The 288,358-nt window shown below is 40.2% G+C and overlaps 1 protein-coding gene across 1 annotated transcript; it reads right to left on the minus strand.

The window, feature by feature from the left end:
• Nucleotides 1-20,686: 20,686 nt before the first annotated feature.
• AMOTL1 (angiomotin like 1) lies at nucleotides 20,687-187,035 on the minus strand. The gene is made up of 13 exons (XM_036744064.1): nucleotides 186,723-187,035; nucleotides 128,398-128,547; nucleotides 124,387-125,308; nucleotides 101,673-101,958; nucleotides 87,860-88,004; nucleotides 86,117-86,206; nucleotides 59,518-59,663; nucleotides 54,566-54,715; nucleotides 41,491-41,681; nucleotides 35,572-35,697; nucleotides 32,644-32,870; nucleotides 28,291-28,584; nucleotides 20,687-26,745 (listed from the first exon to the last, which is right to left on the minus strand). Exons 1-13 carry the CDS (start codon nucleotides 186,772-186,774, stop codon nucleotides 26,639-26,641), a joined length of 2,886 nt encoding a protein of 961 aa, XP_036599959.1. The 5' UTR covers nucleotides 186,775-187,035; the 3' UTR covers nucleotides 20,687-26,638.
• Nucleotides 187,036-288,358: the final 101,323 nt, after the last annotated feature.

Here is a 288,358-nt window from a genome sequence, read left to right on the forward strand (position 1 = left end):
ATGCACATTTGGTGGGAACTTGGCCAGGTCACTTTTCTGATGTGCCATTTACCTCAGTAGTTAAAAAGGGGTCAAGTTAGCAGTAGAGTATTGAGAATTTGGGTTCTATTCATGGCTCTCATACTGACCATGTGACCTTGACAAATTCATCAAGCCTCTATAGGGCTCCATTTCTTTTTCTGTAAAATAATAATTATGATGATAGATAATATTTATATAGCACTTACTATGTGCCAGGGACTGTGCTAAGTGCTTTAGATATATTACCTCATTTAATCCTCACAACAACCTTGGGAGGTAGGGACTACTATCTCCATTTTACAGCCAGAAGTTAAGTGACTTGCCCAGGATCACACAATCTGAGGCTGGATTTGAACTCAGTTCTTCCTGACTCCAGGTCCAGCTGTGCCATTTAGCTGATCTCTAAAATTGCCTCTGGCTTGAACATTCTGTGTTTTTGTTGTTCTTGATTCACTATCAGTAGGATAGCTTTGCTTTTTCAAACTTAAGGATGGGCTCATGCTTAGCCATTTTCACCAGTGGACCTACGGCTATGGCCCAAGGCAAAATGGAGGGGCTCTTTATAACCTAGAAATCAAGAAACCATTGAAATAAGCATCAGAGCTTTGCAACACTAAGTAAATGAAAACTATGAATTGTGGACCCTTCCAAAAACTGTATATGCCCACAACACATCCCTGCCTCAACTTAATCCACATCCCCATAATTTATACTCTCTATCTTAAAAGTCTGAGAAAGTGAGTGAACAGGGAGAAGACTCAGCAAGTAAAAGAGGATAACTTTCTCTGGCCAATGTATGCTGTATTTTTTTATTTTTACTGAGCAGCTAGGTGGCTCAGTGGTTAGAACACTGGACCTGAAGTCAGGAAGACTCAATTTCTTGAGTTCGAATCTGGCCTCAGACCCCTGATAGCTGTGTGACCCTGGGAAAATCACTTAACCCTGTTTGCCTCAGTTTCTTCATCTACAAAATGAGCTGGAGAAGGAAATGGCAAACCACTCCAGAATCTTTGCCAAGAAAATCTCAAATGGGGTCACAAAGAGTCAGACGTGACTGAAATATATTTACTACTGCCCTGTGCCGGATGACTGGGCTTCTGTGGTGATACTTTGGGGTCTATGATCTCGTTGGGATGGGTGCTTTCTCTACTAGTGTTGACTGAAATTCATCCAGTGAGATTCTTGTCCAAGTTTTTTTGGTAAATCTTCCATAGAGGATCCATCCAACAATCCTGAGGTCTTCCTCTATTGTTGCTGATTTCATATTTCATAGATACTGGTATTACTGCTGAATTGTCTATTCTTTTCTCTTGCTTCATGACCAGGATCACCTCCTTTTTCATTCAGACACATCGATTTAGAGAGGAAGAGGCCTCAGAGGTCCTCTTATTCTACCCCCTTATATTAACAGAAAAGGAAATTGAGGCCACAGAATTTTAGTGACTTGCATAGGTCCACACAGGTAGTAAATGGCCAGGACTTGGATCTGTCTTTCACCTCCAAACCTAGAGCTCTTTTCCATTGTATCATACTGCCTCATGATAATCATTTTCTGGAATTAACACATTCTAGAGAAAATAACATTATTGCAAAAACCTACTGGAAGACAAGAAGAAACTCTGGGAAAATGCATTGGGTCATTGTCACCTTAAAGCAGTGGTTCCCAACATTTTTTATTTAGTAAATTGCCTTTAATAACAATTTTTAAAAGTGTTGTGAACCCTTAGGGTGATTTAATATATTATTCATAATGTTCTTTTTTTATTCATTAAATGTTTCCAATAACCACAATGATAACTTTTGCCTCAAAAAGCTCCAAATTAAAATTTATATTATATAATTTATAATATGATTATACCTATAATTATGAAAACTATAAAAATAAAATACAAACATTTTATGTAGGATATCCTGTAAGAATTTTTAAAAGAAGTAGTCCATCAAGATTTCATATGCTTACTGTTATTTGCAAATCATCCTGTTAAATGTCTTTGTTTCACAAAAACTATCAAATATCCATACAATTTGGAAGATGTCTAAAATAATATAATTATCATATGTACACTTAATTTTTATATTGGACTTTTTATTTGAAGAAAAGTTTGCAGTATTTGGTTCAACATGAGACAGTCTTAAATCTGATTCTGCATTGAGTTAATTTCTGCATTTTTATTTAAATCAATAGTGAAAATGCTCACTCACAAATGTGGCCAAAAATAATAGGTGAATATTATGATCTCTCTTGCTGACAGATGGGAATTTTTTTATTTTTAGTCACTTAAGTAGTCATTAAAATGAATAGCTAATTATAACATAAAGTATTTACTTTTCAACTGGTTAATGACAAATGCTGTATAAAGTGATAAATATAATAAGGTTTAATTGTATATATTACTTCATTTTTAATGATGTTTATGTATAAACCAACCTTTGTAAAGAATCTCTTCAGACGTGACTTTCTACTCTTCTTCCACTGCACATCAGCTATCCTCTTACAGAAACTCCATTGAATTACTGACCACTGTTATCAACCAGTTCATTTTAAAACTCACTAGATAGGATAATTGTAACATAAGGTGGGAATAAGTTTTATATGACCAGTTATTGGGAATAAGTTTGTATGCAAATGTGGTGGTTTGGAAACAAATTGATAACAGATTGAGAAACAGCAAGAACACATTGTGTTTAGTCAGAAGCAATGAGAGTTTGGTGTAATCACTGAACAAACACCAGAATTGTTGTGCACCTGATGACAGTTTCAAATTGCTACAGAAACAAACCTATAATGCTTTAAATATGCACATGCTTATTTGTTGTCACAGAGGAAAAATATATTTGTAACATAATTGGATAATTATTTACTGCCTAGGTCACCATCAAAGAATTCTGTGAATCCTTTGAATCATTGTTCATAAACCACTAAATGGGAAACACTGCCAAAGAACAAATATTCTCATAGGATGTTGCAGGCTCTGTGTTGTTCAACATTTTTATTGATGACTTGAACGAATGTATAGATAGCATGCTTATCAGATTGACAAAGGATTAAAAGCTGGGAGGGATAGCTAATGTTCCGAATAGTCAGGATCCACAAATATAATGATATGCTATAGTGGTGAGGAAAATGGAATAAAATAAAATTTATTAGAGATAAAATTAAAGTCCTACACTTAGAAAAAAAAATTAAAAGTTCAAAATGGCTGTGCTATGCCTAGGAAGTTTGTGTGAAAAAAGATGTAGAGGTTTTGGTGGACTGCTTAGCACAGTGCCAGGAGCATCGAAATATTTAATAAATTCTTGTTGACTACAAGCTTATGAGTCAAAGGTGGAACGTGAAAGTTAAAAAAGCTCACATAGGCTGCTTTAAAAAGTCATAGCATAGGAGGTAATGGTCCCATTGTCTAATGCCCTGGTCAGATCCCACCCACAATATTATGTTCCATTCTGGGCTACACATTTGAGGAAGGACATTGATTAACTGGTGTGTTCAGAGAAAAGAAACAAGGATGATGAAGGGTCTCAAGACACTTCACTATAAAGATCAGTTGGAGGTACTAGGGATATTTAACCTGGAAAAGAGACCACTTAAGAGAGACATAATGACCATCTCCAAATATTTAAAGGGTGGTAATGTGGAAAAGGGATTAGACATGTGCTGCCTGGATCATGAAAGCAGAACTATGAGCAGTGTGGGGAAGGTACAGAGGCAGACATAAGAAAAAGCATTTCTAACGATTAGTGCTATCCAAAAGTGGAATGAACTTTCTCTTGAGGCAGTGGTCTCTTCATCACTGGAGTTCTTCAAATCAATGACTGAATGATCACACATTGGGGGTATCATAGAGTGAATTTATGTTTAAGTATGAGTTGGACTCAGTGGTCTCTGAGATCTCGTGTGACTCTAAGCTATGGTTTCTCAAATGTGATCCAGCTTATCTTCTCCCTCTGTTCAACTCTGTGTTGAGCCAATTGTCTTGCCATAACACCTGCCCAATATATAGGCAACTAACTCAATGTGTTTTTCATTCAATTGCCCGTTATAACCTGGGGCAACAGGTAGGATGATCATGTCTTATGAAATGATGTTTCTTGTTTCCCTTGGGCACACAATGAGACCAGCTCCTCCAGCTTCTTTCTCTCTGCAAGGAGAACCAGTGAGCTGTCCTTCCAATTAGTTAGCTTCATCCACAGGGAGGATGCCTATCAACCTGTGGGTGATTCCATTCCTCCACAGCATAGCCGTTCATTGGTGGACAAAAATCTCACAGTTAGAGCACCAAGAGTTAAACTAATGTTCATAGACAGTCTAGAAATTGGGTGATTCTTAGCACTCTCTTGTCTCATTTTTCACCAATGCAGAAATGAAAGGGAATCACGTGGGACTGAGAGCTTTTTAAATGTATAGCTTTATCTCTTTTATGATTCGCTGTGACCAAAAGATCTTGTCACCAGCAATCTTCTCAGGGTCAGCCTCTCTGCAGTTAACTAGGCTGATCCAACAGATAACAGACAATATCATTGTCTATCATTGGCACCATACTTGGTCTTTCCAACTTGGTAGAAAGTGCCATAGATTGAGCTCCGCAGCCTTAGTCTTTGATGATACTGGTCACTGCCGTTCTATTGGAACAAGACTCTTGGCCTAGAATAATAATTACAACAAAACAACAACTATATATACATAAAAACATATATGTATATGTGTGTACACATATGTATACACACATACATATATATACATACATACAGGAATAAATACACATATACATGCATACTGCTTTAGGATTGACAGAATCCTTTATTCCTGACACTCCTATAGAGAAAGTAATGCATGTACTATTAATTCCTCTTTATTGATGAATATTGATGAAAGTTAAGGATCCTCCTTGCTCCCAAATCTTTTTTTTTCAAAATGACTGTATCAAGCCCACCAACAGCTGATGCATTCTAGATTCTCTGGATGCATAGCCATCAGTGCAACAGATGCACATTTATCTCCAGGAAACAAGCAGGAGTGTCCTATAAGTGTCTCACCCTCCTAAAGATAGATGCAAGATGGTCGGGAGGATGAAAAGGAAATTATATCATGCCTTCCATGCCTTCTGCTGACATTGAACTCCTGGATATGTAGGGAATTTTCTTACCATCTCCTTCAGGAGCAAGAGTGGGGAGTGAGGAATATGGGAAGGGGAATAATCATGCCAGCTCCACCTACCTAAGAGGACAGCTGTAAAGCCCCAGTGAGATCATGGGTATGCTTTGTGAAGTGTGAAGAATCTTGCAAATGAAACCTATTGTTATTAGAGTCATTGACTCATAGAATGATAGAACCCTTAGTGATACTGGGCTCAGGGGTTCCAAACCATTTCTAATACAAAGACCCCAGACATACCCCAGATGTACCCCAGCAGTGGTAATATTAGTATGTTAATTAAGAAAAATGATTAAGGAAAGCTACTGTGGGTTCTTACCAACTTCAAGTGAATTTGCACTGTATTAATCACAAGAGTATCTACGTGCTTTTGAAAAATAGTCATTTGTTGTTCAGTCATGTCCAACTCTTCATGTCACCTTTTGGGGTTTTCTTGGCAAAGATACTTGACTGGTTTGCCATTTCCCTCTCCAGCTCATTTTACAGATAAGGAACTGAAGCAAACAGGGTTAAGTGACTTGCCCAGGGTCACACAGCTAGTAAGTGTATGAGGTCAGATTTGAACTCGGGTCTTTAGCTTCCCAACTCCAGGCCTGGCCTTCTATCCATTTCACCACCTAGCTGCCCATTATATGCCAAATACATGACATATTTATTCAGTCTAAAGAAGGACTGCCTATTTATTATTATTGGTCATTTAAGCGGATGGATAGTGCAGCTTTCAGACACTGTAAGTCTGGTTGAAGCAATGAAAGATGGAGCTAAATGCAGTTTTACAATGACAATGCTTGGTGGACTTATGGAATCTTAGACCCTTTTCAATGACACTCATTAGGTTCGATCTATTATTAATTAGCCGATTATTATTCACCATAGCCCATCCACTAGAGGGAGACATTGTCAGTGATGAAATGGGTTTTTTCCTGTTCCCAGATTGCAAAGTGGCCCCACCTGTTTTCCATCCTAGAGAAGTGTTCTTCAGTTTACCAGATGAAGCAGCTAATTGCCTACCTGAGATACTTTCATTGGTGCTGGAGGTTTTCTAGCAACAGAACATAGTTGTTTCACTCACCTCTCCTGATGCCCGAAATTTTACCATTAAAAAATTCATTCCTTTGGCTTAAGGTTAGTAAAATGCTTAAAATGATCTGTATGCCTTTTTTCAGTCATTTACACCTTAGTATAAAATAACCTAACATCTTATTTCCTGGGTGCAAGTTTTTTGACAGAAGAGAGGAGATGTGGGAAGCTGGGGGAAAAGGGCACTAAAGACTTAGGGGCAAGAAGGATAGGAAAGGCTCACAGAGTTTGGAAGGGCCCCCAAGAAGAAGGTCTGGAGAAGGAAATGGCAAACTACTCTAGTATCTTTGCCAAGAAAACCTCATAAGGGTCATTAAGAGTCAGACAGGACTGAATAACTGAACAACAAAAAAAGGGAGAAGGTGCTGAAGGAAAACTCTGCACCATCATTTTGCTTGGCTAGCTCTACTCAAATAAAATATATACTGAGCCAGCAGACATCCCCATAAAGGAAGGAGCTATAGGGTGGCCCATAGCTCAGAAGTCCCTTCAGAAAATATGAATTGCTCCACAATATTACTCCAGAGAACACCACATGGATTGTGATCTTTGGTTAACTCCAGTAAGGCAATACCTGCCATGCTTTAACAGACTTGTATATATCTTGATTCCATGGTCTAGGCTCCAAAAATCTGTGTCTTTTGCGTTGCACTCATGAGTTTGAGCAATGACCTTGGAGGACCAGTCCATGTGATAGCCACAAACAACAGCTCTACTCAATACCTAGAAACAAATGAAACAGTGCTATGTGTTAGTGTCATGGATAACACAAGATCATAGTACTTTCACAATTCAAAAATTTTATTTGAGTTGGGGACTTGTTGGTAAATTTGGATTGTTCATGCTTTTTTTCATTCTATTCAGATAATAATAATAGCTTGCATTTATATAGAGCTTTAAGATTTGCAAAGTTCTTTAGATAGAGCATCTTGTCTGAGTTTCATGACAACCCTTCAAAGATGGTGCTATTAATATCATCGTTTTACAGGTGAAGGAACTGAGTTTCCTGGGTGCAAGGTCAAAGATAAGTGATTTTCTCACACAGAACTAGTAAGTGTCAGAGGCAGGATTCGAACCTACACCTTCCTGATTCTAAAGTCAATGACTTCTCCATCATGTCTTTGGAACTCATATAGCTAGAATGGCCTTTAGAGATCATTTAGTCCAAAACTCTAATTTTACAGATGAGCCAGCTGACTTAAAAAATGATAACCATACCTATTGAGCACCGTTTTATACAGAATAGCTTATTCTTCTTTGGGTCATTAGGACAATCTGTCTACTTGTGGGTTCAAGTTTCATGTCTAGTGCTTCATTATATAGTTAGTTAAGCCATACACTCATAAGAATCTCACTTGGATTAAAAGAAATATGCCTCTAACTAGCTGGCTCTTCTTGCATTCATTATATTTGACTACTGCCAAATGGCTGTCAGCTGTTATTGTTGGGGCTTCTTTTTCATTACCTTATGGAAGCCTCTTCAGAAAGGATAAAACAGCAGTTGCTGTCTTAGCTCCAGAGTCATTGAGGGCTGGGAATGAACAATCTAAAGTATGTCTTCAAGACATTTCTTATAAAATAAATTTTCACCAGGTTATGTGAGTAACAAAATGGTGGACTAGACATTTTCCTCAATCCCACAACCTCTTCAAAATAGAAAGTGTATGACAAAGATAAAGTAACTTCACATGTCTCCAGAGTCTAGGATACACAGAATCCAAAAGAAGATTTTTTTAAAAAGCCAGTAACTGGTGCCCACTAATTCTGAGATGAGTCAACACCCCTACTTCCCATGCTACTGGCAGCAAGGCTATATTAGCAGACCCAAGGACACAACATAGGCTTGCATCAAAACCCACCCCTACACCCTGGTGTCCCATCCCTCTTTGTAATGCCATAGAGATCCTGGCTCCAGGCTGCAGAATTTTGTTCAGGGCTCAACAACTAGCTTGGCCACAGCCCTAAAGGAACAAAAACCTGCCAAGAGCTGCAAAGGTCTAAACTTGTGGTGCCAAGGAAAACAGACTCTGAACTGCTGGCAATGGGCCAGAGAATTGAGGAATAGAAAGAGTGAGACAGGTAACCAGGATAGGACACTGTGCATGTAAAGAGTTGTGCAGCACTCCACAAAGCCTGAGGGAAAGATCAGAAGACCCAGTTGGGGCCACAGTTCTGACCACCTAAAAGTCATTTGGGGCAGAGACCTTGGCTTGTGAATTGTGATGTGTAGGAGGAGGCTGAAATGCTTTGAGATCCAGCCCCCAAGGCAACCATGATCAGAGGGGAGTGAGTCAGGAAGTCAATAACAAGGAAAATAGGGGAGTAAAAAATACTGTGCCAAAGATTTCAGGAAGAAGAAAACTCAAAGATGTTGAACAATAACAGATAAATCAACAGGAAAAAGAGCAACAACAGAAGGAAATACCGCCTCCAAATCTAGTCAATGAGTTCAGGCATCACATATACTGTAAATTACAGGAAAATTATCCAACACTTGATAAAACAGAGAACCCTTTGGAATTTGAGAACATGGAACCACAATACACTGTCCCTGAGTGGTTTAAAAGAGAAATGAGAATTAGAAGAGCAGAATTTTTGTTCTACACAGCAAAAATAAGGAGCAAAACACAAAAACTTGATTCTGAAATGGCAAGCTTCACCAAAGAAATAAAAGAGAGAACAAGAGATCCACAGAAGTAAAGTACAATCTAGAAGAAGAGAAACAAAACAGAAGAACATTAAAAGAAAATATGCTCACTATGAAAGCAAAACATTCCGATCTCGGAGATAGGATGCATAGAGACAACCCAAGGATCATAGGTCTCCCAGAAGGACATTGATAAGACAAACACCTTAACACCATAATGAAGGAAATAATAGAAGAAAACTGCCCAAACCTTCTGAACATAGAAAATTAAATTCCAATTTAAAACATTCACAGATTGCCTCCAGGAAAAAAAAAACCAGGACTGCAAACTCCAAGACACATAGTAGTAAAAATTAACAATTCAATTCAGAAACAACAAGTTCTGCAAACTATCAAGAGTAAAACCTTTCAATACAAATGAAAGGATATTCAAACAAGACTCTTCCACATCCACTGGAAAAAGGAGGGAATGAACAATGTATTCCAAAGAGCAATGGAACTCAGGATACAGCCCATTATAACCCATGCTGAAAATCTGAGCTTAACTACATAGGATGAAAGATGGATGTTCAATAATAAAGAAGAGTTTGAAATATTTTTTAGAAATAAAACCAGAACTGAAGAGACCATTTGCTTATTGAACACCAGAACAACAGAATGCAAGAAGAAAGAAATACATGCAGCAGGCAAGAATGGCAACAGCAGCAGTCCCAACAGAAAGACCAGTAAAAGATTTCTTTCTAAATATGTAAAAGAAGACAAGAGTGAAGGCAGAAATCTGGTAAAGGTGACAGAGAAGAGGCAGACAGGGGCCATTATGGGCAGCATCTGGTGACACCCTGTCTACATGTAAATGCTTCTTTTACGAATCAGTTTACAAGATGTGAGGGCATGTAAAAGGGAGGGAGCTGAGCAGAGGAATAGAGAGGAATGGGTGAAGCACCACGGTCTAATCAAGATCTAGCAATGAGGGAAAGACGACCTCTCTAATCTTAGCCAGAAAAGAGCCTACAAGGGAGTAGGTGAGTAAGAGAGAAAACGGTTAAAAAGATGGGGAAAAGAAATGAGGCTTACTTTGGAGGAAGGAGAAGGTTCTACTCATGAATGCTCCTATGTCTGAAGAGAGATGTTTGGTCAGGGAGATGAAGACCTAGACTAGATGAAGCCTTGGGGATTTGGTGCTTGAAAAGTCTACTTGTCCTGGCAGGGAGGGGGAATTCTAATCCCTTTGGGGAACTGGCACCTGGAAAAGTGTGAGAGAATGGACAAAGGGTGGAAATTTCCAGGCAAATATGCAAAAAACATCAACGAGAGAGAGTGTAGCTTAGTAATGAAGGAGGGACCTTGGTATGAGGCAGCATCTTCTCTGATACCTGTAAAAATTGGCATTGTTCTGGAAGGAAGGAATAATGGAAAGGGGAATCCATGGGGTAATCCCTACAAAGCAGTGGAAGGAAGTATCTGGAGGAGAGGGCCTAGAATGGAAACCTTGGAAGCTTTCAATACACAAAGAATACAGACAAAAGAGAGAGACCAGATAACTATAGAGAATGAGGGCCTAGAGCAAACAGAAAGAGAAGATGTATAATGAAGAGAGATATACTTTTTTGGAAAAGGATACAAAAATGAAATTTAAGAAAACAATGAACAGGACTAGTTTAAGGGAAGAAGAAAAAAAGGAAGAGGAAAAAAGAGGAGGGGGGAAATATATAACTAAATGAAAAAGAATGAGAGAAAAAGGAACTAATAAAACCCTAAAAATAAAGGAATAAAAAACGAGAAGAGGGGATCAAGGGTGAGGGAAAACATAATCAGTAGAAACAAGGATACCTTTAAAAAAGAGGAAAGTGTCTGAAGGAACATAATACTGTGTTTACAGCAAGAGAGGAGAAAAAATCTTAATCTGAAAAAAATTTTAGGGACAGATGGAAGAAAATTTAAATCTAACTTTTATAACTTTAAATGTAAATGGATTAAACAATCAATGAAATGAAAAAGTGACAGATTAGATAAGAAAACAAAATCCTACAGTCTGCTGCTTATTTTCTAATGTATCAATCAGTTGCACTAACTTTTTTTACCTCTCGAAAACATATTATTTGTCACATGGAATGATTCTCTAGTAGGAAGAGGGAGGATGCATGGAATACTATAGTGATGTGAGAACAATAAAAGAATAAGATCTTATTTAAAATGATATAAATTTTCACTGATATCTTTTTTTAAGTCTCACCCACATTTCCCCATATAACTTTTCTTCTCCTCTCAGGGAGCCCTCCTTTATAACAAAAAATAAAGAAGAACCAATTCATGTTTTTCTTGGAGGCTTTTGATATAGGCTCTTTGACTTTGTTGACTTCTTCTGGCTGTATGTTTTGGTCTTCTTTGTCACCAAAGAAAGATTCCAAAATCTGAGTCTGAATCTGAGACCATTTTCACTGCCTTTTCATATTCCCAGCCAACTACTTGACTCTTGAGCTTTTTGTGGGTGTATGACATGCTTGTAGAGTAGAGAGTACTTTATCCCAAGCTTGAGGGGCTGCATTGCTGTTTTCAGAGTTACTTATACACAGCAAGCCCTGCCACACCAGTGCTCCTTCTCCCCCCAGAACCACCAACCAGGATTGTGGCCCAGATCCAGGCAGGGCAAAGCAGGCTTTGCACTCCTGCTCTAATCTGCCACTTAACTCCTCCCACCAGGTGGGCCTGGGGCTGGAAGCAACTGTAGCTGTAGCTCTGGAAGTAGCCTCAGAGCTGCACCACCTCCGCTGCCCCCCAGGGTGGTAGCCAACCATGAACTACTTTCACTCCATCCCAGAAGCTTTTCCCACTAACCTTCTCTGTTGTCTTTGGCGTTTATGGGTTGAGAAGTCTGGTAACTGCCATAGCTGACTGATTCAGGGCGCTAGGGCCCGTTCTGCCCAGCTTCCGGTCTGGTTGGTCCACTGGGCTCTGCTCTGCTCCACTCCCAGGTCCATGTGATTGACCGTACCCCGTGACCATCTAGGCTGTCCTGGGCTGGAGCCCTGCTTCCTTCTGCTATTTTGTGGGTTCTGCAGCTCTAGAATTTGTTCAGAGCCATTTTTATAGGTGTTTGGAGGGACCTGGGGGAGAGCTTAAGCAAGTCCCTGCCTTCCAGCCACCATCTTGGCTCTGCCCTACCTCAATTTATCTTCTAATGTTCAAGTCTTTGAGTTTTCATATTCCTGAAATCTTTGGTAATTTTTCTCACTATCTCCTCTGATGGTGATTTTCTTGGGAGCTAGATCTCAAAGTGTCTCAGCCTCCTCTTGTGCTGCACAATCCAGGGTACATTAGCTTAACCCAAATAACTTTGGGGTGGACAGAACTGGCCCCAGCTGCCACACAACTCCCTCCCATAGTGAGTCCTGTCCCAGTATCCTGTCCTACTTCCTCTGTTCTTCAGTTCTCTGGTCCAGCACCAACAATTTAAAGAGCTGCCACCCAGGTACTACAGATTGATTTTTGTAGGGTGAGTCTCTGAGCAGCTGGGGAGCAGGAGCAGGGGATGAGATGCAGGGTTGAGCTCTATTTCTAGCCCAGACATATGTCCTTCCCATTTCCCTGTGTTTCTAGCTTTCCTGCAGAAATATTTTGCAGCACAGAAGGCTGCCGATCATGGTGTTGGGGCCAAGCGATGAACTTTGGTAGTCTAGACATGCTATCTGTCTTAGCCAGAGTAGCCTTGCATATTCTGTCGCAGAAATCTCCATACCATGGTACTGGAAAGAATTGGAGGGACTGGCTCTGGGTTTGGGTTTTGTTGCCAGCTTGTATGGGTCTGTTAATAAAGCCCTGGTGTAGGGAGTATGAGGTGGAGGAGGGGTGCTGAGTGAGCTCAGAGTATTTGTTGTTTCGCGGACTTATTTATTTTACTTTCTTTTGGATTCTGGATGTCTTAAATCATGGAGACAGCTGAAGTTTCTTTCTCTTTGATGTATAATTTCTGTTTTGCAGAAGTTTGAGACATTGAGAAGATCAGAGAAAATATGTATCCTCCATCTTGTCATGAGACTGGAAGTCCAATTGTTAAATTAGCACTGTGAGCATTTATACCTCTGAAATCAGTGAATGTTACAAATCAGAGCTTGGTTTATTGTTTTGTTCGTTGTTTAGACTTAAGAAAGTGATGGAGAAAATGCTAGTATTGCAGATTAGACTTAAAAGTTTGATGTGAAATCTAAGTGTTAAATATTTACCAGAGCATCCCTGACTGTGCTCCACACTTACTGTCCTTTACCCCTGCAAAGAAACAGGGAGGTATCTTTTTACAGCTCTTCTTTAGAAATAAGTTCAATTATTATAGTTTCATAGCTTTTAGTTCAAGTTGTCCTACATTGTTGTAGTCAAGCTTAATGTTTTCCTAGTTCTACTCACTTCACTCTGTATCCAAGGACTTTTTAATTAAAATGTTTGAATGATCAGATCCAAAGAATAGTCATTGCTACCCTGAAACAGAGGCCTCTAGAGCATTGAGTACAATCCCCTAAGCTTCAGGAACATTTATGAGAAAATGTGAACAAGAATTGCACAGGATGAAAAGGTGTGGAAAGGATATAAGCTTCATCCATGGAAGGAGTACCCCCATACCAGTGAGAGGCCAGATCTGAGCAAGTATTAAAGTCAAGCTTAAAAGAAACCAAAACCAATCACTGGCAAATGGAAGTGTAGAGTTGGATTGGCAGAAAGAGAAAGGCAGATCAAACATAACCACTTTGGTTGCTATCTTCCTTCGGACTCTGATGGAGACCCCCTAGTAACCTTCATCAAGAAGGGTTTGGAATAGTAGTGCTTCCAGCTAAGTGCCAAATGGCTTGACATCAGAAAGTGATATAAATTTATCAGTGAAAATGATGTTAATGAAGGGCACCCTAAGGATTATGGGACCTTTCCATCTGACTTGCAGCTGAAACCTTCCATACTTGTTGTGTACCCCATTAGACCGAGAACTCCTTTAGAACAGAGCCTGTCTTATTTTTCTATTTGTGTACTCGGTGCTTAGTACATAGTAAGTACTTAATTCAATAACTCTTTTGCTCTAAGAGAAGAGACCATATCTTGTGCCATCTATCATCCAAGTCCTAGTCTTGCTTTAAGATCAAAGGACTTCATGGAGAAGAAAATCCCTAGTGCATTTTCTCCTATGACATCACAGTGCTGGGCCCTGTCCTCTTTGCTGGGGTAGAGCTATAAATAACTTGGGAAGAATAACCAGGGATTTGTCTCAGGGCAACAAATTTAGAGGGTACTGAATGCATTCACAATCCATTAGCAGGCTAGAAACAACAGAGTTGATTAGCACCTAATTATCAAGAATAATTAGTTAAAACAGGAAGCTACCAGACAGTTGCTTTTTCTAGAGTGCTTTGGTCCTGTCTTCCCCACCTATTGGGCTCACCCTAAAAATGGCTTGTGATGATCATCCTGGTTGCAAAAAGTACAGGTTATCTCTCTGTGCTGGAGAAAGATCCAAAGAGAGACTGTAACATTTATAAACATCTTGGTTTGGATAACCTACCATGTTCCAGCCTGTTGGTTTTAGGTCCTGATTCCCCATGTGATCTTGGCTTTACACCACTTGCTGACCACCAATATCAATAAGCATCTATGATCACAAGGCAGGGAGTATTACAGGCCTCTAAGGATGCAAGACGTGAAATCAGCATTATCCTGAGCATTATAGTCTGCCAGACTCTTTGATGGGCACTCAGAATTCTTTGTTCCATTTCCCATTTCTGCTAATGTGACCCTGGAAAGGCCATTTAACTTCTCAATGCTTATTTCTTCCAGCTACTTCCTAGAGACCATCCATGAGCCACTTGACCTCCTTAGAAGTGTGGTGTACAGTTAATGGTATTTTGGTTACTCTGCAGAGATTCAGCTGTTGTTGGGCATATAACAAGTATTGCAGAATAGGCCACATAGGGAGATTCTGTACTGTCTTTATTTGTTGTATTCTAGCCAGTGCAAAACCTTACCATCTCCCTATACTCATATCTCTCACGATGTTTATGAATTAGGTACTACAAGTATTATTATCCCTTCTTGGAAGAAAACAGAGTCCCAAATTCCAGGTATTTTGCATTTTCTATGGACCAGCCCATCTCTTGCTTTGCAGACTTATGTTCAGAATTATACAGATGCTTCCAATAAACTTTATGCCATGTCTGGGCCTCAGAATAGGAACATTTCTCTCCACCTTCTGTTGGCCCATCATTTTCTGTTGTTGTTTTATTTTTAAATTCTTGTGGAATGGAGGCCTTAGCTCTGAGATTTGCATTTGGAGAAAGTTGGCCATCTCTTAGTCATTGTTAGTTTTGACTGTGAGGAGGTGACAGTAAACAGGTCATGCTGGCTGGGAGCCATCAGAGACAAGGAGGCTCAATTAGAACAAAATTGTCAACACTGTGAGACTCAGAGACATGCCTCAGATGCATAAACCTCAGAGGCCTCAGAGGCTGTTCCCAAAGTGTCTTAGCTGAAATCACTGTGCCAGGAACATCTGGGGATGCTTCTTTTTTATTCCTATACCTTAAAAGTATGATTGTCCAACAAGTAATTATTAAGAGCCTACAATAGACCTCTGTCACTTTGCTAGATGCTGGGGTCGGGGGAGGTGGTAAAAGGGATCCAAAGATAAAGAAATAGTCCTTGCCCTCTTGGAGCTTCCAGTCTAGCAAAGGAGATTGCAAGACACATAATAATTCCTAACATTTATATAGTGCTTTAAGATTTGCAAAATACTTTACAAATATTATCTAATTTGATCCTCATAACAACCCTGAGAAGTAGATGCTATTATTATCATCATCCCGATTTTACAGATGAAGAAACTGAGGCTGAGAGAGGTTAAGTGACTTGTCCAGGATGGTATAACTTAATGCAGTGTCTGAGGGAGGCTTCTCAGGTCTTCCTGACTAGTCCAGTGTTCTACTGGGTCACCCAGCTGTATCCTGGCTATCTGCATTGGTCTGAGGTCACACTGGCTTGTTGCTCCAAAGAATTTTAGTGATGATTGAGCTATGAGTTTGATCCATGCTCAGGAGACCTGTGAAAATTGTTTTGGATGAGATTATGCTCTATTCCCCATAACTCATAGAAGGCATAGGGAACCTACTGGTGGTAATCAAGGGCACTCTGAGCGCAAGCTAGTCACCTGAAGACATTTAAGTTGTTGGAACTCTGGGATTTCACTATCATTTTTATCATTAAAAGGTTTTATTAAGTACTTTTCAGTCCTCATATGATGCAAATAGAAACTACCTGCTTTGTCGAGGAATCCAGAAGAATGTCCAACAAAGAAAGCACTGACTTATTTATGGCCTGCTTTGAAATCTTTTTTGGAAGGAAGCCTGAAAGTACTCTTCACTCTCAGTCTGCTGTCTGTGTAATGAAATGACTCCAGGTGTGAATTCACTATGTCCTCTCTGCTCTCTCCTCACTCATCTGTACAGTCATTTCTTCACACTCTGTGTGAAGCATGATACTTTGGAGAACCCACTAGATTTGGAGTCAAAGGTTCTGGGCTAGATTGTTCTTTTAATGTATTTTTATTTTGTTAAATATTTCCCAATTACATGTAAAAAACAATTAACAGCATTTTAAAAAAATTTGAGTTCCAACTTCTCTCCCTTCTTCCCACCCCTCCGCATCCTTGGGAAGGCAAGCAATTTGATATAGATCATACATCTGAAGTCATGCAAAACATATTTCCATATTAGCCATGTTTCAAAAGAAAACACAAATTAAAAAAGAAAAAGAAAGTTTTAAAAAGGTACACTTCTAACTGCATTCAGATCTGTATTTATCAGTTCTCTCTCTGAAGATGGATAGCATTTTTCATCATAGGTCTTTCGGAATCGTCTTGGATCATTGTTTTGACGGAGTATCTGCACCTTCTACAGCAGCTCATCATTACAATGTTGCTGTTACCACGTACAATGATCTCCTGGTTCTGCTAACTTTACTTTGCATCAAGTCATATAGGTCTTCCCAGGTTTTTCTGAAACTATCCTGCTCATCATTTCTTATAGCATGAAAGTATTCTATCACAATCATATTCCACAAGTTGTTCAGCCATTCCCCAGTTGATGGGCATCCCCTTGATGTCCAATTCTTTGCCACAAAAAAGAGCTGCTATATTTTTGTACAAATAGGTTCTTTTCCCTTTTCTTTGATCTCTTTGGTATACAGACTTAGTAGTGGTATTGCTGAGTCAAAGGGTATGCACAGTTCTATAGTTTTTTGAACTTAGTTCCAAATTGTTCTCCAGATTGTTTGGACCAGTTTACAACTCCAACGATGCATTAGTGTCCCAATTTTTCCTCATTCCCTCCAGCATTTGTCATTTATCCTTTTCTGTTATGTTGGCCTATCTAATAGGTGTGAGGTACCTTAGGGTTGTCTTAATTTGCTGTTGTGAATGGGAGCATTTTTTCATACAGGTATTGATAGTTTTGATTTCTTCTTCTGAAAACTGCCTATTCATATCCTTTGACCATTTATCAACTGGAGAATAGTTCTTATTTATATAAATTTGGTTGAGTTCCCTATATATTTGAGAAATGAAGCCTTTATCAGAGAAACTTGCTGTAAAAATTTTACATTGCTTTTTCTGACACTATGACCTTGGACGGCTTACCTCCTTAAGTCAGTTTCCTCAGCTGTAAAAAAGAGGAGGTTGGATGAGGTCTCTTCTAGGTCTGTATGCCCATCCTGCTCCCTGATATTTCTCCCTCAACTGTCTGTTGCCGTCACGAGAGTTATGAAGTCACCATCCTTTCTGCTTTCTTCCCTTGTCTGCATAGTCAAATCAAGTCAAGAAACATTAAGTACTTACTATATGCCAGGCACTGTGCTAAGTACTTGGGATACAGAAAAAGGGAAAAATACAAGTTATTGCCCTCAAGGAGTTTATTACAACTGTGACATAACCGTGGTCTCTCTGCTCTCTTCTCACCTCCTCAGGGTAGTCACTACGAGTGTGAAGTCAGAATGTCCTCTCCTTTCTCTGCCTCCTTTACTTAACTCCTCCCTATTACCTCCAGGATTCATTAGATACTCTCTGTCTGATATTTAAAGCTCCTCATAAACTGGCCCCTTTCTACCATTCCAATCGGCTTATACTATACCCCTCTGCAGCTATACAAGCCTGCTCCTATTCCTTGAGGAAAACACTCCATCTTTAATCTTCATGCCTTTGCACTGGCTTTCCTCCATCCCTAGAACACTCAGCCTCTTCACCTCTGCCTCTTAGTTATCATGATTTCAAGCCAAAGCTCAAATCCCATTTTCTGCAGGAGGCCTTTCTTGGTTCCCTAGGTACTAGTCACTTTCCTCCAAGATTATCTTCTAGCAAAGATAGATAGATGGAAAGAAAGAAAGAAAGAAAGAAAGAAAGAAAGAAAGAAAGAAAGAAAGAAAGAAAGAAAGAAAGAAAGAAAGAAAGGAAGGAAGGAAGGAAGGAAGGAAGGAAGAAAGATAGAAAGAAAGAAAGAGAAAGGAAGGAAGGAAGGAAGGAAGGAAGAAAGATAGAAAGAAAGAAAGAGAAAGGAAGGAAGGAAGGAAGGAAGGAAGGAAGGAAGGAAGGAAGGAAGGAAGGAAGGAAGAGATTATGTATATCATATATTTACATAGTTATTTATACGTTGCCTACATTAGAATATTATTTCCCCAAAGCCAGAGACCACATTTTTGCCTTTCTTTATATCCAATGCCTAGCAGTGAGTAAACATTTAATAAATGCTAGTTAAATTTTCTATAGTCACTATAAGGGTAAAGTTACCATTTCTTTCTTGCTGTTTGCTCTCTTTCTCTTTCACTTGTCTTCAAGGATGCTCCAGGAGTAAAGCCAGGACATGTTGGCATCTTACCATTGGGACTAAAGACACCAGCCCTATGGTACTAGGAATCAAATGCCTATATGTCCTGTCACTTTCTATACCAGCCTGAAAGCTGATTTTTAAATTCAGCAATTCAAAAACCATTCTTCACTCCCCCTCCTCTAAAAACCTTGTTTTGGAGGAAGGAATCCCTTCCGTTCTGATTTCTCATTCTAGGGTCTATGCTAGGAAATGCAAGTAGGCAATGACCCAAATCTTGCAATTTGGATATACTGGCTAGCCACAATATATACAACATTTTACTTAAGAAACTTCTCATTTTCTCTGTAATTCTTTGAAACAACAACATGCAATTTCCTGCATTTGGAATTTCTCTACTTAGGGCGAGGTGAGTATGGGGTGGGGAAAGTAGTAAAAGGAAGAAGCCACAGAGAGGACAAAGTTCAATAACATTCTTGCCTGATGTTCCAGATCCCCGTGGGAAGAGAAGAGGGAGTCATAGTAACAATGATTTTTTTTCTGGAGAGAATGGTGGAATCAGCTATAGTAGCCTTCCCTAGTAACAACTCACCGGCCTTCCCAGTTACCTACCTTTCCAACTTCATTGTGACATAGGGCCCCTAACTAAGGAGTTTATTCATGGACCTTACACTAACAGCAGTCATTAAATACTAGGAAATACTAGGAGTTGGTTATAGCCCTAATAAAAATTAGCAACTGCTCAGGCTCCAAATTAGAGAAGATCTTCTGAAACCATCAATTGTTGGGCTTGAGAAGTCAGTGGCAATCTTGACAGTCACTAGGGTTGGAGGGCTCTCGGAGCTCCCGGGGAGCTAGCTCTGCCAATAGCATCGGCAACACAAAGAGGCAAAAGGAGAACCTCTGGGCCAAATAAGAATCACGGAACCCTAGAGTTGGAAGAAGCCTCACCGAAGAATCGGCACAGTGTAAGGTAAAAGACCTAAGCTTGAGTCTACTGAGTCACCTAGCTGCCATAAAATCGCTAGATCTGGGTTTGAGTCTTGGTTTTGTCAATTATTGTGAACTTGAATAAGTCACTTCTCCTTTCTCAAGCCTCAGTTTCCTTATCTGAAAAAATGAGGAGATTGGACTAGGTGATCCTGAAGGTCCCTTCCAGCTCTGATAGTCTGTAATTCTGTGCTCATGTCTCTGATCCCGGGCCAAGAGCAAATGAAAGAGAAAGAACTGTCTGCTGACACAGTCTGCCATGAGAAGCCGGGGGAGCATTTCACTCACTACATTTACCAGGATTTGGTCTGTTGTTAATTATCAGGGACAGTGTCCAGTTAACAAATGACACTAACCAGGCTTTGCATACAGGAGCCATTTAAAGACTTCCCCATGTGGGATGCAAAAGGAAACAATACTCCCTGCAACAACAGTCTTAGGGCATTCCCTTTGTCCTAAGTGGTCTGGAAGGAGACCTGAGACCTGAAAATCCCCGTACCCCAGGTGACTCACTTCCTTTTCGGGATTTGACATCCTGTGGCAGCAATTGCCTCAGTGTTATAAGCTGGAGAGGTGTGCAGAAGAAGGAGTTAAACATTTCTGAACGTAGAAGTTCAAGGTCAGAGACAGGATGTTATAACAGAGAGCCATTCTTGAAGTCAGAAAGCCAGTTTTGAGTCTTAATTCTGACAAACATACATTGGCTGCTTGACCTTGGTTAAGAAATTGAACCTTGCAGTGCAGAGCAGGAAGTAACCTACGTTGGCAGAGGAAATTTACTCATTGGGAATTCTTGATGACAATGAGGCTGACAATACAAGTCTAGTATTTCCCCTTCTCCCACCAAAAGTTAAAGGGTATTGGTCCCCCATAAGAGAAATGCAACATGAGTCAGTAAATGCTGATTATCTACCACCTTTGGGGAAGATTTAAAAAAAAAACCACCAGGAAAAAAGACCATTTAATCCATTTATTATATACAATATTAAGGCACAAGTTTAAGCAGCAAAGAATAGGAAAATCTTTGGCTGACCAACAATATCAATATTTGCTGCGGGGGACACATCACACTCTTGGACTTCCCCCTATGTACACATCCCCATGTGGCTGTACAACACTGTACACCCCATTCTATACAGACCAGCAATAATCACATGCCAATATTTTACAACCAGTTACCGATGTCACCTGGAATGAATACAGCACAAATTCACAAAGCACCAAGACACATACACATGGAGCAGGCAGGAGTGACAATAGCAGGTGCTGTGCGTAACCATCGCTGGAGGTGGGGAGAAGCATCCAACCCGTGATACTTTCTCTAGACTCTGCTCTCAACTATGGGGAATGAACCATTGCTCTTTCCAAAAGGGAAAATGCTGAGAACTTCCAAGAGTATTTCTTTAAATCTGCAAATAGTAAATGGGGTTTACATTTGCCTACATTCCATTCTGTAATAAATAGTTGTTTACGAGGTGGGCAAATTTCAGGACAAAATTGTTTGTAAACACACCGCTGGAGAGGAAAATTTTCTGCATTGATACTAGAAGAAAATGCTGCAAATATATTTATTTATATGTTACTGTATTTTTAATTCTACGAAGTAGCAAAATCCCACAGCAAAAGCATACTGCAATGGTATTATAAAACAACATGCATTTCGTAGAACACAGTTTTGCTCAATACCTACTGAATGTACGTACTAATGAATATACACATATACTTTCAGAGTGTGCATATACATATAAACACATGCATGACATCATGAGAGTGATGGAACCTTTTATTAAAAAGCAAACAAACAAATACACTAGAACATATACATCCAAATGAATGTTATCCTCCTGTATTCCTTGAATAATGTTACTATTAATCAAAACATTTTTAGAACCCCTCTTTGGGCACCGCTGTCAGAACTAAGCTTCAGGCCATAATTTACTTGGTTCCCTTGGGACAATGGGCAAGAATTATCCAAGGCAAAAGCAAGAATTTTTTAACCAATTATATAAATATGAAAAGGATTTCATCAGCATGATGTGGGATTCACCACACTGATCCAGATCACAATTTATCCTAGAAACTGCCTGAGGTACACAGAACTTTCCAAAAATGATGGTGGTTGCCCTGGGCAGTACCAAGGTCCACAATCACTGGAGACTTTCAAGTGAAAGTTGGATGACCACTTCACTGGGTTGCTATAGAGAGCATTTCTGTTTACGTAAAGGTAGGACTAGGTGACCTCTGAGGTCTTCCAGCCCAGGGATTTTGTGATTCCTGGGAAAGGAAATCAGCTTTGGGAGGTATAAATTTATATTCACCAAAAAATTGGTTTTACCCAATTTGTTTACCCATTTTTCCAAGAGATTTGGCACCAAATAATCAAATGAAATCCCCTTTAAAAGGAGATTTGCCTGCACTGAGGATACTCAAAAATACATCCAAGGCAAGACATGATCCAGATACGTTTTGAGCAATGGCAGCAACATGGAATCAATGTATGGTGCCCCAACCAGATGACTTTAAAGGGTCCATCACTCACTTGGATGTATGAGGTCTGCTGTATTTGCTAAAAGTAATTTTTTTAGCCACATCACTTGATAGTCACCCGTTGTATATATGCACTTACATATATACATGTATATGTACACCATTAAATATTTAGAAGAGAAAAGGGTACAACTATTATAAAAAGAAAGAAACTTTTAAAAGGAGCATTTTTTGCCATTTCTTTGAAGAAATCCACTTACTAAAATGCTAACCACTGTCATCTTCCTGCTGACCATTTCTTGGTAACTTGCTAAATAATCCATTTCCCAAGAAGTCCACACTTTGCAGATACAAATACTTTAAACAGTCCACTCACTGAACACACACATTTTGAAACATTTAGATTTCTTCATGAAGAAAGAAAACAAAGGTTTACAAAACATATACTGAGTCACCTCAGATTTGGGGGACAGGAGGTGGACTGACAAGAAGGAAGATGTATATCGCATAGTCTATCTGGAAACACGAAAGAACATCCGTGGGATTTCTCTTGCTATAGACATACCACTTCTTTGATAAGAAATTCAAAATCATAAAGAGTGACACAAAAATGTTTACAGACAAAAATAAACGCACAAAATTAACAAAACCATGGTGCTAGAAAACATATCTCTTGGCTTGGCACAGTTCTCTGCTATGGAAAGGTGACATCTCTGACATTCTGGGCCACTGTTCCATTAGCTGCTCCTTCATCATTCCCTCCTTACACACATTATTGGATTGTAGTAGGAATCTCTAGGTTCCTGGTGGGCATTTACATTGGGGAACCCAAAGATAATGAGCCTCTCTGTCATCTCCCTCTGATATCTCCATGGCAACCAGAATCCAATTAGAATTTAGCATAAGAGTTTGTGTCTTGGCCACCATAGTTATATGTACTCATAGTCTCGATGATAAACAGGAGTGAGATTGGACACAAAGAATGCAGATGCTTAAAAGGAGACACTAAAGCTTACGTGGGAAGGATGAGGTGGGGCTAACCTTCAGGAAGTTGTATTCTCTGGCACCTGAGATTCAAGAGGGAGGCTCCCCTTCATAACTGTCCACAAGACCTTCTTTGTGTTAAGACCAGAATTCACTCTGAGCAAACAGTCTCCTGGTTCAAACCAAACTTTTCTGATGGAGTTCAAGAACACTGATAGACTCCAAAGGATAACTGCTCACTTATGACCCTCACAGCCTTATTTTTAAGGGAAAAAAGGTTCATCAACTTTCATTTCACTGCAGAGAAGTCAATGCTCCTCAAATGAAGTAAATGATGACCTACTCTGGAAGCACGTTCAGGATAGGCTAATCTTGGCACTTTCCACTGTCTGGGTTAACTTACATCTGGGAAGTTTAAGAGGGCAAGAACTGAGGGGAAATGGGAAGAAGAAATTCTTGACAGGTTAAGAAATGAAGGTGTCTTCTTTATTTGTGGGGGGATCGGGGACCTCTTCTACTATTAGACATAGCTGAAAAATCTCGTGTCAGAGAATTTTCTCCTGATGTACAATGTTTGGTAGAGCCTTTAAGAATGCCCTTTTGCACACACCGACTACAGGACAGGTTAAGTTTTTTGATGAGTTGGAAGGTATCATCCAGTCTGTTTTTCTTCTCCTAATTTTACAGATGAAGAAACTGAGGCCTGGAGATGCAAACTAATTTGCCATAATTTCATCATGGCTAATTCATTCAATGTTGTCAATGAAATAATTTTAATAGCAATATTTCAGCATGTATAAAGAGAATTTATTCTTCTCTTGGCATGTCATTGATTGTCCACCCCAATAATATTCCCAGTAGTGTTCTATGATAAAGCCTAAATCTGCTGAATATGTTGATGGAAAATCCTCTGTCCTAATCAACGGAAGAGTAATTTCAGGGAGCGCTTTCTTTTGTTAACACTGTTTATTAGGGAATGCTAACACACCCTCTTTATTAGTGATATCAATGAACATTTCTCACTTATGGCAGCTAGTGATAGAATTCAAGGGCCTCAGTTCCAGACTTTCACCCCAATTTTCTGTATTACTACAGGTGTGACAGCACATGGGGGGGAGCATGTGCTCATTAAATACCGAGTGGTGCTGGAGATCAATATCTTCAGGGGTAGCTTCCATCTGCTTGACCTTGTCACAAGAGCTAATAAAATGGATCAGAGATGAGGATGGAAACATTCCATTCACTCTGCACCTCACTTACCTCTGACCTATACTCCACCCCATCCTAAAAGCCCTGGGATTTCATAGTGAAAGAGGAGGAGAGCCCACTAATGGAAATAGGCATCTCCCAATCTTCAACCTGCCTTCTGTGATCTGTGTTATGTGAACAAAGAGCAGGTTTCAACAACTAAACATGAACAAAAAGTCCATTCTGGGTCAAAAGCCAGTGGTTTTCTCCCTCCTCTTCAGATGAAAACTCTTTCATTACTTTCATTTGGTTAGGCTGTGAGCTCATGTTATGGGGAAGCTAAGATCCACACATCAGCTAAATTCCAAAGACTTGCCTTAAAAGAACTGACCAGACAAGTGGGAGGAATTCCAAAGGTATTTTATCTCTAGCTGTCAATTAGTTGAAACCACACACAGGATTTCACATTTTTTTTCTAGGTGACTATGGGAAGAAAAAAATCTAGAAAAAAAAGTAGAATGAATGAGATAGAAGGATAAAATTTGGGAGCAGAGAAGAACCTTGGTTCAACCTATTCATTTTACAGAAAAGGAAACTCAGGTCGAAGAAAGTAAAAATGACTTTTCCGTGGTCAAGGTAGTGGTCACGGATGGCTAGAATGTAAAGAAATGCCTTCTTGGTGCTTAATAAAGACTTGTTTATTAACTGATTTGGAGCTATTTTGGAGAGGTAGCTCTAAAACCAAGGCTCACCCTCTCATGACATGGAACTTTGTAAACTTTTTAAAGGAAACCAAATTGAGAGTGAAGAAATGTGCAATGTCACTTTGACCCTTTCCATTCCAGAGTGAACCAGGAATAATAACTACCTAAGACATCATCTAGTTTTACATTCAGTGTTCTCCCTGCCTTGTCTAGGAAAAGCTAATCAGAAGAATAAATATTCAGACACTCCTACTAGATGTGCTAGTGTGTTACTAAACACATTCTTGGAAGAGGGAAGCTAAAGCCTATATTCTACCAAAAAATTTGCTGCTCATTAATAATCATGAGGGTGAAGAAGCAGTGTATGTGTATGGGAAGATGTTCCTGGGCCCACAAATACAAGAAATCTTGAACAAGGTGGCCGCTGAGGTATAGAAGGAGCTGGGCCCAATAAAGCCCTGTTGTGAAAGACCCCCTTTTCCCATCCTCTTAACTAGAGAAATCTGAATAATGGATTGGGTAAGACCGACTAAACTTCTAGAAGAGGCCATGTGAGCCAGAAGAAAGGCAGTGCACTTCTCTTAAAGAAAAAAAGTCACATCATCAATGATATATCCTGAAAAGTTTCACAGTCAGAATGAGTTATCACATACATGAGCTAGGGGTCTGGAGATAGGGTAGAGAGAGAAGTAAGACAACTACAATATGGCTTTAGAAAGCTACTAGTTCATTATTAAGCACAGAAGGCATAATGAGACCACTTAAATGATGCTCTTTGAAATCCTAGTTCTAAGAAGTAAAGATGAACTTAAGGTGGAGAAAGTGCCAAAAGCCCAAGAGCATGACCTTCTTGGAAGACACTGCTGAATCTAGGGTGGGAGGGAAAGAAGAGAGTGTCCAATCTCCTGGAAATCTGGATCAGGCCAGGGTGCCTAGGGTCTGCCATCCCTTTCCAATACGCCACCTCCCTGTGGACATCGAATTGTACTTACTCACACCCACACCAACATGCTCATAACCCTTCATGGGAAGCCCTGATGAGGGTTCAGGGATATTATGTATAATCAGAATGGGTTCTAGTGATGGACAAACAGTTTTTTTCACTTATAAAAGACATTCAAAAAGGAACGTGGGGCTTTCAAAGGAAAAGCAATTTGGGAGCTTAACCATTCTTAGTCAGAGAATGGTTCTGAACAGAGCCTCGCCAAGAGATACATTTTCTATACAATAAAAACTGACACTTTCTATTTTCTGTTAAATTCCTTTCCAAATCCATGCTTATCTTCCCCTTTTCCTCTCTTTGCAACAATCCAGGGTACTTTCATCCATCTTCAAGCATGTAGGTCTCCTGTTTCCATCTACCTTTAAAAATAAATGTGTTTTTAGAGTCTGAAATCCCTATCTTTTTGAATTGTTCTTGAAATCCCACCCACCAACCTTCTCTGTCTCCCTCCCTCCCTTTCATCCCCCTTTCTTTGCCCTAAAACACTTTTCTTGGGCATCAAAATTCCATGGGAAGTTCCCCGGGGGAAGAGGGCAACTCCTAGATGAGAACTTCCATCATCTCTCCATCTGGAAACTCAGGTTTATGAAGCAAACTGCTGACTCGGCCTTTGTTGTCAGGCGGCTTCCCCTGGCTGGGAGAGGTTTCTGCCAAAAGAAGGAGAAAGATATACATACATACATATATACATGTATACACACATATATGTGAAAATAGCCCATTCATCAAAAAAATCCAGGTTTAGAAGCCCTTCTTCAAAACCAAACCCTTTCAATATCATCAAGAATGTTTAGGAGAGAGGGGAAGGAAGGAGGAAACCTTTCTAAATATGCCCTCAAGTTTACCAGTGAGATCCAAACATGACTCTTGCTCCTTTCACTGGGCGGGTTCATCTTTCTCCTTAAATTACCTCCCTTCCCTCCCCACCACAGCACATACATCTTGAGCCAGATTTCTACAAGGATGCCTCTTATACTTAAATAACTCCCTCAAAGCTAAGGGATCCTACTGTTTAGAACAAGAATAAAGTGCCATTAGTATATTTTCAATAAACAGAGTTCATTTTTTCTCAAATAAGAGCTGTGAAAAACTGCCTTCCCCCCACCTCCTCCCAGAAGGTATAAATTAAAATCACCCTTTACATCCAAAAAGGCAACTTTCCCTTGGCTTTGACAATGAATAGGATACTTCTGTAGCCACTGAGTGTTCAGAAAATGTTGATGACAAAAGCTCACACTTCCTGAAAAGCTTTTGCTGAACTCCACAGTAGTGTCAACTACTATGCTGCAAGCATCGTAGGGAGATATGCTGCAAGCATCGTAGGGAGATATGCTGCAAGCATCGTAGGGAGACATGTTAAACCCCTCACTGGGATAGGGACTGGATCTGTGATTTCACTGGTATAGGACAAAAATGTCAAGCTCAAATAGAAACTGATCCCTGCCTGCGGCATACTGACGTAGAAAACCATAAAATAACATTATCTATGTTGTATTGTATTTTTATTTTGTTAAACATTTCCCTGGTTCTTAATGGAGCTTCAGGTTTGACACCTCTGGTATAGGAGAACTCCTAGGTGAGGAAATTCCTACTACCAACGCAGGTTGGTACCCTCTCTACAAGTTATAGTCTTATAGAGTTTTCCTAAAGCAATGGTGTGAAATTCTAGAAGAAACTGGGGTCACCATATAATATTAAGGACCCCTGGAGGCCACATCTGGACTTAGAAAACCACACATGTTTATATACTGTACTTTTTCATTAATATATTAACACATTAAAATCAGATCGGAACTATAGTTTTATTTGGTTAGGATGGTACTTAGGAGTGCTGTGGGCTGCATCCATCCTGTGTTTGACACCTCAGGCCTACAGCCCTCAGAGCTTAAGCCCTTTGCTCGGGTTCACATAGCCAATGTGTATCAGAGCCAGAAGTGAGATCTGAACCTAGGTCTTCCTGATTCTTCATCTACAACACCACTCTTGGCCTCATGCTCAAAGAAATTTTGCTTTCCATCCTTCAGGGAGGGAGCTAAGTCCAGTAATAGTTAAATACAAACTGTGCATCAGAAGTCTCCAAGCCAACATGTCTTTTCTACCTGTGATCTCTCTTGACCCAGGCTTCCTTCTCTGCCCTTCCCCTCCCTTACTGGATAGAAAAGTCCAGATCCTATAAATGGGGAAATACTCACCCAACTTGTCTCCAGTCCCCTTGGCCCCTGTATGTTTCAAGATGGGGCTGTTTGAAGGGGTAGTGCTCAGCTTGCCACGACTAGGGAAAGTAGCCATACTGGACCAGAAGAGGTCGGAGCCCTTGTCGGTCTGAGTGCTGCTGTCTTTACTGCCTGTTTTGGCATGGGAGCTGCCTACCAGAACCATGGAAGCTGCTGGGGACAGAGATGAAGCCACTGGCGGTGGCAGAGGAGGAGGTGTTGGCAGCAAGGGAGTAGAAGCATGGTCATGGTGCTCTTTGCCTAACAGCAAACCTGAGAGTGAGAGAAGAAACATCTTTCAGCATCATGAGTCTCTTTGTTAAGCTTGGGCAAGATTTTCCTTCTTAGCTAAAGTACGCAGGTTTGCTGCCTGGTGATGTCTTAAGAAAGCTGGCCTCCCTCACAGGTGATGTGTTCAGTGGCCTAAAAAACATTTCCTCCGCTGGCCTGTCACTATTCCTGAAATTCTCCCCACTATAGCCAATTCCTTGGCTATGACTCTGTGGCCTCATGTAGATCCTTGCTGAAAAGCAAACTGCTATTCACCATTCCGTAATGGTAATTAGGGTGGGACAAGTCAATGACAGGTTTGCCAGATTAGTTAAGAGATGAAAGAAGAAGAGGTACATTTTTATTTACCTTGGGGTGGGAAGGAAGGTTAAGAGAAATGAGTGACAATAGAGCGACCCCAATAGGATGGGGACACCCTGGGCATCTAGGATTGGGCAAACTGCTCGGTGCTCACAAGGAGTCAGCCTCCCTTCCTTGACTATATCCCCCAGACAGTGCCTAAGGCTGTAGCTGCTGGAGAAGGGAAATGAATCACCCTAGACACGAAGGTCTTCAGATGTTTCCAAGCAAACCTGGGTGGTGAAGATCCTGTCCTAAGGCCAGGGCACCAAGGAACAGGACACCGGGCATGTGTGTGACTCTTGGGAAGAATATTCAAAGAAGAGCTAATTTTTCAAAAGAGAAATCCCTGAGTCGGCCATGAAAGTTTTTAACGTGGGAGACATATCTTTTAGGAAAAGCTGTCTCCAAAAACTGCTGGGGTTTATACATAGACCATTAAGTGCTACTCATTATAAGAGCACAGATTTAGAGCTTGAAGGAAGTCTAGTCCAACCCTTTCATTTTACAAATGGAGAAACTGCAGCCCAAGGGTTAAGTTCAAGGTCACACAGGTAGTAAGTATAATCAATCAAATATAGTCAAATCAACAAGCATTTATTCAGTGCTAAGTGTTGGGGCAGAAAGGCAGAAACAGTCCCTGAGGCCATTAAGTAGTTCGCAATCAAATGGGGGAAACGATATGGAACAACTGATGTAAAAACAAGATATATACAGGGATAACGTGGCCCTCATCACAGAGGGAAGGCTCTAGCAAGCATTAAGAGGGCCTGGGAAAGGGATCTGAACCCAACTACTTTATATCCGGGGTCAATGTGCTTTCCCTGTACCACAATGCTTTCTAAGCCCATTTGTCTTAGTTTGGGTAGTTCGCGAAAGACCCACATCAGCTAAGTTTACGTATCCTCTTTCCCAAAGCAACCTAAGCAGTGATAGATAGATTTCCTCTAACCACAAGCAGGTATCCCTTGGCCTGAAGAGAAGCCTACTCAAGATTTTGCTCTGGTCAATCATCCCAAACCAGGGATATCTCAGTTTTGCCAGGACAATTGAGAAACTTGCCTGAGTCCTTTCCACAAACCAGAATTGGATGTTGTGAGGTTTTTATCTACCTCCCTATAAAGCCAATCAAGATATGTGTCTCAGAGCCCTGAAAGAGCAGTGGATATTCGTCTCTGTGCGTCCTAGTCATTACTGAAGGCAGAAATGGGAAGGAGGGACAGGGAACGGGGGCCGCAGAAACATTTCCTGAAGTTCTGAAGTCTCAAAATCTGTTGCAAGGAAAAACTTGCTAACGACCAGAGCTGTCCAAAATAAGATGAGCTGCCAGAATCCCCCTCTTACCGAAGGTTTTCACATGTCCAGGGATAGTGCAGAGGGGAATTTTGTTCAGGTAAAGGTTAGACTAGGGAGACTTCTGAGATCCTTTCCAGCTCTGAGATTCCAGGTGAATCTGTTTTGGTGGCAGCCCTATTCTATTCTTGGAAGGTTGGAAGGGGAGGAGGAAGATAAATGCCTGGTGGGTAGATGTCATAAACTGACTTCAGGCTGGTCTCCTTTTGACACATTTCCAGCTGTCCTTGATCATGCCTCTCTTCCTTGGGTCTCCAGCAAGCCTCTCTATCTATGAGGCGGAGCACAATTGCCCTGGAAGGGGTCTTTGATGAGCACAGCTGCTGTCCACACACCCTCTTTGAAGTCAGTTTCCTTTGAGGGCGGGGGGCTGCTGAGACAAGACTGTGGAGGGACTTCAAACAGAGATCCTGGCTGGGTAGCTTTGATCACCAGACTTCTTATTCTTCATATTCCCTTATATTCTTAACCCCCCTGGCACTAAGCAGTCAGAATTCTCTAGTGTTTCTGGGTTTAGAACCCCCATCCCCACCCCACTCCTCCCCACCCCTGTCTGCAATACTGAGAGAAAACATCACACAGGGCACAAAGTCGGCTCCTGAAGAGTATCTTCAAAGGAGGCCTAATTTGTCAGAGAACTGCCCTCCCCACTTTACCCCACCATACCAGCTGCTTTGGAAATTCAGCACAGGAAAGTGGAGGAATTCTGTAAAGAAAAGGTGTCTAGGATTGTGCCTATGGCAAAGCTCTATATCTAGGCCTCCTTGAGTCCTGATTTTTAACCCCAACCCTAGGCATTTCTGCCAGGAACTGCAGTGAGGACAGCACTAAACTTGGGAGTCATGGGACATGAGTTTGAATCTCTAGTCTGCTATTTACAGCCTGTGTGACCTTGGACAAGTCACCCAATTAGACTCTCAGATCACTATTTTGCAGCTGCTGCTTGGTTTCAACTCCATGGGGTGAGATGCTCTGCACTGGGTACCCACAAGTGTCCCATCCCCATCTCCCAACCTCTTTTTCCTGCCTCCTTTGGTAGGTTGTCTTCCCTTTGGCATTTTAAGCTCATCAGGGACAGGGGGATGTCTTTCTTTTTATTAATTGTATCCCTAGTGCTTAGCACAACCTCTGGTACATCGTAAGTGCTTAAGAAATGTTTATTGGATTAGACCCAAGTTGCCTGAACCCCATTTCCTGTTCTTTAAATGAGCAAGCTGGATCAGATGACACCTAACATAGCTTTCAGCTTTATTAGTGCCTACCCACAAAGCCTCCCTAAAGTCCAGCCCTACATAATAGGAATAGCAAATACTCCATCATGCACTAATGCCCTCCTCTCCTGTCTCAATGTGGTGACCCCATGACCTCACAGGCCATGCAGTCTCTGGCGCGTCCCACAAAGCTGGAAGGTGCTGAGCTTGGACCTAGCCACAGACGTGTGTCTTCCTGCTAAAAACCAGCCCAGCAAAGGCCCAAGAGAATCATCTACTAGAAGCTTGGCTATGAGTAGAGAAATACATTGGGCCAGTGCAACTCATGAAGCTGTCTGCTAAAAGTCAAAAGGGCCACAACACATCAGCAAAGGATGAAGTATCACATATTTCTATGGCACATTTCCTTTTCCAAGAGACTTTGAAATCTATTATTTCTTTTGCTCCTCACCTGTGAGATCCATTGGGCAGTTACTAGTCCCCATTACAAAGGAGCAAAGTTAAGTGACTCACCCAAAGTCTCATCCAGTAAGTGGCCAATGTAGGCCTAAAATGTTGTCTCCATCCTCCTGTGTCTTTCCATTAATTGTCCTGTCTCTCCCAAGTTCTCATACAACAGGACACTCCATCTCCTGACACCAGGCATTTTCACAGGCTGTCCCCCAATCCTGGAACGTTCCTCCTCCTCACCTCTGGCTTCCTGGATTTCCTCAAGTCTCAACTGAAGCCCCACTTCTTCTAGTCCCCCTTAGTACTAATATCTTTCCTCTACTTTTTCCTTTTTGCATGCAGTTGTTGACATGTTTCCTGTCCTATTAGATGATAAGCACCTAGAGAGCAGGGATTGTTAATGCTATTCTTTGTGTTCACAGTGCCTGGCACATAGTAGGTGCATTTAATAGGCCCATATTGCCATCCTTTGATCCACAGCATTTAGCATGTTGCCCAGAACATAGTAGGTGCATTTAGCAGGCACATATTGCCATCTTTTATATCTGCACAGTGCCTGGTACATAGCTGGTACAACTATTAGGTACATAGTAAGTAGCATTTATTAAAATGCTTACTGATGGGCTGACTGATATTTCATTGTGACCTGTTGCTCAGTACAGAGAATATTAAGAGGTATGGAACTTACCAATGCTCCCTTTCCAGGTCCTCTCCTCTTTCTTCTCCTCAGCCAACTGGTTGCTGGTAAGAGATGTTTGGCGCGAGTGTGTGCCAGTGGCTGCAGCAATGGATGGGACAGAGCGGGCAGGGCGTAAGCTGGAGGCATCTGTCTTTCCCGCATCTTTTCTAGATCGCTGCTGAAGGACCTTAATCATGGCATCTTTCTCTATGATTTTGGCATGGAGATTTTTTATGCTGGGGAGAGAATAAGAGCAAAAAAACTGCTAGGTTACAGACAGGATTCTCATGTGTCCCCACATAGTAATAATACCTTCAGAGAATGGGTAGAGTTACTGGTACCACCTTCAAAGTAAAATTGTAAGATATAGGAGCAGGCAGATCTGACCAATGAGGTCATCATTGAGTTCTTCTTCATTGAAGTATGTGTTAATGTGTGCCTGTATGCATCTGGGGCTAACTATTCATGCCAGTATAATTATCATGACTTCTATGTTAACATCACCTCACAGATCTATCACCTGAACCTGCCTTCCCCACTGATGTCTTCATCTAAGAGCATTGAGAATGTCAGGCAGGTTGGTCCACCAACTTTTATTTTTTGCACCATCCTCCATATAGAATTCACACTTCCCTAACTTCTGCCTGTGTCTAACACCAATTCTTATGCCGAGAATCTTGCTCAACACCTTTTTTACGGAACAATGCCCCTAAAGTCCTACTCAAATACCACCACTTTCAGGAAGTTTGTAGATAGTACTAATTTTTGTCCCTATCTAATGTATCGACCCTGCATCCTTTTATGCTATAGCTATTGGCCTATGTGCTACATCTTCCTACTGGGTTATAAGCTCCATGCACTCATCTGTAAAATGATCACATTGACCTAGGTGAGATGTAAAGTGTATGATCTTATGAAGGCAGGGACTATGTCTTATTTAAACCTTTTATCTCACCTGGCACCAAGCACAGGGCTCTGCACACAGCTGGTACTTAATAAATGTCCGGTCTCATTTGCTTCCAAAATTTTGTTTCCAAATCCTCATTTTCCTTCAAAGCTCTGCTGAAGAGCACTTTCAACATGAAGGATTTTCTGATTTCCCCTGTATACCAGTTGTTGTTGTTCAGTCATTTCAGTGGTGTCTAACTCCTCATGACCCCATCTGGGGTTTTCTTGGCAAAGATACCCTTTCCTTCTCTACCTCATTTTACAGATGAGGAAACTGAGGCAAACAAGGCTAAGTGACTTGCCCAGGGTCACACAGCTAGTAAGTGTCTGAGGCCATATTTGAACTCAGGTCCTTCTGACTCCAGACCCAGCATTCTATCCACTGTGCCACCTAGCTGCCCCAATCTGCTAGTGCCTCCCCTCATTATCCAGAATCACCTTGTATCTATTTGGTATTTGTGTTGTATTTACCTCATATATGTACATATCGTCTAGATCCTTGATGGCAGAAATATTTTTCACTTCCACAATTCCTGGCACACAGAAGACATTTAACAAATGCTTGTTGACTGACTGATTGGTTAAATTATTTCGGTTGAAGGAGGACCTGTTGCAACCACTAAAGGCTTTTCTATGGACCAAGATTGGCCAGAATCCCTGAGGTCTGCTGTACCTCAAGGGTGGTAAAGGGACCCAGACCCTCTAGAGCCCATCACAGATAAAAAAGATAGACTGCAGGGGTGGAGAACCTGTGGCCTTGGGGCCACATGTCACCCTCTAGGTCCTCAAGTATGGCCCTTTGACTGAATCCAAACTTCACAGAACAAATCCCCTTAATAAAAAGATTTGTTCTGTAAAATTTGGAATCAGTCAAAAGGCTGCACCCAAGGACCTAGAAGGCCATATATGGCCTTGAGGCCACAGGTTTCCCACCCCTGGATTAGAAGTTGAAGAAAGACTCCCAAGATGGGCAGGTAAATGGAAAAAGGCAATGTGTTGTAGTGGGTGAAACACCCACTGGGTCTGGCAGCCTGGGTCTGGTCCTGGCTCCATAAACACTGAGGCTGGCTGACTTTGTGTTCCCTAAGCGCTCTGGGCCTCAATTTCCTCATCTTTAAAACAAGGGGGGAAAAGAGAGGGAGAAAATAAGATAGGGGGAAGATAGTGACCCAGATGATCTCCCAGATTCCTTCTCGCTCTTATGGTCTGTGATTTTATGAAATATTTTCTACGTTCTCCAATTCCACCCCACTCTGCAACCCCACACCAACGTTCAGTGGGATTAGAGAGAGACAGATTAATAGCTACAGAACAAGCTCTTGTTAACATAACTTCAGTTTCAAAGATGGGTTTTGGCATAAAATTACATGGGTATGCAGAAGCTACATGTACTGACTGTTCCTTTGTGGACAACAGCTAGATCTTCCTCCCTTCTCTCTAGGTGCTTCCTTTTCTCACTCAGAAAGCAGCAGCTCAATGTCACTCTTATATTTAACCCAGTACTCTGGAGTCAAGAAGACCTAAGTTCAAATCCAGTTTCAGACAACTAATAGCTGTGTGACCTTGACCAAGTCACTTATCTTCTGTTTTAATCAGTTTCCTCAATTGAAAACTGGACTTTCTTTTAGGACCCTGGAGCAAGCAAACATGTAATGGGCCTGCACAATTACTCTAGCGCAAGTGACGAGGGATATGGGAAACCGTTACAGGTCCATTTCTGGCCCACTGGCAGAGAGCTAGTGGATGCAAAATGAGGCGCACATTTTCAGATGTGACCAATGGGATGATTTGTTTTTCTTGACTTTACTTATTTGCTACAAGGGAGGTTCTATTACAGCAACAGAGGAGAAGAGAAGTTAGAAGAAGGAGATAGTGATGTTAAAAAATCACTACATATTTTTAAAAAAGGAAATTTTTTGCGGTTTCAAGGGAAACAAATTGTCAGAGCTGTTAGGCCTCCTGGTAAGACCTGAGCAGTGGGTGCCTTACGTGTATTCCATGTCCTGGCACCTCCTGTTGGCTTGCACGACTTCTTCCTCCTCCTGCCAGATGCGGACCTCTAGGGAGCTCTCACTGTAGCTGCCATTCCTGGAGTGGTTGATGATCGTGGCATCCCTGACAACAAAAGACAAAAAACACACACTTTCGTTATTCAGCGTGGCCTGATGAGAAATGAGGTGCCTGGTCTTTCAGTGCCGGCAGATATCGGCTCCCATCAGCATCACAGGCATGGATCTCTCCCCCAGACAAAGGACCTTTGTTTCCATCTACGTTGTGAACTATCAGCTTTAATATCAACAATCTATGTTTATATTGGCCTCTAGGGTTCACAAAGTTCTTTATTCAGAACAATCCTGCGGAACTAAGCAGTGATAGCACTATTACACACACTGCACAGACAATGAAACTAAGGTTCAAAGGGCTAAGCGACTAATGCAAGGTCACACGGCTAATAAGAGGGGTGTCTGCTGGGCATGTAGCTTTCCAGATAGAACGGAAGCTCCTTGAGAGCAGGGGCTGCTTCCGTTTTGTCTTTGTATCCCCAGTGCCTAGTATATAACAGACACTCGATAAATGCTTGCTGATTTTTTTGTACAATTTTTCTTTGCAAATGTTTCTGCCTCTTTCCTTATGGAGTTCTTCCTGTCCTGCTCTCTGTAGTAATAGTAGCTAATAATAGCTAGGGTTTGCATGGTGCTCACTATGTGCCAGGCATTGTGCTAAGGGCTTTACAAATATTATCTCATTTGATGCTCACAATACTGGGAGGCAGTTGCTATTTTTATCCCTATTTTACAATTGAGGAAACTGAGGAAAACAGAAGATAAGTGATGTGCTCAAGGTCACACAGTTATGAAATGAATGAAGCTGGATTTGAACTCAGGTTTTCTTGACTCCAGAGTACTGGGCTAAATATAAGAAACCTGGATTCTCATTTCAGGTTGGCCATGTACCAGCTGTGTGTCCTTTAGAGCAAGTGACTTGCCTTTCTGAACTTCAGTTTCCACATCCCTTCCTTTTTCCTTTCCTGTTCTCCTCCTCCTCCTCCTTCCTCTTTTTGAGACTAGGTCTTCCTATCTCACCCAAGCTGGAAGTCCAGCAGACACTTCCAAACTCAATTCCATTACTGATCAGCACGGAAGCTTTGACTTACTGTATTTCCAACATAGTTTACCTCTCCTCAGGCAGCCTGCTGGCTCCACATTCCTTTGGACTCATCAGATTGGCACCAAACTCCTTAGAATTCAATTGATCCACCAGCCTCATCCTCCCCAATAGCAGGGATTATGGGTATATGCCATTTGCCACACTCTTCCCAGATCTTTCTCATAAGACCTGCTGTCTAACCAGGCCTCCCTCATTTTGTGCTTGTGAAGTTGATATTGTTTTACTTCAAGTCTAAAGTTTTACACTTATTCCCATTAAACTTCATTTTACTAGATTCGGTCAGATCTTCTAGCCTCTTGACATCTTTTTGAATCATGTGACTCTGCCATCTATTTCAATCAGCTTTATTTAATCTGCAAATTCAATAAACATGACATCTGCATCTATTTCCAAGTCTCTTATAACAACATTTTTTATGTTAGATACTTTTTATCAGTGTATATTTCTGTCCTTCACAGGGTCTTTAGAAGGATCAATTGAGATAATGTCTATTGAAGTGTTTTGTAAACTATAAAATCCTTTATAAATGCAAGGTATTATAATATTATCTCATTTCTGGGCATCTCACCAGAAATTCCTTAATTCTGTACTTAAGCAACAAGTACAAGAACCTCTTAATTATTTAATAAAATGTCCTCCACCTAGTTAGCACCCATTAAAGGAGAAAGAACCACCACCAATTTCACAAGAGTGACTAAAGAAATATGACATAATAGGCCATTATGACTGCTTTGGTGCCTTCAGCTTTAGTCTTAGTTGGTTCAGGCCCAACTAGCCTCGGGAGACTCACAAAAGAACCTATAAGGCTATATTTTTAGATGTTCTTTTAAAAAATTTTAAGACATCCCTCAATCCCAGCAAGATCCTAACCCAAAGCTTTGGTGCACTTGGATTCTAGCACCCAAATACAACTTATAGGCAAAGGACTCAAGTTTGGGGACAGGTGGGTACCCAGAGCTAATAATCCTCTCAGTTCCCATTCTACAGAGGCAACTATAGATGGACAAGATTCAGTGGCCAATAGGAAGCTGTTTGAAAATGGTTTCCCCCAAAAGAATATAAGCTCTTTGAGGGAAGATATGAACTACTTTGTTTTTATCATAATACTCCTAGTGCCATGGCATATAGTAGGAGGTTAATAGGTGCTTATCAATTGACTATTGACTGAAATTGAGCGGACAGCACCTATCCTGGAGATAACACTCCCTTCCTTCAAACAGGAATTTGAGAGGTTTGGGGCTTTTGTGAAAAAGAAACAAGACAATGCCTTTTCTGAGAAGGAAGTAAAGATACAGAATCAATAACTGTCAACAGCAGGACATCATTTCCAAATGAGCTCCCAAAAGATGACCACTTCCATTTTTTTTGGCCACGCCTGAATATAAATCTAGGAGACAAGGGGAAGGGAAAGTGAACATTGTGGTTACAAGTGACCAAGTGACCACAAATGGAGCTTCCCCCATGGAGCCCTTAGCACAATACTAGACACCTAGTAAGCCCTTAATTTTTTTCCATTCATTCATTCATTTACCAGCAGGTGCTGGGAAAGAGACAAGCCAACAGGATTTCTCATGCTCTCAATTCTACCCCCAGCCCATCTTGCTTTCAGCACATAGCTGTATCTTTGACTTTACTGAGATCAGAGCTGCCCCACCTCCAAGCCTATAAACCTCTCATGTCCTCACCCATCTTCCCCAGTCTCCAGAGGATCAGACGGCCCTCCTCCTTGCTAAGTTGCATCTCTACTTTCCACTAGAAACCTTTCCCAATTCTCCTTAATGCTCGTGTCTTCCTTCTGAGGTTTTCTCCAATTTATCTTGTACATATCTTGTTTGTACATGGTTATTTACTTGTTTATGCCTTTTAGATTGCGAGCTCCTTAAAGATGAAGACTACTTTTGCCTTTCATTGTGTCTCCAGTGCTGAGCAAGGTATATAGTAGGCACTTAATAAATGCTTGTTGACTTAACTCCACCTGTGCTCTGGATTCTATCCCTTTCAGTTTCCTCTGTGGCCTTTCTCAGTCAATCATTTCCTCTCTAGTGCATCTTTAATCTTTCCTTCTCTTATGATCCCTTACCCTTTGCCTACATATATGCTCATATTTCCACTTTCTAAAAACAAACAAAAACCATCACTTGACTCTAATACCGCACTAAGACACTTCTAAATGTTATACACACTACTTTCACTTCTTCTCCCTCCCTCCCACCCCCCACTCAATTCCAGGTCTCTAATCTGACTTCTGTTCCCATCACTCTCCTAAAACTGCCCTCACCATGGTTCCTAACAACTTCCTTATTGCCCAAACTAAAGGCCTGTTAAGAATCATCTCTCTTTCTTTCACCTTTCTACAGCATGAATCTATTGACTTCATTCTTAGTGTTCCCGCTACTAGGTCTTGTGTGGTTCTAATTGTGGCGCTGCCATATTTGAATTGGTTTTTTCCTACTTCATCCTCGATACTCTCTCCTCCCTTGGATTCTTTGACATAGCCCTTTTATTTTCCTCCTATTTCTCGAAATGCACCTTTTTCTTTCTCCCTAGCTTCTTATTCTTCTTCTGCCACTTAAACATGGTTATCTATGAAGGCTCTGTATTTGATCCTCTGATATCTTCTGTCTTCACTGTCTTAAAAATCACATCCATTCCCATTATTTCAGTTATACCGTCTATATAGACAATTTGCACATGAATTTCTTTACTTCCTATTTCTCCCCTGAGTTGCAGTCCCACATCTGATTATGCAACAGAAAACAAATATACTTGATTCAGTGTTACTTGAAACAATGTAATTAGGAGTTTGAATAATTCAGATCATGCCACATGAGGACTGGTCATAGAATCTCAAACTATTTGTCTTGAAGAACAAAGTGGGGTGAGGATAAGGGACATATGGTTGCCTTTGAATATCTGAAGGGTAGTCATCTAGAAGAAGGATTTGGCTTGTCCTATTTAGCCCCAGAGGGGAGCACTAGGTACAATAAGTAATAGCTATGAAGGAACAAATTTAAGATGTAAGGAAAAGCATCTCAACAATCAGAGCTATGCCAAAGGGTAATGGGCTATCTCTAGAGGTAGTTTTCCACTCCCTTGAAGTCTTCGCACAAAGGCTGGAAGACCACTTGTTGTATGGGTGGATTGTAAAAAGGATTTTTTTTAAAAGTATGGGCTGAATTAGATGGACTGGAAAGTTCCTTCCAACATGAAGATCCTGTAAATTTCAACTTCTTCTCTGGCTGGACGTCCAAATGGTGCCTCAAACTTACTGTGTTTTTTTAAAACTGAACTCATCAGAATCTTCCCCAAAGCTGCTATTCCCCTTTTCTTTGATATTTCTATCAGGGAACTGGCATCTTCCTTGATTGAATCCTTGGTCATCTTGGTTATCTCTCTCATCTCCCACACTCAATCAGTTGAAAATTCTTTTCAATTATGCCTTTGTAATAATCTTCCCCTCTGGGCCACTTGCTCTGCATTCCCAATGTAACCTCTTGTATTCTAATATTCAAGTCCTTCCGTAATCATATTTTTCTAGCCCAAGCTCACATTCTAGCCTTCATAGACTTTTCTAACTATTTTTCAGTCTAAGATTGATAGAGGTTAAGACACTTGCCCAGAGTCAAGTCAAGAAGCTCCTACCATGTGTCAGACACTCTGCTAACCCCTGGAGATACAAACAAAGGTAAAAACAGCCTCTTCCCTCAAGGAGCTCACAATCTAATGGAGGAGACAACATGTAAACCACCAAGTGCAAATAAGCCATACACTGGCTACATTGGAGATAATCACAGAGGCATTAAGGGGGAGTGGGAAAGGCTCCTTGCAGAGATGGAATCTGAGCTGAAACTTGAAGGAAACCAAGAGAGGAAGGGGAAGAGAATTCCAGGCATGGGAGAGGGCCAGTCAGAATCCCTGGAGTTGGGAGAGGGGATGTCTTGTCTGAGAAACAGCAAAGAAGCCAGCATCACTAGACTGTAGAGTATGTGGAGGCAAGTGAAGTGTAAGAAGACTGGAACGTTAGGAAGGCATCAGGTTACAAAGGACTTTAAGAACTGAACAGAAGATTTTCTATTGGATCATGAAGGTAAGGGGAGTCACACAGTGTCTGAGGCAGGATTCAAACCCAGGTCTATTTGACATTCCATTCATTGTCCTAGCCACCAGGCCTGCCATAGTTCCATAACTTTGGTTAAAGTTTTGGTGTATTCAAATGTGTTGGATAACCCCATGTTCAAACTTAGATACAAAAACACATCCTAAAACCAGAATTATTTGGGTTATTTGCCATTTTAGATTAGATGCTCTGCTGGTTCCTTCTCCTTTGTTTGGATAATCAACAGATAATCCAGCAAACTTTGGGGCCAAATGTGCAACTGGTTAGATGTACAAAGATTATTACTGCTACACTGGGATCTGCTGATTCGGAGAGACCAATCTATCGATCAACAAAGATTTATTATGTGCTTACTATGTGCCAGGCACTGTGTTAATAGTTTAGTGTGGGAGATATTAAGAAGAAGTGAAAAATCATGAATTAATGTTATCTTAGAACAACAAAATAGTTTTTGGGTAAGAAAACTAGTAGTTACCCATGTCAGATCTTTCTTCGTTGTGTCAGCAGAGCACTTAGTCACTCCCCTGGGAAGTCACCTGAGCTATAGTCCTCAATGACTCTGTGATCTTGGCCTCCAAACTCAACTTCCCCTATGCATGCCATCAAAAATAACGGGGTCTCACCTCTCTGCTGCTGCCGTGGCAGCAGCGTTCATGGCAAAGTGTCGGATGGTGCTCTCCTCCAGGTACTTCTGTTCCCACTTGGTCATGTCAGCTTCCAGGGCCAAAATCCTCTCCTCCTTCTCCCTCACAAGCTCCATAAGTGCCGGGGCATTGTGGTCTGCCATGTTGCCTGACTGGCCGTTTCCATGTCTCTGGAGAGGAGAAAGAAATAATAATCTTGATGCTCAAATGTACCCCAAGACAGGTACCTTAACTTCTTTCCATGTCAGCCATCCTCAGAGGTAAGGGTGCACATGGCCCATGCATGCAGAGCTGTAGGTACTATCTATGCATATATGAGAAGACATTTGAACAAATGATTATACACACTACAGACACATTAGCTCCCTCCCTTACAGCAACATACAATCAACATGCATTCAAGTTCCACAGGTGCAAACCCATATCCATCAAGCTCCCTTACAAATCAACTCTCTGTCCTGGTTTGGAATCATAAGACCATGGATCTTTAGAGCAGGAAGGGACCTCGGAGGCCATCTGGTCTGCCCCTCTCATTTTACAAAAGGGGAAACCAAGGCCCAGGGAGATTAAGGTCTCACAGGTGGAAAGCATCAGAGGTAGATAGGATTTGAACCCAGGTCCTTTGCCTCCAGAGTCAGGGCTCTTTCAATGGTACCATGCTGCTTCTTTTGTCAATGGTAAAACCATCATGGTGCAGTGGAGTCCAGCGGACCTGAATTTGAATCCTAGCTCTGCCACTTACTCTTTGAGACCTGGAGCAAGTCTCTGAACAACTCCTGGCCTCAGTTTCATCCTCTGTAAAATAAAGGAGCTGGAAGAGATGAACTTTAAGTTTCCTTCCTTCCCTAACTCTGTGGTCTATTCCCCTAGTGACCTACGAATGGAAGAAATCACAAATCTTCAACTCCTTTCCTTTACCTCCCCCTCTCCCACCCCTCCATGGCCTGTCACCAAGTCCTACTGATTTTTTCTCCAAAAATTTTCTTGTATCCCTTCCTTCCTATTCATTTCCATTGCCATCAGCTTAGTCCATGCCCTCATAGCCCCACACCTAAAATACTATACTAGCCCCTTTGAATCCAGTCTTTCTCACATACTACGGCCAGACTTTTCTTAAGGACTCTTTAATGATGCCACTCCCTTGCTCAAAAATCTTCAATGGCTCCCCACTTTCTACTATATCAAGTGTAACCCCCTTATTTCTTATTGCTCCTCATCACTGTAAAGGCAACCACACTGACAGGTGGCTGCTAGTGCAGGTTCTTTTATCTGCTTTACTAGGAAAGCAACTTAAAAGGGATCAATGATCTTCTTTAATTAAATAAAATACAGAGGAAATACACAAAAGAGAAATAAAGACCAACAGACAGGGCTCTACTGCCTGAATCAAAGCTTTACATCCACCACTGAATTGAGAGAGAGCCTTTTCCTCTGAGGAGTCAAGGGGTTCTGAACATACAGCCACTCGGAGTCTCGACCAGGAAATCACAACATCTTTCTCATAAGCGAACCCCCAAAGCGAAACCTCACCACTCACAATATATCCTCTTTCAGCTAATAGGCTCAGAGCCAGGCGGCATCACAACCAGACTCATTGCCTAATTAGCTTATTAACAAAAGGTGTGGAAGCCTTCCTATAAGCAAGCTTCCCTTAATGGGCTCCACATGAGGCCTGTTTAATGGGTGAGGAAGATCTTACACCCCCCACTGACATTACAATCACACATCTTCCTTTCTAAACCAGGTTGTTCTCATTGTCCCAGATCTCATAGCCTCCATGTCTTAGATCTTATACATACAGCTAGTCATCTCGTTCCTTTGTTCAAAAATCTCCTATGGCTCCCTACTGCTTACTAAGCAAAGTTCAAACATGTCATGCCCATCACTGAAATCCTTCTAATAAGTGGTACCACCTTACTTTTTTACCACCAGGGTAAGGACAGTCTTCCTTACCCTTCTCTCCCAAAGCAACTAGCAAAATGCTCTCTCTGCACGATTAGGTGCTTAATGAATGCTTATTATTTATTATGCTACACTCATTCTCATAGCTATGTTTTCATCATTTTTGTTCTTTTTTTTGCAGGGGGGAAGGCAGGGCAATTGGGGTTAAGTGACTTGCCAAAGGTCACACAACTAGTAAGTGTGTCAAGTGTCTGAGGCCAGATTTGAACTCAGGTCTTCCTGACTCCAGGGCCGGTGCTTTACTCACTGTGCCACCTAGCTGCCCCATTTTTGTTCTTTTTTGCTTCCCTTCTCCTGCATGCCCAAATCTTACCCATCCTCGCAGGCCTAATCAAACTCAAGTTTGGCTCTTGAGCTGTGAAGTCTTCTTCAATGTCTCCAGCTCTTACTGATCTGCTTCCTCCCTGAATTCCTCTATTTTGTACCAAATAAGTGAGCATTTAGTCACAATCTGTTATGTATGGTTCAGTGTCCATCTTGTTTTCCCAGGTAATCTGTAAGTTCTCTGAGAGCAGGGGCCATGATATACTTTTCCTGTATACCTAGAAGTGCTAGGCATGGCTGGGCATATAGTCTGTGTGCAACGAGTTGTTTGACTGATTGATACACCCACATCTTCACCCCTTCCCATTAACAGAGAGTCTCAGAATTACAGAACTTTAGAGCTAGGCAGGACCCACGAGCAAAGAAAAGGACAATGGACTACAAGCTGTAATTCCCAGTTTCATGCCTAGCTCTGACACTAATTAATTGTCTGCCTCTAGGAGAGTCATTTAATTTCCTGATCTCAGGTTCTTTATCTTAAGAAAGGAAGGGGACCGGGCCAAGCAATATCTATGTTCTCTTCCTGGGCTAACATTCTATTCTTATATCTGCTTCTCTTCAATTTAATATTGTCAAAGAATCTTAGACCAAGAGATCAATGGGACCTCAGTGGGTCTCTAACCCAATCCATCTTACAGATGAGGCCCTGGAAAGTTGTGACCTGCCCAAGGCAGTAAGCAGCAGAAGTATAGCTATACCTAATTCTGCCTTCTGGGGCCAGTAGGGCAAATCAAATTCCCCTCCTTCACGTTAGCCCTTTGAATACTAGAAGACAACCATCATCCCTCTCTCCTCTGACCTAAGCCCCCAGACTCCTTTTCTTCAGTCTAAACATCCTTAATTCCTTACAGGATCATTTCTGGCTCACTCACCATCCTGGTTGACAGTTTACAAACCTCAAAGGGAGATAATACATGGGTGAGAACACAGGCATGCCACCAAGGTAACAAGACTGGGAGTTTTCCATGGGGCTGAAATTAGCCCCAAGGAGGAATTGGGATGGCTACCATGAACCTGTATCATAGCTCTCAATACCACCACCTCTCCTCACCTAGCTAACTGGTCCAGGACTAGTCCTTATGGTAGTCACTGATACAACTGAGTCTGCTCCCTTTAGTTGTAACTGCATTGACACAACTCTTCCCTCCCTATCCATGACACGGATGCCACTGAGATCTCCAGGGAAGCAAGGAAAAAGACAGTGGCAACAGCCTATGAACTGAAACCATACAGGTATTGTCCTAAGCCTTCTAACAACCAGTAATGTAATTTGAAGCTGCATATATAATGACATCATCCTATTCCTACTCATCTTTTAATGGGAAGATATGGTAGAAAGAACACTGGGTTGGTAGTTAATGTTCTTCTCACTGTTATCTTCCCATTAAGAGATGATCAGGAATAAGATGATGTCATTATATGTGTGACCCCAAATTACAGACCTGGGTTCAAATCTCACCTCTGACCCTTACTGTCGGTAGGATGCTGGGCAAGTCACTTAGCCTTGTTGAGCCTCAGTTTCTCTATCTGTAAAATTAAGAGTTTCAACTAGACAGCCTCATGTCTTTTTTTTTTTTGCTCTAAATCTATATTATGATCCTCACAAATCAAGGATCAGCCCTGGGACACAGGTAGCAGTCCCTTTGGCTTATTCTAACAACGGAGAGGCAAAAGTTGCCTAAGTCCTTCCCTTAGCTTAGCCTATCTTGTATTTTCAGAAACCCTGACTCTGTGAGTCCATGGATGAAAGGGCCTGCATAGCCTCAATGCTAGTTTGTGGGAGCTCTGTGCCACTAAGATCCCCGTTGGAGCTTAAGCACCAACCGCTCTAGGGCTTGGGCTCAGTTCCACAGTTGGCTACCAGCCCTGGCATCTGTGGTCAGTCCTAATTTAAGGCAGGACAGGAATGAGATCAAAGCTATACCAGATGTTCCCTCCAACGCTGGAGAATGTGGATTCCCAAACACAGAGAGGAATTCCTTTGCCCCACTCCCACCTGCTCTTGGGAAGCAGGGCATGACCTCAATTCCAGGAAGAGAATCACTTTCCCCATGCTCCATTTAGGCCCTGGCCGGAGGGCTTTTTTTGTCCCACTCTGCATAGGGACTGAAGGATTGCTGTTCAGTATCTCCGGATTAGCCCCAGAAGATAAGTGCACTTGACTACCAACTTACCCAGTGGAACATGGAAGCAGACAGGGAATAAACAAGATTACTCAGCTTCTGAGAAGACGGGTAGGACTCCCACCCCCATGTGCCCCAGAGATCTCCAGATGACTTCCCTCTCCATATTCATCAGAGTCCCTTTGGGGAGGAGAAGACTTGACAATATAATCTTTTATAATTACATAGCACTTTTATTCTAAAACACAAGACCAGAACTACCCAAGGGTGGAATCTATGATTCCCTCATCAGGCAGGGAGTGTCAGGCCATGCCACTTGTCTCACCCACCCTCCCACTCTTCATGTCATAGGCCATTATGGACTCAAGAGTAAAGAGACTTCAATTCTAATCCTGACTCTAGCTTTAACTGATTATATTACCCTGGGCAAGTTATCTGTTATTCAGTTTCCTATCAAAAATGAGGATGATAACAGTTGCCCTGCTATCTCAGAGTATTTTGTGAGAATGAAATGAATAATATATACATATACATACACATATACATATACATATGTATATATACATATATATATATATGTAAAGGAACTCTGAAAAGTACAAAGTGATATATAAAGCAAAAGTGGTAGGAGGTTTGTTTTGTTTTGTTGCAGAGAGCTGGGGAAGAATAATAAACTTGTCATTTTATTGATATAGGGAATTCCCTGTGCAGACTTGCTCTATCAGAGCAGATCAGCAATTACTACATAACTGAGAGGGTGGCTTAAGGCATTGGTAGGTTAAGTGACTTGCCCAAGGTCACACAGCCTATTTAAGTGTCAGAGGCAGGACTTGAACCTGGATCTTCCCGACTGAGGGAGGCTCTCTATCTACCATGCTATACTGCCTCTCAAAGGAATTATTGTTATCATTATTATTATTAAGAGTGGTCATAGAAAGACTCAAAAGTAGTAAATTTCAGCTCTACCACTTAAAAGCTGTTGACCATGGCTTTGACCTCCCTGAGCCTCACTTGTTTCATCTGTAAATTGAAGATTGCACTACCTCCCTACCTTTGCAGGATCATTATGAGGAAAGTGCTCCATCCAATACAAAGCACTATCTGAAGGTGAGTTATTATTGTTAATATTCCATTTCACAGATGAGAACAGAGAAGCAGAGAACTTCTCAATGCCACACAGGTGAAATATGCGACAAAGTTAAGACAAGCAGTCAGACCTCTTGATTCCCATTCCCTGTACTTTTGCCCAGAAACTAGTGGAAATGATTATGTTTATACTTCATTCCCTCTGTGGCTGCAATTATAAATAAAGCATCCAGTCCTGAGTCACAACCAACTTTACTTTTCCAACCAGTCCCTCCATCACCCTAGGGAGAGGTGGAAGGTGCCGCACGCATACAAATTTAACAAGTTCGGGCAAAATGACTGTTCCAGACGAGCAGCTCTCTAGCTAGAGATAATTAAGTCCCCTCATCTCTCAAAGCCTCAGTTCCCCACCTGTAAAAGAAGACTAAGTGACCCCTAAAGTTCATGCGGCCTCTAAAAACTTTATGATTCTGTGATTCTTTTTCTTCAGATGGTTCCCTTTGAAAGACCTGACTGTTTCTGTAATATGGGGCTTTGAGAAGAAATCAGACGTAACTCCTATGCTGTCTGCCACAAAGCAGCAAACAGGAAAGGTTTGTCTCGGGATAAAAAGCAGCAGTCAGTGTCTGAACCAGGCTATTTGCTGCTCTCCTTAGAAGGATAGGTAGTTTGGCAGCTGCTCAGTGTCCTGGTATAGCCATTTCCATGATGCTCTGGAACATCTCCTGAAGTCACATGCTCAAATTTCTGTGCCAGCCAGGAGGTATGTGAACTCTCTGCCCTCAATGATCTACATTATGTCCTAGATTAATAAAGGGATTTTTGCATTACCTATAGGAACAGCTGGACTGTTGAATCACAATGGCTGAATCAAATCTTACCAGAAACAGACCAGTGGAGAAGTATATGGAACAAATGGACATAGGAGCTATTTGAAGAGCATATGTCTCCATCCCTTTCTCCTCCTTTTTTTTTCTGAGATACAGAAAATTCTATCATGTGACCCAGTAATCCCACTATTGGCCATATACCCCAAGGAAGTCAAAGACAAAATCAAAGTTACTATATACACTAAAATATTCATAACATCACTCAGTGATAGCAAAGAACCAGAAAGAAAGTAGTGACCCATCAATCTGGGAATGGCTAAAAGACTATCACTATACGTTTCTAGATCTAGGGATAGACAGGACCTTAGAAGCCATCTGGTACAACCCCCTCATTTTACAGAGAAGCAAAGTGAAGCCCAGAAAGGGTAAGGAATTTATCTAAGGTCATCTGGTCATAAGGGGCAGATGCTAGGACTTGAACTTGGGTTCCCTGACTCCAAGTTCAATGTCCTTTACATGGTCCTACCCTGATTCAAATGTAACAGGGTAATTATTATTGTGCAATAAGAAGTGGGGACTATAAGGACTTTAGATAAACATGGGAAGGTGTGTATGAACCGATGCAGAGTGAAATGAAAAGATCCAAGAAAACACTATGTGCATAGCAATGCAGATGAAATGATCACTCCAAGAAAGCTGAACATAAGAGTAAGAGAAAAAAATGAAGAAGAGAAAATGAAACACATTTGTTCACACACAGTAGGGAAGCTAATAAGACAGAATACTATAGACACTTCACACTTTCAGACATAATCATCAAGCTTGATGACCATTTGTGGGATATATTATAGCGGGGATTCCTTTGGTATATTGGTCCCTTCTAACTCTCACATTCTATGATTCTTTTTTTTTTTTTTGAAGCAAAGGGTTCAGCTAGAGGCTGTGGGAAGAAAAAACAGTGGTCAGGAAATGCCTGTGATGAAAAGACCAAAGGCACCAAGTGAATGTTTTGAGTTTTTTTTAAAGCTACATATATGTGTGTGTGCGTATATGCATATACACACACACATATATGTGTGTATACTTATACATATACACACACATATATAAATTCTACAGTGTCAAAGATCTTTGCCCACCAATGTCAGTTTGCCTGCTGAGGTGAGCCTCATTTGCTAAGAACTTTATCTTATCTGAGGAATGTTATCCTAGTCACAGAGCTACAGGGGACCTCAAAAAATAGTATATTCTATCCACCTGACTTCCAATAGGATGAATAATAATGGGGTATAGTGAAGAGAACATTGAATTTGGAGTCAGGGGCCCTGGGTTTGAATTCTGTAGTTATTATTTATTGCCTGGGTGGCTTTACACACAGTCACTGACCCTCTCTGTGCCTCATCTCCCTTTTGTAAGGTGAGGGGATTGGACTAGATGATGCCCAAAGCCCTTCTGGCTCTGAATCTTCTGTTTTGTCTCATCCAGATAAGAATCCATCCTTTTCCCAGAAACTATAAGTAGTTATCATTCTCCTTTAGTGAACCATTCCAATGTTTATGAAGATTCACTACCAGTAAATTCTTCCTTCCATCCCATCTAAACTCTCGTATGACAGACTAAGTTGATTTCTTTTCATTTGCATTCAACACATTTATGAGGGGCCATATCCTGGGCACTAGGAGAGAGTCAAAGACAAATCTGATGAGGCCTCTGCCATTCAATAACTTACCACCTGTGAACCTGAGCCTGAAACAAATGATGCCACACATTCTACCATCACACTGCAAGAATAGCTATGAAAATAAAACTATAGAAAAGGGATCTTTCTTGTAGCCAGATGGATAGAAAGAGGACTCAAGCGATGGGAATCAGAGTTCTGGATTCTCCTCTGTCATTAGTTAACTGTTTGACCATGGGCAAGGGAACTTAACTTTGCTGTGACTCCATTTTCTCATCTACAATGAGGTAATACTTAGCAGGTGTCATGGATAGAATGTTGGCACTTGGCAGACTTGAGTTCAAACCCTGCCCTTAGCTACTATGTGACCTGAGAAAATAATTTCCATCTTCCCTTCTCCTACCTCATAGAGCCAATGGGGAAAATGACTGAAATAAGACATGGAAATTGTCTTAAAATTTTTGGAAGTATTTAGGCATGCTGTTTTTCTCTTCTCTTCTATCTCTATTTTCTCTTCCCCTCTACTCCCACCTTCGAATGCTCCTAAAGACTAGGTTTATCTCCCATCAAGAGCCTATTAATTGAAGGCTCTCTATTTTTTGCTAGGCTGGTTTCTCAAGTGTCTCTTTTTGGGCCATAACCACCTGCACTTCTGTTACTATCTCCAATGGGATTTGGAACGGCTGAGGGGAAGGGAGGGGGATGAAAGGAGGACACACCAGAGTGGTCCAGGGTATGCCACTGGAATTGAGCTGACTCTCAAAGTCCAACAGACTCACTAAACCACTTCTCTTATCTATAAAGTCCACGCCTCTATTAATTTCCCAGAGTGAAAAAAATGCTGTTCTTACCAACCTTGGAAATAATGGATAGGTCAACCAGAGTGCCCAGCATTTACAAAAGTGCTGCCCTGGGAAATCAGGAGTCCCAAAGCGTGACCTGGCCCTGACAGAGATCTAAATGTGGAGTCCTAACTTCCCTGCAAAGATTCTATGAGGTTTCTAAACCTCTCTCAAAAAATTCCATGTAAAATCATGCCTCACAGGATGTGGACAGTAATATTGGTCTTGCTGTTGTGTTGGGGGTGGAGGGGGAAAGGGGGCCTTTGTGCTATATTTAGCATGACACTCAACCCAGTTTTAGAAGAGGGGGAGCGGTGAATGAATGGCTCTTTGATACAGTCAATGGAACACTAGGAGGCAAAGAAGCAAGATTTTGGTGTGGACTGGAAAAGCCTCTCAATAGTCAGCCAGGATGGGGCTGAGAAGCTCCACAGCCATGTACGAACACACAGCGATGGGTAAGTAAGGTAAGGATCCAGCTTTAGTGGTCATTGACACAGCCCACAGGAGCAGGAAGAACCTTGGGTGTCTTTGCAAAGCGAGAGAAGAAGGAAAGAGGATAGACATTTTACATAGCACCTACAATGTGGCAGGTGCTGTGCTAAGGGCTTTACAAATATTATCTCATTTGATCTGATGACCTGTTTCTTATTCTAAGAGAATACCTTCTAAGAGAAACATCCAGCTCTGACCATCTGTTGGCAGGGTTGTGGTAATTTGACATTCTCAGCTTGCTGTTTTCCAGACAGATCCAAAGACTATATAACCTGGGCTACTTAGAGTCTATTTGGGGTATGATTCATGTGAAGTCATTCAGACACTGGCACAGTCGTGCCCCCTGTGTCCCCTCTGCCTCAGCTCAAGCACCTCCTACAGCATGAAGACTTCCTTGATGTTCATAACTGTGAGGATCTATCTCTATCCCAAACCACTATGTAGTTAAATATCTTTATTTGTATTTATCATCTATCAAAACACACACACACACACACACACACACACACACACACACACACGTCTTCCCATTGAAATATAAGCTACTTAAAAGTGGAAATCATTTCATTCGGTGATAGTACCAGGCCTTAATAAATGCTTACTGATTTATTGACTATTTGTTAATAAGCAGCCAAGAGGCAGTATGGCCTAGTGAATAGGGTGCTGGCCTTCTAGTCGAGAGAACCTGAGTTCAAATCCCACCTCCCACATTTTTGATCTATGTGACCCTGGACAAGTCATTTATTTCTCATTGCCTCAGTTTCCTCATCTGAATAGAGGAATAATAGCAGCTACTGTAGAGGGTTATAAAGATGAAATGAGATTATGTGAGCAAAGTGCTTTGTAAACTGTAAAGCCCTTTATAAACTCCAAGTATTATTTATTTAGAGTGAAGAGGAAAGCAGACAATGTCTTGGCTTGCTGAAGTAAGGGAAACTCTTGAGTATTTCATGAATGCTCAAACGGAGGAACGAACACTCCCCATTTCTATAAAATAATGCACATCTTATCGCTTGAAGAAGAACTGAGTCTCCGCTCTTGCTCACTGAAAAGATGCACTTCTCCTTTGCCACTCACATGACAATCACAAAGAGTCGGGGGAACCCCGCTAACAATTCCAGAGTCCACGTCCAGATCTCAAGCAGGGTGATTTCCCTGGAGGGCTCAGGCTCTGAAATCCCCTTCTTCTGATGGCTGGCCAAAGGCTTTATTTGTCAACCTTCAGGGCACAGCAGGAGCATTTTCTGCTTGGCCTCTGAGAGGGAAGGCATGGAGGACAAGGGAAGATGAGCATGCTGTGTTAGTTATTCTCTGAGGCTTTTGAGGCATTTCCAAAGGATCTTAAAAACTTCCCATCTCCGTGTTACAAAGGCATAAATGGAAACACAGTGAAAACAGGGAGACTATTCACAGTCTCTTGGATGCTTGGAAATAAATCTAATTTGTATAGTCTAGGTAATACAGTTATCCCTTCCACATTGCAACTTTCCCCGTCATGGTTTTGATATATCGTGGCTCAGTGTAAGAAATTAAATGGGAAATTTTGGAGAGTTTTGCGGAAGCTACAGACAACATGCAAAGGCCAGCAGACAACACAGAAAAAGTTTAGAAACTCAGAAAAGCATTAAATATATGTATAGTGTTGCATAATATCAGCATATTTTATCTTTTAATACTGTAAACACCCTATAAAAGAAAAAGAAAAAATGCAGACCTTCTCTGGTACAAAGGGAGGGCCGAAAAATTTTATGTGGATTTTCCAGATGATGAGGCACCATGCCCCAACCACCATAATGTGAAAGGGATAATTCTAATTGTTTTGGGGGGAAGGAGTTCAGACCTATCATTTTGTCAGGGTAGAGAACTCCCAGGGTGAAAATTCCCTTCACTAATGCAGATAAGCAACTTGTCCGTAGTTTACAATCTTAAGAATTACCCAGGGCATTAAGTTATTTGCCCACAGTCACATAGACTCTATGTGTCTAAGGCACAACTTGAACCCAAGTCTTACCAACTTCCAAGGGTGCCCCTCGATAAACTATGCCACAATGAATATCAATTAAACAAAATAATAACTGATATTTCTGTATATTATCTTAGTTAAGCCTCCCAAGGACCTTGTGTAGAAGGAAAAATCCAATCCCAGTTGGTTAGGATACTGAAATGTATTCTTAGAATTTTGCCACCAACTATACATAAAATGCCTACTTGTACACCCAGTACTGTTCCCCCCAGTAATTTATAATCTAGCTGAAGTGAGAGGAGATCAGGAGAACAAAATATCTTTAAGGAAACAAGAGAGAACAACATGACAGAGAATCTAAGTGCTACAGATGCCATGAGACAGATTCAAAGTATTGTAGACAGAAGAGACAGACCCTGTTGTAGTGCGGCAAGGTCTATGAAAAAGTGATGTGGGCCTTTGATATTCTGAGAATATCCTCTAAGACTCCCCAACCTTCTGGAAAATACCCATACCAGAGTAAATTACATGCAGTTCTAATCAGAAAGCCAGACTGGTTGCTCTCTGTGTTTTCAGGTGTTTACAAGCACTTTGGTAAGAACCACTATGAAAGCGCAGATCTCCAGAGGAGACCCCAGGGTCCTGAATTTGGACTTTTGTGTTCTCTGCTTACCCATAATTCACCATACATCATGCTCACCTACCAACAAGAGGTTGGTGCATATGCGATGGAGATAATTTTTAAATTTTATTATGGATTTATTCATAGCAGCCTCATGTTCACAGAGGAGGAAGAGCAGCAGAAGAACTCTCATTTATGTCCAACACTGAATGAGATGGTATTTGAATATAGAATCATTCAACCCCTCATTCATTCATTCAACAAACATTTACTAGTCACAATGCCCAAGCACTATGCTAAAGGCCATGGATACAAGAACAAAACCAAAAATAGTCTCTTCCCTCATGGAGTTTCCATTCTACAGAAAGTAGACATGAATCTTTTGAGTTAACTATTCTGAAAGATTAACTGATAGTTCTGCTGAACTGCATTTTTTGTTAATCTCTTTAATCTTTAATCCTCCCTTTTTAATAAGGGAAAGTCTGATGGGTAAGAAATAATTAGAGGTTAATATAATGGATGGAAGGAGGGCAGGAAGGAAGGAAAGAAATAAGGAAGGAAAGAAGGAGGGAAGGAAGGAAGGAAATAAGGAAGAAAGGAAAGAAATAAGGAAGGAAAGAAGGAGGGAAGGAAGGAAGGAAGGAAGAAAGGAAAGAAATAAGGAAGGAAGGAAGGAAGGAAACAAGGAAGGAAGAAAAAAGAAGGATTTGCTACATGCTTACAACATGCCAGGCACTGTGCTATAAACACTTCACAAATACTATCTCATTTGATCCTCACAACAACCTTGGGGGGCAGGTGCTCTTATTATGCCCATTTTACCATTGAGGTAACTGAGGCAAACAAAGATTTGCTGACCTGCCCAGGTCATATAGCTAGAAAGTCTGAGGCTAGATTTGAATTCAGGTTTTTCTGACTCCGGGGCCAGCACTCTATCCACTTAGCTGCCCTCATTCTCTACTTGGCTTCCTCAGGCCTCACTTTCTTCATCTGTGGAAGGAGAGAGTAGCCCAGATGACCTCTGAGCTCTCTTCCATCTCTTGACCTATGATGGCTAGGCCAGGGGGATGATCTCATCCACCAGCCCGTGGGATGCTGAGGCTGCTGGGGACCCAGAGTCGCCTCTTACCTGCTGCATCCTCAGGGCCTCCAGCTCTCTCTCCAGCCGGGTCCTCAGCCTTCGCTCCATCTGCTCTCTCTTCTCACACGCAGCCTGCAGTTGGGTCAGGGCCTGCTGCAGCTTCTCTACCTTCTCCACATAAGCTTGCTTCTTCCGTAACTGAGAGGAAGAAAAAAGAGAACAAGAGGAGGAGGGGTTCAATTCACCAGACAGCTATAACATTTATTAGGCACCTACGGTGTACTGTGCTGCCAGACCTTATGCTAGATGTTGAGTATACAAAGACGAAAGAAACACAATCCTGACCTCTAGGAACTTGCAGTCTAATGGGGGGCAGAGCATATACACAAGCAAGCCTGATCAAGGTAGAATTGGGTATGAGCAAAGGAAAAATATAAAATGGTCTATAAAAATCTAAGGAAGGTAAGTAAACTTTCAGTGGGGAAAGAGAAAAATTAGGGAAGGCTTCATGGAGGAGGCAAATTCTGAGGTGCACCTCTGAGGAGGGATTTCAATCAGCAGAGATATAGGCAGGCATATGTAGACTGTGTTTGAAGGGTAATTAGCATCAGACAATGGTCACTATCATGCTTAGAAGCCGTATTCACTCCTGTTTTTTGACTCTTTTTGTCATTGGTTGGGTTCGGGGGGAGAAGGGGGAACTCAATGTGGAAACTCTATCCAATGATGCAGATTGCAGCAATTCATTTGTAATTTATCTTTGAACTTCCTGGAGAACTGAGAAGCTAAGTGACTTGGCCATGGTCATAGCTAATATATATGAGAAGTAATTAAGAGCTTTCCTCTACCCATTTCTCCAAGCTATTGCTCAAAAGGGTTATCATATTTGACATTCATATTTTTAAGACCCTGGAGGGCAGGGAATATATCCTTTTATCTAGTTTTGTACAGCAGTTAGCACAAGGCTTAATTAAATCCTTAATAATGACAGTGAGTCTGGGCAATGTCTGGTTCTTGGAGAGCACCTTTACCCAAAGGTTATCAAAGGTTCCAAAGCACCTTAAAGACAATGAATTGCTAACCCCTCAAGAAGGAAGAGGAGAAGTTTCATATTTAATAAATAAACAAAACATACGAGTAAGGAGACTGAGGCCCAGGCTTCTGGAAAGTCAAGGCAAACACATCAGAAAGGTTGCCTGGAATATGACCAGGGCCTCTAGACTCCCAATTGCCCCACGTAATCACCAGAGCATACTTCCCATGCAGCAGATTAGTTAATGACATAAATCGCAGGCATATACATCCTGGGAATTAGCTGATACTCAAAATCAGACTGAGATGGCTACACAAAACCAGCCCTGAGAAACCAGATGCTATTTCCTGTCATTCGGCACCTGGCCATGGAGATGCCTGGGGCTGGTTCAGAGTATAAATTCAAGCTGTTCTGACCTCCTCGTGTTTGTACATGTAAGTGATTTATGGGCTCCCTGCTATGTGAGGATTCTGCAAACCAGCAGTTGAATCCTGAGAGAGATCCTGGCCTCAGCAAAGAGTCTAACCCCACTGGGCATCACCTCCCCTAATAGGAGCTGCTGGTGGGATGCGAGCCACTCCTGACCTTTCAGAGAGGCACGGGGACAGGCACTTCTAAGGCTTGCTCTAAGCCTGCTTTTCAGGTCGGTTTTCATCCTATACTCCTCCTCCCATGCTTCTGGGTTACTGAGAGCTATGCGTTTAGGCCCTGGGAATGAGGAACTATTGAGGTTAGGGAACACAACAGGATTAAAATGGGAGCCAGATCATGGTTACTCTCTGATTGATTAGAGAAACTTCTAAGAAGATATACTTGGCACCAGGGATGCTTTAGATGTCACCCTAGAAGAGAGGGGGCATCATATATGAAGCAGCTAAGACAGTACAAAAAAGAGCATTGGATCCAAAGCACCCCATATTTGGATCCTGGCTGGGCAAATTGGTTTCCTCTTTTGTAAGAGGAGGAGGTTGCCTATGCAGATGAACTGTACAATCCTGTCTTGCTCTAAATTTATTATTTTATGATCTCTAAAGTTCATTCCAGTTCTAAATTTTATGAGCCCAATAATCACTCACTTTCATGGTGCTTCACAGTTTACAAAGCACTTTTCCCAACTTGCGAGGTATGTAGTCCCAGTATCATTCCCACTTTACAGATGAAGAAACTGAGCCTCAGAAGTGATCACATAACTAATAAATGACAAGCCAGCCCTTGGACTCAGGACCTGTGCATATACGACCAATGCCCATTCCATTATAACAAGTGGTCTCTCTATACCCCAGTCACAGCAACGATTGTTTATATAGGACCTGGCTCTAACTAGCTTAAATAGAGGAGTTTCAGACCAAAATATTTTGAGGACCACATATGATTTGGGAATCAGCTTTGGAGCTAGAAGGGGCCTTAGTGGTGAGCTGGTCCAAGCCCTCCTATTAGAGATGAGGAAATGGAGATTCAGGAAGAATCAATGAATTGCCCATCTTCACGGAACTAGCAAGTTTCACAGGTAAGATCTGAATCCAGGCCTTCTTGATTCCAGCTTTTTAACAGCTCCATCATTCTGCCTTTCAAGGAGCATCTTGCCTTGAATAATAACTATAAAGTGTGGAAAGTGCATTTGATGATGCTAAGGATGAACAATCTATCCATTAGATCTACCCAATTTCCCATCAACAGGTCTAATAACCATTTCTGGCTACGATTTGCTTAGCTGACAAACTTCTATACCGTCTATAGTATTACAAGCAACATATTTGGGAAATACCTTGGTGCTTGCAGGACCGAAACATAGAGTCTTTCCATGCCTTCACCATTCTGGAACCACCACCTCTAAATTACAGGTAGTTTAGTATGGTAGAAAAAGTGGAACTTGAGAGTCACAGGCCCTGAGTTCAAATTCTGGCTCTACCACTTACTACCTACCCATGTGACCTTAATCAGGGCCAAGCTTCAGTTTCTTCATCTCTAAAATGAGAGTGATTGGACCAGATGACCTCTGAGGTCCCCTCTGGCTCTAAATATATAATCCTATGAAAAGATCTTAATAGTTGGGGAGCTGAAACTCAAATGAGGTAAAAGGAAAAACTGTGGGCCTTGGTTGGAGTCAGGAGCTTCTCATTCTCTGGACAGGCTATAAATCCTTGTCAGAGAGGAAGCCATGAAAAAGTAACAGGCCTGGCATGGAGAGGCCAGTAGGCTCAGCATCTTCCAGAACATCCTGAGACATGGCTGAGCTTCTACGAGGTGGAGAACTTTCCTGAAGGGCAGGCAGTCCCTGCCCATGTTTTGTAATGTACAGGACTCTTTGCTACAAAGGATTGTCCGGCCATGGGGATTTTACAGACCTTCTTCAGAAGTTCACATACAGTTTCAAGGTTTTGTTTCTTTCACCAATATGGCCCTATGGCCCTTCCAATTGCCTGGATCGCCAACAAAAGGTACAACCTCATATGCCAAGAAATTCACATGAGCATCACCTCTTCTCCGCCCCACCCCACTAGCCTCAAGCAGGGAATCTCTGTCTTTTTCACAGCCCACCAGAAAGGTGTCTCTGCTACCCCAGGCACCACCCCCAATGACTTCAGCAATTACTTTTTTGCAGCTGTTTTCTCATGGCATAGGTTCCAAGCAGGAAGGAGCCTGCTTGAAAAGTCATCTAAAGCCTGCTGGAGAAGTCTGGTCTGATGCCTGATTTTACGGATGAAGAAACTGTGGACCAGAGAAGGGGTAGGACCTGCCCAAAGTCACACAGGGAGTAAGTGGCAAAGCCATCATTTGAATCCAGGTCAACCAGTCAAATCATCAATAAGCATTTGTTTGGTTTTTGTTCTTTTTATTTTTTGCTTTGGTATCCTCGGTGCCTAGCATGGTGCCTGGCATATAGCTGATACTTAATAAGTGCTTGCTGATAAACTGCTTGACTGATTTTAGGCATTTGTGCCTACTATCTGATACCCACTGTGCTAAATTCTGGGTCTTCCGACTCCATATTGGGTACTCTTACTCTGCCATCCCCCCACTCTTGCTCACTGGCTGTAGGAGGTATTTTCGATAGAGCATCTGTGCTACTTAAGATTCTGAGATGCTTCTTCTTCTATGAGATGGGCTCCTTGTCCACAAGGGTGCCATTCATTGTGAGAAAGCCTCTGGTTACAGAGCTGCAAGAGCCTCAGGTATCAGATGCCACTGATAGGCCAGGCCTCTGTCTTCCTACTTCCTCCTTCTATCTGTCCTTTTTCCTTTCTGATTCCCCATCTAGGGCCTCAGGAGGAAATCATTCCATCCCCACCCAGCTAGGCTTAAAGGAGCAGTATTCATTTAAAAAAATTTTTTTTAAACCTAGAAAGGTTTGTTTCCTTTAGAAAATGTCAACAACATGGTGCCTGAGAAGGGTCAGAATTTCCTGGACCATAGTTCTGGGAATGGCTGGGCCAAATCCCCAAAACCGGATAGAGTTCTGCTGTACACTGTAGTCCTTCATCTGATTCTCTCCCCCTCTGCAAACCTTTCCTCCACCCCACCTCTTTTCTTCTTAAGACATTCGCCTTATTCTGTGTAATTTAAATGAGACTGAAGTCCAAAAGACACAGCAGTTGCATATTTCCCAAATTTATTCCAAGACTGTTTTATCTTTGCAAGTCCTGATGATTTCCTGGCTCCATGCTCATTTCCAGCTGGATACTCAACAACTCCTTGGTTCTCGTGTTAAAGGTTTTAGGCTCATTAATGCTCGCAATCACAGCTGCCTCTTACAGTTTGTCTGGCTTGGAGCTATATAAACTCAATTTGGATTATTTTTATTTGGGAGGTTTCCCCATTTACCATCTCCCCCTCCCCATAACAGCTTCAAAATTGGCACCAATTAAGGACTGGAGTTGAACTGGCCAGATGAAGAGAGCCAAGCTGGAGGTCCTCTTGGCTCAGTCTTTCCTAGCCTCTCCCCTACTGGAGTCGTAGAAGATCTCACCTCTTCTTCCAGTTTGACGACCTTGCCTTGAGCGTTGTTCAGAGCCTGGTCCAGGATCTCAATATGCCTTCGCTGATCCTCGCTAGCAGTACGTGCTGCTGCTAACTCCATCTCTAACTTCTCCTTTTCCTTTAAGTACTCTTTGTCTGGAATGGAGACAAGAACAAGATTGTCTCTATCATAACCAAGCACTCTCTTGGGGCCCCCTGAAACTCTTATTTTTGTCTAGGTATTAAAAAAAAGATTTGTGAAGCAGCAGAGTGTTGGATTACCTACCACACTTCCTCTTGGTTGATAGTATGTATTATGGTATGTGTGGGAAGGAGAAACACAACTAAGTGGTATACTGGAGAGAATGAAGGACTCAGAGTAGAAAGCCCTGTGTTCAAATCTGGCCTTAGACACTTAATGGCAAGTCACTTAACCTCTCTGTGACTCAGTTTCCTCATGTAAAATAATGGATAATGAGTTAATATATGTACAGCACTTTGCAAACCATAAAACATTATATAAATGCCAGCTATTATAATAGTTTGTTAAAGAAGACCATGACATGAGGAAGGTGATGCCATGACTTGCAAGTGAATTGGATTTAAGCAATGGAGGGCTGTGCAAAGTCACCAGCCTCACTTTCTTCTCCGGAGCTATCTGGGTCCAGTGGCCAGATATAGATTGGGATGACTGGAGATGGGCCAGGATGTAGTGGGAGACCTTGGCCTTTTTAAGCTAAGGTCTTTCTCAGGTCTCAGTTTGACTGAGGAAGTGCCCATTTAGTGATTAAAGTTAGGTAAGAAATGAGGCAAAGAATGGCCTCTTCTACCTAGTCAAAAAAAATCAATCTGGGAAGGGAAGACCCTCAGGGTTTCCAGCCCAAAACAGAAAGGGTTGCTATTTACATTTATTCTGAGCCATCAGGGCCCAAAAACAATGACCACGTGGGGTTTGGGCTGTGACAACAGGCCAATCAATGAGAGTCAGAATGATTTGGGTTTAAGGCATGGTCCTTAAGAAAGACATCTAGCTGTAAATCCCAGGGAATCTTGTGAGGTTTCATCAATCAAAATTTACATTCCTTTGAGCAGAGCACCCACATATAAGGTATATAATATAATTATCATTATCATTGCAAATCCACCACTAATGCATGATTAATCACAGGTTATGATTCTATGGGTTTCAGAGATGCCCAGTTTCCAAAGGACTATTGACCTTTTCTTAAAAAAAAAAAAATCTTATGCATGTACAATCAATATATAAGCATTCATTAGGCATCTAGTATGGTGCTAGGTGCCGGGGATTCAAAGACAAAAATGAAACAGGTCCTTCCTTCAAGGAGCTTACACTCTATAAGGGGAGACATAAATATGAATAAGTATGCACGAAAGAAATACATACATACAAAATAATTTAAGGAGGAGTCACTAGTAGTTATGGAGATCAGGAAAGGTCCCAAGTCGATCTCTAAAAGAAACTACGAATCATAAAAGGTGAAGGTGAGAAGTGGCATGTCCTAGGCATGGGGAACAACCAAGAAATGTTGTGTAGTAGACATAGAAATGATCATATGAAAACAGAAAGATCTGGGTTCAAAATCTACCTCTCACATACACTAGCTTTGTGACCATGGGCAAGGTATTTACCGTGCCACAGGCAACTTTCTAAAACTATCCAATGTCTATGGCAATCTAGTCACTAAGCTTCTTGTCCACAAGGTTGTGATTCATTCTGATAATGCCCTTGGGTAGGAGTTTCCATACCAGAAATTGACTATACTCACAAAATCAGCAGTCTAGACTAAAATATGTTTAAACATGTATATCACTACATACATACATATATACAGATGTGTATGTGTCTCCATATGTATACGTGTGTGTGTATAAATATGTACATATATGAAAACTTTTAACTTTTCAAAGCATTTTTACATCTATCTTACTCTATCATAACAACCCTACGAGGAAAGTGGATCAGGCATTATTATCCCCATGTACATATGAGAGTTTAAGCACCTTGTTCAAGGTTAGGTAACATCTAGCTCAAATTCATGCAGCCTGATGACATTTGCAAAGTGCTTTCCTCACAACAATCCTGTCAGGGAGGTAGGGAAGCATTATTATCCACATTTTGTAGGTGAGGAAGTTAAGGCTCTGCAATGTTAAGTGACCTGCCTCTTTCCACTGACAGCACCATCATCTTCCCAGTCATTTTTGACTCTTCTCCCACATCCAAGCAGCTACCAAGTCTTACTGATTACACCTTTGCAATATATCGTGACTCGACCCTTTTCTCCAGGATAGTGACAGTCTAGCAATATTCACCTGCTTTACTCTGTGAATGCTTATAGATTGATTGTACAAGCATAAGATTTTTTAAAGGTCAATAGTCCTTAGGAAACTGTGCATCTCTGAAACCCACTGCAAATCCTACTGAAATAATAGACAGATATGTAAAGTTAAATAGCAGCCAAACTTCCTAATGATAATGGCATCCCTTAAAAACAAAATCTAAGATGCCCAGATCTTGCCCTGGAATAGAGCACCTGTTACAAGCCTATCAAACTCTCGTGAGTTAAGTGTTTACTTCTTTCTTCCCTCTTTTCAATTTACCTGATACCTCTGGGTTCCCAGCCCAAAAACTCTTGGGCCAATGTATATACATGATATATACACAGGGCGTCACATCTTTAAGAAGGGTCAGCTGTAGTGAACTCACAGGCTTTGCTACCAATCTCTGTGCCACTGAATTAAACCTCTACATCCCTCTTTTCTCCCCTAGGGAAAGTCACTTAAGTATAAGGCACAACTCCACGGGCCTGGATGGCCTCTCCTCTGGCCAGGTGCCCAATGGCCTTGTCAAGTCTCTGGAGTGCATCCAGACCTCACCAAGCAAGAATTCCTGTCAACGAGTCTCTGGCATTTCAGCCCGGCTAGCTTCATGATCAGCTGAGCAGAAAGTTCTCTTTCAACTAAATGGAGGACACTGCCTGGCCTGGCATGGTGGGGGCATGGGAATAGATGAGGCTTGCACTTGAAATGTCAAAATTACAACTGAAATTCAAGAAGAAGGACTGCAATAAAGGCTCCCCTTTTCTTAGTGAGTATTGCTAATACTATCATGATGTCCCATTGATAGGTGGTTCCAGATAATGATTGTAAAAAATGATTGCAAAAAAAGATTGGAAATGTAAAAAATGATTGGAAAAAAGATTGATGAGTTAATGCTAACGATAATAATAGCAGGTCACAATGACATAGTGCTTTGGAGTTTTACAAAACCCTTTTTATCTATTATCTCAATTGATCCTCAAAATAACTCTGAGATAACAAATGCTATTATCATCCCCACTTTTAGATGAAAATACTGAGACTCACAGAGGTTAAGTGATTTCTCAGGGTCCCAAGAGCTAGCAAGTATCTGAGTTAGAATTTGAACTTAGGTCTTATTTACTACTGGTCCAGTTTATATTTCTCAGAGACTTTTTTATTTAATTCTCCTAATGTGTTACTTTTTCAATGTTGTATTTAAACCTCAACACTGAGCATCAAAACAAACAACTAATCTTGCTTACAAATTTAATTAAGTGTAATGCACAAAGTATCCTAACACTATTTCAGATATTCTCTCTAAGTTCCCATTAAGATTTTCTGTCTACTCTTTCTCATTTACTTTTCTTCATGTGATCATAGTTAGCATCTGCTCCAGCCCTTTGGGGATGTTGAACCTAGAGAAGAGGAGGAAGAAGATACCTTTAAGGAAGCATTCACAATGCTAGCAGGTAGGACAGAGATTGGACTTGGACTCGTTGGCCCCAGAGAAGTTACAAAAAGAAGGAATTGGCAAGGAGGAACTTCCTGGCATTCGAGCTGTCCAAAAATGGAATGGTCTGCCTTTAGGTAGTGAGTTCCTCTTCCCTGGAGGTCTTCAGGTTGTGACTGAATGATCACTTCTCTGGAATATGGCAAAGAGGATATTTCTTCAACCTGGATGCCCTTGGAGGTCTCTTCAACTATTGAAATTCTAAGAGCTTTTAAATGAAAACAGTAAAACCTCACATGGGAACTATGTCTCTTCAGGAATAAGGGACCTAGTCTGCTACATGTGCCTCTGAGAAAGACAAGGGTCAAAACTATTTTCATATTAACTCTAGGAAGCTTTAAATTTCTAATATGGCAAACTACAATAGATATAACCCACATTAATATAAACTCTTTTCAAAGAACCTTAGTGATTTTTAAGAGCGTAAGAGGGTTCAGAGACCAAAAAGTTGGAGAGATGCTACTGTTGTAGCACAACCATCCCCTATCCAATCTCTCAACTGCTAGAACCTTCCTTCCCCAAATACTTCATCTTTACGTGTATTTATTAACTGTACATTTATATTTTGTCTATTTTCACATGTACTTGTCTCCTCCGCTAGGTTGTCAGCTCCTTGTGAGTAGGAACTGTTTCCTACTTAGTTTTTCTTCATCCTTGTTTCCTCAGTTTCTATTACAGGTCTTCTTGGCACATAAAAAGGGCTTACTTAATAATTTGTTGATTGATTGATTCATGCTTCTGGTAGGGGTATGAACTAGGCAGCCTTCAACTCCTCCAAGACATCATGACCGTCTTACCACGATGACATTAGCCTTGGCATCTGCAAGGACGTGACTAGCTCTCCCACAGTTTTGGTGCCCCCCTCTACCAGTTTCAGAACTAACAGCTGGGGAGTCAGAAGAGGCCAAGTTGTAACCCTGCTATTCTCAAGTGGGCATTAATTACTGAGCCTTTCATCAGAGCTTTGGCCCTTGACAAGATGTGGTTTCTGATGAGTTGTTCCCAAAGCACTCTGGGTCAGAGGAACCCAGATCTTCAGAGGCTGCTGCCAGTCTTATCAAAGGGTGACTAAATCCCTGGAATGCTTGGTGGGTAATAAGATAGGCTTTATTCCCCATGCTCATTCTGATGCAACCTGAGAGCCAACCCATAGCAGACAGCTTCTCTGGGGCCCTAGATCTTTCTAAGGGAATGCTCAATATTTTTTTAAGCATGGATAAAAATGGATCCAAACTGCTGTTACCCTGTGGCCCCCATCAATGCCCAAATCTCAAATGCCAGCATGACCGTCCAGGCAGCAACTCTTCTTGTCACTCACACATAGTCTTGTATAGCACTGTAATGTACTCCAGATGGCCAGTTCCCTGACTGGAGATGCCTACTTAGCACAGATCATAAGACCACATATTTAGAGTTGTGAGAGTCCTTCTTTAGAGGTCATCCAGTCGAACCCTTTCATTATGCAGATGAGTAAACTGAGTCTGAGATATACTGATATTTAAGTGACTTGTCCAGGATTACACGGTGTCAAAGACAGGATTTAAATTCAGGTCTTCAGATAAAGTAGGAGAGTGGGAAGACTGGGCAGCAGAATTCAACAATTTTTTACATGCTAATTTCCAAGCCAGTCTAACCAACTGTACTGGTACAAACTCTGGGACTGAAGGAATATTTATGGTGTTCTAAGCACAATCAGGCTATAAGGAACCCCCAAAAGCCTTACCAGAGAAATGGCCAAGGGCCAGGAATAGGACAGGAGGTCTGGGCCAGTGGGCTACTAATGGTAGGGATATACTTGCTGACAACTTCCCACAATATAGGACCCACTTCCAGAGCCAAGACTCCAGTGGTTAGTATCATTGAGTGAGGCTTAGAAGAATGGAAAGATGGCATTGATAGCAAAAGGTATAATAGGAGAAGTAAAAGCACAATGAGATCTTGATTTTGCAATTCTTTTCTTTCTATTCAGTTATTTAACATCATTGATAAAGACCTAGAAGGGATCTCAGGATCCCTTCAATTTATGGCAGGGAAAAGGGAGGAAGAGAAGTGAAAAGATCTGTTCAAGTCACATGGATGGTGAGCCATTCTGGATCTGCCATGTACTGTCTGTATGATCTGGGGAAGTCACTCCTTTTCAACAGGCATCTGTTTCTTCATGTGTAAAAAAACTAGGGATTGGAACAGATGGCTTCTGATGGCTTCCAGGTCTAAATCTATGATCTTATGCTCTAACTCTCCTTTCCTTTATGATTTTGCTCCGGTCACCATTATCCAAAAGGTAGGGTAGAGGACTTGGGATTCACTGGAGATGTAGCATAGTACAGAATAAAGAGTATGGTAGTGAGTGTGTTTAGATACCACCTCTAACATTTACTATATATGTCATCTTAAACAAGTCATTTAACCTCCCTCAAGGGATATCCATCAGTTGGGAAATATACCACAATCATGTGGTATATGGTTGGGATGAAATACTATTGTACTGTAAGAAACAATGGGGACGAATTCAGGAAAACCTGGGAAGACTTCTATGAACTAATTCAAAGTGAAGAGAGCAGAATCAGGAGAACATTAATAGCAACAGCAATATTTTAATGATGATCAACTATAAAAGACTTAACTACTCTGACGAAGACAATAATCCAAGACAGTTTCAAAGGATTCACAATGAAAAATGCTATCTACACCCAGAAAGAGAACTGATTAACTCTGAGTACAGATTGAAGCATAGTTTTTTCACTTACTTTATTTCTCTTACTTTTTTACAGCATGGCTAATATGGAAATATGTTTTGCATTATTTCACATGTACAGTTAATATCATATGCTTGCCTTCTCAATAGGCGGGGGAGAGTCTGGAGGAAGGGAAAGAACTCAAGATTTTTGGACCTTCAAATTTTTTAAAAAATGAATGTTAAAATAAAGTATATTTCAAAATTTGAAAAAAAAAACTTCCTTAATTTCTTCATTTATAGAATTAGTCAGTTGGTCTCACTTGATTTATGATTATGTCATCCCACTTGGCAATACTTTAAGCCTGATGTTGGCCTGTAATCCAAGAAAATTGGTCAATTTCTCAGTCTTCAGTGTTTCATTAGGAAACCACGTTGCTGGAAAGCAGCCTGGCAGGAACTAGATATAGACCAGTATTCACACCATATACCCAGATAAGTTCCAAATGGGTTACATGATGTAGACATAAGGGTGGTATTATAAACAAATAAGGAGCACTGAAGAAATTACCTCTCTGATCTATGGATAGGGGAAGAATTCATAGTCAATCAAGGAACAGATAGGATTCCAGGAGATAAAATGGATGCTTTTGATACCACAAAATTAAAACTTTTGCCCAGAAAAATGATTGTAACTAAACTTAGAAGGGAAACAGTTGAACGGGCAAAACATCTTTGTCTCAAGTTTCTCTAACAAAGGCCTAGTTTCTAAAATATGTAAGGAATAGATTCAAACTGATAAGAATAAGTCATTCTACATTTGATAGTCAAAGGATATGAACAATTTTCAAAATAAGAAATCTAAGTTATCAAGAACCACGTGAAAAATGCTCTAAATCATTTATAACTAGCAACTCTTAGGTTCCACCTCTATCCATAGGTTTGACAAACTTGTCCAAAGAAAGAAAACGACAAATGTTGGAGGAGCTAAGAGAAAATAGGCACATTCACTTTTGGTGGAGCTGGGCACTCGTCCTATCATTCTAGAAATCATTTGGAAACATACCCTCAAAGTTACCAAACTGTGAATACCCTTTGAACCAGAGATAGACCTAAACGTCAAAGCCATAAAAGTGGAGAAGAATCCATATGAACAAAAATATTTAGAAAAGCTTTTTTGTAGGCAAAGAACTGGAAACTAAAGGAATCTGAATCAAATGGGAAAGGAATAACTGACTTTGGTATATGTATGGAATGGAATACTATTATACATTAGAAATGATGAAAAGAACAGTTTTAGAGAAACCAGGGAAGATTTGTATGAACTGATGAAGAATAAAGTGAGCAGAACCAGAACAATTTATATAATAATAATACTATAAAAAGCAAAAAACTTTGAAAGATTTAAGAACTCTCATAAATGCAATGATGAACCAGAGGATGGTACGAGATGTAGAATGATATATATATATATATATTTCAGTCATGGCCAGTGAAGGAATTTGTTTTGCTTGATTATCTCTATTTGTTACAGCATTTTCTTTTTCTTTGTTCTTTGGTGAGGGTGGGGGGAGGCAGAAGGGAGAGAAAAAAATTTTGTTCATTTAAGAAATAAAATTGAATTTAAAAAAATTACTCTTGTTTGTTGCTGAGTAACAGAATCCAAGAAACTAAAGATATGAAGCCATTAAGATTCACTGCCTAAAACAAGCCTGCTCATAAAGAGTAGGTGTCCAAATTACCACTAAGAACAATTTTTTTCCAGATTACTCCTGCTGATTATACTTCATTCACTAAGTTTTGGCTGTATTTCCCTGGTGTTTTGTATCCTAAGCTGTTAAAAAGAGTTTTGAAGAGGATGCATTCTGGGAGATAACATTTTAGTAGGACCAGTAAGAGGTCAGCTATACCATCAGATTCATTAAATGGTTCCCGTTTCTTTCTGTGAAGAATTTTTTGAGGGGTTGAGTGAGAGGGGAAAAGTGGGAAGAAGGCTAGTGAATAGATAAGAGAGTAGGAAGGTAGCATTAAAGTCATCTCAACATTTAGAAAACTCAGCCTGGGTTAGTGGTACATATCTGTAATCCCCACTACTAGGAGAGGCTAAGGCTGATAAATCACTTGAGTTCAGGAGTTCTGAGATGCAGTTGGGCTAAAGTCAATTGGGTGCTCACATTAAGTCAAGTGCTGGCATGGAGAGGCCCTCAGGGAAGAGGGAGGCCATTGATGAAGTCAAAGCTTCAGCAGTGGGAATAGGCTGCACTTACAGACTGGGAGATATAGGGAGACCCAAATAGTAAATTAGTCAACAAACCTGCGTCTATGCGCTAAGCAGGGGCAGCTAAGTGGCCAGTGGATAGAGGGCTGAGCTTGGAGTCAAGAAGACTTATCCTTCTGAATTCAAATCAGGCCTCAGACACTTACCAGCTGTGTAACCCTGGGCAAGTCACTTAACTCTGTTTGCCCCAGTTCTTCCTCATCTGTAAAGTGAGCTGGAGAAGGAAATGGCAAACCACTCCAGTATGTTTGCCAAGAAAACTCTAAATGGAGTCAAGAAGAGTTGGACACAACTAAACAACAAAAGAAGCGTTTTCTATGTGCTAAGGATGGTAGATACCAAGAAAGGTAAAAGATAGCTCTTATTCTCAAAGATCTCACAGTCTCCAAAACAAAACAAAAACAAAAAAAGCACCCCTCAAAATATTTACAAAATTCTTAAGGGATCTTTTAGCATCAAAATACAGCAGACACAGATTTATCAGTACAATGGAAAGAGGTCCACTGGTTCTTGAGACAGGAGACTTTGGTCCAAGTATTGCCTCTGATGCTTACTATCTGCGGCCTTCAACAAGTCAGGACTTCTCAGGACTCAGTTTTCTTAACTTTAAAATGAGGAGGGGTGAATTTGATTGACCCCTGAGATCCCAGTCAGAGCAGTTACATCATCCATTGACTCATTCAATGCAAAGCTACCTTCATTTGGCAAAGGACCAAATGCAGCTAGGTAAGAGGGCACCCAAAAGGAGTCTTAAATGGCCATCTCCAGTAATCCAGAATGGGAAAACTAAAACAAAGTTGTCCAATCATTTTGCTTTTTAAATACTCTGACAGTCTTTCCTGGGTAAGGGATCCTTATAGTTCCTCAAAAAGATCTTTAACCTTAGTATTATTCCCAGGTCTACAAAATAGGTTGCCATGGTTTCTCCAGGCATCTCAAGGCTAGGTTGTGAGTAGGGGGTTGAATGGGCCCATTAACAAACCCAGAGATAATCCTGTGAGGACCTCAAAGGGCTGAGGTAATGAACTGTTTTTGAAATGAGTTCCTTAAGAAAGAAAATTAAGAAAAGAGGTGTAGATGATGAAAAAAGTAATAGAGATCTTGTGGAAATAGCTGTTTTTAAAAGATGCACAAGGAAGTACTTAGAAAAGATGTGTCAAGTCTAGAGACAGATAGGTTAGCAAATCTAGGGAGTTCTCCGGGGTTGTTCAAAAATTCCTTCCCCGAGTTTTAGGCCTGATTCGGATATGCTGAAAATCAACCATGAAGCCTGAGTATTGGTCAAGTTATTAACTATTCTCTTTTATTTTCATTAGTACATGAAGTAGGACTGAGAAACATAACAGGGAAGGGAACATGTGGGTCCTCATCTCAATGTAAGGTATGCAATGGAGAGTGCTGAATTTGCAGTCACGGGATCTCAGTTTGAATTCTGACATTGCCAACAACTGCCTGAATTCAAATCCTGTTTCTGCCACTCACTTCCTGTGGAAACTTGGACAAGTCACTTAGCCTCTGTGGACCTCAGATGCTACTTCTAATAAAATGAGTGGGTTGTACTAGATGACCTCTAAGGGCCCTTTCAGCTCTCTATGAGATGAGGAGAACCCAATCCCTTTCATTTTATCTCACAGTCTTAATTGCTATGAAAAAAACAGGCAAATTATTGGGATACAAAAAGTCCAAGAAATGGATTCTCTGGGTGACAGGAAATAATGATTGCTGATAAACTTTCTAATTCTGGATGCCTTGTTGTTGTAAGAATTAAGACAAAAGATGGCCTAATCAATCTGGAAGTGAAAGACCCTTAAAGTTTTCTGCCAGAGTAGAAAACAGTTGCTATTTACACTCATTCTAAGCCATCAAAACCCAAACAATGAGCCATAGATTCACTAAGTATTAGGAGAAATGATCAAACAAGATGCTTTCTGATATGTTAACTGGAAAGCAACTAAATCTGGCCACAGAATCTCACTAAAATAGAGAAGGAAAACCACATTTTGATATGATCAGTATATTTGGTTTTTAGCTCCTTTTTGTGTTTAGTGGTTTGGTGTTTGTTTTTGAGGAGGGAGATATATGCTGTGACTTTCTTGGTGTAGGTACGGAGCTCAGGATGTAGAAATCTGTCCCATAATGACGCACACCATTCTGGGCTGGATCAGAATCTCTCTGCCCTTTATATGCATAGCTCCTTCCATCGGCAGTTCTGTAGCAGATCCTTCATCCTTTTTCCTTTCCTTTCTATTAAGCCATAGTCTTTCTAAGTAAATACATGCAGAATTAATATCAGATGAAGGCATTATTTTTAATAGTCTAAGACCCATTCTCCCACCCCACCCCTAGCCCCACTAAACTTCTCTGATTCTATCATTATCTAGCAGTATTCTCAATACATTTTAGGAACCTCTAAGAGCTATGAAACAATTTACAATTAACCCTGGATCATTTAGCAAATCCATTAATTTTCTCCAGTATATTTTTAATTCTTTATATGAGAAAATTATATTTATGTATATATACACACACCTGTGTATATGTATATGCACATTATATATTTGTATATATATACATATTCATACATGCATATATATATCTTTTTTTTCCTTTGCACTGAATGTTTAGGAACCTTTATTGATACTGGGAGAGCTGCTCGAAGTAATCTACCTGGTATTTGAAAAGTATGTGTCAGATGACCAACAAGCCCCTTGTATTAAAAATGGCCTCAAGACAGAAGTAGAATTCAGAAACACTGAGTGTTAATTTAAGGGACAGAAATTGCAATGATTAATCCTAAGAGTTTTGACCAAGTTACTCTTCAATCACCATGTATTCTGCTAAATGATATATGCAAACTGATGGGATGGAGAGAAAAGGCCCGGCAACTACACTGAGATTCCCCCAGCTTTTCCCAAGGGCCAAATTGTAAGGCCACTGAATTTTGCTTCTAATGTCATTCCCCATTTACTACCTGGCTGCCTAAGGCACCAGGCCCTCACTACGGCAGGCACCAGATGTGAAACAAAGGCCTATCTGTGCTCCATGTCCTTCTTAAACAACCTCTCCTGACCTCCCTACAACCAAACACGCATCCTCGGTCCCATTCCCTTAGGGCCCTATAGCAGTTTTATAAGGTGATGGCTAACTAAGCAGATGAATAACACCTACTAACACAGTAATGGGCGATAAAAGATTACATTAGACCCTAATTGAGTGGAAAGAAATCTGGACTTGAACTCAGGAAACCTAGATAGCAAGTCACAGTTCTACCACTAATTAACTGTATGACTTTGACTAAGTAAACTTCTCTAGGCTTCAATTATCCTCTGTAACTGTAAAATGAAAAGTTGCAACGAGAGCCCTTTTTCTGTAGCCCCTGTGTTTGCCAAATCTGTTTCATACATGTGAGATCCCCAGTATAGAAAACCCTCATTTGAGCACTGAACAAGTCCTGTGCAAATTATTAACAATCCATTTTTCCATAAGTGGCTCATTGATTGGGAGCCTAAGGGAATATGCACCCAAAGTCAGTCTCTCTCTCTCTCTCTCTCTCTCTCTCTCTCTCTCTCTCTCTCTCTCTCTCTCCCCCTGCCGCCCTCACTCCTCTCTCTCTCTCTCTCTCTCTCTCTCTCTCTCACACACACACACACACACACACACACACACACACACACGATAAAAAGGTTCTTTAATCAACCTCATTTCCTTTCCATTTTATCTCTCTTTCCCAGGCTTCAGACTAGAGAACTTTCAACCACCTCAGACAATAACCCTCTTCCTTTTCACTTCAAAAAGGAGGCAGCTGGGTGCAGTGAAAAGGATACTCGGAAGTCAGAGGGCTTGGGTTCAAATTTGGCCTCTGTTTGACCTGTGTGACCTTGGGCAAGTGGTTTAACCTCTCTGGATCCCAGGTGTTCATCTGTAAGATGAAAGGGTTGGACTAGAAGGTGTTTAGGTTTTTGAGTTCTAGGTTTATGATGATGCTATGATCTACCTCTACCCCCATCCTACTTCGGTGTTTTGATGATTTACTGGGGGCCAGAACATTGGACAGCAACCCTAAAAGTATAATTGAATAAAAGTTGCCATTGAAAAGGGAGGTTGTAATAAATGCCTTTGCCATTCAAAGAGGTACCTTAAAGATGGTCCTATAGGACAGTCTTCCCTTGATTCCTGAATTTCACACAAGTACCTGATTTCTCATTGTATTTGGCATTCCAGTTTGCAACCAACTCCATCTCTACCATCCCAGGAAAAGAGTTGGATTGGCTGACTGACCAAACCCAAAGAGTAGCAATTAATTGATCTTTTATCAACATTTTTATTAATTGAGACTAGTTCACAAAATAAAAAAAATAAGATCACAGATCTAGAGCAAGAAGGAGCCATAAAGTCTAATTCCCTTATTTTACAGATGAAACTAAGGCCCAGGTGGCATAATTTGAACCCAAGTCTTCTGACTCCAAAACTAGAGCTCCTTCCACTGCACCACACTGTCTCCCAAGAACTAATACATAAGAAACATTTCCTTCCCTTTGCCTTTATCCATCCACATCCCTATTCCAACTATCCCCTCTCCCCACTACTACCATCATTTTCTCTTCCAGTCAGAGGTACCTCTCTCTCTCCATGGTTCAGCTCTGGCGGTTTCCTGCTAGATGAACCTCAGTTCCACCACCCAAAGCAGACCAAGCCCAGAAGTCAGAAGCTTAGCCACTTAATTCTGAATTCCCTGGGTCCTCAATTCCCTCATCTCTCCCTAGGCCATTTTCGGCCCAACCACCAGGAAAGTGTAGCCACCTCGTCTACTTTCTCTGAGAACCACAATCAAATCAAAACTACCAATACCTTAGGAAAAGGTATGTCAACGGATTGCTCTATGCACCCACCATCCCTATGACCTCTTAGACCAGAATACCCTTCTCTGGACCCACTTCCTATATGTGTTGACTCCCCCTGTTAGAATGCAGCCTCCTTGAGGGCAGGGACTAGCTCTCTTTTGTATTTGTATACCTAGGGTTTAGCACAGTGCTTGGCACATGGTGCTTAATAAATACTTTTTCATTATTTCATATGGGCATGCACACAATAGCCACTTCCTGATTCTGACTTGTCAGAAAAGGTAAGGCTTCCTTGGTGCCAGTTAAGACCCTCTGAAGTTACTCTCAGCCCCCAAAGAACTTGCGAAGCATCCCATTCTTCATGTGGGTTTTAGCCTAGGCTCATCCCTCATCCCTACAAGCAGAGACCAGCCCTCAGCTTCAAAAGATGAGCTGTGGTATTTCTTGCCTTTTCAGTAGATGGGGGAGGGGAGAAAGGAGGGAGAGAATTTGGAATAGAAAATAAAACTTTAAAAAAAAGATGAGCCATAGACATGAGAAATCTATAACAAAGCTTGAGGATTCTCCATATAAGCACTTGTCTTGGCGGTTTGTATATTTTCACTGGGGAAACTTTTAAACTCTGTTACAGTGATATGAAACAAGGATTTCAAAACAAAACAAAACCACAATACAAAAACTATAGCCCACCCTGCACTTGTGGGGACAGGGCAGCTTCTCACTCCATCATGCCTGTATCTTTAGGCATGGAAAACCACTCTCTACTTTGAGTCACTGGAATTTTGCACTTGGATAAAAGATACACATGTGTATAAACAGAAGCCCTGCAGCCTGCCTGCTCTTCTGGTTGTCATGAAGGTTTCTGGTTTCTCCATGCTGCCTGTCAAAGCTGATCAAGTGGGCCTAAGCGGTGACAGGCTTCATGCTACAAATTCAGCAGAGCTCTGCATTACGCTCTGGCATTTGGTGGGACTCGGGCCCATTTCTTTCTAGTTGATGGAAAAAGAGCTAAAATAGACAGGGAGGATGGGTAGGGAGGGAGAGTGAGATGACAAGTGTCCATGGAAACATTATAGAAATAGTGTGGTACAGTGGAAAAAGCTCTGGCCCTGGAGCAAGGGGACCTGGATTCAAATCCCACTTTGGACACTAATTAGGTGAGCAGCCTTGAGCAGGTCACTGAATTCTCTGAGTCTCAATTTCTTTATTTGTAGAAAGGACGTATGAAGAAAGATACTATCTGCATCCAGAGGAAGAACTGATAAACAGATGTATGAAATAATTTTACATATATTTACCTATTTATGTCTAACGCTAGCCATCTCTGGAGTGGGGGGAGGGAAGGAAAAAAGAGAAAAAAGAAAAAAGAAATTTACATGATAACTTTATTATATATTTAAAAGGAATAGAAAGTTGCACATAATAGATTCGCAGTTTCATGTGCAAAAAAAAATGAGGGCGTTGAACTAGATGTCCTCTGAGGTTCCAGCTCCATGATATATGTATATGTATATGCATACATAAGTATATGATCCTACAAGTGCATCATACACTTTATAAACAGAGAAACAGCATGTTATAGTGGCTAGAGAGGCATTAGGTGGAACAATAGATAAAGTGCTAGGGTTGGAGTCAGGAAGACTCCAGTTCAAATCTGGCCTCAGAAACTTACTACCTCCATGACTCTGGGCAAATAACTCACCCTGTTTACCTCAAGTAACCTCAGTGGGCACAATAAAGGCACCTGTCTCACAGGGCTGTAGTTGTTGTTCAGTCATTCTTGTTCATGTCCCACTCTTCGTGACCCCACTTGGGGTTTTCTTGGCAAATATCCTGGAGTGATTTGCCATTTTCTTCTCTAGTTCATTTTACAGATGAGGAAACTGAGGCAAACAGGGTTAAGTGACTTGCCCAGGGTCACACAGCTAGTAAGTGTCTGAACTCAGGAAGATGAGTCTCCCTGACTCCAGGCCTGGCACTCTATCCACCGAGCTACCTTGCTTCCCCTAGTATCAAATGAGATAATATTTGTAAAGTACTTAGCACACTGCCTGGCACACGGTAAGCATTATGTAAATGCTAGCCGTCATTATTATTAGCCTTGCAGTCAGGAAGAAATAGGTTCAAATTCCATCTCTGACTCATACTGGCTCTGTGATCTTGAACAAATCACTTACCCCCTCGCTGCCCTAGCCAACTCTTTAAGATTGTAAGCAATTAGGTGACGTAGAACATAGAGCACTATACCTGGAGTCAAGAATACCTGAGTTCAGATCCTGCCTCAGGTACTTCTAACCTGTAACTTTAGGCAAGTCACTTAACCTATCTCTGCCTCAGTTTCTTCATTTGTAAAGTGACGAAATTGGACATGACGGATTCTTCAGGTCCATTCCAATGTTAACCCTGCATGATCTACAAGTTGTGGGCCAACTACTGATCTGCATTAATACAGGTAACTTCCTCATGTGGTAATCTACATATCTATGAAATCATAGGCCCATACAACAAAGAAAAAATAGATAATCGTTACGTGCCACTAACCCTCAGAAGCTGGTGGATAGAGTAGCTCCGATGCCTGTTGGGCTATTAGAGAGATGGAGATATTCATCAGTTCTCTACACCAATGAAATCGCAGGCCTGAACTTTACCCTAAAAATTGCAAAATGCCCTCTGTGAGGTGGGGCCGGTGGATTGATTCCATTATTACTGAAGAGAAAATGGAGGTGCTAGTCATGAGCAAATTAGTGGTAGAAGACTAGAACATTCAGCCCCCGAATTTCCTCACTAACCCACGACCTCTCGCTCTGAACCTGAGCCTATATAGGTCAAGGTGAAAAAACATCCTTAGGGGAAAATGGAACAATAACAGCTCGTATTTATTTAGTGGTTGAAGGATGGACTTCCAATACACAATCAATGAAATAACATTTCCCCTGGTTAAGGAGAAACTTTGTCCCTTCACTTCAGTGTAGTAGACATTGAGTCCAAGAGACTGTCTTTGCTCCCCTCCATCGCATAGCATAGACATGATCCATATCAGGCTGAAATACATATCTTGAGATCACCAAATCTCGGAGACAGAGAGGATCTTAGTGGGTAAAAAGTACGATTCCTACCTGAAAAAGAATCTCCCATTCAGCATTCCTGATGAGTGGAAAGCCTGGCCCACCTTCATTTACAATGCAACCATCCAACAATTACAGTATAGAAATGAATATGTTAGGGTGTGGGGAGAAAATCACACCTTTACTAGAAGCCAACACCAAATGTTTACTTAGTTTTCCTGTCTCAAGGAGTTCATGTGCATAGTTACTTTATAAGATGAGAAGAATTAAAACTGATGATTATTGTTGAGAATTGCACCCTATCTCTTCTATGTACCCTATTAGAATGCAAGCTATTTGAAGGCAGGAGCTGGTTTTTACTCTTCTTTGCACATACTAAGAGCTTTCCCAATAAAATGCATATTGACTAGCTAACTGACTGACTAAATATGACCTAGGGCATCTCCTAAGCAGGCTGGGAATCCATGCATTAAAGAAAAGACAAAGTTTGAGTGATGCTAGGCTCAGTGAGACAAATTTTTAGTTTATTCTTCATAAAGTGTCAGACATTAAAAAAAGAACCTGATTGGGGATAAAGATAAGTATCACCCCACATCCTGGAACAACATCTGCCCTTTCCTTAGCAATGAAGATAGATGGAAGCCAACACAACTTGATGTAATGAAATCCAATGAGCCATCAGTACAATCTTCCTTGATCTCCCCACACTCTAGCTGAGTCAGTGGCATTAGTGCTGATGTCTTTGTCATTTCTGATATGCTTCCCATCTGGCCCTGCCAGGAATAAGAAACTCAAAAGAGCTTTTTATTATATTATTGTAGAATTGCTCAGGCCTATCAGAAGGCTCTTTGCTCAGGGTGGGGGGTGGGAAGAGAGTAAGGTATAAGAACAATGAAACGCATCAACATTTTTTTTCAAAATCCTGAATTTAAACCAGACTCTAAATAAATCTGGCCCAGATCATTTTTTCCTCTTAAGTTTTTAAACCCATGCGGATTTTAAGAGAAATCAAATCCATATGTTTCTGACTCATTTACCCATAACTCATCAAAATGTTGTTTTGTAAGTATCACTGAACATCCAAGAAGCCCTTGGGGTTTTTTTTGGTTTGTTTGTTTCTTCTTTCTTCCTCTCTTTTGCCTAAGCTCTTTTTTTCTTAGAAAGAAAAACATTACCCTTTGAAACTAACTTGAAGAGGTCTCAGTTTGTTTGGAAGCTCCAAACCCGGAGTATCAAAGGAATTCCAAGGGTGGCAACTTTGGACCTCTTGTCACTGCTTAACTGACAAGAAGGAATGCAAACATGCCAGGACTAATGAGGTCTTTACTAAATCCTAGCAGTTCATTGGGAAGTCAATTTAAAACCCCAATAAGGTGAAATTTCACCCTTCTCCATTTACAGTAGTTACTCTGCATATAATGTTTTAGCTTTCAAATACCTAGCCCCAAAGATTATAAAGAGTTTGTTGGAGGACTTTCTCCTGTTATTTTTTTTCTCAAAGAAAATAATCAGTAAGATTTAATCCCTTGGAAAACATGATTAAGGTTCTCTTTTCTCAGAAATATTTAAGATTTAGCAATTACAATATATTGAGAAATCACAAGAAACAATCATGTAAAGAAAGATGGCAAAGTATGTTAGGACAGATGGTCAGTTTTGGACTCAGGAATACCTATGTTCAAGAAGACAGATAGATAGACACACACACACACACACACACACACACACACACACACACACACACTTAGAGATACCTCTCTAAGACTACAACTTGCAGATCAAATGCTAAGTTACTTTACTAGAGAGGATTTCCTAACTGGAAATTCTCTATATACCAATAAAGTCACAGTTCCAGACCAAAAAAAAAAAAGACAATCAAAAAAATTTGTCTCTTTCAAACCTGGTACATATAGTTCTGATGTACATTAATCAAGCAAGCAATGGAGTATTCATGTAAAAAGGCAAAGAAATAATTTTTCTCAGGAGCTGGTGGAAGGCTTTATATATAAGGGGCAAGCTGATGTCCATTCTGCCATCTTTACCCTTTAAGCTAGGCAGCCACTTTTTTTTTTAAAAAGAGAAAAAAATTCTCAGCCTTGTCTATTGGGTCATTGCAACACTATAGAAGAACAAAGTGGGTATTGAAGGAAGGAAAAAAATGTTTACATTCAGAAAACTCTAAGTAGTAAACTAAATAGTAAACGTAGTGAACTTCTTAGAAGTTGGGATACTAAATATAGTAACTCCAAGGGGAAAACAGGACTGAACTGCATTCATTTAACACTTTTTGAACTGAAAGGAAGCCTGATCTATCTAGATGACCATGTCCTTCTTTAAGAGTCAAGTTGAAGATCTGATGCACTGACATTTGACCTTTTTAAAAGGAAGAAAATCCAGGGCCTCAATGCATTTGTAACTTCTGGACCCTAACCAGAAAGGTCAAGAGGACTTTAACTTTTATTATGCATGAAACAAACAGTTCTTTGGTAGAATTTCTCATGATCTTCTACTTGACCAGCCCTGAAGGAAATGCTTGGGCAGTAGTTACACATTTAGACCTAGAAATAAGATGGACATGATACTTTTTCATTTCCGAAGCAGACTTCATTCCCCACCACCTAAAGTAATTGCCAATGACTATACAATTTGATCTTATTCCCCCAGTGGAGAAATAATAGTCCCAAGGTATTCTGCCCTGGACAGATGACGTTGATAATCAAGATATTATCTAGAAAAGGGTGATGACATATAATGGGAATAATATTGGGAAAGTTTAGCCTAAAGAAGTGAAGACTTGGAGGAATCCATGATAAAGAACTCAGAGCATTTTAAAGACAGCCATGTAGAAGAGAGGTTGGGTTTGCTCTGCTTGGCCCCAGCGGGTAGAACTATAGGCACATAACCTAAGAAGCACATAATTTTCTTCATATGGTAAAGAAAGAGTTGTGGTTGTAGGGAGATATGCTTAACATTAGAAAAATGTCCTAATAATTAATAGTTATAACAAAATAGAAGAGTAGAGGTAGAAGCAGAACGTCTGCAAGAAAATCCTGGATGAGCACTTGTACACGTTGGCAAGGGGACTTGTGCAGGAATATGCTGGACGAGATGCGTCTCGAGGTCCCTTCCACCTCTGAGAGTCTGTGATTCTGGCATACGTGATACCATGAGGGGCGGCTGCTTTGCTTTGGTTTCTTCTAAGCCAAATGCCAAGACTCAAAAGACTCATCTGAAAAGTGTGACCTCTAATGTGACCAATGGATATACGGGTGATTCACTCCCACAAAAGACGACTTCTATAAATGAGGAAGGACATAACAAGCAGCACCAACAGACTGTGTGGTATAAAAGATTAAATATGGAGGAAGATGAGCCGGGTTCGAGTCCCTCTTCTGACATTTGCTAACTAACCGTGAGGGCAGGCAAGGCATTCATCCTTTTAGAGACTCAGTTTCCTCATCAGTGAAATGGAAACGATCCTTATAGTATCACCTCAAACACTTCCTGTGAGGAAAGCTTTGTTAAGGGCCACACCAACGTGTTACCATTATTTTTGTTGGGACTTTGTTACTAATGGATTGTGCAACTGCGCAGGTCACAGGTTCCTTTTCTGGCCCTCTATTCCCTCCTCTGTATTTGGATCGCCAAATCGTAAACAGGACCTTCTCAACCCCTTATTCACTGCGACCAGAGGAGCTCTTCGAAGGGCTCAGGATCAGCCTGCTCCTGCCTCTCCCACATCCAACCTTCCATGCCTTCACTGAGTGACCATAAAAAGAGGCAGGAGTGGGCACGTGCGCTTCTATGCCGGCAAAAGTGAAGGTCAGCACATGCAAAAAGCTGCTCACTGTCCTCTCCTCAGCATCTTTGCAACTGTTAAGAAGGCAGCTAAGGTGGCATAATGGACTGGGCCTGGAATCAGGGAGTTCTGAGTTCAAATCTGGTCTCATACATTTACTAGCTGTGTGACCCTGGGCAGGCCACTTAACCGCTGCTTGCCTCAGTTTACCCAACTGTAAAACAGGCATAATAAGAGCACCTACATCTCAGAGTTGTGAGAATCAAATGTGATAATATCTGTAAAGCACTTAGCATGATCCTTGGCTCATAGTAGGTGCTATAGAAATTCTAGCTAGTATTCTTATTCTAATATACCTGCAAATGTTATTGAAGTGTCAGTTATGCAGGACAAGTGGGACAATAACAACAAATGATATATGCTGCCATAAGCATCACCAGGTATTGTTCGTAAATACTTTATCTCATTTGAGCCTTACAATAACCCTCTAAGATAAGTTATTAAAGGTATTGTTTTACTGTTGTTGTGTCTGACCGTTCATTACTTCATTTGGGGTTTTCCTGGCAAAGATACTAGGGTGATTTGTCATTTCCTTCTGCCATTCATTTTACAGATGAGGAAACCGAGGCAAACGGGGTTAAGTGCCTTGCCCAGGGTCACACACCTAGGCTGGATTTGAACTCAGGAAGATGAAGTCTACCCAACTTCAGCCTGGCACTCTATCCATTGTGCCACACAGCTGCCCTAAAGATGTTGTTAATTGCCTCATTTTAAAGATGAGAAATTCAAGAGTCATTTGCCCTTGGACCCACAGTCAGCAAATATCAATCCCAAGTTTCCCCAAATTCCAAGTCCAGCATTTACCGCACCATGCCATGCTGCCCCTCTAACAACACTGCTGCTCTGTCATAGTTTTAACCTCACAAAATACTTCCACAATTTCTATTGCATTTTCTCCCTCTATGGTTAGAAGGAAAAATATAATTACTTCCATTGTACAGATGAGAAAACAGAAGCATAATGATTTAGGTCAGCCATGCACAGCTGGCTTAAGAGAAATTCTAGAAGCTCTGTCCCTCCTTTCTTTTTCCATCTTGTTAAGAATCCAAAGGAATGTGTGGGTTCGTGACTGCAGACGTGTTCTTACCTGGTGATTCGGAGAGTGTAGAAAGGACTGGGTAAAATGAGGGGCAGCTGGGTGATAAGGAACTTTCTGACCAAAAGATTAGAAAATATTTTTGTTTTGTTTTAGATTTAAGGACCAAGATTTTTTTAAAAAGGCTACCTGTATGAATCTCATCCATGACCTCTCAAAACTGATCTCAAAATTCAGATACCACGAGTTTTGTTCTCAGATCTTCCTTTCATTTCCTCAGTAACTATTAAATTTTAAATTCTTGGCAAAGTCAAGGGAATCCATCTCTCAATCATTCACCAATCAACAAGCATTAATTTAACATCGACTGTATACCAGGCACTGTGCAGAGAGCTTAGGAGCTGAGGATACTAATACAAAGACCGAAACAATCCCTACTCTCAAGGAACTTAAATTATAAGGGGAGAGACAACACGGACATATAAAAGTACATACAGAATAAATGCAAAGAAAATATAAATTAGTAAATACAAGGCAGTTTGGAGGGAATAAGATCCACTCTCTAGTATGCACCAGGAAGTGTTAATGAAGTGGTACAAATACTTGAAGGAAATGGCCTTGGGCAAGGGTCCTCAGTTTTCCTATCTGTTGAGTGGAATAATAGTATCTCTTCATCTCTTAGTTCTAATATTGGGAAAAGCAACGTAAGTGATGAGGAAGCCCTCTGGAAAGCACAAAGTGTACAGCATGAAGGCTAAGTGAGAAAATTAGCCCCACATCAGTTAACCTATTTGCTTCAAGCACAGTGACTGGATTCAATTTCTCGCCTATCACATACATCACAGATGAAAAACATTTGAAACGCAGCTGAAATAGATTTTTGGGACCTCTTAGGTTAAGGGTGTGATTCTGCCTTTGAGACAAAGCAGAGCCGCATTTTTGCTGCTACAAATCCTCCCTCAGCTAGAGGGGCCCCTTTCCCATCTCATTTGTGCCATGCCTTCAAGCCAGAAGGTTTAAGAGGTGTCAAGAAAGTTTCCATGCTCACAGAATACCAGGCACTGTTGCTGAGTTGTGGTGAGCTAGTTCTAGGAAGCTCTTGACAGAAGCCCAGGAGATTAATCTGATTCTGATGGCCTTTTTCCACTCTGACCCAAAATGAATGATTCAAACTCAGCATCCCCAGGCAAAAGGCCCTATAGATGTGTGAGCCCTATAGATACCCCCGATACTATTGTAATTCTTCTAGCTATACCCATGCTGGAATTCTAAACATAGCCCTCACTTAAAGAAAGGGCTCAGACGATGTCATAAATGAGGATTTAATTTAATGAGTCTGTAAGGAGAGGCCAGGCTGACATTTTGGAGCAGTGAACAATTGATGGTGCTAATGCCAAATTGCGGACAAACAGGTCTTTGAAACTCATTATGGATTATATGAATAAGTGCATAAAATACTTAGTGGCTTTATTTATACTAAAAACTCTTTAAAGCACAGATGTAGAGGGACATTTTTAACATGATAAAAATATATCTCTAAAACCCAAAGCTAGCATTATTTGAAATGGAGAAACACTAGAAGCTTTCCCAGTCAATATAGAAGTAAAGCAAGGAAGCCTCCATTCTCTATTGTTACGTATAGTTCTAGAAAAGCTAGAGTTAGCAATAAGTCAAGGAAAATAAATTAGGGGCATAAAAATAGGCAAAGAAGGATAAAACTAACCTCTGAGAACCAGCAAAGAAACTAAATGAGACATTGATGTGAAAGAAGGGAAGTCCCAATCAAAATAACTACAAAATGCTTTAAAAAAATTTTTCAGTCAATCTTCCAAGGCACATTTAAGATTTGTATAGATAAAATTATACAACACTCCTCAAAGAAATCAAGAATGACTTAATAATTGAAGGTATATTCCATATCATGGTTGGGCCATGCCAATAAAATGAAAGTTATACTACTTAAATTAATTCACAAATTTAATGTTACACCAATCAAACTATTAGATTATCTTATAGAGCTATACGAAATAATATTATAATCCATTTGAAGACACAAAAGGTCTAGGATGTCATAGGGAAAAATGAAAAAAAGTAGGAATAAAAGAAGAATAGTACTTCCAGACTTTAAATAATAATGTAAATAGTAATCTCCAAAACTATTTACTACTGGCTAAAAATAAATAAAATAAGATCTTTACAAGCAATACCATATCTCAAACTATATTAGAAAGCAGTAATCATCTAAATGATCTAGGTCTTATTTTTAAAAAATAAAGATGTTTAATAGTGGAACAGATTAGATACACATCTTAGAGAAGCTAATGAACATAGTAGCATAGTGTTCAATAAATCCAAAGACTCCAGGGAACGGAGTAATGGGTAAGATCTCACTATTTCACAAAAATTGCTGGGAAAACTGGAAAGCAGTCTGGAAGAAATCAGGTTTAGACCAACACTTCATACCACGTACCACGATAATCACTAAACGAATACATGACTTATATATATAGAAGTTTGCCTCATAAATGAATCGGAGAAGCAAGGAAGAAATTATTTCTCAGATCTATAGATAAGGAAAGAGTTCAGAATCAAACAAGGAATTGAGGGGATCACAGAAGATAAAATGGACAATTTTAACTACATAAGTTAATATTTTTGCACAACCAAAACCAATGCAATTAAAATGAGAAGGAAATCAGTTAAATGGGGAAAAAAATCTTTGCAGCAAATTTCTTAAATAAAGATTTAATTTCCAAAATATTTTTTTTAAAAACTTACTCAGATTTATAAGAATATGGGCCATTCCCCAACTGATAAACAGGTAGTTTTCAAAAGAAGAAATCCAAGCTATTAATAGCTATATGAAAAATGTTCCACGTCACTTATAAACAGAAAAATGCAAAGTAAAACAACTCTGAGATTCCATCTTACAATCATCAGATTAGCATTCCATTCCACCTTTTCCTCTGCCTTGCAACTCCAGATCTGGTTCTCTATCTTCACCATGACTTCTAATTAGCCTACAATTCTTTCCCACGCTGTACTTTTCTCTCTTCCTCTCTTGACTCATTCGTGAACCAAGAAATTCTATACTGTCCTCTTCTCTGGAGTCCCTTGCCTGCTTATTATATCATCAATCTTCCCTGCTAGGCCTTAACCTTAGATCACCACCACCATCCATTGTCTTTTCTCCTCCATACATACACACCACTGAACGAAGTTGGACAAAATCATAAAGCTGTGCTGACTGGGTGCATTACAAATTTGTTACATAAATTCATCTAGACTCTCACTGTTGCCAGGCGATCCTTTTATACCTCCAAACTTTTTCATCCATCCTCAAACCTCCCATGGCTAAAATCCTTGCCTCATATTTCACTGAAAAAAATGAGGTCATTCACCAAGAGCTTCCTCTTCTTCTCTCCTTCTCATCTCACATCAGCCAGATGCCTTCTGTTCATAACTCCTCCTTCACTCCCATCTCACATAAAGAGGTCATCCTTCTCTTTACCAAGGTTTGTGTTGAAAACTATGAGGGTAGAACACATCTGATGACATCAGACTCAGCTGTTGTGCTGTTTAGTTTTGCTGAGTTGCTTTTTGCCCCTCTTTCTTTCTTTTCCATTGTTAGAGAAGATTGTTCTCTGGGGAAGGTAGGAAGGAAAATACAAATGGAAAAAGGTGGTATAAAAGCAAAATAAAGGTATTAATATTTTTAACTTGGAGAAAAATTAATCTGGAAAGAGTGTAGGGGCATAAGTGCAAATGCCAAAACTAATGGGAAACCAATGGAGTTTTGACCCCAATGTAAACCTAACCAAAGAAGTTTTTGGCAAAGAATTTAAATATAATGATAGTTACTGGAAGACTTAACTAATTATGCCCCAATCTCTGACCTTTGGAGTTATATCCAGGAATAAATAACAACATCGTGGGATAGTTGGTCTTCCATTTTAGGAAGGATATTATTAAGCTGGAGTACAGTGAGAGAAAGGTAAGCAGGATGATGAAGAGGCTCAAAACTAGGCCACAGAAGACTGTTTTGAAGGAACTAGGACTGCTCATTTAGCCTTGAGAAAAAGGAAGGAAAAAAAGGATTCATAGGGCTGTTATGTGGAAAGAGGATTCAACTTATTCTGCTTAGCCCCAGAGGGCAGAAGGAGGTCCAATGAGTGAAACTCGCAGACGGACAGACCTTAGGCTTGATTTAAGGAAAAGTATCCTAGGAATTTGAGATGTCAAAAGTAGAATGGACTACCTCAAGAGGCAGTGAGTTCCCCATCACAGGAGGTCTTAAAGCAGAAATGCAATGTCCACTTATCAGAAATCCTGTGGAAACTACTCCTGTCCAGATGTGGGTTTGGACTAGATGACCTCTGTTGTCCTTTCCCACTCTGATTCCAAGCAATAACCCCACTTAGCATGAATCTAAGCCTTGATCAATAGCTTCTCACAAGCCATGTGTATTTCCCACTTGTGTTGATGAAATATCTTCCCAACCACTCCAGGTAGAATAAAGGCATTATCTACCATTTATTTGGGGAACACAACTTTGTTATGACTCAAATGCTTTTAAGGGTGGAGGGCCTGGAATTGCTGCACACTTATGAGATAAGTGAGTGCTAGAGAGCGAATCATAGCAACAATAGGTCCCAGCTCCCTTTCTACTCCAGACCAACAACAACAACAAAAAGTAAACATCAAGGGTCTTTTTACATGCCTGACGTCAAAAAGTGTGTTGAAGTTTCTTCCCCGATCCCCACCTTTGGAGTCTTACCCAAAGAGAAAGATCATAAATCACAGAGGAGAGGCTAGACCTAAAACTGAATTTATGGTAGTAATATTTTCCTCTGCTCCACATTTGGCAGGCTTATGTAGTACTTGGTCCTTAGGCCAAGCAGGTTACATGCTGAATTAAAGGGTAAATTCAAATACCAGCAAAGTATTGCTCCAAGTTATCATGACTCTCTTCCACTGCCCAAGTTTATTTAAAAAAATTTTCAGAATAAATAAATTTGAATACTTACTCTGGGAAGCATAATGACCTTCTGTTGCTTTATCTTCATGCCCATCATATTCCCTGCTGGCTAGTTGCCTGTTGGCAGTCTCCAGGCGGTCTACACATAAACAGGAAATGCTTTAAAAACAAATACATATGAACATAAAATCATCAGTCTACCAAGAAAACAAGATGGGTGCCAAGAAGTGGGCATGAATCAATGGTCAAGCAGGAGGTAAAAAAATAGGGAGAGCCAAAAGGTCAAGACACTGGTGAAGGTGAAAAATGCTACCTTCCTGATCCTTTGGGAAGGTATGATATTTCTGTTTCCAAGTCATAAAAGGAAGAGTCTCTAGGGGTAGGCTCAAGTTGGTGTCTTCTAGCAAATTAATGTAATTCTAGTCCCTTTGGGCATGAACTGAAGTTCCAGGGAAGTTTCTGAGAAAGGCATGTTTGGATGTTTGCTCCTCTCCTGCATGCCAAGACAGGAAGCCTACTGAAAACAGGGCCCTTCCAAGGAGACTTGGCTTTCTCATTCTGAAACCCAATGCCATGGAAAAAGGAAAAGCCCTCTGCTCTGAATTTCAAACAGGACTGGTCCCAACATCTCCACACCCCTAGAAGGTATATATACCATATCAAAATAACTTGAAAAAGGGACAGAGGCACAGGGTAGACACTTCTAATCTTAAGAGCTATTTGACAAATCTTTAAATCTATTTAACAGCATAGCTCTGGGCCAAATGTCTTATTCCTTTTGAGTAGTTCAGTTGAACAAATATGGACAGAGGGACTGTGACTCATACACAGACGGCTCTTGATGAAGGAAAACCTGGAACATGATAATTGGGGATTGTCGCTACCATGTAGTATGTGTGGTGTATGATTTGGATGTGAGGCACTAAAAAAAGGCTTGTCGATGATGGGAAGACAAGGTCGAATTTAGAGACTGACCTGCCTCCACCCTTCCTAAAATATTCAGAATTGTAGAGTAGGTAATCTCCCATCTCTGAGCAGTCAGTCAGTCAGTCAGTCAAAAAGCATTTATTAAGCACCTATCACTCACCAGGAACTAAGTTAAGTACTGAGGATACAAAAAGAAGCAAAAACAAAAAACAAAACCAGTCCCCTGCCCTCAAGAAGCTCACAATCTAATGGGTGAGACAATAAGCAAATAGCTATGTACAAATAACCTAATATAATACAAAAAGGAAATAATCAACAGAGGAAAGGGACAAGAATTGAGAGATGTTGGGAAAGGCCTCCTGTGGAGGGTAGGATTTTAGCTAGAACTTGAAGGAAGACAAGAGGCAGAGATGAGGAAGGATAAAATTCTATCCATGGCAGACAGCCAGCTAAAATGCAAATAGTCCATATATTCTTTATGATTCTTTGTTTTGGGGAACAGGTAGATGAAGAAAATTTATTTATTAAATTTGGGTTTGGAGTCCTCTAGGAAAGTTATATGTAGTTTTCTGTCCTTAACCACATCTTATCAAGTAGCATTATTTTTTTAACAAAAGGAAAGTGTATATGTACACACATAAATACATAGACACTAGTGATTCTAATGTGTAACATAACATCCTACAAGGTAGACAGAAATGATTCTGTCTTTTAGAATTCAAAAAATGCAGTTTAGTTTCACTAGCTTATCTAGCACAAGAGAAACCCTTCTCCATGACAAAGAAAACTCTGAATGTTGATAAGTGAGGAACATAACAAAGTACCCAGAACTTGGAGTAGAAAATGCACATAGAAATGAACATGCCTCGTAGGTCTCTGTTGAAGTCATGGAGTCTCCTAATCTCTCCTTCCAGTTTGTTCCTCATGGCTTTGTCCAGAGACTCTCGCTTGGTGGTTGACTTGACTAGACTCTCATAGGCTTCTGAAATCCTCTGAATTTCTATTTCAAACTGAAAGATAAGAAAGAGTCAATATTAAAAGTGAGGTTATGTTATGGGTATCTTTGATATTCAAAGAAACACTTGAAGATGATCTTCTAGACTAAACTATGTTCCCCATATACCAGGTAAGCATGTGATTTCTACTTTGTAATCAACCTCCCTCCCTTCCTCTCTCTCAAAAAACACTCACAAGTTAATTAGGATGAAGGAACAAATATTCAAGGCCATGCAGTCTAGCTTCAGATCTCCAGAAATGACTTTATATAAAATTCCTGTATTTCCTTCTATTATGTAGAATCATAGAATCCAAAGAAGGAAGCTAAGAAGCTGCCTAGTCCAACCTCATTCAAATCGTGAATCCTTTCTATGATGTTCCTGACAAGCAACCATCCAGTGTCTATTCTATGTACTCAGGTGATGAGGTGCTGACCACTCCATTTCCTTCATGCTCAAGATGGCCAATTTCCTGTTAAGTTTTTCCTGCCATTAAGGTAACATCTACTTCTACGTAATGTCTCTCCATTGGTCCTAGTTCTTATCTCATCTAAGCAGAAATTGAATCCCTTTTCCACATGACAATCCTTCAAATATTTGAAAACAATTTAACAGCCCACCTCAAGTCTTTTCTAGTACAAAAAAGAAAATCTCAGTTCCTCAAATGGAGCCCCCTATGGCATGGTTTCAAGTCCCTCCGCCATGGTCACCCTCCTGTGGACACACTATAGATTGTCAATTTCTATCTTAATATGTGGTACCCAGGACTGGAAATAGTATTCTAAATGTTATCTGAGATAGGAAAGGACAGTAAGACTATCCCCTCCATCATCCTGGATATAATGCTTCTATTAACACAGCTTTCCTGTTGCTCTACTGACTCAGTATACTGAGTATATAGTCCACTAAAACCCACTAGGTCTTTTTCACATGAACTCTTGTCTAACCATGCCTTCCCAATTCTTTACTTGTGTAGCTAATTTTGTTAAACTATAATTTAGGACTTTACAAGTGACCCTTTTATACTTCAATATAATATACAATACAATCTATTGTGTTAGTCTGTCAACATCATTTCAGACCATTATTCAAAAAAATATTCAATGTGTTAGGCCCTTTTCTCTCCTATCTTTAGGCCATTTGCAAACGGCTTGAATATAGTGAATATGTCCCCTATTACTTCATGCAAGCTAGGGCCAATTAATAACAGATCTCTAGGTATCTGTTAGAAATCTCCATCCAAGTTCCTATCAATTCTTTCGCTCACTATTCTCTGGACTTGTTGATTCAATTAACAGTCTATTCAAATGTCTTCTCACTGAGTTCACTTCTCTCCATTTTATTTATAATTATGTCATGCAAGATTTTGTCAAAAATCTTGGTGAAACCCAAGTTTGTTATATATCCACAGAATTCTCTTGAAACACTGATCTAGTGATCCAATCAAAATAGGCAATGTCATTGGTCCAACATGACTTTATTGATGAATTTATGCTGGCTTTTAAGAATCACCATTTGCCTTCCTAGGAGCTTTTTAACATATGTGGGATTCTTACGCATATGACATAAGAACTTCTCACATATATGATATAAGCACCTTGTTATTTTTCCAAAAGTCTTCCTAAAGAACAATTTGCTGTTCTGAGCACATCTGATCTAAGATAACCCAAACAACACTGTGAACATCACCAGTGATCAAGTGACCAAGATTTTTTTTACATACCCATTTTGATAAAATATTTTGGAGCATATTTCCTTAATATAGGGATAGGAACAGGAAAAGGATGTATGATTTCATCAATAAAGGGAACTAAGCTGAGGAAACCTTCTCCCAATATGGATCAGCACCTTCTCTGCGACATATAGTCGTAGAGTTTCCTAAAGCACTTGAGAAGTTAAGTGACTTTTATAGGATCACCCAGGCAGTTAACGATAGGGTCTGACATAAAATTCTGATGTCTATTTTGGATCCAAATTTATTTTCACAATGTCCCTGAACCTTCCAGACAAAGAATTTTCAGATAAATCATTTGATATGGTTCAAGATTGGATATAGTTTCTTTTTGCTTCTTCCCTTACTTCATTCATTAAATTAGCCAAATATGATAAGAAACTTCCTTATTATTAGGAGTAAGCATTTAGCCAGTGAGATAACCTTTATTCTAGCTCCATACCTATGATCCTTTAAAACCCTTTATAAGGCAAGTGTTAGGGGTAAGAATAACATTTGCGTAGTTAAGACAAGAACATTAGGTCATATTTTACTCTATATAGTAGCTAGGATTCTAGGAATATAATTTAATCAATAGCCTACATGAATCTATAGATGAACGAGTTGTGTTTGTTATAATGGAGTTTTATTATATTTTATAGCAGATTTCAGTAAATCCCACTTATCACAGACTAGATTATTTTCTGAGCTTCTTTCCAGTTCTACACTCTATGATCCTAGAACATACAAAGAAATGGGTGATAATATGATTCACAAACTGATGGTCTCTTGCTTCTATATAAAGTAGGCGATCACACAAGAGATTCTAGAGTTATTTAATCAGTCTTATGAGACAGATTCAATTAAGAAAAGGATCCACGATTTTGTCACCATGGGGAACTCTTGGGGCAGGAACTTTAAGCAAAGGTGGCTTAAATGACTTGGTCTGGGGTCATATAAGTAAAAAGAGGGAAAGATAGCATTTGTACCCATGTCTTACTAACTCTAAGCCTATCACTCCACTCATTATGCCATTCAGTAGGAGACACATTTTGGTTTTGGCTGCTTCAAAGAATTATCATGTTACATCATCATTATCATCATCATCATCATAGCTAACATTTATGTAGCACCTACTATGGGCGAGGCACTATGCTAAGCACTGTACAAATATTATCTCATTTGATCTTCATAACAACCCTTTGAGGCAGGGGCTTCTGGCTGACCATCCAAATTTCCGGTCTTCAGTTGTTCCATTCGGACTACCTGAGGTCATCTGGTCCTCTATCTGCCTCAAAAGGCCAAAGTAGACCATATCAATGGCAAACTGGTCAAAGTATTTTGGGCTTTTCTGTACCACAGTCTCCTTTAGACAAGGTCATGCAAATACAGAATCCTAGAATTCTGGGGTCACAAGGGTCCTTAGTGCTATTCTACTCCATTTTATATGTAAAGAAATTGAGACATAAAGAGGTGGTCGCTTGCTCCAAATAAGAAATAAATCTAGTAGCATCATCATCATGGTGACAACCATGATGACGATGATGATGTAACTACAGGGAAATAGATGCCTGTTCCTGTAAACGGTGAAACTTTTCCAAAGAGAACCCCCAAAACTCAGGATTCCAAGGGATTAACCAGGGTGCTTTTCAGCATTAGCTTCTTGCTATTTTTTTCTAAAGGTCTCCCTACAGTGCAGTCAGCTATTCTGACCATACTTCATTTCAGACATCCCTCTTTATTTTCTATATTGTGGACTGCTTGTTACGTAGCAGTAGAGGGTACAGCATGTCCTGAAACCATTTTCTAGTTTAACCACAAATTGTTACGCTTCCTTTCAATTTTGTTTTCAAAAGAGGTAGCTCCAAGACACATCATCATTTATATGCTAATTTCTTTTTTTTAAAAGGTGACTTTCGCTTTGAGCTATATACAGGCATGCCTCACTCCGACCACAGGGTCCTAATTCTAGTTCACTCACTCATTCAACCAACATTTGGTTTACTAAGAAAGAGCATTGAATTTGGAGTCAGAAGACCCAGAGTTTGAATCCAGGGTCTGGAATTACCTACCTGTATGACAATGGACAAGTAATTTCAATGCTCTATGCTTAAATTTCACTATCTGTAAAATGTGGGAGTCGGATTAAAATGAAAACTCTGCAAATCCAAGGCATGATACCGGGTGTGGACAAGGGGCATGCAAAGAAGAATAAGACATGACCCCTGTCACGCTCAAGGAGAGATCAGAAATAAATAAAACAAAAGGTAGAATGTTGTAAACAGCAGTAAAGGTACAAACAGAACACTGTTGGAGGCGTACAGATTTAGGAACATACCAATTAAACTACTGAAGAGCTACTTTATGAAAAGATAGAAAATAATAATGAAATTCATTAGTAGAAACACAGGTCTTGAATATCAACAGAAGTAATGAAAGAAAAAAAACAGGAATGGAGGGCATTCAAACTATATATAAAGCCAGAATCACCCAAACTGTTTGATATTGTTAAAAAAATAGAAATGTAGATCTATTGAGCAGAAGAGATAGACAAGGCGTAGAAGAAATCTGTAATAGTCCATTGTTCAATAAACCAGACTATAAACAAGTGGGGAAAGAATTCCCTTTTCAACAAGAAGCACTGAGAACACTGGAGAGAGCACTGTGGCAGAAAGTAGATTGAGACCACAGGTTTCTAACCTGATATTCATGAACCTATTTTTAAAATATTTTGATAACTGTATTTCAGCTAATTGGATTTCTCTGTAATCCTTTCTATTTTAATTTATGTACTTTAAAACTTTATTTTGAGGAGAGATCCATTGGCTTAACCAAACCACCAAAGAGGCCCATGATGCAAAAGAAGGTTAAAAACCTCTGGTTTAGACCTTTGCACCGTATGCCACAATAAGCTTCAAATGTCTATTGTAGGCTCAATATAAAATTCACAGCATTTTTAAAAAGAGGGGAGAATGGAAAGAGCTACCCTTCATAACTATGGGTATGGTAAGACTTCAAAACAAATTTTAAAAAGGAATAGTGGTCATCCTAAAACAAAAAATCAAAAGCAATTATACAAATTTAAAAGGCTTTTGCACAAACAAAACCAATAAGGTAAAAACAAGAAGAGAAACTGGTGACTGGCACAGGGTGAGGGGGGAAGAGACATCCTCACATGAAATATCTTGATAGAAGTCTAACAAGCAAGATCTGCAGAGAATTAACACAAATATATCAGAACAAGAGCCATCCTACAATAGTCAACGGATATGAATGAAAGTTCTGAAAAGAAGAAAAGCAAATTGTCAAAAACTATATGAAAGGATATTCCAAATAACTAACAATGAGATAAAGGCAAATTAAAGCAATTCTGATATTTTACCTTATATACATAAAACTAGTAAAGATAAGAAATTATGGCAGCGATCAGTGTTGTAGGAATTATGGGAAGAGAGGACCATTAATATACTGTTAGAGCTCTGCTGGGAAGAAGTTTGAAATTATGCAAGAAAAATCACTTTATTTTTCATACCCTTTAACCTTGCTGCACCACTACTGGGAACATATTTCATGAAGGTCAATGACAAAAAAATAAAGCTCCTACTGTAATATTCATAGTAGCACTTCATGGGAGCAAAAAACATAACAAAACGAAAACTAGATACAAAGTAGATACCTATCAACTAAAGAAGCACCAAACAAATTATCCCTTTCAAATATAAAAGAATCACTGCACCATGAGAGAGCACAACTATGAAGAACTCAAAGAAATATGGAAAGATGAACGAATGAAGACTGGAGAGAGTAAAGCCGTGAGAACAATATATACAATTATTACAACAATGTAAAACAATGCAAAAAAATGCCACAAATCAGATTAATTGCAATGAGTGATCTTGTCCCTAGTAAAAAGAGCTAGAAAAACAATTCCCTCTTCTCCGTGGAGAGATGGAGAACAATAGGCGTGGAATGATACATATACTGTCAGACTACAGTTACTTTGTTGGCTGAGAATTGATTAAATCTTTCTTTGTTCCAAGGGAGATTTATATGGAGGGTAGGGGCATACTGGAAAAGTATTCAAATTCTAAAAACACTTGAGAAAAATTGAAAAATTAAAGTAGAATGATTTTAAAATGCTATTGGAACTCAGAAGCAGGGATTGCTAATGATTAGGGTGTTCAGAGCAAGATAAATGGAAGAAGCAGAACATAAGCTCTATCTTGAATGACAAAGAATTCTGACAAGCAAAGAGAGAGAGAAAGGGTATTCCAAGGGAAGGCAAAAACAAGAAAACACAAGGGAAGAGTAAAACATGTGTGGGGAATATGAGTAGTCCAGTTTGGCTAGAGAATATAGTATATGACAGAGAAATGGGAGATATGGCTGAAAGGATGGATGCAGCCAAATCACAGGAGGCTTGGAATGTCAGGCTAAGGACCTTAGATTTTATTCAAATAGGGAATAGGGAACCAGGGAAGTTTTTGTATCATAGGTAGGACATGGCAGTGACATCACAAAGGCTGTGTATTAAGAAAATCTACCTGGAAAAAGTGTGAAAAATGGCTTGAATGAGGGAAAAACTGAAGACAGAGTCTAAGTCTAAAACTGGAGGCAAATTCTCTACCTACACCCTCTAACCCATTCCCTCTTAGCTACTCCAGGTTTTGCTCTCTTACATACCCTTACAAGTGGGTGCTCTGTCCAAAGGAATATAAATTTTCATCACTTATAGCTCACAAGGCATCTTGGGGTTTGGGGGCTTGATTTGTCTTTCTTCCCTACTTATTTATTCTAGCACTGATTTTTTTAAACTGGGACAATTAACTCTTTTGTCCCGTGTAGTTTTCATTTATGATTTCTTAAAATATAGCTCTAGAAAAACAGGCTCTGATAAAGCCCATTGGAGTCAAATGGCTACTTGACTATGCCTTTAAACCCAAACCACTCTGGCTCTCACTGACTGGCCAATAATAGGTCCCATCCCAAGCCTCACTTGCTCATTGTTTGGTTTTGCTGGCTAAGAGTGAGTATAAATAGTAATTGTTTCTGTTCTGGCCAGAAACTCTAAGGGCCTTCCCCTCCCAGACTGATTCTTCTGTCAAGGCAAATTAGACCATCTTTTGCCTCAATTCTTAATTAGCCTTTAACTAATGCATGGGTGTTGTCCCAGACAAACTGAGACTTGGGAAAGACCTTAGCTTAAAAAGGCCAAAGTCTCCCACTGCACCCAGGGCCATTGCCATTCATCCTGGGCTGTGCTTGCCCCTAGACACATGGCTCTGGAGGAGAAAGTGAGGCTGATGACTTTGGACAGCTGTGCCTTACTTAAACCCAATTCACGTGCAAGTCAAGACATCACCCTCCTGCAGTCATTGGTCCTCTTCTAGAACTAAGGATGAACAATAAACTCCTTATCATCTAATCCAATGATAGGGATTTTTCCCCTTAAATCCTAAATGCTGACCATCTTCTAAAATATCCTCCTCCTGGCTGGCTCTTCATCACCTCCTTGAGCCCTTAATGGCAGGGCGTGGGGTGGGGGGTGTTGTGCCACCAAATCAGAACTTGAACTCTTTTCTCTAAACTCTTTCCCTTAGCATGGGATAATTTCCATGCCTTCAACTATCCCTTCTATAGGAATAACTTCCAAACTGGTATCTCTGGTCTTGACCCTGCACAGAACCGAAGACTCTTATCTCCAGATTCCTAGTTCTAGAGTCCACATCTCCACCTGGATTTTTTTACCAGCACTTCCAATTCAACATGTCCAAAATTTGAGTTCATTTTTCTCCCTAAGCCTGTTCTTCCTTTTGACTTCATCTGCTCTCCCATATTCATAATTTTGGACCTATCTCCTCCACTTCTCACTTCCAATTGTGGATCAGATCCTGTTGATTCCATCTCTTCAGACTCTCACGTATCCTCTCTGTTCTCACTTCCACTGCCCAAATCCAAGCTTTCATCACTGCCTACCTGGACCACTGTACTAGCTTCCCTAAAGAACTTCCCTCCTCCTTTCTTTCACCTCTTCAATCAATCTTTATACACTGCTAACAGAATAACCTTTCTTCACATATACCTGGTAACACCGCATCCGGGGCCATCTCCAGTTATCCTGATCTATAGCTGGCCGCTGGACCCAGACGGCTCCAGAGGAGAAGATGAGGCTGGTGACCTTGCACAGCCCTCCCTCACTTAAATCCAATTCACTTGAAAGTCATGGCATCACCTTCCCGATGTCATGGTCCTCTTTGAGAATGAAGGACAAACAACAACAACAAAGACAACAACAACCTGGTACCGTCACTGCTGTACTCAAAACCTTCAGTGGTTCCCTACTACCTGAAAAGTAAAGTTCCAACTCTTTTGCTGGGCATCCAAGGCCCTCCACAACTGGTACCACTCTACCTCTCCAGCCTTATCTCATATTACTGTCTCCTAAATATTCTGTGCTCCAACCAAACTAGACAGCTTTCTGTCACCTAAACATGTACCATCCTGTCTAAAGTCCCTTTGTTCACACTGTTCTCTGTAACGCCTTCTCATGCTGAATTTCTTCTTATCTTTTAAAGTCCAAATTAAATACCAACTCTTCTCCTCTTCTTCACCCTTAATAGCTGGTAAAGACCTTGTCCTTCATCCTGAACATAATACTTTGTTTTTTTAACTCTTTAATGTACATATCATGTGATACTGTATCTACTGACTTGGTATCTTATCCCCCATTAGACTATAAGCTTCTATAAGGTTTTTTAACTTTTTTATTGATGTTAGCATCATGTTAGCATCAGCTCATTATTATTTCTAATAATGATAATAGCTGACATTTAAGGTTTGCAAAGTGATTTACATAAACGGTCTCATTTGATTCTTATCACAATCCAGCGAGGTAAGAGCTAATAGGATTATTATTCCATTTTTATAGATGAGGAAATAGCCTGAACAAAGTTAAAAGTTTTCATAGATCATAAATTTTCATAGATTAAGTTCATTTTGTAATTTGCAGAATTCAATGCTAAACATAATTTTGGCCTGTATATAAAATGCAGTTCTAATCAAAATCTCTTGGGAATCCTGTGGACCGGGTTGGGGCAGGAAAGAAAATACTGAACCATAAGAAATTCTGAAGCAAAGGAGTATCTTTAGTGAGCTTTGGGATGATCTGGGTACCAGCTTTCAGTATTCTTTATTTTTTTCTTTTCTACATGATGGAACACAACTGGAATGATATTTTCCATTGAATTCAACTTTCAAAGAATCTCTCCTAACTCATGTAGTCATGTCTAGGTATAGTATTTTTTTTTGGGGGGGGGGTTATCCATATTTAGTCAAGATCATATTCCAAACATTTCCAGAACAAGGAGTACTTAACTGTCATTCTCTTCCCCCCCTTTCATAGAATCATAGATTTAGAGCTCAAAGGAACCTTGGAAGTCACTGAGTCCAACTTCCTCATTTTACAGATGACAAAAAACAAAAGGTTTTAAGCATGGGCAGAGTTGTCAAGTGACTTACCCAGGTTCACAGCTAAGTGTATGAGGTGGGATTTGAACCTATCTCCTCCTGACTACAGTTCCAGTGCCCTATCTACCACACTAGGCTGCCTCTTTCTGGTTAATCTGGAAGTATCATGATTCAGAGCTTTCCTAGCTAATTAGAGGCTGAACAGAGCACCTTAGCAATAAAGGAGCCAGAGATCTCACATGTGTCCTTAAAGCCATTTTATAGCATGTCACCTAGGTACAGTAGGCAGGATGAGGAGTTGGAAGGATGACCATTCTGCTCCAAATAGTCATTAGTTCATCAGTGTTTGACTAGAAGACTCAGAGACATAGAGGACCTCTTCTAGGAAGATCCTGGTGTCCTCTAAATTAATCTTCACATCTACTGGTAGTAGCAATAAAATGAAGTGTCTCAAAGAGTAAAAGGTTCCTCTTCACTGGAGGTCTCCAAGGGGGAAATGAAGGACTATTTCTTAGGGATGCTGTGAAGAAAACACCTCTTCCACTACAGGGTGGACCAGAGTCTGTGATTTCCAGATTCCTCTCTGAATTTTCCAGTGGTACCTACAACCTCAACATGACCAAAACTAAACTACTCATGATGATCCTCCTAAAAACTGCCCTTCCTCCCTCCTTATTTCTGTCCATAGTACCACCATCCTTCCAGCTAGGTCCTAGCCTTAACCCCTCAGAGTCTTCATTGACTCTTCCCCCTCCCACTTCTCCCACATCTTCATGTCCAGTCAGTTTCAAAGTCTTGTGGATACTTCTATAATCTTTTCCATTTCTGTCTCCACTTTCCTAGCTGAATTATAAACCCCCTACTTGAGGCTCTCCAGATAAATTCTGCGGTTTGCTAAGCCTACACTTGATTGTATAGATAGATTGCTGGGCTTAGAGTCAGAAAGAATTGCCAACACTAATTAGCTCTCCAATTTAACTTTTCTGGACCTCAGTTCCATCACCAGTAAAATGAAGGGGTTGGATTCAATGGCTTATAAGGTCCCTTTCAGCTCTAAATCTATGACCCCATGACCTTCAGTACAACACCTCTCATGCAGTTCGGAAAGGGGAAGGGCTGGAACTAGAATGACTTCAATCCATTGGAAGCTACTTAAATGGCAGGCTAGGAAGAGCTCCAGAGCCTCTGGGCCACAGCTGCTGATAGCAACAACACTAGGCCAAGGACAAGTCAAAACTTGACTTTTAAAACTCAATTTGGCCCATGCGCCAAGTCAATGAACTACAGGGCATCTGGAGTAGGCAAGGAGCTGAGAAAGCCTGGGAGGGAAAACAAAAGAACATAATTATTTCATAGGAATCAAGAACTAGAAAAGGCTTCAGTGATCATCTGCTTAACCCCCTCGATTTATAGTTTAGAGAACTAAGACTCAGAGAGGGAAAGAGATTTATTTACCTAAGATAAAAGTTAATTAAGTAGTAGGGCTAAAATTCAAAACCAGGTGATCTGATACCAAATCCCATATCCTTTCCACTATACCAGACTGACTGGACAGCATATTCATCAGCAGAGGCTTTCAAAATCCTCTTACCAACATCTGTTCCATTGTCCTGTATGGGGAAACTGAGTCACCAAGAAGTTAAATGAGTTGCTCAGACTTGTACTGTGAGTCATAGGCCAAGGAAGAAATAGTGTAAAGCTCTCTCAACACCTGGTCCCTCCCTGCAATCACTTAACCACATTCCATGTCAAAAGATCCAGAGCCAGATTTTACCCTCGGATGGGTCTATGCAAGGCCTATCTGCCACAGATCATTATTAGGGGAAAGAAAGAAATATTTGTTTCCTGGAAAATGCTGAGTCAGTCATTCACTAATCTCAGGCCACATTAAATAAAGGCCCTACCCCAAGAGCTTTCAGAGGCAAGCTAAAGCCTGAAGAGGGGGGTTGACCAAAAATCATATGACAGAAACAGCATTTAGAGTGGCACAAGACTACATCTAAGAGATACTACTGTTATCTGCTGGTTCACATTTGCTTCTGGATCAATAAGTGCCTTCCTCTTCCTTCCAACCAAAGCTAACCACAGTGACTGGAACCAAGCCTGGCCTCACCACACTTATATGGAAATCCTGGACACCATAACAGTCATGCCCATATGAGCATGACAAGGGCATACATAGACTGGGAATGCCTAGACTAGACTATCGATTATGGCAAAAACTCCAGACTCTTAGTATGAGGCTTCTGAGGGCACTCAGTACATATAAGGCTCTTTTGTGGAAGTCCTGATCAGAAAGAAATAACCTGCTCAACCAATAGAAGGTGAGTACTTTGCCTGTGGTCCAAGTGTGAAATAAATGTCCAGCAGGGAAAGAAATGGTCCAGTTAAATGGATTAATTGTCAAGGCACCATTTGACAATGGCTCTTAGAAAGATATAACCTGTACTGGTCTGTAGTTACAAACGTCCTTTTTCCCTTCCTAAGCCAAGGGCAGGCACTCTTAGGTCTTAAGACTCTTAGGTCTGCTTGGTTATCTCATAGTGATCTCCAAAAGGTCAATCCTCCAGCAAGAAGTTTTGAAGCTGTAAACCAATACCTGTCTACCATTCTAGACCTCTGTCTTTCCTCTACTTCTCCAACTCCACCTACAACACATTAAATGTGCAGGGTCAAAGCAAAATCCCAGTTTGGCAATGGCTTGTTCAGGCAAGTAAAAGAACATTGCATTAGGAGTGAGGAGACTTGGTTTTTAGTTCTCCTTCTGCTACTAAAGAATTACATAAACTTGGGCAAATCTCTTTACTTGTCTAGAACTCAGTTTCTTTCTCACTAAAATAACCCTTCCTTGCAGATGTGGGGATCATGGGTGTGGAACAGTGCATATACTATCAGACTTCATTGAAGTGTTGGTTGATTGAGATGAAATGCTTTTTCCCCCTCTTTCTTTTTTATTCTTTGCTTTTACAAAGGATGACTCATTGGGTGAGGGAGTAGATTTAACTGGAAATGAAGGTAATATTAAAAACTATTTTTTTAATGTAAGCTTCTTAAAATCAGGGCTTTTGAGCTTTTGTATTTGTGTTACTAGTGCCTAGCATAATACTTTGCAAATGGTAGGTGCTTGACAAATAGGTGTTGAATCAGGAGAAAAACCAGTTCTCTGAATCTACATACACCAGTGCATATTGGACAAGAGGAGCTAACACAGATACATCATTTGCAGCTTTACAACGAGTTTCTTCATAACTCCAAGAGGTATGTGGTGTGAGAATGACCATCCCATCTTATGGAGGAGGCAGCCAAGGCTCTGAGAAGCTTAAGTAGTTTGCCCAAGATCCTAAAACTGATGAGTCTTCGAACTGGGACTTGAATCTAAGTCTTTTGATTCTTAAGACCAGGAGCATGGTCTCTAGAAAACAAAGCGGTGGTCCATTTAGGTAGAATGACTGTTTAGGGGAATAACCTTAGTGTAGTGGAAAAAACACTGGACCTGGGTCTGAGATCCGACTCTACCACTCACTAGCTGTGCTAGCCTAGAAAAATCACCTTACCCTTCTAGTCCTTAATTTTCTCCTCTTTAATACTTATAGGTTGAACTGGATGATCTCTGAAGGCTTCTTCTAATATAAGTTTTGCAAAACATTCCACATACTTTCTCTCCTTCAATCCTCACCCCCATTTTACAGATGAGGAAACTGAGTCTCAGCAAAGTTAAGTGACTCGCCCAGGATCGCACAGCTAATAAGTGTCAGAGGAAGGAACTGAACTCAAGTCTTCCTTCCTCCAGGTCTAACACTCTAGCCTTGATGCCACTGAGCTCAGATATTCTACAATTCTGAGAGTTAGCCACAGACCCAGGGACAGAGAGAAGGAATTTGCTTCAGATCAGCTGACTGAAAACTTGAGGCTTTAGGCACCAGATGACTCTGACTATTAAGTTTGAGAGGTTTGGGTTTTTAGTATTTAGAAAAACAACTGATTGCCTTCAGTAATAATGGCTGGCATTTGTATAGGGTATGTAAAACATTTCCCATAAATCATCTCATTATCTCACAACAGTTGCCAAGTGAGATGGATATCACAGACATAATTATCCCCATTTTACAACATGAGGAAACTAATGTCCAGAGACGTGAAGGGATTTGCTCATAGTTACACAAATAATAAAGGCAGCCGGGTGGTGCAGTCACCTGAAATCAGGAAGACCTGAGTTCAAATCCAACCTCAGACATTAACTGGGCGACCCTGGGCAAGTCACTTAATCTTGTCTGCCTCAGTTTCCTCATCTGTAAAATGATCTGGAGAAGGAAATGCCAAGACACCTCCCCCCCAAATGACTAGACAACAACAATACCACACAGGTAATAAGTGTCAGAATTATTCCAATTGTTCCATTACACCACACTGTCTCTCAATAAGAGGATAAATAATACCCCACCCTCCCAAACTCTCATGCCAGAGAACATTTCCTTTCCCCTTTCCCCCCAAAGCCAAATACATACCTTCTGAAGCTTGTCAGCTTTGTCATAGTAGCCCTCAATTTCCTGGCGGAGCACCCGGTTCTCCTCAGATAGGATTGCTACCATCTGCTGTGCCCGCTCCACAATGGCAAAAGCTTCGGGGCCAAGCTGCTGGCCCGGGGGAGTGGCAGGCGGAGGCTGCTGGGGCAGCATGGCCAATGGGAGGGGAGGGGGCATGACCGAATGCAGCGGGCCGCTGATGGAGGAGGCCTGGGAGGACATGGGACTGTGCTGCTGCATCGACGGGTAGGGGAGCTGGCATGGCCGGCTGAAAGCGAAGGAAAAGAAGAGCATTCATCAGACCCCAGAGGAAATGGTGGGAGCAGGAAAGCAGAAATAACAATTTGTGCCCTCTCTATCTCTGGACATCAAAGCATTGCTGAATGCTAAGGGAGACCACACTAGTCTCTCAGTGGGAGAGAAGGGAGGATGGTCATCTGATAGACCAGAAGACTGCACAGGACCTCAAGGGCAACCTGGTAACTAAGCCCAGGAATTTTATCCCAATCGAGAATCATTCCTTCTCTCGTTGCCTTTTTTTTCTTTAAAAAACTGTATTTTTTTGTATTTATATCAACATCTTTAAAAATAAATCATTTCTTTTCCCCTTCCCCTAATTCAGCAATCCAAGCCTTGAAATCAAGAAGAAAAAAGGAAGAAAAAGAAAAACTAACCAACACACCAACTGAGTCCAACAGTTTATGTGGTGTTCCAAACCCATAGTCCTCCATTTCTGCAAAGATGGGAGGGAGGTTCACAATCTTTTTCACAGCAAGGCTCACGTATTGTCTCATTATAACACTGTGTCTTTCTGCTCATCTGCCCCTAACTAGTCAACAAGCATTTATTAAGCACCTACTATATGTCAGACAGTGTCTTAGGTACTGATGATATAAAGGCAAAAGTGAAATTGCCCCTCCCCTCAGGAAGCTTAACAGAGGAGACAACATAGAAGTAGATGGAGAATACTGACAAAATAAATATGAGGTAGTTTGGGGAGGGAGGGAGCTATCCATTGGAAGGGGGAAAGAGGGTGGACATCAGGAAAGGCTTCATGTAGAAGACAGCACTTTGGCTGAGTTTTGAAAGCAACTGGGGATCCAAGAGGCAGAAGGGAAGAGGAATGGCATTCTGGACATGAGGAATAGCTTGTGTCTATGTTCCTTAGAACCCTAAGTATCCTCTTGGGCTCAGTGCAAGGGCTATCTCTTCCAAAATATCTTTCCTGATCCCTGCAACAGAAAGCATAATCTCCCTCCTACCCATGCCTTGGAAATGACTTTACAGACTTTGAAATGACTTTACATAAGATCAAGTAGATTTAGAGCTAGAAGGAACCCTAGAAGTCATTAAGTTCAACCCCTTTGCTTTACAGATAAGGAAACTGAGGCACAGAGTGACTTGGGCAGGGTCACACAGCTTGTAAGTGACTCCAGGTCCAGGGCCTTACCCACATATGCCACCTAGCTGCATTTGTTTTGTATTTACTTGGGTACACAATTTCTCCATAGATGAATGTAAGCTTTTCAAGAGCAAAGACCATTTTTGCTCTTGTCCTGGTTATTTTGTTGACATAAAGGTACAAGAAAGAACCAAGGAGTCCAGGGTATTGGAGACAAAGAGCTGGGAGGAGCCATAAAAGTCATTTTGTTCAGCCCCCTCATTTTACACTTGAAGAAACTAAGGCCCCAAAAGGTTAAAAGATACACCTGGTGAGGGTATTTTTGCATTTACTTATTCGTACATATGTTGTGTCCCTCCAGAAAAAAAAATAAAGTGTGGGGAGGGGGGAATCTTTGTAGGCCTTGTACTGACCGTGGTAGTAGGGAATTTAACAAATATTTGTTGAGTAGCACTGAATGAAATATAGCCAAGTACTGATACTGGTATGATGGTAACACTTCTCCATGGTGTGAAGCAGGCATTTCCTTGTGTGGTACCCTTCTGGAGTACAGGAAGTCTTTCTTTAGTCTGCCTTTCCTGTCAGGTCAGCTCCCATAATCTTTACACAACAAGGATACAAGGTAGCTGGGAGAGGTAGAGAAAAGTAGAATTTCTTGTTTCCTTAAGGAAGGTTCAACTCTTCAAAGAGTCCTCCAATTATAGAAAGGAATGCTGTCAACAGAAAGATTTATAGACTGGTTTTCCGTATTGCATAACTACTTGGCTTTTCTTTGGGAAATCAAGTGTTTCCATATTCTAGTGAACGATGGACCACATCCAAATTAGGAAACATGTTTCTGTCCATGAATGTATGTATCCGTATGTTCGCATGTATGTGCAGAGATATCAAATCTCAGGTTATAAGGACTGAGATAGCTCTTTCTTGAGTCCCCTTTAGTAGAAACAGCCATATCTCTCCCAGCATTATGGGAACGCCTTGGAGGAATGGATCAAACCTGTCAGCTCTGTAGACCTGAATAAGCACATTCCTGCAGATTGGCTAAATTCTATAGTAGGGTGTGGGATTTTTGTGGAAGAGGTTACACTTGGCAACCCATTCTACTACTACCACAGGTTTAAAGGCAAAGGCCCTGTACCCCAGCCCTAGTGACTAGGCCTGTTGTTCTGGTAGCACAGGGTCCTCTCCCCATGAAGAAGATGTGAGGGATGGTGCTGTTTACTCTGTGAAGGGTGATAGAATAACCTAGAATCTCAACTCAGGGCTGCACAGCATGCCTGGGCAGATTTGCATGGCTCTGCCCCATACTTTATCCAGGCCCATTTCATCTAGTTTTGATTGATGACCTGTGGCACTGGTGTTTTTATTTATGGACAAATTGGATATTGCTTCAGTGTCTGAGGAATCCTGTCACTCACATTTGGTTATGTGGCAATTAAAAAAATTAATCATGGGCACTGAAACAAAAATAAAGCTAATGCTTTAATCCTAAACACAAGCCTCTTGGCAGCAGGGACAGGGTCTTCAATTCAACAAACATTTATCTAAATTATAACAAGACCTTAATAAATGCCTGTTTCTTGACCAATTGATCTATTTGTGTGAAGAGCAAGGTTTTAACAATTCAGGAAGATATAAAATCAAGAGAGGAATCTGTCTCTGCCTTCAAAGAGCATACAGTCTAAAGCCAGGTTAAATCTCATACACAAATAATTTAGTGCTAAGTACATTATGAGCACATCAGAGGGGTGCAAGTAAGTGCCACCTAAAATGTGAGGGGGGAAAAGGGTCATACTGAAGAGGATGAGGGGAATCAGGGAAAGTCTCCTTAAGGAAGTATCACCTGAACTGAACTCTGACCATCGAGGTGGAGTAAACTTTAGAGGATCTGCTATGGACCAGAAGGGCTTCCAGCAGTAAGCAGTACAATACCCTTCCCCTCAAGGAAATTCTCTTCATCTGTAAAATGAGCTAGAGAAGGAAATGCCAGAACATTCTAATATCTGACAAGAAAACCCCACATGAAGTCAAGAAGAGTCGGACAAGACTGAACAACAAGAAGTATTCCCAGCATTTAGCACAGTACCTGGCATCTAGTAGATACTTAATAAAAATTGACTGAACATTCAAAAAAAAAGATAGGTAGGAACTCTCGAAGAAGCTGCTTGAATCTGAGGCAGACCACCCAGTTCCCATTATCTACTCCAGCAAAACCTTAAAGTTCTCACCAGACAGAATAATACGAGAGAAATACAATGAGAAGCTACAGTAAATGACTTTTTTCTACAATAGTACTATGAAAAAGTGACCCAGAAGCCCATGGCAACAGGAAAGGAAAACCATCGACCAAGCCATCATAATTGTCAGGTTGTCTTCCAGCATGACCAGACAGGCCAGAGACCTGCGTAGACTACAACATTCTGTGTCTGGAGAAAGCAAGAGTGGAGGGCCCCTGAGAAATACTCAGAAGGGTCAGAAAGTCTGAGGATGGAGACTTTGGGAGTTCTGCAGAATTTACAAGTGAATAATAGCAAATATGTAAAGAATAAACAATTTGTATGCTATATAAACTGTTAGCAAAATCACAGAAAACCAGGATCTTACCAAGCTTTCTTTATGAGACACGTACAGCTTGATAATCAAAGTGGGCAGATATAAAGCAATAATGATATATACAGCTAATCATATGACATCACTAATAATAACAGCTGATAATTTGTAGAGCTTTAAGGTTTTGCAAAGCAGAGATAGAAAAAATTAACAAGGAGGCTATAATAATATATTTCTGAAATTATTCATTATGACTCGTTGGATTTTTACCAGGAATACAAGGACAGGCTGGGAACGCTAAAAACATAATCTTATTAGTAACAAAAATAATAAAAATCCTCTTATCAGCTGACAGAGGAACACTCAATTATATAAAAACACTCAAAAGCTAGACACGAAATAAAAAACTTTTCCTTACTATGATAAAAAGTATTCATCTAAATTCAAAAGCCAGCATTATTTGCATTGGAGAAACACCGAAAGCTTTCCCAATAGGATAAGGAGTAAATTAAGAACACACACAATCTCCATTACTATTTCATAAATTACTAAAGATGCTTGGGGGCAGCTAGGTGGTACAGTGGAAAGAGCTCCAGGCCTAGAGTCAGGAAGACTCATCTTCATGAGTTCAAATTCAGCCTTAGACACTTACTAGTTGTATGATCCTGAGCAAGTCACTTAACCCTATTTGCCTCAGTTTCTCATCTGTAAAATGAGCTGGAGAAGGAAAAAGCCATTCACTCCAGCACCTTTGCCAAGAAAACCCCAAATGGAATCAGACACAACTGAAAAATGTCTGAGCAAAAAAGACACTAGCTATAGCAAGAAGACAAGAGAGAAATAACCAAAAAACACCAATAGCCCCTTGGAAAATTTTCAAAATCACTAATAATTAGAAAAAATGCAACTTAAAACAGCCAGCAAAGATGCTAATAGATTGGAAAACTCATCATTGTTAGGGATATAGAAAGGCAGTCGTGTTAATTCACTGTTAGTGAGACTATGGAAAATAATTTGGAATTATGCCACAAAAATGACTAAATAGTTTATACCCTTTGATCCAGAGATTACCTACTGGGTTTAAATCTTAAAAGCTATTGGCAATGACGAATGACATCACAGGTACAAAAAGGTTCAGAGCGGCATCATCTGTGATAACAAAATGCTAGGAATAAAACATGTGCGTGATGATTGTGAAATGGCTAAAAAATTTGGCATATGAGTGTAATGGGATGTTGCTATGTCATAAGGTATGACGAATATTATGAATACAGAGAAACATGGGCAGAAGATGTGATGCCGATTTCAGAAAGCAGGGCCAAAGAACAGTATATACAGTGATTAAAGCAGCAGAAATCATGGATAAGCACCAAAACTCCAATCAAATACAATAATCAATGTTGGTTCCTCCTTTCTAAGTAACAGTCAATAAACTAATTTTTTCAAGGAATTTACTTTGCAAGGGAGGGGAGAAGTCTTACAAGGTGGGGTAAGTATGGAAATCTTCATGCAAAAAAAAGTCTCAATTAATTTAATTCCTTCTAAGCCTGTTTGACCACGTCTTCTGCCGTCTCTTTATCAAATAGTGGCTGAAACTTGCTGAGTCAATTTAATGTAAATTATTTACATCAAGAAAATGATGCTTAAATGACTGATGAAGCCACAGTTTGGTATTTGTAATTATACTAGACAGCTACATTTTCTTCCAATTTAACCCTAAAAATGTGACTTCAAAGGAATCTTTTATTCTAACTATATTCTCAGGGAAGAAAATGAGTATCCATGATGGAAAATGCTGTCCACATCCAGAAAAAGAACTATGGAGTCTGAATGCAGATAGAAGCATGTTGTTTGCTCTCTTTTTTTGTTTGTTTGTTTCTTCTTTCTCGTGGTTTCTCCCATTGATTCTAATTCTTCTTTGCAATGTAACTAACATGAAAATGGGTTTAATATGTATGTATACGTAGAGCCTATATCAAATTACACGCTGTTTTGGGGTTGGAGGAAGGGAGAGACGGGGAGAAAATTTGGAACTCAAAATCTTATGGAAGTGAGTGTTAAAAATAAAAATAAAAAAAATTTATTGAAAAAAAGAAAATGAATATCATGTTCGTGTCATATTCTTATGTAGTCATTTTTTAAATAGCCTAGCACATGAGAGAAGACAAGGTGGGTGGCAGGTATGAGATGGTCTAGGGATCTTTACCTGGAATCCACTTGAAATAATAACAATAGCTCACATTTTATAAACTATTCTCCCCAACTACCCTGTGAGGTAGATGGTACAAATATAATCCCCTCCATCCTACAGATGAGGAAACAGAGGTTCAAAAATCATACATGACTCACACATACTTACACAGTATGGAAAACAGAAAAAGTGGGTAAAATTCAAATCTAGGTCTCCTGACTCCAAGTCCAATGATGTTTTCATTACCCCAATCCCTGCTCTGAACTCAAAAGTAATTACCATTCCTTTGGACAATTCACTGGCTACCTGATGGACTGATTTTTGGTACAATGGAAAAAAAGCGCCGAACCTGAAGTTAGAGGTTCAGATCTTGCCTTTGACTCTTAATGCTTCTATGATCTTGGGCAACTCACAACCTCTCAGGGACTTGGCTTCTCCTTTTGTAAAAAGCGGGGTTGGACTAGATGGCCTCTAAAGTACCTTGTGGCTGGAAGTCTAAGACCTTGTGATCCCATGCTATTGACATATTTTACTATTTAACCTTCACATGTTTATGTTGTCTCTCCAATTAGATTATATGTTCCTTAGCGGCAGAAGCTATTTTTTATTCTGTACCTCCAATAGGGTTATGAAGAAAAGTACCTTGCTCATAATAGCAGTTCTATTACCTTATTTTGTCCATTCTTCTTAATAGTTTTATTGATGGCTTCTATTTTTATACCATAGTCATTTCTGTATCTACCCCTTCTACAATCACCCTATAAAATGTTCCCAAAAACAAACACTGATACAAAACAAGCCAATACAGCAAACAGATCTGACAATGTATGCAATATTCTGAACCCATTGCCCCCCACCTATCTCTTCTAAAAAGAGGATGTCACATTTCCTCATCTCTTCTATAAGGCCAACTCTGATAACTATAATTGTACCTGCTGATCTGTTTTATCCTTAAGTCTGAGAATAAAGGTGGGCAATCTGAAGATCAAGCAAGCCCCAATTAGAAAAAAACTGTCCATGTTTTTAGCTAAGAGGATAGTTAAATGTAAATAAACGAATGCAGTTCTTAGGCTCCTAAAATATAGAATTGCCATTATGTCATTTTCAGATCAAAACCCTAGCCTTGGGGTTTTCTCTATCTGGGTTGCAAAACAGAGAATAAAGGTGGAATTACTGTGTTTACATCAGAGAAATGCTCAAAAGATCACCCCAAAACCAAGAATCCAGCTCCTACAATCCTGCCCACCCCCTGGCCCTAAGGCACAACAAGCATTCCTAAAACAATCTCTCTGCTTGTGGAACTCCCCTAATTATACAAGGAAGGAGTCAGAATGTCTCCTCTCCATCTTCTCTAGGCATTTAGCTACAAAGATATGTTTGGCCACATAACACGTGCCCTAGGCCAGCCCAAAGAGAAAACTGCAAAAAGAGAAAAAGCTATGTTGCTGTTGTTGTTTTAATCAAAGTTGGTTTTCACTAGTCCTAACCTCCAGGAAAGCTGTCATCTGAGTGCTGAGTGCCCAAGTCTTCCTGTTCTGGGGTAACGACTAATTTAATAATCCACCAGGTGGACTATGAAGGGGATAGATCATAGAGGGTAAGGTTTGGAAGAGATTGTATGGACTCTCCTTCCTCTCGCAGGCATTGAATGTATGTATATATAACATATGTGTATGTGTGTGTGTATGTATGTATGTATGTATGTGTGTGTATATATATATATATATAGTGTGTGTGTATATGTGTGTGTGTGTATAGTGTATACGTTATACGTAGATTCCCCATTGGATTTGATAATAAAATACACTGTTAGAATATGTATACATACATACATATAAATATATAAACACATGCATATATATTAAATATGTGTGTATGTGTATATCTGTGTATATATAGTATGTGTATTGTGTATATCTGTATATATAGTACATCTATATCTATATCTAGCATACCTATATCTCTATACACAGTATGTATATGTACACATTATATACATACATATTTAATATATTTGTGTATATATATATATACATATATATCCTAACAATGTATTTTATTATAGAATCCAATGGGGAATCTATTATGGGACTGACACACCCTATTCTTATGGCCTTTGTGTATCCTGGCCCAAAGCTCCCATAGGACAAGGACCAGAACAATGAAATTTGAACCAGATTTAAGCGTTGGAGGGGACCTCAGACCCATTAAGTCCAACAATATCTAAATTTAAAAAAAACTCCTTCTATGATACCAAGCACTCCTCTAGCACTTACTTAAAGGCCTCCAGTGATAGAGAACCCATTGGCCCTGAGACGTTTCTGGGTGTCTCTTTTAGGAAGTTTTCTGATATCAAACCTAAAATTGCCTCTTTGAATCTTCTACCCAGGGCTCTTAGTTCTTTCCTGTAGGACCATGCAGGAATAAGTCTTCTATGTGACAGGCCAACAAATAAGTGAACATAAGCATTAAGTCCACTCTGCCCCCAAGGCTTTTTTTTGCTCAGGCTAAATGTTTCCAGATCCTTCCACAGATCCTCATATGGTTTGAACTCGAGGAGTTCAAAAGTGTAGCAAAGTGGCGCAGTGGATAAAGAACTAGGCCCGGAGTCAGAAAGACTCATCTTCCCAAGTTCAAATCTAGCTTCAGACACTTACTAGCTGTGTGACCCTGAGCAAGTCACTTAACCCTGTTTGCCTCAGTTTCCTCATCTCTAAAATGAGCCAGAGGCAAACCGCTCCAGTATCTTTGCCAAGAAAACCCCAAATGGGGTATCAAAGAGTCAGACACAACTGAAATTATAAGACAACAAGTTCAGCAGCATCTTGATTGACTTCTTCCAGATGCTCTTCAGTTTATCAAAACTTCTCTTAAAATGTGACCCTCAGAGGTGAGCGTAAGACTCCAGATGTGTTCTGACGAGGACCACATTCAGCAGCACTCTCACCTCCCTACTTTTGGACGCTGCCTATTAGATCTTTTGGTTGCTATATCATACAACTTACATAGTGAGCTTACAGATTGGTAAAATCTCCAGGATCATTGGGGTGAGTAAAAGAGGATTTAAGACCCAAAAGTATGATATCTGCTGGTTTAGGACTTAACACCAAAGTGCTGAAGAGGCAGTATGCATAGTGGGTACAGGGGCCAGCAGGCCCTAGATTCAGTGGAAAGAAGTCAGAGCACCTAAATTTGAATCCAGGCTCTTTTACCTACTGGGTAACCTTGTTTAAACACTCAGCCTCTCTGGACCTCAATTTCTTCATCTATAAAATGAAATTATTGAATAACACAGCTTCTGCAGTTTCTTCCAACCCTAAATCTACAATATTATGACTTCCTTCAGTGATATAAACCAGTCTGCCTCCCCCTAAGTAAAACTGATTGGCATTTTCGAACAGGCCAACTCTATTTCCTCTCCCTATTATTTTTACCATACAAATACCATTAGACCATGAGCTTCCTGAGGACAGGAACTATTTTTTGCCTTTCTTTGTATCTCCAGCACTTCAGAGTGCCCAGAACATAGTAAGTGCTTAATAAATGTTTATTGAGCAATACACACATTAGAATGGACCCCACTTTTGGAAGCCACTAGGCAAATCAAAATGATGTCCATGAGATGAGAGTATCATGGCTTTAACCGTCCTTAAAATTATAAATAGTATCTACCTAAAATCATCAACAAGCATTATTTGTAATGGGGATAAGCTAGATGCATTCCCAGTAAGATCAGGGGTGAAACAAGGATGTCCATTATCACCCTTACTATTCAATTTGGTACTAGAAACATTAGCTGTAGCAATAAGAGAAGAAAAAGAAATTGAAGGAATTAGAATAGGAAAAGAAGAAACTAAATTATCACTTTTTGCAGATGATATGATGATTTATCTAGAGAATCCTAGAGAATCAAGTAAAAAACTACTTGAAATAATAAACAACTTTAGCAAAGTTGCAGGATATAAAATAAACCCACATAGCATTCCTATACATTACTAACAAAGCCTAACAGCAAGAGATAGAAAGGGAAATTCCATTCAAAGTTACTGTAGACATTATAAAATATTTGGGAGTCTATCTGCCAAGAGAAACCCAGGGCCTATATGATCATAATTATGAAATACTTTTCACACGAATAAAGTCAGATCTAAATAAATGGAAAAATATCAGTTGCTCGTGGTTAGACTGAGCAAATATAATAAAAATGACATTTTTACCTAAATTTAATCTATCTATTCAGTGCCATACCAATTGAACTGCCAAAAAATTATTTTACAGAGCTGGATAAAATAATAACAAAATTCATCTGGAAGAACAAGAGGTCTAGAATATCTAAGGCATTGATGAAAAGAAATGCTAGAGAAGGTGGCCTAGCCATAGCAGATATTAAACTGTACTATAGAGCAGCAGTCATCAAAACTACCTGGTACTGACTAAGAAACAGAGCTATGGATCAGTAGAATAGGATAGGAACACAAGATGGAGAAGTCAACAACTATAGCAATCTACTCTTTGATAAACCCAAAGAGACCAGCTTCTGGGCTGAGAATTCACTATTTCACAAAAACTGCTGGGAAAATTGGAAAATGGTAGGGCAGAAACTGGGCATAGACCAATATCTTACACCACATACCAAAATAAAGTCAAAATGGGTTCACGATTTAAGAGTAAAGGCTGATACTATAAGTAATTTGGGAGAGCAAGGAATAGTTTACTTATCAGATTTATGGAAAAGAAAAGAATTCATGACCCAACAAGAGATAGAGAGCATTACAAAATACAAAATGGATAATTTTGATTATGTGAAATTGAAATGTTTTTGTACAAATAAAAAGGCCAATGCAACAAAAATTAGGAGGGAAGCAGAAAATTGGGAGAAAATCTTTACAACTAGCGTCTCTGATAAAGGCCTCATTTTCTAACCGTCAGATTTTAATGCCTGAAACTTCACCCAGCTTTTCCCATGTAACAGAGCCAATATCAATGTATTACTGGCTATGTAAATTTTCACATTATTGACTCAGCACTTTGGTGAATTAAGATCAGATCGCTGTCCTCCAGTGTAGGTGGATAATCTTCCTGTTTGGAGCTGTTATTCATTTAAATCTTTATAGCTGGAATTATGCAGGTTCCCTGAGAAAGTAACCTGAACCTGACCTTAGCCTCTCCAACTCATTCGCAAAAGTTGTCTCTTAGCATAAGCAGAGAGTTTCACTTGACTCAGGAGACAAATTTGCAGCTAGAAATTAAACTACCTCCTCAAGGCTGATGCTAGCATTCAAAATAAACATTAGAGAATCAACTAGTATTTATTAAGCACCCACTATGTGCCAGCCACTAGACTAAACTCTTAGAATACAAAGAAAAAAAAACTCCAGTCCCTTTTCTTTAGAAGCTCACAGTAACTGAGATATATATGTATATATACATACACACATATATGTGTATATACGTATGTATATGCATATACATGTGGTTAGTAAAGTATTCTTGTGAGATGTGACTCTTGAACTGAGCCCTGAGGAAGGCTAGGGATTCCAAGAGGCCGAGATGAGGAGGAAGTGCATTCCAGGCGTGAGAGAGAGTCTATGAAAAATGCACCAAGATGGAAGACAGAACACTGTATATGGGGAGCAGAAAGAAGTAGGTGGCAGTTCATCCTTCATCCTCAAAGAGGACCAATGACATCACAAGGGTGATGTCTTGACTTGCACATGAATTGGATTTTGGGGAAGCAGGGCTGTGCAAAGTCATCAGCCTTACTCTCTCCTCCAGAGTCATCAGGGTCCAGCGGCAACACAAAAGTCAAGATGACTGGTGATGACCTGAGATGCAGTGGATGACCTTGGCCTTTCTAAATCAAGGTCTTCCCAAGGCCTCAGTTTGTCTAATGTAATTGACTGGAAAGCAAAGCAGGTGAAGTGAAGTGATGTTTAATAAACCTGGAAAGATAGGGTTGGCCTAGATCATGAAGGTGTTCGAATGTTGAACTGGGGAGTCTGTATTTTATCCTGGAGACAGTAGAGAGAGGCTCTAAAACCAGGAAGAGACATAAATAGACAGATTTTGTCCCAGGGAGTAAGAAATTGTGTCTAGGAGCTAACAGGGGCACGGACTTCTGGAATGTTCTCCCCATCCAATGTTTCTACCAGCCTTTCAGGATCTAGATTCAACATTACCTCCTCCATAAAGACTTTTATCAATCAAAAAAAATTTCATAAGCAATTTAATCTACAGACAAACCCCCCCCCCCAACTTCATAGCACTCTGTACCTTTCTGTGGCCATGTTTTATTTTGTAATATTCTTTTTAGTACATATAGCTTATCTACTCTTCTTGTTGTTCAGTCATTTTCAATCTTTTGTGACCCTTTTGGGAGTTTTCTTGGCATAGATACTGGAGTGGTTTGCCATGTCCTTCTCCAGCTCATTTTACAGATGAGGAAACTGAGGCAAACAGGGTTAAATGATTTGCCCAGGGTCACACAGTAAGTGAGGCCACATTTGAACTCACACATAGAAGTCTTCCTGACTCCAGGCCCAGAACACTACGTACTTCGGCACTAGCTGTCCCCATTATCTACCTTACTAGATCGTAAGCACTTTGTGAGCAGGAATGGTCTTATTTTTCCTTATATTTCCCCCAGAGTCTAACAAAGAAGCACGTTAAGTAGCAGGCACTTTAAAATGTCAGCATCCAATTAAACCATTCACACCAGCATTAATTAAATCACTCTCTCCTCACCTACTAACCTTACAAGCAAAACCCTTATACCGAGGGATATCTCTGGGACTGGAAGTATGATTTCATCAGTGTAGGAAGCTCCTAGCAAGGGAATTCCTTTTCCTATGAAAATCAAGCTATCCCTGCCACCGAGGGATTTAGAAAGTTCAACGTATAATACTGAAAGAACACAGAGCCAGCGTGTGTCAGAGGTGTGATTCAAATCTGTGTCTTACTGACTCTAAGACATCACAATTTTCCTGGTTTGACTCTATTCCTGCCATTTCCTTCAGACAGCAAGTCTCATAACTAGCTAGAACTTGCAGAACCTAGCTAACATCAAATTTAGTGGTAAGAGAATTTCTGGCTCAGCTTCATTACCTCTGTTGACTTCAGATGGGCATTTTTCACTAACTAGAAAGAGTTCTGCTATTAATCGTTAGTCTGCAAATTCCAGCTGTATCCCTAGTGTTTATGATCCAATTTATTATTTTACCTGTCGCATATATTCCCCTCCTGCCATCTATTTTTTGATGTGTAAATCATTACCATCCCCTTCTGCCCGCTGTAAAATTTCATTAGATTGGTCCTGCCTATGTAACTAAAACCTATATAAGGTTGCTGAAACACCCGCTCAGGACCCAACGGTTTTTGTATATTGTGGGTCTATGCTGAGAATATAAAAAGCCAGTTATTAAAACCTCTCTGTGTTTTGATAAGTATGATTGGTAATAATGTCTATCAATGAATCCTTGGACAATTTTTATCTCAAAGATCAGCTCTCACTTCACTATAGCCCCCATCCGCTAGAGGTATACACCTAAGAGTGTGTGTGTGTGTGTGTGTGTGTGTGTGCGCGCGCGCACGCGCGCGTATGTTGCTTATTAATGGCAAGGACAGATTGAGGAGGCATGAGTGGGTTGCTATCTGTACTACACTGATGAGCCTGAAGAGTCGTTGAAGTTTTAAGGATTTTTAAAGTGATACTTTTACGGAAGCTGTCAGATTTCTGCACACCATGTGGATAGATGTGTGTCCATTCATTAGCATCTTCTGGCTTTCACTACATAGACTATTGGAGGTCAGGAGTCATGACAATTTAATTAATGTGCCTCCCTGGACTGCTCTCTCTCTCTCTCTCTCTCCCTCTCTCTCTCTCACACACACACACACACACACACACACACACACACACACACACCCATACATGTCAATTAAAATTCTCTCAGTGAATTCCAACTAATTTTACTACTAGCCTATGCAAAACATAATGAGAAAGGTAAAGCTTCTGGGCAGGGGAAAACATTGAGTGCTTTCTAAAGCCAAATATAAATGATTTAAAAGAAATAATTAGGCCTGCATGCACTTTCTAATATTCAGCCAAAAGTTAACTATACTAATTGGCAATAACTATGATGCAAGTGAATGGCTGGGTTCTTTCCTGTGATAAGAAAGGTAAAAGAGGCACCCACTCCAAAGAAGGAAATTCAGGACACCTTTGCCACCAACTTTTGTTCAGGCTGTCTCAGTTGCGAATGAGCCCAAAATTTTTATTTTGTGTTCTTTAAGATATATCTATTCAACATAAAAAATCAACCTAATGCCTTTATGAACAAAAAATTGCAATAGGGGTCATCATCACCTTTTCTACCTAGGAACAAGTAGTCCATCAAAACCCCCTTATGCTGACTCAGCAAGACTCAACAAGATTCATTTCATGAAGGGACTGGAGAAGACATGTTCAAACAGGCTCAGAAGGCAGGAAGAAAACTATTTAATGTGCCCATTTCAAGAGAGTGGTATTAACAGACATATGGAGCCTCTCTTCATGAGGTCTTCTTGACTAGAGGGATTATCTTTGGCCATAATTCCCATGCAATTTTTTTTATTTTACCATCACCCACCACTACCACCACCATGGGCAAAAAAAATTGAGTGCTTTTCTTGCAAAACAAGTGACTAATTCTAAACATTCACACTTACTTATTCAAAAATAAGTACTAAATACCAACTATGTGCAATGCAGTGAGTAAGCTACGGGGGAGGGTGATATAAAGATAAAGGAGACCCAGTCCTAGCTTGGAAAAAGCTTACTATCTAATAAAAAGCTTAGACGTCATCACCGACCTCATAAATACCAAAAAACCCATGATTCTGACATTGTGAGCACACCCTCCCACGGATGCAGCTCATATATCCCCCTCCACGGCCATGTGAGCAGACGTTCTTTCACTGCAGAGCTATTGCAGTAAAACAAAGACAAAAAAGAAATATCATCACCTTGTCACCCATCTCATAATGAGCATCTCTGAACTTGGCTGTGCTGGTCCCCCGGCAACAGACATGCAATCCATTGCCTGTACAGCTTCATGTGACCCGTCAGAACTTGCCCTACAATGGTATGGAGAGCTTGGGTCATCTCCAAGCTAAAATGAGGCGATGAAGTGTAAATGGTAGTGGTGAGTCATAATAAGAACCGACGTGTATCAATTGTAGCATTTTAGGGTTGACAAATAGTTCTATATAATTATCTCATTTTATTCTCCCAAGTCCCTTATGAATGCAGGTATTATAGCCCTCATTTTACAGATAAAGAAAATGAGTCTCAAAGAAGTGAAGGTGACCTGCCCACAGTCACACAGCTTTGGAGGTGTCAGCTGGGTATCAAACCCAGGACTTATGACTAAATCTAGTGTGAGCTATTCATGACTAAGTACAGGGGGAAACAATCCAAAGATTGGGGGATGTAATAAGAAGAACTCATAATGATAGCTAATGTTTGTATAGCCGGGCACTGTGCTAGGCACTTTAAATAATAATAGATAACATTTACACAGAAATTAAGAGCAACCAGGTGGCATAGAGGACAGAATTCAGGGCCTGAAGCCTGAAGACATGTCTTTCTGAGTTCCAATCTGGCCTCAGACACTTACTAGCTGTGTGACCCTGGGCAAGTCACCTAAACCTGTTTGCCTCAGTTTCCTCATCTGAAAAATGAGCTGAAGAAGGAAATGGAAAATCACTTCAGTACCTTTGCCAAGAAAATCCCAAATGGGGTCATGAAGAGTTGGATACAACTGAACAATAAACAAGTAACAAGTAATATGGTGTTCACTATGTGCCAGGCACTGTGCTAAGTGCTTTAGAAATGATACTCACAACAACCCCATTTCACAAATGAGGAAACTGAGGCAAACAGGGGTAAGTGACTTGCCCAGGATCATACAGCTAGTACATAGCCAAGACCGAATTTTAAGTCAGGTCTTCCTGGCATTCTACCCACTGGGCCACTTAGATGCCCTCACCAGAATTTGGTTCATTTTGGACTATTTTTAAAAATCCACATTTAGACTAGATGGCAAGTACTCCCACTCAAAGATTCAGTAGCTGAGGTCAGCAGACAAATTGAAACATATTGGAGCCACCTGCCCATAAATCAGTGCAGAGAGCATGGATAAAATGCAAACACTTCTGACAGAGTACAGAAAACTCATATGTTGAGAGATACTTCATTTAGGACACTTCTCAATGATCCATAGTTTCATTCCCTCTGAGTCGTCTAGCCCTCCCTGCTATTCATCATCCACGTCCACCACACACCCCCTCCACTAAGGAGGATGAGATAGAATACTTGACTGGCCATCTTGGCTTCGCCACTTCCTCAATTTGTGTTCTTGAGTAAGTCACTTAAATTCTCTGTGCCTCAATTTGTGTTCTTGAGTAAGTCACTTAAATTCTCTGTGCCTCAGTTTCTTCATGTGGGAAATGGGGGGCTTAGAGTAGATAGCCTCTTAGGTCCTTTCCAGCCCTAGATCTACGATCCTAAAAAATTATCTTGAGGATCCCTTCTAACTAATATGTTTTGGTTCCACAGTTCAGACTGGCAGAGATTTAAGGGTAAATGGAATAGGCTGAGACATTCTCCATGATCTACTGGAAGCCTTTCCTAATCCCCTTAATTTCTAGTGCCTTCCCTCTATTAATTAATTCCAATTACCCTGAATGCATTTTGTCTGTACATGGTTGTTTGCATACTATCTCTCCTATTATTAAACTGTAGTTTCCTTGAGAGCAGACACTGTTTTCATCTTTCTCTGTTTCTCCAGCATAGTGCCTAGAATATAGTTGGCACCTAAGAAATGCTTATTGGCATTTCCCTAGGGTTTCTGGTCATCCTCCTTCGCTTGGTATGTTGGTAGGCCTTTCCAACTCCACCAAAAGCTATGACTGTAGCATGACCTGTCAAAATCAAATGTCTGGGCCATGGTAGCTAAAGACAATCAATGTAGACTTCATTAGTAATAGTAACGCAAGCCCTCCAGCGTGTCTTTTCCTTTTTTTTAATTAGCAAGGATTTCGTTTTCTCTCACCCTTCTCTCCTCCCCAACTGAACCACAACAAAAAAAGAAAAAGGCCTAATAACAAATATGGCATGACCCTTTCAAAAAACCTCAACCATGTTTAAGGGAGTTACAACAGTATCTCTATTTTCCAATGGAGTGGGCGGGCGGATGGATGAATGTGTTAACCATAGCCCGTCAGTGGCCAGGAGCAGAATGAAGTCCTCACTCCTTTCACTAAATTAAAGACCACAAGGACTATCTAAGGAAGAAACAGTGAGAGTTCAATTACTTGACTCATTTAAAATGACAAAATGGCACTGGACAAAACTATTTAAATATTAACTACATCCATGCAGGAAGCAGGAAGGTGCATTGGACGATCTCATTCCAATCTCTCTATTTCTGACCCTGGCAAAGTCTAGCATCTATTTACTCAAACAGCCTATGGGGAGTTACTGAGCCACTACTATTAATGATAAACTATTCAGTAACCAAACCTCAAAGCCCAGAGGATACACTGGTGGAATTCAAAGGAGACATCCCTGACTCTACGATCAAAGGCAGCTCCCTAGTCCATCAAACACAGCTGGTTTTGGACCCATCCAACTGAGTTCCTGCTAAGTTAACTGAGTCTAAAACAAGGGTCCGTGTGGATGCTACTTTGTTTATACAGTTGGCAAAGGGTTGCCTGGCTGGAGCCATTCTGGCTAGCCATAGGAAGGCTTACAAAGAAGTCTTTGAGTTCTGGAGCCCCTTACCTCAATAGCCTGTCTGTAATATCAAAGGAGTTTGGCTCTGTCTTGTCAATCTGGCTGCCAAGCCTGGCAGTCGAGTCACAGACTAATCCAAACTCCTTACACATTTAATTTAATTTTTTAAGTCATAACTTTCCCACAAATCGCACTTTCCAACAAATCACTTGATAGACTTTGAAATGCTTCTCCCCTCACTTTGTTTTTCTTCCTTAGGTATTCCATTTTCTATTCTCTTTCTCCCCTCCCCCAGTTTCCTAGAAAAGTAATGAATTATGACAAGCAAAAGTTTTGGCTTTCCATCTTCTCTACAATGGTTCCTCCTTTTTTAGGGGGTGGGGTTCAGATCTATTATTTCAATGGTATAGAAAACTCATAAGATATAAACACCTTATCTACTGATTCAGATGGGCAAGCCTTCAGTAACATAGTCTGAAAAATGTTTGTGGGGTATAAAATTTAAAGGGCTTGCCCAGAGCCACACAGCTAGAAGGTGTTATGGCAGGTCCTGGGCTCAAGTCTTCTTTGATTCTGGGTATCTGTCATCTGTTCCAAGGCCAGCCCTCTACCTACTACCTACAGTACCTCTCATCCCTCCCCTTACTGAACTCAAAAGAGCAGGGTTGAGTTAGAGGAAACATTTTTCAATCATCTTCAAAGTGAAAGATTTAATTCAACAACATTACAGTCACACTGTTAAGCACCTGAGGCTGAACTGAATTGAATAATTAAGGAAAATGCAAAGCATCACTGACCAACCATGACATTAAGCTAAGCTGAACTGCACAGTTTCTTTTAATACAACTTAAGTAACTTCATGAAAACCTAAGGATTTGAGAGAGGGAGATCTTGACTTTAAAAAATGCCATCCAACTGGTTAGCCATTGAATTCATTTTTCCTTTTCATCTCAGGGAAACCACACAACAGAAGGAAAGAAAGGCCTACTTCTAGACCCCTTTAGTATTGTCCAACAGAACTTGCTTGTCTCCATTTCCAGGAAGAATTAGCCTCCTTATTCGTGGCAAGTAGTTTATGCGGCTTCCTAATCAACATTATAAAACTCTGTAAAAAAGCGTTCTGGTAGCCCCTATGATGAAAGCAGAGCATGGTTGTGGAACTGGAAGGTGCCTTAGAGATAACATCATCTAGTCTGAATGCCTCATTTTTCAGATCAGGCAACTGAGGGCAAGTGACTTACCCAAAGTCATAGGGGTAAAGCTGAGATATGAACCCAGGTCCTCTGACCCTTCCTCCATTCAAATCCAGTATTCTTTCCATTGTACCATAGAGCAGAATCACTATTTCAAAGTATTCATCCCGATAACTTCAGTGACACCCACTTCAGTTTACATGGCCATGATTAGCATGGGCAACAGATCTACACAGAGACTTTTTCTATGGAAGAAGGGGAGGAGAATCTCCTGTTTCATAAACCCAGTCTCACCACCGCAGGGGATAGAATCAAGCTTCTTTAGTTTGAAAGGCAAATAGGTAAAAAAAAAAAAAAATACTAGGGGCAGCTAGGTGTTGTGGTAGATAGAGCACCGGGCCTGGAGCCAGGATTAGACCTGAATTCAAATCCAGCCTCAGACATTTACTAGTTGTGTGACCCTGGCCAAGTCACTTCACGTCAGGTTCCTGAGCTGTAAAATAAGGATAATGATAGCACCTATTTCCCAAGATTTTTGTGAGAACTAAATAATATTTATAAAGCACCTGCCATATAGTCGGCACTGTTAGCTATGATTATTGTATCTATTAGTAAACTGCTGGTGGTGGCATTCAGTTGTTTTTCTATCGTTTCCAACTCTCCATGACCCCATTTGGAGTTTTCTTGGCAAAGATACCAGAATGGTTGGCCATTTCCTCCTCCAGCTGATTTTACAGATAAGGAAACTGAGGCAAACAGGGCTAAGTGACTCGCCCAGGGTCACACAGCTAGTAAGTGTCTGAACTCAGGAAGATGAGTCCTCCTGACTTCAAGCCTGGCACTCTATCTACTGCACCACTTAGCTGCCCTTCCATTAATAAATATTATTACATAATTATTATAATAATATATTAGTATATAATATATACCATAGTGTTATAAATATTGTTACGTTATAGTAATAATATTTCTATACCCATTAATTAATAAATTACATTGAGTAATATGTCAGGATAATTTTATATGTCTTTAAATGTCCTATTGGGGGGTAACACTTTATCCTTTTAGGATAATAGTTGAACAGAAAATTTGGGCAATCAAAGGATTTAGAGATGGGAGAAGCTTTCTTCATCATCCAACCTAATTTCATTGTTTTACAGACGAGGAAACTGAGCATCACCTACATAATGTTACTTTTCCAAGGCCACAAAGGCAGCATAGTCAGAATTTGAACCCAGATGCTGAGACCTCAAACCCAAACCTCTTGCTGCCTCTCAAAATTATAACATTTTGTGAAGCATAGAGGTCTATGCTTAGCTGAAGACAGAGAATGTTTATACAGTGTTATCCCCCACAACCACTCTGTGATGTAGCTATTCTAAACTTTTTAAGCTTATTTTATAGATAAGGAATCTGAGAATTGGAGAAGTTGTAGGAGCTAGTCTTAACCACAGGTCTTCTGACTCCAAGAACAGTATTCTTAACTCAATACCAACACCCATTTTATAGATGGAAAGCCTGAAACTCAGAGTGGTTATGTGATGTGTACACAGTAATATAGCTAGCAAGTGTTAAGGGGCAGGATTAGGTTCAAGAAGACCTAAGGTCAAATCCGGTGCTCTATCCAACACCTCATGCTGCTGCTCAACCCAACACCTAATCTATCAAGGTTTATGTCAAGTTTCTACTTGCACATAGATCTTTCAAAATGTTGTTTAACAAAGCAGGCCAAAACAACACTTTTGCCCTTCTCCCTTCTCCTCACACAACACAACACAAAACACACACACACACACACGCAAGTGTGTGGTCATATCCTCCTTCCCAAATATCTCTATATCTAAGCATAACTATATTTCCGTCCAAAAGATTTCCCACATGATCTTTTGGTCCTCTTTGAAAAACCTATGAATGTATGACTTGCATAGCATTTATTGGTTAGTCTGAGGCAATTTGGTTTATGACAATATTAATTTCACAGAACCCATCTACTATTGTGTCCCTCAGTAATAAGAAGTATAATCTATATCTCTTCAAATCTCAGAAGGCTTCCTAAGAGAAGATCTGGGCATCTCTTTTGGACACCAAAGAAATTTAGGAAGCCATCCAGAAGCTCTTACGGACTAGGCTATGAGGCCTAGAAAGGGCCTACAAGGAAATGGGTTAAGAATCAAGACAAGGAGCCAACGAGCCTTGACTTTGCCATTACCTGCATAACCATGGACCAATCACTTAACTTTCTTAACCTTTCCTAAATCTGTATAATATCAGAGATGTAGTAAATTATTTGTGTGTTCTTTTACAGCCAACCAATCAAGAAGTATTGACTAAATGTCTACTATGTATCAGGAACCATGCTAAGTCCTGGGAATACAAAGAAAGAAATGAAATAGTGCCTGCCCTCAAGAAGCTTATATTCTAGTGGGGGAGAAAACACGTCCACAAATAAGTGTGTATAAAACATACACAAGGTAAGTGGGGGAAGCGGGGAGAACACTAGCAACTGGAGATAAGAGTTTAAAGTCTGTGGTTAAAAGGAACATTCTCCTGGGAGTCAAGAGCCCCACAGACCAGGACAGACCAGTCACTAGGATCACAGATTAAAAGTAGGAAGGATCCATGGAGTCCAACACTATCATTTTAGAGATGAAGAAACTGAGGCAAACGGAGGTTGAGTGGCTTGCCCAAGGTCCACAGCCAGTAAGTGTCTGAGGCAGAATGTGGACACAGGTCTATGTATCCTATCCTATACCACGAGCCTTCCCCTTGCTATTTACCTGAGTGATCTTGGAGAAGTCATTTAGTTTCCCTGAGTATTCACAGCCTCGGTAAAATGAGAGAATGGAACTAAATTATGTATGAGGTCCCTTTAAGCACTAATGTTCTTGAATCCTATGATCCCCTCCAAGGAGCTGGCTCTATCCTTTCCTTTAAAATTAACAGAAGAACAGTAGAACTACATTGGTTCTGGAGTCAGAGGATATGGGTTCAAATCTTACCTCTGAAGCTCATTGACAATCCTACACAGTAGATCCTTTAAAGATCTTACTACAAGTAAGTCATTCAAACTTCTTGGGACTCAGTGTCCTCATCTGCGAAATGAGGAAGTTGGACGAGATGATCCTCGAGGTCCTTTTTTATGACCTTATGAGCCCATGATACCATAACTTAACTTGGTCATCCATTCCAGCAAGGTCGGGTCTATTTCAACTGTTAAGGAAAAGTCCTGCCTTGTCAGATACTCATTCAGAGTTCCCAGAGGTGGCAGGATACTGCTGCTCCCTCTTTAACCTCGGTCACTACCATCCCCACTGAGCAAATCACACGCTATCCTACAAGATAGATATCTACTGCACACTACAATGAGAAGCACGCTGGATTTAGAGTTCAGAAGACCTGGATTTAAATTCTGCCTCTGTTACTTAACACCCCTGTATTAAGTCATCTGCCCTTTCCAGGTCTCAAAAGTTTCTCATCTGTTAAAAAAACAGGCAAGTTCACCTTATTGGCCTCTAAGATCCTGTGAACCAAAAACATTTAGTTAATGGAAATGGCCTGGAGTAACCCAAATACCCCATAATCACCTTGTTACCCCATACTCTGGGGGTGGCTGATACCTCACGACAGCAACCTCTGTTCTTGCCGGCTGAGGAGGCGGGTAGGGTTTGACCATCTCATGGAGCATCCCAGGGTGTTGGTCATTGTAAAAGAGCCCATGTTCCTGGGTCTTGCTGACTGGGGACATCATCGGCTTAGCCTTGAAGGGATATTCAGGTGGAGGGCCTCGTGGGTCCATCACTTTGCCTGCAGGCTGGGCTGGGGGTGGTCCCCCACCAGCCTTAAACCCTTTACCATTCCCTGAGCTAGGGAGGTGTTGCTTAGCCCCATTCCTCTCCAGTGACAGCTGCATGATTCTCTCGCTGAGAGAGCGGACATGGCCCTGCTTGAGTTCCTTGAGGGCATCATCCTTATGAGCCTGGCCACTATTGGCCCGATTCACTGTGGGCCTCCCTTCAGTCCGGGACTTCTGACTAGTTGTACTGGGCACATAGTAACCGTGAGCGACAGCTCCCTGCTGCTGTTGCTGCTGCTGGCCCCTGAAGAACTGGGACTGGGCCTTGGCCTCCTCGTAAGTTGGCAGCTCCTCATTGTTCTGCTGAGGCTGAGCGGACCGGACCTGTTTCTCCATCACCGTATTGTCCACCTGATGTTCTTGCCCCTGAGGTTCCTGCCGTGCTGACTGGTGGACCATTTGTGGGTCTTCTTGAGTGAGGTTTTCCGTGGAAGAAAGGGTGCTTGTCGTACTGTTGGACGGTCCCGCGCTCCCGGTGGCCTGGTGCTGAATGGCCAGCAGATTCATGTTCTCAGTCGGGGTGCCATACCTGAGTTGTTCCTGGATCAGCCTCTGTAATACTGTGCCAGCTGCCCCATCCTCTGAACCTCTCATTTCCACCTCTGAGATCCTCAGGAAAGTTGGGGAGTAGAAGTTACAAAAAGGGTCCTCAACTGGAAAAAAAATGAAAAAAAAAGTCAGGTTTTTATAGAAAAGGGCAGATGTCAGTGTGTACTTATTGCCTACATGGTAACATTTTAGCTATACAATCAATGACCTTCAGTTATCTGGAATACTGCTACAAACCTTGGAGCAAGCCCCACAAAAAAAGAAGGCTTCTGAGTAATGAAAAAACTGCTACAAACCCATGTGTATTACTACATAGCAGAATTGGTGAGTCATGTTCATACTTACATAAAATTAAAGTTATTGCCTTAATAAGCTAGATTCTTAGGTTTCAATGGGAAACTTTCAAGTTTGTCTCTATTTTCAGTGGACAGTAAATGAGAATACTAGCTGGAAACATCCAATGGCAATATAGTCAAGTCAAATCAAGTCAACAAGCATTTATTAAACACCTATTGTGTGCTAGGTGCTATGCTAAGGATTAGGGATATAAACAAAGGAGGGTAAAAGATCCCTAGACATGCAAATAATTGTGTTCAAACAAGAGATATACAGATAAATTGGATATAATCTCAGGGGGGAGGCAATAGCATTAAGGGGGAATCAGGAAAGATTTCCTTCAAAAGATGGAATGTTAGCTAAGATTTGCAGGAAATCAGAAAATTCAGGGAGTGGAGACAAGAAAAGAGAAAATTCTATGCATCCAGGGGAGCCCTTGAAAATGCTCAATCAGAAAGAAAGACAAAGGAAGCCATGTCACTGCAGCAAGGTTCTTAACCTGAGACTTTGGAACTTTTTAAAATATATGTTTTTAACACCTGTATTTCAACAAAACTGGCTTTTTTGCACAATAGAACTGTGCATTTAGAAACATCATTCTGAGAAGGGCTCACCAGGCTTTGCCAGCTCTTCAAAGTGGTCCATGACATAAAAAATGGGTAAGAATCCCTGGCGTAGAGAAATGGAGGCTATAAAGTAAGGGGAAAGATGGAAGGAATGCTGGGAAAAAGTCTAGGGCCATTTGTGATAGCAAAACTCAATCCAGATACTTTATTCCTTGGCAATGCTGGATTAATGATGAAATATAATATATTTAATGAGGATTATTTCTGCATTTGAACCTTCAGTTATTCACTCTGCATGTAGGAAAGCAAGGGTTACAGACTTTCAGACATTGAAGGGAGGGTAACTGTCCAGCCCTGATTCTCTGGGGGTGGCATGTACAGCAGCTTAAGGCCATGCTTAAAGCTATGCAGATATAAATGTTCTATGCACAGAAAATCTGAACCAAAAAGCCTGTCCTGTGACTACTATGGTATTATGGTCAGGTAAGCCATTGAGGGCATCATAGTGTGACACCTTCAACAGGGTGACAGTGACAATAAGTGACAGTGGTAATAGTCACAGTGATAATAAGAATGACATTACTAATTACCAGCGTAGGTGTTCAAGAAAAAACCAGCAATTTTCTAATTTGTTCACTATCCTCTAAACTATCCTCTAAATCCACATTCACACTTCAAGTCACAGAAAAACTAATACACGTTCTGCAGGGGAAAACTATGGGATTAATCAAATATTTACTGAGTAACTAGTGGGTCAAAGGTATCCCACTAGGAACCTTAGGGAAATAGAGAGGTGATTCTTGTCCTCAAGAAATTTAAAATACAATTAAAACTGGAGAGAAAATCCATTAATGAGTATTCATTAAGCACCAGACATGTACCTGGTGCTGGGGATGAAATTACACAAGTCCCTGCCTTCAAGAAGCTTATATTCTATTAGGCAGAGATTCTTATTCTGGAATCCATAAGCTTATTTTTTAAATTTATAATGCTATTTCAACATAATTGGATTCCTTTGTAATCCTATATATCTTCTTTTATGTATTTATGAGAAGGCATCATAGGTTTCACCAGACCATCAAAGGAAACCAAGACACAAAAAAGGTTAAGAATTCTGGCTTAGGGGGATAGAATGGAAACATGCAAGTACATACAAAAAAAGTACATAAATACAGGGTAATATGGCAAGGGGAAGACACTGGCAGCTGGGAATGGGGCAGTAATCAGACATCTTAAACAGCAAAGGAAAAATTAAAGAACAAGAGAAGGCAACAATAGAACAGGTATCACAAGATCATTTGTGGGAATGCTTCATCAGGAGCATTCAGGAGTATATACCATCATCATTCCCATTAGGGAAAAAAAAAATATGCCAAAGGAGCTGATTTGTTCAAATCTGCAGTAAAGGAATCATTGACACAGAGCTAGAAAGGGGAATTAGAATTTATCTAGTCCAAATCCCTAATTTCACAGAGAAGGAAACTGATGTGCAAAGGAGGAGAAGTGACTTGCCCAGGGTCACATGAACAGCAAGCTGGTAGAACTGGGATTCAAACCCAGGTCTTCTGACTTTCTAAAGCTCTTTCCAAGGAACTGTGCGTGGTCTTTCCCTAAATGGGTCTACAGAAAAAGAAGCCAATGGAATTCTCTGAGCTCTGATAGAATGGAGATTTCAGAATATTTAAGGCATATAGTAGGCACTTAATACATGTATATTGATTAACTCATTCAGCCCAAGGCAAAGTTGATTTTAAACACCCTCAAGTGAACATGATTACAGTAATAGTAGGCACCCTGGGACAGACAACGTTTAGGACAAAGGAGGATGTTTATTTACCAAACTAAAGTTTTGAACTTGAAATACTTAGGGAAATTTCCGTTAAAAAAAATCAATCAATCGATGAGCCTACTAGTAATTGGAAGAAAATGAAAAGAGGGATGGAAGAATGGAGGGAAAGGGAGGAAAAGGAAAGGGGAAAAGGGAGGATGAAGAGACAAGAGAAGACTTGAGGAAGTAGAAAGACTAAAATTCCTACTTCCCTAAATTGAAAACAAGATATTATAGCAAAATAGACCTGCCTACATAGCATGTGAGCCAAAATGAGGCATTTTTTTTAAGGGAAAAAGGAAACAAGGATCCAATATGTTAGTTCCTAAAAGTATAAATGTGGGAAAGGAAAACGATTGTCAGGGAATACACCTGAAGAAATAACCTCATGCAAAAAGACAAAAATGGGAAAGAGAATAAGGCTTAGCTTCTCTGACCCCAGCACCAAGGAAAGGGGGCTTACCAGCTTTTTCTCTAGTACTACTGCCTGCCTCTACTGTCAATGGAGAAGCTTCATGCCTCCCAGAAAAGAACTGAAGGTCTGGGAAAAGATAACTCGTGTCTTCGAGTGGCTGGGCCGGGCTACTTGGACTGCAACACACAGGCAGGGGACCTGGAAACAAGAAAAATGGGGTGTTAATGCCAATACATTCCGCCATCCTTCCTGCCATGACTCACAATAGCAGTCTTTGAATCATTCCTCTAAAACAATCTGAGTTGTAGTAGAAGCTTGTTTGACTCTGTTATTTTTTGATTCATAAAATTCCAGACTTACTATGCAAAATTATCACAAGGTCAGCCACCCACTAAAATGGCCCACAGGGGCCCAAATTATGATACCCAAACCACAGGAAGCTGAGGCAGAGGCTTTCCTACCAGGCAGTCCAAAGAGCAAAACAAAACTCAAATCCTCTACTGAATGACCCAAGGGAGTCCCAGAGCTCGGAAAGGGGAAGTGGGGGGCGGGGGGAAGTTGGGGAGATGGGACTTGGAACAAGAGGAAGGGGGTAGTATTTTTTAAGGGAAATAGTAGCTCCTCTCCGAACAAGGAAAGGAAACAGAATGGAGCCACAGTTTCAACAGACCATGTGCTAGCATGAGAACATCCCAGCACGGGATGGAGTCAGGCACTCAGCCTTGCATTCAAACTGTGCACAAAAGTCTTTGGAGTTTCATGTTGCTATGTGTAGCCAGGGTCATGGCCCTCTGCCAAACCCTGGCCTTTCAGCTCTGGTTTATCTGCTTCACACACAAACTCGGGGTGCATTTCCTGTTCCAATTAAATGTGACTTTTTCCTCAAGCCTACAGTCACTGGACATGAAACGCCACTACAAAAACACTGATAAAGCACAGGCAGAGTTCACAGGAGCATTCTGCAGGACAGGGTGGGCTCCATTCTCAGGCCTGGGATCCTTTCTCCAGCAGAGCCTGGTCCAGCATTCACTTTCTACCCCGTCCCCCTCCCGCAAAAGATAATATGATCTACTCTGGGGAAATAGAATCTCACTGCGTATCTCACAAGGAAAATTCTTTCCAAAAAGAAAATTTCATTAGCAAGAAAATTATTTTTCTCCTTAGCGCCAGAATAATATTGAATGATAGCCAATAAAATGTAAGATCCTTGAGGACAGATACTGTCTTGCTTCTGTGTTTATATAACACATAGCAAAGTGCCTGGCATATATTGGCCACATAATAAATGTTTTTTGATAAGCTGAAATCAACTCTGTAAACAACTTGATTTGGTTTTTACCTCTCATTAAAAAATAATTGACATTTATAAAATGCTTTCAATTTACCCAACCTCATCCAGCACATGAAATCATTTGATCCACACAATCACGTGGAATAGTTACTATCTACAGGTGAGGAAACCAAGGTCCTGAGAAATAAAATGACTTTTACCCAGTTTCACAGAACTAGTAATGTTCCCTGCTTAATCAAAGCTAGAGAAATACATTTGTTATCTGGAGATCTGGGTTCTAGTCCTGACCCTGCTACGAACTGGTGTGAACTTGATTAAGTGAACCTTGGTTTGCTCATCTGTATGCCCTATGAGACGACCTCTAAGGCCCTTTCTGCTTCTTTTGTTGTTGTTCAGTCCTTTCAGTTGTGTGACCCCCCTTTGTGGTTTTCTTGGCAAACATAGTGGAGCAGATTGCCATTTCCTTCTCCAGCTCATTTGACAGATGCAGAACGGAGGTAAACAGGGTTAAGTGACTTGCCCACGGCCACACAGCTAGGAAGTGTCTGAGGCTAAATTAGAACTCAGGACGAGGAGTCTTCCTGACCTCATACCTGGTACTCTATCCACTGTACCACCTAGCTGCCCCAACATACCCCATGCATCATGACAATCTTCGACAGAAAGGAGTGAACTCCTGTCAGAGGCTTAAGGAAAGTCCAAAAGATTATAATGATGACTCAGAGTGATCTCCTAGATACAGTGGGAGCTTTCCAACACCCCGGTCTACACAAATAGACAGACTTGTCATCTACAAAGTTCAATGTAAGGAGTACCAAAAATCCCGTGCCCTATCATCAACACGGGCCTGTCACTTACACGTGAAATGCCACCACTATAAATTTGTTCCTTTGGGTAATTAGCATTAGCCATAAGAAATGATGTAAAGGTCCCTGGGAGCAAGTGGAATACGGTCTAAGCCATTAACATGTTCATCAGCTTATCAGATCCTATCCCATCAAAGCCAGGGTATCAGGTAGTGTCCAGGATGTGTAATGGGTAGAATCTGAAAAAAAAAATTCTCTCAGAAGGACAGATAGATCTATGAGTGGTGGTCTGGGGTCTGCTGTAGAAAGTCAAATTTTAGCTGAGACTTGAAAGATGCCAGGAGGCAGAGATGAGGACGGAAAGAATTCCAGGCTAGTGAAAATGCCCAGAGTTGAGACAAAGGGGGTCATGTGCAAGGAACAGCAAGGCTCTGTGTTACTGTAGCATGGTGGGAATGAGTAAGACAGAAGAAAACTGGAAGGGAGTAAAGGTGCCAGGTTATGAAGGGTTTTGAATGCCAAAGGACTTAATATTTGATACTAAAAGTGACAGAGAGCCACTGGAGCTTGAGTGTGTGAGTGTGTATGTGTTTGTGTGTGCATGTGCGGGTGTGTGTGTGGTATGACATAGTTAGACCTATGCTTTAGAAGGACAGCTAAGTGAAGAATGGACTGGACTGGGGAGAAACTTGAGGCTGGCACACACGATAACAGGCTATTTCAATAATCAAAGTATGAGGTGATAAGAGCCTGCGGTGTCAGAGGAGAGAAAGGGTCGTCTATGAGAGATGTTCTGAGGGTAAAATAATCCTATCTTGGCAACTGATTGTATATAGCAAGTGAGAGAGAGTGGAGAGCCGAAGGTGACATCTAGGCTGTGAGCCTGGGTGACCAGGAAGATGGTGGTATTCTCAACAATCATAGGAAAGTAAGGAAGGGCTTGGGGGTAAAGATGTATCCAGTTTGAGACACGTTAAGTTACAGATGTCTGTGAGAATCTGAATCTTGTCCATATCTTTCCATCTAACTTCCATTAAAGGACATGCCAGAAGACTTCTTCTGTCTTTTAATATATCATAGATATCAACAATAGCACGCCAGTTGTCTGTATGCTATCTCTGGCTCTTGTTAAATGACCAGCCCACCTCTTTTTCAGGTCCTGTAGAGGATCCGTGTCAAACTCAAATAGAAATGGGAGCCACTATATGGCATGGGATGGAAAAATCAATATTAACATCCTCTGTATCTAATGTATTTTTATTTATTTTATTAAATATTTCCCAATTACATATTAATCTCATTAGGGCCATGCCTAAGAGTGTTGGGGCTGAAGGAAGCATGCCTGACACCTCTGCTTTATGCTTTGTCCTTGATGATCTCTATCCTGAGCCACTGCTAAGTAAAAACGATCGCCGGTATTAGTCTATGTGTCTTCTCGATGCATTTCCCCATCGCCCTTTGGACCACTTTCAACATTTGTGTACATTGGTGGGGGGGGGAACTAGCTAGTTTACATGTTTACTGAAGACCAAATTCCCCATCTGGCTCCACTGTGGTTCACTGCTCCGAATCAAATCAGAGTCAGATGTGAATTTGAACCTAGGAATAAACAAAATCGAGCAGCAGCAACTTCACCAAATCACTGAGGGAGTGGGGGGACGGGCAAAATCGAAGGATCACAGATTTAAAGGGAGAAGGAAGTTCAACTGTCTCATTTTAAATATGAGGAAACTCAAGCTCCAAGACGGAAAGTGGCTCATCATAGATACCTAGAGCTTCATGAAGTGCCTGGCACATAGTAGGCCCTTAAATGCTTGCTGACTTGAATAGTGAAGGAAGGGACTTCGAAGACCACCTAGTTCAGCCCTTCATTTTATACAGAGAAGCAGCCTTAGGTCCAGGAGGGTTAAGTGACTTGCCATAGGGAATACAGCAGCCTTGCTAAATGAACAAGCTCTGACAAGGAAGCTGAGTGACCCTGTAAGAATAAGGCCAGCAGTAATAGCCTAAAGTCCCTTTTCTAACCACCTTTGAATATCACTTAACCTCCAGTTCCCCAGGATTCTTCCTTCTGCCCATTAACATGAATCAACACCCTGGTGCAGACTCTTCTTTCCCTTCTCCCAATGCCTGGTCCTGCCAGACCCAGATAAGAACCAGTTAAAGCCCACAAGACTTGATTGTTTTGGAGGGAGAGCACACCTCATTCCCCACAGGGCCCCAGAAGTATACCCAGTCCCTCCTGGGGACCTAGCAGACTTGTTTCTATCATTCTTCCCTGACTGCTCTACATTTTGTGAGTATCTTCCCTAAATTCACACTGGCTTGTTTTGATGTCTTGTTGTGAGTTCTGTGTTTCCTTGTATTGGATGTTGATATTCCCTAAACCTTATTGGGTCAATCTTAAGACATTTATCCAGGGTCAAATGGGCAGGTTAGTTTCATAGGCAGGATGTGAACCCAGATGCTCCATCTCCAAAATCAGTGGTTTTTCCGGTGTAGAAAATGGCAAACAACATTCAAACCCCAATCCTCTGACTCCAAATTCACTCCCATCGTGCTGTCCCCAAAGACAGCACAAAGAAATCCCTTCTGCTCACAGCTCCTTGTTCTTAAAACAAGCTAGTTGCAGATGTGTTTTGTGGAACCCTATCATGAACCACAGATGAGGCCGTAAAGCGCTTAGCATTGGCCTGGGTCAGGTGCCAACCTCTAGGAATCTGAACCCTGACCCTAACCCTGCCCTGACTACCCTGTGAATGTCTCTTCTAAGAGCTCTTCTACCTCTCTAATCTGCACAAGGAAGCTCCCTGAATGCAGTGAACTTCCGTTTTACCTCTTCTGTACCCTCCACAATGCCTAGCGTGGCCAGCATTCAATGAATAGAATAACTGGATTTCAGAGTTAGAAGGACCTTTGAAGTTATCTAGTCCAGTCCCTACCTATTTGTTGCCTCCTCAATTATAGGATAATAATTTATCTTAACATAGTGGTTAAAAAGCCCAACAACAGGCTCATACTACAATCTTGTTCTCCAGGCAGCAAGAAGTATTAGCCCCATTTTACAGATGAAGAAACTAAGACCTGGACAGATGAAATGACTTGCCCATGGTCACTCAACTAGTAGCTGTTGGAGGTCAGGACCTGAACTCAGGTCTCTAGACTTGGGAAGAGTTTAAGATGCCAACCAGAAGCACCAAAGCTACCATTCAACAGGTCCCTCTTAAATTAAGGCTTTGGGTTCAGAGAAACAGATCAACCCTAGTTAAAGAGCCCACTCTTCACAAAGAGTTTTGTTGATTCGGCAAGCCCCATTCACAAAGTCTCTAAGTCTTGATTAAAATATCCCCCCAAGGTGCATATGAATTTACATAATTAATAGTTTACATTTATATAGGGCTCTTTGTGTATTATCTCATTTGGTCTTCAGGAAAACTCTAGGAATTAGAGAGTATAATTATTCCGAAGGAATTAAACTGAGGATGGAACACAAGGTCTTCTGGCCACGAATCCAGAACTGTTTCCACAACACTGTACCTCCATACCCACTTCAGCTAAACCCTCTAAACTGGGCTGAAGGCAAAGACTCAGGGTCTATGAGGTCTTCTATATCTTTTAGTCTACAAAGAGAGCATACCAAGAGCAAAGGGAAAATAGCCTCAAAGGAGACAACTGAGTCTTGAGATCATAGGTTGAGCTGGAAGAAGGCTTAGAGATCATCTTTGTCCAAGGCATTCATTTTACAGATGAGGAAACTGATGTCCAGGGAAATTAATGAACTTTCAGGTCAAACAGGGAAAAATCAGCAAAACCAGAATTTGAAGACAGGCTCTCTGACTCCAGGGCTTTTTCCTAAAATAGCTCCTTCCCCCCACCAATTTCCTTTTTCTTCCTTCATTGGTACAAATTCTTAGTAGTCTTGAATTGCAGGAAGACTAGATATCTGCTTATTTTGCAATTTACAAAGGATGGGGGTGGAGCTACTAGAACTATATAGGGTAAAGGCTGCAAGTTTTTGCCAACTTACCAATTCTATTTCATTGTAAAAAAAATAAAAGTTCCTCCTCTCCCTGTAAAAACCTGCCTATCTCTTGTCAAAATGAAGAGTACTTGGCTTTTCTCTCTAGGATCATGATTTTTTTTTTTGGCTTGCTTCTGAAACAGTGAAAACTTCCTTCCTGTGACAATTCAATGCTCTTATTTTCTTTGTTACAGGCCCAGAAGCCTTTAGGCAATGTTACCCTAAACTGGGCTCTTTTTCTTACTCAGTAGTAGTATAGTAACAATGAGCCTCATCTTTCTCCCAACAAGGAAACTCTCACCCAGGGAGGCAATTAACTTTTCTGCACTCTAGACAACCTCAGAGGAGGCCAGAAGAAATAAAAGACTCCCAAATAGCCTGATGACCTTTTCCAGCCTTCTCTCCTACTGCTGACTGGTTTGACTCCAACATCCTGAAAAAGCAAACAGCCCTGAGGATTTCCTAGGATCAAAGATTGGTGTAGAGCTGGAAGTGACCTCTCAGATGCCATCTGGTCTACCCCTCTAATTTTGCAGTTAAGAAACACCACACACACACACACACACACACCTAAGACAGGATTTGAACCCAGTTCACAGGGCTATTTCAGAGTGAGCTCCGAGTGTGTCTCCTTTATGCTCAATTCTGGAAGACAGAATCTACCAGAAAAGTCTTTTGCCTCTTTCAATCTGTCTAGCATACTACTACTACTTTTGCTGTTTCTCAGTCACTCAGTCCTATCTGACTCTTTGTGACCGCATAGACAAGTCCATGGGGTTTTCTTGGCAAAGATACTGGAGTGGTTTGCCATTTCCTTTTCCAGCGCCTACCCATTTTACAAATGAGGAACCGAGGCAAAGAGATTAAATGACTTCCCCAGGGTCACAGAGCTAGTAAGTGTCTGAGGCCAGATTTAAACTCAGATCTTCCTGACTCCAGACCCAGTGCTCTACCTAGCTGCACCACCTAGCTGCCCCAATATTGCCCCAATACCACTGCTAGACTTTATTAATAAACACTGCTTTCATCTTGTTCCCCTCAGTGCTTAAAACCTTACAATGGCTCCCTACAGCCTACCGTACTAAGTCCCACCTTCTCCTTCTGGATTCCAAGGTCTTCCACAACCTGGTCCTTCCCTACCTCCTTAATAGGACAAAACTCCCCACACGTACCCTACTTACAGGTGGGCCTGTCTCAAAGACACACTGTCCTTGGCTAAGCATGATACACAATCATGCTGCATGTTTATTTTCCCTAAACAGAATACCCTCTATCATCCTTTCTGCTTTAACCAACAATTCACAAGCAAAGAGTGTCCCGGAAATGGAGACCCACATTCCAGCTCTTCCCTCATTAACTGTGTGATGAGAGGAAGGCCACAACTTCTCAGAGCCTTAGTTTCTTTATCTGTGAAAGGAGTGTATAGTATTTAAACTGCTTAATTCATACAGTTGCAAGTAATGGGCTTCATATATGGAAAGTACTTCTATCTCACCTCTACCTCTCAGAATTCCGAGTTTCCTTTAAGGCTCTGCTCCAAGGCCACCTTCTCTACTTGATCCCTCCTTTTCTGAGGCCTCCAGCTACTAATGCCTTCTTTATAGAATTACCTTGCACCTTTTTTGTACATTCCTATATCCTTACATATCTCTCCTGAGTAGATGATGATCCCCTTGAAGGCGGGCGCTATTTCATATGTCTTTGTATTCCTGGCTCCTAGCACAGTGTTTTGGCACATAGGCTCAACAAATGCTTCTTCAATGATTAGTCAGTATTCATTCATCAAATACTAGGTGCTTATTCTGCGTGATATCTATGTTAGCCATTGAGAGAACCACAGAAACAACTTTAGCTAACACTCATATAACAACTACTATGTGCCATGCACTGTGTTAAGCCCTTTACAAAAACTATCTCATCTGATCCTCCTAACAACCCTGAGAGGCAGGTGCTCTTATTGTCCCCATTTCACAGAGGAGGACACGGAGACAAACATAGGTGAAGTGATTTGCCCAAGGACGCACAGTTAGTAAATGTCTGAAGATGCATACGGACTCGGGTCTTCCTGATTCCAGGCCCAGGAATCCATCCACTGTACTACCCACCTGCCCCTGGGCCCTTAAGGAGTTTATTCCATGCCATTCAACAAGAAAACAAAAAGAAAAATCACCCCCAGCCTTCAGGGGGGCAATTTTACTTTCCCATAGTTATGCTGTGCTCCAAGTTTTCTTTCAACTCTCTGATTCTGAGATGACAGGGAGCACCACAGCAAACCACCCTCCCCTCCCCCATCAGCTTCCACTAAAAGTAAGTGGAAGTTGGAGGTCAAAGACAGGTCTGGCCAGCTGCCTTCCCCCTTCCACTGCCCCGGGGCCACGAAGCTCTGGCTCTCTCTCCTCCTTCCCAGCGGATGCTGTTCTCCAGGAGGTCGGGAGGCTCCATCACAGCCCCTATCAATTGCAAAAACAATCTCCCAGGTGTTATTTTGCCAAAGTGCAGGAACTTCCTGCCAGATGCATGAAACATAAACCTTCTAGTACTGTGAAGAAAAATCACAGCCCCAAATTAGAAGGGCCCTCAGCGATTTTAGAACAGACTTTAACCATAACAGCAAACCCTGGGTGGCTGTGACCTTCCCCTTTCAAAGAATTGAAGAATTTACATGCTGTGCCAGAGGGCCCAAAGTTCAATAAAAGCAACCAAAATCTTTTGAATTGACTTAGACCTGGAGGTTTTTCTTGGGAGCTGAATACTCTATTCTGGAGTACGGATGTCCTGGAAATGATGCCTGCCTATTAAAGTTGTTCATACTAGAAGAGGACCAGTGACATCAGATGTTGGGGTTGAGGTACAGTGTATTTTAACTATGGATGATATGAGCTCGGATGGCTCTACCACAGGTCAAGCACAAATAGTTCATTTGAACATTTAGGATGGAGATGTCTCTAGATTTGTACATCTCACGTTTCCCATTTGCTTTTATGGTTCTGCTTTGCTCATGGGGCACAGAGCCTTCCTTCATGCACGCATGTCATGCCATGTGATCCTGTGACATCATCTCCAAGTTCTTCAGAGAGACCCTGACAGTGTCCTTGTATCACTTCTTCTAATCTCCTTGTGAGCACTTGCCTTGTTAGTTCTCTGTAAAATAGTCTTTTAGACAAACATGTGTTTGGCATTTGGGCTACATGGCTAGCTAGGATTTGTTCTGTGAAGTTTGGATTCAGTCACAGGGTTGCACTTGAGGACCTAGTGGGCCACATGTGGCCTCAAGGCCACAGGTTCTCCGCCCCTGGGCTAGTCCATTGGAATTGCACTCTGCTCTAGAGTCTGAAAGCTTGGCAGTGCAGCTCGTGAGAGAACCTCAGTATCTGCTACCTTATCTTGCCAGGTGATTTTCAGAATCTTCCTAAGACAATTCAGATGGAAGCAGTTCAATTTTCTGGCATGGCACTGGTAGACTGTCCAGATTTCACAAACATACAACAATGAAGTCAGCACAATGGCTCTGTAGACCTCCAGTTTGGTAGGTAGCCCAATACCTTTTCCTTCCCACACTTTCCTTTGGCACCTCCCAAACACTGAGCTAGCTCTGGGAATGCCTGTGTCAAGTACTGCCAATGTAAGTGAACTTATCCACAGCATTCAAAATTCCTCCATTTGCTGTAACTGATGGTTTCACATACAGATGGGGCAATGCTGGCTGGTGGAGAACCTCTGTTTTCTTGGTGCTGAGTGTCAGGCCAAAATTAGCATGAGATTTTTCTTGGGAGCTGAATAGCCCATTCTAGAGAATGGATGTCCTAGAGATGATGTCTATTGGAGTATATGGGAAGCCAAGGCCCAGTTATCTTACAGCAGGGCTTCATCCCTGCCTGCTTTGAACATAGTGGAGTGTTGTTTTTTAAAGTCATTTGTATCAAAACCCAACTGGCCAGCTATGCTTAGCCAAGTTCAAGTTTTAGGAACCTGAGAAACCATGAGAGATACATACATACTCTATCTCCCTACTCTTAGAAAATGACAGAATTTCTACTTTCGAATGAGAGGGGAGTCAGAATTTCTATTCCCCAGTTTTCTTCATCCATCAATCGCTCAGCAAACCTTTATTAAAGCCTCTACTATGTGCCAGGCATTGTACAGCTGTTGGGAATTTCTCAACTAGGAGGAAGTGGCCTCCTGGGAGTATTTCACCCACCAAAGACTTGGACAAATTGTAGGTCAAGTAAAGTGAGTAGACAAATTCAAATGGAGAGAAGTTTATTAGTGTGCTGAGAGATTGCCCCCTCATAGCACTCTCCCCTTCCTAGTAAACAGATCGGGCACACATACCTTTTCTGGCTCACTTAAAAAGTACATTGCCAGTCGCTGGCGTCCTGTGGTGAGGAAATGAAGCTTATCTAACCAATTAGTTGTCCCCATATTTGGAAAGGTTATTACTAGAACCTACTGCAGCTACCTCCCAGATCTGGGGAAAAGCAGACAAGCCTCCCATTGCAGATTTGGATTATTTTACTTCATCGACAAAATGGAGGTTTATAATCACATACATTTTTTGAATAGAATTATTATGTTTGCACACTAAGCGAAGGAGATACAAGGACACAGATTTAAGCAATCTCTACTTGAAAGATTCCTACATACATGTACCATTATCTTGGTGCTTGGGAAAAAGTAAAGGCGGTTAATTTCCAAAAACCCCATAAAAATACAGGGCATCGGCATTCATCATACATGCAGGTTCCCAGGCTCAATATAAGTTAACACTGTGATATAACAGCCAAGAAAGCTAATGTAGTTTTAATTTTTTATTATTGTTATGAACTCAACAAACACGAACAAACATTAACATATTTTTATGTACAGTGCTGGGACTAAGGACTAATCCCATTGTACTCTGTTCTAGAGTTCTCTTCCACATTGCAGTGGTTAGGGACAAGGTGTCCCCAGACCCCATGTGGAAAATCCATGTAAAATTTTTGGCCCTCTCTTCATATCAGAGAAGAAGTCTGAATTTTTCTCTCTTATGAGATGTTTACAGTACCTTATTGTAAAATTTGGGTTAAGTATTTGGTCACGGGCTCTGGGATGTCTGCTGCCCTTATCATGTCATCTGTGGCTTCCACAAAACTCCCAAAAAATTCCCTTTTAATTTCTTATGCTGACCCAAGATATATCGAAACCGCAATGAGGAAAGTCTCAATGTGGAAGGAATAACTGTAGTGTTCTGTTCAGGATGCTGCATTTTAGGAAAAGACACTGATAAGCTAGATAATATTCTGAGTAAGGCAACAGGGCTGGTGAAAGACCTTAATTAAGATGGCGCCATGTGAGGACTGATTGAAAGAAATGGAATGGTTTAGCCTAGAAATGAAAACACTTATATGGTAAGGACACAGTAGCTGTTCTAAAATATCTGAAAGGCTCTCTTGGGCAGAGGGCTTAAATTTGTTCCGCTTGGCCCCGAAGAGCATAACAAGCAACAAAACAAAACTATAACTATGAACAAGGAAAACTGAAGATTGATATCAGGGCAAACTTCGTAACAATTAGAGTTACCCACAGGGGCAGTAGGCTGCCTTATGAGAAGTTCCTCCCATTAGAGGCCTTCAACAAAAGCTGGATGACCACTTTGTTTGGTAGAAGGGATTCTTGTTTAGGTGTGGATTAGACTTTGACCTCTAAGGTTCCTTCCAACTCTTGAGTCTGTGATCTCTGACTCTGTCACCAGCTTAGTTGGCTGACCTTCAGCAAGTCACCCAATGGCTCAATGTGTCGTTTTTCCCTTTTGTACAATGAATACAATAACAACTATCTCATGGGGGCCATTATGACTTAAGAACAACTACAAAACTCAATAGAAACAAGAGCTATTACTGTTCTTTATTGAGACCAAGCTTAAAAAGATCCTTATCATTGAGACATAGATCTTAAACCCTGCAAAAGGTTTCAAACCAATCAATCAGCAAGCATTTATTAAGTGTTTGACATGTGCCAAGGTCATGTGCTGACTGCCGGGAATACAAAGAAAAAGCAAAAACAGGTTCTGCCCTCAAGGTGCTCACATTCTAAGGAAGGTAGGGATGAGCAGATGACATATATAAATCAGAACATACAAGGTAAATATAGAAGATATGAAAGGTAGCTTTGGAATTAAAAGTAATATAGTCCAACCTTCTACAGCATCCCAGGCAGAGAAACATTCATTCAAATTCTATTCATCTCCATTAACTGCTGACTTCATAGGTAACTCAGTCCTTCACTGGGCCACTCTAATTGTCAAATAGCTCTTCAAATGGTTGAACTCATTAAAGCCGGCCTTAAAATAAAAAAGGTATATTTGGAAATTTTTTGACATCAAGTTCAAGTTTCTATAAGAGTACTGAACATATTTCTTTATAAGTATTATATAATTTTGTTGTGTGACTAATTCATACTGGCCTCCTTCCATGAGTATGAGTAAATAATTTTTCACTCTTGGTAGTGGCATATGCTGGAGCCAGTAATTTGCTGTCAGTAAAACTATCTTTAGAATTATATTTAAACAACTACCATCACAATAAAAATGACTCACTAAAATAAGCCAGAGTTTCCCAGTATCTATGACATTTCCTAATTAAAATCCTTTCATTCAGTTCTCCAAAATGTCTAAATTAAAACAAGAATCTAACAATAATCTTAATAATGAAACATTTTACATATAAGCATCCTGTTGGGCACTGAAAGAAGAAAAAAATTAAAGGGAGTCCCACATCATATCCACTGTATGACATAACTATTATTATCTGGAAGGAAGCATACCAAGTTTCCCACACAACCTTGTAACTAAGGACTTGGCCAAAGAGAGAGGCAAATTCTATCACATTAGAGAAGCTAAATCACACCTAGAACATACTGTCAAGGATCTGCTCCTATTTTTGACCACCCACTCCCCATTCCAGGGAAGGGAACCTACTTTCTTTACCCTAATGTGATACCTCCTCCTCCTACCTCTCACCCTACGGCAGCTACACCCTAGAAACTCAACCACTGATTTCTCCTACAGGACAGACTATAAAAGGTTTCCTATCTAAGGCAGGAGTTGCTCCAGTCCCAGTCTCCTTATAGCTGATGCGCTGTGTTTACTTCTGTTCTCTTGACTCCTTTTGCTTGTCTTTAACCTCTGCTTTCTTTGTACTCCCTGGCTGTATGAGGGCCTAACTCCATCCCTCATCTTAATCTCTGCCTTCTGTATATTTCCTGAGTCTGGACCACATTCTCAACATGCTGTGCCCTATTTTCAGCCTCCATCTCAGCCTTGTTGTTCTTACGTTAAAACTGTCTCAGAGAGCAACCATCCTCAGTAGCCTAGTGTGAGAGACACTAATGAAATCCCTAAGAGTAATAGATTCAGCACCAGCACAGAGTTGTAATCTCAGTTCAAGATGAAGAATAACTTCAGCACCTACCTGAGAGTTGCTATGAAGATGCCATGACTCCCAGTTATAACATTCACTCCTTCAAAGGCAATGAGCCCAGTTCTTCAACCCACAAATCAGAAACCTGAAGAAAGAATTCCTTACTAGGGAGAAGAGGCAATTTGGCTCTCCTTACAGGAATAGAAATGCTTCAAATATGGCTTTCTCCCTATGTGACCATATTGGGCATTTTCTCGTTCCCTATAGAGCTAAAATAGGACAATCGGGCTGATTAGTTTGGAAAAGACTAACATTAACTTAAACATCTTTAAGCATAGATCCCATTTTATTTCCCTATAAGTATCAAGTATCTACTTAGAACATAAAATATGTATGCTTGCCTTCTCTTTTTTTTTTCACTTTATAATCCATCCTGTGTATTAAAATGACCCCATTTCTACCTGTTTCCATGCTCCTAGATCTCCTTAGGGCTGATTAAATCTTTGTATGCCTTTCTTAGTAATCACTAGCTACCATCAAATCTGAATATCCAATTTGTAACAATTATATCTAGAGTAATTTTTTAAAATCAACTTTGAAAAATGTCAAGAAGACATGACTGAATCAATTGTGGGGGGGGGGGTCCAAATACAAACAACAAAATACTGCAAGTTCTGAATGTGTGAACTGTTTTAAAAACTAAATCATCTTTCTTGATAAAACCTTAATGTTAGCAGACTACTATCAAGCAAGTTCTTGCCAAAGAAATAAATCCAGAATTTGTAATGTGATTTGTGGGAAATGTATCCTATCTGCTCAATTTAAGTTTATAGATCATAGATTTAGAGCTGAAAAGGACATTAAATGTCATCTGGCTTAACCCCCTTATATTTTACATATGAGGAAGCTTTGGCCAGAGCATAGTTTATTGGAGAGGATACTGGGCTTAGAATCGTGGATTGTTGTTATTGAGTCATCTTTCAGTTGTGTCTAACTCTTTAAGACCCATTTTGGGGTTTTCTTGGCAAAGATACTAGAGTGGTTTGCCATTTCCTTCTCTAGACCCTTTTATAGATGATGAAACTGAGGCAAATAGGGTTAAGTGATTAGCCGAGGATCACACAACTATAAGTGTCTGGCACCAGATTCGAACCCAAGAAGAGTCTTCCTGACTCTAGGCCCAGAACTCTATCCACTGTGCCACCTCACTGCTCCTTGAGCCAGGATTCCTGGTCTCTGAAACCAGTATTTTTCCCACTGGACCATGGATTTCTATGAGTTGGTTACAGTTATTTATTTGTACTTCATAAGAAATCAGAAAGGTTTTCAGGCAGCGAATTTGCCAGTCACTTTCAAAAGGAGTAATGACGGATAAGCAAATCACTCTATTGTCTAAACCATAACAGCTAAGGTTAGCTCAGAGAAATGTCAGGAGTCACAAAATCACAGAATCTTAAAGCTGAAAGGAAGGTTATAGATCATTTTTTATATGAGAAAAACTGGGGGCGAGGGTGACAAAGATTTAAAAATCCTTTCCTTGGTATTCACGACTCTCCACACTGGCACCAAGAGGCAACACCATCTAGCGCCAAGCCCCAGACTCAGAACCAAGAGAATATGGGTTTAAATTCTGACACTTACTAGGTGTGTAAGCTTGGGAAAATATTTGTACTACCTACCTCATAGGATCGTTGGGAACAAAGTATGTCTTACACTTTAACTGTTAGGTATATATGTTGCTAATTACTGATGTCTAGCATGGCACAGTAAATGGCACACTGGATTTGATGCCAAAATGGCCTGAGTTCAAATTCCACACCAGACACTTAACAATAGCTACATAAGTTACAACACCTCAGTTTATTTGTCTATAAAATATAAAATTCAGAGGGTTGCTCTTAGGATCAAAGGAGATACGTAATAGTGCTTTGCAAACTTTAAAGAGCTATGTAAAGCTCTTTAAAGTAAGTGATTCTTGTTTCATACTATTCTCTTCCATTCTATATTTTGTCAAAACAACTATTCACTATCCTCCGTTCACGTTCCCACTTCTAAGGCTTTACATTCACTGTTCCCTTACATACCCTTTTCCCCACCCTACCTCTCCACCCATTGAGTTTATAAAGCTCATTAGGCACTGCAGTACTTAATAAATAATTGGATTGAATTAGACTAACCATGACTTTAAAGTCACATCCTTATGAAGTACTATTTTGCATTACAGTTATCTGTATGTGATATATTCACTAAAGTGCAAGTTCCATAAGTACAGTCACCATGTGTTATTTAAACTTTATCTCAAACAACGGCTAGCATGATGTTCTTTGCACACCGGGTACTTAAGAAATGCTTTTTGAAGCAGCATGATTTCAGAAAAACCCGGAAAGGCTTACATGAAGTCTTCACATAAAGTGAAGCAAAATGAATAAGAACATTATACACAGTAACAACAATATTGTACAATAAAGAACTGTGAATGACTTAGCTATTCTCAGCAATACAATGATCCAAGAAAATCCCAAAGGACTAATGATGAAGTATACTATCTGCCTGTTTGAATATAGACTGAAGCATGCTATTTTTCACTTTTTTCTTTCATTCTTTTTCTTTGATTTGACTCTTCTTATACAAAATAACTAATATGGAAATGTTTTACATGATTATACATGTATAACCTGTCTGCTTATCATCTCAAGAAGAAGGGAGGGAAGGGAAGAATGGATAGAATTTGGAACTCAAAACTTCAAAAAAAACAAATGTTAAAAAATGTTTTGACATGTAATTGAGCAAAATATATATATATATATATATACATATATATGTATATTAAAAAAAGAAATGCTTGTTGAATTCAGGTAACCTGCCAAGAACAAACTGTTAGATAATACCTGTTGATCCATGACCATTCACTTTTTGTCTACTGTTGTCTACTGTTTACAGTTAGATCTATATCAAATTCTGGCTCAAAATTTCCCCGAACTGGACCAGTCAAGGAACAAAGAACATTGACAGAACCTCAGAAAAACTGTTAGTGTTGGAGGGCAAGAGAAGACCTAAAGTGTTTTATACTTCAGTTTCAGTTATAGCAGAGTAGCTGAGAAGACAGAGTAATTTGCCTATCATTTTCCAAATTAGATAAAATCAGCTTAGTTTGAGGAATATGAACTTATTAGCTAAAGAACAGTTCCCATTATATTTTCTGAAGCACTCAGCTTCAAAATAAACCATAAGGCTTAACACAGAGCAATGCCTGAGCAGAAAGGTATGCTGAAAGATCTAATCTACAAATGGACAAAGTAATATATCTGTAAAGCAACGCCAAGTGACTTCCTTATTAAAATATCTAGAAAAAATACTGTTTTAACCAGACTTGAGATTTTGTTTGTTATAGAAAACTACTAATAAGGAAACTCCCTCTACCAGTGCAAATCAGGACCTGCTCTGTTATCTATTGCCTTAGTACCTAAGGATTAAGCAAATGGCCCAGGGTCACACAGCCAGGACATAGCACAGGTGTGATTTGAACAGGTTATCCTAATTCCAGGGCCAGCTCTCCATTCACTATACCACATTAGCTCTGGTTTGGTGAGTTCTTATCCTTCCATATTGACCTTTAGACAATTCCCCTTTTCCTCTTCATTGGAATTATTTCTGTTTTTGTGTATAGAATTTAATTCTTAAGATCTTATCATCATTCCTGGGTTTAATCCAGAAGATCCTATATATCCTTCCTTTCAATCCTTTTAAATCTGCTTTCCAAAAACGGAGGGTAAATTCAAGAATATTCCCAGGGTTGCTCTCTTTCTGGAGAGAGCATCACAGGAAGCTTTTCCTTCTCTTCATTCTCAGTCCGAAAATCAGTTCTTCCTTGCGGGTGACAATCAGATCTATAATAGTGGTTCTTCTCGTTGGTTCTTCAGCCTTTTGAAGGACAAAGCTATCATTAAGGCAAGACAATAAATTATTAGTCACTCTGTTTTTGGCAGAGAACTCTAGCAGACATTAAATAAGGAAAGCTCCCCATCACTACTGTCTAATGCCTCTATACTATGGTTGTGATACATTTTTCAAACTCCTTATTTATTTCTTCTTTCTGTTTAGGGAGTCTGTTATATAATACCATGATAATATCATTTCTGTTCCTGTCTTCACTAATTTTCACTGGGATGTTCTCCACTGTGTTTCCTCACCCATTTATTGGATTTCCTCATTTGAATGTATTTTCTTAATACATAATACCTTGCCCTTCCTTTCCCTTTTGCCCATCCTGTTTCTTTTAAATAAGTATATTTTATAGAGCTATATTCTGATCATGGGTCTAATCCCAACAAGTCTCAGGGGAACTTGGTCGAAATAACTCTTTGCATCAAAGCATCCAGAGGTCAAATTTCTCTCCCTGCATTAGAAGCTCTAGTTCATTGTGCTTGCTGCCATACACTACAAATATGCATGTTGATATCCAAGGCTCTTTTCTTGGATCTTTATCTCCTGTGAATTTCTGCCTATCTCTGATACTTTACCAATTCATTATATTTTCTTATTTGAATGTATCTTCTTAACGCATAATACTCTGTTCCTCCTCTCCCTTTTACCTGAACTATCTCTACTGCTCTTTTTTTTCTTCCTGAATTATAACTATTCTCTAAGCTTCTAGCTGGATGAATGTGTATGGATGGTTTTCTCTCCACCATCTCCTTTTGATATCTAGTTTAAGGTTCTTTTGATTAGCTCTGCAAGATTACAGGCAAGTAATAACCTTATTATCCCTTGTTGGATGCATTCCATTTCCCAACCAGAAATTCAGCAGTCCTTTATTTCAAATCAATATCCAGAAATTTAAAGTGAACATCTTCTTAACCAACTAATTATTTCTAAGTCTGATAGTTTCTCTTCTGAAGCTCCTGGCTTTGATAAGGCAGCAGTGATGAAAATACCATCATGTGCCCTCAAGTCTTGAGTTTCTTGCCCAGTAGTCTGTAATCTGGTTTGTACGGCTTTTCTGCCCACATAATTCACCAGATGTGGGTAGTAGGGTCATCTAATCTGACAAATCTTGGAAGGCTGTCTCTTTCATCTTGGATTCATAGTCTTGGGGAGGCTGAAAATTTCTCTATTATTGCTATCAGGTTAGCTGCCTTATTGTCAGGGAGTTACTAAACATTATTACTGATCTCTCCCTTAGATCCTTACTGAATGGTCTCTCATTTGACAAGATCTGGGTATCCACTTCATTTTCCAGAGAGCAAGCAGTTACATCTTTTTAACGGGCCCATCCCCCCTTATCTTCAGGAATAGCTTCGTAGCTGTTACTTAGTTCCAAGTGATGAGTGGCCCTAATTCACTTTCTCCTCTGAGTCACATTTTTCCACCTTCCAACCTCCTGACACAGGTCAGGACTCCCCTTTGCCTCTTGAGCTTTTGTATTTTTTGTTTCTGTATTGACGCCCTTCTGTTGTTTTTAAAAGGAAATCTTTATTCTCCCTGATAACCTAGACAGAGGAAAGGAATTCTTTGATCATCTTTACCTTTTCCTCTAGGAGGAAAACCAATCTACACTTTGAGCATAGATAGCAGTCATTTAGCCATGTCAAAAATATAAACACTGAACACTCTATGCAGGTCTCTGTATAATTCACCCTGTTTCCATCCTCGGTCCTTTATCATTCTTACTAGTATTCTTCCTGGGTAATTGTTTATGGGTGTCTTCTTCTCTGAAGTTACCAGATTCTCAATCGTCAGCTTCTTGACAGTCACACACAACTTCCTTTCCCATGTCTTATTAAACGATTATCTTGTCTCAACAACTTTCAAATTTTCTTTACAATTCCCTTCCTCTTCCTTCAGCCCAATCCTGCTCCTTCCCTGATATACTCTCATCCCAAACTACACTGCCTCTCATTTGAAGGATACAGTTATCCAATTACAGTGTATGCTATAAATATAACTCATCAAGTAAAAGAAACACATGACAGGAATCTTTTATAGTGAGCACTGATTCCCATTTGGTATAGTGACTTTTCCTTCTAAAAAATCTAGAGAAGAGCCTCTAGGAATCCCCTAAGATTGGGCCCGTAAGAAAGTCCATGTCAGTCCAGCAACTTAATGAGCATCTGTTGAATGTGAATTCTCACTTCTCAGAGTATAACAGAGCACAATCAGAATGTCTAAGTTCTAAGAACACATTCAGAAGGCCTGGGTTTGAAATCCTACCACTAACTAGCTTTATGATCATAAGCAAATCCCTTAAATTTTCTGGTTTTCGGTTTTCTCATCTATCAAACAGAAATGACAGTACCTATCTGACCTTTTGCAAAGGTCTGGGTTTTTTACTTTATTATAATATTAGATGATACTTGTAAGAAAACTGTACAAAATCAAAAGCATGGTACAAAGTATTTTTAGAAAACTTTTCCTAAAAGGTTATCTGAAAATAATAAATTACCATCTCATATAATCACAAACTATCATTAATATTCCATGATATCTTTGAGATGAACATGTATTAGTTAAAATTATTTTCTATAGGATTCTTCCCCCAAGTGGATTTTCTGAGCCTATCTCAATATGCTTTTAGATAACTAACTGATCATACCACATTTCTAATTCTTTCACTTGTTTGACTCTGAAGCCTCTTCATTATATGGAAGTGTCCCTTGGGTTCTCAAAGGCTTTGCCAGTAGAGTATAAAATCTAGTAAGTTCTTCCAAGTTGGAAAAGCTCACCTGAGGCCAAAGCTAGCTAAGATCAATGAGGTTTATTATCAGGATGTGCTCAGAGTAATGAATATTTTGGTAATGCAACTCAGCAAGAGAGTGGCTAAGGGGTAAAGGGGTGATGATATACATTGGAAGTGGTACCCACCCAGATCACCATGTATCTTTGAAATTCAGTGTGAGTTGATAAGGGCCTGCACCAGGGTAGTGGCAGTGTAAGAAAAGAGAATGGACTTCATTCAAGCGATGTTGCAAAGGCGAAATCGACAGGCATTGGCAATAGATTGGACATGGGTAGGTGAGAAATGATGAAGAATCCAGGATGACTCTTAGGTCGCACCTGAGGGACTAGAAAGATGGTCCTCAACAGTAATAAGGAAAGTAGGAAAGAGGAGTGTTTAGGGGGAAAGATAATGAGTTCAGTTTTAAATATACGTAGATACCATCTACTGGGTATCCAGTTCAAGAGGTCTGAAAGACATCAGCTGGAAGTGAGACATTGAAAGCCAGCAGAGAGGCTGGGGCAGAATAGGTAGATTTGAGATCATCAGCATAAGATAGTAATTATACCCATGGGAGCTGATGAGATCACCAAGTGAAGCAGATTCGAGGAAGAAGAGAAGAGGGCCCAGGAAAGAACCTTGTGAGACACCTACTGTTAGAAAACTAGACCTAGATGAGAATCCAGCAAAAGAGACTGAGAAGGAGCAGTCTGATGGGTAGGAGGAGAAGTAGGAGATACTTTTGGAAATAAAGGTGATACAAAACCAAAAGATAAGAATAAAAGGTTTTCCAAAATATATGCTTCAATGCAATGGACACGCTCCTGAAAATCCGCATATAAAATGAATTTCTGTAAATCAAATCACACTTGAAATGCACTAGGAGAACTGGCAATTTTAAAGGAAATAGTTGTGCTTCACTGAATCTCAGAAACCTGCCCAGTGACAACTGTGATCCTTTGGGATCTAAGAAATGATGGTTTATTGCCCTTTATCTCTGATGGGGAGTGAGGCAAGCTCTCTGCTCTTAAACTCCCAAACCTAGAAAATAATCAATGATTATTAGACTTATGACTAGACACAAAAAAACCTAATATTAAAAAAACAACAACAAACATGTTCCAAATATTCTACTCTGATTGGCTACAACAATTATCACACTCATTATTAGTCATACTGCTCACACCTACACTTTCTCCATCATTACCAAATTGTCATCCTAGGATTGCAATATTTCCTCCTCTGTTTCACCTTTCACCCATACAGTATCACTCTCCCTTCACCAGCATATTTTTCCTTCTGCCCACACATGGAATGTAAGCATTTTTGTCTATGTATACTTAACTTATGGTTTATGTCTTTCTTCAGCTTCCTTTTTTTTGCTTCTAAACAATCTGCCTGATCTTAATTGCAGGCATTACTACTAAATTTATTAGAATAGAGGCTACTGTGGCATCCTTTTCTGTTTGTTTTATTTGTCTTCAATGTCTGCATACATAATCATTTCACAATTTAATAAATGTTTAATGCATAAAAGAAGGAATACATGAATTTGGTCTTTATTTTTACTTCCTGTCAATACACTGAAATATACTCTACTGGCACAAACCCATGGCCAAGTTTTCCTTCCAACTAGCATTCCAAATCCCTGAAAGAGAAACCTGAAAAACTGAAGAATTCTTTATTAAATAAAGCAATTTATTCCTTAATTTGTCAGGATTTTAAATGTCAATGTTTATAAAATGGGTAAAATGCCTTTACTATCTACAAGGTGACCTAACAGAGGATGTCCCAAAAGTCTTAGTGCAGCTTTAAGCTATTCAAGTTTAAGTTATTTAAGCTTTCATAGCTTAAAGATGCACTAAGACTTTTGAGACATCCTGTATTCTATTAAGGTTTGCTCTGGGGCAAGTGTTAAGTGAGGGTATATATGACTTCTGGATTTGGATCTAAAATACCTATCATTGGACTCACACTGCAGCATTAGCAAGATGGTATACTCAAAATTAACAACTAGTCACTCTGCCAAACACAACCTCACAGCTTTGCATACAGACATAGAGATACGTAAAGTTCTCTTCTAGGTCTAGATCTGGGATGCTATGACCTAGTTTTACCAGTGTTTGGGTAAAACATGTAGAGTAAGGGAAATCCGCTCCTTAGAGGCTGACATTTCATCAAACTAGTTATATGGATTCAAACTACTGTGTTTTAGACTATTTGTGGTAGGGGGGTTGGCACTGGGGACTCCTACAAACAGCTAATATTGACTAAGATCCCACACATACACACGCTGCAGTAGTTAAGGGGTCAACTTTGTGCCTTTTGCCTTCAGCTCTCTCTCTTTCCCTCTCACTCAGCCTTCAGATTAACCAAGATGCCAAGTGGGCCTACGCTGGCTTAGTAATGCCTCCACACAATCATTAGTGATGGCAACAAGAAATCCTAGGGGAGCAGGAGCAGCTTAAGAATGGAGGCGGGGAAGAGGAAGTGGGATGAGAAAGTCTGAACATCACTGATTTATGTGAAGACACATCCTCCGTTGGATGAGAACATAAAAAGATCTGAGACCATACAGAGGAATTGCTGAAAAGAAAATTTTATCTGGGCATATGTCATATCATCTTCTCCCACTACCATATATTGCCTTCCCCCCATCCCAACACAGAGATAGATACACAGACACACAGACACACCTAGATATAAACCTCTTGAGATGACCATTCTTTGAGTCTTGTCTTTGCATATGCAGGACATTGTTCCTGGCACACTGAAGGAGCTTAATACTTGTTGATTGGTTGGTTTGCACACAGTAAAAGCTTAACCTATGACTGTTGAATTTTAAAGCCTTTTCAATACTGAGGCACCCCCAAGCTTTAGTTAGTGATGAGAGCCTTATGAAGGAGCCCTTTCGGTGTTAAAGGAAAATGGCCTGGCATCAGAGAAGCTCAAGGAAAATACGTATGTGCTGCAGACTGTACGGTCCTTCTCCCTTCAGGAATTTTTCTATAAGGGGATGGAGTCATCAGTCGCAATATTTCTCTTGGGAGGAGGGCACTCACATGATTCATCTTTGTGGGGCATGGGGGTGGTAGGGAGAAATGAGTGTAATAACAAGCCTAGTAGGGAGACATTCATTACCAGCCAAGGATTTGAATGATCCATCAAGGAGGTAACAGAATGATGCCGTCAAGCTGAAGACCAGGGTACAACAAAGGTTGTTTTTAAAAAAAAAAACAAAATTGGAAGGGGGAAACATCTACACTGTCAGGGGTGGATCTCCAGTGGATTTCCTAGCCAATGTGAAAAGAGACAGAGATGATGGGTACTAAAAACTTCCTGGAAAAAACCAATGATCAAACCAAGAACACATTTAAAGGAAAACAGGAAGAAGTTCTGCCATATTGAAGATTTTGGGGTCCTACTTGAGTCAGTCAGTCTGGTAAACTAGGTGGTATAGTGGACAGAACCGTGGGCCTAGAGTCAGAAAGATCTGAGTTCAAATCCAGCCTCACACACTTAGTAGCTGTGTAACCCTGGACAAGTCAGGTAACCAATCTGCCTCAGTTTCCTCAACTATAAAATGGGGGTAAATAACAGCACCTATGTCCCAGGTAGGTTGTTATGGGGATCAAATGAGATAATATTTTTAAAGTGCTTAGCACGGTGTCTGGCACATGGCAGGTACAATATAAATGCTTATTCCTTTCTCCCCCTCCCCCTTCCTAGAGGGCTACTGAAATGTATACATTACACTGAAGTTAGCATTTCATATTCCTTCCAGGGGGCCATGTCAGCAGACACAGAAGGTGTCATTTAATTAGTGAATGGCTTGACAAACTGTGGTACGTGGATGCAATGGAATATTACATCAATGTAAAAAAATGAAACATATAAAGAAAACCGTGTACAGCAGAGAACAAAAGAAAACCTACAAGGAAGCAAAGAAAATATGGACAGCTTTCAACATAACACGCAGTATTTCATACATAGGATTTTTTGAAATAAGTTATTGCTATATGTTCTGAATCCTCTTCTCTGTTCTGCTGTGCACATGACATGTTTTTTTTCTTTTCTTATTTTATATTTAAGTTTAATATTTAAGTTTATAATGTTTCTTTTTCTTTTCTTATTATATATTTAAGATTTAGTACTTGTCTAAAATAAAAAATTAAAGAAACTAAAGAAAACAGAAGCATGGGAAATTTTATATGAACTGATGCAAAGTGAAGTAAGAATAACCCAAAAATAACATATACAATTACCGCAGCAATATGAATTACAAAAAGAGCAACAAAAACTGAATATGGCATAATTAGCTTGGGCCCAAAGAGATGTCAGACTGTACCCTCCTCCCTTCTTCGCAAAGATGAAGAACTCTGCATACAGAACACTGCAAGTCAAACTCAGTTAATTTGTTCGTTTCATTAAATTGCTTTTCCCCTATCTCTTTTTATTCTTTGTTATAAAAGATAGTTCTCAAGGGAGGAAGGGAGGGAAGAATCTATTTGTAAATAAAAGTGATATAAAAATAAGAGATAGCAATATAATTTTTAAATAAAGATATCGAGGAATTGTCAAGCAGCCCTTTTATAGATAAAGTCGTATGCTTTGAGGTAGAAATGAACTTAGAGGCCATCTAGTCTAATCCTCTCATTTTACAAGTGAGGAAACTGAGGCCCATGGTCCCATATAGCTAGTAAGTGCCCAAAATGGAATCTGAGCTCAAGTTTTCCTGATCCTAAGGTCAGTACTCTTATCAACTATGGCATGCTACTTCTCTTTTAATATTACTTTTCTAAAATGCATATCTATGAATGCCATAAAACCTACAATCCATGAGACAATGATTAATTTTGTGAAAAGTCAAGGTATGCGTTACTGTGAATGTTCAATACAGCCAGTGGGCAGTAACATCAAAGAGGCATATTTTTTTTAAATGAGTATATGTATGTATACATACAATTGTCCATTAGAATGTGAGCTCCTTGAAAACAGGGACTATGTTTTTATACTTCTTTGTATCCCCAGCACTTAATATAGTGCCTGGCATATAGTAATAGCTTAATAAATCCTTGTTGACAGACTGACAATCGTTGAATCTCACCCAAGCCACACAAATGTTTCGTATTGGCTCTGCCCCCATTACAGTTGGAAACTTCAACAAAATGGTTCTAAGATTATAGAACTGAGAGTTGGAAGGAGACTTGGAGGTTATCTGTTTCAAACCTTTAATTTTACAGAAGAGGAAGCCAGGGCTCAGGGGGACCAAGAGTTCCTCCAGGTTCACATAGCTATTAAATGTAGGAATCCCCCATATGGAGCTCATGATTCCTGTTACAGAAATACCTTAATTTGTATTGTAGTTATTTCTATGTGTAAATGACCACACAATAAGGAGAGATTACTTTGGACAAAGGCAACATTTTGGAGGCAATGGCATTGGAACTGGGCCTTTATAAGATGATCAGGAATTGAACTGGAGTTGGGCTCAAGGAGGGGAAGTGCATTCCAAACAGAGGTTAGAGAGAAAGTAGGAAGGTAGAAAGTAGCCATTTGGATGGTGTTGAATGTAAATGAAGGAAGAGTATTGGGAGATAAGACTGGAATGATAAAGCCAGCCCAAAGTGTTGAGAGACTTGAATGCCAACCTAAGAACATCTTCTTCACATGGTGTTAAAGTGATATTCGTAAGGTTCAGATCTGAGCACTCCTCTGCTCAAGAAGTTTCAATGGCACCCAACAGCCTCTAGGAAAAATACAAATTCCTATTTGGTATTTAAAGCCCTTCACACTCTGGCTCCAAACTTTACTATCTTTCCAGGCTAACATATTATTCATCTAAAGGCACTCCATGTTCCAGGCAAACTGGCCTGCTTACGGTTTCCAATGCAGTCCATTCCATCTCCCACCAAAATAGCTTTGCACAGACTTTCTCCAATGCCTGGAAGCCTCTCCTTCCTTACTTGTACCCCTTGTAACTCCTGGTTCCCTTCAAGGATCAGATTAATTTCCTCCTCCTCCCAAATCACTGTTTTGTGCATATTCTGTATATACTTATCTGTGAACATAGTGTATTCTCCTAGTAGGATGTAAGCTCCCCAAGAGCAAAGATTGTCTCATTTTTGTATCTAAACCAGCATGTTTAGGTCAGTGCTTTGGCATACTGTCTAATAAATGCTTGTTGATTTATTAATCAATTAATATGCATTACAAATATAAATATTATAAATAATAATTGATTAATATGTCAATGGTGGAAGACCATGGAAAATTTTTGAACAAGACAATAACATGATTAGAACTGGGCTTTAAGATCAGAGTAGCAACAACTATGTAGGAGGGATTGTAATAGGCAAAGAACGGAGGCGAGGAGACTAGCCTAGATGCTACTTTCATCTCATACTCAGAGGTCATACTAGAGTTGGAAGGAAGTCTTAGAGAACATACAGCTCAATCCCTTCATTTTACATATGGGGAAACCAAGGCACAGTCATGTGAAATCACTTGTTCAAGGTCACATAACAAGTCAGTGGAAGAGCCACTGGCAACTCAAAACTCTGGTCTGTTACGTCCCACGCAAAAGAGTTCTCCACTATGCCTTACTGCTAAGAGAAAGGTAAGGAGCGGATTATTGAACCGGAGGTGGAAAGAATGACTGGAGAGCTTACACTGACAGAAGGGACAAGAATTAATGAATGTGTGCAGCAGAGTGGAGTTGAGGGAGAGAAGGAACCCTCCAAAAATGAGCTCTGTGGCCCCACAGGGAAATAAATGTTTACTAATAACGAAAGAAGACCTGAGTTCTTCCTCCAGAAGCAAAAGATAAGGAGACAAATCTAGGCATATTTTCTCACATACAAAAAGAGGGTGTGGCAGCCTATAAAATATAGTAATAAACAAAGGGGTGAATAAAAGGGGATGACATAACTCCAAGATGTGAAACTTTTTAGTAATTAAAGAGACAGCAGATATTTTTCTGAGATTTGTTCTGCAGCGCACATGTAACTGCTTCAACCCAGATTGAAACTTTGTAGCAAAATTAAAGTAAGTTAGTAACTGTGGGCAAGCTATCCATTTATTTGCTATGGCAGCCTGTGGGGAAAGCCTGAGAAATGGTCCTCTTACTGAGGCAGCCCAGTGGCACAGTGGATAGAGGGCCTGAAGTCAAGAAGAACTGAGTTCAAATGAAGTCTCAGACACACACTACTTGTATGACATTGGGCAAGTCACTTAACTTCTGTTTGCCTCAGTTCCTTCATTTGTGTTATATATATATATATATATATATATATATATATACACATATATATATGTATGTATATGTTTATACAATACACATTCCTATATATACACCACATATATACATGTATGTGCATGTATCTATATATACACATGTGTATGTATATACATATACATATATATTATAATAATAGACCTACTTCCCAGGGTACTTGTGAGGACCAAATGAGATAAAGTTTGTTAGCCTATCACATAGAAGGTGCTATATAATTACTAGCTATTATGAAGATATTTAAAACAGCGGTTGGGAAAGACTCTCCAGTTACAGAACCTAGGACCAAATTCACTGAGAATTCAGGCAGATAGAATGCTTGCTAGTGGTTTTAGGCTTAACTTTCTGTTTCGTCCTTTCCCCAAGGTCTGTGAAGTTCAATTTTCCTGAGTCCATTGGGGTGGTCAGTCATAAGATTCTGGCCTTTAGACAAAAGTCCAGGTCACATCAAAGGACTCTGTAATAACTTAGTACTTTAACACTCACGTCAGAAGGGAAAGGATGGAATTTGCATCTCTTGCACAAACCCTCACCGACTCTGACATCCTGCTCCACCAAGCCTGCCCACTCTGTCCCCTCTATGTTGTATCATGACAGCCACTGGTGAGCACTAGCTTTTTCAGGGTTTCCTCATGTTGTCCTGTCATTACAAGGATGCCTACGAAGTATTGTAGGCTGTCCAGGTTGTGCCTCGCATCTCACTAGATGAAAAGTCCATCTTTTTTTTTATTTTTCACCTCATCACATACTTGTCTTGGTTCCAAATACAAAATACTAAGCATGGCTCCTAAGACACTCATACATATTTCATAGGCCTCATCTGTCCTTGGAAACTGAAACATAGTACTATGAGACAGAATTTAGGCAGATAGGTTTTACCCTCCACACAATCTCTTTAAAAAGAAGGCTGGTCATGGGCAACAATCAAGTCACTTTACAGTAACACACCTACAATATTCCAGATGCTGTGTTAGGAGCTAAGGACAGAAAGACAAAAATGAGTCTCTGTCTTCAAAGAGCCTATATTCTATAAAAGAAGAAAATATTTCTATATATAATTATACACAAAATAAATACAAGGTAAGTACAGGGAGAAGAAGCTGGGGGAGGGGGGGAATCAGGAAAGGCTTGAGCTGAGTTCTGAAGGAAATAAGGGACTCTAAGAGATAGTGATAAAGGGTGGTGGGGGGGGGGGTGATTTTCAGAGCATTCAGTGCCAAGGCACAGAGCCTTAGGAGGAAATGTCATGTATGAGGGCAGTCTGGCTTGACCCACAGAATGTGGAAAGAGGAGAAGTATATAAGGCTTGTAAAGCAAGATTATAAAGAGCGCAGAAAGGCAAACATCATTGCTTACACTTGATCCTAGAGGCCATGAGACACCTTGGAGTTTACCAAAGGAGTAATGTGGTCAAACTTGCACTTTAGGAAAATCACTTTAGCAGCTGTGTGCAGGGTGGATTGGAATGAGGAGAGACGAAGCAAGGAGACTAATTATTGCAATCGTTTAGATGAGAGGTGATTAGAGGCTGAACAAGGGTGGTGGCTGAGTGAGAAAAAAAGGTAGATGGGAGAGATTTCGTAGATGTAGAAACAAAAAGATTTGGTGACTGATTAGAGAGAGAGTATCTTCCCAGCATTCCTGGGCTCTGCATTTTCTAAGATGATATAAATATAAAGTTTAGCTTTCTTTGGCATTTAACACATGGGAATCTGTGTGATCCATCAGGCCTGACTAAAGGTAAGGTAAGGGGAAGAGAAGAGGGGAATATGGGTTTTCAGAAACAAAGGTATTATAAAGTGAATATGCAAATGCACTGAAATTATAACTAACTCTCATTTGACATGCTTCTAGATAATCAGATAGTCTAGTTAGTAGAATGTTATCATATGCATCATAGGCTAGATTACCAGTTTTCAAAAAATTAGAACACAGAAGGTACCTGCCATTCTTTTCCAAGTCTTTCTCACTAGCTATTAGAGATAAGTAAGTCCCTTGGTACCGTACATGATCACCCATACAGTTTCAGAGTTGGAAGGGGCCTCAGTGATCATCAACTCCAATGTGTACCTGAACTGGAATCCCTTCTACAATATACTCAATAATTATTCTCTCATCCTTTAATGAGGAGGAGCCTATTACCTCTGAAGGGGAGACAGCTCTGTTGCTGCCCAGACTAGCCTGGGGTCCAATTGCAGCCACCACCTAATAATTTTACCAGCACAAGATGTGCCCTCCATTCCCCCGACATCTACAGATCAGGAGGACTCCACTAAGGATACAGAAGCCCAGACATCTCTCTCTTTAGCCAAGCCTAAGATGTTAACACAGGCATACATATATACGTACATACATACACACATACATACATACATACATACATACATACATTCTTTCTCGGTCTTTTTCTGTCTCTCCCTTCCTCCCCTTCTCCTCTGTAGTCTCAGTTTCTCTCTCATACTCTTTTACTTCTCTGTCTATCTTATCTGTCTGTCTCTCTCATTCTCTCTCACTCTGTCTCACACTCACTGCTTCTGTCTTTATCTCTCTGTCTCAGACACTCAGGCAGCTAGATGGGTCAGTAGATAAAGCCCTGGGCCTCAAGTCAGGAAGATTTGAGTTCAAATCCAGACACTTACTAGCTGTGTGACCCTGGGCAAGTCACTTAACTACTGTTTGCCTCCATTTCCTCAACTTTAAAATGTGATAATAACAATAGCACCTACCTCCAGAGTTGTTGTGTAGATCAAATGGGATAATATTTGTAAAACACCCATCACTGTGCCTGATACACAGCAGCAACTCAAAAAATCCTTGTTCCCTTCACTCTCTACTTCTGTGTATCTCTCTCCTATGCCCTTCATCTCTCTCTCTCTCTCTCTCTCTCTCTCTCTCTCTCTCTCCCTCCCCCCCCCTCAAAATACAAAAGCAAGGTTTCTCTGACTACTGGACACTACTTGGGAAAAATTTCTTGGGATAGCAGGTCCTACACAGGTAGTAAGCAGAGGACTCAAGATTCAAATTTAGGTCCTCTGACTTTGAACCCAGAATTCTTTCCATGGTACCACATCCTCATTCCCAGAATTAAATCCTCCAATGAAGCTAGGATGGGCCAGTAAGAATCACCAGTTGGAGAATCTCTCTGCCATGGGCAGACAAATGTAATAAAATAATTTCAACACTAAAATTAGGTTGAACATATGTAGTGTTCCAGTGCTGACTCAGAAGTTTGCTGTACCTGGAACTCAGCAGTATGAACACAAATTTTTTTTATTCTGTTGTTGAACTTGAAATTCAAACAAATAGAAAAGTAAGGTTGATGGACCAATAGAATGAAATGACTGCTTTGACTGTTCATATGCTCAAAAGCTTCAGAGCTAGTTTTCCTTACTAACAAACTGAGAGAGTAATCACAGTAAGTTACACTTGGACAGCTCTTTAAGCCTCCCAACAAGCTGTGCAGTGAGACATCTCACAGACAATGGATCCCATCACTTCATGGATTCTTAAATAACTTCGCAAACATTAAAGAAAAACCACATTTGCCAGCAAAAATTCCCAGTCTGCAAAACCTGGTCATGAGTGCTCACATCAGATTTTGCAACCTCAGTCAAATCCCTGGAAACATTAAACTCGACATAAAAAAACAACAAAACCTAACAAAAACATTCATTAGACACAGACCATATTTCACACAATTCTTGGCCTCTCCCAAACCACCATGTAGTTTAAAAGGGACCCTCTGCCCTCACCTTACAAGAATCCTGCCCAGGAATCGGTTCCACAGCCACCTCCAAGCAGCTGCAGCAGATGCTGTCAGCCCTGCAGAAGCCGCTGAAGAAAATGAGGGAGTAATCACAAAGTGATACAGATTTTCTCAAGGAATTTTTTATCCCTTTCTAAACAAGAAGGCCATCTTCTCAGGAATTGGCAGCCTCCTCCCCCATGGGTCTGCTAAAGACAGAATTTTCTGACCTTCTGTTCATATGAAGAGGATGTTCTATTCTCGTTGCTTCACTATCTCACTGGATTAGAGATACAAGGAAAAGGGGGAGCAATAAGGTTTCATGGTACCTGTGGGATTGGCAGTAGGGTTATATACACAAAATCGCATGTTCCATCATGCTCTTTCAGAACTAATCCAATAACCACAAATGGGGGTTTGCTTCAATATTTTTAAAAGGTAGCTATTTTGTAGTTGCAATCATTTTTGAAAACAATTCCCTAATTTCAAGGAAACATGGCCAGAGTAAGTGGCAGAGCTGGGACTATCACTGGGTCTCTTAGCCCCTAATCTTATGCTCTTTCTGCTAGATCATATTGCCTGGAGAGAGTACCCAGCATTTTCCTTAGTCAAGGAGTCATGGGTGGGTCTGAACAATGCCTCTGAGGTATTGTTGGCAGCCTAGACACAGGGAGGAAAGAGGAAGAAGGAAGAGAAGACAGAGAAAAGGAATGAAGAAACAAAGGAGAAGGTTGGGGTGAAGAAAGGGATTGGAGAAAGAGAAAAAAATGTGCCTATCACTTCAGCGGTGGAGTCATATCAAGAGTTGTCTCAATGACTCCTACTCCTGGGCACTTCACCAAGGAAGCAAGTATGATATGTGTGTGCGTGCGTGTGTGTGTGTGTGTGTGTGTGTGTGTGTGTGTGTGTTGATAATGCAAGAGGGAGAGAAGGAGAGTAGTTCCTCTGTGGGGAAAAGATCCTGGAGTTTTAGTGACCCACAAGCTCAATATGGGTCAACACTGCGATATGGCAGCCAAAGAAAAAATTAAAGCAATCTTGGACTACGATAAAGAGGCATAAGTATCCCGCACTAAAGAAGTAGGAGACCTAATACAGTCAACTATGATTAGACCACAGCTGGAGTTTTGTGTTCCATTTTGAGAAACACATTTTAGGGAGAATATCCTTTCCTTAAAGAGAAAGTCCAGAGGAAGATGGGCAGGCTGGCAAAAGGCCTCCACATTGTGCTGTAAAAGAACTGGTTTCTAAGAATTTGGAATATTTAACCTAGAAAAGAGAAGACATAAAAGGTACCATGGTGATGAATCCTGGTCCTGAAAAACACCTCCTCCTCATCATCATCAATTAACATTTATTAAGCACCTACTATGTGCCAGACACTGTGCTAAGTACTTTACAAATAGTATCTTTTTTTCTGTCACACCCACTAAGGGAGCAAGGTATATTGCTATCACCATTGTACAGCTAAGGAAACTGAGACCGACAGAGGTTTAATATCTTGCCCAGAATCACACAGCTAGTGCGTATCTGAGGCCAGTTTTGAACTTAGGTCTTCCTGACTGCAGACCCAGCATTCTTTATTAATGGTGCTCCCTAGATAGTTCTCTCCTCTGGGCAGAGAGAGGTTGGAGGTGAGGTGGGGAATACTAAATATACCATCAAACACAGCTGTTTATCAGTCATGTTGGTTTTGTTTAATTGTTTTTTGTACAAGGGAAGGTTCCACTGGAGATGGTGGGGGAGGGAACACTAGGAGACGAATGGTGTTAAAAACAAGAGAAATCAATAAAAACTTAGGTGAAATAAGCTACCTTGGGAAGCAGTGGGTTCCCCCTTGCTAGAGAGCCTAAAATCAAGGCTGCAGAGCCACTTGTTGCAAGGGATTCTTTGTTCAAAGACAGGTTGGCCTAGAAGATCTCTGAGGTCCCTTCCAATTGAGATTTTGAGATTTTTTTTAATAGCTGGATTGGCATCCTAGCCTTTCAAGATGGATCTTAAAAGCTGCAATTAAAAAAAAAATAACAACAAAGAAAAAAAACTGTCATGTACTATTTAGCATTTGGTATCTACTGTCTCATTTCTTATATAGTACATACATGCAGTTTCAAACTGCATTCTAGATTGTTAAGTGAAGGACAATCACTTCACTTTCAAAGATGGTCTCTCTCAGACCTTGGGGAGGTTGGTTCAATGCTTTTTATAGAAAGAGAGCAGCACAGGGGCTAATGTGTCAAATAACCTCTTCCAAGAAATGACAAAAAAATTTCAGGAGAGAAAATCTTTTAATGCCTGAATTCCCCAGATCTTTCAACGTTTTAACTTTACATATGCAAGATTTCTATACAAATGGGGCCCCAGAAATAGTTATTTTGCCCACAACCTTTCCCTTCTTTCCACCATTGTCACTGATAGGCTTAGTTGTCATTCAGCCTCAGGCCAATCGGAGTCACCTTTCAGTGGTTGTCACACCACCACTGGCTTGTGATGCTGACAACTCATTGCCAGAAAGAGAGGATGGGGGACCGTTAGTTACTGCAGCTGCATCAGCGCGGGAAGACTCCTGTTAGCTGCCTAAGGGAGACAAGAACCACAGAAAACACTACAGATGCTCTGGCCACTAAATTGTGTAATTTTTGCCACCCCCTAAGGGAAACTTGGGGGATTAGAGAAGAGGGAAGATTCTGCACTGAGGCCTGAATATATCAAAATGCTCTACTGTGGTAAGAGGACTCGAGGCTGCAGGTTCCCCACCCCTGGTAGCCCTACCCAGATCCTGTGTCTTCTTGCCTTCGTGGCATATCCAGGCCCCTCAAAAACATCCTCCTCCTCTTTACCCAATTTCCTACTCTTTCTGTCTTAAAAAATGAGATTCTCAAAATGTCACCTACCACTCCAGCAACTGACTTTTCTCTCCTTCCACCATCAGCAAGCAATGGGTCTCTCAAGACCACATCATAGAACAATGGCTCCTACCTAGGTCACGGAACAATGCTAATGGATAACAGAGCTACTCGATACATATTTTTCATCTTTTTTCCTCTAGCAAAGAGAAAAAAAATATCCAGGGTGGGAAAGATGGAACTAAATTAGCTAAATTGAAAACCCAAGTAGGACAGCAGTAAAAAAGAATCTAGCTAGGTGGCACAGTGGACAGAGCTCTGGGCCTGGAGTCAGGAAGTTGTCGTTCAGTCATTTTCAATAATGTTCAACTCTTGATGACCTCATTTTAGGGTTTTCTTGGCAAAGATACTGGAGTGGTTGGCCATTTCCTTCTCCAGGTCACTTTACAGAAGAGGAAACTGAGGCAAACAGGGTTAAGTGACTTGCCCAGGATCACACAGCTTGTAAGTACCTGAGGCCAGATTTGAACTCAGGTCTTCCTAACTCCAGGCTGAGCACTCTATCCACTGAGCTACCTATTTTCTCTGGAACTATACCTACCCCAGTCTTAAAACTGCTTGCCAAAACCACCGTTATTTATCTGCTGGTGCCCTCATCGTACAATCTCTGTGGAAAGAGCACTCATTGTATTTGGAGTCCAAAGATCTGAGTTCGAATCTTGGCTCTCTATCTCTTACTATTTGTATGAACTTGACAAGTCACTTCTAACTTTCTGGATCTTAGTTCCTCATCTTTAAAATGAACGGATTGAACTTGATGGTTTCTAAGGGCCATTCCAGCTCTAACCCTATAATGATCCTATGAGCCAACAAGCTGCTATTCCACAAAAGGAACTGAACCATATCTATATTGACTTTCTCATTACAAATGAAACCAGAAGGCATAAAGCAATAGCAGTTGAATAGAAGGATGGTATCTAGGTTCTCCCCCAGAGAGTTACACAAAAGAGTTGGACCCAACACTACTCCAAAGAATTTCACTGACATTCTCTGAGACTAAGAGAAGTTTAACTCTTCTCTCTTTTGATTTCCCCATATGTGAAACATGAGACGAGCCCAACAGTTGTCCAGTCACATGATGAGGACACAGCACTTATGTGTTAGCCTTCATTTGTGAAGATGATGCTATTCATGTCATTACCAAAAAAAAAGTGTCAGTGCCTCTTTTCTACAAGTGCTTATAAGACATGAATTGGCCATCTATGCTGGCTCATTTCTTATGACCATTAGCACACACTTTCACAACCAATGATTGGCCAGGACTTTACTCCAGGGATGGTAGCATAGTTCAGAAAAATAATCACAGGATTTGGAGTCAGAGAAACCAGACATGAACCTTGGCTCTGTGTGACTTTAGCTAAGTCTCTTAACTGCTTTGGGTCCCAGATGGAGTTAGACCAGATGAGAGGTTTCAACCAGATTATTTGGTATGCTAGAACCAGCTCCTACCACCTAGGGAGAACCAGCTATTAAATTTTCAATGTAAGCATTTACACCTTAAAATCAGCAAATGGTTACAAATCAGGGCTTGATGTATTGTTTTGATTGTCTAGACTTAAGACTTAAGAAGTGATAGTGGAAATGTTAATAATTGAGTTTAATCTGAATTATTAACATTTAAATTTTAAAATGTGTCATTATTACATCCCCTACCCCCCATAGAACCTGTTGTTAAATATTTACCAGCACGCCCTTGCCTCCAAATCTATGCTCTAAATCTATGATTCTATATATCTATGCTCTAAATCTATGATTCTATATTCTATAGGCAGAGAAGTGGGTCCATAGGGAATAGGTTCCAATGTGCCAAAGACAACATTAATTGGCTATTTTCATTGCATATGTGTGTATGTACATACATACATATAGACATATGTATATATATATGAAGGTGTAGCTAAACAGTAAAGAAATAGGTGTCCATGTGTGGCTTATGAAATTACTCTCATTAACTGTTGGTCAAATCTCTTATGATAAAATTCACACATAAGAGGTGTCACAAAATAAAATGACAATATTAGGGTGCCACCACTCCTAATGCCAGGAAAACCAGCTTAAAATACAGGAGTTTCATTTCTGTAACAGGAGATAAAGCTGTACTAAAACTGTAATTACCTAGAAAGCTTGGCTCTAGAATACCAGAAAGACTGGTTCACAGGAATTTATGACTTCACTATTGAAGAGAGACAAAGGACTTGAGCAATTCAACCCAAATAATTTTGAGCTGACTAGAAATTATTGAAAAATAGGACTAAATGATTAACCAATTAAATTAAAGTGAATGCTGCTAACATGCTAGTTCTCATACGCCAATTCTTTCCTGGTTTCTACAATATTGAATTCTCCACTGGAGTAAGATTTAAAGGAGTAACTACTCACAGGCATTATTATAATTTGTTAACTTAAGCGTTGCCATGCTTCAAGGAAAAAAGCTGTAGCAGGGTCAAGGCAGAGGTTTGTAAGCTTCCCATACTCCACATCAGTCTATTTTGACTAGCTGAAGAGCATACAGAGGAGAGCCACAAGGAGAGTGAATGGCCTCCAGCCTATGCCTAATCAGGATCACCTGAAGTAAGGGAGACTATTTAACCTGAAGAAGAGAAGGCTTAGGAAATGCACACTGGCTTTCTTCAAGTACTTAAAGGACTGTCATGTTGAATTCAATCCCAGGAGACAGAACTTGAATAATTGAGTATAAGTTGAAAGCAGGAAAATTAAAGTTTGATGTAAGGAAAAACTTGCTTACAATTAGAGCTATCCAAAAATGAAATCTCCTGCCTTGGGAGATAGCTCATTCTTCCTCACTGAACGTCTTCATGTAAAGGCCAAATGGCCATTCTTTGGGTGTGTTGTAACAAGGATTCTCTTTTGAGCATCAGACTATATGGCCTCAGGGATCCCTTCCAATTGAAAAGACCTGGGACTCTTCCAAGATACATTACTCTCTCTATTTCCCTTATAAGTATAAGGAATTCTTCAACTTAAGAGTACAATCCATTATTTGTCCCTCCTTAATGTCCCTTATTAATTATTATATCTGTACATATTTATGTTCATGGTACACAAATTACTTTATTTCCAACAGTGTGTGGTGGAGATCCCCACCATAATAGGCTGCTGAGCAGAATGTTCATGGGCTGCTTCCTCCCACTAAGAAAAGGTACAAATACCACTGATGATTCTCTCACAGGAAGTAAACAATTCCCGACAGACCTCTGGAATAGCTGACCCTGACTCTATATTTCTGCTTTGAGAGCAAAAATCATGTCTAATCTTTACCAAGTACCCAAAGCATTCTTTAAAGACTCAAAAAAATATCTGCTGATTGGAGGAGGCCATATTAGCTATTTTCACTCAGAGAACATGGCCTTTTCTCAATGTGGCTCCTTTGGGCCTGGCAATAAGACAGCAGGGAGGAAATGCAGCAAAATCTCCTTATGAAGTAGGAACATAGGAACATACATTTAAAACTGGAAAGGAATTCAGAGAGCATCAGATCCAACTTCCTTATTTTGCAGATGAAGAAAATGAAGTCCTTTTTAAAAAGGAAAGTGCTTTGCACAAAATCAAAGAGGTACATGGCCATCAGAATAGGAACCTAAATCCAATGTTCCTTCCAATGCAGCACACTGACAAATATTCTAAAGAAACAGTTTGAAGGTCCTGTGCCCTTTGTACATAGTTATGTACATTGTACACAGAGGATAATTATATCACAGTGTGAAACTCAAATAGAAGCACATCCCTGGATCTTCATATTGAGTTAGAAAATCTGTGTTGTACTATATTTTTATTTATTTTGTTACACATTTCCTAATTACATTGTAATCTGGTTTGGCCTACACTTGGATGTGGGCCTTGAGTCTGACACCTCTGATATACAATACCTCTGTCACTGTAATAGGAGGAATAACTACCAAGACTACCTCCCCCTCAATGACTCCCCTAGTTATTCCTTGAAAAGCACTGAAACTGTTCTGGAGACCTGATTGGCTCAGGGGACTAAAGGATACTGATGTAGGCTCCTGGTGTTACAAAAGCCAGGTCACAATCACCTGGATCCTCCTCAGCCTTCTGACCAGTAGCATGACCAACACAGGCTATTAAAAGCCATGCTCAGCTGAATCAATGCTCTGTCCTCATTAAAAATCTTCCCCCAATACAAACAAGTAAAATTTGTTTTTGTTAACTGTTAGATAGACTACATAAGTTGTCTCATTTCATTTCAGTCTTAAACTGGAGCTACCAGACTAACTTGGGAAACCCTGGCCTACTCCAGTAACAATACATGGAAAACTTGGACCACCACACATTTGGAGTATGGTTCTACTTTGTTAAGAGATAACTGTTGTAAAGAAAGAAATGAAAACCACAGATACAAAATATATCCAAAAATATAAGATCCAAATAGCCTCTTTAGGACTTTCCTAGTTGATTCAATTTATCATGAGGGACCATTTCAATCAAAATGCATCTATTAAGCACCTACTAGCTTCCAGACACTGTGTAAATTTGGGGAATACAGAGATAAATTAGTCATACAGCACCAAGCACAGTGGCTTAAACCAAAGAGTTCAACAAATTTGGCAATAATTAGATCAAAGAACAGACATACTAGTTACCAGAGCCTCACAATTCAAAGAAAATTTATTATAGAGAACAGAAATGTGCCAAATTTCTCATTATGCTTTTTGAATGATTCTGACAGCTGTAAAATCATAAATGGCAAAGAGAATTGCCTTTTCTTTTTCACAGCATGACAGATTTAGAGTGAAAAGGAACTTCACTAACAAAGTACCTAGCATTATGCAGGCATTTAATAAATACTGGCTGGCTAATTGATTGATTAACTTCAGAGGTTATCTAGTCCAGCTGTGACCATGTATTGATTTAGAAAACCACAGATTAACATTATCTATCTTGTATTATATTTTTTATTTATTTTGTTAAACATTTCTCAATTACATTTTAGTGTGGTTCTAGCCCGTTTTGCAGATTCCCCGGAGTCTTCATTGTACAGATGGATAAACTGAAACAACTAATGGTTAAGTGACTTGCTCAAGGTCACACAAATTCAGCACTTTTGAAGAATGTGACTGAAAACACACCTTGAACCCTTAATATGAAAGGTCATATTCCAAGGCAAGCAAGAGCCAGCCAGTCTTGTCCAGGGGATAACAATGACTATGAATGACAGATATGCAAAGATGGTAAAGTCTAGGGACGCCTTTTCAGAATAATGTTTTAAAATACATAAATAAAAGACATGGCTTACAAAGGAAACCAAAGGCTACTCAGTTATTAAGTGCTTACTACATGCCAGGCATTGTGCCAGGCATTGCACTAAGCACTGGGGATACAAAGAAAGGTAAAGCCAGTCCCTGTTCTCATGGAATTCACAGTCTATAAGGGAAGACAACATGTGAACAATCATGCCATTTTCCCCCTTCCACATTCATAAACTTCTAAAATCTACCCACAGACTTATAACTCTAAGGGGTCCATGGATCCCTAGTTAAGAATTCCTTCTCTATAGTAGTTATTTTCCATTGCACATTTGTCTCAGTATCTTCTTCACCTTTAAAAGAAGAGGATTAGACTATCCCTTCTAGCATTGTCTTTGATCCTAAAGAATTCCTCATATGTGTACTCACCTCTGAGAGACCACTATATAATGCTGTTCAGGAGGTTTATTCTGTTCTGCTCAAATACATTTCAAAATGCTCTACAATTTTTTAAAGGCAAAACTCCTTTTAAAAAAAAAAGTTTAAGAGGCCTAAGAATTGCTAGGCTGTTGAAAGAACCTTTAGTAGCCTATGCAAAATAACTTTAAACTAAAGATGAGCTTTAAAAGAGGTTGGAATGAGTGACAAGGAAGTCTGTCTGCCAAGGTCACTATGTACCGTGGAAGATGTGACCTTTTGCTGCTAACAAGAAAAGACCATCATGGAGTTATTACACAGACACTTAGGCCTAGATTTTTTTCTTCCTTTTTCTCACTTATAGAAAACCAAGCCAGAAAGGCTAGAGGATGATTTTAAAAATAAAACCACGAGGTATTAAAAAAACACTATGTGCAGCAAAATACCAAGTTTCCCTTTGGGGAGATAAATCAATCAATGAAAAAGCATTCATTAAAGTGCCTGCTTTTGTGACAGGCATGACATGCATAAAGACAAATGGAACAATAACTAGCTTCAAAGCCAAGAAGATCTTTTCTTAAGTAAGTCCTGCCTCGGACAAATACTGTGTGATCCTGGGCCAGTCACTGAACTTAGTGTTCCAGGCACTTCTAAGACTATAAATTTGCGGAGGTGTGTGCCTGCATTATTACAGTGTTTCCTCACCTGGGAGTTTCCTACGCCAGCAAAAGCTTCAGTCCTTATCTCTATCCCTATGTGCCAGGCACTGAGGATGCCAAAAAAAAGAGGCAAAATAACGCCTACCCACAAGGTATTTGTATTCTATTGGAGGAGACCATATACATTTATAGGTATATATACTATATAAACACATTAATAAACAAATAAACACAAGGTAATGGGGGAGGGGCAAGGAGAAGGGGAATTAGCAGCTGAGGAGATCAGGAAAGAGTTCATACAGGAGCCTGAACTGAGTTTTGAAGGAAACTAGGAATTCCAAGAGGTGAAGATAGCTAGAGTGCTCCAATGCTATTTTTCAGTGCTAAGGGAGGAAACAAATACCTCCTCTCAGCTATGTTATAAGGTTATAGTCACGTGTATGTGAAGCTGAAAATGTTCTGAAAGCATAAGACCCCAACGGCTAGAATTAGGACCAGGCAATGATGACCAAAGGCTGTAAAGATCTTCTGGCAGAATCTGGCCCTATGAAAGGGTTCAGGGTGAGCTACAGACTCTTTTTCTTACGTCTGACAGGAGTCAGTGGAAAGAGAACTGGACTAATGGAATACTTCTGTTACCAGAAAAAGATGGTGCTCCCCATTCCAATGGAACCACTGATATTGTTAAAATGAAAAACAATTGTCAATGACTTTAGGATTGCAAACGATACTAAAAAAAAGCTGTGTGTCTGTGTGTGATTTAAATTTACTCAAAATGTTCATGTACTGTTTTACCAGAGGAGAGGGCAAGGAAAGAAATAACAGAATAACATATTTTTAAGGAAAATTTATAATTTCTAAATATCCAGATATTTTTCATTTCTAGCCAGGACCAGGTATCTACAGTCAGGAATAACCAATTTCTGGGTAGGACAATGCTTCCAACACTATATATTCAAAGTTTATTTCTAAGTGATTAGTAGTGGTAGTAGAAATAGTAGTAGTAGCGGCAGCAGCAGTAGCAGTAGCAGTAGTAGTAGTGGTAGTAGTGGTGGTGGTGATGGTAGTAAAAGCAGTTCAAATATATTAAGGTTCACAAAGCACTTTATATTCATGTCATTTGATTCTCACACACTTTTGTGAGGTAGTTGCTATTATCCATTTTGCAGATGTAGTAACTGAGGTTAAATGAATTGCTCAGGATCACGCAGCAGTAGGATTCAAAGCCAGGTCTTTCTGACTCCAGGTCCAGCACAGCATCCACCAAACCATGCTATTTAAAGAATCCTACGTGTGGATAGTTATGTTGTACTCATACTATGGTTTGATGCATCTATTGTACAGGACCAAATATGAGGCCTTCTTAAAGTCAAGTCAAAGGATATTTGGTGCTTCCAGTTGGTCTGGGAGCACTGTTACTTTGTCACAGAATGAAATTAGATTAGTTTGCAGGATTTTATTCCTTACCAAAGGCATTCCGGTCATTATCTAATTGCTCTGTTCTCTTCAAGGTATTTGAAAATTGATTTTGCATTCATTCCTGTATTTTTTTCCAAGCAGAGTTTGCTATGATTTCTAAGGTCATCCTATTTAATTCTAATGTATGCAACACATTATCTCTTCTCACATTATCTGGCACTGTCCCAATTTTCTCTGAATTCAAAGTATTAGATTTCCTAGGCCTCATAACAGAGGGCACATTTTCCACTCCCCTGTCCCATGCCTACCAAAAAAATATTATATGACATCAGTGAGCCAGAGGAGCTTACATGATTGAATCCAGACTGCAAAGAAATAGGCCAGATTCACATTGGAGGCAGGAAGAAGATCAAAGAAGGGACTGGAAGATCATGGAAGACAGAGAGGAGTCAGATTTGCCAAACTACCATCCTGTTACTGTTTTCTCCATCAAATACAACAATTTTCCAATTAGAAAATATAGGATAAAAGTGATTAACAAGGAACTGAAATTAAAAGATAAGTGATGGTAAGTAAGAGAGCACCCAGCTACCCCAAGTGTCTTCAGGTTATTATGTTTCAAGATAATAAAATAACCTGTGGATATGCTGAGTTTGCTATTGCTAGGAGAGAAGAGCCACAAAACTGGAGTTGGCAATCTTTGTCTAGTTTTCACAAAAGAAAAAGGCTGAATACTTCAAACTACAGACCAGTGACCTTGAACTCAATTCCTGGTAAGATTTTAGAACAGATAATGAAATGGTCGGTTTATGAGTAATGAGTAAGGAAAGATATTATCAAAGAGAGCTAGTACATGTATTCATTAAGAACAAATCAGGTCAGATAAACCTAGTCTCCTTTTGTAGACAGAGTCACAAGAGTAGTAGATGAGGGGAATACCACAATAGGCTTCCAAAACAATTGTACAAAAATCTCTCATGAAGTCTTTGTGAACAAGGACATACTCAGATGGGATCGGTTCAGTGGATCAGAAACAGTGAGCCAATTGGACCCGAAATATATCAAATGATGGACTGATGTCCATCTGTAGGGAGGTCTCTAGGAGTACTTTAGAGTTCAGTTCTTGGTCCACTCAGGTTAAATATTTTTATCAATGATTTGGATGAAGGCATGGATGTCATGCTTATAAAAGTTGTGGATTCATGAAACTAAGAGGAATAGTTTAGAAGTTCATTATTCTTAAAGTTAGAAGATAATACAATAGCTAACAATATCTAAATCAAAAAAGATCTCAATAGTGATCTAAACTTCAAAAGTTACTTAAAAGAAACTTAACAGGCATAAATCTGAAGTCCTCTTCTTGGGTTCAAATATCTAGGTGATATAGTGGATAGACCCTCTGGCTTGGAGACAGGAAGACTCATCTTTCTGAGTTCAAATCTAACCTCAGACACTTACTAGCTGTGCGACCCTGGGCAAGTCACTTAATCCTCTTTGCCTCAGTTTCCCAATCTATAAAATGAGCTGGAGAAGGAAATGGCAAATTGTTCCAGTATCTTTGCTAAGAAAATCCCAAATTGGGTCACATAGAGTTTGGACATTATCTGAAACAACTCAACAACAAAAAAAAAATTTGGGTTCAGAATATCAACTTTATAAGTACAGGATGGAGTACTTGGCTAGGAAGCAAGTTATGAGAAAAGACCAAGGAGGCTTAATAGGCTGCAAGCTCAAGGTGAATGAATATGGGTTATTTAACAGATATGAGGCTCTTTCCGAATACAATGAAGCTGGACCCTCTGAGAAACTGACTTGTCTTCCAAGGAACATTGTGAATATCAGGTAAGAGATCAGCTGGCAAAGGTCAGTCAGTAAAAAACATATTATTATAAGTCTGAAGGAGGAAGAAATGAGTAGTAGTTGTTGGTAACTTTGTGAGCTAAGGCTAAGAAGTAGCATGTATAAAGACAGTCTTTCTAGGGTTTATATCTAAGCTGTGAAAGATCCAACCCCTATACTTGTCAAACCAAAAGACTACTACTCTTGTTTGGCGACTCATGTGGCAAAAATGATACTGTCAGAAGGAATCCATAAGGTATTTCTCTAAAGACTAAGTCCTAGGCAAGAAACTAAAGACCTTATATTTGGTATATTTGTCACAGCTGCTGGTCCAAGATTGGAAGATATAGAAGAGAACATCACATCTGGTTAAGAAAATGGTTCCTAAGAACAGAAATTAGGTTTCTACACCATCGTTTGAAACCTAGGAATGACAGGCATTTGGCCAAGGACTGCACCGAATAAGAGTTGGCAAGAATGTATTTGCTTAGAGTAAAAAAAAACTTTAAACCAAAAAGAAAGGGCAGAAAATGATAACTAGCTACATTTCCACCATGCTAGATGACCTAGAGAATAGATACAATGTAGAAAGTTGAACAGCAGTAGAGATGCCTGAGATTCTAAGAAAGGAACAGGCAATCTAAAAGTCATAGCCCAGGATGTCTAAAAACACAAATGCAATCAAGGTGAACCAGATACTAGTGAAAGGAATCAAATTTGAATTCATGGGCATTACTGAGATTTGGTGGGATAAGAACCATTAACCAATCAGTAAGTATTTATTAAACACCTACTATGTACTGTCCTAGGCACTGGTGATACAAATGCAAAGAATAAAACAATTTCTACTCACAGGGAGCTTTTAGTCTGATGGAGGAGATGATATAATTGTATATTAAGAAAATATGCTTATTTTGAGTCAGCCATTCTAGGAAGCAATTTGGAACTATACCCCAAAATTACTAAATTCTGCAAAAATATTTGTAGGAGCAATTTTTGTATTGGTAAAAATTGAGGATACAGGAAAATATGGGGATGCACATCACTTGGGAGATGGATGAACAAATTGTGGTATACGAATGTAATGAATATCATTGTACTATAGGAAACAACAAAGTAGAGTATCAGAGAAACCTGGGGGTTTGCAGGAACTGATGATGCAAAGTGAACAGGACAATTTACATAATAACAACATTATAAAGGGAATAACTTGGAAAGGCCTAAAAATTCTGATCAACACTATGCCCAATTACATTTTGAGAGAACTGATAATGAAGTATCCTAACCACTTTGCGACAGAGAAGTAATGGATTCCAAAGTGCAAAATAAAATATCTATTTTTGGACAAGGTCAGTATGGAAATTTGTTCTGCTTGACTGTATATTTGTTATAAAGGGGCTTGGGGGGGAGATGGAAAGAGAATTTTTATGTTGAAAAATGTAATTTAATTTTTAAAAAGAAGCCATTATTTATATAAGAATAATTGGGGGGAGTATTATAGAGAGCATTTGGGTAAAAAAATGGAAACAAATCAAAGTAATGTTGCTACTGGAATAAACCAGGATAGAAATAAAAATGGATGAAGAGTTTGAGAAACAGATCACAAGCCTGATATAAAAGAGTATTGGCATAAAAGAGTATTGACAGGGATGTTAGTTACCTGGGCATCTTCTGGAGCACTTTCTCTGCCAAAAGCAGAGCAACCAATAAACTTCTTAACTTGCCTTACTGGTAATTCATCCTTCAAAGGTAAAGACGGGGTTGGTTCTGGATCTGGATCCAAACTTCAGCAACAAAGAGGGAGTGGTTAATGATGGGAAACTTGGGGTGAAATGATCACTACATCTTAGACTTTGTAACAGAGGGAAAAGAAAGTCAGAAATAGTCTGACACGCACCCTAGGTTTGTGGAGAACAGGTTTCAAAAGGTTCTAACATGTAGAATTACATGGAGGAGGAGAAAGAGAAGGAGGAAGAGGAGGAGGAGGAGAAAGAGGAAGAGGAGAAGAGAGGAGGAGGAAGAGGGAAAATGAGCATACAAACTATAGTCTAGTAAGCTTGATTCCAATTCCAGGCAAAATGCTAAAATGTATCATTATAAAAATGGTAAGCAAATATCTAGAAGAGGACGCTGTGATCATAAAGGGCCTACAGGCAAAACTAATTTCATTTCCATTTTTCAAAGAGTAACTCCATTAGTTTATCTGGGGGATGCTATAGATACAATTTACCTAGATTTTGGAAAGTAGTTGTAACTGTAGCATGAGATATAGTTCCCCTAGACTCTAATAAAGTCCCTCATGTGTAAAAGTCAGAGATTTAGAGGCTTAGGTTTATAATAGTAGCAATTAGCACTTGACCTCTCCAATATCATAGAATGATCAGTTGAAGGAACTGAAGAACACACCTAACTGTACAAAACTCTAGACCATGGTTATTCTAGAAAGAAACAAAACTCCAAAATATAGTTATTCTAGAAAGAAGAGAACTTAGAGGAGTCACAATAGTTGGGGTTTTTTTTTTATTTAAAGGGTAATCAAATGGAAGAGGGATTGGACTTCCTTTGGTTTTCCCTGAAGGGCAAAGCTAAAACCAATGAATAGAAGTTTCCAGAAATCAGATTTCAACTCAAAAGAGGGGGGGTTGCCTTGGTATATAGTGAATTCCCCATCATTGGAGATTGTACGACTACTTTGGGGGCATATTATAATAAAAGATCCATGCTTTGGATAAGGGTTGGACTAAATAACTTTTAAAATCCCTTTTTACCTCTACAATTCTATGATCTAACCTTTACAATTTACAGATGAAGACACTGAAGCCCAAAGAAAGTTCTAAAAAAGAAAGTTAGACTGGAAGACTTCTTTCCAGTACTTTGCAGCCCTATAAATTCCTGTAAATTCCTTTCCCAGGCTCTCCCAAATCAATAGTGCTGACTCATAGGAAGCCTGGTTTCCAGAAGAAAAGTAGGTAGCATTTAGAGTGAGTCAGAATTCAGCATCAAGTCAGGAAGAGAAAGGCACCTACATTTTAGTGGTAACATGCCCAGGCCATGACAGGCAAACCCTTCCAAGTCAGCTAACAAGCAGGTGTGCACTCAAATAATCATTCGCTAATTATTAAGCACCTACTCTGTAGCACTATTGGGTGGGGAGGGGGAAGGAGGAGGGAAAGAGATGGGAGAAGAGAGAGGGGGGAAGAAGGCGGGGGGCGGGGGAGAGAGAGAGAGCATACAAAAAGAAAGGCAATATGTCTTCATGGACAGAAAACTGGACTTGGGATTAGTAAGACCTGGCTTTAAATTCCATATCTGAAACATATGAACTGTTACCACAGATGGACAAATTCACTTAATCATTCTCCATCTCACTTTCCCCTTCAGTGAAAGGAGGATAATGATGTCTGTAGTATATCTACCTCACAGGATTGTTGTGCAATTCAAATAAGATAGTGCCCAGTTCTTTGCAAAACTCAAAGTACTACATAAATTACTACTTTTATCTTTACAAATGAGAGGCAGCATGGCTTAGTATAAAAAGGATCTGACCTCAGAGTTAGAAAGACCTGGATTCAAGTGCAGGCTCTGCCACATACTGACTGGATGGCACCTGGCTAGTCATTTTACCTCTTGCTGCTCAAGGCAACTCTCTTAGCCTGTAAATGTCACAGAAGGCAATGGCACCTGCACTGGTAGAGCGAGCTTCTTCATTCAGAGAGTTTTATTTATGAAATTGTAAGACTAGAATCTCTGCATGGATGAACTGAGGCCTTGCAGAGAAAGAGAATCAAACATGGGCTCTGGATGGTGAAAGACCCAAGCAAATTAATCACCTCCCCTTACAGGCCCAGGACCTGGGTAGTGAGAGGTTTCACAGCAGGAAAGGAACCTGTCAACCTTAAAGTTCAACTCCCTTGTTCTGCAAATGAGAAACTGAAGCCCAGATGGTGAAAGGGATTTATCTAATTAGTCAATGGCAGGGTTGTCAGACTGACTAGATGATTTACCTCTCTGGACCTCAGTTTCCTCATCTGTAGAGTGATAATATTTATAGGTTCTCTCAGCTCTAAATTCTAATTGTGCACTGGTGCAGAGGGCAGAACTAGGAGCAGTTGGTGGAAGTTGCAAAGAAGCAAATTTAAGCTCAAAATAACAATTCCTAATAATCAGAGCTGTCTGGTGGATGGGCTCCTTCAGAAAGAAGTGGGCTCTACCCACTGGAGGACTTTGAAGCAAGGTACCACCCTCCCCTACACTGTGTTTAAGAGGGGTATTACTCTTCAGTTTCAAGTTGGTCAAAATGGCCTCTGAGGTCCCTTCTGATTCTGAAATTCTATTATTCTGTGACCTGCCCAAGGTCATAAAGCAGAGCTGGAGTTTAGGACCCAGGTTTCCTGGCTTCCAGTGCAAAGCTCTTTCTACTATATTGTACAAATCAATGTCTCTAAAGTAGGCTTTCAAGGACTGTAACAGGCTGGAAAGGAAAGTCAATAAAAGCACTAAAGCTTGGCCTCAAAATCCAGGTGTCCCAACTCCCACACTTTTATTATACCCCACTGTCTCAGGATTCCATTTGAAATACTAGTGTGACATTCTACAGCTCAATAATGTTGCTCCCTAGATACTGTCTGGCCCGATGGTCACTTTTCAGCTTTCACTATGTCTGAATAATTTAAAGTCCTAGTTCCAGGTGGAATCATACAAAGAATCCTGGCTCTAGAATCAGAGGTTATTGTTGTTCAGTCTTTTCAGTTGCGTCCAACTCTTTGTGACCCTATTTGGGGTTTCTTTGGCAAAGATACTGGAGTGATTTGCCATTTTCTTCTCCAGCTCATTTTGCAGATGAGGAACTGAGGCTAACAGGGTTAAGCGACTTGCCCAGGGTCACACAGCTAGTAAGTGTGCGAGACTAGATTTTAACTCATGAAGATGAGTCTTCCCGACTCCAAGCTCAGCACTCTATCCACTGGACCACCTAGCTGCCCTGGTTCAAATCTAGACCTTGACGTTTATTAGCAGTGTCATAACCTCCTCAGGCCCTGGTGTCCTCATCCAAAGAGGCTCGCCTAAATGATATCAAAGGTTCTTTCCAGTTCTAAAAATTTATGGTCTTATGATCACAAGGTGATACATCAGTCATCCTGTCTACTTACAACTTGGTTAACAAATCTGAAACTTTACCCAATTCTCATTCCCAAAAAAGCCCCTTGTAGGCCTTTAACTTCTCTGTGGAAGTTAAACATTAGAGTAGAAGGTAATGGAGTCCTACAAAAGTATGGGGCCCAGTCATCCCAAAAGATAAGGGCCATTGGGATTCCTCAGTTGGGACCTGCTTCTGGGAAGGGTTCAGGGCTTTTCCAACAAACCAGATGCCAAATAACTGGGTTCACTTTGGCAAAGACCCAAAATCACAAATCAGACATAGAAACAACCTAATTTCTCAGGGGTTCCTAATGGACAGGAAATGGACAGTGGTCAGGATGAAATGTGTTGATGGCTATTCCACACCAGGGCACGGCAATACAATGTGGATTTCACCTCACCCCAAACCAGTTGGAAGTGGACTCCAAATGAGAAGCAAAGGACCAAATGAAATTTATAGGACATTATACTACTAGGCACACACCCAAGGAAGTCAATGACCAGATCATATTCATGAAAATATTTATAGTGGTACTTTTTGTAATAGGAAAGAATTGTAAGCAAAGTAGATGCCCTTCTATTGGGAAATGGCTGCACAAAAGAATGTGATGGAATATTACTGTGCTTGTAAGTAATGATTGTAATAAATACAGAGAAGCACGGGAAAACTTACGTGAACTGAACCAAGCTGAAGTCAGCAGAACTAGGAAGACAATCCACATCATGACTACAATAATGTAAATGGAAATAACAAAAAAGCAATCAAAACAGAATGCTGTGGAATTATAACAACCAAGGTTGGGCCTTAAAAGAAGAGATTTGTGAAGGCACTTCCCCACCTTCTTTGCCAACGTAGGAGACTATGGGTGCAAAACACTGATTATTATATCAGACTTCTTTGATGTTTTGGTTAGTTTTTCTAAATTTTTTCCCTCTGATAAAGCAAGACTCTCTGGAAGGGGGAAGAGAAGGGATATATTGGGAAATGAAGATGATATAAAACAAAATATATCAATAAAACTTATTTTAAGAAAAAGAAAATCATAGGGCATTAAACTCATGGCTTTTGCTGCCATGTCAGACTTTCAGAGGAGGGGGAGGGTCTTTGTGGTCTATTGAAAAGTGAGGCCTGCCATCTAAAGCAAAACTGTGCTTCTTTGAGAAAAATGAGGCTAGCTTCTCTCTCCAACAGCAGGAAACAGATGGGAGCCAGATCACATCTGCCTCAAGCTGCCAAAGAGAAAAAAAAGTTACATGGAATTATATTTCTCGACTGAGAGTCCTTAAATTCACTGAATGTTTCTGCCAAACCACAGACCATTTTCTAAGTCTAACTTCCCTCCCCAAGCAAACAGTTAAATACACATCAGGTGTCCTCAAGACCATACATCATTCAAAGGCAGCCCTCCTATAGAGGATATTACTTAATGAGTCATATCTCCCCAAAACAATAACAATTGTCTCACAACAAGAGCTTAAAGTGGGCAATGAACAATGAACTGGAATGATTTCCCCAAGGCTCCAGCCTGACAACACCCACCTGCCATTTTGGGAGGAAAGAAAATGGAATATGGATGCTAAAGGGGGAAATATGAGAGGGGTAAGGAAATTAAAAGAGTAAAAATGGAGGAGGGGCAAAACAGTATAAAAAGTGTTCTAGAATTTTCCACATTACTGAAAGTGCTGCTAAAGCTGGAAGGAAATTTAAAGCTCATCTAACCCAACCCCCTCACTCTGTGAATGAGGAAATTGAAGCCCAGAGCAGTTATGTCTTGACCAAAGTTACAGAGCTAGTTAATGACAAAACCAGAACTAGGCCCCAGGTTTCCCGATTCTCAGTTCAGTGCTCTTTTCCACCTTAGTCAATGCCTCCATTAACTAGTCACACATTCATAGTGAAATGGCCCTTTAAAAAGTAGCCTTCTTTTCCTCTCCTTCCTTTACTCTCCCAAGCTCCTCTCTGAACCCCAGGCTCACTGAATGACCAATCTTTTCTGAATCTATGACAACATGTGCTATATAAATCAGTTGCACCAAGATGTGCAAAAAACAACAGAAGTCTCCAGTAACAAAGATATCCATAGATTAACAAGCGTTTGTTGAGTACCCACTATGTGCCCGGTGCAGAAGATACAAAGACAAGAATGAAAATAGTCCCTGCTTTCAAAGAGCCTTCATTTTATGGAGGAGACAATGTATATTCATGGAGGAATATACAAAATCAGTATCAGGTTGCTGAGCAGGAGAACCAGGAAAGACCTCATGAAGAAAATGGCCTTGAGCTGAGTTTAGAAGGAGACTTGGAATGCAAAGAGACAGAAGATAGGAGGCAATATATCATTGGAAGGAAAGTGGATTCAAAAGCTTTGACATTAGTGACAAAGTGTCCTTTTTAAGGAACAGTAAAAAGGAAGAAAGCCAGTTTGACTGGACTTTAGAATGTGAAGGGGAATATTGTGTAATGAGGTTGGAAAGGTAAGATGGAAACATTTTAAAGAAAAAAAACTTTGAAAAACTTAAGAATTCTGATCAATGCAATGACTAACCACAATTCCAGAGGACCAATGATGAAACATTATGACCCACCTCCTGACAGAGATGATGGACTCAAGATGCAGAATAAGACATGTTTTTGGATATGATCAGTAAGGGAATTTGTTTTGCATGAGTATGCATATTTGTTAGTAGGGTATTATTTTCTTTTCTTTTTTCAGTTAGGAAGAAGTAGAAGGGAAGAGGGAGAAGAATAGGATTCTCCCACATCTAAAAAAAAAGTGGGGAGGAAGCAAAGAAAGAAAACCACAAAAGGAAAACCAGAAAGTATTCTAGACAAGCAGGACAGCTTTGACAGTTACACTTTATGTACCTAAAAAAGAAAAATGACCCCTATATAAGTAATGGAGATTTTCAGTTTCATACATAGTCTCTCTTATTTTGTATTGTGTATTGAAACACTCATTTATTTTGTGTTTGTTAAGTTCAAAGTAAAAATAAAATTAAATTTTTAAAGGAAATAAGTTGAAGCCAGGCTGTGAAGGTGTTAAATTGCCAAATTGATCTTTTTTGATCCTGGAGGTAATAAAAGCCACTGGAGTTTACTGATTAAGGGAGTAAAGAAAAATCCTTCCCAAAGACACCAAAGTGAAGGACATATTTTATTCCACCAAAGTAGGCCAGTACACCAATGGCAGGATCTTCTGATCTCTATTGGAGGAGTGAATAGCCAGGATCAATTCCAAGGAATCAATCCAGTCAATCAAATAACAAACACTTGTAAGGGCCTCCTGTAAGAGGTGCTGGGGAAACAAAACCAAAAAATAAAACCATCCTTACCTCAAAGAGTTTATATTCTAATGAAGAAGACAACAAGTATGCAAAGAGGTTTATATAGAATGAATATCATTCGAAATAGTTCAATATAAGGTGACTTGAGAGTCAGGACACTAGCAGTTGGAGAGCTCAGGAAAGGCTTCATGGAGAAGGTGAGGAAATCACAAATCCAAGAATTATTGAATAGTCCAGATCAAGAGTGCAAAAAAAAATTACATTTTTTTAAAAACTGCAATTCTACCTGTAATCTGAAAGGTACTAAACCCTTTGGTAAATTATCGCAGTACCTCACTCTACCCAGGGCTCTGAAAGGCTAAGCCAGGTGCTACTTAACTAGAAAATCTTCTGGTGCAAGCCTAGTAATGGACTTTGTCTGTCTTTTGAGGACCAACCTCAGAAGGTTCCAAGAGATTGATTACCAAAAAGCTGACCATGGGAGTCATACATTTTTCAGTTTCAACAACTCACAAGGGCTGGAGCTATAACCCTCAGATAGCAAAGGTGCCTCCACTAATGAAAACACAGATCCAAGAAGGGATATCCCAAATATGGGTTTTTTTTAAAGATCTGGTTAAACTCCAAAATTGGAGTGCTGTGATTATTCATTTTCAAAAAAAAAGGTGAGGGGGACAACACTATATATTAAAAGGGGGGACAAATCTAAGATCACAGATTAAGAGTTATACAGGAACTTAGAGGCCATCATATCACGCACAGCTCTTCCTTTTAAAGAGGAAGCTGAAGCAACAAATAATCAGGGTCATACCATTAGTAAACATCTGAGGTAAAATATGAACCCAGTTCTGACTACAAGTGTAATGCCCTATCTGTTTCTGCCTATTTCTAAGAAATATATTTCTAAGCTCCTTCTCTCTTGTATCCACAAAAAAGAAAGAATGAAAAAATGAAAAATCTGAGATCCTCTGAATGTACTGTCCAGAGAGAATCTGAAATTAATATGCACTAAAATTATACCAGGCACTTGTCAGGCAAACTGAAGCCAGAGTCACCTTCCTCCCTCATTTACAAAGGTAAAAGACTATGACTAAAAACTGTTACATATACTATCAGACTTGGTTAATGTTTTGGTTAGCTTTGCTAGGATCTGGTCCCAGGTTTTCTGATTCTGTGTCGAGCGTTCTTTTTGCCATACTATATTTCCAGCTTCAATATATCTTTCAGGGATTCATAATTAACTAATGCATTCTGGGCCATCAAAATGGCCAACAATTTAAAAAGAGAGAGAGAGAGCTAGAACCTCCATGAAACCAAAGGGAGGATGAAATGAAACAAATCAAAACCAACACTCTGTAAACTGGTGAAATTTTGTCTTAAATCACAGAAAGGAACATGCATTTGATATGTAAAGCAAACTGCAAACCTTAATGTGCTATATAAATGTCAGCTGTTATTTCAAACCAGTCTTCATAGATAAGGTTTAAGAAAATATCAGTTTAGAAAAATCATTCTAGTTTATATATTTTTTCACTAGTTTTTCTCATGCTTATGCAGTTAAAGACAATTACCACCACCAGTCCAGAAAAGTGCAGTGCTACTATTTATAGAATGTACTTTCCACGTCCATTAACACTGTTATCTGCCCTGATCCTAATTTCTTTCCATTTGTTCTGATTTCCCTCAAGCCCTTAGGTCCTAGCTGCTTCATGGTTGGGGCAGAGATCACAAAGAATGAGGGAGCCCAAGGATATGAAGCCTTTGGTTTAATTGGCCAAGGGCAGACATTCTCTAAGTAGAATGCCTTCCCCTATAAAATCATTCCCAGTTTTGCATTCAGCAGCCTTTCTTAACTACAGCACTTTCAAATCTCATTTAAATTGAAAATCTTCCATTAACCTTCATGAAAAGATGTATTTTAAATGATGTTTGATCTTCACATGTCTTATGGAACATTAGTATTCTGCTCCTTCCAAGTGCAATACAGAATCTTAAATACCAAGACTTCGTTGAACCAAAAACGGAGGGGTGGGTAGAGGGAACACATCCATGCATCCATGAACACATTGATGAAAATAATGAATTTCTGATGACTTTTACTATACAAAAACAAAAAACAGATATTCAAAATCCAGACTGCAATCAGAACACTGATTCATCTTACCTAGACCTGCAAACCAATTCTGATAATTTTCATTGTTTCAATTACTGATCTACTGTCTTGGTCCTATAGAATAAACAAGTGATGAATTGCACCTCCCTTCTATTTGGAAGACAGGTGGGACATTGGGGATATATAATACTGCTTACACTATTGGACAGTCACTGAGTATATTGCTTTGGGTCTGTTTTTCTTTGGTCCTATAGGGACCTTGGGGGGGCGGGGGGGCGGGGAGGGGAAAGGAGGGAAGGGGTGGAAGGGGGGAAGGGGGGGAGAGAATATCTGGAAACAACTGATAGCAAAACAAAAGGCATCAAAAAACATTTTAAAACATAAATATGTGCTCTTCATCGGAATCTTTACGAATTTTGAGGATTGATCATTTGCCATTAATAATAGTAAGTATGGCTCACACTTAGAAAGGGGTTTCCATAGATCACTCATCTCATATTCACAACAACCTTGTGAAGGAAGTAGCAAAAGTATTATTATGCCCATTCTAAAGATGGAGAAACCAGGACTCCAAAAGATTAGTGCTTTGCCTAAAGTCACATAGCTAATAAGTTAAAGAGGCAAGCCTCCAAATTTATTGTACTCAGGGCAATATATGAAAAGCTACCACAAGTGTATTCAAAAGATATTCTTGTACATATAATATGTATGCTTACCATACAGTAAGGACAGTTCTAGACAGTCTCAAAACTTTCCATCAAAGATGTCTTAGTGCTACACAAGCCCTATAGAGGAATTGTGTATAAGTATTATGGGGCACATAAAAATGTATGTGAAGGTGAGGACTGCCCTCCAGCTGGAGTCTCAATGTCTACATATGAAGCAATCCCCCAAATACCTCCAATACACTTAGAACCCTCATTGCTCATACACTTATAGTAGTGCTAAGTACACTGTTTTTTTTCTCCTTGGATCTCAGAAACTTATCCTCATTAATCTAGATAAACAGAGGTATTGGGAGCAGGAGACTGGTAAGGAAGCCACCCAAAATCTTTGCTCATTTGGTAAGGTTCCACAGACCACAGTTCGGGGAAGTAGGAACTAGCTGATTATTCAACATTTATCAGCCATTCATTTATTGCCTTCTGGAGAATTGCTGGAGCATAGCTATTAATATCGCTTTAATCTGGTTTCATTCATAAATGTTTACTGTAGCTAAAGAGTGAACAGTTTATTAACATGTTGATTCCATGGGTGGCCCAAACCATGCACAGTTATCTTGTTTAATATATATGTGTCTGGCACATGGTTAATTTTTAATAAATGTTTTAATCTATCTGTCTTCCTATCTATCTATCTGGCACTTTTGAGCTTTTTCCTAGAAACTCCAGGAAGTTTGTAGTCATAATACAAACTCACTTATTTTCTTAATATCTTAATATCTCCATTAGTGAGGTAAAGGACAGTTATAAGTTATAAGCATTCTGTCTAAAGACTACTACAACAGAAACAAAAATAGTCTGTCCAAAGTCATAAAAGGTTTGAGGCTGGAAGAAACCTTAGGAATTATGTAGTCCAGCCCATCCATTTTCCAGATAAGGAAACTAAAGGCTAAAAGGAATATTATTTGCCCAAAGTCACACAGGTGGTATAATTCAAACCCAAGTCCTCAGACTCCAAAGCCAAAGCTCTTCAAAGAAGTTAGGTGGTGCAGTGGATAGAGTTCTGGGCCTGGAGTTAGGAAGATCAGGTTCAGATCTGACTCCAAATATTTGACAGCTGTGTTACACTGGGCAAGTCATTTAATCCCGTTTGCTTTGGTTTCCCCAATTGTAAAATGGGGTAATAATAAGTCACCTCCCAGGATTGTTTTGAGGGTTACATGAAATAATGTTTATAAAATACTTAGCAAACTGGCAGGGCACAAAGTAGGCACAATACAAATGCTAGTTATTTTATTTTCTTTCCAAAGCAGCATTTGTTTAGGGACTACTTGATTTTTAGTGATTCTCATAGTATGGTGGAAAGACCTCTGGATTCAGAATCAGAGGATCAAATCTCAACTCTACTACTTAGTACTTATGTGACCTTGGGAAAATATATAAACAGTGTGAGCCACTCATGTAGTAGGAACAGGATAGCAGAGAAGCCACTTGAGTGTTGTACTGGCATCCACAAAAGTTAGCCAGTCCCCAAGGCAGGCCTCCAGCACGCTGAGTAGATTCTCTACAGATGATTTATAGAAAGACTTGGACCAGAATAGCACAGAAGGAGCAGTATGAGGGGAGGGGGAGGGGAGAAGTTTGACTAGATGACCTCTGAGATCCCTTCTGACCCTATGATCCCTTTCTTTTGGCCTCAGTTTCCTTAAAATGAGGGAACAAAACTAAATGATCTCTGAGACACCTTCAGGCTCTAGTTCCTAAAGAGCAGCAGAACCAGAACCAAAGTCCTTGGACTTTGATGCTTTCTGAATTTTCTGAAGTGTGCCATCAGGGACACAAAATGGGGGTGGGGGCAGGTAAAAGAGGAAGAAAAATCCTGGTAGAAAAAAATTGGGAAGGAGGCCCAGCATAGTTTAGATGCTCAGAAAAAGGAGAGAGAGAGAGACAGAGAGAGAGAGAGAGAGAGAGAGAGAGAGACAGAGAGAGAGAGAGAGACAGAGAGACGGGGGGGGGGGGGGGGGGGGGGGAAGAGAATGTCACGAAGAATCTACTAATCTACTCGTCCTGGCTCGGGCATAAGCACTCTGCCTAATTTATCCAGCTACACTGTTTCATTACCAAGTTCAACTTAATTACAGACACATAATTAAAAGAAAAGGGAGAGAATACAGGAGGAGAAAATCAGGCAGTAGAGGGTGAGGGCATTAACCCATCTCTAATGATATCCCAAATGCCCGTGACTGTCAGAGAGATGTGCTCTTCCCTGCCCTGTCACAAATGTCATATTCCAAGAAAAGCCAGTTACACGTAGAAAGTGAAATTGTTCCCCTCCACATCACACCCTTCTCCCCACAACACACACCTCGGATTATTTTAAAGCTACTAACATGCTGGGGCAGGGCTTTATCTAACTCTCCTGTTTCTGGATCCCAGGCTGTATGGAGAGAACAAAGAAGGCACTCCAGCTCAGGCGATCTCCGCCTTGGAGTCCAGGGTACGTCCCCTTCAGTGCTGGGCGGCTTCGCCCAACACATCCCACCGAAGCGAAGGGGCGCAGTTCCGTGGTCCTCCCAAACAAGAAGGGTCCTGAGCTCCGGGGCTCTCTGCCCCTCGGGCTGAGTGGAGTTGGGGTTGCTGTGTGTGTGTGTGTATGCGTGTAAAAAAGTGCCTTTGTCCTTCTCAGCGGGCACCCCCTTCCCGGACATCCCCTCTGTACTTCTCTCTCCGCCAGCGTCCCTTCCACTCCTCCCTCACCCCCACCCCCCACCCCCACCCCATTCCCGTCTAAAAGCAGCTTTCCGCGAAAACTCCACTCGGGCCCCGCCATCGCTGCCTCAGCTAGACTGCCCCCCCAAAAAACTACAACCATATGGCAGTACCTCCCTGGGAAAGACAGGTTCCCCTCCCGGCTAGCCCTCCTCGGAGAGCGCTCGGTGCCCGCCTTCGTCCCGGGGGCGGATCGCAAGGACCGCCACCGCGCACCAGTTCAGTCGCGACACTTTTTGTTTCCAAAAGCGGGGAGCTCGGATCCGGAGAGAGGGGAGCTTCAGAAGGGCGTCCCCCTCCTCCGGTAAGAGTGGGGGGCCACAAGCACCTCCCCCCTTTCTCCCCACCGTGCTCTCGCTTTTCTTTTAAAAACTCCGGTACAAGAGAGGGACAAGTTGTGGTTTGGGTCGTGGCTCCAACCCCTCCCCAACCCTGTTGCCTGACCAGCGGTCAAGCTCAGTCCCTGCTCCGCAAGCCCAGGCCAGACTGACCGACCGCAATCCACACTCCTCCAGTTCCGAAATCAGCCCCAGGAAGGCAAGGGAAGGACGCGGAGGGCGGGCTATACTAGCCTGGTCGGGTGGTGTGATCCGCGGGCTGCGAGGCAAGGCACGGAGCCGCCTCCTCTCTCCACCAGGAGCCCGAGCCTAGCGCGAGCTGGGAACGCTCTTTACCTCTCACTCCACCAGGCTCGGGAGTTCCCAGGAGAAACTTTGCCATCCACATGAGGCCACCATGGCTAGTTCAGTCCTCGGGGCTGGGGAAAGCAGCGGCGGCCGCTGGGCATCATGCAGGACATGATGTGTGCGAGACTGGAAGAGACGAGGAGTGGAGAGCGAGGATCGGCAACCCAACAATCAGCCCCATTCACACTGGAATGAGAGGAATGTCAGGCCTTTACCTACTGCCCAAATCATAGCAACCTCTGCTGGGTCCTAGTGGTGCACCATGTACTCGCCGCCGCTCCAGTCCCTAGCGGCCCCGGCCGAGTAACAAGGGGAGGGGGCAGGCGCTGGAATCCGTCAGTGTAACTCTACACTTTCAAACCCACCCCTACCACCCCAAGCACGGCTGCTGGGCCCTAATGCCCGCCTGGTCCCAAAAAAAAAAAAAAAAAAAAACCCTTTCACCTTCTCCCGCATCCCGGAGACTTGACCTGTGAACTTGACCGAACTCCTCGGTCCCTAGTCCATACTTAGTGCGCTGTCCCGGAGCTGCCTAAGTGGAGAGAGCTCTCCTTTGGTGCCTCTCGGTAAGAAGCCAGCCTCGATTGTTTTATTTAGAACCTTTGCATAATAACGAACCCTGGATTTTCTCTTTTCCTTTCTTCTCCGCTCCCTCCCTCATCCTTCCAACTCTCCGGAGCCAAGGCGAAGCAAAGGAACAGAAATCGAGATCCAGATTTGTCCCTGGGGTCCAGGTGGGGTTCTACCTACGGTTTTGTTTTGGAGAAACAAAACACAAAATCCTTCCAGGTTAAAAGGTTGGGGCGTTTGATGTTCCGAATTCTATTGTATTTTCGTCTTTGTATTCTCCCTCACACTCCCCCTCCCGCCCCCCCCCCCCCCCGCCTTGGTCACACGTGGTTGGACTTCAAGCATCGACGTGCCCTCTTGCCAACAAGAGAGCTGAAATAGTCCTGGGATGCTTAGACGTTAGACATGGGTGCCCTACAAGGTGCCTATGAGCCACCAAGAAATGCTTGGCCTCAGGAGAGGCAAAGCAAATGCCTCAAGAGGAAGTTTCTGATTCAACTAGGGAGTCTTTGAAAGGACTGACGAATTCTCACCCTTTCCCCAAAGATTTCAAGGTGGCAGCTGGTGGGGAGAAGAGGCAGGTTGAAAGTACCTCTTCAGTGCCTAAGCATTCCCGGGCCCAAGATGACTCTCCAGACACTTAGAAGAAAAAGTTGGCTACAAGTATGACTCAGAGCTACAGGAAACAGGAAACAAGGAAAGGTAGGAAACACCGAGGAGCTGCCTCTCCTCTTTCCTATCTGCTCTCCTTCTTCCCCAATGCCATAACACTAGTTCAGGCCCACATCCTCTTATGCCTAGCTTAATGCAGTTTTGTCCTTATCAGTCTTCTTTCCCTCTTCCCCATTCCCAAAAACACTGGCCTCAAATTAATCATCCTACAACACAACTTTCATCATGTTACTCCTTGCCTCAAAAAATATCAGCGTATCACAATCACAGAATAAAATGCAGACTCTTCCATTTGTTCATTCATTTATTCATACTGTCATTCATTTAACAAGCATTCACTAAAGATCTTTGAGAAACTATTCTGTTTTTGAGGCAATGTATTGGATGGGGGGGTGGGGGTGGGGCTGGAGCTTAGAGGCAGGAAGACCCACATTCAAGTCTTGTCTCTGTTCGGCTCTTAACTGATTGAACCTCTTAACACTTAATGTCTGTCAATGCCCTGCCCAACTCTTGGATCTGCCTTAGTGTAGTAAGTTTCCACTGTAGTAATTTTCTACAATGATGAAATTGATTAAGTAGGCCCAGAACTTCCCTCAAAAAAAATTGCTCAATACTTATGAGCCAAGAAAAATCTTACTCTCCCTCATACATACCCCATGTTCACTCTGTTGCCAAGACCTGTCAAATTTTGCTTTAGTAGTATCTCTTGAGTATATCCTACTCTCCTCTGATACTGCCACCACCCTAATACAGGCCTTTATCATCTCACCCCTGGACTACTGCCATAGCCTGCTGGTGGATCTTCCCACCACAAGTCAGTTCCAGTCCATCCTACAATCAGCTGTCAAAGTAATTTTCCAAAAGCAGGTCTAACGGTATCACTCTCCTACTCAATAAACTCTAGTGGCTCCCTATCACCTCTAGGAAAAATATATAAAATCCTCTTTTTGGATCAAAGCCCTTCAAAGTCTGTTGTTCTTCTAACTTTTCCATCTTCTTACACCTTACTTACTCCCTCTGCATCTTTGCTATTTTGTTTAGTTACTTTGCTTTTTACATTTTATTTTAGGACCAGATCTGTGATGTCATTGGTATGGTGCATTAATCTAGAAACTCTGTTTCTTGAACAAGACAATCAATCTTTCTAGCTGTCCCCTATGCCTGGAATGATCTCCCTGATCATCTTCACCTCCTGCCTTCCCTGTCTTCCTTTAAGTCCTGGCTAAAATACCACCTTTTACAGGAAGGCTTTCCCAATCCTTAATTCTAGTGCCTTCCCTCTGCTGAATATTTCCAATTTATCCTGTATATAATTTGTTTGTACATAATTGTTTGCATGTTATTTCCTTTATTTGACTGTGAAAAAGCAGCAGGGAGTATACAGGCAAAAGCATATAAGTTTACATGTGCCCAAAATGTAGGAGTCCAAAATCATCATGGTTTGATATGTTTGGGAGAAAGTATCTGGAGTGGAGCATTTGTGTTAGGAAGTAGTATAAGGTAGATTTTCATAGATAAAATAATGGGTTCATAGAATTGGAGGATGTAGGGAGGAAAGGGACCTTAGTGATGGTTGGATTCAATCCCCTCATTTTACAGATAGAGAAACTGTGTCCCTGATGCAAAGTGAAGTTACATAGAAAGTTAGCTGGCTGAGCTAGGACAAAAACTCCTTATGCCCTATCAAGTGGCACTGTCACTACTTAATCAATTAATATTGTAATTAATTGATAATTAATTACCCAAATTCGGATTAACAGCTCTGTTCATTACTGTACTGTTTCCCAAAGGCATTGCTATGTCAACCTATTCTGCCTTATGTGAGGTTGAGGCTATAAAATACAGTGTATCCAGAGTATGCTTTTGCTTGGCAAATCCTCTCTCCATTTCCTTTTTCACCTGTTAAAGTCTTAAAGCTACTTTAAAGTCCAGTTCATATTTGACCCTCTCTATGAAGCTTTCCCTGCCCAAGCTTTCCCTAGCCAATCTAGCCCTCATTGGCCTGAAAGTCCAGCCAATGAGAATCTGTCTCCCCAGAAAGGAACATTTAGATTTTTTTTTAAATTTCCAATGCCTTTGTTTCATATGTGTTAGCTATGTCTTCTCTTCAAATTCTTGGAAGGCAGAGATCATCCATGTCTTATACTTCTGAATCCCAACCCCCCCCCACCCTCCCCCCCACTGTCTGGCATAATGGTGAGCACATACCAACACACCTTTAGGGAATACTGATTAGTTAATTGTTTCTAGAAAGCTTATTAAAATGCAAACCTTGGGGATTTCCCTGGTAAGATGGCTGGCTAAGAGGTTGCTTATGTAGTGGGGTCTGGTCCATTTGCATACTCCATCAGCATGAGGACAGGGTGAGACACAACAGATGTCATCTCTCCACATGGAAAATGCTACAGAATTGCTTTCCAGGAGAATCCTGGTGAGATGTAAATGTAGTGCCTTGGAGAAACTGGAGCATGCATGGACATTCTGTAACTGGTTTTGATTGGCAAGAACCTTTTTCTGCTGGCTGCATAGCCAGAACTGTCAGTGTTTTTAAAAAGGCCTGAGTCAGCTCCAGAAATTTCTTCATCTCACTGTTTTAGCTGCACACTGGAGGCATGATAGCCATTGGGAGAGAGACTGAAAGGAGAGGGGCTATGGAGTCTTCCCTTTCTGAGGATATCAGCCCTTTAGGAAATGGGTCTTCCATGGCCTCCTCATTCATTCTTTTTCTATTCTAGGTGCAGAGAATGGACACTCTAAACTTGGGAGAACAAGCCACAGGAATACTGGAGTCAGAATCAGGTTTTACTGTATTAGTGGCCCAAGGAGCAAGGACTTGTCTTCAGGGGTAACCTTAAGGACTGTAGCCCAGTGAAAGGTTTCACCCAGCAGTCATTCTGTAATTAGACATGAACTTGGTGGGACCAATGCTAGGTAGGCACAGAGCTAAGTTTTGAGCCTAAACCCCACCCCAGATTGAAGTAGTATAGAGGAAAATGTTGTGCATTTGTTCTTGCTATATCTTTGAAGTAAATATCCCTTTATAATAGCTAATTGATATTAAATGGTTAGATGGAATGGGGCCCCCTGAAAATGGGGGAACATAGTTGCTTGGGGGCTTGAGCTGATGGAGAAAAAAATGCTTCACAAATCCCACAAGGTACCTGAGACTACTAAAGGAGAGAGATATAGTCTCTGTCTGACTCTGGGAGAGTGAGCTAGAATATATTTGTTATAGTTACAAGCCCACATCCTCCTCACCACCTAAAAACATCTAGAAATGTGCCAAGCAAACTAAAAACACAACAAAGTGACAATACCCACAAGGAAGCCATCACCAAAAAAGCCAATGTGGAGATTGAGAAAATGAGGGAGCAAAGAAAATCTCTTAAACCATGAAGAAATAAAGTAGGGCAATTGAATACCATTATACTACTCCAGAAGAATGAAATAATTAAAATTAGAACCCCAGAAAAAGTGAATGGAATGGTCACAATCCATATCAGCCTGCCATTCTCCTACTCAGAGTGATTGAAAGATGTAAAAAAGAATAAAAGGAGATAAAGAGTGAATTTCAATTCAATTAAATAAATATTGATTAGTATGCAAGACACTGTGCTAGAAGCTTGAAATATAAACAAAAAAATTCCTGCTCACAAGACATTTACATTCTATTGAATGAAATTAAATTTCTTTATGAAAAACTCAAAAGGAAAAAAATGCACAAATTTAGCTAAAATTAAAAGGGAAGTAACTAGAGGGAAAAAAATTTTGCGGCAAGTTTTTCTGATTCCTTCCCAAGATATATAGGGAGCTGATTCAATTTATAAAAATAAGAGACATTCTCCAATTGATAAATGGTCAAAGGATATGAACAGGAAGTTTTCAGAGGAAGAAATCCAAGCTATCCACAGACATATGAAAATATGTTCCTAATAACTAATAATTAGAAAAACAAAAATTAAAGCAACTCTGAGGTTTTGCCTCACATCCATCCAGTTGGCAAAATTGACCAAAACAAAAAAGGAAAATGACAAATGTTGAAAGGGTTGTGGGGTAACAAGTATATTAATGTGCTGTGGATGGAGCTAAGAATTGGTCCAGCCACTCTGGAAAGCATTTTGTAACTATGCTATAAAAGCCACCAAACTCTGAGTACCCTTCCAACCAGAGATTTTTACTATTAGGTCTATAGCACAAAGAGGTCAAAGGAAAAGGAAAAGAAAAAGGACCCATATGAATAAAAACATTTAGAGAAGCTATTTTTGTAGTAGCAAATAACTAGAAACTAAAAGAATGCCCATTAAATGGGAAATGGATGAAAAGACTATAATATATGAATGTAAAGGAATACTATTATACCACAAGAAAGATGCCCAGTGAAGTGAATAAAACCAGGAAAACAGTTTATGCAAAAATAATAATAACACTGCAAAGACAAACAACTTTAAAAGACTTTAAGAAATCTAATCAATGCAAAATGACCAAGCACAATTCCAGAGTACCCATAATAAAGCATGCTGCTTACCTTCTGACAGAAGAGCGATCACCTCTGGATGCAGATTAAGGCATGTATTTTTTGGATATGACTGATGTAGGATTTAGCTTTGCTTGACTATGCATATTGTTAAAAGTATTTTTATTTTTTATATTTTTCCATTGAGGGGCAAAGAGGAGATAGGAAGGACAGAAGATAGATTTTTACTCATGGAAAACAATATTTAAATTAAATTTTTAAAAACTTGAAATAAGAATATATGGCTTAGATGTGAAGTGGAAAAAATCTTTGGAAAGCAGTAGATTACTCTGAAAAAAAAATGGAGAAGGAACTAAAAATGTTCAGTGGCCCAATAAGAAATATTAAAGTAAAAATTGAAAACTACCTAAGATACCTACTATCAAAAACAACTGACTTAGAGAACAGGGCTTGGGGAGACAGTCTAAGAATTATTGGCTTCCCAGAAGAGTATAATGAAATAAAAAACTGAAAGACCACATTTCTGGAAATCATAAAAGAAAATTGCCCAAAAGTACTGGAACTAGAAGGCAAAATATAGATCGATAGAATCTGTCAGCCACCACCAGACTGAAATCCCTCTCCTTATGACTAATTTTATGAATAACTCATCCAGACATGGGATTTCAAGTTCTAGAATTCCCAAGTCAATGAGAAAACATCGCCACTGAGCAGGAGAAGACAGATTGTATACTAAAGAAACTCTACTCAGAATCCCATAGGACTCTCTATCAGCAACAAGAAAGGAAAGGAAGTAGCAGAATATGACCTACTGAAAAGCAAAGTAAATTAACACAAGAATAATTTATCCTGTAAAACTGAACATAATCCTATGGTGGAAAAGTTGAGTTTAGCAGAATTCATGATTTCTAAGCATTTCTTTTGAAAAAAAGCCAAAAGTGAGGGGAAATCTCTGAAATGGAAAACATAGAGCAATGAGGTTTGGAGTTAGACAACTTGCTTTCAATCCCGGTTTTCAATCCTGGCTCTGCTACTTGCTAAGTGTGACCTTGGGAAGGCACTTGACCCTTAGTACCTCAGTTTTCTCTTCTGTAAAATTAGGGAATTGGACTACCTGATCTCTGAAGTCCCTGTTAATGGGACCTATGAACCATGATTCTGAGAACTGACAAAAGAAACTTATGGAAAGAGCATTGAACTTGGGGTGACAAGACGTGAGTTCAAATCCAAGTTCTGGTGCTATCTTGCCTACTTTGGGCAAGTCACTTAAGTTCTCCTGGTCTCAGGTCTTCATCTATAAAACGAGTGGGAGATGACAACCTCGAAGGCCTTTCCAGCTGAAGATATAGGACTCTGTGATGCTATGACTTAAGATAAACAAGCTTGACTAGCTTGAAAAGCTCAGGGGATGATCCAGTCCTTACATTCTACTGAAAGGGGAAGAAAAGAAATGTTCAAAAAAGAAATAGCCTAGAGAAAGAAAAAAAGGAGAGGGAAAAACAGGTGAATGACATTCAAATAAAGAGATGGGAATGAAGAAGGAATATCATCAATCATACCCTAATCTGTACCAGGCAAGGAAAGGTTTTAATTTCTTTTTTACTAGTAAAGGTACATAAAGGAATCAAAACTAATGGAAATTTGTCTACAATTAGTCTGTGTTTTTTATTTAAAAATTGTAAATGGATAGCAGTAAGGTATCTTTTTAAAAAAACTGTTTTAGTGACCAAAAAAATAAAATAAAGTAAGTAATCAGACACCTGTCCTGGAATACGGATGGGAGGCAGGGAAGAGAAGAATCTAATCCCCACCCCCCTCACCATACACCCTCCTGGTTTGTATGACTAAGCACCTGAAAAGTGTTCAAAAATCATTGTTAATCAGAGAAATGGACCTTAAGACAACCTTTGGATATATCAATTCACATCCATCAAACTAGCAAGGATGACAAAAGATGAGAAAATTTATTGTTGGAAGGGCTACAAAAAGATAGGCGCACCAATTCTCGGCTGGTTAAGCCATGAATTGGTTCTACCTTGCTGGGCAACAATTTAAAACTCTGCTAGAAAAACTACTATATTGTTTGACTTTGAATGAGAGATATCACTACTGGGACTAGATCTCAAGGAGACTATTGAGATCAAGACCAGGCCCAAAAGTGTTCATAGCGGCATCATTTGTGATAACAAAAGTAAACAAAATCTGCGTACAAGGATTGGGGGATGGCTAAACAAATGATTGTGTAATCATATAATGGAATAATACTGGACTGTAAGGAATAATGATTATGAGGGGCTCAGAGAAACATGGGAAGACCTGTATATGAAATGAAGGAAGAATGAAGCAGAGCCAAATGAATATAGATAGATGACAGATGACAGATTGATAGATAGATAGATAGATAGATAGATAGATAGATAGAGATAGATAGATAGATGGATAGATGGATAGATAGATAGATGGACAGACAGAGAGACAGATAAATAGATAGATAGACAGATAGATGATAAACATTTATATACTTCTTTAAAGCTGACAAAGTGTCTTACATATGTTGCCTTATTAGAGCCTCAAAACATCCCTGTGAGGGATATAATAATAATAGTTATTATTATTATTATTACTATTATTATCTCCATTTTGCAGATGTGGAAACTGATGCTCTGAGGGATTAAGTGACTTATCCATGGTCTCATAGCTAACGTATATCAGAGGCAATACTTGAACCTAGGACTTCCTGACTCTCTGTCCAATCCTCTGGCCGCTATCTATAATGATGTAAATAAAAATACAACAAACTTGTTGAATCCTAGTACTATTCTGTCAGAGTTAAAGAGTGCATCCTTTCTGAAATACTGTTAAACAATTTATTACAGCCTCCTTGCTGGGCCTCAGGTCCATTATCCATAAAATATAGACATTAGAAGATCTCTGAGGGGATCCCTGCCAGCTCTGAATCAATAATCCCATGAGTCAGTAAACTAACTTGTTTTTGGTGAAGGTATTTTGTTAGGGGGGTTATTTGAGGGTTCACTGTGGAGTGTCTCTTGTACCAAAACATAACATATCAATAAATTATCCCCCAAAACAATCAAAAGGAATATGAACCTGTCAGTGTCATCTTGCTGTCACCTTTAGCAGAGCTCTTCTCTGGCTGACAGAATGGAATTTGAAACAGGTTCAGTTGTGGTGGAAAGAACAGGAGGGATGCTTTGCCCTGGCTCCAGCTTTTTAGCCTACAAAGAACTTTCACATACATTATCTAATTTTATCTTTAAAAACATTAAAGGGCACTTCACATTTAAACCTCACAAGGTTTACCAAGAGCTTTCCTCATAAACACGCTATGAAATAAGTGTAGTGCAAGTATACTTATTTTATATACTTATTTTAACAGATGAAGAAACTGAGGCTTAAAAAGTGAAGAAGTGGCTTGTTCTTGCTCACATGATCCATCAGAACCAGGATTTAAACCCAGAACCCTCGATTCCAAGTTGATCCTTCTTTCTGCCACATTTTAATGTTTCTTTATTTTGAAGGTGATGAATACTCAGAACTGTCTGCTAGTTTCAGCTTATGAGTCTTTTTAACTTGTATATTGGGGTGCAGTTAGGTGGTGCAGTGGATAGAGTGCTGTGCCTGAAGTCAGGAAGATTCATCTTCCTGAGTTCAAATCCAGCCTCAGACTAGCTATGTGACGCTGAGCAAATCATTTAACCTGTGTGCTTCAGTTCCTCATCTTTAAAATGATCTGGAGAAGGAAATGGCAAAACACTCCAGTATCTTTACCAAGGAAACCCCAAAAGGGGTCACTAAGAGTCAGACAACTGAAAAACAACCAAACAGTAACAACAGTTGGAGTTATTAATTGCATTTAGGAAATCTGTGTCTCAATATGAAACAATCAGCTGCCCTGTGATATGTAACCAGGACTGTCTCTGGACATACCCAAAGCTGCTCTTCTTGACTGTATCCAGTCATAAATGTCTCTGCACTGAAGATCTAAGTACTTTGAAGTGATGAAGAAGTCCCCTTATTGGCTGCTGAGCAGCAAAAGCAAATGACTCAATGAATACTTTTAAGGGAGTAGCCCCACTCTCAGTTCTTCCTACCCTTCTGGCTGTGGATGACATCAAAATTTATTGACTAATTAAGTCATTTCCCATGTGGGGTGGGAGAAGGATGGCTTGCTTTACCCTTCATCCCAGATGCCATGTGGCTGTGAGCACATGACAGATAACACACATGTTCTGTCTAGATGAGCCTAAGCCGGGATCTCAGACTGCTTTTTTCATGTTTTTCCCCTTGACTGTAGGTGAGTATATCTCTTTCAATCTTCACAAATAGGTATTCAGGTTTAATTATCCTTATTTTATAGATGAGGTCAAGTTGCCCAAAGTTACACAGCTAGTAAAGTAGTGCTAGGAAGAGTTGATAGGATGGTATCAAGACAGATAAACCTTAAGTCAGGGGCCCTGGGCAGCCAGAGTACACTAAGAAAGAAGTGGGCACCTGGAATTACAGAGGCATGGGACAGAAAAAGTAAAGGTATCCGTGGATAAACTCCACTTGCCATATGGTATATCCTAAGGTTAGCCTCCAAGGGAAGTTCTTTATGAAGATTCCCAATTGGAGAAAATATTAAGGAACTCCAGGACTACTGATGCTAAAACCTACCTTCAGCAAAACTGTGTCGTCCCATTCATTTATTTATTTATCACTTCATTCAACTTGCATTTATTAAGATCCTCCTATATTCAAGTCCTTATGCTAAATGTTAAGGAAGATACAAAAATGTGTTCATCATAAACCTTCAGTCAAAGACCAGATGATTAGCTAACAGGCATGTGGTAGATGGTATTTTTATTCATATGTGGGTTTCTGGGGTCCTTTCCAACTCTTAAGACTGATAAACTTTGCCCTGAAAGAGTTAAAAATTAGTCCTCTACATTTGTCTCTGCTACCTCCCCTGTTGGTGCTCCTCTTCATCCCTTATACCCCCTTCCCTCAGCCCCTCAATTTTTCTTCTGATGTCCAAAATCCTTGAGCACAATGGACTTACTGAGGCCCCGTAATTTAGTATCCCATTAAGACCTACTCTCCTGAGGTGGTGATAATATTAATAATGATTCGTATTCATGTAGAGCTTTTAGGTACAAAGTCTTTTCCTCTGGTAATGGAGGGATTGGATAATCAGTCCTTCAAGCATGTTCAATAAACAGCTATAGCCTTTTATTTTGCTGTTGAGCTTGTCTCTGACACTACCTATGTGACCTTGAGCAATAAATATGCCCAATAAATACGAGCTAATTGGTTGGATTAGTGTGGATCAAAAAGGAGAGTCTTCCAAGGGAAAATCCATTAAAGAGCTGAGCATGGGGGAAAAAGGGGGCAGGGAGAAGAGAAGGAGAGGCTGAAAGGAACCACCAGGACCAAAGGATTATAGATATAGAGTTGGAAGGGGCTTCAAAAATCATCTAATCCAACTCCATTTTACGGATGAGGAAACTGAGGAACTGAGGAGCAAGTGAGCAATGTTGATCTTGTTCATCTATTTCTTCTATCCCTTCCAAAGGAGGTAAATCCTATAGTGATTTATTTATTTTCCCCTCTACAACCCAGAAAAATCAACTGAGAAATTAGTTTGAGTTCTCATATTTCTGATGATGTTTCAGACAGATGCTTTGGTTTATAAAGCTGGAAACATACCCAGGCTTTAAAACAACAACACAAAACCTAGATTTTTTTTAAAAGAATCATCAAAATAACTGAAGGAGTACGTAGGTCAGCTTGTTCATAATGAAGATCTCTTGCAACCTGTTTTTAAATGAAGCTCGTTTGGATTTTTTATTGCTGTTGTTTCTAAAACTTGACCTTTTGCTTCACAGCTAGACAGAATATTGGCCTGGATGGGCCACTGTTCACACCCATTATGGCAATTCTACTGTTTTCAGATGTTCTGGACATTTCTCATCTTCTCTTTCAGGAACAGAAATAAAATGCACAATAGCATGACAGATCTTGAAAACACACAGACACACAGACACAAACACACAGACACACAGACACACACACACACACACATACACACACACACACACACACACACACACACACACACCAGCCATAGATCATAGTATCACATTATTTAAGAGCTTAAGGAAACAACAGGGACCATTTTGTCCAGCCCCAACCTGGACAGCCCAGTTGTAGGTTCAGAGGTAGGGAATGGCTCTCTCCATTTCTTGTTTCCATTGCTCAAAATAGTTTCAGGGAAGTAAGACTGGGTTCTAATCCTGCCCCTGCTCCTGCCCCTTGGGAAACAATGTGATGCTGGGCAAGCCAATAACCTCTCTGGGTCTCACTTTTTCCATATGTAATAAAATGAAGGGGCTGGACTAGAAAATGTCTAGGGTCCCTTCCAGCTCTAACATTCCATGATGCTCAGTGATTTAGGCTTCAAAAATCTTGTACTTTTTGATATTTATTCATTATTGAATTAGGAAGAATTTATTGAGTATCTACTATGCCCCATACAATATTAGGTCTTTGGGGACAGGAGTTTCCTAATCTGTAAAAAGCACCTACCTCACAGTGTGGTTGTAAAGATTAAATGAGATAATACTTGTAAAGGGTTTTGCAAATCTTCAAGTCTTATATAAATGTTGATATAATTATAATCGTTACTACTTACTACCACTATTATTATTACATGTGATATTGATTAGATGTATGACCACAGGTGAGTCACTTACCTGTTTGACTCTCAGTGTTCTTATCTAAAAAATGTGGATAATAACCCTTATAGTACTTTTAACTCATTGAGTTTTTGTGAGGCTCCAATGAAACAATGCATGTAAGGCATATTGCATCTTCTAACTGCTAGAGATATTTCACCTCTGAGTAGTATTGGTAGCCCGTATTCTGAACCTATTCAACAGGAAAAAGTCAAAGCTGGGGGTGGGGGGGGAGAGGGAAGTCCTCATGCTTAACCTATTGGGCAGAAGGGTGAGGATAGTTTTCTATGATTCTCAGAGAATGTGGGTAATCCTCTGTCCCTCATCTTGGCCTCTCTCTTTGGGGCAAGAAAAACCCATTATCTAGTGTTTGAGGTGCTTTGTGGATTTATCCAATCAGAAAGCAGCTTTCAAGCTCTCCCCTCTTGCAAACAGCTGCCTCCTCCTTGATTTTGCTGCTTCTTGGGGTTTTCTCCATTCAGCTGTCCCATCACAAGCAAGGACCTCTAACTATTTCTCAATTTGGGCAAGTGAACTCATAGCCTTTTCTAGCACTGAGAAACCTACCATCACCATGCTACTCTGGTGTCTCTGTCACTGTTGGTGTGGAATTCCCTTGCCATAGCTGGGTCATGCCATTTCTTCTTTCACTCCCCCCATCAGACAGTGAACTTGACTGCTCCATCTTCCCTGTCTGACCCTATAGTTACAGGGGGTGGTGGCAGAGTGAGGTTACTTACCTAAATGTCAGCTATTATTTTACAGAGTAGGAAACTGAGACCCAGGGAGGTTGCTATTGCTTTAAATAGTTGTAACTGTGCTAACTTTATGGCAGAAGTCATCATTAAGATGACCTTTAGGTTGCTTCTAGGATTTTTAATCCTAGAGATTCTCTCTAACTGATTTAACTTCTAGCCACACCTGGTTACCATTTACTGAATTATGTGGTGTCAGTGATACTTTGTAGCTCTACTGTGGCATAGTAGAAAAAGCACTATGCTAAGCTGTCGCTTCCTCTGGATGGCCTCTATTCATCCCCACCAACCTCCCACCCCAAGCTGAAAGTACTGATTCCCTCCTTCCTCAAATATCCCTAAAACACTTTGGATATTTCCTTTTCCTTATCAATGCCAATATTATTCTTGTGAGAGTACTTATTTTAATTACCCCCATCTCCTCATTGGAATGTGAGCTCCTTGAGGACAATCTATCATTTTTATCTTTGTAACTGTAGCACCTAGCATACTTTTCTGCAAACAGAAATACTTGAGAAACATTTGTTGTTTGTTGAATTAGTCTGAGAATCAAGGTACCAGGGTTCTAGTGCTAACTCTGCCACTAGCAAGGTGGGTGACCTTGGGTTAGTCACTTCTCTTGACCTCAAGTTACACATTTGTAAATCTAGGGGGTTGGATTAGCTTATCTCTAAGGCCCCTTCCAAATCTGGATTTGTTTTATTCCCCCCCCCACCCCTAACCAAGTGTCTAATTTAGCAAGTAGGAATGACAGGAATTAGAACACTAGAACCAAATATTGCCCCATAATTGGAGAGAAAGAACATATGGAAAACTCCAAAGGATGTCCTTCTGTAGTGAAAAGAGAATGTCCCCACAACAGTAGGAGGATTTGACAAAGTTCCATTCCAAGAATATACTCCCAGGACTGCACAGACCAGTTTAGAGACTTGCTGGGACTCAGAAAGGGGTGGAGGCAATAAATTCACAGCCACACCAATTTTATCCTGATCTTCTTTAGTTCCCTTACAACCCTTGAATGTCCAAATTTACGTGTGCTGAAAATTAGTACACATACGGGACTCTTTCTCAGGTACTTCAATAGGGTAATAGAAAAGCAATTTTCAGGTCAGACAGGAATAAATATAATTGCCCTGGAGAATGTAAGAGGCAATGTAAGGGGATATAAGAAAAAAGATAAAAGACAAAATATCCAATAGAGAAAGGCTGGACATAAGCCTGGTTCTTAAACATATAAACCAACAGTAAGCCTAATAGTAATAGAAAGAAAAATGAGTTAAAAAAAAATTAAGGACCATAATGTACTGGACAAATAATATGCTATACAAAGAAAATTAAAAGAAAAATTCCCAGTGAAAAAGAAAATTCTGTGGACACCACAAAAATCATAGAATAACAGAAAGAAAGTCCAGAAGAGTTTATAAAAGAAATACAACTTCTAAAAGGACACGTTATTATGGAAATTGGTTAAGAAAGTAGAGCTTTCAAAGTGGAATTAACCAAGGTAGATTAACAGAGTATAGAATTTAGAGAAAATATCTGAGATGAAAATACCCAAAATCAGCAGAGATACTTGAAAAGAAAATGAAAGATTTAGAATTCAAAAATATAGGAGAAAATTTGGCAGAAGAGAATAAAAAGACATTAATTTTGAAAGAGCACATGAATTTTATAGAAGCCAAAGAGACTAGTCTTGAAGATCTGATGTGTAGATATAATAAGATCATAAATCAGAGAAAAGAATAGAATATTATAGCCTATGCCAAGAGATATAGATATAGAGATATAGATATACACATATACATGTATGTATGTATGTATGTACATATGTATGTATTACTGCTGAAATGCTGGGCCTAATCATCAATAAAAATATAGAAAAACCTTCAACCAAGAAGATGCATTTGAAGCCCTACAGAAAAAGAATTGAGACATTCTAGGAGGCGGAGCCAAGATGGCAGCTGGAAAGCAGGGACTTGCCTAGGGCTTTCCCCCAGGACCCTCCAAACACTGATAAAAAAAATGACTCTGAACAAATTCTAGAACTGCAGAACCCACGAAATAGCAGAGGGAACCAGGGCTCCAGCCCAGGACATCCTGGATGGTCGCTGGGTAAGGTCTATCATGCATGGAGCTGGGAGCAGAGCAGAGCCCAGCGTGGGCTGCACCTGGACCAACCAGACTGGGAGCCAGGCGGAACAGACCCTAGTGCCCTGAATCAGTGAGCTGTGGCAGTTACCAGACTTCTCAACCCACAAACACCAAAGATAACAGAGAAGGTTAGTGAGAAAAGCTGTGGGGGACAGAGTGAAAGGAGTTTGTGGTTTGGCCACCGTCCCAGGAGCTGCAGAGGTGGTGCAGCTACAGAACTACAGCTGTAGTTGCTTCCAGCCCCAGGCCCACCTGGTGGGAGGAATTAAATGGCAGATCAGTGCGGGAGTGCACAGCCTGCCTAAGATCTGAGTCCAGTCCAGGTTGTTGGTGGTTCTTGGGGGAAGAGGAGCGCTGGTATGGCAGAGCTTGCTGTGTAGAAATAGCTCTGAAAACAACAGCATATCCCCTCAAGCTTGGAACAAAGTACTCTCTACTCTACAACCAGCCATACCACAACGAAAAACTCAAGGATCAAGTAGTTGGCTGGGCACATAGCCAGGCAGCAAAAATGGACTCAGATTCAGACTCAGACTTTGGAATCTTTCTTTGGTGATAAAGAAGACCAAAACATACAGCCAGAAGAAGTCAACAAAATCAAAGAGCCCACATCAAAAGCCTACAAGAAAAACATGAACTGGTCTCAGGCCATGGAAGAGCTCAAAAAGGATTTGGAAAAGCAAGTTAGAGAAGTAGAGGAAAAATTGGGAAGAGAAATGAGAATGACGAGAGAAAACCATGAAAAACAAGTCAATGACTGGCTAAAGGATACCCAAAAAATACTGAAGAAAACAACAGCTTAAAAAATAGACTAACTCAAATGTCAAAAGAGCTCCAAAAAGCCAATGAGGAGAAGAATGCTTTGAAAGGCAGAATTAGCCAAATGGAAAAGGAGGTCCAAAAGACCACTGAAGAAAATACTACCTTAAAAATTAGATTGGAGCAAGTGGAAGCCAGTGACTTTATGAGAAATCAAGATATTATCAAACAGAACCAAAGGAATGAAAAAATGGAAGACAATGTCAAATATCTCATTGGAAAAACCACTGACCTGGAAAATAGATCCAGGAGAGATAATTTAAAAATTACTGGACTACGTGAAAGCCATGATCAAAAAAAGAGCCTTGATATCATCTTTCAAGAAATTGTCAAGGAGAACTGCCCTGATATTCTAGAGCCAGAGGGTAAAATAGAAATTGAAAGAATCCATCGATTGCCTCCTGAAAAAAAATCCCCAAAAGAAAACTCCTAGGAATATTGTTGCCAAATTCCAGAGCTCCCACATCAAGGAGAAAATACTACAAGCAGCCAGAAAGAAGCAATTTGAGTATTGTGGAAACACAATCAGCATAATACAAGATCTAACAGCTTCTACATTAAGGGATCAAAGGGCTTAGAATATGATATTCTGGAAGTCAATTGAGCTAGGATTAAAACCAAGAATCACCTACCCAGCAAAACTGAATATCATACTCCAAGGCAAAATATGGATTTTCAATAAAATAGAGGACTTTCAAACTTTCTCAGTGAAGAGACCAGAGCTTAATAGAAAATTTGACTTTCAAACACAAGAATCAAGAGAAACATGAAAAGGTAAACAAGAAAGAGAAATCACAAGGGACTTACCAAAGTTGAACTGTTTTGTTTACATTTCTACATGGAAATATGATGTGTATAATTCATGAGACCTCAGTGTTAGGGTAGCCTAAGGGAATATACATACAGATATATATACATATAGATAGATAGATAGATAGATAGATAGATATAGACAGAGGGCAGAGGGTGAGTTGAATATGAAGGGATGATATCTAAAAAAAAATCAAATTAAGGGATGAGAGAGGAATATATTGAGAGAGGGAGAAAGGGAGAGATAGAACAGGGTAAATTATCTCGCATAAAAGTGCCAAGAAACAGCAGTTCTGTTGGGAGGGAAGAGGGGGCAGGTGAGGGGGAATGAATGAATCTTGCTCTCATCAGATTTGACCTGAGGAGGGAATAACATACACACTCAATTGGGTATCTTACCCCACAGGAAAGAAGGAGGAAGAAGATAAAAAAGGGGGGATGATAAAAGGGAGGGCAGATAGGGGGAGGAGGTAATCAAAAGCAAACACTTTTGAAAAGGGACAGGGTCAAGGGAGAAAACTGGATAAAAGGGGATAGGATAGGAAGGAGCAAAATATAGTCTTTCACAACATGAGTATTGTGGAAGGGTTTTGCATAATGATACACATGTGGCCTATGTTGAATTGCTTGCCTTCTTAGGGAGGGTGGGTGGGGACGGAAGAGGGGAGAGAATTTGGAACTCAAAGTTTTAAAAACAGATATTCAAAAAAAGAAAAAGAATTGAAAAGAACATTCAGTTTACAATAATTCTAAACAAGATAAAAACTAAAAGATAAGTATATCTACTTTTAAAAAGACTAAGCAATGAAATAAATTCCCTCATGTTTATAGGTTAAAAAAATTAGATTATTGATTAAAAGAGAAACAAAGAGGAATCATCGTAGGCCAAAAAAGCAACTAGGGAACTAACTTAAGGAGGAGAACTGAACTAATATTATTTGAACTAACCCCTACATTTCCCTAGAAATTATTCAATAACTTATGTAAGGAGGATAACACATCTGAAGCTTACTTGAGTGGGGTGGGGAGAAGAAGAGATAACTCCCAATTTACCTTTTAGATGAACAGAAAAGGTGTAGTAAATCCTCCAGCCTTTCAATAAAAGTGGATACTATGGGAGAGTAAAATGAAAAGAGTGAATAGGAAGAACTGGGATGGGGGAATTGACAAGTCTCAACTTCAAAGGAAAAATTAAAAGGTGTCATTAAACACCCTTTCTTCCTTTGCCCCTAACACCATCTCTTCTCCTTTTCTACAGAAGTTGCCCCCCTTCACTTACCTTCTCTCTTTCCCTAATTTTCAACCTCTCTTTATCCACTAACTTCTTCCTTCTTCTCTACAAATATGCTCAAATTTTTCCTATCCCAAAAAGCCTTCACATGGTCCTACTCTTCCCTCAAATTATAGTTGTATATTTTTTCTTTCCTTTAACAGCTAAATTCCTATTTTTAAAAAGCTGTCTATTCATTGCCTCCACTTTCTCACTTCCTACTCATTCCTCAAAGCCTTGAAATCTGCCTCCCATCCCCATCGTTCGATTGAAATTGCCCTCTCCAAGATCACCAGTTATTTTATTGCTAAATCTAATGACCTTTCCTTGGGTCTCACCCAAATTGACCTTTCATTAGCACTTGACACTGTTGTCCATTCTCTATGTATACTCTCTCCTCCCTGGGTTTTTGTGACATTACTCTGTTGTACTTCTCTCATTCTATCTGTCTGATCAATCCTCAGTTTCTTCTGGAAGATAATTATCCATATTACCACCCTTATGCTTAGCCTCTCCTTCCCCTTGATATGCATGGGTGTACACCAAGGTTCTGTCCTCTGTCCTTTTCTCTTACTACAATATCTCTCAGTGATCTCATAAGGTCTCAGGATTCAACTGTCATCCCTATGCAGCTAATTCCCCAAACCATAGATCCAGTGGTCATCTCTCTCTTGAGTTCCAGTCCCACATTGTGAATTGCCTGATGGTCATCTTCACCTTAGCCATCTTAAGCACATGAACTCATCTTTCTCCATAAACTCACTTCTCCTCTTAACTTCCTGAATTGTCACAGTTGCCACCATTCTTCCAGTCATTGAGGTTTAAAACCCTAAAGTCACCCTTAATTTTTCGTTCTCCCTCACCTACCCATATCCAATTAACTTCCACATCTTGATAACTGCAGTTCCTCAGCATCTTTCACATTCACCACCTTCTCTCTACTCACACCGCAATCACTGTAGTTGAGGCCTTTATCACTTTTAATTTGGATAACTTCAATAGCTTCTGAATTGATCTCGTCTCTGCAATTCAGAGAGCTGCCAAAGTGATATTCCTAACTCACAAGTCTAATCAGGTCATTCCCTAGTTCAAGAAGTTTTTTCTTTTATTTTGGAGGCAATCAGGGTCAAGTGATTTGCTCAGGATCACACAGCTAGTGTCTGAGGCTGGAGAAGTTTCCTTTTTATTTAAAAAATTTTGTTGATATCTTTTGTCTTTACATGACCTTAGTTTCCAAATATATCTCCCCAGCCCTGCCAGCAAATGAACCTGCATAATGAAGAAAGTTAAAAAGAAAAATAGCAGTTCAGCAAAATTAACCAATGCATCAACTGAATCTGATGTCATAGGAAATGTTCCACATCTACAATCCCTCACCTCTAGGAGGTGCATTTTCTCATCTCTTCTTAAAGCTATACTTGGTCATTATAATTACAAAGCATTCAATTTTCTTGGGTTTTATTGTTATTTTAACTTACACTGATGTAATCATTGAGTATACAGTTTTCCTGGTAGTATTTACTTTATTTTGCATCAGTTCATATAGATCGTCTCTGTATTCTTTGTAGTCATTTTTTATGAAGTAGTAACATTCCATTACGTTCAGATGCTACAATTTTAGTCATTCCTCAATCAATAGGCATCTACTTTGTTTTTAATTTTTTTGCTACCACAAAAAGTACCACTATGAATTTTATGGAATATAAGGAGCCTTTCTTCCTATATTTGACCTCCTTGGGATATATGCCTGATCTCTGAGTCAAAGGGTTAAGTTAGTTTCTTAGTCTAATTCCAAATTGCCTTCCAAAATAGTTGGACCAATTCACACATCTACCAACAGCATATTTGAGTGCCTGTCTTTCTACAGCTTCTCTATCATTGAGGATTCCCTACTTTTTCTCTCTTTTCTAATTTGTTTGGTATGAAATGAAACCTGTATTAACTTGTTTTCTTTTAGTAATGACATGCAGCAATTTTATAAGGTTGTTCATAGTTTGCAGGGGTTTTTTTAAGAAATGTTTGTTCTTATCTTTTGGCTCATTGGGGAATAGCTCTTGACCTTAAATATTTGTATTAGTTCTCTCTGTATCTTGGATAACAAGCCCTCATCAGAGATATTTAATGCAAAGATTTTATTCCCAATTGATAGCTTCCCTTCCTATCTTGGTCAATTTTGGCTTCCCTTTGTTTGTTTTTCTTTGTTTGGGGCAGGGATACAAAACCTTTCCAATTTTATGTAATCAGAAGTATCTTTGTGATTGCCTTTGCCCTTTGTGTGGTTAACATCTCTCCCCAGGGACTTTTCATAGTGGTAGGGCTATGAAAGGTATCTGCCCTTGCTCTTTTCTAATTTTTCATTATGTGGCCTTTAATGTTTAGGTTGCATATCTATCTTTATATTATTGTCATTAATGGTATAAAATGTTTTTCTAAACAAATTCTAACAAACTTAAGTTTTCCCAGTAATCTTTTATGAAGACAAAGTTCTTCTCCGAGTAACTTATGCTGTCATTTATCAAACACCGGATTACTGAGTTCAATTATTCCTGATTCTTCCTTAACTACTTTTCTATTTTTAACCAGTACTAAATAGTTTTGAGACATTTTACGTATAGATGCCTGTTAAATTAAATTATAAGGTGGCAATCGTCAAAACACCAAAAGTTAAAATCATAGAGCAGTGCAACAACGAACAAGGTGAGTTGTTTTTTGTTTGTTGTTGTTGCAGCTGGTTTTTTTAACAATTGGCCACAGTAACAAAGGAGAGACCACTCACTCATCTTTCTATTGGAGGCAATACTAAGATGAATTAAAATGAGGGCCCAAAGAATCTCAGATTGGGTACTTTTATGGTATAAGAAAAACATCACAGTTCATTGACATGATTGAAAAATGGGATTCTTGCAGCTATTTCCCAACATGCATCCTTCGCTCTAGTCCTATGGTCCCCTACTGGCACATGCTCATTCTCATGTCTTTGCTCATAGAGTCTCCCCCAACCTTCATCCTTGTCACTCCTACCCAGAATGATTTCCCTCCATTGCTTTTGTCTAGACAAATCTCACCCATCCTTAAGGCCCAAATAAAATCTTATTCCTTCCTGAAAACTTCAACTACGACTGTCCTTGACTGCCCTTTAAATGAACTTTTAGAGCATGAATCATCTGTACCACACAATTTAGCACTTCAGCATGCACTGGCTCAAAATGTTTTCTATTTGTTCTCTTCCATGTAGGTTAGTCTTGTCCTTTCAATTAAAGTGTCTGATGAGTTCCCTATATCCTTTATCTCCTGTAGCACCTCGTAAAGCACAGGGCACTTGGACACACTCAGTAAATACTGATTGGTTCATTATACAGAAACCCAAAGTAGTATCTCCCAGGGAAGAGTCCTAGATGAGATAATTCAGAGACATGGTAACTCCTATAAAACTTGAATTGAAGTAATCACAAATAACTACGAAAGCCCAAGATGTGGAAAACACGTGGATAAAATTCTGATCTCTTATATATGGATCCTAGATACCCTTAGCACCAGAGCCTTCATAGTGAGGTTAAGGGGCAAAAGGGATTCTCAACTCAATTTAAGCAAATGTTTATTTTCCAATATATGCAAGGCATTGGGCTATCAGGTGGGGAACCTGCAGCCTTGAGGCTACATGTAGCCCTTTAGGTCCTCAAATGCAGCCCTTTGATTCACTGGATTTGATCAAAAGACTGCACTTGAGGACCTAGAGGGCCACATGCAGCCTTAAGGCCATAGGTTCCCTGCCCCTGGATATAGAGCCTGAAGATACAAAGGCAAAAAATGAAAAAGAATTATTGTCTTCAAGGAGCTTACATTCTACTGGGCTATGATGGGGTATGATAGAACTGGACTTGTGATTATTGGTATAGGGAACTAAGTGATACAGTGAATAGAATGCTGGACAGAGTTGTGAACCTAGAGTCAGGGAGACCTGAGTTTGAATGTGACCTCAGATATTAATGGTATCACCTTGGATAAGTCACTTAACATCTTCCTGCCTCACTTACCTCTTCTGGGGGGTAATAATAGCACCTACTTTACAGGGATCAAATGAAAAAAAAAAACATGTAAAGCGCTTGGTAAACCATGAAGTATGAACAAATGCTAGCTAATATAGGGAACTCCTAATGAGTAAACTCCTTCCAACAAGGGAGAAGAGGTGGCCATGAGGAGGGGAAGGAATAAACATTTATATAGTGCCTACTATGTGCCAGGCACTGTGCTAAGCACTTTCTAAAAATATTATTACAATATTAAAAAGAGAAATAACCCAACATAATTTGGAGATTGGATGACTTTTCCTTCTGATGGATATTATATAGAAGAGCCCTACTTTTAGGGCAAAATTCCAAGTATTTTTTTAAAATGAGGGTCACAGAACTACCTAGCCAATGTCTGAGGCTGCACTGGGGAAGTGGACATTTCTTTATAGTCACTCTAGTCAATAAATAACAAAATATTGGAAGGAGAATTGCACCTCTAACCATTTGTGCCGCCCCACCAGATGTAAGGAATTCCCACAGCAATTCCTAATCAAAAGGCCCATCTGTGTCTTATGCAGGATTTATTTCAGAGTAGGCTACACCCCCAAGACAACACACTAATAAAGTGAATTTTAGTGAAATGCTTCATATTATGTGAAGCCATATATCTGGCTTCAGTATCCACTCTTCTCCTTCAGTAACCCTGAAAAATCCATTTGGGAAGGTGTTAAAGAATAAATCATGTTACCAGATGGTCAATAATTTTTTTCAAATTTGGGGTTTATGGAAGGAGGGTCACAAGAAAAAAATTTAGGCTCCCCAAAAATATTTGATGGCATTAAATTAACTACAAGCTCTTGCTATGGTAACAGAGGATCATATTTATCCAGCCCCATACAGGGTGCAATTCAGCAGACAGTGGAGGCTGTTGGAGATAGCAAAGCCATACCTTCACATCTGTTTTTCCTATTTTGCCAAGAAGCACTTATTTTTCTTCTTTTTAATAATTTGACCTGCTTTACTTTCTGGCAGAGGACCCTGGGAAGCTGAGCACTGGTTTCTCTGGGACCCTTCCAACTCAAAGAGAGAGGAAAGCAAGAGGAGAAAGAGAGAATGGAGGGAAAAGGCAGGAGAGGGAAGAAAAAGAAGGAAGGGGGAAGAGAGAAAGCAAGAGAGAGCTGAATATGTTTACTTGCTTAGCTGAATAACTAGGCAAGTTGGTTTGTGTTTCTTCCACACAAACCAAATCAAATAGGATTTATTCCAGGTCATCCAGTTAGAAAGTGTTCCAGAAACTGTAATCAGGGTAGCCTGGCTGCTCCAGCAAAGTTCTGTTGTTATTTATACAGCAGGAATGACTGAACGTTAGAGTTTTGTATAGACTGTCACACATGTTAATATTCAGGAAATACGGGAGACAGTGTCAAAAAATTTCCACTGGCAACCTATCTTTCATAAATGGAAAACATGCTAGTCTAGGTCCCATAGATTTTCTTTGCCATTTTCTTTTGTCTTGTTACATCAGATTCCACTTCTTCTGCTTCTCCTTCCTTGGTTTTGTTAGCCAAGGATATAACCAGCTTCCTTTCTGTCTCATAACCCCAGCGAGAGCATTTTCCTTTCTAGGATATTTCCAGTACCACTCTCTGTTTTAGGGCAGGAAGTAGGGCTGGATCTCAAAATCAGAAACAGTGGCTCATGTGCTTCTGGATAAACCCATCTATCCCTATCTACTTTCATCTGCCTCAAGAGAGGACATCAGGGTCTGATACCTTATTTTAATCTTCAGAATCTTCCTATGACAATTCAAATGGAAGTGGTTCAATTTTCTGGCATGATGCTGGTAGACTGTCCAGACATTAGCACAGGAGTCACCCAGCATGGCATATCTGCCTCAAAGAAGGTGCTATGCTCTATGAGCAAAGCAAAACCTCAGAAGCACGAAGGAAATGTGAGATGTGAAAATCTAGAGACATCTCCATCCTAATTGTTCAAATAGACTATTTGTGCCCATCTGTGTTAGAGCCTTCTGACCTCAGCTAGATCTGATCAGCCCTAGTCAAACACGTTGTACCTTGACCTCAATATTGTAATGTCATTGGCCGTCTTCGAGTATGAAGGACAAACAACAACTCTCATCTACCTGGTACCGAACTTATAATTTCCCCCCAAAGGTGATGGCTTCCCATCAGATTCCAAATTGTGGATAGCTGGAAACATGGGTAAAAAGTTCTTTTGTTAATTATCACTGGTACATGAAGAAAATTATAAGAAGATCCAGAGTGCAGATATTCCAAGAAAGCAAAATGGAGAGCTGCGAAAACATGGCAGGGATCTTTCTGGATCCTATTTCAGACATGGTTAGTGAAAGTTCCTTCAAGAGGATGCTAACCACTATTAAGCTTGAAAAGGTACCAGTGTGATCCAACCATTCTGGAGAACAATTTGGAACTATGCCCAAGTGCAATCAAACTGTGCATACCCTTCGATCCAGCAATACCACTTGTAGGTCTATATCCCAAAGAGATCATAAAAAACGGGAAAGGACCCACTTATATGCATATTTATAGGACAGAATTCTGGGAAGATGGCAGAGTAGGTGAGAAAATTCCAAGCTCTCCAGATTTCCCCCACAAACAAGACAAAATAGTGCTTCAGGGCAGACATAAGGGTGGTAAAAATAAACAAGAGTTGGAACAGAACAGTGGTCCTCCTAAGACAATTGCAGAAGATCTGAAGAAAAATCCCAGGACCAAGGTTTGGTCCCCATGAAGAGTAAATACCTCCAGGCTAGTCCAATTAAAAGAGCAAGCCTAGGGCCAGCCTGGTTGGGAGGTAGCCTCAACTCCAGCCACAGCAACTTTCACTTCCTGGACAATTTCAGGATCAAGAAGAGAAAAGATAAGAATAACCAGACTACCTGAAAGCTACCAAAAAAAAGAATATTGATACAATTACATAAGAAAAATTAAAGAAAATTGTCATGAAGCATTAGAACAAGAGGGGAAAGTAGAAATAGAAAAAAAAATTCACCAATCACCACCTGAAAGAGATTCTACCAGGAAAACCTATAGGAATATCACAGTCCAATTCTGAAACCCCAAGTTTAAGGATAAACTATTACGAACAACAAGAAAAGACAATTTAACTATGGTATTGCCACAATTAGAATCATGCAAGACCTAGCAGTGGCAACACTAAAAGACCGCAGGTCTTGGAACACTATATATTAAAGAGCAAAAGAACTGGGGCTGTGGCCGAAAATATCATACCCCGCAAAGCTAAGCATAATCCTAAACCAAAAAAAATGGACATTTCATGAATTGTCAGACTTTCAGGATTTTATTTTTTAAAAAACCACACAACTTAATAGAAGATTTGACATATAAGATACAAGAGAAATATAAGGTACATATCAAAGACTAACTACAAGAAACTCCATAAGGACAGACTACTTATCTTTTATCTGAGGAAATGTCAAATGTATGTCCAAGATTGTTATTAGTGATTGGGTAGTTTGTACGAAAGATTGGGGTAAACCTGAGTATGGTATGATTTAAAAAAGTAAAACCATTTAGGAACAGGTAAAAAGAGTAATTATTTTATACAAATGAGCTGCAAGAGGAAGAACTGACACAGAGGAATTAGACGGGAGAGGAGGGCTGCTAGTTCTAGAACCCTACTTTCATCAGGAATGGGTTTAAGAGGCAACCATATATACATACATATATATGTATGTATAAAAGTCTTCTAAACTCAGAAAGAAATAAGACTAAGGGGATGGGAGGGAGAGGATAAAATAGGGATTTTTAGAGGGGAGGGGGAGGGAATAAGGTAAGGGAAGGCTAATAGAAAGGTGTTTATAGATTAACGGGAATGGGAGGATAAGGGAGGGATCCTAGGAGCAGAGTAGGTTAAGTAACAGGAGGGCAAGGTAGCAGATAGAATTAAAGTAAAGGAGTGAGGAAGGATAGGAAATAAAAGATATACACAAACATAAAATAAATATCAGGAGTAGAATTTATTATGGGAAAAAGCAAGAGTAGTAATCAGGATCTCACAAAGTTGAAGCTAAAATAGATCTAATCATAAAAGAAAAATAGGGAAACTATATTATATATCAGCCATATTAATCAATATTGTTTTAGACTATTTAAAATAACTAGATAGTACAAGGTTGAAATATTGCTGTGGTGTAGGAAGTGATGAGTTGCTAGATCTAGAAAAATAAGGACTCAGATTTGTAAAGGAAGAGGTTATCTACCCTCAGAGAAACAGAGGACAAATAAGTAGTATGGTCTTATATAGATGCATATGAATGTATGTGTCTATATATGAGTATAATTACAAATATCTAAGTATATGTATATGTATATAAACATACTTATGTACATGTTTGTATACATGTATATGTGTATGTGTGTATATGTGTATGTATGTATGTGTGTGTGTGTATGTATATGTGTTTATGTGTATAAAATATCTGAGCTTAATTGTACCTTCTTGGGGGAGGGGTGGGGGAGAAAGGGAAAAAAGTAAAAAGCATACAGCAGAGAACAAAAGAAAACCTACAAGGAAGCAAAGATGGACAGCTCTGAACACAATGTGTAGTATTCATTATATAGGCTTTCTTGAAATGGAAATTTATTGCTGTATGTTTTGAATCTTCTCTTACATTCTGCTGTGTACATGGCAATGATTTTTTTTCTTATTTTGTATTTAAGTTTCAATATTTAGTTTATAATGTTTCTTTTTTCTTTTCTTATTGTGTATTTAAGTTTAAAATTAATTTAAAATGAAAATAAATAAAATTTAAAACATCTGCAGCAGCTCTCTTGGTGGTGGCAAGGAATTAGAAGTTGAGGGGATGCCCATCAATTGGGGAATGGCTGAACAAGTTGTGGTATATGAATGTAATTGAATACTATTTTGCTATAAGAAATGCAGACTTCAGAAAAGACTTATATGAACTGATGCAAAGTGAAGTGAACAGAACCATTGTATTGTATTGTACAACATTGTGTGATGATCAACTGTGATTGACTTAGCTCTTCTCAGTAGTACAATGATCCAAGACAATTCCAAAAGACACATAATGAAAAATTCTATCCACATCCATAGAAAGAATTGATGGGGTCCAAATGCAGATCAAAGCATACTATTTTAACTTTTTTGTGTATTTTTTTCCTTTTGTTCTGTTTCTTCTTTCACAACATGACTAATATGGAAATATGTTTTACATGATTATACATACATAAACTATATAAAATTGCCTACCGTCTCAGGGAAGGGGGAGGGGAAGGAGAGAGGAAAAAAATTTGGAATTCAAAATTTTATTTAAAAGAAGAATGTTAAAAATTGTCTTTACATGTAATTGGAAAAAATATTATTTTTTAAATATTCATTAAAAAAGAAAAGCTACACAGTGTACACTGGTTGAACATCTGGATGAATGACTCCTTATCTTACCCACCTTTGGAGGTCAGTTTAGTCCTGACCTGGGCCCCAAAGAACAAGTCCATAGGATCAAAGATCTAAAACTGGAAGAAATTTCAAATGCCATGGAGTCCTTTGGACTCATTCTACAAACAAGGAAACTAGGCCCAAGGAGGTTAAGTGACTTGGCTGTGGTACAGAATGGCCTCAGGAGTGACAGCTCATTTAGAGGGCCATGGACCTTAGGGAACATGAAGTAATGCATATAAAGTGGGTGACAAATGTTAAAGTCATGTATAAAATATCAGTTTTATCATGCTAGGATTATACATTTAGGACTGGAGAGAACCCCAGAGGTCCAACACCTCCATTTTACCAATGAGAAAATGGAGGCCCATTCATGAGGTAATTTGTCTAAAGTCACCTGGGTTTAAGTAACAGAGTTGAGATTTGAGCCTGGGTTCTTTGATTCCGGATCTCTCTTTCCACTGAGCCATGGAGGTAGAAGAGACCTAAAAGATTATGTAGTCCAACCCCCTCATTTTACAAATGCATTCATATCACTTCAAGCAGAAGAGATCTGTCAATCCCTGATTGAACCACCCCCCTTGGCTGTAGTTCCCAGGAGAGCAATAGGGGTCTATTAGCCTGGAGATGCTCTATTACTAAGGCTGGTCCTAGGTTAATATGATGTATGCAAAGTTAAACACCATCCCACTTTGCCTTCTTCTCTTCTTCCATCTTTCCCCCTTCAACATCTGGCAACTTCATTCTGCCCCCTCACTACACAGAGGTTCCCCTGCTCCAGAACCCCAAACTCTACCTAGATTATCTTCTCCAGTATCATTCTATGATATTGACCTTTCCCTCTGTAACATAAAACTGTGCAAGTCTCTGTAATGGTAAGAAGGGTGGGACTTTTTTTTTTTTTTTACTGTTTTCTCTTTTGGAATGCTAAGGTAATCAAGTACCTTTGAGTCTTGCCTTTCAAATGTAATGGCAAGGAAACTGGATTTTTTGTTGTCTTTTGTTTCTTTGATTGAATCAGGAGTCTTTGATGACCTGCTTACATCAAGGGAAGGCCTAGTTCAGCCCTCTAACCCTGAGCAAGCCTTTAAGTCACATGAAGTGTCACATGGTTTTGAGTCCATAGTTGTGATGCCCTCTGACCCTGAGAAGGGTATATAAGATCTGAGGTTGAAGTTTTGTTTTGGGGCTCTCCCTCACTGGAAGAGTGTGATGTGATTTGACCAGATGAGACTCTAGGTAGCTGTTGTTAAGAGCCTCCCAGCTTTGAAAACCCAGATGTTGGTGCTTTTCTTTTTGGTAACTATGTATGTGATGTCTTGATGAGACAAAGCCTTTCTGTTGATCTGTTTATAGTTTCTGTTCGTATTTGCTTTGAAGTTCAGGGTGCTGACTTTTTCCCCTGAACTAAGTGAATGATATATGTATGTTTAATTAAACTGAAATTGTTAACCCCTTAAAGTTGCTTTCCTTAGAAAAGCAGATCAAAGAACCTGTGCTAGCAGCCCTCCTGTGTGCTATTGTTGTTGATCTTTCACCTCAACAGCAGCTGCCAGCAACATTATTGATACAATCTCTTATAAAGGAAGAGTTAATTTGGTAAATTAACCAGTGCTGATGTGATAATAATCTCATCTTGCATTCTTAGCTTTCTCTCTTATCACCTTTAATTCTTACAACCCTCCTATGAGGCATGCAGGGAAAATACTGTTTATTCCCATTTTACAGATGAGATTATTTGAGTGGCTTGCTAAGGGGTCATACAAGTTGGTGAGTTAATGACATAACTGAGACTCATAATTTCCAGGTTCAGTGCTCACCTGTTAACTGTTATTCTCCTCAGCATAGAGCAACAGCATTTAATTTTCAGAAAACCAAGTGCTTTAAGTCAGAAGAGTAATACTAAACATTGAGCAGTACTAATTGTTAAGAATTTCAGTCACTGGCTGGGCAATGGAAGGGCTGCTTTTGGATAGGCAGGCCTCTTTGCTTCCCTTCAAATCTAGATATATCAGTCTAGATCATTTTCCCCTTCCCCAAAGTTTCCTTGGGATATGGTTTCCTAGTGTAATGAGAAGGGAAGACCTAAATTCAGTTGGAAGATCAGGGTCCCAGTCCAAGACTAACTAACTACCTGCCTGACCTTGGTCAAGTCACTTAATCTCTACCAGGGTTTCAGCTTCCCCATCTGCAAATGAGGGGACTAGACTAGAAATCTCTGAAGTCCTTTCTTGATCTAAATCCTATGATGTTGATCTTCACCTGTATATAAATGTGGGGTTAAAAATGAGTGACTTGTCTTATCTTTCCATGCCTCTTTGGGGTTTCAATTCAATTTAAAAATTTTTTAAGTATCAGTTGTGTGTAAAACACTGTGCCAAGTTCTGGCAAGGTTTAGTTAAGGCAGGCACCCTGACTTCAAAGAGTTTCTAGACTAGATAGGGGAAATGACACATAGATAAACAATTACAATACAAACCAACACATAAAGGCCTAAGAGAGGTACAAACGACACGCTGTGTCAGGTCTGAGGGCTTCCTGGATGGTGTACTGTTTGACTTGAGCTTGGGAAATGAATGAACAAAACATGGATGTGGGAAAATACAGGATATATATGGGGGGTCAGTGAGTCATCCAATTTGGCTGCAATGCCAAGTATAATGAAGAGAGCGGTGTGAGACAAAGCTGGAAAAGTATGGAAGTGTATGATTGTGAATTACCTCAAATGCCAAGCATAGACAACAGCAAGCCACTAAAAAGTTCTGAGCAGAGGAATGGTATAAGTTAAGGATAAAAAGGAGGGATCCCATTCACCACCCTTGAACTTCCTGATCTTCACCTACTAGACTAACATTGGCATCATATACATACAGCTGTAGTTTAAAGGGATCTTATAGGTTATTTAATCCAACTTCACCATTTTACAGATGGGTTAAGTGACTTGCTCAAGGTCACAAAAGTAGTTAGTGGCAGAGCTGGGACTAGAACTCAGGCCCTTATGACCCCAAATTCAGCTCTTTTCCCACAGGACCATGCTCTGCAGATACCATTCATGAGAAAGTTAAATGTTATTATCACAGCCTACATAACAAAAGCAGAATCTTTCTACAGAATTAGACTGCCCTTGGAGGTATCTGGGCATTTGTCCAGTGGCCTGAAGAGTGGCTCATACTTTACAGGATGAAGGGTGGGTAGACGGTACAAATATCCTGCTGTCCCACCTCCTTCCTGTATCCAGGATATCTATCATCAATGCCTCCTAGCTTTCCCTTGGCCTTTCAAGCTCCACCCAATGACCTGGCATCACAAAATTAGCCTGGCCTTCTGGGGGCAGGGGGAGCTACCCATAGTCCTCCACTAACATTAAAGAAGGATGCCACCTGGTGGGAGAAAATGAGCTTATTACACAGTCTAACTAACTAGCCTAACTAAACAAGCCCAAAACCATTCCAGAGCTTCAGTGAAATCATAATCCTTAACAAAGTTGGCACATACAAAAGTATTTTTATTTTTAAAGAAGTTACACAAATGCTATGTTAGTCTTCCTTCTAATGAAGGGCTTGCTCTCTTCCAGAATAAGGAGGTCAGGAATAGCTTTTCTCATGGTATATCTGGTCCCATTGGAATCAAGCTTGGGTAACTTTCCAAGAGCAAATATTCTCATGGGACAGTCTCCTCCCTCATTCCTCATACAGAGGACAGCTCACAGGATCTGAAGGGATTGGATAGGCAGCTGAACTTTGGGAACTCCTGACTGTCAATTCCCTTATCACTGTATGGTAGGAAAGCAAACAATCCCATATAACCAAAAGAATAGGAGAACCTAAGTGAGCAAAACATGGAAAAAGGAACTAGAATTTCTGTGGGTGGAACTAAGATAGCAGAGCAGAACAACCACTCAGTCAAGCTTTCCCAGGATTCCTCTCCAAAGAACCTCAAATTGAATTCTGGAGTGGCAGAAGCAACAAAAGGTCAAGGTGAAATCTTCTTTCAGCCCAAGACAACTTAGGAGATCAGAAAGAGAGATCTGTGACCCAGGGATGGAGGCTGACTTGGAGTCCATGGGGATGAAACACCAGTGGTGGGACTAGGTGATGGCAACAAAGCAGCAGAAATTTCAGGAGCTCTCAAGCCAGAGACAGGATGGGGACCTAGCAACTAGTCAGAAAGAAATTACAAGGGACTCCTATGCCGGCCCTGGACACAGGACTAAGCACTATTTGGCAGCTCCACTGCCTATATCACTTCTGGGTAATAGTACAAGGGCAGAAAGGAACATTTTTGGTAAAGAGGGAATGGGAACCTTGAGAAACAGTATTGCTTTTGGTCCCAAGGGAGTAAGGGTCCTGAGGAGCAGTACTGATTGCATTCCTAAGAGATCAGGGTCTACCCTTCCAGGGTAAGGACCAGAGTGCAGATCAGGAGAGCAGGGACCACACCTCTCTGCAGATCACACAACCTTGAAAGCACTGAAAACTCCTAAGCCCCCAGAACTAGCTCTGAAAACAGGAATGTAAAAAAGTCTGTAGCTTGAGACAGTGTCTTTCCTACTCTCCATGCCAGAAACGGAGCTCAACTTTAACATAAAGTTCAAAATTAGGAATATTGTTGAAAAAATGAACAAGCAAACAAAAAAGAACCCGACCATAAGAAAATCTATGGTGACAGGAAAAATTAAGACACAAACTCAGAAGATAATAAAGTCAAAACAGCTCCAAGCAAAGCCTCAAGGGGGAAAAAAGTAACTTAGATACAAGCCCAATAAAAATTCCCAGAAGACCTAAAAAATTATTTTCAAAATCAGAATGGTAGAAAAAATAAGGTAAAGAAATGAGAGCAAAGGAAGAAAATTATTAACATACAATTAATAGCTTGGTAAAAGAGGCACAAAAATACTGAAGAAAATAATGCCATAAAAAACAGAATTCGCCATCTTGGAGTGGGGGGAGGGTAGAAATGGGGAGAAAATTTGTAATTCAAACTCTTGTGAAAATCAATGCTGAACACTAAATATATTAAATAAATTAAATTAAAAATAAAAAAAGAATTGCAGTTTAAGAAATCATAAAAAAAAAAAAACAGAATTGACCAAATGGAAAAAGAGGTACAAAAATTCACTGATGAAAATAACTTCTTAAAAAGTAGAATTGGGAGCAGCTAGGTGGTGCAGTGAGAAGCACCAGCCCTGGAGTCAGGAGGACCTGAGTTCAAATCCGGCCTCAGACACTTGACATATGTACTAGCTGTGTGACCTTGGGCAAGTCACTTAACCCCAATTGCCCTGCCCAAAAAAAAAAAAAAAAAACAAAGACAAAAAAAAGTAGAATTGGCCAAATGGAAAAAGGTACAAAAATCTCACTAAAGAAAATGAGTCCTTAAAAATTAGAATGACAGCTGGAAGCTAACGACTTCACAAAATACCAAGAAACAATAAAACAAAGTCAAAAGAATGATAAGATAGAAGAAAATGTGAAATATATCATCAGAAAAACAACTGTCCTAGAAAATAGATTGAGGAGAGATAATTTAAGAATTATTAGACTACATGACACTATATTTAAAGAAATTATCAAGGAAAACTGCCCTGATATCCTAGAACTAGAGCATAAAATAAAATTTAAAAGAATCTACCTGAGATCCCAAAATGAAATTCCCAAGAATATTACAGCCAAATTTCAGAGCTCCCAAGTCAAAGAGAACATACTTCAAGCAGCCAGAAACCACTCAAATACTGTGGAGCTGCAGTCAGGATAACACAAGATTTAGCAGCTTCTACATTAAAAGATCAGAGGGCTTAGAATATGACATTCCAGAGGGCAAAGGAGCTAGGATTACAACCAAGACTCACCTATCCAGCAAAACTAATTATAATAATTTGGGGGTGGGGGGAAATGGATATTTAATGAAATAGAGCACTTTCAAGCATTCTTGATGAAAAGACCAGAACTGAATAGAAAATCTGACTTTCAAAGACAAGACTCAAGAGAAGCATAAAAAGGTAAACATGCAAGAGACATCATAAGATATTTGATAACATTTAGCTGTTTACATTCCCATGTGGGAAGATACTTGTAACTTCTAAGAACTTTATGATTATTTGGGCACTTAAAAGGCATATGCATAGACAGAAGGTGTGAGATGACTATGAAGGGATGACATAAAAAATAAAATTAAGAGGTAACAAAGAGGGATGCACTGGGTAAAGGGGGAAGGGAGAGGTAGGATGGGGAAAATTATCTCACATAAAAGAGTTGTGAAAGAAAGAGCTTTTAAAATGGGGGGGAGGGATTGGATGGGGTCACAGGCAGTGCTTGGACCTTACTCTCATCAAAATTGGCTCAAAGAGGGAATAACATACACATTCAGTTGGGTCTAGAAATCTATCTTATCCTCTATGGAAGTAGGAGGGGGGTGATAAGAAGAGTGAGGAGCTAATGGAGGGGAGGATGGAATGGGGGAGTTGGTAGTGAGAAGGAAAACACTTTTGAGCAGGGACAGGGTGAAATGAGAGAGAAAGAAGGATAAAAAGGGGAAAATAAAGGATGGAAAGAATACATAGGAATTGTAACTGTGAATGTGAATGGGAGGAACTCACCCATAAAGAGAGCAGAGAGGATTAAAAAACAGAATCCAACAATATGTTGTTTATGAGAAACATACTTGAAACAGAGACACACACAGAGTTAAAATAAGGGGCTAGAGTAGAATCTACTATACGTAAGCTGAAATTTAAAAAAAAGGCAAAGTTGTCATTGTGATCTCAAACACAGCAAAAGCAAAAATAGACCTAATTAAAAGGAATAAGCAGGGAAACTAAATCTTAAAACTACACCATAGACAATGAATTAATAACAATACTAAACATATATATATATGCACCAAATGGCATGGCATCCAAATCCTCAAAGGCAAAGTTAATTCACAGGAGGAAATAGTAAAACCATACGACTGAGGGACCTCGACTTTCCCCTGTCAGAGTTAGATAAGTGTAACCATAAAATAAATAAGAAAGAAGTTAAGGAGGTGAATAGAATCTCAGAAAAGTTAGATATGATAAACCTTTGGAGAAAATTGAATGGGAATAGAAAGGAATACATATTTTTCTCAGCTGTGCATGGAAACTTGACAAAAATTGACCAAGTATTAGCACATAAAAACCTCACAACCAAATGCAGAAAAGCAGAAATATTACATGCATACTTTTCAGACTATAATGCAATAAAAATTATATTCAATAAAGAACTGGGGAAGCATGGATTAAAAATTAATTAGAAACTAATCTAATCCTAAAGAAAGAGCAGGTCAAAGAATAAACCATAGAAACAATCAATAATTTCATTAAAGAGAATGATAATAATGAAACAACAAACTAAATTTATTAGATACAGCCAAAGCAAAAATTAGAGGAAATTTTATAGCTCTAAACATGTACATCAACTTGAGGTTGAAGCATACTGTTTTTACGTTCTTTATTTTTCTTGGGGAGTTTTGTCTGTATTTTCTTTTGCAACATGGTTATCATGAAAAAATGTTTTACATGACTTAACATGTATAACTGATATCAAATTGCTTGCTTTCTCAAGGAAGGGGAAGGAGTAGGAGGAAGGAAGAGAATTTGGAACTCAAATTTTTAAAACAAATGTTTACATGCAATTAGGAAATATTTCATGAAATAAACATTTAAAAAAAAAAGAAGAAGAAAGGGAACTAGATGTGCCAAAGAAAAGAGCTATAGAGAGGGACTTTGTGAATTCCAGCAGAAAGTTCAGGCCACTAGGCAGTGCCATTATGTAAGCAGACTCCCATCTCAGAAGAATTATTGAGAGGCAGGGATCTTTCCCCCTTTTAGATCTTTCCCCCTCTATCCCATCTCTTTGTTCCTGACAAGTTAGATCTCATCCATTTCTATTGGTTAGGTCAGGCCTGATGTGGTGGGAGTAAGGGAAGAATAATGAAGAGGAGGTAGATCATGGGGAAGGGGGAACCATGTAGCTACTTTTGCACATTTTTTGTTCTTGCTATTGGCATTGGTGTGATAGTACTTACTGCCTGAGAATGGAAACCCTTCAACCTCCTTCCTCCCTGGCCCCTGGTGATAAGATTCATGCTTAGATGTTCGTCATAACTTTCTCATAGCATCACTGAGGGTGAGATCATAGAATCAAAAGGGACCTTAGACACTACTGTTCCAACCCTCATCTTACACTTGAGAAAACTGAGACAGTGAGAGGTTAAATGACTTGCCCAATGTCATACAGGTAGAATTAGCCCCTGGATCCTACGTCTTCAAATCCTTTGACCTTTTCACTATACAATGCTGCCTATAAATCTATCTATCTATCTAACCATCCATCTATTTATCATGTGAGCAGCTAGGTGGTACAGTGGATAGAGTGCTAGGCCTGGAGTCAGGAAGACTCATCTTCCTGAGTTCAAATCTAGCCTCAGACACTTATTAGCTGTGTGACCCTGGGCAAGCCACTTAACTCTGTTGCCTCAGTTCCTCATCCGTAAAATGAACTGGGGAAGGAAATGGCAAACCACTCCAGTATCTTTGCCAAGAAAACCCCAAATACAGCCATGAAAGGTCAGACACAACTGAATTGACTGAACAATAACAACAGCATTTATCATCTATTATCCTTCTTTCTGTCTATCACCTATCATCCATTTACCTATATCCCTTTTTATCTCTCTCTCTCTCTCTCTCTCTCCCTCCCTCCCTCCCCAGAAGCTATCTCAGTTTTCAGTAGCTAGAATGGGATATTCACCAGACTTTGGTGGAGATCTCCCCTTCCTGCCCCACTCTCTGTCAGAGTAAGGCAGTTACTGATTCCAAAAAATATTGTTCTGTAAAATTGCTTTTTAAATTTCCATTTAAATAGTTTGAATTTCTTTTGCCAGCTAGATAAATCCAATTAATTTTACTTCTGATGAGCTGTGTGTTATACAGGAGGGCTATAGTAGGGAGAAACAAACAGTTTTGGGGTTTTGATCAAGAGATACAGAAAGGACCATGGTTCTAGCCCTATATATAAGTGTCAGGCCTTCTCCTGGCTGGGGGCTAAGCCAAATGAGAAACAGACAGAGACAGAGACAGAGACAGAGAGAGAGAGAGAGAGAGAGAGAGAGAGAGAGAGAGAGAATCTTTTGGTTTTAATTAGTAATAATCTTTTATAAATTTTTGAAAAGGCAGTCCTAAATTGGATGGGAATTTTTCTTCCTTCACCTAAGGCTAAAAATGAATCAGAGCATCATTTTGATATCTAGACAAGGTTAGGCTGTTGAGACATGCAGACTCATTATTCCTCCTCCCCCCACCCCCCCAACCACTGGGGTGGAGTTGAGGGCAATGAACAAGGAGTAGGTATTGCTTGGTAGGAAGAGAAAAATAGGTGTGGTTGGTCCTGAATGGCAAGGCACACATTCCAGAGTTTGGGGGCCAAAGGAAAGAGGAAGTATTTTTTTTCCTTTAGGCTTTACCTCAAGCCTACATCCAGACAGGTACCATGTGAGATACTGCATAGATGTATTTATATAAGTGTATATATAATATAGCTGTGTAATCAAATCTATTTTCTATCCATCTAGTTATTACCTCCTCTCCCTCCCTCAGTTAAATTTAAGCTCCCTGGTATTTGATTCTTTTCTACCTAGCACAGTGCTTTGCCTTAACCATCACAAAAGACACTTAGGACTAACATTATCCTATTTGCTCCACCAAGAGAAATAAAAGAAGGAATACAATTGATCCAGTACTCACACAAGGGGCACTTGTTTTCAGAGGTAAAATAGTCTGCAGAGAAGTGCCAGCCCAATCCTAACAACTTATGGCCATCACTGGGCAGAACTGCAAGAACTTTCTATCACATTCGATCTAGTTCTCCCCTGCATGCACGCAAGCAGGTATTTCTTGAGCAATGAAAGAGGAACCATTTCTTCATCTTCTTTCGATGTTCTGAGATGAGTCTAAGCTGATCTAGACTGAGGAAGAACAGTTACTAATAGCTGGAAGGCTAGCCAGCTGCTAGTGAGACACTTTGTGGGTGCATGTGGAGGGCAGGACAAAGCCTTAGAATTGTACCTAGAATGTCAGAGCAGATTCTGAGGGAACATTCAATCACTTACAGTGATGACCACCAGCAGGGATGACCACCAGCAGGGATGACCACCAGCCTCTAGCCAACCTAAAGATGTTTCTTTGCATCTCTAGCTCCTAGCACAGTGGCTTGGACACAGTAAGCCAAATAAGTGTTTGTTGAATTAATTTGAGTCATGGAACAGTTGGGGAGAAGGGGTGCAGATGGTGAGGGAATTAGCCCTTTAAAGCCATCATTCCCTCAGCCACTGCATGGAGAAATTGATTCAAAATACCCAATACTCAGTAGTTACATAATATGACCATGGCTTTTGTTACAGAGCAACCAGGTCCTACCTTTGTTCACAACAATTTCTTTTTTAAAACTATGTACCCTACTACAACAAAACACTAGCTTCTTGGGAGGGGGAAACTGCATATCTACCAGTCTATCCTCATCAGTAGAAACCCAACTTCTCCCCAAAAGAAATTGCTGAGGAGATGACTAGGAAGGCCCTCCTCAATTGGGAAAAGGCAGGAGGGACTCCTATTGAGAGGTGCCCCCAGCTATGCAGGGAGTAGATAAGATTTTTTAAAGCTTGCTTATTCTTTCTATTCTGTTGGTATTTGCCAATATAGAGTGATAAGAGGAAGCTGGAATACAAGGAAACTCAGATCTGGGGCCTCACAATTATGGAAATCATTCTTTGTATGCAGATAATCTAGCACTAATACCACGGGGTTTCCCAGAATAAATAATTTCCCTCCCAGTCATAGATTATACTTAGCTATGATTTACAAATATTAATCACTTTTTTGCAAGCTGGAGAGCCCAAACAATACCGATTAATAATCAAAGATCAGCTGAACAAGTAATATTTGCCCAAGGGACTTTTCCCTTTCCTCCCATATGATTGTTCAACATGAACACAATTTGCCCAGTGTCAGAAAAATCTCTAGCCTTTCTCCTCAGTAGCTCTGCAAGAAAGCTACAGGTATTCTCCTTGTTATACAAACCAAAGACAAAAAGATCAAGGATGATTATTTCACCTGGGGATTTACCCCAAATATTCCTTTAAAAGCATGTTTTCCCTGGGCATGTAAAAAAATGTTTTTTTGATTTGCAAACATTTCATTGACCCTCAACTTCTCAGACACAGTTAATGAATACAGTAAGATCCTACTGTGTTCTGGTCTCTCAAAATGCCTGTTTTGACCCTGTGGGGTTTGTGTGCCTTGCTGTTGAAAAAAATCATTAGAAAATCATCCCCTGAAGTGAGATTCCAGTGTGTGATGTCAGGATAAATAAAGACCATTCTAACAGAGCAAGGGGCTCTGTTGAATTGAAAAGAAGTGGGTAGACATGGAAAGCAAGGTTTTCACACTCATGATAGATGAGTAGGGAGAATATTCTGAATAGGCCAGCTTGTTAGCAGCTAAGGTTTCCTGAAGGGCAAAACACACACACACACACACACACACACACACACACACACAGCATTTAGAGTAGCAGAGGGCATCTAGAATACCCACCAGGGACTCTGATAATGAAAATACCTTTGCAGTTAACACAGGAAAGGCTCAGCTTTTTGACAAAATTTCAGTCAACCACACCAAATTCCTGTCCAAAAAGCGGGGGAGGTTGGCACAGAAACAAACACAAATAAAGAGAAATAAGCTACTGAAAGACACTCAAGAAAAACATAAGAACATCACTTTAGGGTTGCGGCTTCCAGGTGTGTATACTTTAAAACTCTAGACTACAATCTTTTCCTCCACTCCTCTCCAATTAATGAGTACCTATAGGTCATACACCTGTCTATAGAGTGGGCTAGTACCCGGTAAAGCAGTTACACAAAAGACATAGACAATCCCTGCTTTCTAGGGCAGGCTCAGAAGCCAAGGATAGAGGAAGTTCTTGTTTGTTTTGTGTTGAACTTGAAGTGCATTTTCTAAAGAGCTGCAATATTTGCATTGTCTCTAACACACACATACACACACACACACACACACACACACCCTGACACTTTAGTTCAACCACAAAAGCTACATGCCCAAGAAAAAAATGCCGCCTAGCATCACAACGTAAATATCTAAGCTAAATCAATGTGATTGACATAAAGAACGGGGATATGCCAACACATAGAAAAGTATTCCCTTCAGTCCCAACTCAAGGCCTGGCGTCAGGGTCCCCGGAAAGTCTGGCTCTTCTCTGGAGCTCTGGAGTCGGTAACAGGGAAAATTAAAAGACAGGAAGGAAAAAGCCAATGCCTTCATCCAACAAGGGAAGAACTTACCCAAGTCATCTGGGTTGAACTGCGCTGCTGTGGATTCCGCAAACTCATTGTCTGCAGGAGGAAGGAGAGAGGAAAATAAAAATAAAATAATAATTTCTCAAAAAGGCTCTCAGTGATTCAGTCGGTGACTCAGTTAAGCAAGCATCAGTAAAACTGCTTTGGGCTCTGCCGAGAACTTGCTCTGGTTTCCCCGCCTTTTGGGTAGCTGCTGTCCAGGGCACACCTGGCTCGGACAGTCTGATCTCCCGCGAGCGGACGCTTGCCAGTGAAACTTCAGGTCAGCCAGAGGAGAGACCAAGCATGCTCCTGGTGCAGAGAAAGACACTGCCTGCCTGCTCCTCTGGTCTCTACAAACTTTCCTAGCGTCGATTTGCCAAGTCCGGGGTAGGGCATCCAGCAGCTTGACTACTTCGTGATCTACCCCTCGCCCACTGGCTTGGGGCGGGAGTCCTCACATCCCACCCAGGAGCTCCACGATGACATCGTCCAGCTTCCCAAAGCCCCAAAGTTGCATCCTCAGCCACTGGATATCGTCAGCGCGTGGGGTGAAGCAGTGAGCTCCTACATCACCTGCCCACCTGGACTCACACGTATAGTCGAACACATTCCCCCGCCTGAGTGTGACGAGGGAAGGAAGGTGGGGAGGAATGGATGGAGGGATGGAGCCCCCCTTGCCTCACAGACCCGCCTCCTCCTGGTTGCTAAGCGACCACAGCAGTCATGTTCTGGAAATGCATTAGACATTACCTCCCAGTACCCTGTTGTAGGGTTTTCTTCCTCTCTTTTTTCCCCCTTTTTAATTATTTATATAACAGGAACACAGCCATTTCTTTTATTTTTTAAAAAATGTACCCCATTTGTTCTGTAACACAAGTCTGTCTTCCTGTTTTATGCTCAATTAAAACCTCGATTTTTTTTCTGCCCCCACCCCGGACACACAAAACCTTTCCAAAGGAGGACTTTCAGAGCTGGGGGTGAAGAGACTCTCTGGAGAAATCTTTACTGTCTCCTTCACGTGCTGGAACCACATTTGAAGACCAATACATTCTAATTCTGGTAGATATCCCCTGGAAGAGACCTCAAGAGATCCTTTGGCCCAGCCTTTCTGACTTTAAAACATGTTATCTCTGAGTTACAGATGAGCTAACTCAGGCCCAGGAAGGTTAAGTCAAGCTGTGTAAGGGTCTTGTCAATAAATGTAAGAGAATTCTGTCATCCCATAGAAAATGACAAATAGGAGGAATTCAGAGGAACTTAAGAAGACTTGAATACAATACAGACTATAAGCTCCTGGGTTCCATTTTTGTCTTTATAGTCTCGGCCCCTGAGATAGTGTTACAAACAAAAGAGATTCAACTAGGTTGACTTAAGCTTCCAACTGGGAAGCAGTAGATTTGAGGCTAGCTCAGACCTTCTGAACCCAGTGCAGCGCTCTTTCTACAATATTACTAAAGGACCAGTCTCAGAAATTTAGACTATAAAAATAATAGAGGAATGAAACATAAAATCCCACTAAAGCCCTACTCTGATACTGCATTGTGCCATGAAGGTATTCTGGATTATAATACAGTGGTTTATACTGTTTGGCCCAGTGATAACCTTATTACGACAACCAGAATTATATATCTAAAGAACGTCAAAGACAAAAGGAAAGGTCCCAAATTACCAAAATATTCAGAATAGCATTTTTTGGAGTCAAGAAAAACTGGAAATTGAAGTATGTACTCATTGACCAGTATATTAATGTAATGGAGATTTTCAAAGACTGGGTCAAGATGGCTGCATAAAAAGTGGGAAGGAACCCAGCTCTCTCATCTTTACTGCAGTAGTGCTCTAAAAAGAATGCCATATTGAACAATGATCAAAAAGTCCAAAGAAAAACTTCAATTTCTTTCTTTCAGTTAGGGAATGAACAGAAAGATAACCAGAAGAGGGGTCTTGCCAATGAATATAACAGAATTCTACCATTCCATAGAAAATGGCAAATAGGAGGAATTCAGAGGAACTTGAGAAAACCTGCATGTGAAATAAAATGCGAGCTCCTTGGTGCCATTTTTGTCTTTATAGTCTCAGCCCCTAAGACAGCGTCATGTATATAGGAGATCCTTAATAAGATATTTGTTGAGTTGAATTTGATTGAATGAATATGAGATGTAATGATGAGCAGTACAGAAATCAGAAGAGAACAACATGCTCAATGACCACAGTAATGCAAAGGAAAACAACATTAAAATCATCAGAATTCATATTAATGTAATTACCATGACATTGGTAATTACATGGATGAAAAATGAAATATACTTCTCACTTCTCGGTAAGAAGAGGGTAGATTATGGGTGCTGAATGCTGAGTTTACAGTCAGACAGCATCAGTGTATCAGTTTGTTTTGCTTAGTTGTTTCAGGGAGAGGTTCTTTGGAGGAGCAAGTCTCGATCATGTAAAAAGCATAATGCAACATTTTCTCAAACTAAGACTGTGTCAGTGCCCAGCAAGTTTTTGGTAGGACCTAACAAGATAGGAAAAGTGTCAATGTGGTCCCCACTGTATCTGTCAATCAGAGACCAGTCCAACTAAAACTGACCACTACATAGTGGTTTGGGGGGGATGGTTTTTTGTTTGTTTGTTTTTAGTTATAATAACTCATGAAGAGCATCTACTAAGGCACAGAAAAATTGTAATCTGCAATAGTGAAAATGTACTCACTCTGATGAAATTATGGATACTTGGTGTATTAAAATATATGTATCCTAATGTGATTATAACACACTGTGGAAAATTTTTCCAATTAGCTCTCACCCTAACCCCAGGCCAGTGGCCCAAATCATTTGGGCAAACACATCCTGTAGCTTTTGTTTTTCCCCCTGGTTACTTGACTAATTGCTGTGTTCCTGCCTAGCTCTGGATGCCCTGGCCATGGTTCACTGTGACCCAATGTGAGGACACCAAATTGGGTGATTAGGAGGGTAAAAGCTGAAGGAGTAAATATAGAAATACCATCCCCCATCTCCTCCACCCTTTGGAGATCACTAGCCTGAGAGAGTCAATGATCTTTGCCACCACCTATGTCTCTAATAGGGCTCTGGGCACTAGCTATTGCTGCCAGTCCCTAGACTTTGAGTTAGTTCCCACTCTTATCTGTGATATTGTGTACCCATGTTGGTAGATCTAGAGTCAGTGCCCAATTTTCCTATTGCCACTTCTACTTTTTAAATAACTCATGGAAAACATAAAAAGAAGTTGATCCATGGTGGAGATGGGCTCTCTTCTTCAAACACCTTCCCCCTTACTTCACCTCTTTATTCTCCTTCTACAGCATAAAGATCTGACATAGGATTGAATGCAACCGGATAAATATTTGAGCAAATGGAAATACATTACTTACTCCTATACTAACTGAGCTATACTGACTCTGGAATGTAGGTCAGACAATATCTGACATGTAGTAGGTATTTTATAAATGCTTGTTGATTGATTGGCCATCTCTGAGGAAATCAGACTTTATCCTAAAATAATAGACCTATATCCCTAAATCAGCCCTGAAACCCAGGTAGTATTCTGGACCATATCTAGACTACACACAAATAATTCTTGTATCAAACCTATCAGACACTGTTTAAGTATTCTATTTACCTAATGACCTTTTAGAATGAAGCATTCTTCCCCTTTTATTTTGAAGTAGAGAAGAACAGGGATGACTGAGATATTAAGGGTTATTTGCCTCCACATTGAATGATGACAAGGGAATGATGATAAGTATAGTTGTTTTGGTCTTTTTTTTCCCCAAGGTGGAAAGAGGGACTTAAAGATGATGGGAGGAAGAAATTGTGCAGAACAGGGGCCTTCAGGAAAACCCAATAATTTTGGAGCTCCTAGGAAGGAAGAAGAAATGGGGGGAGGGGTGTGAAGATTCTTATTACCAGCTGACTGCAATTGTTAATCCACAAGGAACATAATTATGAGAGGTTAAAGCCTTGTCTGGCTCACTGACCCACTTAAGGAGTGATCTGCTAGGATACCTCTTAGAATTTTGTTGTTTCCCGGATCGTGTCACTGCTGTTTGAATCTGGCGAATTCATTCCCTTTCTACTTCTTCCCCTTCCCCTGCCTCACCATTGCCAGGTGAATTGGCTAGCTCACCCTTAAATCTTGTTAATTTATTGTCTATATTTTAATAGGTTTTGTCTCCAGATAAAGATAAGTTGATTTTTATTGCATTCTGAGCAAATGTTTACTATAAAGGATTTAATTGAACAGACAGCTAAAGAAGGACCAAAGTAAACCCATGAATTCGTAGCCCTAGACTTAACCCCAACATAACTATCTTTCTCTCTCCATCTCTCTTTGTCTCTGTCTCCTTGTCGAGAGAGAGAGAGAGAGAGAGAGAGAGAGAGAGAGAGAGAGAGAGAGAGAGAGACATGGGGAGGGGGGGCAGGGGGAAAGGTGGAAAGGGGAGAGACTTTATGGGCACAGGGAGCCAGAAGTTTTATAATAGCCAGAACACAACACAAAACTGCCCAAAACGCAAAGCAATAGACTATAGAGGAAGCCAGCTCAGGGTTAGGGAAGTTGTTAATGGAAGTTATACCTAATTAAGGCAGGAATGTGAACTAAGGAATGAACTGGTACCTTTGCCTACCTTTTGTTCTTTCTCCACTTCATTTGCATATAAATCAGAGAAGATTTTGGGAGCAAAGTGAATTTGGTAGCTCTAGCCTCTAAACAGCTACTGGCAATTTGGAAGAGTCTCTGATTTGGGTCTGGGGGCACAAAATCTTCATTGGGCAAGTCAAATAAGCTCTCTGAGCCTTAGTTTACTCATCTGTAAAATGAAGACGTTGGACCAGATGGCCTCTGAGGTTTCTTCTAGATCTATGATCCTATGATTTGCTTTGCTGTTTGATTAAATGTCTTTTGTTTTAAATATATAAGCCTTCTGGCTGGTTGGTAAAAGTAAACACATCAGTGGGGGTTCATGAGCTATGTTTTTTAATAGCTATTCAACATTAGAGTGCTACTAGCCTGGAATAGCTCTTCTGGAGTTACATAAAAGGATCGGTGCCCCAGACATATGTGGTTGAAATGGGCTTTGGGGAGCTAACCTGGGAACCTAACTACTATATATACACATTGCTTCTATGGAAAAACATTTTCCAAATTCCAAATTCTTAATGTGGTGATTACTTGCGCTCTGTTTACTTGTGAGAATCCTGGAGCTATAGATACTGGGTAGGGAAGATGCAGCATTTGTGCAGTTGCCTGTAATTATCTCCTGGACTACACAAGAGTGTCAAGACGTTCTTGTGGTGCTCTCAAGAGTGGTTTGACAAGGTGGTAGCTCCTATGTGTTTGTAATAGAGCCTTTGATAGTAGGCTGTGGTAATCAGGAGAATGGATCAAGGAAAAAGTTACCAGTTTTGTTCTGAATGATCGAGTTGACATAAGACTGGGGTCTAGTGTCAGAGAGTAATGTTATATGTAGGGCGACTGAGTCGGTGCATATGTGTGAGAAAGAGTGACTGGCTATGACAGTGAAAAGGTGGCTGGGCCCCGTGTGGAACCAAGTGGTTTGGGGACTCCTGGAATAGGGCATTTGTACCTTTGCGAAAACATAGAAAGAATTAGTCCTGGAGTTGGTAGAGGCTGGAATGCTCTGCAGAGGCTTCAGGCCCTTGACTGTGTGAGGCTCTGGGTTCCAGTGGCCTCCTATGCATCAGTATCAGAATGTGGGAAGCCATGAGGACAGAGATTTAACAGATGCTAAATCTGACTGGAAAAGTTCTAAATTCCCAAGAATCTCTGCTCAGGAAAAGAAAATGACCTGGAGCAAGGACATAGAGGTGGCATTGGAGAAGGTTTGATATCAATGGGAGTACAAGGAAGTCAACAACATGAATGAACCATGGAGGTACGTAATGCATTTTAGAATGACTTTTGTCCAAAAATAGCTAATTTTTTTTAAAAAAAGCTCCAATCTTTGACACTTAAAGGATTAAACTGCAGCTACTCTTTTAGAACACCTCATTCCCCAGTGATAAAAGAGACACTGTTTTATCTAGAAACATTGGGTATGTCTCTGGGATCAGATTATTTGTACATTTAATTCTTCCCCCCCCCACCCCGCCCCCGAAGGTTGAACACTTTCCTCAAGTGGAGAAAGAAAGGAATGTGTGCTTCCCTAGAATCTCAGATTACACTCACCTGGTCAATTGGCTGCCCAACCACCGATTCCACTCCCAAAGCTTCTATTAGGGCAAGGTAAATAAGGCAGTGGTCAGCATGTACTTCTTCTGTTCCAGGAGAATACACACAGGTGGCTATGCTTTCTGCAAAATGTTCCTTCCCCATCCTGCCTCTCACTATAGCAATAAGGATGCCTGCTTTGGCTTAGGACCATGAGGTCAGAAAACCAGGTAACAGGAGAGACTTCTATTACCCCACACCCTTTATACATTATAGATATAAGAGTGCCCCTCTGGCTATGAGACACACACCTCTGTGAGCACCCAAAGCTAATGTAACCCCTTCATCATACAATTGAGGTAAATGAGGCCCAGGAAGCCCAGAGAGAAGGATAGAAAAAGTATTCAATTTGTAGTCAGAGAACTGTATCCAAATTCTAGTTCTGTTCCTGCCTTCGGCAAGTCATTTAGACTCTAGGGACCTCAGTTTCCTCATCTGTAAAATGAGAAATTGGGACTACATCATAGGTTCTTAACCTTTTGGCAATCTGGTAAAGCCTATAGATCCTTTCTCAGAAAAACGTCTTTAAGTGTATGAAAGTATAAAAAAATTAAGTAATATTTTTAAAGTGTATAAAAATAAAAAATATTTTAGGTGTAAAAAAACTGTATAGCAAACATTTAATCCCTGGTTTCTTTCTATGGAACTCAGGGTCTGCTTCTATAAAGGCCATATACATTTCTTGGCAGGTTCCCTCCAGGGTCTTTTGTTTTCCTTTCAGAACAACCCTACTCTTTACAATCCATGATGGGGCCAAAGCAAAAAGAAAGCATAGCTGCATTCTTTCACTGTAATGAAAATCCAGACCCAGGTAATCACAGGTTTAAAAAGGAAACAAAATATGTTAAAATACAGTTATCAAAAAATATATAATTCATATATGTACATCTACATATGTATGGATGTATATGTACATATATATGTATATGTGTGTGTATATATGTATATGCATATATATATATGGATGTATGTATGAAGACCAAGTTCACAGGTTAAAAACTCCTAGACTAGATACTCCCTGAGGTTCTCTCCACCTCTAAAGCTATGATCCTAAGTACAGAGCAAAGACTCCAAACCAGGTCTTCTGACTCCAAATCTGCGATTATTTCCATTGTATCCTCCTGTCTTACACTGCCTCGTTGCAAACCCATACAAAAAAAGTGTCTGTAGGAAAGGTTGTATCTAGGCTATCAAGGAACCAAAATTACAAATGAAGAATCTCCTTAAATCCAAAAGCACCTACTATTATCTAACAAATATCATCTATTAAAACATAACAGTGTTTACAACATCAAGGTGTGGGACAATCTCTTCCACCCCATCCCCAGTGTGTGTTCTGTGACTCAATGAACCCTTTTCTTTTCTTCTCAGGAAATCTTTTTCCATCCTCTTTGTTATCAGTTCATGGTTGTGAAATTGGCTGCAAAAACGAAGTGGGGAATGGTAGGCAAAGCAATGCAACTTCATGATGGTAGAAGCCAGATTGACATTAACAAACTTCTACTCCAGGATCCTGAGGTGGCTGGGGTCACCATTCCAAGTGAGAAGAAAAGAGAGAAGGTAGGCACAGCCCTCAGTAACTTCTTCTCTTCTATATTGGCAGAAACCAGCCATCTGTCTTTCCACTGTTCTTTGCCATTGGTGGGGGTGTTTTGCCTCTTGCTGCCAAGCCAATATCCTTGCCAAATGTCGAGTCAAGAGGAGATAGTTCACTGCCTCCTTCCCCTCACCACCTCCTTTGGGAGACTGGTTAGAACTATTTCAAGAGGGGTTATGGCCTCAGTTATACAAACTCAACCTGTCCTTCTCCTCCTTTTGTCTATTCTACCCAATTCTGGAATAGATGGATGGATGATAACCAGGGCAAAAATGTGACCTCACGTAAGATATATCAAAAAGAAGACACAATTTATTAAGTTCAGCATTACTTTTAGGGTTTGGCGGCCCCAAAGATAAAAAGATCATGGTACCCTTTCTCTGAATAAAACTGTATTGCAGACATTTAATCTCTGGGTTCTTTCTATTGGGCATAGGGTCTGCTTCTGCAAAGGCCATATACCTCTTATGGCAGGATCTCTCCAGGCGCTCTGTTTTCCATTCCATTTATAACCCTACTCTTACCAATCCATGAGGGGCCAAAGGAAAAAGAAAACATAGCTACATTCTTTCACTGGAACGAAAGCCCAGACCCAGGTAACTTCAAATATTTTGCATCTTCTAGGAGAAGAAAGTGTGCTTACTCATAATAACAGCTAACTATAGCTAGCCTGGAAAAAGTCATTCTCCTGAGCCAAAAATAAAAAAGAAAAATGAAGAAAAGGTTCTACCAAGAGGGAGCATGCCTGCCAAGGATTCATTCCTACAAGCCTACCAAAATATCACAAGGAGGTTTCATTTTATGAATCCCATTTAATAATGCAGAAGAGACCATCCACACAAGCCAGGAGTTCTATGAAATGTACACAAGTGTCTAATTGCCCAGGCAGCCCCCCACCCCTGAAATGCTATAATCAAATATCACAGAGAATGGAAGATTCAAAGAAATCCTAACTCAACACCAGGCCAAAAGGGAAATAAATAAGGGGGAAACTTTGACAAGATAGAGAAGTCACAAGATAGAGAAGTGGACATGAATCACAATGAAGAACCATTCCAAAAATACACACAAAAAGCATCCCTACAGAGAAAAAAAATCATATACTTCCAACTTACACTCAGTTTGATCTATTGAGTGAAATCAAACAAAATGCCCTGTTAATAGGAAAGGCAAAAACATTTGCTGCTATTGAAATCTATGACTAAACGTTTTTGTTTTTTTTTTAAATCCTGCAGGCTGAGTATGTAACAACTACATTGCAGAGGTCATGCTGATCCCATGCTGTTCAACCTTAGCGTCCCGCCCAGAGGTCTGCGTGGGAATTATTTCTTTTCATGAAAGTGTGAGTTCCAGACAATGTTCAAAAATGAATAAGTTGCTGAACTTGGAGTCCTAAGACATAGATTCGAATCCTGCCTCTTATATCCTGTGTCACCTTGGGCAACTCTCTTAATTTCTCTGAGCCTCAGTTTTCTCATCAAACAGCTCATCTCCCAGAGCAGTTGTGAGGATTGAATGAGAAAATGTAGGGAAACCACTTTGCAAGCTTTAAAGTTTTCTATAAATATCAGTAATGATGACGATGATGAAGATGATGATAATGGTGGACGGTGGACACTGTAGTAGTATTCAGGGAGGAATGTGATGAAGTCGGTTCAAACTGGCTCCTAAAAAATTAATTTTCAGTGCAAACATTTACACCTCAAAAATTGCAAAAGCTACCAATCAGGGTGTGGTTTACTGTTTTGTCGATTGTCTAGCATGACTTAAGAAAGTGATGGAGAAAATATTAGTAATGCAGACTAAATTTAAAAGCATGTCCTGTGTACAGTTTTTCTCCTGAACAGCCAGTTGTTAAACATTTCCCAGCATACCCCTGGCAGAGGACCTAGACTCTCATTCCATCCCATCCCTAACTATGTGAGTGTGTTCAAGTCTTTACCTATTTTGGCCTCAGTTACCTCATCTATAGAACAAGGCGGTTGGATTAGGCACTGCCTGAGATCCCTTCCAGGTCTATGCTCATAAGCCACTTCAGCAATTTGGGCCTCTTTTTACTGGCAGCTAGGTGGCTCAGTGGATAGGGTGTCAGCCTTGGAGTCAGAACGACCCGAGTTCAAATCCAGCCTCAGACACTTACTAGCTGTGTGTGTGTAAAAACAACGTTACTAGCAGCTGCTGTGGAGGTATAAGGCCAATAACACCAGCACACAGGAGTGCTGCCAGCACAGGTCCTTTGATCTGTTTTTCTAAGGAAAGCAACTTTAAGGGGTTTATAATCTCACTTTAATTAAACATACATATATCATTCACTTAGTTCAGGGGCAAAGGTCAGCACCCTGAACTTCAGAAAAAGCATAAACGGAAATTATATAAACAGAGCAAATGACACAAACCAACAGATAGGGCTTCTGTCTGTCCATAGCAATACATAGTTACCAGAGAGGGTTTTCAAAGCTGGGGAGTTAATGGCTTACCTTAATGGCTTACCCAGAGTCTCATCTGGTCAAATCACAGGAACACTCTTCCAGTGAGTGAGCCCCCAAAGCAAAACCTCTCCTCCCAAAGTTCTGAGAGTTCTAGCGTAAGGGCTACCCTCAGAATATATATACCCTTTTTTCAGGGCCGGAGGACTTCATACCTCTCATGACCTAATTAGCAAAAGGATGTGGGCCTTCCTACAAACAAAGGCAAGACTCAATCAAAGGCACTTGATTGCCTTAGTGCTGAGAGGCACTCCAAAAGAAAAAACAGTAAAAAGTCCCACTTTGCTTGCCCTTATACTGTGTGACTCTGGGCAAATCATTTAACCCTGTTTGCCTCAGTTTCCTTGTCTATAAAATGAGCTGGAGAAGGAAATGGCAAACCACTCAAGTGTCTTTGCCAAGAAAACTCCAAATGGGGTCATGTTGAGTTGAACACGACTAATCAACAAAACCATTGCAACAAAATGAGAAACTTGGCCTATGTGATATTCGAGGCCTTTCCCGTTCTTATGATTCAAATGCACTAATTGTCTGTTGGATGTTATATATAACAGACCCATTCTGCCAACTCCCCAACCTCGGCGTCTATATGCTCTGTGTGTATGTGTATGTGTGCTTGAAGTTCTACTAAGAAACAAAATATATGTAAAGAAAGGTGACTTTTCAAAATGTTGTCCATGAAAGACAGTGACCCTTTAAAAGATACCTTTGAAAAATGCCAAAGGGAAAAACCCTTCTGTTTACACCTCCCTGTCTTATGGTTACTGCAAAGATCCAGGACCACTGGAATTCTTAAACACACCTGGACAACACCTGCTGGTCACATTCCACAGACTTCTTTGAGTTACCCCCGATCAGAGCCTTTCACAAGATTAGCCCTATGCATAGAATGGATGAAAGAAAATTTCCCAAACAGCTGTGTGATTTGAAGTAAGACGAGAGAAGAAATGTCTTAAGGACTCCAAAGGGGGAAAATAATCCAAAAAACTAACCTCAAATTATGTGGCCTATCTATGGACAGCTGAGAAGCCAGAGAAACAGTCAGACCTGTGTGTTATATAAGAGTTGGGAGTGAGGTGGTTATTTTCAATCAAAGACATCCAGCAGAGAACAAGGCAAAGACGAAGAGCTGCAATCCTAAGATCTGCAAACAGAGGCTGCAACCTCTAACACAAAACAAAAGGCACCCTTTACATGAAAAGTATGAATAAATGTATTGGTCACAGGGACAACCATATATAGTCATAATGTGAGTATGTGTGTTATATATGTATACACATATATGCAAACACATACGTGTGTGTGCGCGCGCGCGCGCATACTTACGGTATATCGCCTGAATCCCAGGATGGTTAATATGGGGATTAGTTGACTGATTTCTGACATTAATTAACCAACACAAATAGCTAAGTACTGAAACATGGTACCACTATGAAGGAAGAGGTCCTTACACAAGGAACAAACTGGTCATGATTAACAATATGGACAAAAATAGGGGCAAAAAATATGCTCTTTTCCTAACTAACTACAAGCTTAAACCAAATTCAAGCCTTAGTTCACTGTAAAATAAGGAATTTCTGAACCTTATACAGAGCAACCAGGCAGCACAGTGAATGGAGTTCCAGGCCTAGAGGCAGGAAGACTCATCTTCCTGAATTCAAATCTGGCCTCAGACACTAGCTGTGTGACCCTGGGCAAGTCACGTAACCCTGTTTGCCTTAGTTTCTCATCTGTAAAATGAGCTGGAGAAGGAAATGGCAAACCACTCCAGTATCCTTGACAAGAAAACTCCAAATGGGGTCACAAAGAGTCAGACACAACTGAAAACACCTGAACAACAAACATGAACTTCATGCAATACTGACTTTCCTATGAAGACAAATAGACATTAAACATTATTCAACATTCCAAAGGTGGTATTAACAGGAGTTACATTTTGACCTTTGACTATATAGCATGTGTGTGTGTATGTGTGTGTGTGTGTGTGTGTGTGTGTGTGTGTGTGTGAGGCAGTAACTAAGCATATCTTCAAAATACTTCAGAAACAAAATTTTTATGAACTCCATTTTGTAGATACTACAGATGACCACAAATTCAAATGATAATGAGAGGTTATATGTAGTTGTATGCTCAGTACAGGGAACTATGAAAAATGAAAATTTATATTATTTACCAACAAGGACATGTGTGTGTTTGTGAATGTACAAATGGGAGGTCCCATAGATCAAGACAGCAGATTATCTTTGTCCATACACAAACATAAGCATTTGTAAGCATGTACATCTGAACCCTGGCTCTACCACTTACTGACTCTGTGGTATTAAACAAATCATTTTATTTTTCTGAGTCTCAGTTTCATCATCTGTGTAACGGGGATAACAACGACACCTGCCTCGTAGAGTCGTTGTGAAGATCAAATGTAATAATAGATGTAAAGCATTCTGCCAACCTTAAAGTGCCACAGACATGTCAGCTATCATCATCATCATCATTATGTTATCATCATCTTATTCTCATTCATCTGAATGAAGTTCCAATAGAATGGTACTGGGACAAGTCACTTTCCTGCTATTATTCTCTCATAATATTCTAAAGACCACTGCACAGGTGGATAAAATAGCTGCTTTCTCTCTGCCACTTACAGTCTTAGAGAGCTGTGTTGGACAGTGAGAGGTACAGTAGTGTCCTCAGCCGGGAGGCCAGACACAAGAGCTGAAGCTAGGCCTTCCTAGTTCCAGGGCACATGCAGCACTACATCTCCTTATTACTGGCACTGTTATGTTGAACTAGATGATCTTCCCATTCTGAAAGAATTCTCTAATCTTATGTTCATGTGTGTGTATATATATATACATATATATATATATGTATATATATGTATGTATATGTATATGTGTGTGTGTATGTATACATTCCTAAAGCCTGGACACATAGGCAAAAATGCATGTTTTCAAGAAATGAAATGAACAAAATTTTCAACCACATTTTATTTTATAGGACTATTAACAAATAACATCTTCAATATGATTTCCATCATTTGTGATGCAAAGGTTGATACGCTTTGCAAGATTCACGTGAACTCGATGCAATAGCTCCACATTGCCATCAATTTTAGCACATTCACTCTTTATGCGTTCAATCAAGTGTGTTGCATCTGAGCAACTCAGTTTTCATTGAGTACACCTTCTCCTTTAGCATACCCCAGAAAATGAAGTCACTGAACAACACAGAGTCTTCAGTGAAATGATTAATGAGATGTTAATGAGATTTCCTATGTGTCCAGACTTTAGGGACACCCTGTATATATATACCTATGCATACTATATAATATATATATGTATGTATGTATGTATATGTATGTATGTATATACACACGTATATATACACACACATATGTATATACACACACATATGTATATATGTATATATATTATACTAACTACATATTTATGTATGTATATATGCAAAGAGATACACAAACATACCCTGATATAGAGATCTACAGGGTTTACCACAGGGATGGGTGCAGAAATATCAATGAATGCACAGGGACAGAACAGATGTGATCTGAAATTGCACCAAGGGCAAAAGCTCCCCAGGACCCAGTTGCTGAAGGTGCTGAAGGACAAAGACAATTCCCCAAAGATATATTTGTTGAAAAACACCCAGAAATACTGAGTCATATCTCTCTTGACCATGTACCAGAACTCTTCCATTAGCAAATTTACACACACACACACACACAAATATCAAAGTGAATAGGATGGAAACCTATTAGGTAGGAATCCATAAGGCCACCAGGAGAAAACTCCAAAGGAAGTTAATGATTAAGTTCCCTAAAAGAGAGAATTCCAGAAAACACAGGGTTGAAATAATGAATGAATGTAAAATCATTTATAAAGTGTTAACTATGTGCTAAAGGTCTGGGATACAAATACAAAAGACCAAACAGTCAAACCTTCGAGGAGCTTACATTCTAAAGGGGAAAGGTAATACATATAGGAGGGTGGTGCCCAGAGATGGATGTTTTTGTCTGGGAAGTCATAGGAATGGCGAGTAGAACCATGAGACAACTGATCAACAAGTTGTTAGCAAACTTATTCCAAGAAACAATTTACCCAGATGCCTGTGGGTAAGGGGAGGGGTGATAATGTGTACTTTTCTGCATTTTCATAAGGGCAGGGAGAGGGAGCAGTAGAGGGATTTTCCTTTGGAGTCTCCACCTAGCCTTCAGACATCACGGGGATTTTGCTCCTGGAGATTCTGCTTGGGCTAGGTTTTGAAGGTTTTCCCACCGATGGCACCCATACACATACCCTGAGGACTGAGCAAAGGTAGATGTTGTGAGGAGCTGGCTTTCATTCAATATTTATGACTCACCTGCAATGAATATCTCTCAGAATGAATGTCCCTGAAGAGATACTTAAAGGCAAGACACAAAATAGCTCACAGTCTAGTAGGGGAGAGTACATACATGCAAAGAGTTATGGACAAACAAGCTATACACCAGATAAATTGGAAATAATCTCAGAAGGAAGGCACTAACATTAAGGAGGATCAGTAAAGGTTTCTTGCAGAAAGTAAGATTTTAGCTGGGACTTGAAGGAAGTCAACAAAGCCAGGAGACAGAGATGAGAATAGAGGGCATTGCAGACATGAGAGAACTAGCCAGTGAGATGGAAGATCTTGTTGGAGGAACAGTTAGGAAGCCCAAGTCATTAGATCTCAGAGTATGAGGAGGGGAGTAGGGTATAAGAAGACTGGGAACATAGGAAGGGGCCAAGTTGTGATGGGCTATTAAAGCCAAACAGATGATTTTCATATTTGTTTCTGGGGGTGATAGGAAAGCACTGGAGTTTATTGAATAGGTGGTAAGGGGCGAGAGGGTTGGGGGGGAAGGTACAACTTGGTCAGATCTGTGCTTTAGGTAAACTTTGAAAGACTAGTGGAGAAAGGCCCAGAGTGCATAGAGACTTGCGGCAGAGACGCCAACCAGAAGACTTTTGCAATAGTCTGGGCGTGAGATGACAAGGGCGTGTACCAGGGTGGTAGCAATATCAGAGGAAAGAAGTGGTTACAAAGTGGTTATAAAGGTAAAATCAACAGAAATTCGCAACAGATTAGATATAGCTGGGGTGAGAATGAGAAGTCAAGGATGACCCTATGGTTGCAAGCCTAGATGACTGGGAGAATGATGATGCCCTGGACTATCAATGGTGTAATAATAAGTAATAGGAAAGCTGGGAAAAGGAGAAGGTTTTAGGGGATAGTTGATGAGTTTAATTTTGAATGTGTTGAGTTTAAGATGTCTACTGAGACATCCAGTTTGAGATGTCCAATAGATGATTGGAAATGAAAGACTGGAATTTAGGTCTAGATAAAGAGATCCAAGCAATGAATGTCAAATTATGATTCAAAAGGATCGGTGGTGAAGCAGGATGTCCACCTCCTGACCGAGAGATGATAAATTCAAGATGCACAATGAGACCTACATTTTTGGACATAGCCAATGTGGGAAGTTTTTTCTTGAATACAAGTATACAAGGATTTTGTTTTTCTTTTTTTTCCCTGAGGGGTAGGGCAGAAAGGAGAGAAATGAAGTACTTACTAATGGAAATGAATTTTTTCAAAGAAAGCCTGAAGCCAGATTGTGAAGGATTTTAAATGTTAAACACAGGAAGAATGTAGTGGGGATTTTTTTCCTCCAAGAGGCAATAGGGAGCCACCAATACTTCTGAAGGGAAATTGGGTGGTCCAACCTGTGCTTTAGGATTATCCCTTTGGCAGGAGAATGGATTGGAGTGTGGACAGGCTAGATACCAGGGAGCCAATTAAGGGGCCATTGCAATAGTTCAGATGAGGGGTGATGAGGACCTTAACTAGGGTGGTGGTCCCGTTAGTAGAGAAAAGGAAAGAGAAGCAAGAGACACGGAGGGGAACACAATGGGAATTAGCAACTGATCAGATAATGAAGTTGAGAGAGTGAAAGTGAAGGATGACTCCTAAGAAGTAGCTTTTTTCCTGCAGTCCTCAAACAGCAATCATCAGGTACCTAAATGGAGTACTGCCATATCCTTCTTAACCATGAAAATACACACTGGGGTGTAGAGGGGGTGGCAGGAATGGGGGGTGAGTGGATTTCTTGGACGGAATGCTATAAATGAAATGATATTATAGCTGGGTTTTGAGTGGTGAAAGTATGGCTTTGACATAATGTATTAATGATATTACTGGTTAATGACATTAGCTGAGATGTGTCTATAATACAGCTGGGAAACCAGTTAACATATCAGTCTTACTTAAGACAGGTAGCTCTCATGTTGTATTAAAGCTAAGTGGGGCCTCAGAACCACATTCTTAGACAAAAGTTTATACAGATGAGTTTAGGCCCGTTATTGGTAGTCTGATATGACTAGCTCAGACTAGGCCCCTGGCTCCAATATGTCATTCACAGACACATGGTCCAGTAGGGCTTCTCCACAGGTCTATGATCTCCCAGAGACCCAGAGGACAAAAAGCTCATTCCCTTGACCAGTGGCTAGGGTGTTGACCCAGAGGGAAACACACTCAAATGCAAGGTCAGCAGCCAGCAAGGGCAGAGGTCTTCGGGTTACCAGGTCTTACACAAACTCCCTCACTTTATTCACATATAGACACCATTCCTCAATAACTCTGCCATCCACATGAGAAAGGGGTAGGTTATATGAGCCAATAGGAAGGATTCCCCTGTGCTGATTGGTGATCATTCTTCCAGCCATGCTTCGCTCTTCAGACTGGGCTGGCCACCATATTGCTGCTTTCTCCTGCCACCCTCTCTTCTCCCATTGGTGAGCTCCTCCCAGGACCTCAATTTTGAGGAAAGGCCAAGACCAGCCATGCCTCCCTCTCTGGACTTTCCAGTGCTCCCCCACCCCACTTCCTTTTCAGCTCTATTCTATGTGTCTTCTTACCATTAGCAGCTTCAAAGGACTCATGATAGAGAGAGCTATCTACATCCAAAGAAAGAACTATGGAGCCTGAATGCAGATTGAGGCACACTATTTGCTCTCCATTTTTTTCCCTTGGTTTTTCTTTTTTTTTTTCTCTTTTGTTTTTTTTTTTTTTTTTTGTTTCTTCTTTCTCATGATTCATTCCATTGGTCATAATTCTTCTTTACAACTTGACTATTGTGTAAATAAGTTCAATGCAAAGTTATATGTAGAAGATATATAGGATTCCATGCCGTCTTGGTGAGGGAGCGGGGAGGGGGAGAAGAAAATCTGGAACTCAAAATTATGTGGAACTGAGTGTTGTAAACTAAAACCAAAAAATCTTAATTATAAAAAAAAAGCAAGTTCCTTGAGGCCAGGGACTATCTTTCTTTTTTTTTATTTGTATTTGTATCCCCAGCATTAAGTAAAGTGCCTGACCCATAGAAAGTACTTAATAAATGTTTTCTGACTAGACTTGACATGTAGCAGAAACCTTGCAGCTTTCCAGGTGGGAGTGTAGGCTGTTCTCTGGGAGTGGCTACAGCATTTACAGGTGGGACGTTGTTTACAAGCTTCTAAAGTGAATCCTGAGCCCTCGAGCTGCAGCCAGTGGGCAGCAGCAAAGGTTCTAAGCTGTTTGGCAGGCTCACGCAGAGATTTTGGTCCTAAGCTTTAGGAGTAGTAAGTGGCATGCTTGGGATCAACTAAAGAATGCTTCAGTAAAAGAAAAAATAAAACAAGCAGAAGGTTAGGCTCTAGGAGGACACTGTTCCACTGTGGCTATTATTATGACTAAAAGTTATAATAATAACCTCATATTTATGTTATGTGTTTAGCTTTTTGAAGTATTTTATAACCATTAATTATCTCACTTTATCTTCAACATAACCGTGTGAGCTGGTTAAAGCAGGTTTTATTTTCTCCATGTGAAAGAGGAGGGAACTGCCAACAGGGTGGTACAGCTTCAGCGAGAAGGTAAGGTTTACAGAGCAAGGAAGTCATAAGACCAGAAAAACAGAGGTTGGCCATGTGGCCTTGACTAAGTCATTGAGCTTCTGGGTGCTTGAGTGTTCATAGGATCGTAGGATTTTAGATCTAGAAGGGACCTTGGAGATTCCAGTCCAACTCCCCCATTTTAACTGATGACAAAACTGAAATCCCAAAGGACAAAATGGCTTGCCTAAAGTCACGCAATGAGCTAGGGCAGGTAGGTGGCACGGTGGACAGAGCGCTGGGCCTGAATTCAGAAAGACTCCAGTTCAAATCCAGCCTTAGATATTTATCAGCTGTATAAGCCTGGGCAAGCCATTTGACCTTTGTTTGCTTCAGTTTTTTTTTTTCATCTATAAAATGGAACCACTAGGTGGCACAACAGATAGAGTGCCAGGCATGGAGTCAGGAAGACTCCTCTTTGTGCATTCGAATCCGGTCTTAGACACTTACTAGCTGTGTGACCCTAGGCAAGTCACTTCACCCTATTTGCCTCAGTTCCTCACCTATAAAATGAGTTGGAGAAGGACGTGGCAAACCACTCCAGTATCTTTGTCACAAAAGCCCCAAATGGGGTCATGAAGAGTTGGTCATGACTAGAGTGACTGAACAACAGAAATTTGTATAGCCCTTTATAGCACGTATACACACACACACACACACACACACACACACACACGTGTATACGTTTCTCATCGGATGCTTACAACACTCTGAAATAATAATTAATAATAGGTAGGCAGCTAGGTGGTACAGTGAGTAGAGGCTGGCCCTAGAGTCAGGAGGACCTGAATTCAAATCCAGACTCAGTCACTTGACACTTACTGCGTGACCCTGGGCAGATCACTTAACCCCAAATGCCTCGCAAAAAAAGTAATAATAACAGCTAGTTTTTATGTAGTGATTTAAGGTTCACAAAGTTTTTTTTTGTTTGTTTTTAGAAATATGATCTCATTTTATCCTTACAACACTAGGAGCTAGATGCTATCGTTATCCTTGTTTCAGGGATGAAGAAACTAAAGCAGACAAAGGTTAAGTGTGACAGTCATATAGCTAGGAAGTATCTGAAACTGGATTAGAACTCAGATCTTCCTGCTCCAGGTCCAGCATCCTATCCATTGCATCACCAGTTACCTGGGCTGTTATGATTACCTACACTTTGTAATTGTAGAAACTGAGGCTCAGAGTTTAAATAACTTGCTTGCCTGGCACCATAGAGCCTTAAAACAAAACAAAACACTGGAACAATTATTTCATTGAGGTAGGGAGCTCTTGGTGATAAATTTCCTCTACGTATGCAAGTTGGCACCTTCTCTGAAAGATGGACTCTTAGAGAATTGTCTAGAGCATTGAGAGATTAAGTGACTTACCCAGAGTCACACAGCCAGTAAGTGATAGAGAAAGATTCTGACCCCAAGGCCAGCTCTCTATCCACTGCCACATATCCCTTAATTAGATCTAACATGCTTTCCTCTTATACCTGCTATAGGGCAGGTCAGGCAAGTATAATCGCTTTTATCTTGAAGATGAGGACTCTGAGGCTCAAACCTCTTTATATGATGTGCTTAGTCTCATAGCTATCAAGTAGCAGAAGTAGGATTCAAATCCAGATCTTCTGATTCCAACCCTAGTCTTACTCTTTGTCTGCTTTACTAATGTTGGAATCTCTAGAACACATGTTCTTAACCTGAAGTCTGTAAACTTTTTAAAGAAATATTTTGATAACCAATTGTTTCCTTTTTAATCCTATATATTTTATTTTAGACATGTAAAACCATTATTCTAAGAAAGAGTCCATAGACCACACCAGACTGCCAAAGGAGTCCACGGCCACCCAGAGTTTAAGAACCTCAGATAGAGAGTTTAGCACTAGAGTCACATGACCAGAAGAGAGAAGACAGCAGGTGGATTAGGCAAGTGGAAAGCTACCCTACCTGCCCTCGAACTCGCAAAGTGATGCATTCCAGGATGAGCCAACCTATGACCTTCCTCCAAAGTCCATTTGTCACCGAGGTCCATCCTGTCAATGGAAGTCTTTTATGAGCAGCTTGTCAGACTAGTCTCCTAAAACCAGAAAGTGAACACACAAAAGAGGGAATGAATTCCTACAACTGCTCTTTTAAGAAGGGTTAGGGATTCTGTCAGGAATATAGTCAGTTTCTGGTTCATTAAGTTGTCACCATGTACAAAGAGCTTGTGACCATTCTGATGCCCACACTAGGCACCACTGTCTTGGGATGGGGAAGAGGGAGTGAGCTCAACTGGTAGAAGCAGAAAGGGAGCTCTAGGCTAAACTTGGAACAGAGCTTCACTTACTTCTCATATTCTGTGGTAAACTGAGTCTGGGCCCCAGTCCAGCACAAGCATATGACCTTGAACCCCTACAGACTTCTGAGAAGACACCACTCAGTACAATGTCATAATTTTAGAGTTGCAAGGGATGTCAGAAGCCACCTAGTGCAAAGCCTTCCTTTACAAATGAGGAGACTAAAGACAAGGAAGTCAAGTGACTATGTAAGAAAGGAAAAAAAAACACAACAAAATTCAGGACACTGTGGGCATGCTACTGTACCCCTCCCTGAACCTCACCTGGATTTTCTGCTTATACCCTCACATTCTGGTTGTTGGCCTAATTAGTGGAACACCATTTCCTCCGTTCTGTTTCCTCTTTTGAGCTCTAGATTCCACAGATACTCTAATTGCAGGCCTGGGCAGAAATACAAAAGCACTCAATTTATATTTCATCCCAGCTCTTTCCCTTAGCTCTGGCAGGGAGGCTGCATCCTGGTGAAGCCTCCAGCGTGAATAAATCCCTCGTTTACTCTCTTCTACCACTAACCCTCACTTTACTTTTTCTGACTGTGTTGTTCTAAGGTCCATGTTCTTTTTCTGAAAGCAGAATGATGTCAGCCATCTACTTCTGAAATCATAGGTTTTAATGCTGGAGGGCACCTTAAAGGCCACCCACTCTTACCTTCTCATTTTATATATAAAGAAACTGAGGCCCAAAGACACTACATGACTTGTACACTGATTGGTTTCCCTGCTTCAAGTCTCTCCCTACTCCAATCCGTTCTCCTCTACTCAGCTGTTCAATTACACAAGCTAAAATAGATAACTTGAAACTGAAAAGTTTCTGCAAAGACAAAGTTAATGCACTTAGGAAAAGAAGGAAGTGTTTGAATGGGGGGGTGAATCTTTGTATCGAAATTCACTGATAAAGTTTGGTATTCAAGATATATAAACAACTAAACAATCCTTCAAAGCTCAGGATTGACATTACACACCAGCACCTCCCTTTCCACCCACACACACTCAATATACTCTAGTAATTTCCTATCACCTCCAGCATCACATATAAAATCCTGTTTGGCATTCAAAACCCTTCATAACCTGGTGTCCGTACTCCAGTCTTCTTGTACCTTACAGACCCCTGGCAACACTGGGTGCCTTGCTGTTCCTCACACATGATACTCCCATTCCTGCCTGAGCATTTTACCTGGATGTCCCCCATGCCTGGAACTCGTCCCTATCTCCTCCTCCTCCTGGTTTCCCTGGCTTCCTTCAAGGTCCAGCTAAAGGCCCACCTTCTGCAAAAAGCCTTTCCCAGTCCTTAACTTAAAGCCTTACCTCTGAGATTATCATTTCTATGGCTTGTTTGTCCATAGTGGTTGCATGTTGTCTCCCCCATTAGACTGTGAGCTACTTTCAAGTTTTCTTTTTGCCTTCCTTTGTATCACTAGCACTTAGCATAGTGCCTCACACATTAACAGGTGCTTAATAAATGCTAGCTGACTTACACGAACTGATGCTGCATGAAGTGAGCAGAACCAGGAGATAATACACAGTAACAGAAACATTGTGCAATAACAAACTTTAATAGACTTAGCTCTTCTCAGCAACACAATGACTTAAGACAATTCCTAAAGACTCATGATGGAAAACACTATCCACATCCAGAGAACGAACTATAGAATCCGAACGCAGATTGAAGCATATTATTTTCACTTTTTTTGTTGTTTTTTCTTTCTCATGGTTTTTCCCTTTTATTCTGATTCTTCTTTCACAACATGACTAACGTGGAAATATGTTTAGTATGATCGTACATATATAGTAGCTTATATCAGGTTACATACCGTCTTGGGGAAGGAAGGAGGTAGGGAGGAATGGGGAAAAATTTAGAACTCACAATCTTATAAAAGTGAATGTTGAAAACTAAAAAACAGTTAATTAATTTTAAAATATGCTATCCGACAGATTATAAAGTCACCCAGAACTAGTAGCAGTGCCCAAATCTGAACCCTACATCTTCAGTCTCCAAATCCAAGACTTTTCCCACTGCATTGCAATTCTACTTGACTATGTCTGCCCTTCTCCCCATTTGATAATGCCAAGTACATAATTATTAATCAACAAGCATTTTTAAGTGTCTTCTGTGTTTCATGTTTCTGTGTTTGATGCTAGGGATACACAGACAGAAGTGAAATGATTCCTCCCATTCTATTGGGATAAACAGCATGGGATCAGAGATCATAGGATTATGGATAAGAGGATCGAAGATGTAGAGCTTAAATGGATTTTTGAAGTCATCCTATCCAATCCCCCCTTGTATCTTGCAGATGAAGAAACTAAGGCACAGAGAGGTTAAGTGACTTGAAGTCACATAATTTGAAAGTATGTAAGGTGAATTTGAACGCAGTTCTTCCTGGCTCCAAGTCCAGTGCCTTAATCTACTGTACTGTGGCACTTTTCATACTCACACACACACACACACACACACACACACACACACACATATATATACACATACATATATACATATATAATCATACATATAGGCATACACATGTATTTATACATGTGTGTGCATGTGTATACATACATATATACTATACACACCCTTATGAGGTAATTGGGGAAAGGGAAGAGAGAGTGGTATTGACTTGAATTAAAAGCTAATATTACATACCATACAAAGTTCTAGAACATCAAGGAAAATGATGAAAAAAAGGAGTAACAAAGGAGGAATAGAACTTCAGACCTCAAGCTAAATTAAAAAGCAGCAATCATCAAAATTATCTGGATTTTGGTTAAAATATAGAGGTAAATCAATGGAACAAACTAGACAAGAGAAAATCAGAAGGAATGGAACTCAATAACCCAGTGTTTAATAAAAACAGAAAACATGAATTACCTAGGAAAGAATTCTCTATTTGATAAAAGTTTCTGGGGAAAATGGAAAGCAATCTGGCAGAAATTAAACTTAGACCAACATCTTACACCATATTCCACAACACATACTAAATCAATATGTGACCTTAATATTAAAGCTCATATTATTTGAAAAAAATTAGGAGTAGATCATGTACCTCTCACAGTTATGGGCAGGAGATGCACTCCTAACTAAACAAGAGAAAGAGGCAATTACCCAAGCTAACACAGAGAACTTTGACTTCTTGAAATTGAAAAGTTTCCGCAAAGACAAATTAATGCACTTAGGATAAGAAGGGAAGTGGTGGAATGGTGGGGGCGGAGGGAGGGGGGAGAGTCTTTGTATTGAAATTCACTGATAAAAGTTTGGTATCCAAGATATATAAACAACTAACACATATATGTAAGATTAATCATAGTTTCATAATATGTGATAAAAAGATGTGAACAGTTCTCAAAAGAATTGCAAAGAATTCACAACCACATAAAAAACGCTCCTAGTCACTAATAAGAGAAATACAGATCAAAACAACCTTGAGGTTTGACTTTACACTCTGTAAATTGCAAAGATGACCCAAATGGCAATAATCAATGTTGGATCTGTTATGGGATACACTAAATATTGTTGGTGGAGCTGTGAAGTAGAACAATCATTTTGGAAATCAATTTGAAGTTATGTGAATAATGTGACCAAAATGTCCATCCCCTTGGATCCAGAGATTCCATTGCTAGGGTTATACCCCAAGGAAGCTATTAATAAGAAGAAAGTCTCCAAATAGACCAAAATATTTATAGCATGACTTTTTGTGACAGCAAAGAATTGGAAAGAAAGTAGATGTCCATCAGTTGGGGACTGGCTAAATAAATTATGCTATGTGAATATAATGGAATATTACTGTATTACATTGTCTTATAAGAAATTATGAATGTGATTAATATAGAGAAGCATGGAAAAAACTATATGAATTTATGCAAAATGAAGTAAACTAAGCCAAAAAATAAATACACAACTACAGCAATATAAATGGAAAGAACAACCACATACACACACAAAATCAAAAGTGAATGTAGTAAAATTACAAAGAAATGAATGAATTGAATGAAAAGATGTGAGAAAAGAGCCCTAAACCATCCCTTCATGAAGGTGGAAAGTCCACAAGTGCTGCACATTGCACATGTTTTCAGATTTTTTCAATGTACTGATTAGTTATGCTGATTTTTTTCTCTTTTCCCTTTTTGCCTTTAAAAAATACTTTTTGTTATATAGGATGGCATGCTATAAGGGGAAGAAGTAGGGGAAAGGATACTGGAAGACACTATGGCGAAGTTAAAAGTACCAAAAAACATAAAGAAAATGTTATTTTTAAAAAATCCAATATTACAAAGGATGTTTGACATGAAGATGTGCATGTGTTCATATGTACGTGTGTGTATGAATGTGCCATAAAAGGTCATATGGATCTGATTATCAGATAATCTTTATATATGTACATATAGCATATGTAATATCTTGGTTTTTTAAATTTATTCTTTCTTAATTACATGTAAAAACAATTTTTAACATTTTTTAAAAAATTTGATTTCCAAATTCTCTTCTTCCCACCCCTTTCTCCTCCTTCCTTGAGAAGGCAAGAGACTTGATATAGATTATACATAATGTCATGCAAAATATAATTTCCATATTAGTCATGTGTAAAGGTAATCAGTAAGTGAGATCTTCTCTCCCCCCCCATTTGAATAGGCTTCAGGTAGGGCTCCAGGTGGGCCCAATGAAGGGAGGTCTGAGTAGAGCTTTGCTCCTAAGTAGGCCCCAAATCCCTATCTACTAGGTGCTAAGCTGATGTGGGCATGAAGCCCCCAGGATTCTAAGGGGAGTTGCTAAGACCAGAGCCAACAGTAGGCACCTAAGTTCTAGTCGCTCAGATGACATTCTAGTCGACTGGATGATGTCTAAGGACTGTATAAAAGAGAGAACAGAGCTTGGAGAAGCAGAGATGGTGGAAGCAGGAGAAGGAGGAGCAGTGGAAGCAGAACCAGTAGAAGGCACTACTGAGAGCAAGACTGACCGGAGAACCAGCTTCCGGAGTGTGCAGACTGGAGAGTGCTGAACAACGGCTTGAGACCAGTGGGTAATCTTACAGGAGGGCTCTAGCATTGGGGGAAGCACAAGTATGGTTTGGCTTTCTGCCATAATATTTTTCTGTAACCTCGTGGTTACTATTGTGAGGCGGGTTTATTGGATATGGAAGGTTTTGGCCATGATATCAAATTGGGGACATTGATCCGTGGGTCTGCTACTTTGGAGCTTGAATAAATGCTTTAATTCCTCTGACTTCTACTTAGAGAATTCCTTATATCCTGTGATTCCGAACCACTCAGGCAAATTCATGATTTTCTTTGAAGTCATGAATTCTGCCTTAATGCTATACCATGTCACAAAAGAAAACACACCAAAAAAAAAAAAAACAAGAGAAATAAAACTTTAAAAAATAATGGCTGATTCAATTGTAAACATGTACATTTGAATCCAGCTCTACCACCAATTATTTACGTGACCTTGGGAAGTCACTTAACCTCTATTTGCCTCAGTTTCCTCACGTATAAAATGAGGATAATAAGAACACCTAATTCCCAGGGTTGTTATGAGGATCTGTATTAGCAATTTTGATTTGAAAGATGATCATATGAGACAATATATATGTGGAGCACTTTCTAAAAGATTTTCTATCCATTCATTCTCAGTCATAGTTACTGGGCACTCCATCCTTTTAGTTCTCCTTTTTTCCAACTTTGTATTATTCATATGGATCTTTTCAGATTGCTTTATATGCCTCACACATATCAATCCTATATCCACACCATAGTATTTCATTACATTCTTGTTCCACAACATATTTGGTCTTTCCGCTACTGTTGGACATTTAGGTTGTTGCTGTACGTGTGTAATTGCATTTAATGTTGCTATGGAAATGTTTGTACAGATTTTTATAATTACACTTTTAGGTTGTAATTCCCTCATTTATTTACATTTTCTCATTTACAGATGAGAAAATTGAGGCCAAGAAAAGCAAAAGTATCAAGCTATATAATTATGGTCCTCAGGCTATTTCTTGCCAGAGCCAAGACTAGGACCTAGACTTTTTGTCTGTAAGGTCCAGAGTTCTTTCCCATAGACACCAATGCCCCCCTATCACTTCAATTATCTGGGTTTTATCTGGGTTTCTTTTCTATAAAATAATGGTGTGGGACGAGATGACCTCTAAAGTAGCTTCTAGTTCTAATGATCTATTATTTTACGAAATCTACTTGCTGCTGCTGCTGCTGCTGATAAAATTCACTTTGTAATAACATGAGTCAGTGTTGTGTAGTGGATAGTTCAGAGTCAGGGAGACTAAAGTTAAAATCCTACTACACATACCACTACCATGTGGCCCTACCAGCGCTTCTTAAATTGTGCATCTTGACCCATATGGGGATGTGAAAAATTTGGCAACAGTAAAAGTTTCCTGAATATGCAACAACCAAAAATTAACTACGAATCAAACGTGTATTGAATCCAAGGTGTCTCTGGCAGCGCTTGCCCATGTTACATCATGTGACTTCACAGCAGCCTTGATTTTGAACACAAAGCATGCGCACTTTGCCATGCAACACCAGTGCCAAAACACGAAAAGAGGTTATGAGTGGAAAAAGTTTAAGAAGCCCTGCCTAAACAAGTCACCTGGGATACCTAGATGGCACAGTGGACAGAGTAGCAAGCCTGGAGTCAGGAAAACCTAAGTTCAAATCTGGCCTCAGATGTTTACTAGCTGTGTGACCCTGGGCAAAGTCACGTAATACTGTTTGCCTCAGTTTCCACATCTGTAAAATGAGCTGGAGAAGAAAATGGGAAATCACTCCAGTATTTCTGCCAAAAAAAAAAAAAACCTCAAATGGGGTCATAAAGAGTCGGACATGACTGAAAACAATTGAATAACAACAAAGACAGGTCACCTAACCTCTCAGTAAGCCAGGCAACTGTCTAAGACTAGAAGTTGATGCTTTATGACTATAAGTTGTTGACCTTCCTTAGTTTTTTCATGTACCCCTTGACCTCAATATCACAAGTATTGCCTTCTCCATTTTACATATGTAGTTATAATTACATAAATGGAAGCAGCGTGGAAGACAGAGCATTTGACCTGAAGTCCGAAGGCCCAGGTTCGAGTCTCAGCTCTGCCACACCCTAGCTGCATGGTGGTGAATAGATCACTTAACTTCTCTGAATTTCAATGTTCTCCTCTGTAAAATGAGGACAATAACAACATTATCACTGGCCCTCTCTACCCTACTAAAGCCTTACTCCAAGACTTCTCTACACCGCAGAGGTGACCCCGGATATACCAGTGGAGCTCAAACTCTGGCAGGTTCTGCCAGGCAGGAAAGGCCTAGTGATGGACTTCATGCCATAGAATCACATGATCATCAATTTAGAGATGGAAAGGACCTCAGAGGCCATCAAGTCTAACACACACACACACCCGCACACAATTTGCAGATGAGAAAATGCCTGGGGCAGGATTTGAATTCAAATCTTTCTGACTCTAAGTTATAGGACAATGGACTTCACTATGCTATCTCTCGTATCTATTGCCTAAGGACCTGGGTAAGCTCAGAGAGGCTCAGCAGGTCACAGGGTTATGTTTTTTTTCTTCTTTCTTTTTTTCCTTTTTTCTTTTTGCCATACCAGTTCTTAAAACCCATCTCTAGAGGGTCATAATCAGCTTTTCTAGAGGAAGGCTCCAAACTAATGAAATTATGCACCCTTATACAATCCTCACCATGAAGAAAGGTATTTATAAACAATTCAGTGCTGTATAAAAGTGAGCTATCATTATTAAGAAGGCCTTCAAATGCTCACTTGTATACAAAGATGAGGCCCACCATGTTTCCCTCATGCTCATAATGTGAGGGACCCACCTTCTTTTTTATCAGATATTTTCCTGATCAAGTTCCCTCGTTATTATGTGTTATAGCCTGCTTATAACCACCATGCATCTCTCCTCTGTATGATACTCATTTTAGCTAACTAATAATAGCTAATATTTATTTTGACCTTTAATGTTTGTAACATACTTTATATATATTATCTCATTTGATCCCCTCAACAATCCCATGAAGTAAGCACCTTTATTGTCTTCATTTTATGGATAAGCAAACCAAGGCTGTCTTGCCCGTGTATGTCTGCTAAGTGCCTGAAGCTGGAACTTAGCTCAGGTCTTCCTGACTCTAAGTCCAGACTTATTAACCTTAATATTAACCTTATCCAAGTCTATGGTCCCTTTAAAATATATATATATATATATATATATATATATATATATATATATATATATATATATATATATATACAGAGAGAGAGAGAGAATGTATACAAGACTCAGAATTGGATTCCTTTGTAATCCTATATATTTTATTTTTTGCAGTTAAGAACATTATTCTGAGAAAGAGCCCATAAGCTTCATTAGACTGCCAAAGGGGTCCACAGCCCAAAAGCATTTAAGAACTGCTGCTCTAATTCTTAACATTCAATCTATCATATCAGACTGCCTCTGAGACTATAATTCTTCTGCAGCTATGGTGTGCCGTGATTTGCAGACATATGACATTAACAGTATGCTGTAATCAAATGAGCTAACCAGTCCAGAAAGGCCTCAGACTCCCACTTCCTGCCTGGATGTACAGCAAGGGTAGAAACAGGTCTCCCACTGTAGGGAGTGTCATTTATTTAGCTGCAAAGAGCAGGTAATCAAACATCGTCTCATTAACACTGCCGCATGCAGTGACCAGGAATATCTGTGTCTTTATGTTATGGAGAGCGTGTTTTACTGACTCACCCTCTTTGGTTACAAGTTTCCAGAGTGTGTTCTCCCCCCACTGGCTCTAGTGGCCACACTGCTGACCCACCGATAACAGACATGCCACATGATAACATCTTGTGCTTATGTGGAGGTCAGGCTCTGCCACATATACGATTTCTTTTGTGAATCAAAACCACCTAAGCTCATCATGAGTGTATCATGAACTTCACCCTTCAAACTCCTGTGGTTCTCCTGATGGTTAGATTTTTGCCTGGCCTAGGAAAAGCAGAGTACAGAATGAAAAATAAAATTGTACTGAGTTAGGATATGGGAAGAAGATTTGGATCGATCACACCCATTATTGTCATCCTGACTTCATCACCTCTCCTTCAGAAATCTTTGGGAAGTCTTGTGGCTTCAAAAATGTTTCCCAAGGTTCAGAAGACTTTGGCCATGGAAAAAGTAGAATCATAACCTACACAGAATAAAAATCAGAGCTCACATTCACCTAGCACCCCATAGCTTACAAATTACTTCACTGAAAACAATTCTGAAGAGTTGGCAGTGTCTCTCTTGGAAAGAGGTATACATACCAACCATTCAGGTAAATGACCTGGATGGCTGTCTCTAGGGAAGAGAGAGGCATGTGCCATCTGCCAGGTGTGTGGGGAATAGGTTTTTCCTCATAGTTCCCAGAAATTAAAGAGCATGCATGCCAACTAAGCAAAAAAAAATAGGGGAAATTATTTGTGTCCATAAATAATATGCATATTAGATTCATAATCACAAATTGACCAAGATATATTCACTATTTTAAAGATCTGAATTTCATTGGTGTAGACCTTCCATCCACAAATGGAAATTAACATCCCCAATGCCTTGAGTTGCTGTAGCAAGGAAACAGGAAAGGACTGATAGGTACAAAGTTATTTACATTGACTCTCTTTGTACTAGCAGAGGATTGGAAACTAAAAGGATACCTAGCTATTGGGGAGTAGCTAATAATAGCATCAAACCCTTACGGACCATACCCATGAAAGGTCCCCATCTCCCTTTGTAGGATCTCTCTTTTTTCCCACAGAAGCATTCATCAGTAGTACCCTCTTCCATCACTAACACAAAATTTCCTCCTTTCTTTTCCCCTTTTTTAAACCCTTCCTTTGCTACTCAGCCGTTCTCTGTAGGGGGAAGACTCAGAAAACAACGGGGAACAGGGATAGGGTACAAAAAAAGAAAGAAAAAGGGGCAAATGAATGTCACTAGAATATTATTGTGCCATGAAATTGATGAAATGGGTAGCTTCAGAGAAACCTAGGAAGACCTATATGAACTGATGCAGAGTAGAGTTAGCAGAGCCAAGAGAACAATTTGTACAATTGAGACATTATAAAGAAAAAACGGCTTTGGAAGACTCAAGAACTCTAATCAATACAATGACCAATTATTGTAATAATATTATAATAAACCCATCCCCTAACAAAGAGGAAGGTGATAGACTCAAGATGCAGAATAAGGGATGTATTTTTGGACACAATTAAGGTGGGAATTTGTTTGCTTGTTTATGATCATTCATTGCAAGGGCTTTTTTTTTTCCTTTTTTCCCTATGCCCTCCCATTCTTCTGGGTCTTGGTTGTTCCCAGGAGCTCTGATTTCCCCTCTCCTGAGGTAGGATGAATGGTTTCTCTAAGCATCAAACCCTTACAGACCATACCCATGAAAGGTCCCCATCTCCCTTTGTAGAATCTCTCTTTTTTCCCATAGAAGCATTTATCAGTAGTACCCCCTTCCATCACTAACACAAAATTTCCTCCTTTCTTTTCCCCTTTTTTAAACCCTTCCTTTGCCTACTCAGCTGTTCTCTGTAGGGGAAAGACTCAGAAAACAAGGGGGAACAGGGATAGGGTACAAAAAAAGAAAGAAAAAGGGGTCAGAGACATTTTTTAAATGAAGAAAACAGAATGAAGGCTGTGGGAAGGTGGGAAGCACAGATAATCAGCACAGTTTTGAAAGCTACAGGGTGAACTTACTACATACTTTAAAAGAAAAGCAAATTTCTAGTCATGTGATATGACCAACAAAATGGAGGCCTAAACATTTTCTTTCAAACCTCTGCAAAATAGCAATTATGCACCCAAGATAAAGCAATGTTAGCTATCTCCACAGCATAGAAAACCAACAATGTCAAAGACTCAATGAACTAACAACAGAAAAGACTGATCTCTACCATGCTCACTCAGGATCCCCTCTCCCATCACCTACCATACTTAGGTAAACAGGGCTGTACAACTGTAATGTCAACCACACTGGTATACCAGGATGGCTGCTAGTGCAGGTTCTCAGATCTGCTCTATTAAGGAAAGATAGCTGTTTCAGGGGTCAACAATCTTCATTAATTAAACAGAAAAAAAATACGAAGAAGAGAAATAAAGACCAACAGACAGAACTCTACTGCCTGAATCAAAACAATATTGCTATATACTTTACATCCACTACTGAATCGAGAGCCTTTACCTCTGAGAAGTTGGGGAAGCTCTGAACATACAGCCACTCAGAGTCTTGACCAGGAAATCACAACATCTTTCTCATAAGCGAGCCCCCAAAGCAAAAGCTCACCTCCTATAATATATACTCTTTCAGCTAATAGGATCAGTTCCTAATTAGAAATTAACAAAAGGTGTGTAAACCTTCCTACAAGTAAGCAAGCTTCCCTTAATGGGCTCCACGTGAGGCCTATTGATGAGCAGGGAAGATCTTATTCCCTGTTAACCTTACAACAACCCAACCCACACACTTGCAAAAGGACTCAAAGCTCCATCCCAATCCGGCTCTATCCCCGTGCCTTGGAGATTCATATGGCAGAAATTCCTCAGGCTTCAAAAGCAGGGAGGAATAGTGACACATTGTGCCATAACAGAACTAAGCCAGAGAACAGAGAAGCAAAGGCAGAGTGAGGCAAGACGTGTGTCCATGATTGAAACAGGACTCAGCTCTACACCCTGACCTCCTCCTACTGCTTACAGGTAAATCAATGTTTTGTTTTTTGTTTTTGTTTTTGTTTTGTTTTGTGGGACTAAATTACAGGATGGGAGAGTACATAAAAGAGAAGAGGAGAAGAAGATAGAGAAGAATATGTGAAGTACACGTAAGAAGTTAATGGCTAATAATGAAGGGGAAAGACATCTGTACTCTTTCAGGAAGAAGGGAACCTACAGTAGAATGGGTGAAGAGGCAAAGGAGGAGATTGCAAAATGGGAAAAGAAAGAAGGAAATTTTGTGTCAGTAGTGATAGAAGGTACTACTGATGAATGCTTCTATGGGAAAGGAAAGATATTCTATAAAGGGAGATGAGGACCTTATATAGGTATTATCTGTAAGGATTTGGTGCTTAGAAGAACCACTGGTGCTACCTCAGGAAAAGTGAAATCAGAGCTTCTGGGAAGAACTGACACCCAGAACGTTGGGAAAGCATGGATCCAGGAAAGAGGTTTTGAGGTAAATGGGAGGAAAATGATAAAGGGCAGGGCAAAGAACAATAAAGAACTGCACAATCAGAAACATAGGAAGATCTCTATCATAGGGTAATATTTTCTCTATTACATGCAGGAATTAGTATTTCTAAGAATGAGACACAATGGAAAAATGGGTGGGCAGGGGTAGCCAGAGGCAAGATCTACAAAGCAACAACAGAAGCTGTTTAGAAGTGGGAACCCAAAAGAGGTACCTTAAAAATTTTAATTCCATGAGGAATACAGAGAATAAAGGACTAAATATAAAGGTTATTAATTAAAGAAAAAAGTCTAGAATAGTCAGAAAAAGAAGATAAACAATAAAAAGAATGAGGGGAAAATACTTTATGTAAAAAACCCACAGAAATTTTAAATTTTAAAACTAATGAATCAAAAGTTGGAGGGAAGGAGAAAAGGGGGGGGTTATACTTGAATACTTAGCTGAGAGGGGGAAAAGAAGGGGAAAAATGAACAACTTGATAAAATCAAGAAAAAAAGAAACTAACAAGTAAAACTTCAAAACTAGAGAAAGGGATAACAAGAGGAAAGGGAGAAGAGGTGTGAGGATGAGCAAAAAATAAGCCAGTGGGAATTAAGTTGTTTTAAAATGGATTAAGCTAAAATAACTGAAGAAATATATGCCTGTGTTTACAGAAGAAGGAAGGATCCTAACTGGGTTTGAAAAACCCTAATTTTAGAGACAAATGGATAAAAATATAAACCTAACTTTAAATGTGATGGATTAAACAATCCAATAAAAGGAAAAGGAGTGATAGATGGGATAAGCAAACAAAATCTCACAATCTGTTGCTCATAAGGACCACATTTAAAAAACAAAGACACATATGAACAAAAATGATGGGATAGAAAAAAAATTACTATATATCAAGTGAATCCAAAAAAGCAGTTATAGTCATCCTATCAGTCAAAGCAAAAATAAATAAATAAAACATAAGAAAGAATTAACAAGGAAACTACATTACATTAAAATGAACAACAAACCAATATCATTATTAAACTTATACGCTTCAAATGCCTTAGCATCTAAATTCACAAAGGAAACATTAACTGGGCTATAAAACAACATAGTAACACAATACTGACAGGAGATTTCAATGTCTCTCTCTGTTTTGGATAAGTCTAACAGAAAGATAAATAAAGGGGAAAATGAAGAACTGAAAAAGTTTCAGAAACTGGAGCTAAAAGTTTTAGAGCATCTTCTAAATGGGACTGCCAAAGAATATATATATTCTTACTACCATATGGAACTTTTACAAAAATTGACCACAGTTTAGAGCACAACAATATCACAAACAAATGTAAAAAGACAAAAATAGTAAGTGCATCCTTTACAGACTATAATACAATTAAAAATAATAATTGGTTCAGAGCACCACAAACAAAAGAAACAGACCCAAATGGAAATCTAACAAAGAAATCCTGAATAATGAGTGGGTCAAAAAAAAAAAAACAAATCATAGAAACAATAAATGATTATACAAAAGAAAAACTGTAATGATAAATAACATGCCAAAATTGCTGAGTTGTAGATAAAATATTCTTCAGGGGAAAAATAAAATGTCTATATATAAATTAACAAAAATAAAAACATAAAAGTACACTTTAAAAATTAGAAAACAAACAAACATGAAATAAGCACAAAAAAGATATTAAAATTAGAGGGAAAATAGACAAACTAGAAACCAAAATTATAGAAATGATAAATAAAACTATGAGCAGGTTCTTTGAAAAGACTAGTAAAATTAATAAACCATCACAATGGACTGCAAGCTCAATATGCATCAGTACTCTGATATGACAGTCAGAAAAGTCAAGGTAATGTTGGGTTATGTTAAGAAAAGCACAGTTTTCAGGAATTAAGAAGTCATAATCCCTCCATCCTCTACCCTGGTCAGGCCACATCTGGAGCATCATGTTTAGTTCTGAGTGCCGCCTTTGGAAAAAAAGGACATTGATAAACTGGACAGTAGGTAGACAGAGGAGTGAAGGATTTTGATACCATGTCATTTAAGGCTCAGTTAAAGGCACTGGGGACATTTAGCCTGGAGAATAAATGGCTCAAAGGGGACATGATAGCTGTATTCAAATGTTTGAAGGGCTATCGTGACTGACCCCAGAGGACAGTGACAGAAGCAATAGGCAGAGGTTCCAGAGACAGGTTTGAGTTTGATTGATGTCAAGAAAAACTTCTTAATACTCAGAGCTGCCAAAAGTCAAGTGAGAAGTCTCAAAGGGTGGCGGGCTCCCCCTCCTTGGGGGACTTCAAGCAGAGACTGGAGGATCCCTTTTTCTGCTTTTCAGGTATGGGTCCGCCCAGGTGGACCCTGAGGTCCTCTCAGCTCCGAAGATGCATGATGCACATCTTTGAAACACTGAAGGTATTTAAAGGTGCTTTATAGACATTATCTTGTTTTATCCTCAGGCGCAATGCCTGGGAGGGAAATGCTGCAGGGGCTATCATCTCAGAGGAGACTGAAGCTCAAAAGGGCTAATTGCCTTACCCAAGTTACTTAATAGAGTTAGTAAGTGGAAGAATGGGACTTGTGCTAGATTGTCAAACAATGAGTCTAAATGCTGCTACCTCTATTTGATAGAGACAGAGGTGTTGATTAAATGTCAGCAGCTACCATTACAAAGCAAAGGATAGTCTATACGCACATATTATCTGAGATTTGGGGTAATGCGTTGTTCCTGGTGCAACTGGGTGGTAAAGCCCTGGAGTTAGAAGATCTGAGTTCCAATCTGTTCTCAGACATTTACTAGCTGTGTGACCCTGGGCAAATTAAATAACTCTGTTTGCCTCTGTTTCTTCATCTATAAAATAAGCAGGAGAAGGAAATAGCAAACCATTATAATATCTTTGCCAAGAAAACTCCTAACGGGGTCACGAAGAGTCAGACATGACTGAAATTACTCAAACAACAACAATAATTGTTCCTATTGGCCGTGTCTCCACCTACCTAACCCATATCATGCCCACACAAACACCAGAGCTTCTGATGATGAAGGACAATAAACAGAATGCTGACACAACCATAGCTAGTGATTTCTGTGCCTGGCCAATTTCCACAGCGCAGGGAATGCAGTTTTCACATGGGGCCAGAAACATGAAATGTACCCTCAAGTAACTGTGATTCAAGACATGAAAATAATACAAAAAGCTATTGAGATAAATGTGATTAAGTGGAAATTCATTACAATAGTTTCCTAAATTCTTAGAGTTAGAGGAAACATCAGAGGTCATCAAGCCCAACCCATGGGATTGGTGGTTCAGTCTTCTCTCTTCTCCACTGCATGGGCCTTGGTATGTATCCCTCCCATGCAGCATGAGAAGGGAAGCCACCCTTGCTCTCACTTAGGAAAAGTAGTATTGCTTGTAGAGGGAGCATGAGAAAGAGGAAGGCTGGCCTGGAAAAAGAGGGAGCAAAGGCAATGCTCTGGGAAAGGGATCACAGAGTGAACAAGGGATTCCTTTACAACATAGAGGAAGGGAGGTAGAAGGAACAAGCAGGCTTTAGTCTGCTGCCACCAATGGAACAGAATCTTCTCTTCCTTACCTCCTTCTATTTTGCTAAAGGAGTATCTGTGTTAAATTTTTGCACTCTCTAAATTTCCCACCATGGAACAAAGCCCCAGTGACTCCAGTCTAGTTATGGCTCTGAATACAGATTTCAGTCTTGGGCCCCTCTTGAGTAATATGGTTGGGATTATGTTTTCTTCTCTTTTTTGGAGGATTCAGTGGTTGCGAGAAATTTTTTTTAAAACTGCCTCCATTTATTTCTCAAGTGAATTGGGTTGCCCTACAATTCAAGGGAAAAGAGTAATAATATCTTCAATTTTATAGCACTTAACAAAGCACTTTTACATGAATTACCTCACTTAGGACTTACCATGACTCAACGTGTTAGGCAAAACAAAGATTAACATTCTCATTTGACAAATGAGAAAACTAAACCTCAGAGAGATTAAATAATTTGTCCAAGGACAATTAGGATCTGGAACTAGAGCTCAGATCTTCTGATTCCAAGTCCATTATACTCCCTACTTCCTCATGCTACCCTCAGGTTTTTTTGTTTCTTTGTTTTTCTTTCTTTTCTTCCTTCTTTTTTCTTTCCTTCCTTTCTTTCCTTCTTTTTCTCTTCTCTTCCCTCTATTTTTCCTTCCTTCCTTTTTCCTTTCTGCCTCTCTCTCCTTTTTTTTTCTTTTTTACAATTCTCATCATCATTTATTCAGTGCCAACAATAGACACCAGGGATAAAAGACAAAAAAAGAAAGGGTTCCTTCACTCAGGGAGCTCATATTCTACTGGGAAACACAAGAGGTATACAGCCCAATAAAGTCAAAGCATACCCAAGATAATTGGAAGTAAGGAGAGGCTGCTAATAACTGGGGCTGGGAGAAGGGAATCAGAAAGTGCCTTGTGTAGTTGGCAGCACCTGAGCTATGCTTCAAAGGAAAAAGAGATTCTACAAACTGGAGGTGAGGGTAGAGTGCACTATAAGCCTGGGGGAACCGCTTGTGCAGAAGCAGAAAGTATCACGTTTTATACAGGAAACAGCTAGAAATCCAGATTGACTGAAATGCAGATTGTATGAAATCAGACCAGAAACATAGGTGGGAGCCAGAAAGCAGAGGGCTTTAAAAAAAAACCAGGCTAGGGAATTTCTATCTTGTCCTAGAGGCAATAGAGGACCATTGAAGATTTTTGAGTGGAGGGCTAATGGCATGGTCAGAACTTATGTTATAGGAATGTCGATTCCAGAGCTACATGGAGAATGGATTGGGGAGTGAAAGACCAGGGGAAGGAAGGAAGGAAGGAAGGAAGGAAGGAACGAACGAAGGAAAGGAGGGAGGAACAAAGGAAGGAACCAGCCAAGTAATTGAGAAGTAAAGCAACATAATAAACATTATACATATGAAGTCATGCAAAGCATATTTCCATAGCATTTTTCATGAGTCCTGTGGAATTCTTGTGCATCCTTCTATTGATCAGAGTAGCTGTTTTTCACCATTTATCATTACAATATGGCAGTATACAATGTTCTCTTGCTTCTGCTCACTTCACTCTGCATCAAGTCATATAAGCATTCCTAGGTTTTTCTGAAACCATCCCCCTCATCATTTCTTATAGCACAGTAGTATTCCATCACAATCATATATCACAACTTGTTCAGCCATTCCCCCATTGATGGGCACCCCTTTAGTTTCCAATTCTTTGCCACCAAGAGAGCTGCTATAAATATTTTTGTACATATGGTTCCTTTTCCTTTTTCTTAGATTTCTTTGGGATATAGACCTAGCAGCAATATTGCTGAGTCAAAGGATACGCACAGTTTTAGAGTCCTTTGGGCATAGTTTCAAATTGTTCTCCAGAATGGTTGGACAGGTTCACAACTCCATCAACAATGCATTAGTGTACCTGTTTTTTCACATCCTTTCTGGCCTTTACCATTTTCATTTCCTTTCATGTTAGCCAATCTGATAAGTGTAAGATGGACACTTCGTAATTTATTTAATTTATGTTTTTCTAATTATTAGTCATTTAGAGCATTTTTCATGTGACTATTGATAGTTTCGATTTCTTCTTCTGAAAACTGCAGTTATTTTAAATGGAATTTCTCTTTCTATTTCTTCCTTGTGTGTTTTGTTGGTAATATACAGAAATGTTAATGATTTATGTGAGATTATTTTATATCCTGTAACTTTGCTAACATTATAAAAAGCTTACATTCTAGTAAGAGAGAGAGGCCATGTAAACAACAAGGTACATACCAGATACATACAGAGTAGACAGAAGCAAATGGGAGAAGGCATTAACAGTGAAGGAAACTTTCCTAATAAGTCCCATTGAACAAGACATTCAATTTGAGCCTTTCTCTCAAATCATTTAATTAAATATACTAACCTAATATGTAGTAGGAGGATAAATATTAATGGCAAGTGAGTATGAAATTCTTGACCCCCTTTTGGGGCATGACACCCAGAGCATTCCTATTCAGGAATAGATTGACTTAATCGGCATCTGAGGGCCCTTCCGACTCATGAAATCAGGCATAAGCAATATAGTTTAATACATTGGGAAAATATTCAATAAACAAGGTTTTCAAACCATCAGAGATACACCAACAGAATTTCCTTAGAGTATACTTGGACACATTTAATAACAATAACAGTAGCTAGCATTTACATAGGGCTTTAAGATTTGCAAAGCACTCTACATATGCTATTTCTTTGTATCCTTGCAATACCCCTGAGAGACAGGTGTTACTATTATTCACATTTTAAGGATAAGGGTACAGAGACAGGTAGAAGTTAAATGACTCACCTAGGATAACACAGTTAGTAAGTGTCTGAAGTATTAGTCAAACTCAAGACTTATGATAGTGAAAGAAATATTTGACATGGGTGAATGGCCTAACTCCAATTCAATAAATATGTTTTGTCTGTGCCTAGCTCTACAGGGACCACAAAGAAATAAGTTTTCACCATTATCATAATCATTATCATAGCCACTAGAGGTATACAGAGGTTTAAAATATAGAATCCTTCCATCAAGCTATTTCCAATCTTGATGAGGAGGCAAGACACAGCCATCAAAACATAGCCAAGCAATACAAGGCAGCCTGTGTATCGTGACAAATAAAATGTCAAGGTCTGAGGTGGTTGGAAAGGGTTTTTAAAGGAGGGAAGACTTAAGCTTGGCCATGAAGCACGAGTAGGACTTAGAGAAGTAGAGAGGAAAGAAAAGGGCATTCAAAGCAAGAAGGAGAGGTGTTAACGAAAACACAGAAATGGAATTGGGCAACGTGATTGAAGAATGATCAATTTGACAAAAGCAGAGGAATAGTATAAAGGAGAAAGAAATAAGAATGGAGAAGAAGCTCGGAACCAGACTGTGGAGAGACTTGGATTAATCTTACTTAAACGTCAATTTGCACACATCATTTCCCAGCTCAAAAGCCCTTTAATGGCTCCTAATTAGGAGGCACCAAATAAATTAACGGCACCAAATAAAGTCTTGATTAACCTGGCAGTGGTACATTGGATTGATTGAAAGAGAAAGAGACTAGAGGCAGAAAAACCAGTTAGGAAAGAGAGATAGCCTGAACTAGGGAATTGGCAGTAGAAATGAAAAGTGAAGGACAAATAAAGATAAGGACTAGACCTGTAATTTCATTGCTATAGGGAATTCCCATGTGAAAAAACTCCCTCCATCAATGCATGTCCACACCTTTTCTGCAAATTATAGTCTTAGAGAACTGCCTAGAGCACTGAAAATTTAAATGATTTACCCAGAGTCACATGATCAGTATATGTGGTCATTATATTAGTACATCAGGCTCTCTAGCCACTCTGACGTGCCACAGACACTAAAAAAAAAAAAAAGGTCTATATTGAATTGCTTGTCTTCTCAATGAGTGTGGGTGGAGAGGAAAGAAGGGCAGGAATCTGGAACTCAACGTTTTAAAAACAAATGTTAAATATTGTTTTTACATGCAACTGGGAAATAAGATATACAGGCAATGGGGTATAGAAATCTATCTTGCCCTATAAGAAGCTGGGGGGAAGGGGATAAGAGGGGGTGGGGTGGGGTGGGGTGATAGAAGGGAGGGCCCACTGGGGGAAGGGGTAATCAGAATGCATGCCATCTTGGGGTGGGGGGTAGGAGAGAGATGGGGAGAAAATTTGGAACTCAAAATCTTGTGGAAATGAATGTTGAAAACTAAAAATTTATTAATTTTTTTTAAAAGGAAGCATAAGAGGAGCAGAACCAGAACTAGGATTCACAGCACCTGAATCAAATTCAGGTGACAGGAGGAGAGTGAATGAAGCCTGAAACATACAGTCTGGGGCTCTTCTGGGACGACTTTCCCTACTCCATTCTCCCTTGCAATGCTCTCTCCTAGGTGTAGGCTGGTGTAGGACTTCAGAATTTAGGAGTGTAGTTCTCCAGCCTGCCCAGGGTAGGAAAGGCATTCCTTCCAGATGGTGTCACCTGGATCGAAGGCCCAAGTGATTCCCCTAGTTATTGTTTGGAACAGGACTTAGGGAGTGAAGGGGTGACTAGAAGGACGATGAGAGAAACAAATAAATATAAAAGGGCAACTGAACATCATATATTGGCTTTAGACATAAGCAGATGGAGATCCAAGGTATAACTGAAGTCATTTACATATGTGAACACTAAAGCTATGACACTAGTTGAGATCTCAAAGGATTGAGTGGCAAGAGCACAAATGTGAAAAAGTGATCTTTGAGGTTGCTTATATGTAGGAATTTGAAAGAGGAAATGGAACCAAGAGAGAATGAATAATCAGCAAAGAATAAGGAGGGGGGAAACTGTACTAATGAGAGAAATGATTATTAATAACCAGGGATCTAGGGAGATCCAGAGTCCCCCTTTTTCTACAGTCCTAATCTCAAAGTTTAGTCTCTTGAAGGATGTTACTGATAATGAGATTGAATTAATTCTCCTCAATCTTTGATCAGACTCCACCCAACTTTCTACTTAGGTTTGGGTGGGGATAAATTCTTTGAATACATTGCCCTAGGCTAGGCTAATTAGAAGTAAATGACAGAATCAAAGTTCATTAGAACAGGTCCAGCCCCTCCTTGTAATATTCATTCTTTCATTAATTGTTGACCAATCAGAGTTGATTGACATACTAAGGGACACTCCTCTTCCAAAGCCATATAAGCCATGAGCTGCTGCCATGATTGTCTTTGGCATTCAAGAGTACCACTGACCTTTTATTAAAATGCTAGCATCATGAATAAAATGACTTAATTACCCAGAAATTGCATCTCTCAAACTTTTTGAACACCACATGTCAAGAAATCCCAGGGAGAAGAGTTTTATTCAAGAAGAAGATGGCTGTCAATAACATGAAGAAATTTACATATATGGGAAATCTACATATAGTATATAGATGTATATATAGACATATACAGAAATACATATGTATAATACATATATGCGTATGTACGCATATAAGTTATATATAAAATATATATGCAGGGGTGGAGCCAAGATGGTGGCTGGAAAGCAGGGACTTGCGTGAGCTCCCCACCACGTCCCTCCAAAAACCTATAAAAATAGCTCTGAACAAATTCTAGAACTGCAGAACCCACAAAATAGCAGAGGGAAGCAGAGATCCAGCCCAGGACAGCCTAGATGGTCGCTGGATGAGGTCTATTATGCACGGAGTGGAGGGGAGCGGAGCTCAGTGTGGGAGGCAGCAGGACCAGCCAGACCAGGAGCCAGGCAGAACAGGCCCTAGCACCTTGAATCAGTGAGCTGTGGCAGTTACCAGACTTCTCAACCCACAAACACAAAAGACAACAGAGAAGGTTAGTGGGAAAAACTGCTGGGGGGACAGAGTTCGCAGTTCGGCCACCACCCCAGGGGCAGCGGGGGAGGTGCAGCTACAGAACTACAGCTGCAGTTACTTCCGGCCCCAGGCCCACGTGGTGGGAGGAATTAAGTGGCAGATCAGAGCAGGAGTGAAGAGCCTGCTGAAGATTTGTGTCAGGTCCTGGTTGGTGTTTCTTGAGGAAGGAGGAGTGCTGGGGTGGCAGAGTTGGCTATATAGAAACAGCTCTGAAATTAATGGCGCATCCCCTCAAGCTTGGAACAAAATACTCTTTGCTCTACAAGCAGTCAGGCCCGACGAAAAACTCAAGCATCAAGTTAGTTGACTGGGAACATGACCAGGCAGCGAAAACACACTCAGTCTCAGACTTTGGAATTTTTCTTTGGTGACAAAGAAGACCAAAACATATAGCCTGAAGAAGTCAACAAAGTGTAAGAGCCTACACCAAAAGCATCCAAGAAAAACATGAACTGGTCTCAGGCCATGGAAGAGCTTGAAAAGGAGTTGGAAAAGCAAGTTAGAGAAGTAGAGGAAAAATTGGGACGAGAAATGAGAATGATGCAAGAAAACCATGAAAAACAAGTCAATGACTTGCTAAAGGAGACCCAAAAAAATACTGAAAAAAATATTGAAGAAAACAACACTTTAAAAAATAGACTAACTCAAATGGCAAAAGAGCTCCAAAAAGCCAATGAGGAGAAGAATGCCTTGAAAGGCAGAATTAGCCAAATGGAAAAGGAGGTCCAAAAGACCACTGAAGAAAATACTACCTTAAAAATAAGATTGGAGCAAGTAGAAGCTAGTGACTTTATGAGAAATCAAGACATTATAAAACAGAACCAAAGGAATGAAAAAATGGAAGACAATGTGAAATATCTCATTGGAAAAACAACTGAGCTGGAAAATAGACCCAGGAGAGATAATTCAAAAATTATTGGACTACCTGAAAGCCATGATCAAAAAAAGAGCCTAGATATCATCTTTCAAGAAATTATCAAGGAGAACTGCCCTGATATTCTAGAGCCACAGGGCAAAATAGAAATTGAAAGAATCCACAGATCGCCTCCTCAAATAGATCCCAAAAAGAAAACTCCTAGGAACATTGTTGCCAAATTCCAGAGCTCCCAGGTCAAGGAGAAAATACTGCAAGCAGCCAGAAAGAAACAATTTGAATATTGCAGAAAAACAATCAGGATAACCCAGGATCTGGCAGGACCAAAGGGCTTGGAATACAATATTCCGGAGGTCAATGGAGCTAGGATTAAAACCAAGAATCACCTACCCAGCAAAACTCAGTATCATGCTCCAAGGCAAAATATGGATTTTCAATAAAATAGAAGACTTTCAAGCTTTCTCAGTGAAAAGACCAGAGCAGAATAGAAAATTTGACTTTCTAACACAAGAATCAAGAGAAGCATGAAAAGGTAAACAAGAAAGAGGAATCATAAGGGACTTACTAAAGTTGAACTGTTTTGTTTACATTCCTACATAGAAAGATGATGTGTATGATTCATGAGACCTCAATATCATAGTAGCTGAAAGGAATATGCATATAGATATAGATATAGATATAGATATAGATATATTTGTGTGTATACATATATATACATAAGTGTGTGTCTCAGTATCTATGTATGTAGGTATATATATATATATGAAATATACACACACAAAAGGCACAGGGTTAGTTGAATATGAAGGGATGATATCTAAAAAATTAAAATCAATTTAAGGGATAAGAGAGAGGGAGAAAGGGCGAAATAGAATGGGGTAAATTATCTCACATAAAAGTGGCAAGAAAAAGTGGTTCTGTAGGAAGGAAAGAGGGGGCAGGTGAGGGGGAATGAGTAAATCTTGCTCTCATTGGATTTGACTTGAGGAGGGAATACCATACACACTCAATTGGGTATCTTACCCCACAGGAAAGAAGGAGGAAGAAGATAAAAAAGGGGGGATGATAGAAGGGAGGGCAGATGGGGGGAGGAGGTGATCAAAAACAAACACTTTCAAAAAGGGACATGGTCAAGGGAGAAAATTCAATAAAGGGGGATAGGTTAGGAAGGAGCAAAACATAGTTAATCTTTCACAACATGAGTATTGTGGAAGGGTTTTACATAATGATATGCATGTGGCCTATGTTGAATTGCTTGCCTTCATAGGGAGGGTGGGTGGGAAGGGAAGAGGGGAGAGAATTTGGAACTCAAAGTTTTAAAAACAGACGTTCAAAAACAACAACAACAACAAAAAGTTTTTTCATGCAACTAGAAAATAAGATACGAAGGCAATGGGGCATAGAAATTTATCTTGCCCTACAAGAGAAGAAGGGAAAGGGGGATGGGAGGGGAGTGGGGTGACAGATGAGAGGGCTGACTGGGGAATGGGGCAACCAGAATAAACGCCATCTTGGAGTGGGGGGAGGGTAGAAATGGGGAAAAAATTTGTAATTCAAACTTTTGTAAAAATCAATGATGAAAACTAAATATATTAAATAAATTTAAAAATAAAATAAAATATGTATGCATATAAATTATATATAAACATAATATAGGGTTATATTCTCAATTACAATGAAAGAAAGACAAATGTAATGGATAGTATCATAGAATCACAGAATTTGAGAGTTGGAAGAGACCTGGATTCAAGTCCCACCCCTAATACAAACTCACACTGGCTTCATAACCTTAAGCAGGATCTCTCAATGCTTCAGGCAACTCTCTAAGACAAGGGTTCTTAACTTGAAATCATCAGATTTTTTGTTTCTTAAATATTTTCGATAACCATTTCAATTTCACTTGTTTCCTTTGTAATCAATCCTATTTTATTTTATACGTGATTCGGAGGAGTCCGTAGGCGTGACCAGACTGCCAAAGGGCACCATGATACAAAACAACATTAAGAACTCTGGCCCTGAGACTGAAAATTTTAGAGTATGCAATGACCTGAACTGGTAGAGGGAGTTTCCTCAAATCTATGGAGTTTCCCTTACATCTATGAAATCACAGATCTTGGGACCAAAAAGATTGTTTAATATTCATAATGTTTATTATCCCTCTAACGTATGAACAAACCTATTTAGTGGGAAATAAGACTGGTCAGTACAAAAATAACTGAAAAACAAACATTAAATTAATTTTTTTTGAACAAATCACTGTAAATGTTGTCGTTACATTTTTAACTTAAAAAGAAAAATCGGGGCAGCTAGGTGGTACAGTGAGTAGAGCACCAGCCCTGGAGTCAGGAGGACCTGAGTTCAAATCCAGCCTCAGACACTTGACACATTTAACTAGCTGTGTGATCTTGGGCAAGTCACTTAACCCCAATTGCCTTTCCTTCCCCCCTCCAAAAAAAAATAGAAAAATCACCAAAACATTGCTGACAGTGATTTGGCCCTTTACCTTACTCTCCCTCTACTTCACCCTCCTTCCACCTGGAAGAGTTGGGGGCTGAGGGAAGATGTACAAATAGACTCTCCTTAGGGAAGGAGCAAGCAGAATGGCTATTGACTAAAGGCTTCCCAGGGGCAGCTAGGTGGTGCAGTGGATAGGGTACCACGTATGGAGTCGGGGAGGTCTGAATTCAAATCCAGCCTCAGACACTTACCAGTTGTGGGACTCTGGGCAAGTCACTTGACCTCATTTGCCTCAGTTCCTAATCTATAAAATAGGGACACACTATAGAAGGAGTTGGCAAACCAATCCAGTGTCTTTGCCAAGAAAAGCCCATGGACTAATCCATGTGGTCATGAAGAGTCAGACATGGCTGAACGACTCAACAAAAACAACAGACTTCCCGATATCACACCCCAAAAAGGTAAACCTTCCAGCGGTCCTACTGTGCTTCTCTAGGTGTTAGCCTGGTAAATACACATATTGGATACAGATTTTCACAGAACCAAAAGTTCTGACCACAGTCCTCCCGGAGGAGACCCTGCAAGGCCCTACTTGCCACCCTGATGTGGTTCAGGGAGGAGGTCTCAGGCCTGGCAGGCCTCTGAGTTTTTTGAGAATTTATGATAATGTAGCCAGGCTTTGAGGCAGACCCATCTGCAGGCAGAGAAGGAACATTTCCAAAAACCTGGTCACTTGGGCTGCGATTCTCAGAAATCTAGGTAGTCAGCCCCTGGAAGATTTCTCTTTCTGCTGGTAGAAGGCTCAGTCAATAGCCATCAAAGTATTGGTATAAGAATAATTACAAATGTGTTTTTTAAACTCTTCCTTTAGAGACTTTGCCCTGTGATTCAAAGTTACTTACTAATTTCTAAGAGAATACTTTCCACCGAACCCTAGGATTCTTGACTCTTTCCCTGCTTGAAGGGGAGGGGAGTATCAAGGGGGCAGGCAGTGGGTGATGGTGGGTAGGGCAGTCCAAGAAGGAAACTGAGCCCATGTGTCTGCCTATGAAGAGGGGAGGGAGAGACTGATTCAGAGATTTTTCATTGACCTGATTAAGAATAAAATAATTGATTTACAAAATAAGTGATCATCTTGCCTCTCTATGTAACTAAAAAATACCCTATCCTTAGTGATTTGTAGCCTTGACACATATAACGCCCAATGTACTCCCTAGTATCCTTGCCCTTCCACCACAGGAATTTCATCTAGCCTAGGGCAAGGATTCTTAACCAGGGGCAAATGAACTTTTTTTTAATGTCTTGATAACCATTTTTTAACATTTTGTTCTCACATCTTTCCAACTACCTATTTGACAGCTAGAACTAGATAGCCTGTAGACATCTTAAACTCGCTGTCTCCAAAACTGAATTCATTATCTTTCCCCTACAGCCCTTCCCTCTTTCTAACTTCCTTATCACTGTACGGGTGCCCACCATCCTCAGAGTCCAGTCTCCCAGGCTCACAACCTATGCGGTCAGCTCCCGTATGGAAACTTTGCCAAGTCCTGTCATCTACCTTTGAAACACCCTTTGCATATATCCCCTCTTCTGTCTTCTGATGAAGCCACTCCCCTAATGCAGTCCCTCATCACCTCATGCCTGGATTATTTCGATAGCTTGATGGTTGATTTCCTTGCTTCAAGTATCTAATCTACCCTCCACTCAGCTGTAAAAGTGATTTTCTTTAAAGGTAGGTCTACTCTACTCAAACTTCAGTGCCATGCTAGCACCTCTAGGATCAAATATGAAACCCTCCATTTAGCATCCAGAGTCCTTCACAACCTGTTGTCTCACACACAAACACACACACACTCTCCTTTTCTAGTTCTCTTACACATTACTCTTCTCCATGTACTTGACCATCCATACAATTAAGCTTAAATATAAATGTCCCTAAACCAGTATTAAAATGTAATGCCTTCTAACTTCAAATCCTGAGAGGGTAATGATATATAAACATAGATATAGATATATATCTGGGGAGGGAGAGGCAATTAGGCTTAAGTGATTTTCCCAGAGGCATGCAGCTAGTAAGTGTCTGAGGCCACATTTGAACTCAGATCTTCCTGACTCCAGAACCCCAAGCTCTCACCACTTTGCTATCTGTCTGTCCCTTACATGCCAAAGGCAAGAGTTGAACTCTGGTCTTCCTAACTCAGTGGCCAGTCCTTTATCTACTATGTCACTTCTCTATTGTATGCAAACACACAAATACATATGTAATAACATATGTCATGGCAGGAGACTGAACACTATAAATGGATTCTCACACGCACATACCTAGCCCTGCTGCTACTTCTAGCCCTCCAAAACTGTATTCTAGAAATTGCGATTTCTAGAAATATTTTCTACAAAAAAAAAAAAAAAAAAGGAAAGGAGCAGCTCGAAGTCTCCTGCCCAAATGAGATCCTTTCTACCTTTTCCAAGCTAGGTTGCTGGGCTGCTAGGGGCCTTGTCTCAGGACAGCAATGATTTTTCTGGCATCGGGGTGTATAATGCAATAAAGGGCCCCCTGTAATTGTCAAATGTCTTGGCTTAATCATTGCTTGCCTGCCTCCAAAAGCGATTTATCACCTGGCATGTTCCTCTGCCATAAATATGATGTCTTCATTAAGCCAACCAAAGACTAAGGAGAGTTGAAGTAATTCAGGCAATAAGAGTGACTCATATAAACAGGCTGAAAATTCTACAGGGAAGCTTCAGTTAACTACCCCCTGTCCTGATGGAAGGATTTCATGATCTCTTTTGTCAACAGATGTACCATCAATGGGAGAGCAAAGAGTAAGGAGGGTGTCCCACAAACCAGAGGAAAAAGCTGTTCAGAACCTCTTTCCTAGCTACTGAAGTGCTCATTCCAACAAAGTATCTGTACTTTGGGACAGAGTTCGGCTGCCATTATCTTCCCAAGGAAGAAATGAAGAGTACAAGCAAACTAATCAGGAAATGAAGACTCTCTGGAGAGCTGCTGATTGTCTGGCTATCAATGTGTCATCAGACTGCCAAGGGTCCTGCCAAAAACACAAGCCCAGTTTTGGAAGTCATGGGAAGGAAAATAGAGTGAACAAGACAGCAACAACTGATTGAGACCACATGGCCCTGGTTCCCCTCAAGCTGCAGCCTTGCCCCTTGCCCTTGAGGCAGATGCCAAATTTGGTTTCAGCATCCCCATGGGATATACGGAGAGTGCTTTGCCAACCTGAGAGTGCTATATGAATACTATCTATCATTATGATCGTTATTAGTACTTCACTCTCCCCAACTCAAAACTAAATAAAGAACTCCTGACCCAGCTCACAAACCCCAAGACCTTAGAACCAGCTTTCCTAATCAAGAATGCTGTTTCTGCCTCTCAGCACCAGGACCTAGGATCTTCTGAGATCTGAATCTGTTTAGAGCTGGAAGGGACCTGGGAGGTCATCTAGTTCAAGCCTACTTCATTTTACCGTTGAGAAAGCGGAAGCTAGAGAGGTTCATCCGGCTAGGGTCACACAGATGGCCGTGCTGAGATTCTAGCCCCGGTCCAAACCCTGGCACCCCATGCTGCCTCTAGCTGGCCTGGCCACCTCCCCTTGTACAGCCATGAGTCTCTGAGCCACGCATGGCCTGGCCCCCTTCTCACCGGAGAAATTGCCCAAAGCCACCCTTAAGACAAAAGAGCAAGAACTTCCTTACCTCGGAAGACCATCCACAAGCAGCAGCTGTTTGAAAATAATAACAGGAAACCTTAGGGCAAAGCTGCTGGTTTGAAGAGAAGAGAAGTGACTTCATTCTCAGTGCCACAGAGTTTACAAAGAGCAAAGAGTGCTCCCTGGCTGAGCTAATGCAGCTTCATCCAGTGATGACTCCATCCAAACAATGCAGCTGTTGCCCAGACATGCATAGGCTTCTCCAGGTAAATCAATGGAATTTGACTGTTTTCTAGGCACTGCAGAAGGCTGGGAAGCACCAATCGGCTTCTCTCGCATGGGAGGATAGAAGCTATGCATTCATTTTCCCAAGTCATATCATTATCCTTCAAGAATCAAATTGTCTGAAGCGCAGTAAGGAAGGAAAACAGTTATTTAAACTCCCAGGAGGTAGACAGCCTCCCCGGGAGGAAGAAAACACACACATGCACACACAGACACACACACACACACACACACACACACACACACACACACACTCCCCACCACCATGTTCAAAAGGGGAGCAGTAACATTGAGCTAGTTGCCAAGCTAAATGATCTTCTGAGCTCAGGGCTTACAGGGTTCCTTTTGAAAGAGACAAAAGCAGTGTTTTGTCTCCTCTCTCTGCACCTTACAAAAGTGGTCATATGTATTTAATAAAACAGAAGAGGCAAGGAACTATGTTAAAGAAAGGATGGCAGGTTTCCTAAAAGAAAGAGTAGAATATGAAATCATAGCACCCCACCTGCCATTGTTAGGACTCTCCTTCAGGCAGTTTTAAATTTTTATTTTGTGTATGTTTTGTGTTTCTTGTTCTGTGTGTGTGTGTGTGTGTGTTGTTCCCCCACCTCCATCATATTCCCAGCCCCAGTAGAAAGGACAAAAGAAACAAAGGGAATTGACAAATTTAAAGAGATTTGGATCCTTGACAAAAGAGATTGTTTTGTCTATTTTTTTAACATTTAAAAAATATTTAATAAACATTTATTAAGACCTACTGTGTGCCAGTCCCTAAGCTAAGCTCTGGGGTTATGAAAAGAAGCAAAAGACAGTCCGTGCCCTCAAGAAGCTTACAATCTAATGAGGGAGACAACATACAAATTAATATATACAAAGAGAAGGAGCTGGAATTAAGAGGGGTTGGGGGGCAGCTAGGTGGCGCAGTGAGTAGAGCACTGGCCCCGGAGTCAAGAGGACCTGAGTTCAAATCCAGCCTCAGACACTTGACACACTAGCTGTGTGACCTTGGGCAAGTCACTTAGCCCCAATTGCCCTGCCACCCAAAAAAAAACAAAAAAAAAACCAACAAAAAAGAGGAGTTGGGAAGGCTTCCTGTAGAAGGTGAGATCTTACTTGGGATTTGAAAGAAGCCAGGGAAGTCAGTAGTCAGAGCAGAGGAGGGAGACCACTCTAGGCATGGGGGACAGCCAGACAGAATGTCCAGAGCTGAGAGATGAAATGTCTTGTCCGTGGAACAGTCAAGAGGCCAGTGTCACCGGATCAGAGTAGTATCAGGGAGTAAGGTGTAAGAAGATTGGAAAGACAGGGGATGGTTAGGTTATGAAGGGCTTTGAATGCCAAAGAGAGAATTTTGTATTTGGTCTCAGGGGCAGCTCAGTGGATGGAGCAATGGGCCTGGAGTCAGGAAGACCTGAATTCAAATCCAGTCTCAGACACTTACTAGCTGGAAAAGTCACTTAACTTCTGTTTGCCTTAATCCATACAGAAGGAAACGGCAAACCATTCCAGTATCTTGGCCAAGAAAACCCCACGGACAGTACGGTCCATGGGGTCATGAAGAGCCAGACATCACTGAACAACAACAAACTAGAGGCAATAGGAAACCCCTGGGTTTCATTGGGTAGGGAGTGACATGATGAGACCTGTGCTCTAGGAAAATCCCTTTTGTGACTGAATGGAGAATGGACTGGGGTGGGGGAGGGAGAACTCGAGACACACAGACCTATTATAGACACGAAATGACGATGGTCTTCCCCAGAGTGGTGGCAGTGTCAGAGGAGAGAAGGGATATATAGGAGAGATGTTGCAAAGGTGGAATCAAAGGCTTTGGCAACAGATTGGATATAGGGGGTGAGAGACAGTGAGGAATCCAGGATGATTTCTAGGTTTCAAGCCTGAAGGACTGGGAGGGTAGGAGGTGAGAAGGGTTTAAGGGGAAAGAAGAGTGAGTTCCATCATGTACCTATTGAGTTTAAGGTGTCTGCTGGACCTCCAGTTCAAGATGTCTGAAAGCTAGTTGGAGATGTGAAATTTGAGGCCAGCAGAGAGTTTGGGGCAGGATAAGTAGATTTGAGAATCATGTATAAAGATGATCATTAAATACATGGGAACTGATGAAATCACCAAGTGAAGTAATACAGAGGGAAAAGATAAGACAGCCCAGGACAGAACCCTCAGAGACACCTATCGTTAGAGGGAGTGATCTGGAAGAGGATCCAACTAACGAGACAGAGGAGTGGTCAGATAGGTTCAGGGATGACCAGGAGAGGATAGTGTCCTGAAAATCTAGATACAAGACAGTATCAAGGAGGAGGGAGTGATCAACAGTGTCAAAGGCCGCAGAGAGGTCAAGGGGAGTAAGGATTGAGAAAAGACCATTGGATTTGGCAACTAAGAGATCATTAGTGACTTTGGACAGAGCAGTTTCAGTGGAATGATAAGTTTGGAAGCCAGATTATAAGGAACTAAGAAGAGAGTTAGAAGTAAAGTGGATAGATGGCCTCTTCAAGGACTTTAGCTCCGAAGAGCAGAAGGTATATGGGATGATAGTTAGCAGGGACAGAAGGATCAAATGAGGGATTTTTCAGGTTAGGAGAGACACAGGCCTGTTTGTAGGCCATAGATATGGAGAGGGAGACAATGAAGATAAACAAAAGGGTGTGGATGATAGGAGATGGGACAGAATGAACAAGTAGCCTTGGTAAGAAGGGAGGCTACTTCATCTTGTGAGATGGGGTGAAGGAGGAGAGAGTAGCGGAAGGCACCTGAGTGGAGATGAGGAAGAAGGGAGAAGAGGGAATTCATGGTGAGTGACCTCCATTTTTTCTGTAACAGGGAGGCAAGGTTCTCAGCTGAGACAGTTGGGGAAGAGAAGCTGGGGAAGTTTGAGGAGGGATGCAAAGGTTTGGAAGAGCAGCTGTGGAAAGTGGGATAGTGAGTTCATAAAGGAGGTATAGTAGAGTTTCCTGGCACCATTTGAGGTTGTGTAAATAAATGTGTGGTGGACCCAATCAGAAAGGTGGTGTGATTTTCTCCACCTTTCTTCAGCAGCACTTTTTATCCCTAGTGAGAGCACAATGCCAGGAACATAGCAAATACTTAATAAATGCTTACTGACTGAATGAATTAATCAATCAAATGAATGCAGTAGGATACTGGTTTATAAAACTATTGCTGATTTCCCTTCAATAGACTTTTGAATGAGGTTTTCAAGAGATTCCAGGAACTTGACTGATATTCTTAAAGTGGCTATCCAAACAAAATTTTAAAAAGGAAGAATTTTGGGCAAAGAAATTAAAGAATTGTACAGGGGTAGAGGAAGGGTTGAGAGAAGGGAGAAGAAGAAGAAAGCAGTGGGGATGTTAATGGGTTAAGAACTAGGACAGAGCAATAAACTGCTTTTATTTTTAACATGAAGACTCAGAGCCAAACTAGCTCCACCCAGTAAGCCAGCCAAATCCTCATGATGCCAAGCTACTGAGCACAATTTCTTTCAGTAGGACTTCTGGGGTATGTTCCTGGGGGAGGGGGGGAACGATTGGTAATAAATTTTCAGCTATCCCACAGAGGTAGGACAGAGGACAGAGCTTTGGAGCTAGCTGACTTTGTCTCACCCCTCCCCCACTGCCACACACACACACACACACACACACACACACACACACACACCTCTTCTCTGGGAAAGTATAGATTGCTCAGGTCAATTCAGTTCAGTTCAATGAATACTATTTTTCATTTTGATTATTTTAAAATTTAGGGTGGGAGAGGGGAGAAAAAAAAGAAATGTACATCAACAAATATTTATTAAAGACTTAATAATACAAGAAAGATGCGAGAAGAACTGGCTTCACAATCTTTCTCTGACATATTCTGACTTAAATGTATGACCAGAGGCAAATAAGTTACAACTTCTCAGTGGCCATAAGCAAGACTCTAAGACTTGAAGTTACAGGCCAGTTCCAGACCCTCATCATAACAAGAGTTTATATACCAAAAATTCTCCACATTGATGAAATCACATGTCTGAACCAAAGTTTAGGAGAAGGAGGTACTTTGTTAGGCCTTGGTGGGGTACAAATATAAAAAGGAACATAGTTCTTGCCTCTGAGGATCCTCTGCTCTATCTATTACGGGGATAAGATATAATAACAAGACATATTGCTATAGGGCTTTAAAGTCTACAAAGCATTTCCTTTACAATGGCACTATAAAGTATTATCCACATTGTACAGATGAGGAAACTTGGGTTTTGAAAGGTAGTGATTTGCCCAAAGTCACACAGCTAGGAAGTATCAGGGTTGGCACTTGAAACTAGATCTCTTTAGTTCAAGTCTGATTTTCTTTCCATGAATACAAGTTAGAGTATGATCATGTACATAGGAGGGGTCAAATAGAGTAGCATGAGAAGCTAACTCTTGGTCCACTAGTGGCTATGTCATGCTTCTCTCTGCAGATCAAGAGAAAATAAGTTTTCATTATAAAATGAAAGTATTTGGGTCATCTATTCAAAAGAGATTCCTTACTTCCCAGATGAAGCTTGAGACTGGCCTACTGAAGAAAGCTGCATTGTCTGTTTTTGCAAATGCCTAATGCTAGAAAAGAAATCATACCAGGAATATGGACGGGATGACTTCAGAAAGCCCTCTCTATGCCCATGTTCCAAAATAGATCTGCCCCCAATAACATGATTACTGAGGAAAGCACTACAGGGTCCCTAGGATCAGGGAAATCCTTCAGCCTCCCATGAAACCAGCTAGACTTCAGGATGCCTTTGCCTATGTCAAGCCCAGTTTGTAGGTTGGGAAGATGACTTCTAAGGCACCTTCCAATTCTGAGAGTCTATGATCCTGTGAAGACATGTGTGTATGTGTGTGTGGAGAGAACGAGAGAGAGAGAGAGAACATGGTAGAATAATTCACAGACCACAGTCATCAGCTTAGTCATAAAGTCATAGATACACTTGATAGAATGCCTATTAATATAGACATAGACATAGACAAAGACATAGACATAGACATCGACGTCAATGTTGAAGTCAACGTAGGCATAGACATAGATATAGATATATAGATATAGAGTATGTATATATATATATACAGTTATTCTTTCTACATTGCAGGGGTTAGGGGCACAGCGCCCCTGCAATCTTGAAAATCCACATAAAACGTTTTGGCCCTCCCTTTGTACCAGAGAGAAAGTCTGGATTTTTATGGTATTAAAAGATAAAAAATGTTGATATTATACAATACTACACATATATTTTATGCATTTATGAGTTTCTAAACGTTTTCTATGTCATCTGCTGGCCTTAATGTGTTGTCTGCAGCTTCCACAAAACTCCCCCAAAATTCCCATTTAATTTCTTTTGCTGACCCATAATATATTGAACCGCAATGGGGAAAGTCACAATGTGGAAAGGATAACTGTACATACACACAAGCATATACATATAAATATTGAATTTTTTTGAATCCAAACAAGGGGATTTGTTCTGTGAAGTTTGGATTCAGTCAAAGGGCTGCACTTGAGGACCTAGAGGGCCACACGTGGCCTCAAAGCCACAGGTTCCCCACCCCTGGTTTATACAATCAACAAAACAAAAAAGCAAGCACTGATTTGTAGCCTTTGCTAAATGCTCACGATAACAATTTAACCATCAGGCTCTCACTAGCTAGTTCAAGCTGGCTAGAGCACATCACCCCACATATCTAATTTCACTTTCGTGTATTCTCTTTCCTGTATAGCTCAAAGGAACATGAGACCTCTAGAGAGGAGTCATCAGTGATAGATACGCAGGCAGACAGACAGACAGATAGATAAATAGAGAGATGGATGGACGGATATACACACATATATATACACAGCTATATCTATCTTAATATAATTATAATATAATATAACATAACATAACAACATAATATAATATTAATAATGTTAATATAATAATCTTAATATATTAATAGTAAACACCAAATAAAATGAAATTGACTATATCTTAATGGACAAGAAACAACTGGTTAATGATGGGGGCATCATTTCTGAATCTACTGTCTGTATACAGTCAGACCACCTCACCTTTTGTATTAATTCTACTGAAACATATTTCAACTTCTTCATGTTGGATATGGGGGACTATTGTGTTAGAATCCTAAAGCAGAGATTCCACTGTTATTGATGAAGAAAATAATTTTTGTTATAGAAATGTTGCCAGATCTTTTCTACTTTTCATATGTTTGTTGTTTTCCAGTTTTACCCTCAACTGCTCTTGGAATGATCTGACTCCATTATGCCTCATACCAAGATATCTGCAAATTATTTTGTCTGTCCATAACTTCTCCCTGGTTTGGAATGATGATAACTGATTACATAACACTTTAAAGCTTAAAATCACTTTACATATATTATCATATTTGAGCCTTACAATAGGAGGCAAATATAATAAGATATCATCATCCTTGCTTTATGGATGAATAAACTGAGGCCCAGAAACATTATAAGATTCACCCACTCACATAGCTAACAAGCACCACTGGTGTTTGAATCCAGGTGTTGCTGATTCCAAGTCTTGAACTTCATCCACTATGTCATGCTAAGATAATGCTGCTCATGGTCTTCCACCATCCTCCTGTACAAAATTCTGCAAAAAAAAAAATTTATATTCTAAGCTAGTGTTGCCCTTGGTCGCCATATGTCTCCACTTGGCAAGGACATCAGATATTTTCTGTCTGGGCCCAGAATTGAATTAGAGGAAGAAAATGGGTTGCCTTTCATTTGAGAAATTGCATAGCATTGTCACCGTCCCCAGATTTCTCACTGAAACACAAATTCAGCTTTTTGACATCAATATTCTTCCATTGAAGTTACACAGTTGCGAATCATTAAATACCACAATCCTCAAAGAATTAAAATTGAAGGTCACCCAAAGGAGAACAGAGAGACACATGATGGTTGAAGCCTACTACAGAAAATGAATTGTGTACCAGAAGTTGTGTGAAAGATACCATTTATCAGTTTGAGATTGGCTAGACATATGGACAGGGTGAGAGATACTAACTACCATTAGTCCTACCCTATTATCCATTTGTATAGTCTTTTGTTTAATGTCTTTTCACTCGGGAGTAAACTGGATTTAAATGAGGCAGTTTCATGAAGTGGTCATCCTCATCCTCCCTTCCAGAGTTATTGGAGTCCAGCGGCAAGGCAAGAACCAAGATGACTGGCAATGGCTCTGGATGCAATGGATGACCTTGGCTTCTTCAGTGTCTGACCAAGCTCTAAGTGCTCCACAGCACCTACTTCTGTCAGCTTCATGGTCATTGGAACAAAATGTTCATATCCACCTATTCCACAAGGGAAATCTTCACACCCTTGAGGTAGACGGCCCCCTAATTCATTGACAGGTTTGAGGCCCATTGGCTACCCTCAACCTGGTTTAGCCCATTATCGGGGTGTGGCCACTGCATATGCCACAACTTCTCGGAGACACAGGCCAGAGTTGCGTGGAAGGTGGATAGCTAAGGTGGATGAGCAGCCCTGTAGAGGACTCAGCAGCTCTCACACCAGAGGGACTAATTCTGCCTGAACACCCCACACACCCCATTTATACAGTACTTTAAGATTTGAAGAGGCAGTGTCGAGTAGTTGGTATAGGGCTGGTCTTTGAGCCAGAAAGGCCTGAGTCCTTATCTTGCTGCTGATACTCACAGTGTGATCCTGACCAGATAAGGACACTTCCCAGCATCCTAGGCAACTCCGCAAAATTATAAATTTCAGATAAGGTGCTAACCTGCTTTGATAGAGGAAGAACCTAACCAGCAGCAACCTAAACCAACAAAATTGTGGGTCACAACTGAAACAGCTCAACACCAATAAAAATATGAGCTATTTTTATTACAATGCTCTCTAGTATCATTAATTCAATATTATAGTGTTATTATTATCATGTAGTAAGGAGGGCAGAAAAGCTCTTTGGAACATCTCCAACCATCTCTTAAATACTGTGATTTCAACTCCCTAAGTACTGTTTTGTCTCGAGTAACGGGTCCAGTCCCTATCCCTTTAAGGTTTACAAAGCTCTTTATACATATTATTTCATTTGATCCTTACAATAACCATTTTTACAATTTTCTCCAGGCTCTATTTTACTTGCTTCATAGACAGAGCCCAAATGATGTACGTCACAAGTGCCCGTATCAGGGTAACAGTTAGCAGAGGAAAAAAAGTCATCCCTCTACAAGGCAGAGTTTGTGAGACTGGGCTCTGTATGAGAGCTGGAAGGGACTACAGAGATCATCTAATTTATGGATGAGGAAAACGAGGCTCAGAGTAGTTCGGTGACTCACACAATGTCACCCAGCTGGTAACAGTCCGAGCTAGGGCTAAAACTCAGATATCCTGATTTCCAATTCTGGTTCTTACAATAGGAGGCAAATACAATAAGATATCATCATCCTTGCTTTGTGGATGAATAAACTGAGGCCCAGAAATATTATAAGATTCACCCACTCACATAGTTAACAAGCACCACTGGTGTTTGAATCCAGGTGTTGCGGGTTCCAAGTCTTGAACTTTATCCGCTATGTCGTGCTGCTCGTGGTCTTCCACCATCCTCCTGCACAAAATTTTGCAAAAATAAAATTTATATTCTAAGCTAGTGTTGCCCTTGGTTGCCATATGTCTCCACTTGGCTATTCAGCCTGACCTTTGTTTTTCATATGATTTCTTTGTTGGAGCCCATTGAACTTCCGCTCTGTCACTTCTGGGCCCCAGAGGGTGCTTGGAACAGAATAGGAATGACTTTCACCAAGCATTCTGCTCAATCTTCTGTATGTGAATTCTGAGGACGCTGTTCAAAGTCACTGGTTTGGGGGTGGATCGCAATTCAGGTCTAGATCATTGCCATCATCTATATCTTTGTGTCTCAGAGAACCTAATATGTTGTCTTATATAGAGTAGGCATTCAATGAACAATCATTGAGGCAGGTACTATTACTGTTTTCATTTTAAAGATAAGGAAAGCAAGCTAAGGAAAGTTGTGACAGGCTGCACAGCTGGTATCTGAGGCAGGATTTGAACTCAGCTCTTTTGCATACAAATTCAGAGCTGTATCTACTACACTTTGCTACATGCTTCATTGTCATTCTTGTAATGTTATGAGACACAGAGAAATAATGGTAGAATTTTAGTTGAATACCCAACAGAGGATTTATGGGGGAAAAGGACTGTGAAGGCATGGATAAGTTGTGACCAGTCTCCCATGGCTCCCTTCCCCCCACCCCCTCAAATGAGATGCTTACCTCATATTTCACCAAAAAACCTGAAGCCATTTGCCTAGAGCTACCTCATCTCCCTTTCCCCTCATCTGACATTATACAGATAGACCCTTTTCTCACATGAATAAGGTGGTCCTTCTCCTTCCCAAGATAATGCCCCTCCACATGCACAAGGGATCCCATTCCATGCTGTCTTCTCCAGATAGCCCTCTATATCATAACCCTCTCTCTGCCTAATCTTCAGTCACTCTCAGACTACTGGCTGCTTCTTGGCAGTTAGGTGGCACAGTGGATAGAGTGCCAGGCTTGGAATCAAAAAGACTCATCTTCCTGAGTTCAAATCTGGTCTCATACACTTACTAGCTGTGTGACTCTGGGCAAGTCACTTCACCCTGGTTGCCTCAGTTCCCTCATCTGTACAATGAGCTGGAGAAGGAAATGACAAATCACTCTAGTATCTTCCATGTCTCAAAACTGATTCCAAAATTCTCCAGAGGGACCTTGTTAGTGTCCCTGCAGCACTTCTTCTGACCTCCATGTGAGCATTTGCCTTGTATGAGTTCTCTGTAAAATAGTCTTTTAGGCAAATGTACCTGTGGCCAGTCCATCAGAGTTGCACTCTCTCCAATAGAGTTTGAGTGGTTGGCAGTTCAGCTCCAGAAAGGACCTCGTTGTCTGGTACCTTATCTTGCCAGGTGATCTTCAGAATCTTCCTAAGAATTCAAATGGATGAGATTCAGTTTCCTGGCATGGCACTGGTAGACTGTCCAGGTTTCACAGACATGCAACAATGAGGTCAGCACAACAGCTCTATAGACCTTCTGTTTGGGAGGCAGTCTAATACTACTCTCCCACGCTTTCCTTCAGAGTCTTCCACACTCTGAGCTGACTCTGGCAACATATGCATCAACCTTGTCACTGGAAGTGTAAACTCTCAGACCTATAAAGGACCTCTGAGGTCATGTGGCCAATTCCATACCTGAACAGGAATCCTTGCTACAACACATCTCAAAATTGTTCACCCAGTTTTCACTTGAAGAACCCTAGTGAGGGGGGTCCTATTACCCGCCTACCCCCTCCAACCCCCTTTTGGATAGCTCTCATTGTCAGGAACCTTTCCCCCCTCTCTCCAGCTTTAAGGTGCCTACACTCACCTTCAAATCATTTTTCCTATTTTTGCCCTCTACATAGAAGTCTAACCTCTCTTTCATGTAATAGTAGTAACAGCAATAACAGTTAACATTGCTACAGCACTTTAAGGTTTGCAATGTATTTTACATATATTATCTCATTTGTTTCTCAGAACAACTCTGTGAGATGAGAAAACTAGGGCTGAGAGGAGTTCAGTGACCTACACAAGGTGGTCAACGTCTGAGATGAAATTCGGAATTAAGATCTCCCTGATTCCAAGTTCAGCACTGTATCCACTGCACAATCTAGCTGCCCTCAGCTCTCTAAAGCCAGCTATCTTATCCTATGCAAAGTCTCCACATTATGCAACAGTAGCTCCTTCAACTAATTCTCATATGACATGGACTTGAGTCCTTCCCCATCTGATGGGTCAGCCTCCTCTGGACATTCCCCAGTTTATCCACATCCTTCCTAAAATGTGGCACCCATAACACAATTCCCCAGATGCAGTGTGACCAGGGCATAATACAGACTCCTCCCTCCCCCTGCTGTGTATTCAATTTGGGCCCAGTCAGTGAAGGTGACTTTCAGAATGGGTGAATCACAATGACTGATGTGAACAGCTGAGACCCAAGAGTGTCAAGTGCCTTTGGAAATTCCAGGACACTGTAACCAGAAGTATAAGGAAAACAAACCCCAGAATTCTAGAAATCTTAGACTAGGAAGAGACATTCAAGGTAATAAAATCCAAACACCAACAGGAAGCACTTTTATGAGACCCCTGACAAGCGATCATTCAGCTTCTGCTTGAAAGTACCAAGAGTGGTTGTGTTAGGGTGGCAGGGTGCCCACAGTATTGTATTCCTGCCAGTAAATACAAGTGGGACAGAGACTCAAAGCACCGTTACCCTGGTAACTGTCCTAGAGGAAGAGTATGGACAGCAAACTCAGTCCCCAAACTCTGAGGGCCTCTAATTACTAAAGTAAGCCAAGATTCTTGGGCAACTCAAGAAGAGAGAGTGTTGGCAGGTCTCCTGGGAGAATTGACATTTTCTCCTTTGAGTTTAGTGTACTCTCTGTTCTTGTGGTAGCCAGCATGAGGGTATGGGGTCACTGCCCAGCTCCATGTCTCTCAGGGCTCCTGGGCAACCTGATGACTTTGGAAGCAACAGACCTAAAGCTGTTCCCTTCGTAGTTGGATATAATGATAAGAGCCCTGAATTTTGAGTCAGTAAACCTGAATTCAAATCCCAACTCTGCTACTTACTTCTTTACTACTTACTACCCATGTGACTTTGGGCAAGTTACTTAATCGGTCTGGGCCTCAGTTTCCTCATTTGTGTAATGAGACGGGTAAACTAAATGGCTTCGACTATAGACCTGTAACCCTATGACCTCAGGCCCTCATCTACAAAAGGTTGGATTAGATCACCTCAAAGGTCCCTTCCAGTTCTACATGTATGACAATAGGGTCTCTAGGGTCCCTTCTAGCTCCAAATCAAATGAGATAAAGTAGGCAAAGTGCTATTATTGTTACGATTAATAAATCCTCAGATCAGAGTATCACAAGCTGCTGTGT

The sequence above is a fragment of the Trichosurus vulpecula genome, chromosome 2 (genome assembly GCF_011100635.1).
Source record: "Trichosurus vulpecula isolate mTriVul1 chromosome 2, mTriVul1.pri, whole genome shotgun sequence".
NCBI classification, from domain to species: domain Eukaryota; kingdom Metazoa; phylum Chordata; class Mammalia; order Diprotodontia; family Phalangeridae; genus Trichosurus; species Trichosurus vulpecula.

Bases quoted from the DNA above. Each gene is read 5' to 3' on its own strand.
- AMOTL1 (XM_036744064.1), bottom strand. From the start codon at position 186,774: ATGTGGATGGCAAAGTTTCTCCTGGGAACTCCCGAGCCTGGTGGAGTG. The intron at 88,005-101,672 runs GTATGTATTTGG...CTTATCTTTCAG, and splicing joins AAGCTGACAAGCTTCAGAAG to TTTGAAATAGAAATTCAGAG. The intron at 26,746-28,290 runs GTGAGTATTTCC...TTCTTTTGGCAG, and splicing joins GGGGACTGGAGACAAGTTGG to AAACCTCTCCCAGCCAGGGG.